The following is a 243,793-nucleotide window of genomic DNA, read 5'->3' on the forward strand; positions in this document are numbered from 1 at the left end:
TTAATCCTGGGAGACCTCTGCTCCCCTGTGTTGTGCCGTTAAAGCTACAGGCAGCTTAGAGGCTCTTCCTGGCAGTTCCCAGAGATGAGGCAGAGGTGGAGAGGAAGATTTACAGGGTGCTCTGAGGCAATGGCTCTGCACACCCTGCTTCCCACTGCCCACCCAAACCCCCTCCTGGGCACATCCAGCACCTGCTTGCTTAATAGGCTGTCTGATCCAGCAGCATAATGGCAGTGGTGGCTACTTCTCTCTCCTGTCACTGGGTGCAAGAGGGGGAAAGGTACGATGGGTTGGCATTGAGATGCTACACTGAACGTCAAGGCCGGGCGGATCACCTTGTGCCATGACAGCTGCCCAAAAATAGCAAAGACAGCAGGAGCTGGAGGCACCTAATGAGCCTCCTCTTCCCTTGCTTCGGCGGGTGTTCATGTTGCCGGCAAGGCCAGAAACCTTATGCTCTGCTTGCCTTCTTTTTTTTTAATATTCCCAGCTCCCAGGTATGCTTTGGGACAGCTCTACAAAAAGAAAAAAATAAAAGAAGTTAGGGTTTGAAGCTGACAGATGCATTCATCCTAATATTGCTGCTGAAAACCTGGCAGGGGAGGGAAATGGGAAGGGGGAAAAACAATATAAAAAAAATTAATAAATCTCCAGGAAAAAAATATAAAATTGCCAAGTGCCCCACGACACCCAGCTTTATTTCCTGATGTTCACAGGAGAAGTTAACAAAACAACACAGAAATATCCTGTCACCCCCTCTGCAGTGATTACAGCATTTACAGTAGCTATGAGAAGTATCCACGGACAGCAACAGGAATTGCGAGGATGCCAAGAATAAGACAACTCTGTCACCTTAGGCTGGTGTCAGTGACATCAATTATAAGGTGTCTGTCACGTGCTTCAGGAACCTCATGCATGATCAGTCTTCTGGCAGGCACAGGGATGCGGTGCTGCAGGCTCCGCAGCAATTCAAGGAAACACAGCAGCAGGTAAAGGGTCATCAGGAATGTCCACCTTCCCGCTGGCCAGGATCTGCAGTGTCACCTTTGCAAAACACAATGTGACAAATTGCCTCATGCCCTGTTAAACTACTCCTCATTTCTCCACCTGCAAAATAATCCTTTCCTCTTCATAAACATAGACCTAAAAGCCTCCTGCTGTCAGGGTCAAGAGACCATTGTGGACAATGCTGATGAGCAAATTCATGCTCTTTCCAAGTGTGAGATGCATATGAGCAAGGCGTCCTCTGTTTCTCTCTCTATGCTGCCTGGTGTGAAGTCTGAATGCATTCCAAAATTATAAAGGAAACATATACAGACATTTTTTTTTTTATTCTCTCCAGCCCTTTTCCATTCAGAGTCAGCAGGGAATGGACTTTGTTTGTACTTATTTATAATTGCGGTATATTGAGGAATGCTCAGTCAGAGATGTGTTTCACATCTCGCCTCAGAAGTCCATGCCTATTTTGATCTTTTCCAAGCACAGTATCAGATATGTTTCTGGTTGCTTAGAAGGATTTGTATCTCATATACACAAGCTCTCCATTGGAGGATGGCAGATTTGTTTTCCTGTGGAATTCAAGTGTTGTGGGTTGGAAGAAGAAAATTTTGATTATACCTCTCCTTCCAGTAAATTAGTCATTGCCTGGTTTTTTGTTTGTTTGAAGATATGGCCCAACACCTGGTATGTGCTATTGTGTTAAATAGCTAGCTAGAGTAATTTGCTTTTGGCAGCAAAATGCAGAGATGCGTGCTGTGTGCTGAAACAATTGTGCCGCCCACTTAAGCACATATTATCCTAATATTTTTATAGCTACGTACACAGAGGAGGGCTACTCAAATATTTTCCATAGAAAAACAGCCTACTGACGGTTTCCATAAAATGCTGCTTCTTTCCAAGGAAAATTCTACTACTGGCTGAGAAACTAGTGGGCTTTTAGTCTTGGGGCAATAACCAAAAAAATGTTAATTAAAAAAATGTAAGAATGGTGATTCAGAAAGCAGAACTGCTTTTCCTGAAGGAAAGAGTTGTAAAACAGTCAGTGCTTTACAAGATGGGCAGTTTTTATGCTCCTCTTTTATATACAGGGCTTTTCATCTGGCCTGCTTCACATATAAGGTGTGGTAGGCAAACACCTAAAATGATGCAGTCAAGAGAAGAAGCTGTGGCACAACAAATACACAAATATTTGACCGATTACTCACCTGCGAGAGAGAGAAATTTCAGTGCTACCTTTATTAACTCTTCTATTGTCATCCTCAGATATGGGGAGTCTTTCTGGAGGTGCCTTTCCTGGGATCATGTCAACAAATGGACAGCCCCTGCTTCTACTTTAGAAATAATAAAAGGTTGCAAACTCTCTGGGCTTTGGAAGAAAGATTACTAATGGGCAATAAAACCTTTAAAAAACATCATCTGCATAAAGAAAACTCAGAACATACTCTTTATGTATTCCCTCCTTTTGAAGACAATTTATAACAAGAAATTTGGAGAAAACTAACACAATTCTCCTCAGTGACTTGAGCTGGCAATTCTGGAACTATGTAGTGGTATAAAAAGTAATTGAAGAAGACATAGTTTACTGAAGCTAAGAAATGTCTTAGCTTTTCTTACAATCTAATTAATTCGCTTAGTTTCCCCATGGCTGTAGAACCACCAGTGTTTGAGGCCCTTTGAATTAAGTATGGAGATTCAAGCCAAGAAATCATAAAATCCATGAATCACTGTAGTTATGTTCAAATCCAACAGGTTGGGCATAGTTTTCTAAGTAACCTTATTACACTAAGAGTATACTAAAAATGCATACCGAAATCCTGCACTGGCAGAGAAACTAGATGACTAGGTCTTTTGCAGCTACACTTTCTCTGGTTCCAGATTTCTGTGGGTTTGTTATTACAAATTATTTTAGGAATCCTTTTTCCTATAACAATGAACATACTTGTTCTCTATTTTAATCACTGTGAGACATAACAAGACTAATATTGTCATATATTATGTAATTGAAACACTTGGCCTTCAACTGTGGTAATATCCCAGGAGATTACCCCTCCTGCTGAGTTGTATCACTTAGACTACATAGCTCCTACGCACTTTTCCTCTTTTTGAGGAACAGACTAAAATACTGGCTAAAGGAAGAAAGAGGAAAGTCAAACTGTAGGGCTTTTCTTCCTGAGCTTTTAAATTTCTCAGTGTCTTTCTTCTTATGACTGTCAACCATTTCAGCTATTCAGAGACCACACCAGTATGAATTCCATTAATATACGTCTTGAAGGCTAGCTAGGACTAAAAGGGTCCTCACATTTGGAAAAAAAAGAAAACAACCCTGTGGTGTTCTTAATCTTGATGAATACTCTGATTTTGGTCTACATCCACCAATTGAGTTGCCTAACACCAAGAGCAAGAAGGATTTGGAAGAAGCTCTAATTTTGAGGACTCCATCAAAGCCAAAAGGTGATATGAGGAGTAAAGCATTGCCAATTGCCATGAAAAGCATCACTGCATGATCTTTTGTGAACAAAGGAGTCTGGAAAACCCATGTACTCTACAGTTCAGAGTGGAAGCCAGGTAGAGATTGAAAGAAGTGGCTTTGCTTTGCTGCTTGGAGTTATGAAGCCCAGTGCTTTAGACTTCACCTCAAACAGCTTTGTCTTAAGTGAGTGATTCTGCTGTGATCACAGGGAGCATTTCCATCTGTATGAATTTGTGGAGCTGAACTTCAATATAATGCCAATGTTAATCTGACTTGTCACAGGAAAAAGGAAAGAAAGAGTGAAATGACTATGCAAAACTAAACCTGAGAGTGATTGTAGCTGGCCAAGGTAAAGAGTAACAAGTTATTGAAATAGAACAAGTATGGTTTGCAGAAACATCTATGAGCTAAGAAATACACTGCAAGTTAAATGTATATTATACGCTGAGTGTTAAATTGTGGTGCTCTGCTTTAATGTTCCCCCAGAAGCAAACCTCACTTTTTCGGTGTCTGTGGTAATCCAGTGAAAGTGAACTACTGCAAGACCTTAATGATGCTCTCTCCTTCCAGTAACAACAGATACAGGCAGTGCTGTTCCTTTTTTTTCAAAAAATATAAATCACTTTCTTTTGGGATTTTTTTTCCCCACTTTCTTTATGCCATGCAGCACAGAACATAATTACTTTACACTGTAGGCTCAAAAAGTCACTAGGCAGCTGATAAAAGACAAAAAAATCAGTACAATTTTCTAGCTGAAAAAAGGGCTTTTCTTATTGGAGCTGATAACTCTCACCAAGGGCTCCAGGCTTTTGTTACATCAATTTGAGGAACTCATAATCTCTGCATTATGAATGTTCAACCAGGATATTTCCTGCTGTAGTGTATCAGGCACCTTCAATATCACAGCTCCTGTTGTCATTGTTGGGTAAACAGCTTTTGACACGTTTTCAATATGATTACATTAGAACAAGTGGGTCATGATTGATAACCTAATATTCAGCCCATGCAAATCATCAATCACGGGAAGTATATTAATTATTCAATGTAACCATCTAATGCAAGAATCAATGTTGGAAATGAAGAAAAGAAACTCACAGCTCCCAGCAGAGGCTACACCAGATAATAAAAAAGGAATACTAAATAATCTCAGCCCATAATCCTGTTTAATAAAATCCATTTATTTAGCTGTCAAAACCATGATACAATTATTTTAAAAAACAAGATAATGAAAAATATTTTTAATTTTTTTCTTATGGAAAAGAGACTTTTGCACTTTCAGGCCATGATTAAATGTGAAGTCTAAAAATACACTGTAAATAATGAGAATATCTGTGACATATGTGAAGAAAAAATATCACTCAGAGAAAACAGGTGTTCTCAGTTATGCTTAGTGAGGTTAAATCAATTATGACAGTATGACACATGGTCTGCAGCAATCCAAGAATCATACGGATCTCCACACACCACACACTCACAGAGTAACAATTCTGCATAAGAGGCAACACATTCCCTCCTTAAGGAGCCAAAATTACTTAAGTAGCTAAAGCAGCCCTAGAGAGAAGTGCCATGGTCTTGTATTTACTTCTTAAGTGCTGGAAATCGTGACCAAAACCATTTGCAATGCAGAAAGGGAGAGGCATAGTAGGCAATGTCGAAAGGTGCAAACTTAAATCACCCACATGGCAGATGTGCCTAACTTTGTGGCTAATATCAAAGACATTTTATCACTGTTAAGAAATAGGTACTCAGGATTTTGAGGTTAGATGCAGGGAGCACAGTGACAGTCACAGCAGACATTTGTAAATAGCCTTGACTGATGAGGCAGCAGCCCCATCCACAGTATCTGCCTAGTGATATACACCCAAAGAGTTCACTCAGTCAAACTTACAGACCTTGTAGTTTATCTTCCTGCTAGGAAACAACATAATAGTTTCAGCACCCACCCACTTAAACGGCAGAAGGATTTGTGAATGCCAGGGTTAGGCTTGTGGGGAAATGCTACAGCACAACTTGTGATCTTCTTTAGTCTATGGGTGGAGAGCCACAGGGCCATGGTGAGAGCACATGACAGCAAGAGCCCACAGAACCATTCACCCCCTTTGCCTTAGCAGCCTCATTAACAAACGAAGTCTTGCTTTGAAAGAGGATATTGTAAACAAGCTGTGTTTCAAATGGCCTTTAGCAGGGAAAAAATACAGATATAAAGATAAACAATGAGCAAAAATTTCCCTCATTTCATAACCATATTTTTTAAATATTGTAAAGCTGGCTGGACTTCTTGTTGGGCAGCCACCCAGCTGGTGTTTAAGCCCTCTTACAATCTTGGTCTCTGTGTACTAAGAAGTACTCAGGGGTCTGCGTGCCTCCAGTGCTTGCTCTTCCTCAACATCTTTGGTGTACATTTCTTGAACACACAGGTTCCTACATGTGACACCTCTATTAATACCCATAATAAGAACCCATATGCTTTAGATTCAAATGAACACCAGCCCCAGAGGCATTGCAGAATCTGAAACACAACCTTTCTCCTTTTTCCAAACCTCTTCCCTGTTCAGGGACACATGTTAACTGAGCCAAACACAAAGTTGTTGTAGGGTTCCAAATGCAATCAGGTTTTAGGAACGTAACACTGGAAAGGACTTTCAGGTTGAGAATGCAATCCCTTGCTCTGACAAGGACTATTCATACAAACCTTTTCATGAACCTCCTTCAAAAACTTCTCAGGTTCTAACTCAAAAAAAAAAAAAACAAAAAAAGCAAGCATATATACATACATATGTGTATGTATATTTTGGGATTACCACTGCTATGGGAAGATTGTTCCATAACCTCACTGCTGTAATAGATAGAAAATCTACTCTAATTTCCAGCCACAAAACATTCATGCCCAGTTTCTGCTCATTTATTCCAGTCTTAACAGTGTTATGTAGCTTTTCCCTTTCCCTAGAAGCAAAATACTGCAGAAAATGCAGACAAGCCCCTGTATTCAAAACGGAGTATTCGGTTTAATGTACATAGAGGTAGCAATTCCCAACATAAAAAAAAAAATCTTAAAGTGGATAGTTTTCCTCAAATTGCCACATTAATAAAAAAACTTCGTGTCTGTTCCTAAAAGGATAGCAAAAAAACCAAAATATTGTTAAGGCAAAGCTTTGTATGTAGAACCAGTTCATAATGAAAGTCCACTGAAATTCATGAGAGCACAGGCAGCTGTTTTACAGGAAAATTCAGTTGAGTGTGTTTGACACTATCCATTCAGCCTGCAACAGGAAAAAAAACACAGATGAGCAGACAAAGCAAATGTGTTTAAATAACGGTTTTTCCAGCAGATCCATCATTCAGGTAGTTATTTTAGAGGACATGTAAAATAAAACCCAAACAAACAAACGAAGAAGAAACAAAATCAATTCATCTTTCCAGACAGGTTTCAAAAAAAATTTCTGGCACTAAAGGGTGTAAATACAAACCACAAATGGGTGAAAGCAGCAGTATGACTGTGCTTGTTCATTGCTTCTCCCATCATGCCAGCACAGCTTCTCCCAGCCCACTGCCCTATCACATTGCCACTCCAGGTTGTCAGAGGAGAGCATTGTGGTTCGTCAGAGAAGAGCCAGTGAAAAAGCTGCAATCAACTCTGCACTACAGTGTAGTGAAGCACTTTGAGACTCCATTAAAACCAATGTTCTGATAGCTTATTCAAGCACTTGAATTCTTTCAAGGCAAGTGAAATGATGGTGTTGAGCAAAGGAAGTTCAACCACAATTAGAGCATTTTGATCAGTACACAAGACATAGGCATACAGGCCTTCCTGAATCTTGCCAACTCTTGTTAGTACATTCAGGCTTCTCCTTTAAAATGCTTTTTAGTGTATCTTTTCTCTTTAGTTTTAAAATGCATTGTATTTACCCGAGAGATCAGACCAAGCTTCTGCCTCCAAAACATTTAGACAGATTTATTTTTTTTTTAAATTGCACAAGAGACCAAAACTCATCTTTCTGGTCTCCCAGGCAATTTCATAGCCAGGCATTCAAAGAAATAGAAGAAAGGGGAAAAATCCATACCCCTATGGACAGTCAGTTAAACATGTATTATTTTAGCTGTGGATTATCTTTTCAGTTTTTAAATCAGAACACATATATTAGTAGCCATCCAGCTTCTTGCATGCAGCAGGTAGGGAAAGTATAAGAAGTCATGCAAAAGGCAACTGAAAGAACAGAAATAGAAAACTGATCAAAGCACATGAAGACAGAAAATCCACCAGAGAACACAGTTTGGCCCACAGGCTGCATCTTGAAGTTATCTGTGACAGTTTAGCTTTATCTCCTTTGAAATCTTATTGATACACTGATTTTAATCAAAGCATAAATTTGACCCCGTATCTCCAGGAGCAGAGGATAAACTTTGTCTTGCTTGGTGATAAAAAGCTCTTGGACCAGACTTTCATTGTTGCTGCCCCCTAGCCAGAGGTTCGCAGCATAGCATTGAATCTGTTCATTTTCTAAGCGCAGCCCCATTAACTCTTCTAATATTATAATATTGCTCATACAAAGAGGACCAGAACAACTCCATCACATTACCATGCTGAGGCAGCTCTGCAGGTTTTAGGACATGTGCGGGTGTGCCCAGATGGAGATGCTTCTCTGTGCTTCAGGCTCCTCACCAGTAGCACCGGGAGATTCAGAACCCTGAATGTTCTCCCCAGGGCAGTTATTTAAAACTTTTAACTCAAATTCTGAGAGCACATCATTGCTTTGTTTCATAATTCCCCGAGAGTTTTGGCAACATGATCTGGAGGACTGGACTTATTATCTTCTATCTGATGGGATTCACGTGCCTTATATCAGAGGTGGTTTTCACCTTCTCTCTCCAGGCTATTCTGCCGAGAGAAGACCACAGTTTCAGCCCCTCTTGGAAACTGTTCCATTCTGCATCAAAGATATGGCTTGGAATGTCTTTAGGTATTGAGCGGATCTCAAGTTTCTCATTCAGCCAGGACAAATACTTAGCCACCTGGCTGAGGGGAGGGGGATGAGGAGATGGAGGGGAATATGGCAACCACAGATTGTGCAGAACGTAATCAAGTTGGCATGTTTGGAGAACATCTATTGGATTGGCCCCCTCAGACAAGAAAATGGAGCACCTCATTTATGGATGCAAACAAAGCTGAAGCATGAAACAGATTCTGAGCTGCTTGGACAGTCACAGCTGTGGTGCCACTGTGAATGCCCAGAAACAGAATTCAGGTTTGTGAAAAATCCAAATGTCAAGAATTTAGGCAGCTGCAGACTTAAAGTAGAAGCTGAGAAGAATTTTTATGAATCTAGGTTTTGGACCAAGATACCAAAGCCCCACTTGGAAACTTTGGTCCCTTAATGGATTTCATCCCTTTGTGGCTTTCAATGTTTCAGTGTCTTCATTCCCTTTCTGCAAAATGAGGACAGGTACACTCTATTATCTAACAGGCATGCTGAAAAAATGCACACAACCAAATCTGTGAGGTGATGAGCCCTAAGGAAAAGTGCAAGCTTTTGAAAGAGAAATTACAATTCATAAGTCAATTTTGCAAAGTAGGCCTTCAGCCAACAGCAAGCTGCCAGAAAAACAAAAAGCTAAAACATTTTCACTCTGGAGCAGTGAGGCTTGCACCTAGCCCAGGACTGTCCTGGCTGGACACAAGTTAGCCTGCAACACCTGATCACAAGTGACTCATCTGTAATACCTTGTGTGTTGTTTGCTGTTGTTACCACACCATGGTGTGTTATTTGTTCTATGGGACACAAAACTCGTGCAGAACAGGGTAGTCCCTCACTCGGCCCTGCTCCTGTTTTGAACTGTCTCTGTAGTGATAGGAAGAAATGCTGCTCCTCTCCCAGATGAGTCTTCTTCTGCTTCTTCCATCCCAGAAATTGACCAGAGTTCCAGAGAAATGTTCACAGGCATTTGTTGCATGCAAATAGCTGCCAAATAAATCATTGTATATTGCAGCACAACCCCTGAGGGGGTTTGTACCTATGGAACTTGCTACTGTCACTCCACTTCCCCACATACCTTAATCATGTTATTCATTCAGCAAGAAGGATGAATGTTACAGCATGAGACTTTAATCCCTTACTGCTGAGGATCTGATTCTCAGAGAAAGAGAGCGAGCAGAAAACCCAGAGAAAAAAAAAACTTTAGGTAGGAGTCAAATGCCATTATTTCCCAGCAAGGATTGCATTATAAGGATGACTTCTTAAAATGCTTCAGGAAAAATTTACTGCACGAGCCCACATTCATTCTGCAATCATGGGTGTATGTACACACATGTCAGCAAATATAGGGCCTAAACAACAGTTCTAAGGAAGTGAATTTACAACCTGTTAAAGCATCTGAAAAGAAAACAACCCAACAACCTTCTCTCTACCTCTGTGAGTTAGCTCTATGGATCACAAAGCAACTTTACTAGAATGTTTCCTCTGCCCTCTAACCCTTTTATTTCTATTCCATAAAACAATAAAATAGAATAATAGCAGCAGACACCAGAGGGAGAGAAGCACAGCATTTAGAGGCAATCTAGTGGCAAACTTAGAGCCTGCCTTTTTATTAGCCCCAGTACATGTTAAAGGTACCAGTTCATTTGATATCTCTGTAGTCAGTGTTCTCTGAATGAGGGGCACTGCCTATTTCTTCATGCTGGCCTTGACAGTAACTCCACATGGACCCCTTCCAGTAAGATTTAAGCTCTCAGAGGAAACTTGACAAACACAGTGTCACACCCCATAATTCCCCCCAGAACAGAGATGGTATAACACTAACAGGGACTGATACTTTTGCTTGCCTGTGTCCAAGGGTGGTTATAAATCAGCAGCTGAGAGATGCAAGGCTACATAGTTCATTACAAACTAGCCTCTTCGGCATGCCAGCTTCCAGCTGGCTGCTGTTAACTTCAAATTTAACTAGGAAAGAACAAGAATCAGAAAAAGTGCAGTTTGGCATATTTTCAAAGAAAACAATAAAAGGAGCTAAGACAACATAGTTGGATTTAGAGTTTATGAGAAGCACATCTAGCAAAGCTTTTGGTAGATCTTTCCTCTGAGCATGATTGAATGACAGCTTAGTGACCTGTCTTCATAATGTCAGTTCTTACACAACCTGAAGATATGGTCTCACTTTCTTCTCCAATACATCTTTCTGATCTCAGCCCTGCTTGAGAGATTGACTAGTGGCAATTTTCTAGTTCCATTTTGATGCAAGACACCTGCAAGCCTGGTGACTATCTCCCTTCTTGGCTTCATGCCAGGTCTCCTATCCACCAATAGGGGAAAGAGTACTGCCTTCCTTGAAAGCCACTACTTCTGAGAAGCAGCAGCATAACAAAAGTTATGAAGTATTGAAGCTGGATATGACAGAGAACTCAGCCCATAGACCAAGTCGCCAGTTTTAGAATTAATTATTATAATAACATTATAGTAGATACTCATAAACTGCATTATTCCTGGTCTGGGAAGGTAGTGGTAAAAATCACTTTTTTATCCAAACTAGTGAAGAAGATGTAAGTTTATTCCCAAACCTCACCTATCAGTCAGATTTTCCAACTGGTTGATAAGTTGGGAGGTTTCACAGTAAAACTATTTTCATTCTTCCAGTACTTACCAGTCTCTACTAGACAGACTTGACACCTCTGTCTGTTCTGTAAGCCCCACATAATTACTAGTTTCCCAAGTGAGAGAAACCTGGACTGTAAGAATAGAAGGACTGAATCTCATTTCTGCTACTGCCGCCAAGCTCTGAGCGGCCACGGTGCGCAGCACAGTGACAACCATGACATTCCTGAGTCATCATGGATTTGCTGCAGAAGTTTAATAGGCAAGATACAAAAGACTGTAATGAGGACTGATGATACAAAGCTCTCCACACTTCCTTCTTACCATCTCTGCCATGTTAGGGAAGAATAATGGTTTATGGGCAATCTCATTTTACTCTCTTGTCCTCCAATATTAATCATCTATGTCAATGGACGAAAGTACAATAGTTAACATTATAAATTAATTGTTGCGTCTTGATCTATAATTAAAGGATTACATGTGTGATAAGATTTTCAGGCACAGGAATGAGAAAGAGTATGATGAGATACAGTATCTCACAGGAAGGACTTGCTAACAACAACCTTGAACCCAACCTAGAACTCAACCTTGAGCTACTACCCAAAAGTTCCATATTATCTCAATTTGCATTGAACACAGAGGAATGAAAGGAACTATGTAATTTGAAGCACTTGCAAGACAACAGAGACCAAAGTCCAGCCTAGGCATATGCTGTGTGAGTTACAATTTTTTTATTAACATCCTTATTTTTTTACTTTATCAAATTAACTGGGAAATGTCAGCATTTTGTATTTTCACGCAATCCACAAGGAAAGTAATAAAAAAGGATCATTCTACACCAAGTATTTTTTGCATAGTAGTCCATAATATACAACAGTCTTAGATAATCGTGTTTCATGAACTCTCCACGGATGGACCCTGTCATGTTAAACCTCAGAGCTCCACTGCACTGCTCTACAGCCACTATTCTATGTCCTGGCCAAGAATAGCAATTATATATTTGGACAAACAGATCTGATTAATTGTCCTTGACCCCAGAGCCTTCTGCTTCTATCCCAGTGCTTCTCTGAAGCAGAATGTCATGACACAACCCTGTGGCAGCTCAGCACATTCTGTTTCCTGACACCAGAACACCTTGCAGCAAGACTGAGCAAGCTTTATTTTTGTACAAGGGAGAAAGGCAGTGGCTGTATGTTCTGATTGACTGCATAAACCCACAATTGTATGGGTAACTGAGAATCAGCTGATAATTTTAAAATAACAGGTGCTTAATGAAAAGGTGGCATGGTTATGAAAACATACCAAACCCTTCCAAAACCAGAAGTTTATGCAGCATGTACAGAGTGAAGACATTCACTGCTGAATGATTTGATCAGATTGCAGGCACTGGTTTCCAGAAAGGTGTGCAAGAAATAGTTTTCTCATTCTATGTCTTTAGCCAGATTATTATCCTGGAAAATTTAAGATTGGCAGTTTGTGTTATTGCAAATTAATGACAGCCACTTTCTCAAAGGCAAAAATACTCTACTGGAAAGGAATTTTTTATATTATTCACCACTTTTCTGAGGTTACATTGTTTGGATTCAGCCCTAAGTTTAGGACTGAAACCCAGGCACAAACACATATCCACTCTTAACCCCTAATGTCACCCTGGATGTAAAGACTATTCTTTTCTCTTATTTGTGTTTCTGCTGGTAGAGCCTGAATTTTCAAAGATGTTCAGAACTTTGTTTTATGCAGTGTGCAGATTTTCATGAGGGCACATACAGACTGTTAAGTCACAGAGATATTTAGGATATGCACAAAATAGTTCATTTTTTTTTCCTCCTCCTTTCTGTATTTTCATAGTTCACTGGCCAACATCAGTATAACAGCTAAACTCAAAAAAATAAAATCCAAGCAATGATAGGCAGAGTCTTTGCACAGAAATTCACCCTATTCTGGCAGGCCATTTCCTTATGATTTTTTTAATCAGGAGAGACATGTGTTTTACAGGACAATAGGAAGACACAAGCATTACCCAAGTGACCTTAAAATTCAGCTCTTGCAAATCTGCAAAGGCGAGATGTCAAGCCATAGACCAGGCTTTTATTATTGGTTCTGCCAATAGCCTGCTAGCAGTGCTGAGCACTCACCTTGGCTCTTTGCACCTCAGGTATCTCATCTGTAAAACAGGGATAAGAGTACAAAGTACACTTAGATCTATGGGTGGTAACAGTAGTGCAGTATAATGGCTAATTTTTTGAGGGAGTAAGTGTATTTCCTTCTCAGAGCTTGAACAAGTAGGGAAAGTGGGGACACCACAGACCAAAATGTGGAGATTTCTCCTACAAAGCCATCAAGTTGTTGTACAGCTGTAGCCTAGGGGTCTGGCTACATGCCCGACTCTCATCCTTCTTGTGTGCAAGAGAGAGTCTTACAAGGTTTCTCTTTCTGGGACCTGGGTAACCCTATCACTTCAGAGTGCTCCTGTATAGCAGCTTGCTTTGCAGAATGCCGCTCCACAGTGCTGTACGGACAGCCAGGCACCTTTGTACAGACATGCTGCTGCGAGAAGGGGAAAGGGCCAATATTAGGCATGAGGAATGAAATTTAGCAGACTCAGCCATACCACAAAGCACACACATTTGCGCGCACACACACCACACACCCACACTCGAAGAGGGTCATGTCCTTACCTTTATTCCTATAGCATACAAGTAAACCAAGGTGAGCTTTTTTTTCTCTATGCTCTTTCTACATAAGATAATCAGATGCAATTTTTAGCCCTGTTTTTATGACATTGCACTACCTGATCTGTCTGAAAGGATGTCCCAAAAGTCGCCAGCTTAGAGGAATGTTTGGACAGTGTAAACCCACTGCAGGAAGTTTTCCACTAACCAGTGGCTATATCGCTTTGCATGGGTCTTGTTTAGGGCTTCTGGGCCAAAGTCAGTTCTTGAGTTGGTAGTTTCAGATTGCTAATGAAACGTTTTTGAACTTTTTAATGGATGATTGTCAATAGTATGGTCAAGAAAACGAGATTCTCTCCCTTGTTGTATAAAAACAGACCTTTCTACACATAAATGGATCTTTGTATCAATACATGTCTATATTTTTCAGTAATAACATTATTGCCTCTATATCAAGTTTCAAGGAGTAGCATTGGTAAGTTATGCAGTATCTACAGATAGCATTTTAGGTGTATATGGATCACCCCTTCAAACAGCTGAAATCACTAGGGAGCCTCAGCCTAGGCTAAAATAATTCCTCCTGTGGGTCTGCTGGCCATGCTTACCCAAACACATCTCAGCTCTGACAATATGCCATCACCCAACCACAAAACTTAAGTACATTCAACAGATGCGAAAGAGGGAAATAGAATGGTAAAGAGATATGTTAAAACTGGCTAGTAGGAAGCCAGGTTAATGTATTTCTGCCAAAGCCTGCTTGGGGAGCAATATTTAGCTATTATTCATATTATTCATAAAGATATTATATTTACCCAGCTAAGGATTAGCTATCTTTTTACTTTTTTTAGCTTTATTCAATGCAAAAGGGGAGGAGAGCAGAAAAAAATTACTCAAAAAAGGCACTTGGAGATTGTACCTTGTTAGCATATAAATTTTGGTACGAGCTCTTAATTAATTTAAAAAGAACTGACAGATATTTGAACTCTATTAGCCCTATTCTGGGCTTTCACTTGGTAGCCCTATTTTTACCATTAGGAAAAAAGATAAATAAAAACCCACGATATATATATATCTAATGTCCTTCATCATTTTATATACTTTCATCACCCTCCCTCTTAATTATCTTCTCACACTGTAATCTTTTAATTCTCCCCAGATACAGAGTTCATGCAATGCCTTTAATAATTTTCATTACTTCTATCTGTTGCCCCTCCTACTTATGCTCTATATGTTCAGTTATAATTATTTGATGATGATCCAGTATTTATTTTCAGTGTTCTCTAGCCCCTGATTTATTTTTTCTTGCTTTTTTCACCATTGCTGCTCACTGATTTGTCCAATGACAGCAAAACCCTCTTCTGCAGCTGCCTCAGTCCAGTTAGAACCCAGCTATATGAAGAAAGTAGATAAAATTATTACTTCCAATATGTATTACTCTGTATTTTCAGCACTGAATTTCATCTGACATCATGTTCCCCAGCCACCTAGCTTTGTTTAGTCCCACCAGAGTTCCTCACAGTCTCATTTCATCTGGACTAACCTAAATAATTTTGCAGATTTTGCAACCTCAACACTTTCCTCCCCAATTCTTACAGATTATATAAATGGTTCTGTTAAATTCTCAAGATCACACACAGCAACATCATCATATCGTGCTGAAAATTTATTCCAACTCCTTTTGGCCTCTAAGCCAGCCATGATCAGAGAATTGCACCCCTCTCTCCTTCCCTAGAATGGCTGGATTTTGTTGACTTGATTTTCTTGGCAGCTTTTTTAAAAGTGAAAACTACCTGCTAGCTCTTAGAAGCTGAAGACAGCTAACATGTAGTCCTGACCAGCCTCTCAGGTGTCGAATATATTAATTTGGACAGATACCTCATCTTTGGACACCTCTGCTTCCTTAGTCAGGAAGCTGAACATGAGCAGCAGAGGTGAAGGCAGAGCCTTAGAGAATGTGCCTGTTAGGGTGGTGAGGCACTGGAATAGGTTGCCCAAGGAAGTGGTGATTGCTCCATCCCTGGTGGTGTTCAAGGCCAGGGTAGATGGAGCCTTGTGTGACATGGTTTAGTGCGAGATGTCCCTGCCCATGGCAGGGGGGTTGGAACTAGATGATCTTAAGGTCCTTTCCAACCCTACTATCCTGCTCATTCTAGTCTAGTCTAGTCTAGTCTGGTCTGGTCTGGTCTGGTCTGGTCTGGTCTGGTCTGGTCTACTCTATTCTACTCTATTCTATTCTATTCTATTCCATTCCATTGAAAACACCTCTGAATGCTTGACCAGTTTTACACTCTTCCCTAGGCATCTGCAATTGGCCACTTCTGAGACAGAAGTTGGAATAAATGGGCGTTTGGTCCAGCTTGGTACAGCCTTTCTTATGCAGTAATCTCATCTTCATTATGTGAAATATTAGGTTTCAGGTCGGGTTTTCACCAGACTCCCTGTGATGACGAATGATTTAAAGAAAACATTAAGACAAAAATGCTCGAAAGTGGCAGATTTGGGATGGCATAGGATGACAGCTGAGTATCATGTCTGAATGTAAATAACTTCCTGCTCACTCTCACCTTTGAATCTTTAATGGAGACAGTAAAATAAGACAAATCTTATATTAGCACACCCTGGAGCCCATCAATCATTTCCCTTCTTCAACAGAATATAATTACCTTTGTTTATGATTTTTTCTATGGTTTTGAATACACGAGAGTGTCCATACCCAACCACCTTTCAATGAATTAAGAGAAAGATATTTTTGAGGTACATGTAATGTTTCCCATGTTGTTATATATGTGCTCTGATTTTTATTTTTTTTAGGAAGAAAAATAGCAGGCAAGCACATATATAAAGCAAATAGTTTATAACCAAATGCCTGTGGTCAGAGCTCCACAGAAGCTATATTTCTTTCTTGTCTTGTGTTGTCATATTTGTTGTTTATGGTATTAGAAAGACAAGTTAGACAAGCGATTCAGTCGCACTTGTATTTTACAGATTATTATAACTCTTGCCATTGTTTAATACTAGATTTCAGTGGCTCAGTCCTAGATATTCCACTGACATCTGAGTTTTCTACCATTAACACTAGGCTCCACCTTGACTGATATTTTCAATTAGAAGCTGAAGGATCTGTATGGAGGGCAAGTTAACAGCATCTGCATTGAGTTTCTGTTTGTACCAAGGCAGATGTGTATGCTTTTGACAGGAGGAAGATTAATCAGCAGTAGATATTTGGGTAATATTCCTCCTCTGGGCCTGTCACTTGCTGCCAATTTTTCAGAAGTGTGTGAGGTTGAGAGCAGTGGTGATTAGGCTTTGTACTTTTGGCATGAGGTCTGACATCCGGACCACCCAGGTGAAAGTCCACTACAGTTCAGGAATCGGTTGACTCTAAATGTCTGGGAATGTCCCCTTCCAAAATGATGTTTAGGGGCTGATCCATTAATTCTACATATGCTGCAAACATCTGCTTACGCTCCAAGCTCAGAAGACGACCTCCAAAATAACAGGATCAATAAAACCACAAGAGCCCAAACCCTAGACCTCCAAATCTGAGCATTACAGGAGAAAAAAAAAATTAATTAAAAGGCAGGTTGATGTGATTCTTTATCATTTTTTGACTGCTATTAGCCTGGAGATGCCATATTCCACCCAGAAATCACATGTTCAGTCACCAATCCACCCAGCCACAGCCAGCCTGTAATTGTTTGCTGCACAAACTCTGTAACACTTCATTAGTTCTGCCACACATCTACTTCCACTGAAGGTAACTTTCCAAAACGAAAAAGCACAGGGCAACGTTACAACTTCCATCTATTTTTAGTGCAACGTAAAAAAAAAAAAAAAACCAGGAAATGCAATTGAAAAAAAGGGCTGCTCGCAATATAGTTCACAATTTAAAGCAAAAATATGGACTGTGTTTTTTTTGTTTCTGTCAATCTTACGTTTCTCCAATGAGACTGTGAGAAATGTGCAAAGTTATGTGATCATTTCTGACAGTTCTTGGCAGCTGGGCAGGCAAGCATTGGAAAGGATATCTCTCTCCCCATCCAAGATTAAATTTGGACTGAAACACAGGGCTCATTTAGGCAGCAATTAAAGGACCTTATAGACTTGGAGAATGAAATGATAAATGCAAAGAGGCTTATTTAATGGGGATATTAAGTAAACTGCTGGTAAAAATGCCCATTTATCATCCACTGATTCCTAATTGGTTTCCTGTTCCTGCCTGCATGTGGCATTTTCAGAAGGAATTACCTTCCTTTAGTGCGACTGTTGCAAATGCAATAAATCAAGCCCATAGATTTCTAGCTAATTTAGATGGAGACTAAATTGGAGCCAAAGCATGCAAGAGTGCTTGCAATTAATGTTCATTACAACTTTTAGCTTCAAAACCAAGAAGGATCATTTTAATGCACCATTCGTGAGCAAGGACACTGTTTCAGGATTTGGCCCCCCTTTATATGCTCAATGAATATCACTTGGCTTTGTAAGCAACTGACCTTCCTTAAAACTTCCTAGATACCCAGGCTGAGGTCTTGCAAACCTTTAAACATCTGCATTTCAAGAAAATTCCCTGCCTTTTGTTTTCCTTACATGACTCGTCTGTCTACGAAGGCCAACTTACACAAAAATACCTTACATTCACCCTATTGTTATCAATCTCAGTCACCTTATTCCAGCAACATAAACTTTATTTTTACCAGGTAGTGTAAGAAGGTAACAATTTTCTAGCTGAAAAAAAGTCAATAAAGTAAGCTGCAGTTTCCTGAGCAGCAACTCAGTAGATGGTCTATGGTCTTTGAGTATATCCCTTTTCCAAGGGTTCAGCTTTGCAGAAGAGATCCAAAAACCAACTTGCTAGCGTGGGAATTTCTTTGCTTTGCCATTCTCACAAAGTGCTTTAGAAATGGAGTGTGTGTCTCATTTTATGGCATTTTATCACTTGGTACAGCATGCTACTTCTCAAAATACACGATGACCCAGACTTTCTGCAGCTTTTGACTTTTGCTGCACTTGAGTGCAGCCCTGATATGCAGCATTGCAAGCATAAACAAAACTTAGTTAGCTGTTGTGAGTTACAAACAAAGCAAAAAGAATCAAATATGTTCCAGTTCCTGAATCCACAGAGTAACATGGCAGTCATTAGTATTCACTGTAAGGAAAATTAATCTTACTGTGTCTTAATCGCCCAAAGGTTTTCTATATATGATAATATAGGGTAATGGGTTCAAACTTAAAGAATGGAAGCTTAGGTTAGATATAGGGAAGAAGTTCTTTACTGTGAGGGTGGTAAGGCACTGGAATGGGTTGCCCAAGGAAGTGGTGAATGCTCCATCCCTGGCGGTGTTCAAGGCCAGGTTAGATGGAGCCTTGGGTGGCATGGTTTAGTGCGAGATGTTCCTGCCCATGGCAGGGGGGTTGGAACTAGATGACCTTAAGGTCCTTTCCAACTCTAACTTTTCTATGGTTCTGTGATTCTATAAGATTCTCTTTTTTTCTCTTATCCACTGAAAAAAAATTATTATCTATTTGATTTCTTCCAAAAATATAATTGACACAATCTAAGTACATGATTGAAATCAGATAAATAGATCTAGAAACTCTATATGTGGTGTCACAGAACAGGCAACAATCTATTGTTCATTTAGACTTGAACTCAGGGCTTTTTGTCCTCTCTTCTGCTTAGTCATTTACCATTTAATTCCTTGTTTTCCTTTTGGATCACCACTCACTGAATTAACATTCAGAATTTACAGCCTTCAGAGCTGGCATGTTTGTTGCAAATGATCAGTTTTGAGTGGAATAGGTTGAAACCCAAGTGGGTGATAAAGAAGTACATTAACTTACTGACACACAAATCTTCAATCTTCCTCTTTAATGTACCCATGAATGGTTAAAGGCAGCACCCTGGGGAAGATGAGGGTTACACTTGTTCTCCTCCCCCAACCACATGTACATAAATATTCGTTGGAAGAAAACCCACCCTGAAATAGAAATACAAATGTTGGTATTAATGCCCATACCAAGAGTTCATGCTGTGGAGGAAATAGGCTGGCAATCTGAAGATCCAATTTCCTCTTTCCAGGCTCTACTACCAACTTACTATTTCACTGCATGCAGAACACTTCATTTTACCATGCCTCATCTTCTCCCTCACAAAAGCGTGACTGCATTCCACAGATGGGAATTACCATATACAAGTACTAACTACTTTCACTTGTTTAATTTTAAGCAGCTTCAGAATATTTACTCTGAATGCCAGGAGCACAGGAAAACATTGAGGCAGGCCTGTGAATGCTCTGCCATCGCGGAAAGCAAGAAGTTAACGTTCCTGAAATGAAACAGCCTGCCTAGTTCTTGCGCCAGCCACACTTCTGCTTGTATGCTTGCTGCACACACAACTGAAATGACACACCTAGTGTTAAAGGAACGTGCGTGTTATAGAGGGAGAACACTTAAATTTTCCACTTTCCCTAATGATTCCTGTTGGATTGATGTTTGATGAAGTCAGCTGAGGTTCCAGGCAATGGAAATTCACATTTAATTTACACAACACATCAAACAATAGGAAGTTACACTTTTGAAAGTATTTATTTCCTTTTTTTTTCCTCCTTTTATGTTACTCTAATACCTTAACGCATCAAAGCCTGTCCCTCTCTTGACTGTTTCTTCTCCCTGCTCCCTGCCTGTCCTTTTCACTTGGATAGTGACACCTGGCATTTGCAGGGCTTTGCTGCAACATTCACCAAAGCACAAGGAGATCCTCTGTGAGCACAGGACACCTCAAGGGATGACATAAAGCGGGGCCAATGTCCCCCTTCAGGTGTGCCAAACCTTGCCTCATCCAGGTGTCACTGAATGGGACAAACCAGCAGAATTTGCCTGCCTCCTGCGAGCTCTCCTGTCTTTCAAGCAGCCTACAAGGTGAAACCAACTCCTTCTAAATTTCTTCCTCTAATCATTAAAAGGCCAGAAGCCTTTTTCCAGCAGAGCATATACAGCTGTTTGGGCCTGGTGCACTGAGCCATTACACTTCAAAAGGTAGGAACTGCAGATCTTGGACTGCAACCCTCTTAACTCCAAATACTGACCAGAGCTTGATCTCACATCGATAGGTTTTATACCATGTTAATGCCACCGACACTATCGTAGCTACTGATGCTTTTTTTACCAAGACAAGTAACATCAGAATCAGGCCCCAAAACTCATGGTTGACTGATAGTCTTTCTTACCTAACCAGCTCAACAATTTTTATAAATACTTTTCAATTTACCACTCTCAAGGGCTCACAGTCTTCAGAAAAGAAGATGTTTGGTCTTTCTTTAAGCCAGATGCAGCTTGTCTGCCAAGCGTTTAGTCCAATTAAGTCCCAATTTTATATTACTTTTCAGCCACATGTTACAACAAACAACGGAGTACAAACCCACATATGGTTTCTGATATTGGAATAATGAAACTCAAAGAAAGAAAGAATTGAATTTCCTGTGGTTGCTATTAAAAGTATAAAATGTGTAATATTTTAATGGACTAAAATCAGTACACATGGAATATTACTTGGTCCCAAGTGAATACAAGGTTGTACATTAATGGAAAAATCCTGCTGAAGTTAAAGAAGAGGCAGAACACTGTACTAAGTAACTGGGGATTTATTACTCAACCAAAACCATATACAGAGTTGGTACAAGTCAAGTCCATTGGCAGTAGGGGGAAGAATGTTTGTGTTAAAAGCAGCTGCCTGTAGCCAGTAGTGATGGAGTTAGCCAATTCTGACCTCACACGCCTACAAATGAGGAGTAATTCCAGTGTTTCCACAGGGGCTGCAAGAGTGCCGAACAGTTGTGAAGAAATCTTAATCAGCCCACAGTGTAATTGACTCCACCAAGTCCTCATGAACTCATCAGCAAAACACATGTAATATAGCACTCAAATAGATACGTCAAGTACCTTTGATTCCTTTTGAATGGCACCCCTGACCTGTAAAGTCTGTCTGCCCTGATACCAATTTGCTGTCTGCTTGTTGTGCTCTGCACTGCATGGATTTGATGAGGAAAGATTAACACTGTTTAATGCTCTACAGGTCCTTGAATATGAAGGCTTGGTAGTGTGTGTGCTACTGGCCTTTCTCCTAAGCAGACTCCACAGAATCAATGACCACCCAGGGTGAGAGAGGTTTAGCTCAAGCTGTAGCCATTCACGCTTTTGACATCATTGGTTCAATACACAATATATCAGTAGCAATGCCAGTAATCATACAGGCACCATGGAAAGAGTCACTTCAGGGGGTAATGGCTAATACCCACAGGGCATAGCCTTCAAACCTGGGTGACTTATAGTAAGCCATGAAGACTAAAAGATGTTCAGGTGTGAATTATTTATTCTCTGTAGGGCTGGAAGAGAAAGAACTGCAGAACCCAAAGCTTCTCTTCTCCCTCCATTTTTTAATCACTTGCCATGACTTAGGAAAATAGAAGAAGTGAAATAACATAATGACCTGTGCAACCCACCTCAAAACAGTCCTGTGTGAGCAATGTTTACCATTATTAACCTTACCCATGGCATATATTAAACCACAGAATTCTTCACATCTGTAGGGTATCAGACATAGGAGGGAAACAACTGCAGTAAGTAGAAAACAGCACAAAGTAAAAATACAATCTGAGTCTCTTGGAAAATAGTAAAATGTAGTAATCCACAGGGCTAAAGTGTCCATTTCAAAATTAACCTCAAGGATTTACAGCTGAGAATTAATTTCATCTCTATTATTATGTCAGGTAAAATATAAAAAGTCGCAGTTATACCCTAATTTATATGGAATCACAAAGGAAATCCTATTTCATTAAGTGGATTAAGCATTAATGCATTACCCTTTCCATTTTTATCTTCATTTCATAAAGTGCCTAACAGGAGGTCAAATTAAGAGACCAAATTAACATTTAAAAAAGTCATAGTGAATGCTATACCACAGTGATTCTAACCACACTATTCTTTATCATGACGGTATCAAAGCTATTTTAGCCGTGGTACTGGAAATTAATAACTGTTATTTCCACAGGGAACCATTTTTCCTGAATGTAAATCATTCAGCAAAGTCAGGCAGAAGAAACAAAAGCATTACTCATTTCATACAAAGGTGTAAGCAGAACAGGAAGAAAGCAAGCTGAAAGTGCTAAATCAGATCCCCATTCTCCCTGAGCGAACCATAGGAAGAAAGCCCTCACAATCTTGCGTTCATGACTGAAACCAACAGAATCCACCTTAAGCCAGTAAATTGTATCAGCTATTTTGAAGGCCTTTCTTTGATTACCAATTATTCAAAACAAGGAGATGTGACCATCACTCACGTAAAAACAATGCACATGAAAAGCCTTATATAGTTACCCACCAGAACAGTTCTCCAAATCAAATTCCAGCCACAGTATTTGTTTTCTGTGGTTGTTTCTGTTTCTTTACACCACAGGCATTGTCCTACTAATACAGTTTCCAAGTCTGTTATTTGCTGTTGGTAATTCATATTATTCTCAACAAACATTAAAGGTTTATCACTCCAATGTTATTAGATCAGTTTTCTGAGGAATTTCTATTTTATTTGTGTAATGGTGTTTATATGTCAAATATGTGTCAACTCTGAGGGCACTGAGAGTTTAATAGCTTGGAGTGACTAGTGAAGTTACATCTGGAAAACAGCATTTGTTGGAATCTGAATAATAAACTCATCCTACCATAATGCCAAACAGGAAAGATTTCTGTATAGAAATACATAACTTTGAAGAAATATTTTTTGTATTCCAATCTTCAGAAGCACCAGTGCCAGGATGTAGCTGGACCATTCAATTTAATTAGCGCATGTATTCACATCTGCGTTTTTCACCCTTTGCTCATAATGAACTTTAATTTGGAATGCTTTTATACACCAGGGACAATAGATTTTCCACACCACATGGGTAGGGAAAGAAGTAAGAAGAAAAGAAAGAAGAAAAGTGAACCTGTCCTCCACCAAGGATTTAGATGTGCTGTCCTTCCACCCCCTTTTGCCACCAGCTAACATTCCACATCTTCCAAGTCTTTTCCTAAAAGCCACTCTTTCTGTGCAAGCCATTTCACAAACGCCCCTTTCCAGCAGCAGCTGACTTCTTCACCATCCTCCTGCTCCCGCATAGAAGTGTAGCTTTTCTGTTGGTTAGTATTCTTCCTTTTTCACATTTCCTCTAAGTTTTTGAGGGTTAGACTTCCTTGGGAACAGATTCACCTCCCTCCTTAGAGACTTCCCACACTGAAAAGAGAACAAAGACAGCTCTGACCTCTCTCTGCCAAACTATCCTCCTTACTCTTCCTCTGTCTTTCAGCAAAGGGCACTCTGGGTCAGTTACCAGCATGGAAAACACTGGCTGATAACAGTGGCTGGTAACTATTGGAAGAAGAGAGGAAACACAATGAGGGATGCTAAGAGAAAGTCTTTCCTGGTGAGTCAGGATCTGGTTCATGGATAATGCAACTGAAAATGTACCTATGGGTCAGGTTACAGAATTTCTGGAAGTTCAGGCTATTTTGGGGTAATCCTGAGGTTTCAAAAAATAGCTTGCAAGATTCACAAAAACTTGTATCCTCTAAGTTTTACATCTCCATAGCTGAAAAATTATTCTACCACTAAGAATTATTTCTCTTCTACTGCATAGGAATTCCAGGAAAGGAAAGGGCCAAGTATGTCAGAAATGCCCTTCTTATTCAGCGTGGAATGTCTTTCTAAGCACCTTTCAATGTCTGTGTTTCACAGCTATTTTTAATATACATAGTCTTGTAGAGATGTTTAGCTGAGAGGTTCTAGGCTGGTCCAGCTGGCAGAATGGAAAAATTCCCTAAGGAAAAATTCACTAAGTTAGTTGTTTTTATTGTTCTGTGAACAAGAAAAGTTGTTTTTATTCTTCAGTGAATCAGCGTTACTCAACCTTTATCTAGCCAGTCCACATCAGAGATGCAATGCCATGCATGCTGACCAAACATGTCACCAAGAGTGTAGCATTTGCCTTGTGAACATGTTTCTCTCTCTCGACTGACTGTGGAGAGAGGCTCAATCACTAATATAGACCATATGGACTTTTAAATGCCTAAAGTGGAAGAAATCAACCATGTGCATGTCAGAGGCCATGAATAAATCAAATACTGTTTTATATTGACACATAACAGAGTTTTGTGCCAGCCCAGCTAGTTTAACCCAGCGAGACAGAAAAGAAGGGAGAAGACAATGAGATGCTACTGCTTGGTAGAGATAATCCAGCCATCTTCTGGTCTTGCACAAAACAAATTCACAGATGTGCAGATGGAGAAAAGAAAAACCCAGGTGTGTGTTGGTACTAGTCTACAGTGCATTTGAGAAGACAAAGCTTAGGGAATGCATGTTCAATGAAAGTCATCTTTTTCCAGGAAAGCAAAAATTTCTTCCCCTCCTTTCCATTTGGCCAGGGCTCACGGGTCAAGTTGAGGAAAGCCATGTCAGCAGTTAGGGAACACAGAAGGGAGCTTGGAAAATTATGTTCAATATTTTAGAACTTGCAAAATGTCAAACATGGAGCAGGCAGATCACATATCTAGCAGGCTGGCAAACAGGAACTGGCAAGGAGATAGAGGGGCCAGGGGTCCAGAGAAGATGCTGCATGAGGTTGTTGCCTGATCATTTCTCACAGCTCAACTGACTAGAGTAAGGCCAGAAAACATGCCAGAATGGCCACACTGGCCAACCATCCTGATGGCAGCCTTCCAACAGGTGGAGTGGATTATGGAAGGAAGAATGATCTGTTTTGTACAAGTTATTGCTGGATAGTTCCCAGATGTGTTAATAAAGCTGCAGGCTATTCAAACAGCATCTCTGGGTCTAACCTGGCTCCTTCTCTACCCCTACTCTGATCTTGAAAGAACAAGACTGTTAGGTGAGCCAGTGATTGGCTTACTTAAGAATCTCACTTTGTCCTGTGAAATAGAGCAAATTTGGTTTTGAAAAACTGTAAAATCAGGAACTAATGGGATTAAGCTGGTCGGCAAAAATGGAATGACACAGTTCCATATAAAATATATCACTGGTTTCTAGAGATCAAAAATCCAAAAGAAGAAATTGACTTTTTAATGTAAGACCTTAAATAGAATTCCAAAAATCACTTTGTACAAGACTGTGCAAGCTTACATGGCTCTGGTATAAAAATATGCTTATTCAGGTACTGGCAAAATGGCAAGATAGCTTACTGAGCTATGTCTTTCTGTTTTACTCAGTAAGCTTCCATTCTTTTTATCTTTGGAAATCTGTGTCTGAACTACAAGGTTAAAATGCCTTTCCAGGTATGGTCCCTGTCAGCTGTTTACTTTCCCTCTGCAACCAAAATAAGGCTGCTAGTCCTGGCTTTGCCCATGTCCATACCCACGCTAGTCCTAGCCCATAACTAGCAGAAGTCAGGAAAATTGGTTTAGCCCATGTTTCTCTGAAGCACTGAAAAAAGACATTCAGGCACACACAAAAAATCTGCACAAGTCGTGAGATTAAGGTATATCTGATGATTTTGCTGTGTTTTCTAAAACACTGCTTTTGTTTGAAAAACAGTGAAGTTTATAGCCCTCTTTAATGCCTTCACTATGTCAACCAACTACTCTGTGGCCAAACAGATTGAAATAATAGCTTTATTCATTTAATAAAGTGTTAGCTTTGAAGTTTAATTATCAGGGATAGGAACTCTCTACATTCAGGGAAATGCAAACTGAAGTATGAAATCCAGTTGGCTGCAGACCATTTCTACTCCATGTCAATGCAAGGAGGAATTTTGATTGCGTGCCTGCAGATGTGAAATCAGATCTGTAGACTCTCCTTGTTGCCTCTTACAATCACAACATCCGATCCAATCCGTACAACCTCTCACTCATTTCCTTCCAAGTCCTGACAAATTCTGCTCCTCTTTCCCCAAAGTGGCCCCTGGGAAACAAGAACTTGATTGGATTTTTCATCTCTACTGCTGTCTGTACTACCCTTTGGAGCATCCAGCACTGAAGCTTTGGCACAGAAATCAACAACCACATCAAGTAGCCTGAGACTTTGGGAACCATCCCAACTGTCTGAGAACTCTCCCAGAAGACAGAGGGACATTTCTCTGCTGTTTAGCACATTGGGCACTTATCTCACCTCTGTGACAGTAAGTGTAACACACTCTCCTCCTAGTGCAACAACAATTGTCACTTTCATTGCAATGATGTAAATTAGGTTGATCAATCCAACTGGCAAATCTGGCCCATGTAGTCCATCTATCCTGCTGCCTTTTTTCCCATAGCCTCAGAGGAGATCAGAAGCAGTTGTTAAGACAGCACACTGAGCACAAAAGCCATTTGGAAACCTCTTACACAGCCAGTTCATGGTCTGGTATTTGGAACTATGAGTAGCCACAGCCACATGGAGACAGTCCCCAAGCTGGCACTCAGCCCCAGCCTGACTGAGAAGGTTGAGACACCATGAATTTCAATGATCTCAGGGAGGTAAGGAAAGGACAACACAAGCCACATGTCTGCAGCAAGGAAAATCTGCCTGGGAAGAGACTTCCTTCTCAGGATTTGGAGCTCTGTGAACACTAAGCCTCAAGGTTTATATGCAGGATTGCAAACCACTTCTGAAAATGTCACTGCATTTCATCCAGAAAATCAAAAATCTGCTGATAATCACCAGATTTTTTTCTGATTCATTGGAAATTGGATGAATTGGAATTCATTGCTGAATTTTCCAAATTCAGCAATGGCCCTTCCTCCCAGTGCCCATTCTCGGCTTATAGGTTTAAATGTCAGCTGGTTTTCTTAGAGCCTGGTTCTGAAACAATGCTTAAATTGTTTTATTTGTTACAGTACACAAAAATTCCCCTTTTGCTCCTCTCCAATACCTCAAAAAAAGACTAAAGGTGTCACGTAAACATTCCAAAACTGAGATGTGTACCATAAAAATCATGCGCTGCTGTGCCAATAAAATCCATTAGCACAACTTCTCACACAAATGGTTTGAAATCTCAATGGATATTTTTGAAATCATTCTTTAGAGTCAAACCCCCCCCCCCTTATTTCAACTCAGCTATCAATTATATCATAATAAGTATCTTATGGCATTATTTTAGGACTACATGGTAAACAGCTCTGCAGCTTCTCCCCCAGTATTAAAAGGCCAGGTAGAAAAACCAAACATTTCTTAAAAAAAACAAACCCAAACCAGAAAAGCTCACTTCTGACAGATAAATCCCCTTAAGCTATAAAATGGCAAATAGGATGCAATAATTAGCATGAGTTATCCAATATGCAAATCAGTACCCATGGATTGCTTGGGAACTGCTGAAGGTTATTCAGCAGGTTTATCCGGAGGCAGTGGGTTCCCGTCTTAAAAAAACCCAAAACATCCTGGGAATAAAGCACAATGGAATGAATAGGCCTTGCCCTTTCACAGAACATCTAGCTGATGTAGCTTGCTAAAAAAATGTAAATGATTTAAAGAAAGGCTAAGCAGAAATGTATATCAACTGCCATTACTTTATCACCCGCTTTAATCACAGGCTGCTGTTCAGAATGGCTTGGGATGTTGGTTGTTACAGAAGAGATTTCTGTACCATTATTAGTACCTCTGAACAAATGCAGCAAGCAAGAGAAAAAAAAAGACAGCAGGGGGGAGAGAGAGTGGGAGCGAGAAGCAAAATGTAGCAGTGGTTAAAGCATAGTTTAATAACTCCAATCTCAGTCACTTTTTTCATGCGTATTGTATGTGCAAGTCCATAGTACAGCATAATGTGTCATAATTTGGCCTCCAATTCTGACAGCACTGCTTGACTTGGGCATTAAATCATTGCCCCGAGGAATTCACATTCTGGCAATTCCTGATGGTAGGACTGTCATCTCCTCCCACACATGACCTATCATTTTTGACATGATTGAATCAAAATTAGTCAGTACATTTAAATGTAAATTAGAGACATCCAAGAATAATAATGAGCACAAAAATATAGCTCTGTGTAATTGACACTGCAACAGCTTAGTACAGCCTTCCACAGTGTCCTCGAAATTATTATCATGATAACAGAAGTACTGTATCAAAAAAGTGAGAAAACTTTTCCTTTTTTTTTTTTCTAGAAGGGCGTATTTAGCTAACCCTTAAATCTAAGTAAATCTGGAAGTGTTCACTCATCCAACATTTACACTAGCCAGATGATCCTAACCAGAGACAGAATTAACCGAGGAGCTCACCCTGCCCCACCTTGCATCCCATCTCTCTGCCTTCCTCACTACTTCCCCTCCAGCCACTGGTCAACACCTGCCCCAGTGGGTTCCACTAGCAGCACTGCCAGGCCCCATGAAGGGGATGGTCTCTCACTTCAGGTGACACCTTCCAAAACCAGGCAGGACCCTTACGCACTTTTCAGTGCTGCCCAGCAGCAACACTGCACCCAGTGTTTTACCCCTTATAAGCCCCATTTTTGTGTATTTGTACTGACCCAGAAGGGTGATGCTGTCAGGAAAGGTACCATAAGCCACCAGCATGCTGCTTCATGGGCCCATCTCTCCTCAGACCTGCCACTGCACCTGGGTGGCTCTGGCCAGCCAGGACCCATACTACACTTGGGTTCCCTTTGTCCCTTCCCAACCCTGGGGAACAGAGGGAAAATCCCCAGGGAGAACATGAGGGAGGAGGCCTGAAGCTCTCTTGAAGAGAGACTACTTCAGGCCTTTGCCAGAGCTCTTTCCTCCACCAAGCAAAGGAAGCACCTTATTGCCACTGCCAAGAAACAGACATGGAATTTAGGGAGAGAAACACCCCCAACTCTGTGAAAAGTACAATATGTAACACCAGCATCCCTACGGACTCTTAAAGTACTCTTTGTCAGGTGGGAAGAAGGGGAAAACAGGAGAAGCTTCTGTTTTTCTCTCTTTTTCCCATTTCCAAAAGGGTCATTTGCCCTCAGGTTGGTCAGGTGCCTAAGAAAACAACATGCCTTAAAACCGAAGCCACTGAACTGAGGCAAACAAAACCGGGCACAAAATAAAGAAACATTTCCAAATGGCTTTGGTCTTTTCCCCACAGAATGCCATTTGATGTTTCTGGTGGTGGTGTTTTGCGCACATGGTGTGGCAGCACTGCTGTCCTGGATGAGAGGAAATCCTGAATGCTATTGGCCATCCTGGAGCCACAGGTACATAGCAAGGGGAGAGCTGATTTTGTTGCTGTGTAACAGGTAACTGCTTAGGACCAAAACAATTCAGTGAACCCTTTTTTTTTTTGTATATGGAGGGAGCATTTACATGTGTTAAAGTGGCACTCAGTGATCTTGATAACCCAAGTCTGTATTACTACCTTGAAGCAAACCTAAAATCTCCTGGGGTCATGCCAGCATCTCAGTGGTTGCGTACTGAGTATCATCTCCCTAAAGTCTTTGATTACCATGTTGCCGGGGGAAAAAAGAAATTAGCTGGGACAATTTCTGTGTCAGTTGTCTGTGATGAAAGAGGAAATGCCCAAGATTACTATGTCCTCAATGCACTTGCCATACCTCCACTCAAAAGAGATGTTAATATTTTGAGTAACCAGGTGAAGCAAGTGTCAAAGCTGTTTTATTGGAATATGTTTTTCTGGAAGCCACAAATCATAAAACCATTTCTGAAACAATACTGCAAATACTACAAAAGTTTCCTTTGCAGAGCATATGTGGCCAGAAACACTGCTTAGTGAAACAAGTGCTGGTAAGAAAAATTGTCTACACCTTGCAACTCAGTTTTCAGGGCTGTCTAGTGACTTTAGCACCTGCAGTTTTCAGGTGCTTAGTACTTACAAGAATGTGGCTAATAAGTGCACGTAATTTGTGAGACTTAAATGCCAAAGCTGACTGAGTGAAGAAATCTCACAGCATATGTGGCCTCACGAGCTCTGTTTTAAACAATAAAAATAAGATCCAGGAATATTTCTGTAAAAGAAGAAAAGCATAAGTGGATGTTATGTACTCAGCACTATTCTCTTTGATGGGAGTTGATGGTAAAATATGTGTTTTCTACCTGTTTTTTACCCTGAAGTGTCAGTGGATAGTCACTGTCTTTTGAATTTGCCGTAGCACCCTCATTGCTAAAGTATCACATCTCGCATTCATAACAAATTCAGTACCACTTGATTCTTGGGGTTGAAAATGATCCATCCACTCATGAAAACAGCCACCCAATCCGAAAGCCAGAGCAAGTAAACCTAAACCCAGAGGCAGCTTGTGCCAGCTTTGGCTGGATGAAATTAGTTCTCTAGGACCTATGAGAAAACGTTCGACTGGACTCAGAAAATGTGGCAGCAGTTAAACTAATGGAAAGACTTATGCGCTGTACAAAGATTCACAGCTGTATCAATATATCTGTGCTAATTTATCAAAAATTAATGGCATTTCAAAATCCTCTTTGGATTTGACACAGAATGCTGCAAAGAGGGCTGGCAGTTGGGAATGTAAAAAATACAAAAAATGTTCTCTGGTAACAAAGGGCTTTGAAATCAACACAGAATGCCTGGCTTTCCTTCAAGGACTGTGACTGAAAATGGCTGTCATCTCCCACTTCTTCATAACAAGGACTGAGTTATTTAAAAGGCCTGTCTCTTTTTTCTCTCAAGAGATGTTGCTTCTAGTAGAGATGACCATTGTGGTGGGAAGTGACCAAAGAATAAAAATGAGGTTGAAAAAATGAAAGAGGAGTCCCTTAATACTTTCCTATGGGGATGAACTGGAGAAATAGAGGACAAGGAAAAATGAGCAGAAAATAAATAAAGTAGGAGATTGAAATAGGACTGGAATGTCTTTTCAGAGCAGCATTACTGGTCTAGATTCAGAAGTTTCAGAAGAAGAAAAAATGAAGGAGTTGGCAAAGACCAAGTGAAGCACATTCTCCAATTGATGGAGGATGCAGCTGAGACTCAGTGAAGCTTCAGTGGACTGACAATGGGAAAAAGCATGGAGAGGGAAGGCCTGCATTTTAGTGTTACCAGAGGTGGAAATCTGAATTCATCACCTATAAATTCAGGATTAAGATCCCTCACTAAAGTTGAAAATAAGCAGGATATAACCTGAAAAAATTCTATTTTAATTCCTTGTATTTTGGGAACAGGCATCTCTTAGCTTTTGGTAACACTGGGTCTGATAAGGCCCCCTGAAGTCTGCACTACATTTAGGAATCCAAAAACTCAGGATAGGGCAAAATCCAACATCTCCAAGCTGCACAGAAGTGAAATGTTACCTTTGAAGTTACTTGAGCAGGTTGCTAAATGGTACAAAAAGCCAAAACCACAGACCCCATGCATTTGGAATTGTTTGACTAATTCTCTTAGGCATACACACCTCACATACCCCTTCAAATGCCTTAGGGTGTTAAGGCGAGAAATTGCCGCATTAAACCTCACTTGTGCTATTCCGTGCTTCCCTTCACGATGAAATAGAAATTGTTTTGTTGCTCAGTGAAAACACACAGGTGAAATTACCCACATGAAGGATGAGAAGTTCTCTGGTGGGTGCGTGTCTGCAGAATTGGGGCCCTACTCTTTATTCATGCAGCTGGTTGTGCGTAGTTTGGTGGATTAAGTGCCAAAGCAAGACATGCGCTTTTGTATCTGCCTTTTTTTCATCCTGTTCTACCCTAATGGTACCAAGGAAACCAAATACAAAAAACAAAGGTATTAAATATTACATTATAAGCGAGAGCATAAAGCACCTTGATAAGGCTGACAAGCCAGCCTTGTGGGGAAATATTACAAAAATAATTCTCTTGCAAACTTTAGCTACATTCTTTTGAAACAAGTCTTCAAAAATTGAGACAAATCCCACCTCGGTTTGGCACGCAACAATAATAAAGTATATGCATGATATACAAAATTTCTGTCTGATAAACAGATCAGCCAAGCTACATTAGATAAGGTAATTAACACTTACTTAGTTTGTCAGTCATCTTTAGGCAAACAACTTGATTTTTCAAAGTGTCATTATGTTTATAGGCAATCTCCTCTGGCATTTTTTACTTGCTAAAAAAGAGCCTGATAAGGTTAAAACCATAGGGTCTCTCAGATACATTTTGAAGGAGAGAGTGAGGCAAACTATGCAGCTGTATTTAATGATTGCCTCTATGTTGTATCAGTGACTGGTCTAACTAGGACAAGGTGAAAACCCGCCTCCAGCTCTGTAGAGGCAGGAAAGCAGAGTGTATGTTTATTATCACCCTGGTGAACAGAAATTCATAAGTAAAATAATCATACATTATTATAAATAGGGCAACTCAAAATCCACCTGAAAAAAAAGAATACCAGTATCTTACAAAAGTGCTTTGGCAAAATAAACTGTAAACCACATGAAACAAATTCTTTGGTAGTTGGTATTTTAATCTGTGATGCATCCTTAGGTTTTTTCCTTGTACTTCCACTACAGCAAAAAGGGAAACATTCTGAATACTCTCAAATATTTCAAGTTAACAGGCTTCACTGCATCAGGGAAAAATCTGTTATTACAGAGCCCTGCAGAGGTGATAGAAAAATCGACTTAATTTCCAGATTATGCTCTGTTTGCCTCATGTTACCAGAATTTTTGAGTGGCAGAAATTACTCAGCAAAAGGCATTTATCTTATTGAAAAAAAAAAATCTTTCTTCCTTATCACACCTTTGAAATTAACTGGCATTTTCAGGTTTACAGAAGATACCATAGAATGTGTTACCCTGTGACACTGCAGGATTTATGAAAACCCTGATACTGGCTGTGTTACAGAAGACTGCTTTCTGCAATGTCTTTAGCAAATTAATAAACAGCAGGAGGATTTCATAGGAGAAAAAAACTAAGAGTTTCATACTTGAGTGGTTTCTCTACTATATTCCTCAAGGTGGTTAATAAAGGTGGTTAATAAAGATATCCTCACAGTCTAACATTAATTCAATTTTCTTCTTACCACACTTAATCTTCAAACTATGACAGAGAAAGAACAAATTGTTGTCATACTGTATGGCAAGTTTTCACAGTCTCACCTATATTCTTTGTTTATAAAAGTGCATTTCCACAAGCACTCGTGCATGTCTAAAAGATTCTGAGTAGATGAAAGATTTGTATAGGACTAGCAGCTGGCTTTAGTTGCAATGTTCCAGACCAAAATATTTTCTTTAGACTGTGTTAGGTCTTCTCCAGATTTCAAAATCTCCCCTTCCTTCACACATACTTGACACCAAAAATTTAAGACTGAGCCCCATGAAAAAAAATCATACTTTAATTCCCTAGGCTACCTTTGAATATGTTGCTTTAACTGCCAGATCTTTAAGAGTTTCCCCTGAACCCTTTACACACATTGTCCATCTGCATCTCAAATATCCTTGCTCCTAAATGCTGCACCTGCTCTTTAGTCCAATGCCACAGATGTTTTTTACCAGATGTAAAAAAAAAAAACAAAAAAAGTTCTCAATTGGCTGCAGTACAGTTGGTTTTGTCTTGGATGTCCTTTTTAAATTTATTTATTTATTTTACTCAGTTCGTTCCACGACTCTTTCATCTACAGCTTAAATGGGGAACATAGTTAGCAGCTCACATGAGCATGCTATGCACATTTCCAGTTAGAAGATGAGCCAGAGAGCTTAAACTCAAGACACTCTGAACAAACATGCATTTTTTTTTATTGTAAACATAGCAAACTAGAAATTACACAAAGTTACGTTTTTATGAGTGTAAAAACAAAGGAACCAAAAAAGTGTGATTTTTTTAAGAACAAGTGCCAATGCCCTCCATAGTAACAAATACGTTTTTTATGAAATACAGAATTCATCATGGTGAGGAAAACAGTGGCTTCTGCCCTGCAAGAAACAGACAGTAATGTTTGAGGGAAAGAAGGATCACATGGAAAACAACAATCACATATTTTAGGGTTTTAATGGTATAAATATACTAACCCATTGATCATTTTTCTTCTTGTTTCTTGCATATTTGATCGTAAGTTAAATAATAGCATGAACCCTGAGAGAGCCATCATTAGGCTTCAGAGTCAACAAGACATTGAAGTGAAACAAGCGAATATAGGCCGTTCTGAGTTGCTGTCTCCAGTTATTACAGAAGCTAGAGGCAACATGGCATCAATTTGCTGTCAGTCCAAGTGGGAAAGGCTATTTTTGCAATTATATGCTAGAGGCTATTTTTAATGAAGGATTAGAATTTGGAGCACAAGATGACAGCTTCCTAAAACAATAGGGCTTGTTCAGCTGCTGTGAGCCAACACCATTCATCCACTGAGTTGTGGCCCTGATCCGTCAAAGCACTGGATCTTCAAGGAGAGTATTTGCATATTTTCCAGTTTTATTACTTGAGCACCTGGTAGCTTTTTGTCGGGGGCAAGGATGACACTGTGAAAGGCACTGTATGAACACCAGCAAAACAGCCTTGTCCCTAGCAGCTTACCATCTAAGCTTTCTTCAAGTTTAGGATTCTGTTGCATCAAGGACTTCCTGTATCTCCTGATCTGGTTCTAGTAACACATATGTTATGAGAGAGTGCTGTATTTCTCTCTTCCAAACTGCATGAGTTAAAAAAGGCTAAGGAGACAGAAGGAAACCCTTATTTGGATTGGGTTGGGGTACAAGTAGGAAAATACAGCTTACCAGCCATAATGCTGAACCCAAGCTGGCATTTTCTGCATTTAAGAATAAGAAAGTGCTTTGTGATATTTTGCTTTAGAAAGCACGCTCTCTTCTAAGGAGTCTTCAGTTCCGCCTCCAAAGCCATCAAGTTCTTTGCTATGTAACTAATTTACTCCATTAAAACATACTGCAGATTCCTTGGCTGAAAGCAACAGTCTTATTGAGGGGGTGAGCTGGATTCTCAGCTGCCAACCCTTAAGCTTAGTGAAGTAACAAATTAAAATGGGCTTAAATTGTCATTTTTGGAAGAGCACTGTTTCCCTTAGTGTTTTGGCTCATCACATCACAGACTGTTGACATGCACAAAAATCTAATGCAACATGGTAAGTCAAATTATTTGGCTAGTGTCACTCTGGAGGAGTCTGTCAGTGTGTTAATACCCAGATTTGATAGATTTGGAAAAATGTCATTGCATATCCACTATTCAAGACCTTTCTGCTGGGAGTGTAGTGAAAACTATTGGCCCTCTTATGATACATAGAATAACCTAGCAGACACTTACCCTGAAATTTTATGGTCATAATTTACCATGCAATTACAGAATATTACACAGAAATATTTGCAGATAAATTAAAATAAACAAACTCCAGTGTGACTGCAGCTCAACAGGAATTCAAAGTGGCTTACAGTGGCAAAAAAGCACAGCCCTTGTATGTTTAAACATGGGAGGCAAGAAGAAAAGAGAGAGTTTTATGACATTGGCGAGTGGATGTGGGATCCATACTCTAAGAAGGAAATGGAGAAAATGGAAAACTTGAAGAAAGCATCCCAAGAGCTAGAGAAAATGCTTTACAATGAGACACTCCAGCAGCTCAGTATTTTTATTTTATTGAAGGAAGACTTGAGAGGTTACAAGATTTCAGTACATAAACACCTTCTCAGGTAGCAAACACTGTGCAAAATTCTAGAAGACAGAAGTATAGCAAGAACCAAAGGCTGAGAAGCTAAAGCCAGACAATTCAGCTCAGAATAAACATATCTGGTTTAAATGCCACAGGACAGTGATTAAGCTTGGGAAATCTGTACCACTAGAAATAGTAGGTTTTTTACATTTCTTGGCTTTTTCCATGTAATACTGGTTGTCTTTCTGAAGATATTATTTCACCAAAGTACAAGTTATTTGAATTCTATATGTGTAATTTGGGATATGTAATGGTCTGTGATAATACAGAAGGCTAGACGAGATGATCACTTCCTGGCCTTGAACTTTACATGTTCTGGGAAAAGTACGGATACAATTGCTTACAGCAAGAGTTTTCTTCCTGCACTAGAACATTCAAATTAAAAAAAAAAAAAAAAAAAAACCATGAATTCTTAAGTGTTTAATTCTGGTCACTGGGTAAAATGGGAGCCTAAATTAACTAACTGTTGTTTGACAGTGTAATACCAAATGAGAAGATTCTAACTACAACATCACCATCCTACTCCACTCAATATTATATAAACAGGGAATAACAGATAACCACTGCTTCCAAGAGCACACATTTCAAACCCGACAAACGAGGAAGAAGTGTAGCATTATGACAGCAAATGCTCTGTTAATTCTACAATTATTCTTCATGAAAGGGCAGTGTAGTAGGAATACAACCATCCGAAGGATACAGCTACCTGCTTTGCCTGAATCACCTTCAGTCTCCAGGGTGTTAACAGTGTACTACACACAACGAGGGAGAAAAAAAATACTGTAAATAGGTGGAAGTCATATCTTTCCCCAGTACTACTCAGTGTCCACTGGCCAAAGACTTTTAATTCAGCCAATAAGTAATTATGGACTAGAAAAGAAAAAAAAACAGTACAATAAAGCATCGTTACTAGTCCAAGTTCTACCCAGCTGGGGCTTTCCAATAATATTAACCCAGAAAAGAATCACAGAATTCCGTTAATTGTTTTCACTGGTTTCACTGGATTTTTACTTCTGTAACTGGGAGCAGAACTTCGGGTATTCTGTGTAATCATTTGTTTAACATAAGAAATATAATAGGATATCTGTTTGCTTTCTTTCTTTTTTATTTTATTCTTTTTTCATTCAAAAAGAACATAGCTTTATGAACAAGGTGACACTTTGTAAAATACAGAGTATCTAAATTTTTCAGGGTAAAGATTACAAAATCAAATAGAAAATGTAATTTTTATTTTACTTCCTTGTACTGACATAAGATATTAACTGGCTGAAAGACAGCTTTTTGTCCAAGTAAGCTAAACCAACGGCTGGCAGTGAGGAAAATGCACACAGTAGGGAAATTTCTCCAAATACAGTTCAAAAATATTATTAAGACCACTATTAAAAGAAAAGTAAGTGCTATCCAACGCAACGAAAATAACCTTTAAGTTGTCCTGAAAGTTCAGAGAACAGAGATGGTAGAAGGTAGAACACTTCTGGAGGGACTTGCCTTGCATTCAGGGTCCTGCTCCCCTTTCACTTAGCTTAAGACAGGCAAAAGAGTGACACCCTTGACCACATGCCATTACAGGCATGTTACAGATCATATGAATTACTCCATATAGATTTTCCCCAGGCAAAAAACTGCACAATAAATGCAAAACCCCACAACTGCCTCATACTCCCAGGTTTTATCTGGATGATACATCATGTAAGTGGTTATGGTAACTAGAACTATATTTGTTGCCATCTTTCTGCACCATATTTGCCTTAAATACTTTCTGTGGCTTCCAGGTTAGCTCATACATTTACCTGGTGTAGAACCTTTTGATTGAATATAACATTTCTAGTGTGTGTGTGTGCATGTGTATGTGTATAGCATCAACAGACAGCTACTCAGAAAATTAATTTGTACTAAAAAAGAATTAAAATTTATCAAGTTAAACATGGCCAAACACACCCACACAAAAGAAAGAAATGGTGCAGAGAGATATTCATTTTAATATGAGAATGACAAAACACGTTTCCCACAGAAGCTGTCGCACATCAGGATGCCAAAGGTTGCCACTTGCAGGCAGACAACCCCAAAGAACACCTGAGGTGCCTGACCACTCCCTAGAAGATGCCACGTTCACCCCAATAGGATGTCCAAGGCCCCATGTCCTGACTTCAGTGAGTGCATTGCCCCATGCAGTGCCACAGCAAAGGGAGGCTTTGGCTGAGCTGCATCTGCCCCATCCCTTCAGACAGAGTGCTTTGCCTCTCCATACATATAGTAGGCAAACTGCAAATTCTGCCAAACCTCTGTTGGTTCTAGTTGTTTTGTCTGAGTTCCACCTAGGTACTTATTTCCTCATTTGACATTGCTGAGCCAGATATGACATGCCTCTTTTGAGGGTTTTAAATTACAAAATGAATTACCATGGATATAAAACAATACAGTTTTTTGTCCTTTGAGTGCAAGATTTTTAAAAGTGACTAGTGATTTTGGAATGCTTCCATATGACATACACATGTCCAGCAGAGACCTCCTTCAAGTGACCCAACTTCCAGAGATCAAGTACTCGTCATTTCCTTAAAGTGTAGTGCCTTTCAAGGGTCTCAATATGAGCATTCAAATTCTTACAAATCTAAAACCACTGAATTGCTTTGGAAAAACTTGAGCTAAAAATGTATATAACTGCAAGAGATTGAATTCAGCTGTTTGACATCAAACCCCAACAGTTACCTTTTCTGAGACCAAGAGCAGGGCTTACTTTCTCTGATAAAATGTTCTCCAAAAAGAACTCATTGCATCTGACGGAGAATTAACACAGGGCAAAGAAGATCACAAAAGACTATGACCTTTCTCCTATATAAATATTTAATCAGGTACTTGACCTCACCGGATTACAAATTAACAGTAATTGGGACCCAAAAGGTTTCCTGCACTTAACAATTTTTTTCAATTGAACATGTTATTAAATTGATTCAACTATATTTTTTTTTAGTAGAAGGGAATTTGTTACAAAAAATATATTGAGGGACCTTAGGAAGACTGACATCCCTCTTACTAGTTTTCTGAATGCATATGTTCCTCTTCTTCTGCATGAAGAAAGTCACACGTCCTAGCTAAGCTTTACCTGAAGAGATTGTAGACATGAGACATAATGTTGTTTGTCCTGGACCCCAAATCCCAGACAATAGGTGAGATGCTTAGGGACCGCTGTTAGTATTCTTTCCTCCTTGTACACAACAGAAACAGGGAAACTTCCTCCAATGGATTTGAACATTTCTCAAAGCAGCAAAGGATGGATTCAGATCTAAGCTGGGACCTCAGATACATTTAAGACAATGATTTTCCAGCCTGAGAATTTTGTTTGCAAACATCCTATTAAATAACATGCACATGTCGTAAAGATTATATGAGTGTGCCTGTGAACTCAGAGAGCTCATGAGTCTATAAACTCCACTCAAGCAAAACTACCACTGAAGTTTTCAAGAGGATTTTGATTTGCCCCAGGCTTTCTGACTCAAAAAAATGTTCCTTTCATTCTTCATAAGTGCAGCAGTCTCCACTACTTATGTGACATTTTTATCAACAATACAATTTTTCATCCTGCATTTTCAAGAGTTCATAAAGCATTTCATATATGAAAGGAAACAGCCAGCACATTTTTGGAAGAGCATCTTTATTAGACATAAAGTAATTTGATTAAGCTCTGGTCAAGTTAAAAAAGAAAAAAAACCCCACACAACAAATACAGCAATTTTGTGGGATTGGTTCTTTTTCTTTGCATTGGTAATTCTAAAACAGCTTTGAAATGACAACTGTGTGTTAAGACAGAGATTCATTCGTGTCTGCAAAGTGCCAGAGGCATGTTTAGTGCCCTGTCCCACAAGAAAAGTCCCTGTGTCACAATGATGTCTGCCCTCCCAAACAAGAAGGGTCTCATCCCCTGTGGCTGCACATCTGCAACTTCCATTTCAGTGCGAGTTATGATGATCAGCACAGCTCACTTGCAGCCTTTCACGTATAGAAAAATCTGCTTTGGATGATCAGAGACTGACCTGGATACAGAAGGTTAAGACAGAGCCTATGGAAGGAAGAGCTCAGAGTGATTCTACCAGTGGCAGCAGGAGGCGGTTTTACCTCTGAGATGGCCACAGAATAAGCAAAAGGAGGATTCAAAGAAATTACTGTGGGAAACAGGCCTCCAGATTAATTCAATTATTCCTCAACTATTAACCCTTGCATCCCTCAATGCAAGGATTGATGGAACTACAGACATGACTTTGGGCTCAGCCTTGACATGTAAGTACTGGTGATCAAAGAGTCTTGTTGCTCTTGAAGTTCCTCTGTGCCTGTTCTTCATGCTCAATTTCACCTTAGCAATAGCCAAATCCATGCTAAACACAAGGCCTCTATGCACCACATGTGCTGCAACAGGCTTGTGCTAGCTAATCAGGGGAATTCTCCAGCTCTTTCATAAGGTGACCTTGTAGCTCTAATTTAAAAAAAAAGAGCAGGGATATCAGCCAAATACCAAAGTCCAAATAAGTTTTCCTATAAGCACGATATCAAGATGATAAGTTTGTCTATGAAGTCCATTCACTGGCTCCAATCCCAGAATGAAAACCAGGTGATGTATCTTCTCTCCCCTTTTCAGACAGCAGTAATCTTGCCAAAATCTGTATTTTTGGGCTGTGGCAAACACCTGGTGACTGTTACAGTTCTGTGTCCATTTTGGCTTCTCTATGCTGTTTGCCAAAAATCACAGTTCTATGCTGTTCTTTGATTAAGGCTTGTCTGTCTCAGATATTTGTGCAGACTTCTATGGCTGATTTTCCTTCTTTTCGTTGTTTTGTTTTGTTTGGGTTTTATTCCCCAGAACTCTCTTCTGCCAAGTGTTTTCTGAGCAAATTCTTATTTACGTAGAGAGTGTGCTCTGGTTTGTTTCTGGATATCTGTGATTTAAAGACTCATTTGAGTTGCCCATGTTAGGGTATATGCATGATTTGAAATGCCCTAGGGTGCCCACCATGGCCTCCAGCTGCCATCAGTCTCCTGCAAATCTTGTAGTATTCCTTGTGAAAGTTTCAGGTATGTCTGTGCATCTTAAACAGAACATGAAGCCTACATGTGGGCAAGTGAGTCAGGCCTTTGATGTCTTATGTTAAAATGCATACACTGTAGAAGCATTTGGGAGTTCAGAATTAGTGAACTGGAGTGCAATGATATCTATTCCCTTTCTTAACAGCTATGCATCAGTTGTAACACACTTGATCACAGCTAAACCTGTGGTCTTTTCAATTAGTTATATGCCTTGAGAGACACTATGCTTACCCACATAAGTCATGTTTCACTTCTGATTTTGGAACCTAGAACATATAAATAATATAGACATTGTAGTCTAACTGACAGAGATCTACTTGTTGCAGTTAAGTCAGTCTTTATTTATGTTCATCATTTATGATATCTCTCTTCATCCATGACTAAAGTACAGCTTCAATAGTATGTTTTTTTACTAGTCATTCCAAGGCATCCTTGCTGGTGAGTTTCTTCACTACATTTTCTTTTACCTTACTTTGATAACTCGCTTGACTGATCTCCAGATGATCCATTGTGAGCATGACAAGTGTTTTTTTATCATTCTCTGTTTAGAGTCCATATGACTGTTTGCATAACTTATCCCACATCCAGGGTAAATACAGAGCTTCACATATATTTAGTGGTCATACACTCTGTTACAGTTCATTCCAGATCACCTGGTTGCATGTCATCATGCAGACCGCATCATCTTGACAGCATGCTTACGTTACTAGTTAATATCTTAGCTGGACATCCACATTCACAGCCTCCTCTTAGCCTTTCAATAAACAAATACATAAATAAATAAATTACAGTAAGCTTGGCAATGTTTCACCAAGTCCTTTCTCATATTTCATAAAAAGTGATGTATGCTTTGTGCCTTGTCTTCTGATTTTAGACATAATCACAACATTTTCTGTAGCTGTTTCATGTTGTACTTACAATATGTGTTCACACACCTGTTTTGTGCCACTGTCATAGCCCTTGAGGCCTCCCCTGTAGATGAGTTAGGCATCATTCATTAGCTTGAGATTGACAATTTGGTGGTGTTCAACTTAAGGTCGCTTCTTCTTGCAGTTTCTGGTATTCTCTACAGTCATTACTGATGTTCAGTAGTTGTGCTGCCCCTTTCTATTATATCATCCACAAGTATTTTCATTCCTGGGAGACCTCCTAGTGTTTGGGTCGTTGCACTGCAATATTCTTCTGGTGCTAAATGAATTCCAAACAGAAATCTTGAGAAGCAGCATCTTCAAAACGGTGATTTGAAAGCAAATTTTGAAGCATTCAGTGTCCAGGGTTATCTGCCAAAACCCTCAGTGTGTATCTAATCTTCTAAAGAACTTGGCTTCTGCCATCTCAGCAAACATGTCAGTCCTTGAGAGCAAATGGAAATGTTTCCCTTTTTAAATGACCTTGTTCAGCATCTTGTGGTCACTGCAGAATCTAAGACCAATCCTTTTTGCTATTTTTCTCCACAGCTACAAAGAGCAAGCCTGTTTTATTGCCCTGGCTGATCCTGTGAATGAAGCCATCTGTTGTCATGTTTTGCTGCACTTTTATTAGTGCCACATGTAAGAGATTCTGCATCTTTCATTAATTGTACCTTGAATGTCACAAGGTGACCCCTTTATACTGCAAGCACACTTCACTTCACGCATTGGCACATTCATGTCTGGTTCAGGTTTGTTCCTGGGACTATGAATCTACTGGGCACACATTGCAGTGACGAGACCAAGCTTATGCCCATGGACTACTTGCTCTCCTTACTGCATTACTACAGTGTCTTGTTTTACTCTTTGTGCCTTTGAACATCAGTGACATTTCACACTTGGGCAGGCCTGGAATTTGTCCCTTGCTTTCAGATTTCAGTCTCACCTTTGACTTCTCCAACTTTATACTTTCTTTTGAACAAGCATGTTTCAGTTTCTCGCACTTCTTTCATTTGTGCTCCTGGGCCTAATTTGTGCATCACATGGAGGCCATTTGTGCTTTGTTTTATTAGCTATTATTTTGACTTTGCAGCATCTTTCTTTGTTGAGCAAATGCACAGCTTGCCTGTACATACTATTTATTCATTTCATGACCTGCTCTAGTCTGAGTGTTTTTGCAAACTCACAGCTTCTTTTCCTTTCTTGATATTGGCACATATATTGGGCTTCTTCATATTCATTTGCATCAGCTGACAAAGCTATTTTTTACTTTTTTTTAGAAAAAAAGTACCTGTATTTCTCCTGCAGACCCATTTGACTGGTGTTCACAGCTCAGACATTTAGTCTGAGTATTCAGAGAACTTTTAATTGATCCACCACGAGTTGTGTAGTTTTGAACAATGCCCTAAATGAAGAGTGTAATTTTCAATGCACTAAGCCCACAAGTACTGGCCTGGTAGTTTTGACTCTGATAAATACTCTATTGTTCCACCTGTATATCGATAATACCTCTTCTAGAGCCTGTTTGTTTGTTTGTTTGTTTGTTTTAATCCGATGGAGGTGTGATGACCAAATGTCCATTTCGTCCACTTTGCTCTCATGAAAAATACAGTACTTCTATGCACTAAACTCAGTCAAACCTTTTGTCCCTCTTCTGTTGTTTTTGCCTTCACAGCTTTCATACAGCCTCTGCCTGAGCTTTCTCCTTACTTCTTCAGCATTGACCATAATTTTAAAACATTAGAGACTTTTATCTACTCCAGGCCTTTGCTCTTCAGCAAGGAGCAAAATAAACTTCTATTTTTCTGCTCAAGGGACAGCCCCAGTTGGCTCTGCTTTTGTTTTTGTTTTCCTAGACCCTGAAATAGGTCCTCCTGGTGGCCTGCTGATGAAATCGGGGAGCTACTCTAATTGTGTCTCTGTGTGATGAAAGTAACATCTCCCATCTATATAATCAGAAACAGCCCCATAAGCCACTCTGTGAGCGATCACTGCATTTGCAGCCCTTATGACTACAGGCAATCACAGAAGATTTGCAGACCTGCCAGCTCTCCATCAGTTTGTGAAAGTTAGTCCTAATGAGGACAGGGAAATGTCACACCAGATTACACTTCCCTAGATTTTTTGCCAAATCCAAAGCACTCTGATTCACTTCACTCTTCCTCTTGCCATTTGTTCTCTTTCTTGGACTCTCAACAACATGGTTTGCAATGCATTGCTCAGGCAGTCCTTCAGACTGGGATGCCAATAAGGCAAACTACTGACTTTGGAGCTGCAGCTGATACGGCAATGTTATACAACAGATATCACCTGTAATTTCGTAGTTCTAGGAATGTATTTTCGGGGAAATCTCTGGCACTATTTTATAAATCAAAGGAAAATGACCATGAAAACTGATGAAGCAGAGTAACAGAAGATTTGAAAGACAAGCTAGCACATTTGGATCCAAACAGATGGGCAAATATTTAATATACTACAGTTAACCTGAGCTAACCTAATGCAATTTGTCTCTCCCTTTCCCTGAAACTGCCTTGCCAACATTCCTGCCAGGCTTTATGCACAATCATTTTTAACCAGAACAAGATTTTTTTATCTCCTCTCCTATGTCAGAAAAAACCTCACTGACTGTCGGCTCCATGGATTCTGTTTCTCTTCTTGGAGTTCTTTCCCCTCCACATTAACACCAAGTCTTGTTTCATATTTGTGATTAGCATACTGAAGGTAAGCTGCATACATGGACCAGAAATAGCTGAAATGTTTGGGTCAGAGTTGGGGTTTTCCCCCTGTTTATTGCTTCCTTTTTTTTCAAATGGAAAAATTGTTGTGAAAGTAGTAAACTGTATTCTTAACAAGCCTGGTGTAAGCACGAAGTTCACTTAGAGCCTAATCCTTAGTACTAAATTAGGCCAGTTTATCCTGGAGAATGACTTGCCATGTAGCTTTGGGATTTTAACTGTCATAATGTTCTTCAATAATATAGCAGGCGGTCAAGGGCTGAAGTATTATATTCAGCCCTTTGAAGTATGCAGCAGGGTAGGTTGTATTGCTGAAATGAAAGTCAGCAAGCGTGTCACAGGGGTTACAAGGTGGGTGGAGTGCTGTGGTGATACAGAGATAATGTTAGGACCATTTTATTGTGTCCTCAGACTCCTCTGAGGAAACATACTTCTGATACCTTATTTTAAATATATATACATATATTTTAAGAATCCTATACTGTTGCAAAGTATGCATGCAACAATGATCCCAGATGATAATACTGATGTACTCTAATTCCCCTAGAGTGGTTTGCTTGCTTGTTTACTTTTGGAAATGAAAGAAACAAAACTCCAGCTTTGCACAACAGACAGTGTATTGTCTTTCATGTTTAGTTCTTTATTCTCAGGGTTTGACCTTATTTTAAGAGTCAAAATATTTGCACCCAAGAAAAAAAGTACTACTCTGAAACCAGCCCAATTATGTACCCAATGTTCTAACACTAAAGCATTTCTGAGTATGTCACTCAAAACCACCCAAGTGACTTAGGCACCTGCACAAATTTCCAAGATGGAATTGAAACATTTTGGGATGAGGGAGGGGCTCAAAACCCCACCCAAAATGAGGCACCAATTTTTAATTTTCTAACCAGAGACAAAATCTAATTTAAATTTAAATTTCATTCAATGTAAATATTTTTTAAGATTTTGTATTTAAAATGTCAGTGCCAAATGGGAATTTTCTTGAAGCCACTACCATCCAGATGTTGCACTGTAAGGATGTCAAGTGAGTCATATGAAAAATGCTTAGAAGCAAAAATATAACATTAACTAGTCATGCATGTTATCCAATAGGGACAAAAAATAAAGCTAACACAAATGATGAAAATGTCACATTTTTGTAACTCTCTACCTCCTTTATGATATTTGAATTTTTTTTAATTATTTTGTACATAATTTGATCCCTGATAATTTTCCCATAAGAATTGTGCTTAATTTGAACAGTATCAACAATCACACCCTTTATGCTAAAAATCCTGTTGCTTTGCATGAGTCTTTCTTCTGTTAAAGTAAAAATATGCTATTGCCATGCAACCAGCCCATCCCACTGTGCATTTCACTTGTGCATTGAGTGTTCTCTGTAAATAAGAAGAAAAACCTACAAACTCTTAGCATCCAAACAATTGTTTCTTTTAATGTAGAAACCCAAGCTAAGGTCTAGAATAGGCAGATATTAAGCACAATTAGTCTAAATAAATGCCTAAGGACAGCTTTATGGTAATTCTATGTATCGCCCCCTCTTCAGTCCATTGAGTTAAAAGCAAAAGCACAAATATGAAGCAAACATGGAAAATGCCACTACAGTATTTTGAAAAAAGCAGCAACCCAGTGTCTATGAAAATTTAATAACCATTGACTTTTTTTTATTATTTCTTACTGTGAATCCAGGACAAACTTTTATTTGACAACCATATGTCCTTTAAAAGAGATCCATAAGTCTTCAAATAAACCAGACTGTTCTTCCCTCTCTCTTCCCCCCTCTCCCTCTCTCTCAATCTCTCTCTGTCTCCCCTTTTAATGCCCACATCTCCACTATCAGGAACAAATATGATTTCTGATTGAACATCACTTTATTTGCCAGTTCTGTGGTCTTTTCTTATCTTGTTCCACACTTCTCAGGCTTTGTGGTTAAATTATGTATTAAGGTCAATGTCAAAACACGGAAGATCTGTAATCTACAGGGAGCTCCCTTTTATTCGTTATTACAGTGAAGGCTGAGCACAACTGTCAGGGAGCTTGGGATGTGCTCAGCATGGAGGCTTGCTACACAGCAGGGCTCTACAAAGCCTCTCTCCTTGTTCTCCCAGGACGAACCCTTGATAGATTTACCCAGATAACCCATCTCACTTTAAAGCCCTCTTGTCTCTGCTTCAATCTGAAAGCTGTCAAGTGCACCTATATAGTAATGTCATAAATCAAACGGAAAATGTGTACACTGGAGACACTGCAAGTGTCATGTATTCACTTGTACTTTGAGATCTTCTAAAGTAAAATGGTGTCAGAATAAGGAAGGCTGGGAGGAATGTTTTTTTCCTTAAAAACGACAGAATATTTGAAAAGGTTGGCTGTAAACTTTTTAAAAAACTTTTGTTGTTATAAAGCCAAATTCAGGTTTATCCTAAATCAATCAGGGACAGATATTTAGTAAACAAAAAAAAAAGGCAAAAAAGGAAGTTGCAAATACCTATCCAAACAATGTGATTTAATGCAAGACCGTGTATTGATTTTGTTTCTTTGGTTTTCTTCTTGACAAGCATTTGTCAACACAGATTTGTATTAGTTCCCAGGTTTGTTTATTAAAGACACATCATTCTTTCCCTGAACTAGAAACAATTCTCTTGCAGCAGGAGTACAACATCAAAGAGGGATCCTAAAACAAGATGCCAAACATGACAAGAAAGAAAAGAAGCTCTCTATGCGGAATGTACCACCATTGAACTTAATTTTTTCTTATCCTCAGATAAAGAGAATTTATTTTTTTTTATTGGCAGAAAAGGTTTGCTATTTCTTATTTAGTGGAGTCTGCATTTTATTTTTCTCATGGGAGGAAGGTGTATTGCCTCATAATCAGACAATTCCTAACAAAACGTCCTACAGAATTGGTCCTGCAATTCAGACTTTCTTGATTTAAATGTTCTGGCTCAAAGCATATCTATTTTGAGTCCAGTTTCCATATGAAGTTTGATTAAAGGTACCTGTGAATCATATTGTATTGGGAGGTCATTAATATATGTATTCCATACTGCATCCCAAACAACTTTGACAAGTTTACATCATTAATCTGCCAAGAGCATTAGCATAACTTTGAAAGAATCTCATCCGAGGAAGCCCTAAAAGGATTATTTCTCCTTTTAAATCATTTCAAAGTGAAAAGTATTCGGTTCAGCTGGGATCCAGAGTATGTGTGCTTTCTGTGCTTTCTGGTGAAGGGCAAGGGGAGACCCAAGAGGTGTTCAGTTCTGGAGACAGATGTGTGAGTCTGAGCTATAAACCAGCTGGTGCCAAAGGTCATCCCAGAGGGTGCCAGATTTTTTTAGGCTGGGGAACCAGCCCAAACAGAATGAGATACTAGTTTTTTCATTCCCTCTGCTAGTGCTGGTTGCAAATCTGTGCAGCTCCTTCACTGAACACACCTAGGGTCTGCTAAGGTTCAAGGAGGTACTTGGATCTCTTGAAACTATAGAGTCATTCATCTTCATTCCTGCGTATGTCATGCAATATCTCAAAAGTCTTTGGGTATGGACAATGTAGTCCATACTATGAACACACCTCGTCTTTGCTACATGAGGTGTTACTTTTGCACTTTCCTAATCTGTATCTTTTGTTGTGTTTTCATTTAAAACAAAGGCCTTTCTGCATGATAGCATCTGTTTCATCCTCTTTGAATCTGAAAATGATACAGAAATGCTTTGTCATCAAGATCTCAACATGACCTTTCAGGAGCCATTAGACAAGAACATACGAGTAACTATGCTGGATCATATCAGAGGCTCATTTGTCCAGTATCCCATCTCCATCTTTGGCCAGACAAAGAGCACAGAAACATGCCAAGTGCTGATACTTCCACCAAACTGCTCACGGCCTTTAACAATTTGTCATTTAAAAACCTCCTGAGCCAAAGGTCACATCTTTATATTTAACAGACATCAATGGACACTTATTCCATAAATGTGTCCCCTCACTGTGTCATTATTTAAATTCAAACATCCACAGTTAATGTCCTAACTACACATCGTGTCAAGAAAAGCCTCACTTCACACTTTTGTGCAGTTTATCCAAGATCCATAAAATGGAAAAAGAGTAGAGGAATGCTAAAAAAGCACCTGCCTTAAAGGGAGCCTGGAAGTGTTAGAGGCTGTCTTGTCTTGCTGTCATCATCTGTAATCCTTTGATTATTCCAAGCAGGAAAAGACTTTGTGCTTTGCACTTTGAAATGCATCTTAAAATGTATACAACTAATAGAGATATGCAACTTTATTAGTGTTGCCGAGTAGAAAGACAAGGTTTTATGAGGAGAGCAGTCCCAATCTGTGCATCTTCTTTACTAGAAGAATTTTTCCTGTTCCCTCTTAAATATTTCATTCATTTCTGAAGACAAGAAAGTCTGAAAAAAGCTTTTTCCCATCATCCTTCTGCCACACTTCTTCGGGGTGATCCCCAAGTAATGGCAATGCTTTGTGCTACTGAAAAGTAAATGACTGTGATCTCACTAATTGTATCTCTGCATTGCAGGTTTAAATTCTGCTAAAGGAGGTATTAGCTTTGAGAAAGAAACTATCTTGACTGTGTGCTTCAGTGTATGAATCTTTGTACGCCTTCTTCACATGAGTATCATTCTGCTGAGGCTGGTTATTAATAGAATTAAGGATTGGTATGTTGAGAATTATGATTTTCCAGACTGCTGAAATATAGAACATGTAAATAGAGCTGTGCTTTCAGATAGAGGTATAGTTTAAGATTTCCTCAGAAAATGCACTTTTCTCTAAAGCTATACATTAAATTTAAATAATTTAACTTTCTTTAACTGTCCAAGAAAACAATACCAACCCATGTTCAGATTTTGTCCAGCTCTTCCTCACAGATTTCTTGTAGCCTCTCAAAATCTGCAGGTTCCAAGAGCGCCTTGAATTTGTCTGCTTAATGTGCCTAATAACCAGTTTGACAACTAATGTAACATGAAATTTTTCCCCTTTATGTTTTTAGTAAGAGACAAGTTGGTTTGTTGTCCAGTGTTCTTCTTGTTGTAGAAGTCAGAGGGCATATCCTAAAAGCTCATGGTTACTTTGTTATCAGCAGTAGCTGATAGAAGAGAGGAGCAAACAGTCAAAAATATAAATCACATTATCATCCGTCATCCATATTTTGCATCTTCAAATTCTTTTCAGTGTCAACATTCATAAGTGAAAGCACCAGTAAAGAAAAGTCCCTGAAAAATCCCTGAAAAATATTTTTTTTTAACAGGTCACTCCAGGGAGCAAGTTTAGGGCTTCTGTTGAATTCATGGGTTTATATTCTCAAGCCATTGAGTGTCAAGCTCACCACTGCTCCACTTTACATATATGCTTTCCACTTCAGAAGGAAAAGCCATGGAGCCTGTGAAGCAAACCCTATCTGGAGAGCCATGAAAATAACTTCTGACTACCAGCCCTAATTAATGCCTCCATGCTGACCTCTACATCCAGCCCATATCAAAATTGTTACAGCAGAGCTGATTCAACATGAACTCAAAATCAGGCAAGACCTGGTACTAATGAATACTAATGAACAGTAATTACTGGAACTCTGCCACAGAAACCCACTGCAGAGACATATGTTAATGGGCTTTACACAACCAGGCACAGGACTTCATATCCGCTAAGAAACTTCTGCTAGGCTAAGAGCAAAAGGAACCATATGCCACATGGAAGCCTGTTTGCACCCATTTCCTCCCTCACCCCCTCATGCCTGACATCTGCCTTCTGTGCCTCCCACAGGCCTGCTCAGGTCCAGCTCAGTTCTGATTTCCTTGGCAGGCACAGGGGGTCGTTTACACCAGCTTGGTGGCTGGGTTTGTTTTTCTGTTATTGTTTCTCCCCCAAGGTGGGAAAAACTTCACCTGTGGAGGAGAAAAGGATTTTAGTAGTGCAGGTTTGCTCAGTAACAATTGTGCAGAGAACATTACCTGCCAGAGGGAAGAGAGATCAGAGTATGACATCTGGACCTTCCCTGACGTATTTAATGGAAAAACTACCCTTCGGAAGGAACACAAAATATTTTTAAACATGGTGGTGTTCAGTTTGACAAACCTCCTCCCTTCTGTACCATTCAGTGCTGGTCCTGCCCCACTGAGAAGACACCCTGATCTCAACTGAAACTGCTCCTGAGATAACCATGATGTTCTCCTAATTTCTGAGGCCTAATACTGGCAATAAAGGAATAGTCACAAAAGTAAATGTCACATAATCAAGCCCTTGAGTGAGCTGTTTATGCAATAAACTTACTGTTCTGGGCTCCTGCAAGAGGGCAACATAAGACAAGCCGTCAGGCTTAGCGCTGGATCAAGCATCTAAACTGTGCATGTGGGGCAGCATGGAGCAATAATAGCCCAAACTGAAGATTGAAAGGAGATTATCTGTTCTTCCCTGGACTCACGAGTACTTATTTGCACAAGCTTCATAGTGTTTGTGTTTTTACTGAAGCCTTAGCTCCTGGAATCACGTAATTAGGATCTCAGCTTTCATTTTACTTAGTAAGCAATTTTTTATCACTGGTGGGTGTGGGCAAAAGCTTCTAAATATGACCCACATGAGCACTAATGGCTCCAAAACAGAGTGCTGATAAAAATGTCTGATGTTCATTGACTTGAGAAAGCAAGAGAAAAGAGGAAGCAGAGGGACACAGAGCAGGTTTGCCTCTTCACTTGACTCCTACCCATACTTTTAAGATTTGGAAGGATTTGACTTTTACTTAGCAAGAGATGAAAGCATGATTACCTGACATAAGGAAGATAAATGACTGACATGACAAGCAGCCACATTCTGGGCCCTGTAGGGTCATGACACTAAATAACACAGGGAGCTGTCATTAACACTGCCAGTCATCATGTACCCAGCCACTGGCTTGGCTGTTATTTAGCACTCTGTCCATTCAGATTTGTTGTTCTTTGTGATTTGTTGGTGTTCAGTTCTTCTCCAAGCATATAGCAGGTGTTTAGGATGACTTACTTGAAATCCCTGATGTGGGGCTATTCTAGGGCAAATTCCCTGCTCAGCTGTGAACCTGGGCGTGGACCAGAGGAACCTGGATCTAAATTTGTCCCATACTGGTGGAGAATACAGGAGTTAGTGCATTCTTATCTCCATTACAGATCCAAAGGACAGCACAGGTGGTGTGTCAGGGACATCAGCCAGAGAGAGAAGCAGAGAAAGGCAACCATGAGGGAAGATCATGAGAGGAGACAAAGAGTGGCCATGAGGGGTGAAGGGTGATCACGAGGGAAGATTGTGAGGGGAGAGGAGGGGCAACCATGAGGGGAGATCATGAGGCAAAAGGAGGGGCACCCATGAGGGGAAATTGTGAGGGGAGAAGAGGGGTGGCCATGAGGGGAGATCATGAGGGGAAAGGAGGGGCAGCCATGATGGGAGATTGTGAGGGGAGAGGAGGGGAGGGGTGGCCATAAGGGGAGATCATGAGGGGAGAGGAGGAACAGCCATTAGAGAAGATTGTGAGAGGAGATGAGGGGTGGCCATGAGGAAAGATAGTGAGGATAAGACAATGGGTGGGCATGACGGGGAGACTGTGAAGGAAGAGGAGGGGCAGCCATGAGGGGAAATCATGAGGGCAGATAATAGGTGACCATGAGGGGAGATTGTGAGAAGAGGGGTGGCCATGAGGGGGAATCATGAGGGCAGGGGCAGCCAGGGGGTGTGAGGGGTGGCTATGGGGAGTAAGGGTGGCAGCTATACAGTGTGGGCTACTGTGAGGGGCAGATGATGGATGACTGCGAGTGTAGATCATGAGGGGCAGCCATAAGGGGAGATCAGTTTGCCTTTATTGACATGGTTTAGTGTTGGGCTTGGCAGTCCTGGGTAACAGTTGGACTTAATGATCTTAAAGGTCTTTTTCAACCTAGTTGATTTTATGATTCTATGATTTTCTGTCTCCAGTCCTCAATTCTTGCCTCTTCCCCCTCCATTTGCCCCTGCTGTATGCAGAGGTGTTATAATAACTCACAGTTCCTCAGCTTTAGGGTTCACTGGCGAGCTGGGAATGGAAACATTTTTGTATTTTGAGAGGTTGTTTTAGCTGGTGTGTTCACTTAGGAAGAGTGCTGGTTACATCTGCTTACATTTAAACGTTTCTAGCCTTCTGGCTAGAACAGAAATATTCCAGGATTTCCCCTTTTAAATAAAAGCCTAAACTCTACAGTATCTGAACCTACCACATCATCCATAAAAATTCATCAAAAAACAGAGAGTCATCCCATGGGCGAGCTGCTTGACATCTGGTTCTTCCGTACTTTTCCATCTCCTCTCCAGCCTCTTCCCTTCTTTTACCCCTGCTGTGTTCATATCTTGAAAACTGAAATTGAACTACACAGGACATCACTATGTACCTCTAATGGTCAGCAGAACAAGAGGTGTATTTGTCAGCTGTAACTATTTAGGAAAAACATGCACCTGTCAGCTGAAAGACCTCAATACGCTTGACTTTCAGTCTGAAACAGTAAGCAACAGAACTATTTTGCTGCCACCCAGGCATCCATGTATATTCATATTCCTTGTCTTTTAGCATGTTGGCAGACTTATCCAATTTCTAGAAGTTAAAGAGTCCTTTACTTTCTTTGTCTCTTGGACAGCATTTTTCTGTGTAGCACTCTGGAAAAACTCTTGCTCATTTAAGTACCTCCTGATACTCCGTGGCTTGAAGAGTTTGTGGAAGGGGATGGTCTTCCTCCCACCTCCCAATACACCCCCAAGAAGAAATTTAACTGTTTTTTCATTTTTCATTGCCAAATGTCTAAAAGTAAGAAATCAATTTAACTACAGGTGCCTGGATCTAACTGGATTATTTCTGAAAAAGATCCACAGTATCTTTAATTAGCTAGTACAAGCAGAAGGAAACAAATGCAGTGGCTGTCTTCTTTGGCTGTAGAGCTGCTCATCATCCTCATCTGTTCACCAGAATGAAAGCTTTCCTATCAGTCAGCAATCAAGCTGATTAAGCTATAATTAGATTTTCTTGGTCAAACATGTTTACAGAATTTAATACATGAACACTGTTGGTCATTTTCATCAACACATACCTTTCTTCCAGTTTTTTTTCATACGATTTTCCTGTTGCTGATATATCCAATGAAATTCTCAATGCTAATAGGCCAGACTTCAATAATACAAAGGAGGTACACACTCTGTGAAGTTTCCCAATTCAACCACAAATCATTGTAAGCAAACTATTCAAAAGCAATCAGTAAGGTACAGCACCTATGAAATTCAACTTTTAAACACCTTCTTATTTCAGTGGAACCATCAAGTATATCTGATGTAAAGTGATCCTGCCACCAAGGTCATTCACTTGTCAGGCGTATAGTCCCACAGCTTGATAATTTATCTGTAAAGCTGTTTGGTGCCCAGGTAGACTTTAATATATCTATTTTCATATATCTTTTGATATATGAAATCCTAGACAACATTGGCCCTAAATCTTGTCAACTGTGTATTTCTTCTAGCAGTTTGGGGGGGGGAGGGGGGGGGTGCATTTGCAAAGACTAGCAGCAAAAGTTAACTTTGAGGACAATTTAATTCAACCTACTAGTCACAAGACATAGGTGCAGATTCATTGCAGGACAGACAAGGACAGCAGCTCTCAAACAGTCAAGGGCACTGGACTATAGACATATGCCTAGGCACATGATGCTACAGAAACTACATAGCTTTTCCACTTACTTTGTGTCTGTAAATGGCTTTGAGAAATTGCCATATTATATCAGCCTGTCCAGTCAAAGATATTAGTCCCCCTTACAAACCTTAACTGACTTGAAATCTTACATTCACAGAGGTATCATAACACATCCGCTATTTCTTACTGTAACTGCTTTAATATTAGCAGTATTACTTAACTGTGTTTCTACTCTGTTTCTACTGTACTTCAGGGCTTTTTATTCAAGGCATGTTTTGGAACTTTATATGTAGTATTTTAGAGTTAATTAAGTAATAAAAGAACAAGGTGTGATGGAAAATTTGGTACTACCTATACCCTTAAGTTCCTTCAAAAATATACTGCACAGGGCTGGAGATGGAAAGATGTAAATGAGTTCAATCCCTCGAATACTTTGATATCAACAGTGCAAGAGTCACATATGAGAAGAAACAGATCTGTATGTGCATCAGTGATAAGCCTTGCTAGAAAGATTCCCATCCCACCTGGTAGCTCCTTATTATTATACTAGCAGACAAAAAAAAATATCCCTTTTCTAACTTGTTCTGCAGAGAACATGTTAAATTTGAGAGATTCTTGAAAAATCATCTGACATTTCTAAGGTCTTCCTTTGTACATGCGGTAAAACTTTGTATTTATGAAAGATTCTAGGTTTCAAGGAAGCTTAGAATAGCTGCTGCTTCATTCTTAATAAAAAGCTTCTCTGAATGATTAATAATCAATCATTTTCTACCCATCTTGTTCATCAGCATATAAGCAGCATGGTAGGTATATGAAATACTTGAAAGTTTCAAAATACAGCATCTTTTAATCCTAAATGAAATTTAGCTTCATTCTTCAAAGCTGAAACAAAACCAACAGTCAATATGCGGTGTTACTCCTTCATGAGCCTGCTTCCCATGTCATGCTCTTCAAAAACATTAATAAAGCTCCACACTTCTCTGTAAGTTCAGATACCATTATGGACTTCGTAAATATGGTGAAATTCATGAGTAACTAAAGAGTTAAGCAATTTTAATCACTCAATACATCAATTCCAGACTGGGACTTGAGCATTAAGACTTTACAGAACCAGGCTGCAAGTTAGCTCAACACATCACTGACAACCTTTAAAATGTGAGGTAAGCAGATAAAATTTTTCTATGTCCCAACAACAGAAATAAATAAGATGCTCAGCAATCAGGATTTTACACAGTATTAGTTATGAAGCACTTGAGCAATTCATATTTTAATGAAAGGTGGTAACAGATCTTGTGCTTGAAACTTGAATCCTTGAAGACCAGCCCAAGGTTATCAAGACAAAGGTCATGTCACAGTGAAAAAGCACAGATCTTGTAAAGCAAGTCACAAAGCACTGCACAACTACAATCCAAAGCAGAGTAGATGCCAGATGTAGCTATTTTAAAAAGCTAAGTAAAACTATGATACCACATATCTTTGGCTGACACTACTTCAAAACTAGTAGAATCTAACATACTCTTCCCATTACTAGCTGGTTACAGGAATGTTAAGCTGTTAACAGTTATTACATCATCAAAGAAGACACTGCTTTAATATGCTGTCAGAACAACATACACCCCTTAAATATTCCATACAGAAATGAGAAACCACTGTGAAGGGGAGTGAATGCTGTTTTAAGATATATCTTGATGATAGCTTTCTATTGCATCATTCAGGACTCAGTAAGCAGGTGCTTAAATAATATATTGAAATTACTGGAGTTTCTGGGCTGGAGGTGGAGCAAAAGAAGTATGTCTTGAAAGTGAATCACTCATCTTTTACTTTATGTTGTAGATTGCAATGAAAAAGATCTGGACTTGATAATCAGTGATGAAAATATTCTACGAATTCTGCAGATTCAGTGAATGGTAGGAATGGCTGCTTATCATGATGCCTGCTTGAACAGCATTGTTACATTCAGATGGTTGCCTAAGTGAGTTTTCCCACTGACTTCACTGTGCCACTTCCTACAGTGATGGAGTCTAATTTAGTTACAGACAGATGAGTGAGTTTTTAAGTGAATATTTAAAGATATGCTCACGCAGGCTCAGTGTTCCCAGGCTTCTTTATTCTATTGTAGCTTGGTACTATTGTGTTCTACTGATTTTGAGAGGAATTGTCATGACAGTATTTTAAAAAATCTTTTCAAAGGCTGGCCTTCAGACATTGTTTCCAATTCATGGAATGTTTGAATGCCCAACTCATAGAAAAATAGTCTCTTTCTCCATTAATTTCATCATCTTCTTTTATCCTTCAATTAATTTCATTGCAAATCTGCTACAGATAAATCTCATCTTGAGCCAGCTGGTCATATTTTATGTAGTAACTTGCTGGACAGTGTTCTTTATACTAGTGGTAATTTCGTTAAAGCTGTTATCCTGCAGTGTTGGAGAAGTTTCTCATTAGCTAAGTCACAGGAGAGCAACTGTGCACATGGATATCTCCCAGTAAGGTGGGAGGAAGTTCTATCAGGAAACCCCAAATTTCCAGTTTCGTGCAGGGAAAAGCTAACTGAAGTGTCACTGTCAGACCAGAAAACTGCTGGATCTCACCACACCCCTGCCCAGAATCTTGCTTACACCTTTAGTCATATTTCCTTTGGTAGCAGACAACAGAGGGACAGCCTCCAAGTATAGCCATGTATCAGCAATGAAGTCATGTATGTTCACTGTAGAAGACTGTTACCCATTCATCTTCATGCTAATGAGGATGGGCACTTGTTAACATTAGGTGAGGAATCATATTTCACTCATATGCCCTTATATTTATGGAGGTCCAAGTTTAGGACAAGCCCACTGAGGCAAACAGAAAAGACAAAATAATGCACATGTATGTGAACTATTATACTGCAAATGTAGCAACTCTTGGTTCTAGCACACCAAAACAGAACCTACTTAAGGTTCTTCACTCCACCTTTTGTAGTCAGCTCCACCGGTTATACTCTACTCTTCTGGATAAACCATACCATCTAGAAAAGCAAAACATTCCAAAATACCAGAGATTTTTGCTTTCCCCTCTCACATCTCTGTCAGAGGATTGCTGAGGTGAACGATTATGTTACAGACTATGACTGCTGATGTGAAGGGAAAAAAAAAAAAAAAGCAAGCCTCTTTAGTGTCCTATTTCAAATCCAAAAGCCGAGAATAACTTCACACTGCTTTCCCCACCTTAGAATACTCAGCCCCTGGAAAAATGCATAGCCTGTTGCTCTTTCTGGCATTCCCCACCAAGATGCCCTCTTACTGAGACCTGAATGAACTCACAACTACCTTCTAAGAGTGGCAAAAGAAAATTAGAGAAAAAATGGCTTCTGAGGCAATCTGAGAGAGCTTATGGCAAGACCAGGTTGAGAATTGAGATGGACATTTGAGATACCAGACACAAGTTTTATCTGTTGATAGCAGTGATCAAGTCACAGGGAGTACCTGATCAATGGCAGGTCCCTGTCTACAAAAGAAAATCAAAAAAAGGGAACAGCTGTGACAGAACTCTGTGGTTGCCAGTGACCCAAAGCCACTGGAGAATAATACATTCCCTCTGGGGACATGGTGTTCAGTTTGTACTCCCTTTACTTTTTTATTCTTCATAACAGTCCTGCCCTGATCCAGAAGTGTTGTCGGCCTGTCCATACAACAGAAATCTTCAGGGCTTCAGCACTGAACATCCATGAAATGCCTACCTTTGTTTTGCCATTAGTCTTTCTGCATGACTGAAAGTACTGTGGGTTCAGGGTACAGATAGAAAAAGCCTGCCACCCAAAACATAATGGAGAAAGAGCAGAATTTACCCTCTAGTCAATCCCTAACTGTACTGTGTTGTCCCTGCAGATATCATTCTGTTCTTTTCCCACTGTATCCATACTGTCAAAAGTAATAAGTCAAAAAGATTTCTTTTATACAGCTGAAACGATATATTTCCCAAGTCTCCTTCCAGGTTTGATTGTACCTTTTTTATCACAGATGAGATTAACGTGTATATGCAAGCGCTCTTCATTCTAGATCCTTTATTTCTTATTGAAACAACCATTTCCCAAGTTTTTTATAACTTCTTTTTACTCTTCACAAAGATCTTCCTGATTCTTTCTTTGTTTCTTTTCTGAACTCAAGTATTCAATGCAATTAAATTATCATCTTTATCCAGTATTTAGCATGAAGTGTCTTCTTGTTTAATGCATGCAGTCATATCTTTCTTCTATCCAATACGTAGTTTTTTCTTCAACTGTTTGTACCTTGAGGAAGATACATATTTCATCAAAAGATCCAGTAACACATTAAACACATACCCCCCTCCTACCTTCAAAAGATTATACTTAACCCCCTCTTAATTTGATGAAGTATGCAGCCTTCATCCAGTTTCTACTGAAGACAATGAAAATATAAATCCTGTCTTTAAAGCAGATAATTCAAGCCCTTGATAAGAAACTTCAGGAAATCCAGGGCATATCCAAAAGGAGGCATCATTTTCACAGAGGAGGATGCCCGACTTAAAGCTATCAGTCTGATGCTCTCATGTGCTTAAAATCCATTAAAACTACTCCTTTAAAGAAACAGAGATAAAAAGCTCAGAATATCATGTGACACAATATAACCTATCACAGTAATAAATCAAAGATTCTGACTATGATTACAGATATTATCTCTTATTACCTGCAAAAGAAAATATAAGCCAGATATCCTACTTTGTATCCAGAATGTCTCTAGTGGCTTAGCAGCTTTCTAATGAATATCAGCTTAAAATAAGCTCATCTCCTTAGAGATCTGCTTCTGTGAAGGCAATATTCCCAAAGAAAACCCATGACTGCTAAGTAACCTTTGTTATACTCATATGGCAATGATCTATTGGCCTAGGAAGCATGTACATAATTCTCAGCAAAAGGTTGTTGTTTTTTTTTTTCCTAGGAGGTTTTAAGAAAATATCCCTTCAAAATGTTGATGTAAAACTAATTCTCTTTTCTGACTGATTAACAAAAAATATTACTACTGTGGAGGAGAAATGTCAATGAATGTGACAGCAACTTGGGCTTGATTTGAAAAACAGTAGAAGAAAGGTGGAAGACTGTAAGAGAAATATGTAGAGGTATTACTTTTAAAACAACCTACTTAGTATGAAAGTTTTTAAAATCTTGCATGTGAAAAACGATTTTTTATTACTGAGCATCAATTTACATTGAAGAATTCTAGCAGGATGGTGCAATTTTTATTCATCCCATGAAAGCTGTTAGAAAGTTACCACATAGTACCTTTTGCTAAATAAATCAAATGAAAAGAAAAGCCATTATTTTACTGCACTTTTTTGACAGCTACAGTGCAGTAATGGGAAACTTTTAAAGCAACTAATCTATATCCAGCATAATTACAACGTTTAATAGTTTAGTTTTGACATATTTGTTACTTACCTCATTATCTTCCTATAAACCTATATCATCACATTTAATGATATTTCAAAAATCCTCCATCCGTGTTGAAAAGTTTTAAGCACCAGTCTTTCCCTGGCTCTTTCAGTACTTCTGGATTCTGTTGTTTGATTAGTGGATGCCCTGTTCTCGTTTAAATATGCTAAAATACTCACCTCTTCTGATTAGCAGAGTCTGCCATGCAAAGCCTTTGTGTTGCACTTTCTACTGATTTGTACTGTATTACACTGAGATCCAAGTATGCGTCTGCTCTTTTCTGTTGAACTCATTTGTCTTTGACGGTCAGCCTCACATGTGCATTTGGTGTCAAATGTTGGAGAGAGAAGAGGGCACAGAATGCCTCTTCTCCTTACTCTTAATTTTTGTACTGAAGGCAATGTGGATTCAATGCCTAGCAATTGCCTTTCAAGTCAGCAGCAGAACCACAGATAATTATCAGAGTTTGGATTTGAAAATGCAGTGCCAGACAAAAGGCTTCTTCACAAGTCTGCCTCTAGGGGATGGGAAAACGTAGCAGGATGGAAATCACAGTGGCCTAGTACAATGAGAAAGAGTACTATACAACCACTTCTTGGGTCAAACTCTCAGAGTGGTTTCAAGATATTGCTGGTACCACTCCCCAACCAGAGTAGGCGAGGGTTGAACAGGTGCTCTATGTCTTGCTGTGTCAGCCTTTCTAGGGTTTCTAACAAAATGAAATTACTTCTGGTCTTTTCCCTACAGGTTATCTTTTGTTTCAGCTGATTTCAATGCAAATAAAGGTCTGAAGCCACAGTTACTACACACATCCCCCACTGCAAAAACATTTACCCCAGAGGAAACCTGGCAGTTGACAGCTCAGGTGGTAAAACTGAAGCCTCCAGCATCCCTTTGTCACTGGCACATCTTCTGTGCTAACTGGGCAAATGTGACAGCTCTCCAAGGTGCAGCTCTTGCAAGGTGTCCAAGCAGGGAAGAGTAGGTGAAAGACTAGCTCAGAACTATGCTAAGAACAAAAACTGGACTCTACAGTTCTTTGTACATGTTGAAAATCTTTTGAAGAGCAGTCAGGTGGGTTTCTCTGCTGAGAGACAGCAGAGATCGAATCACTCAGATGTTACCTGTGAAAATGTAGTATGTCTTTAACATCAGCTCCATTAACACTACCAGCTTCATGGGTCAAACTTCAAGTAGGCACACCTATCTTGTTATCTAGCAGTCTTTGCTTGCCTCAGAAAAGCATTCATGGAACAGTGCATGCTAGCCCTGAATGGTACACAAGGCACATGACACATCTTAGTGATTCAGAGGAGTCCCACCAGGACCTCTGAGGTCAGAAGCAAGCCTGAGGGCTGTAAATCTCTGTCAGCATTTGCTGATATGCTCTTCAAACCACTTAGTTGCATTGGAAACGTATGTACAGGCAGCATATCGTGGCGAGTATAATCCACACAGAAAGCATACCATCAGTGCAGCACCCAAGTCCCAGCCTCCACATACAACTCTGAAGCTCCATTAAAACAAGGCCAAGAATGGCTAATCCTCCTCTGGTATGAATGGGGGATACAAGCAGTCTTCATTCTGCCTGAATTGCCTGCAGCTTTCTTGGCCATGTGGCCGGTTTTGTACCTCCCAGAACTTGTAACAAACACCTCCCTAGACACACCCATGTGACATGAAGATGGTACGAAACCCTCTTCAGTCCTTCCATCCCTGAGAAAGTCAATTTTGGTCTTCATGGACAGTCAAATAGAGGCAATTAAGGGCGTGGGGGAGCATCCTTAGCTCACTGATTACACTGTGACAAACAGACCAGATACTGGCAAATTACCCTCAGAGGAGAATGCTGAGTTCCTGTGAGGCAGCAAGTGGCCTTTGGGGAGGGAAATGTTGGCAACCCTAGAACCTGAGTGTTTCCATCTCCTGATGAAGATATTTTCAGTGTGTGAAAACAATGAAAATAGAAGAACCAAAAGAAAACACTTTTCCCCTATTATGGATGTCAGATAAAAATTGTTCTTTCATCTAGCATTTGATACTCAAATGCACTTTCCCATTCACAGTTGGATGGAGATATATTTTTTTTCAAGTTCAACCCTAATTTATTTATCTTAAAGCAGGCAATGTACTGTAATTTTATAATAAAGGACTCCCAATCAAAGCTTACCTTATCCAGAGGTAATTAATACAAAGATTGTTGAATTAAAGATGTGAGTCTTGACACTTTGGCGGGGGGTAAGGGACATGGTCTCAAAGGCACAAATTATGCCTGAAACAGACCAATTAACACCATGTATCTTCTTTTATGTTAACTTCAATTAAGGTTTCTTAAAATTTTTAAAGTTATTTTCTTCTTTACAATCTCAGAATGTCAGAAATGTACATCAAAGAAAAACGCTTCAGTGTGAACACCATAGGTAACGCTCATTTGCACACAAATCTGCATATTGCAAAGGAGTTCAGAGCCCATTTTGCATGAATTATTGCCGGATGTGAGTCAATGAATTAAACAGCTAAAAAATAACAACCATCCAAGCAACGGTAAGCTGCACCTACTTATGTTGACACAATGAATTTCCAAAAAAAAAAAAAGCATGTCAGAATTTGAGTCAAGTTACAGTGGAAATAAACTACAATGCTAGTCAGGCCTGTGTATTTTAAAATACTTTTCAAATTAATTTTGTTTACTGTGATTCACAATACCTGCACTGGAAAATTATATTCTTTTTTAGGCCAGATGAAACAGAAATTGATAAAATTTCACACTCTTGTGTCTCTTGGTTTTGACAATAAATCATAGAATCATAGAATAGTTAGGGTTGGAAAGGACCTTAAGATCATCAAGTTCCAACCCCCTGCCATGGGCAGGGACACCTCGCTCTAAACCATATCACCCAAGGCCTCGTCCAACCTGGCCTTGAACACTGCCAGGGATGGAGCATTCACAACCTCCGTGGGCAACCTATTCCAGTGCCTCACCACCCTAACAGGAAAGAATTTCCTCCTTATATCCAATCGAAACTTCCCCTGTTTAAGTTTTAACCCATTACCCCTTGTCCTATCACTACAGTCCCTAATGAGGAGTCCATCCCCAGCACCCCTATATGCCCCCTTCAGATACTGGAAGGCTGCTATGAGGTCTCCATGCAGCCTTCTCTATTGACTCTTTCTTTAACATTACATATGTCATCTGTGTAGCTTTTATTCTGCAGTCATCCATGTATAAGATCACTTTGTCCTTGTACAATTCTTTTTTCAAGATTCCATTTCTTCATTTGCCACTGATTTGCTAGATCCTCACTCCTCCTTCTCCCAGTGCAAGCAGTGTACTTCTGAAAGTGTCACAACAAAAACGAACATAGGCTAGCACAACTACTGCCAAAATAGCTAACTAAAGAAGTTGAATCTTCAAACAGTTAAATTTTAATCACAAATAAATCATCAAATGAAAAGCATAAATCCAGAGGTTTTCAATATAAAGTCTTGTTTTTCAGAGTCCAGTCTACTCCTTCTAGAACCTGTATGTGTCTTCCATTGACTCCAGTGTTATCACTCCTAATCAGAACAGAATGCAAACAGTAGATTCCTCTTTTCTTTTTTCCTTCACAAATTCTCTACACATGAAGCAAGATTTTTTTTTCCTGATCTTGCATGCTCTTTATAATTGTTTGAATCATTGATTTTATGAATATATTTGAGCTTACAGATTTTCCACCAATATTGCAGCCTCCACAGGGCTTTCACCATGTAGAACAAACCCTAGACTGTGTGAGTGGTTATATGTCACTTGGCATGCTGCTTCTCTCCTCATCAGATGACGTCCCTTTTATAAAAGGAATGGTAGCTTGAGAAGTCTGAAGTTGACTGTATTTTTCAAAAAAATAAAAACCAAAAAGGGGCTTTAAGGAGAAAGTAATAAGTAGATTACAAAAGTTCTGATTGCACATAAGGGTAAAATATTCCACAGTGAGAGTGGTTATGAATGGGAACAGGCTGCACAGAGAGGCTGTGCAGTCTGTCTGCCCTTAGAGACACTTGAAACGCGACTGCAAAGGCCCTGAGCAGCCTGATCTCATTTGGAAGATGGGCCTGCTTGGAGCAGGCAATTGGACCAAATGTCCTCCAGAGGTCCCTTCTGACCTAAATCCATCCATGGCTCTACTCTGCGTCTACTGCCTTAATATTAATGGCAAAAGAACTGCCAAAATTTGACTGGGTCAAAAGCCTGATGTAGTTAACAGCAATGACTACATTTTCCCACATATCCTCTTTGCTATCCTAATAGCTGCCACACTCAGTGCAATGTTTGAGCCAGTGACAACCGAGAACGCATGCCCAGAAGAGAACTTGGGTGGTTTTGCGAGTATCAAGCCTACTGTGGGTTGTACTTTTCTATAGCTTATTTATTATAGTAATTATAGCAGCTTGTCCTTTAAACAGTTTTAGGAGAAGTGGAGCATGACCCCAGCTTCCACTGCATTAAAAATGACTTAATCATTCCTAACCACCACAAGAACAAGTAATGGTTAAGGTCAAATGTAGGTTTTGTATACACTTTGCTCTCTAATGACCGTCAAGTTTGGAAGTTATAATAAATTTTACACCTGTATTAACTCCTTCTTTTTATGTTTGTGATCACAGGACAAAAGGGAAAGAAAAAAAAAAAAGAAGAAGAAGAAGAAGAAGAAAGAAAAAGCCAGCTCAGCTCAAACTGTAAGGGCTCAAATTCCATCTGGTTTAGCTCTTTTTTGCTCTGAGATGTCAGTATTTTTTAAAGACCAACTGTGATACAAGTTATCTTTGATCAACAATTCTGAAAACACTGGCTCTTTGCCAGAACTCATCTGTTTCTCAGTTTGGGCTCAATTCAAAAGTCGCTGCTTTTTCATGAACTCTGCCATGAAACTCCTAAGGAACTGCAGTTCCAACAGGACAGAACTGTCAAGTCAGGAACACGGGCAACTTGTTCTACTGTTGTCACATGCACAAGCCTTTCCCTAAAATCAGTCACAGAGCCTCATCTGAACATCCTAAATCTCACTCACTGGGATGAAAGAAAATCCTATTTAGGAGTGAATTTTGGCCTTAGCGATGGAGACATCCTAATCTCTTTTTGTTTTGAACCAGAGAAATTCTGCCTATAATATGGACATTTTGTTCCTCAGCTGCAGCTGCAGACTGAGAAGAAAGACTGTGGTAGCTGATGCTTAGCCAGCTTATGGGATTGTATCAGCAAGTTGGTGTTTTCAATGAAAATCATTGTAAGACATTTAACTGTGAGGAATGCAGGTGGTCTGTGTGCTACTTTAGGACCATTGTCTAAACACCTTGGAATCACTGGTTAAAACAACCACCATTACTACGAAGAGAATCACAGGATCACAGAAATCATTTAGGTTGGAAATGATTTTTAAGAGCATCAAGTCCAACCATTAACCTAGCACTGCCAACTCCACCACTAAACCATGTCCCCAACCACCACATCTACACGTCTTTTAAATATCTCCAGGGACAGGGACTCCACCAGTTCCCTGGGCAGCCTGTTCCAGTGCTTGTCAACCCTTCCGGTGAAGAAATTTTTCCTAATATCCAATCTAAACCACCCCTGGTGCCACTTGAGGCCACTTAGCACCTCTTCTGAAGAACACAACATCTGACCAGAAGGCCCAGCCATTAGTGTTTTATCATCATAATACTGGGTACGAGTCTAACTCCTACTTGTTCAATGTCAAAGAAGGCAGCAGAGCAACAAAAAAGGAATAAGAGTCTAACCTTCTTATATCCTCTTGCCCTACCAGGACATAAACAGTAAGTATAACCTATGCTACTACTGATCATCTGGAAAAAAACTGAGAGAAAGCCATCTGGCAAGTAGGTCAATCTCACACAGTATTGTACCAGGGCAGGGTAGTAGAGAAAGGGATAGCTAGCTGTGGATATTCATTTAGGTTATTAAAGCTATTTTAGCACCTAACCTCCCATTAGAAATAAACTGTAAGGCACCTGAATTGGTGCATTCAAACCTGAGGAAAACACTGAATGCTTTAATTTATGGCCAACCCCTTATAAACAGAATTGCAGAATTCAGTCTGCAAACATCATCATGAACCAAATTCATCAGAATTCTCACAATTATTGCTATTAGGTCAAGTAATCATCTCCAAAGGTAAATGATGGAAGCACTGTTATTTGAGTTATTTAAAGCTAGATTGGAAAATTCTCTAGGGATTATTTTTTGGGGGGGGGAGAAAGTGGCAACTTTGTTATGATTAAACTGAGGCTATAAATAGGAAGACGTTAATGCGGTGCAACATTACTGACACAGCAATGCTGTTTTATTGGGTTTTATAATCTGAAACTAGGGAAATTCTCACTTCCCACAGCAGTCTCCACTATCCCCAATTGCTCCTATTACATTGACCAGTAATTACACCCTGTGGCTTTTCATTCATTCTGCAGTGCTGTAACTTCTACCTTTCTTCTCATCAGATGTCAGAAACAGGGAGATCTTGTGCCTTTCCTGCGAGCCTGTGTGTGGCTTTTGATTCCAAGGCTTACAGCACACATGCATATGGTTGATCTAGCAGGGCTTGGACCCTAAAAGCAGAAGTCTTAGAGAAACACGGTTAAAAAAAAAAAGCAGCATAATTTGGCATCTCTGTGCTGTATGTCTAGAACAACGAACGCATAAGAGAGTCCCCAGTTTCTGCAATGAGGAGCAGGTAAAGACGTGTCACCCATTTAAAAGTAGGCAGCATTTCAATCCATACTTTAAAAGTTTTTGGAAAGTGTCATGTTTTCTTCTGTGTAACATATATTTTGATTCAACTACCTGGAAGAATAAGTTCAAGGGTAGCAATATGGACACCTGGAAATAGTGGGGTGTCTCCTCAGCTCTCTGTCATTGTAAGGGTTTGTATGCATGCAACTGAAGGCAAAGCAAAGGTAGAAAATGTTTCCAGATCAGAAAATCTATGGTATCTTCCCCTACCTGAATGTGAAGACATACAGCATGTATAAAGCACAGAAAAATCAAGCTATTCAGGCAACATATACTATCCACAAAGGCAAGATTTCAAGGAACCCCTATTAACAGGAGAGTTTGATGATTTGGGGAACCTGCTCAGCTATTCTTTTCTGTCTTTTTTTTTTTTTTTTTTAATTTAGGGATATTACTTCCTTTGCCTGAGTCTTGCTCTGTTATTTCAAGAAAAATTACTTCTAATTTGTCAGTTCAATCCAGAGGTAGTGAAGATCATAGACAACACTTCCTCATTTGTTGGATTTATAAGTCTGACCCATAGCATCATTACAGGCACCAACATACAGTACAGTTTCTCATTAAAACAAAGCCTTTCTTCAAGTGCTTTCTTCAAATGGGGTTTATGTGCCTATCCACATGAGCCAGAGTGCATTTGAGGTGCATATGCACACCTCTGAGGTCCATAAGCTTGATTCTGAATCCATCAAGAAAATGGGACATGACACCCAGCATGGGATATTCAGTCATTTCTGACCCATCTGCAAACTTGGCCATGTGATTGTGTTCTCCACCAGCTTATAACAACCTCACAAACAGCACTTGGAATGGGAGTTTGCTTTTTCTCTTTAGACTTTATTGTGTAGGTTTAAGACAAAGCTGAGGAAAATGTTCCATAGGCATCTAGGTAGGTAGCTTTAATAGGCAGGGTGGCATGCACACACACAAACGTACTTGAATGCACACAGGAAAAGATTCAGCTGACCAACTTCCCATTCAGTTCTCACCCATCTTGTAAATGTTGCTACGCTCGTTGCATTTTCCTGCAGGAATAGCGGGTGAGTTCTGTGGACAGGTACGTGAAATACCTACAAGAAAATCACTGTTCATGAAAATAAATAATAGTAGCACTTCCGCCCTCCCCATGAATGCACAAGGGGACACACTGTGAAACACGTCAATCTATTTACTAGTTCTTGTCTCAGCTCTTGCTGTAAGTCCCTTCTACCTCTTACTGAATACTAGTCCTTTTTAATAGTTAAAAAAATCCTTGGTACTGTGGCATTCCAGAAAGCACAAGCCATGCTCAGATCCCTTTTCCAGTGCAGTCAATGTCTTTCTTCTTCTGTCTGGGCGACAGTATTTACAGCAGCTCACACAGAAGAAAAGACCAGCACACCCAGCATTGCGACAAGTAGACCTTCAGAGACCAAGGCCCACCCCTTCCTACCACTGCTGTGTGTGGCCTTTTGGCTCAAAAATGCTTTCCTTTTGCATAGTCACTATATGGTTTAAGCCAGAATTTTATGTTAGATATTTGCAAATAAAAATGTTGTTCTAAATATTGTTCAAGTACACAGGATGAGGCAGATTGAGTGCACATGATGCCGCAGAAATTATCTTTTTCTTGTTGCAGCCACTTGCAGCCACTGCTCACGGAACTGTTTGTGGCATTTTAGCAGAAGACAACAAGAAAGCCCAGGAGTTGCTCAAAGAGAAAAATGGACCTTTCTTTTTTACCATTCTGAAAGAAAACTTCTAAAATGCAGACTTGCGTTTCACTTCCCCTTATTCTCATATATGGTCTAAGTTATTTCAGTAATAATAACTTGATTTTAAGCATAAGAATGTGCAGAGCACTTCCTCCCCCTGATCTGAACATACAGACATGCCACAAGACATTTTCCAAATCCCTCCTGCTGAACCTGGTTTAAAATCAACATGAAGACAAACAGCAGAACACTGGCTGTGGTCGCTGTCCGCATTAGCAGCTTCTTGTTGAAGACAGAATTAGCAGGAAGGTATTTACCCGTTGAAAAGAGGTAAAAAAATCACTGCTGCATCTTCTCTGACACACAGTCTGAAACACTGCTGTGTGCTTGTTCTGATCACTTGTATTTCAAGTGATTTATTTGAAGGATCTCTCAGTTCAGCCAAGTACAGGTTCCCAGAAGAAAGCAAACTCAGATTATACTAGCAGAGAGTCCGCAGGTTCATTCTCACCACAGATTAGTCTTGCCCAGTGTATTCATTTTTCCATTTCCATTCAGCTTTATGGCCACATATTGATTATTTCCCATAGTTCTAATTACAGACATTTGTAGCATGGATAATTTCAGAGCTGAGACTTCTGCCAGGACAATAGCACAAGGCAAAAGAAATTCATGTGACTGTCAGGCTAAAACCACTCCAGACTCACAAAACCTTACTTAGCAGTGAATACTGGTGACAGTGTTCAGTGTCATTGCTATGCTAGGACTCTGATCAGAAAATTGTCTTACAGGAGGCTGCCTTTGTCAATATCATATGACCTGGCAAATTTTAAAGGTGACCCTCAAAAGGCAAAGGTAGACTTCCAAAAGAGCATGTCAGGAAATGGAAGCTCTTCCTGGAAGCTGCCTAGCGTGGTTTATTGTACTGCTAGCTCTCATCCCCCTCAGAGGATTTTCATTTGACACTTCTCAGCTATTCACCACTTTTCATCCACAATTCCTGCACAAACCTGAAATTATAAAGTAGGGAAAAAAAAATGTCTTGGTTCATTTTGTAGTATTTGGGGGTTTATATTCTTTTTGCTTTTTATAATACAGCAAAAATTTGTCATGGGTGACACTTGTAACAGAGAGCTTCAATTTTTCACAGCACTGAGCAGCCTAGAAAAAAATGTCAGCTACACATAAAGGTGCAATAATTAAGTCCTTAAAGCTTTGGCTTTTGAAATAATGTTTTCTACAAAAGCTGTGCAACAGAAGGTAAACTAACCTACAGGTGACTGTTCTAAGCAGAGCCATAACAGCAAGGCTGCTTCTGCCATGCCAGCACCCTTCTATTCATTGCATTAAGTCTCTTCTCAATATGCTTTGGATAAAGCAATGCAATTGCAAAGCTGCAACTAAGAAAGGTGATCAGAAATATTAGAAGGGTACAAAAAGTCTTCTGTAATTACCTGTCTTTTATATTCCAATTATTTAGTATTTTTGCAGAGCACAGAACAGAGGAAGGAGAGAGATGAATACAAGGAACATCACTGCTTCTGTTTATCCAAGAAGCCCAAAGTTCACACTAAACACTTTTTCTTTCACTCTTTGAGAAATAAATCATGAAGTATGCACAAAAGAGAACATACCCATGACTCGGGTTAGGTTAAAAATAGTAGGATACTTTCAGTCTTTTCTTACACCATCTTTCCAGTGTTTCCTCTGTGTGATGCTTATCCATAATGCAGTTAGTAAAGAGACCTGGGTCGCTACTACTTCTTTTCCTGCACAGTTACCTGAGAAAAGCCCCATCAAGCAGAAGGACAACATAGAGTGCAAACAACTACTAGAGACACCAGGCAGCATTAACAGGAGTTCAGGGTGAGATGTGGAGATGAGTTACACCTAAGAAGTTGAGAATCAGTATTTTTTGCAAGTTTTTCCCTCTGGCATGGGCCCAGGAGTTCTGGAGAATATTTTTGCCCTTCCGGGTAACAGGATTTAGGGTGGAAAAAAGTAAATCAGATCGGTTTACTTTTTACTGAAGTCCAGTGGGCTCTGACTGGAGCCCAGCGAAGTAAGTCTAACAAACCGCTAGTGCAAAGAACAAGTTCGAGATTATAATGTATTGAAATGCTGATTTAGGTAGCGTATCAGTAGATTCTACTGTCATCTAGTGGCAACTACCTAACTTGCATCCCAAAATCCTGGAGACCAGTCCGCAGACTGCAGATACTACCAAGAAATTCTCCCTTGACCAAACATACATGTTCTAAAACAGCCAAATGATCAAGGACACTCTCAAGGGGTATCACCATAATAATGGAAGACACAAACACACACTGTGCACTTGATCCTTCTGTATACTTTGGAAATAAAAGGCCCCTAAAAAACTATCTCAGAAGATGCATAACTGACCTAACTTATCCTGCTTCCTGAATAGTGGAAGGTAAAAACCATGAGCTGAAAGTTAAAGAAGTCAGAGCCTCTATCATGATGAAAGCAAAACATACAAGTCCCTAACACATCACACTAGGGACTAGCTGGTGATATTTTACTCTTTTTCATATGAATGCATTTTACTGGGATGCAACTGACATAAGAATCATAAAGCCAAATATTAACTTGGAAATAGATTTAGCAATAAAGTCAAAGGAACTTCCAGATGGTCAGAGAACAGAAGTTAATGGAAGGAAAACAATAAATTCATCACTAGATGAATATGAGAAGTGGCTTAAGCGTGAGTAAGAACCCACAGGCCTGTTTTAAAAGCCACAACTCTTAAGTGTTCACCCCATTCTAACATAAAACTCCCCATAAAATATTTGATTAAAGGCTTGTTAAGAGTCAAGACACTATTGAAAGAGCCAATCAGAAAGAGTGCAGTGGCACTGAACAGTTTATCAGGCTAAAGTACTGACCAGTCCTCGCAGAGAAACACCAGATTCAAACATCAAAGCACAAAATTCCCACCCACACCTCCCGTCACCCAAAAAAAAAAAAAAAAGAAAAAAAGGTCTGGATTGTATTTAAGATCACTGTAAGAAACTAATTAATTCATTTAAATTAGGTGGAAGAAACACTAGCTTCAGTTTTCTTATGTCACCGACGAAAGCCTATAGGCTGGAGTATTCTGCTCTCTCTTATTCTTCTGAAGGATAGTACAGATATGAGAGAGACAGTAAAGAAGACCAAGGAGAAGGAGATAGAAAACAGCAAAGAAACTTACTTAGCATGAGCAAACACTGAAGGATGGTGCACAAAGGAAAAATGGACAAGACCTATGGGGTCAGATGCTGACTGAAAGCGAGGAGTGTGAACACCGATACTGTGATATGAGCTCTTTAGCTCATTCTGCTGTCCGGAGGCAGACAGCCAAGAGCTGGGGGATGGGAGGATGCACAGTCCTGTGGCTGTTATCTTGCCTTGTGACAGAGACCCCCCGCATCCTCCTCACAAGGAAACAGGTGTTTGTACATCCAGATTTGCACCCAAGAAGCAGCTGTTACTCTGATTGCAATACCAGATTTAACCAACCCTTTTGACCAGAAATGGGTCATAGCTCTCACAGTCGCATTCTGCCTGCAGCACCGTGACAGTGTAACCATAGCTCACATATAGAGTGTCTGTATAAGAAAAAAAGTATAAAAAGTTATTTCTAGCCTGCACCAAAAAGGCAGTTTTTCAGGAATGCTGCTGTTGTTAGTTGCTTGTACGTTTTTTAAGGCAGATGGTTACACTGTTTTCCAAAAAATATTTTATATTCCATTTTTTGCACATCCTGATATTTTGTTCCTTTGGTGGATTGCTGTGCAAGAGATACTAATATTGGCTGGACTAGACTTTTGGACTAGATCTTTGGACTTGTGCAGATGTCCTGGTTGTGAAATCTTGCTTACTCCATTATCCATCTCCCAAGCCATCCAGTTCTCCAGTGAATTCTCTTTTTATGCCTGTAACAAGTAAATTTTCTGGCTTTCACAACTCATGAGGAAAGACAGTGTTCCATGATTTATTTATACTTATATTTTTGTAATTTGCACAAATGAAATAATCTACAGGAAAGGACTCTCAGTAGTATAAATACATGTTATCACAAAGAACACATTTGTAACAGCATTAAAGAAACTTCAAAACTAAAAAGCATTTTCATTGCAGCAGGCCATTTAATATGCATACCCCTCACTGAAATTAAGCTACATTAGCTAATCAGTGAAGAAATAAGAGGAGCAATATCTTGGTGTGAATTAACAATGCTGGCTCTGCAAGACAGTTAATTGAGATTTGAAACACAGGGAATTACAAACTAGAGACCAAAATATTCAGAATTAGCATGTTCTGAAGTTTGACAGCACTCCCGCTTAACAAAAAAAATGTCTTATCTTTTAGGCAGAAAGGCATGACCAAAAAACTCAAACACTGGGGGATGACAATTCTTTCATCTAACTGCAGCTGTAGCTCAGGTTCACAGAGGAGAAAAGTGAAGGCCAAGAGAGGCAATTATCCTGTTGTTTCTGTGTATCATCATACATTTACAGCTACCAGTACTCACTCCACAAGAGCAGCAGTCTTGAGCAAGAAATTCCTATGCTAGGCACTGCACAGAAGAGCCAGAACTTCCTTAGATGCCATTCAGGAGACAACAGATAGACAGACAGGCCATTGAGTGCAAGGACATAAGGAGCAGGGGGGAGGGACTGCAACCTGGAGTACAGGCAGCCCAACACCTTTCTGTGCTTTGAGTAGAGCACCTAATCAAAGATCCTAAACACCTCCACAATGGGATAATTGGATGGATTGTCTCCACTTCATAGATGGTAAGGCAATCTCAGCAAAAATACTCCCTGAATAAGCACAGGTTTCATGTATACAGATGACAATTACTCTACTGCTTTTGGGGACCCATGCTAGGAAAGCCTGTGCTGCTCCAGAAAGGTGCGTCACTGTCACAGATGTAATGTTAAAAAACCAAAAGCCCTTCAGCATAAACACACTTGTGCATATGTACATCTCTTCCATGTACTGCATTCTGCCCGGCTCCTGACAGAGCAAAGGACTGGCTTGAGCCAGCCACTTGTTTTAACTAGTGAAGATGGCAGCTCTGCAACACATACCCCTCTGCTATAAGCTTATTGTTTAAGACAGATTAGTAGACAACTTCAGTGTTAACTGCTGTAACAGTACAAGCATTGTATTTCTAGGGACCAGCCTAATGTTCATTTTTTACACTCTTATAATCTGATACAGATTACACATTGCACTTTTTCATTATGTTTTCTATAATGAACTCTCAATTAGGCAGGGCAAATGGGGGAGGCTGGAGACAGAATAACCAGATAAAGCAAGAACATTTGTAATACAAACCACATGTAAATTAGGTTGTAAGAACAGAGTATATATATTTAACTTCAAAAAAGTTCATATGAAGAATCAGGCAGTAAACATAATGAAAATGAGGTGGCAGAAGGAAGTGGTTAATCCACAACTCAAATAATCTTCACACAGCTAACCAAAAGTTGATTTTCCATGTTTACACCTGCAGTAAGCCCCACAGCTGCTCTTCTGGCCAAAAATTCCAGCCTCTGGCTGGTGTAGGCCTGGGACTGTAGCAACTAGGGAAGAAAACCCTGCCATCTGTTTTGTCTTGGTGAGGGAGATGCAGTCTCTCATGGATATAAAGGTTCTCAAATTGTAATTAGTGAAGGTGGAAATGATGACTGGTACCTAATACTTTGCAGCCACAGGATTCTAGCAGACCAAAGACCTCTGGAGGTGGAAACTAATGAAAAGCAGCTTCCAGGCTACACATGCAGGCTGCATTTCTTCAAAACATCCTCACCGACTGCTGGACTGAGAGAAATTCCAGCCTGGCTAAGCAGCCATTTCTGATGTACTTGTAAAAACCCAAGATGTGTTTTAGTCCACCAGAACTTATCAAGAAAAAAACAAAATCAGAACCAAAACCTTTAATTCTCCTGCCACAGGAACCAAAAAACATTGCCCCATCTCTTAATATTATGGGTATCAGTTCCTCTGCCCTACTAGTGTAGTCTCAGACAGGTTTTTGTTATCCAAGCTTTGTTCTAATAAAGAAGTAAAAGCAAGAAAAACAGAAAATCCATAGAGATTTTATGGTATTTTGAAAGCCATTCTGAAAATCTCCCATGCTGAGAAGACATGATGTCCCATCCAAACCCTGGTCCCCAAGGCCAACCCCAGAAAACAAGGCCAATGAACAAATGACTTGAGAACACAGCGCCTGTTTTCAATACTGACCGAGAAGGGCAGGGGAGAAGTGCCATGGAACCAAGGAGTCTGGAATATTTTAGAGTAAGAAGTTTCTGTTGCAATGCAGGAATTTAATTGAAGGGCTCTTTCTAGTTTCTGACAAAAAAAAAAAAAGAAAGAGAAAAGACAAGAGGTTTGGGGCATTCCTGAAGAATCAGATTTATTTATTTGCACTGCTGCAAAGAGCTTCAGAAGAGAACTGGAAATGTTCCTGGTGCCGGATAAAATCTCAAAGAATTTACAATCAAAATGATGGGACAAATGCATTCCAGTTTTACAAATGTGAAACCAAAGCCTCAAATTATGCTGAAAGCCCGTGATAGAGCTCAGCATTCAATTTACATTCCTGAACCTGATTTAATGCCTTGCCTATAAATCTCTTTGTCTTTTAATTGTGCCAATTTACTTTATAATTTGCCTCATTTACAAAGGTTATTAAAATTGACAACTGAAAGTAAAAAGTGACACAGTTTAAAACATGAAATAGGAGAAGCAGCAATGCAATTCTGTGTCCGGTGCAGATTCCTTCAGCCTAACTCCTGCTGTCGCTCACCAGTGTGGGAATTCCTTTTGACTAGGTAGCAGTGATGGCCTACAGCCAGCCAAGGGAGGCTAAATAGCGCCCAGCTGGCTGACGCTGGTACAAAACTAATGTGACCGCAACTGTGTGCTAGTATATCAAGATTTGCCCTCATTCAGACAATCTCTCTTACAAGAATGAATGATCTTGAACAGAAATGTCTTAGTTATGAGAACATTAGTAATGTCAGAGGTGAAGCACAACCACAGGCAACACTAAAACTAGTCATTCATATTTAAAATTTACTCCCTTAGTTTATGTAAACACATCATTCGTGCTAGGAGTCTCAAAATGAGATGTGATCAAGCCTTCTCAAGTTCCATTACTTTAAAGAAATACAGAAACAAAGAGCAGTTCACCTTGAGAATTACACACACCAAATTGTTGCATGTAGCTTGACTTTTTCTGCCCTTTTAATCTGAATCTGCACTTGCATTGACTGCATTTAGATCATAAGGCTACATCCACACAGAGCTGCCACCTTTCCAGTAGCACATGTCACTCAGATGCCCCAGGTCAAGAATCGTCTGAGCTGGGTGTTACTGGAGACTGGGAGAGCAAATCCCCCAGTATGGATGTTCCTCTCACACTCCCGCCCAAGGACCCACCTTGGGCTCATCAGAGCTTCCTTTCTTCAGCAGTGGCCATAAGCAGATCTTTAAAGGAGAGTAAGAGTGGGCCAAGTACGTGGGATACTTCCCTGCAAGCTCGTCCAACCCCCAACTGTTTTCAATTCAGGGAAATTCAGCTGGATGTGGTTTGTCAGTCTGGTAACCACAACAGATTTCTCTTCTGAGTACTTACTCAGTCTCCCCTGAAATTCATGTAAAATTTTGGTTCTCACTAAGTCTATTAACCACTGCATGAAGAACAACTTCATTCTGTTTGTTTTGAACCTCGTTATGGGGCTATGTGGATGCACAACCTGACTCAATACAGCTGCTCGTACATTCTTGCACAGACATTTAATTTGAGAGATAAAATCTGCAGCTCACACCTAACTTTACCATCAGATGTGTGAAAAAGAGCTGGCCACTTCAAATGGGATTCTCAGCAGCCATCTGGAACACAGTGTTATCTAAACTAACTGATAGAAAAAGCTGGAAAGGAGGGTGTTTAATAAAAAACACTGACTTTTCAGGCTAAGGCCACTAAGGCCTCAGATGAGGATTCATAACCCTCACACTGCTCTCTCACCACCTCTGTTATTCCTTTCCAAGCTGCAATAAGCATCAGTCTTGCCTGCTGTGGTACAAGAGGAGGAGCAATATGGCACCACTCCTGGAGCTGGGATACCATTCCAGGATGAAGGAAACTTTCAAATTCTGCCTTAACCTCCTGAATCATCTCCTGTCTCCCAGAAGAGTGCTCCAGCAACCCAGTAGTAGATGTTTTAGTAGTGGTGAAGCACTCTCCACTCATTCAGTCGTTGCCCAGGCACCATGGCAGGGGGAACTTCAAAACACTGACACATGATAATGCAGGTGGCTGCTGTGGGCATCCCCCACTTGCAGGATGGGGATTCAGCACTCCAGACACTCCTCCAAATGCTGCTTCTATATTTCATGCTAAACACTCTGGTGTTCCATCACTGAAAATCCTGAACTCTTAGTCACAAGAGAGCCACAGAGATGCAGATACATGTCACAGTGGTTTCAGCTCTTGGCATTCACAGAAGCAGAAGTTCTGGTGTTCACTGTCCACCCGTTAATATCTGGTGCTACTTGAGGTGTCCCAGGGTATCTGTACCAGCCTCCAGCTGTCTCTCCAGAGACTGCACGCCTGCCATAGGACCTGAGACATTATTGCTGGGCTTGTGCAGTCATTTTGTTCTACCAGATTTCCAGGCTTTAGCTAAGTATATATAAAAGGTGGATCTTAGCAGTTTGTTACTAACTGGAGATTGATCCTGCCCATGAAGGTTGTGAGCTTTCCTAGGGCTGATTTTGCTGTTCAGTATCTTCACAGGAATTTGTTCTTATTTCAGAGCTCACAGCTTCATCTGTTTCTTCTGAGGCACGGAGAAGATGTAAGCCAGGCCCTTCTAGTCAAGCAACACTTCCACAGCCACGTATCTTCCAATAGTCACAAAAATCACATCTCCTTCAGAATAGAGCACATGATCTAGTTTTAGGTAGTCCTGAGAGGAGCAGGGAGTTGAACTTGATCATCCTTATGGATGCCTTCCAACTTGAGATATTCTATGATTCCATGATTTTCATTACAAATAAAGCATCTGATACACTAATCATATTTCCTGGAATATAAACCAACTTTTATTCCTACGGATGTCTTCGTAAGTTGCTGCAAATAGCTTGGACGAATAGGAGGTGGCTTGTCTGGATTGTTTACCTTGAATATTTGACATTAGTAATTTACAGTGAGCAATCCTTACCTTAGATCAATACTCAGACATTTCTCCTCCTTGATGAGACAGTGAAATTTAATGAGAGAAAAAAGGTACAAATAGATAATAAAGAACAACTCTTTACATTAATATTGCATTACACACATTACTTACTCCCAAACCCAGACACTGACAAATCCAATGTAATTGACAAGCCACACTTTAAAAGGCACATAGACATTATCAAATGCAAGCTTGAGAATAACCAATTATTTTTTTCCAAGTCTTTACATTGCAGCGTCCAGGCAACCTTAACCTATACTGCCACGGTGTCTCTAAAAATATAGGGTTATTTGTATACACAATTGAGTTTTTTATAAGGTACAGTGACACAAAATTGTAAGAGTTTATTTTGTTCTACCCTTTTCCCTTTCACCTAAAAATTACACTCATTCAGTGTATTTCTGAAGAAACTTTACTTAAAATTTTCCTTAAGTACCTTTTTGAATAAGGGCCAAAGATCATAAAATTAAGAACTTAGGACTACAGAAATCAAATTAATAGGCTAGTGTGCCTGGGGGAGTATATAAGAAACCACCATAATAACAGTAATGCTGACATATGTATATAAGAATACAGGCAAGTGTGCAACTGTGTATGTATTTGTATCTGCATTTTCAGCCTCTCTTGGAAAGGCGTAGTACACAATGTGAGCTTGAAAATCACCATTAAATTATTTCTAGAAGACACAACAGAGACCATACAGGACATACTAATATGGGTAGCTGTCAGGAATAAGTTCATGCATCAGGTATACTCTCTCTCACATCTCATGCATCTGATGGCAAATGCCTGCAGGACTAAACTAGGTGTGATGAGCTTTTGGGGAGATACTTGCTGGTTCAAAGGCACAATAAAAAGGGATTTTCATATTCCTGTGGAACTAGTTAAAAGCCTCAAAGGGAAACTTATTAGTACCTCTCTTACGCATGATTTAAACTTACATTTCCAGGGTCCTGATCCAGAGTCCGCTGAAATAGTGAAAATGTCCATTTCCTTTGGTGAGTGTTGCATTGCTTCTCTTTTCTTTTTCTTTTTCTTTTTCTTTTTTTTTCTTTTTTGTTTTTTTTTTTGCTAAATTCATGCCTTAGTTAAGCCCAGCTCAGCCATTCAATTGGATAACAGCAAACTCCAGCTTCACAAAACCTGGCATCCACAATCTAATTTTCTAGCTGAAAACCATAAGACCTTCAAAAAGTCACAGCCTGGGGTGTTTGCCTTTCAGTTTTTAGAGCCCATTGATTCAAATGTACTTGCATCACATTCTTAAATTGTTCCTACATCCCTAAGACTTAGAAATTCCTTTTGCTTTTGTTAATGGAAACAGTCTCTTGCACAGACACCTGCCCCAAGAATCTAAGGCTTTAAGAATGACATATTTAATGAAAGCACAAGGGTTAGTTTATGTTGACTTGTGGTTAACTGATGTTAACCACATTAAGTAATGCTGAGCCATAGATCTGGGGGGAAATAGTATCACTGAACAGTAAATTTGGCAAAACCTGGTTTTCTAAGGAGTGAGAATATTTGCCAAGTCAAATCAACTCTTACAAAGTGTTCTAGCCAAAAAAAAAAAAAAAAGAAGAAATGTTAAAAATGTCAAAACTCTCCTCAACATTGTTTGAGTGAAATGTTCTATTTCAGAAACATCAACACCTTGTATCCTCATTTTCTAAGACACTGATATTTTCTATATGGAAAGGCATTTTTTACTACAAACTGAACTGAGCTTCAGAAAGGAGGTGTTAGAAAGGGTTAAATAACCTGATAATTAAACTTGAGGAATTGCCTCAAGCCAGCTGGTCTTGGCATTGTTTTTCAAAACAAAAATCTTCAAATCCACTGTAACTTGCTGCGAGGAAACCCATAGCTTCTTAGCTGTGAGGAGATGGCTTAGTAGTTTAAAGTTATTAGGAAGGAATTGTCTTCCTAAACTTGACTGCCAGTTTTGACAACATTTCCTCAATGACCTTGACTACATCATTCAACCTTCTGTGCTTCAGCTTCCTACCTGCGTTTTTCTAGGATTGTATCGAAATCATCTTGTGTCAAGAATATTCATTTATCAGTACGGATTGTCATTTACTTTTCAGTTTATCTGTGACAAGGCTGTCTTGTAATGTCATTGTCATCTTATTAACTGGGAAAGTAGAGCTGTATGAGTATTTTTACCCCACTGTGGATTATAGGAGTTTGGTTGGTGTGGTTATTTCCATTCCTCTAAGTAATTGAGTGATTCTTCTAGTGTGTTTGTATGCATTCCTAATCTGTTCCAACTCACATTTGCCCCTCAGTAATCTTTCCTTCAAAAATAATTGTATTGAACTGTGGAAAATAATAAAGAGAAACATCATTGTACACACAGTGCCGCACACAGTTCCTTCCCCGGTGGAGGAAGGTTTCTCGTGCAACCTACTGTGTGCTCATGCTTTTTGCTTTCTTCACAAGGAAATGAAATAAATTTCCACAACCAAGCTTTAACCACCAGTAAAATACTAACCCTCTGGCACAGGTCATTACCAGCAAGGCAAAGCAGCTCACACAGAAGCAAATACTTGTGCCTAACCTGTGCTCTGGGACCTCTCAGAAGTTTTGCAATCTCAATTACTGGGACTAAGCCATTGTAAAGGTATTTGTGCACAGCAAGTTTCCAAATTCGCTTTCTCTTTCTATCCCACTCACTGGTCACTGGTGGTCCACAGGCTGCTGGGTGGCACCTTGATGGGGACAACACAAGGCCTTTGCTCCCGAGGGACCTGTGTGGGACATGGTATTGCTGCACGGCACAGGCACAGAAGCAGCCCCAAGCAACGCAGTTTATAGAGTGTTTGCAGACCAAAACTGTTCCTCTTCCAGCAACAAGAAAGGAGCAAAAATACTGGACAATTCCCAGTACCCATGAGTTTCATTTTGGAGTAAATGGAAGTATTTTGCTCCTGAACTATAAAAACATAAAATAGAAGTGTTTATCTAGCTCACACATGGATTATTTTCCAGAATGCAAATGGCCTCTGGCCACATATGCACTGGTCCTAGGACAAGGAAAACCCCCCAGCTCTGCCCTGCTGGACTCTGCCTCTCATCTCCAGAGACTACATTTCCTATGAAGGGACATCTCCACGAAGCAAATCTTCCATCATTGTTTACAGTCTGTGCTAAGCCAAATCCCAAAGCATTCAGTATAAGATCATCTCCACTGACTCTAAGGCTTGTCCTCCACTGACTTGATGATGTAGATGATCAAACCATCAGAGACATCTAAGGAAACACATACAGTTGCTACTGCAGAATGGTAAAATCAAGACACCCTAAAACCCACATTGCCTCCGCTGTGCACTACACAACTGATCAGAGAAGATTCTCAAACAAAAGGGATTTTTCTTTAGATGTTGTATTTGCCTCAGGCTGGCTTAAAGAACATTTGCTCAGAGCACATGCATCTTCTTTTAAAAATGGTCATGACCAGAGCAGTACCTCTGCAAGAAAAAAGACATGTTAAGAAAACAAGACACCTGAAAATATGTTTTCTTCAGAAACTCTGTGTTCTCCAGCATCAGTGCTGATTTTCTTATTGGCCTTGAGGGAGCACTGCTACATGCATTTTGGCTGGTTAGCAAAACCAAGCAAGAATGACTGCCAGGTATTTGAAATGCCTGAGCATCTTTTCCATTACACCAGGATAAATACTGCTCTCTGTTATAAACACAGGGTCTGGTCATATTCCCATCAAAGTTAGAGGCAAATTTCCCATTGACTTTAACAGTGCAACACAGGGCCTTTACAAAACAGACAGGATACCTTTGTATTTCCTACTGAATATGAAAAAGAAAAACCTGTGTACCAAAGTCTTTGATCAAAAAGAAAACAAACACATCTTAGGGGCTTTTTAATAACTTTTTCCCCAATAAAAAGACTAAAGTTGGCCTGAAATTATTATACCTGTTTGAACAGAAAGAGTACTTTCTTTCTAGCTAGGCATTATATCATTCAATCTGTGAACACAGAGATGTAATATAAAGTAATAAAGAGGAAATACAAGATAAAGTAAGATACAGACATATTAAATTGCTTAATGAAAACACAGGAGAAAAAGAGTGAGTAGAAAATATGGTTTCCTTTATTGAGAAAAATCCCTTTTCAAATGCTTAATCAATATAAGGTTCATATTTCCTGACTTGAGATATTTTTTACATTTATTTTTTTAGAAAATTATTAAATATCTTTAATGAATATAGATTGTCACTTCTCTGCAGCCTGGCCTGGCAGCGTCCTGGATAGATTGTTCTCTCTTACTCTGCTTCCTTTCTACAGCTGACTGTTCCAAGCACTCTATCTCATAATTTAATTTCAGATTATTCTTGTCACTGAATTCCATCCCATAAATGTAAATACTTATTTGCAAATGCAGCTGGAGAAAAGGAAATCCTGTAGGATCATGCTGTCGGTGATCTGGAGATGAGTCAAATTAACATGGAACATTTGTTATCACTTAATAGTTTTACGTTCTTGTACTGCAGACCAGATTGAGGCAATAAGAGGATTGTAGTTAAACCACTAGTATTCCTGTTTCATCAATATTCATTGTCCACATTCTATTAAATACTGGAGTCTAGTGACCAGGTTATAAGAATCTGAGACTTCAGTCAGTGCCTGAGGCCATAAACCCACCTACTCCACCATGGCATCTATCCTTAGGTTGTCCAGCATGGCATCTATCCTTAAGTTGTAAAAAAAAGCTTCTATGGTAACAACAGCTTCTATGGTGTTTGTAAATAGGCAGTTCTGCACATTCTCCCACCGCAGACCACTGGGGATGTAAGCCCACCACCCTGAACAATACCCCATGAATGCCTCTTGAGAGATCACTGAAAATTAGTGAATATCAGCTGAGGTTCTTTAAACTGCACTGTGTGGTTTGAACTGTACCCATGGCCAAGGGGCAGGCAGGTCAGGGGGGGCTGGAGCCCCCCCCCCACATACAGTGTGTACCACGCAGCACTGGCTGCAGGGGAGGAGCAGCGCCCGGAGGTGCCCTGGATTGGTTGTGCTGGGGTTAGGGAAATCATAGGAGGGGATCATGTAGAAACAGGCAAATAAACCATAGTGTATTGAAGCAATCTTACTTATATATCCAAGTTAAATCTGACTGGTTTCTAAGGAGTACCATTACAAGGAGTATGTACATATCACCTTGAGCATCATCTCTCCTTCCATTATAAAAATCTAATGATGCTTATAAACAGAAATGCGGTCAAGCTAGAAATAAGCTGTTACACAAAATGCTGACATCTCTAAATATAAAGAGTATCTGAGAGATTTTTTTTTCTCATTAAAAATACTGCATTTGTTTTTCTCAGAAGTAGGAGTCGTAAGAAAAATCAACATTACACTACCTAATTGTCCTTATTTTCATTTTGAATTCCCCTAGCGTGGGGCTGGGACAGCTCCACTTCTTTGTACCAAGTGCCATGACAACCAACAGACCCATTGGATAACTGCATTGCCATCCTGCTTGTTATCTGGGGAAAAATGTACACACCAAACACTCAAACTCTTTTTAGACTTATTAAATATAAATAACTAATATGATTTGACCTAGATAGCTGAATGTAATGTATCATAACATCCCAGTATAAAACAACTCTAAATGTAAAAGCATTTATGTACATGATGGAGACTAAGTAAAGTTGCTACAATGAGTTCATCAGTTGTATTACGTTTTAAGAGATTTCATTAAAAAAAAAAATGCTTTGAAAGTAAAAAATATGAGTATGGTATTCAAGACTTTAAGTACTAATTCTGTGCTGTAAGTACAAATTTCCATGGACAGCGTAGTTAAAGCACTTCTATAAATCGTATACATCACAAATCTCTATAATTAGTGTCCCCAAAGAAAAATTTATTTTAAGTTGCTCTTAGAGCTCTAGCTTTTTCACTTTACTGGAACCCAAAAATATAACAGCATTTAGCAGTATCCATCTATAAAACAAGCTGTACTTACATACACATTCAAACACAAATAAACGAAATACAGATATATGAATTTACGGCCACTAGCCATTACAGAAACACCACTTATGAAAAGGTGTATCCAACTCAATGTAAGTCTTATGCTTCTCTTTCATCTTGCAGTTAATCGATATATACGAGAAATTTTATCTGATACCAATGTCCAATTTGCATTTGATGTGCAAAACCCAACAATACATCCAGCTTTACTTCTTGTCCTTATAAATGATGTTATCATTTTCACAGATAACCTATTTAAACATCCTAATGTTTCTCTAAGCACCATCTTTCTGGTAGCTGACCTTTGCAAGAGAATATAAGATTCTTACCTGAAAAATGACAAAGAGCTGTAGAGCAAACTTCACACTTCAGATGACTCAAGGCTCTCATTTAATTAGCATATCTTTATCTCATCCCAATTTATATTAATGAATTTCTTGTCAATACAGGAAAAAGGCCTGGCACCTGCACCCTAGGACCTAGGAAAGAAACTGCTTTAAAGAGGATGAGTTTGGAGTTCTTTGTCTGATTTTAACTTTATTCACTTCCATTGTCCTGTCCTCTAATCAGTATTATTCCATTCTATCACAGCTTCCTCTTCAAACATCTCTCCAGTCTTCTTTCCTCATATCACTCAATTCCCACAGCCTTTGTTTTGTATTTGATTTTATTTTCTCCCCTTTAATGTCTCTCCAAACATTTAATTGCTTTTTCAGTTTCCCAGATAACATCCAGAGATGTTCAAACATTAATGGCTTTGCTTCTAGCTACTGACCAGCCATATAAATCTGTTCACACACCACAACTCTCTTCATGAAAATTAGGTTCAACTCTGTCCTAAACTTCAATACAAAATCTGTTTGAAATCTGTTGATTTAAACCAGTGTGCCACTACAAACACATTTGTCGATGCAGAACAACCACCTTCATGACCCTCATGTTTTGACACATTTGAATCTGTCGGGAAGTCCAAAATAAATGAATTTCATTTGTAGCTGGGAGACAAATAAAACTGATTTGGGTGGAGGTTCCCCTATAAACTAATTGCATTAGTCTCAGCACTGCCTTTCATCTGGTACCACACTCATTCGTCTTTTGCTTACAGGAAGGGGAGACTGCTTCTTCTGCCACCCCTAATTCAGACCACACAGCTCCAGCAAAGATGCACAAGTTGGCTTGAGGTTGGAATTTTTCCCACAGGAGCTGGTGAAATCACTTCTTCTCTGTTTGAGAACAAACTACACTCACGTGAGTGCACCAGGGAAGGAGGACTGTAGGAAAACGTAACTAAACTGCTTGTACATGTTGTCCTCTGTGGAATGTTCTTATTCCTTTGCTTCATGACGGCCTAAGTGAGGAAAAACAAGATAAACATTTAACTAACATGTGAAGTCACCCCAATTATTTATTACTGGGACTTTTTTGTTTGTTTGTTAACTCCATTCACTGAAGCACCCCCTGGATGCAGTTTCCAACAGAAAATTTATTAACTGGAATTGAATATCAAAACCACGGGATATGCACAGCTGCACTATGGAAATGTATGTCACCTCCTGCACGTTACCCTATTTTTTTTTCAGAGTTTAAACGAGTGTTTGAAAGAGGAACATGGGGGTAAAATATTTAGAGGAAAAATATTTAAAAACAAAAGCATCAGATTTGAAGCCCTATATATGACCCTACAGTACTCAACTACCTATGAAATACATGTACATTTCTATGAGCTGAAACTGATGTGCGAAAATTATGTTTGCAGCAAATGAGGAAGGCTGACCAAATGATGCCCAAGCACCATTAGCCACAGCCCTGAGAGACCCAAACCAACCACGTCACTGCTCACAGGAGAAGAAGCAGGTAAACAGGACAGAAAATGTAGAACTTGATGAACAACACGACTATGGTCTAACAATATGGGGGATAACAAAAGTAAACAAGGACAGTAAGTAATGTCTAGGGTAGAGAAATCAACTGCATTACATGCACAGGCAGTGGTACCCAGTTCTGTGAATTCTGTGTTTTAGGACTAACTGGGAACCATTTTTGCTGAACCAGTGGCTACCAGTTCTGGAGTGGCATTCCCTTTACAGGCTGGTAATATTGCTGAAAATCAGTTTTGTGTTTCAACTAGGGGATGTTGGCAAAAAACAGTGGAAAAACTGACACACAGGTAATGCAGACAGTCCGCTTCTGGCTGCCAGCTACCTTCAGCAAGATTCCTGCCAGCCCACACAGCTCCAGCTCTGCATACACTAGTAACTACACTATCTCTACAACAAATTCCTTTCCACTTCTTCTGCACTTGGTTAAATACCTGCTTCCCCTTCATGCACACAGTGCTGAAGTTACAAACAGAACTTTAATTTGCTCAATATGCTGTCCCCTTTCCCACATTGCTGTTGCACTGGATTGTCTTGAACCCAGTGTCACTCTGCATTTCCCAACTTGTCAGCCGATAGAGTTAGGCCAGCCTCTGTGCCTTGTTTTCCACTTCCTCCTTTAGATCAGACAACCATGTGGGGATCACCTGAAAACAATTAAATAAGAAACTCCTCACCCTCCTTTGCACACACAAAACCAGACTCTTGATCAGAACAGCTCCAGAGAGAGGACACCTCACAGACTGCTTCAGTGCAGAGAAGTCCAGAGCCAGGCTTGTGGGAGCACACCATGATGGGATAGATGTGTCAGGAAAGTTTCCCAAACCTTTCATTCCCAGGTGGGTGTCTTAGACACTGCTGTGCCATGTTTGCGTTTCAAACACCAACCACAAGTATCCTAGCCCCTCTTCAGTGAATGCAGCCCACACGAAACCAAGATATTCACAAGGAGGCTTGATACAGTATTTCCTATGCACAATGTATATGTGAGAAAGAAAAAAAAGACTCAATTTCTGCTGCATTTAAGGATACAGATTTTGGCACCTGAATTTTCTTCCTCTATCGGCCCAATGATGCTTTTAAGTGTGTTATTTTCTGGCCGTCTTTATTTTCAGCACACTGTTCCTCTGTCATTCTCACACAAATCAATAGATACTAATAGCATCACACAGGCAGGGGTGGAAGCCTTGCAGTAACTTCTGGAGACACAGACATGGTTTATTAATTATCACATTATCTTTGGCTCTTTCCCCCTCTGCCCTCTTACCTACCCCCCAGGGCCTAAGACTGTGCAGCACTGAGAGACTGTAATGAACATCTTTGTTTTACTTAGGTAAAAGTGGTCAGGAAGAAATTGTCTGTTCCCACAAATAAAAAATTACTTTTGCTAAATGTTACTCTAGCTTGTTACAAGGTCAAGGAATGACAAAACTTGCTCCCTGGTTTGTGAGACAGGTATGGATGCAATAACATTCCTGCTCAAAAATTCAACAGCTAAAACCATTGTGACGATGAGAGTTTTGCTACACAGAAAATGGAAGATCACTGGTTTCCCAGTGAGTGACAGCCCTTTCACCTACCCCTGGAAGAAGACAGCAAAAATACTGAGAAACTATATACAGTCATGTTTACAGTATTTTATTCTGTCTTATAGCATAATGCATTTAGAAGTGAGGAGCACACAACTCCATTACCTTCTTACATGATGAAACAAGTGGACTGAGAAGGTGAAAATCAAAGAAAATACTTTACTCGAGTGACTCATAAGAATATTTCACAAACAACAGGTTTTGACATTTAGAAGTATGGACACGCTTCTATTCCTGCCACAAACATCTGCGCAAATGAAACCAGCTTACACCAGGAGGTACCGACCAACACCTGCTACCCCTAACAGCAACTGCCTGTTGTATATGCTGTTTATTGACCATAAACTGCATTCATTTCTGTTTCTCAAGGTTGTTTAGGTGAAACTAATTAAAAACATCAAGATTGTTGTCTCTCAGTCACTAAACACATAGACAACAGGAAAGTCATTTTAAAGATGGGTTAAATAAAAACATTGGTTTGCTTTTTCAGTTCTGGCTGCCTAAATGTACAAGGGTACAGGAGCAGGCAGATTTGTCAGTTCCACACACCAGTGAGAATGAGTGCAGTCAACTTCTGAGCTGCCACCAGCAACACTAAAGGGCAGAGAATGACAACAATCCTTCCACATAAATACTAGTTTCATTTCTGATAAAATCTTGACTTCCTGTTTCATGGTCCTTTCATAGTCTAGTCTTCACAAGCACTGCATTACAGAAAGCAGTTATCATGCAAGAACATTGTTACACTTAGTTTTATAGTTATGACAGTGCAGAATGAAAGGAAAACGCTGTTTCAGTACACCAGACAGCATTGCACTTCAGGAGAAAAAAAAATTGTTCAGACCTCTGTAGCATTCAAAAATCTTTCCTCTGCACAAACGTGGCTTTTATTTAGATATTCAGAGTGCAGAATATTCTGCTATAAGAGACATAGATGCTATTTGTTACTGGGAGAAAAATCTTTTATGAATACTTGCATAAGACAGCTTTATGTGCCTCCAACACATCGTTTACCTGATTTCCCATAAATACATTTTTTCTTCAACTACCTCAAAATCAGCAACAAAACACAGAGGCACAGTCAGTCATGAGGGTACACACATATTGCTGCCTCACAGGTAGCTGGAAGGCTGAAGTTTCTGTTAGAAGAGGAAATAGTTAAAGCAATAGATAGGAATTACCAGTTTTACCTCTGCTTAACCCATCCCAAATAATACAAAAAGTCTCCTGTGATTTAAAAATTACTACATATTTTAAGCGAATGAAGAAGGTGATGAAACATTACAAGGAGACAGAGGCAGGCACGTCTTTTTATATGACAGGAGAGTATTCATAGCATGTCATTTTATCTGAGAAAGAGATGGGTTTGATAAGGAGAAAGGTGATTCCTCCTTCAGTGAACAGACAACATAGATGTACACATATTTTGCTTAATTTACAGCTACAAGTATACTTGCATACCTGATTGTGATGCAATTTCTAAGCTTCAGTTCAGAAATAGTTTTGTAGCACTGATGAAATACCACTAGAGATACGACCTAGAGTCAGTGCAGGAGCAGGACGGGAGATACAGCACATGCACAGCCTCCAGCACATGCAGGTGCCAGAGAAGCACAAAACCCTTTTCCCTTTTGCAGATTCATGTTGTTCCTATTTCCTAAAACACAGGAATAGGCACATGCCAGTTCCAGCAGCTCCTACAGTGTAGGGAAACAAAAAGGATCCTTTAGCTTCAGCAGCAATGACAATTCTCTCTTTCCTTACTTAAGAGAAACATTTTGGAAGAGGTGTGTTGCAACTGAGGTCAAGGTTGTAAGTGAGGTCAATAAAAGATTCCACCTATGCTAAGTGAAGACTCATGGGAAAATTGAAAAGAATTTTCTTATTCTCATCCAAAATAAAATTCACTGGAAGGCCTTTGGAGATTCTAGACAAGGACAGTCGCTTCACTCCTTTAACATGGCTAGAACTATCCTACCTTGTTTCCACAGCATGAAGAGGAATGGATACCACTGTAACATGCATGTCTCCTTCACATCTTAAGTTATTTAAAAACAGATGAATTTGAGCTTCTTTATTCATCCTCAGAGGAGCTAAGTAGTTCAATATTCACAGTTCTGTATTTTTAAGCAAAACACTTAACATCACATCAGTAGCATATAAGCTGATGGGTGTTTTATGCCCTGTTCATATAAAAGCCCATTAGCTAACTGTGTTTCAGCCTTTGAGGATGGTAGGAAAGGAACCTTTAGTTGATGAACTGCACAGTTACCACCAAAGAATCCCTGCACACATCTCTACAAATAAAATTTTCGTGTTCTTTCTCCAGTAGACATCAGCATGGTCATTAGAGAATGTGAGAGTTTTCCAAAGCTTAATAGGCTTTTCCTTTCTACACCTAGCAGTAACTTGTCCACAGTAAGCCTTTGTACTTGACTGTGGACCCACAAGTATAAGTTTGGTCTACTTAGTTTAGATTTTCTACTTTTTCACATTAGCTATACTTTTTACATCCCAAGAGGATGCTTTGAAAGCCCTGTGCTGTACAACATCATCTGGAGTTCCAAACTCAGGAGTTTTCACCTGGTGCTTAATTTTTCTCTTTCACTTTCTCCAAACGGAATCTCCCTTCCCATGAGGCAAAGCTCATCATCATGTATATGGTGTTATTCTCACCTGAATTGTGTCTTTGGCAATCAGGTTAAAGGCATAAAGAGGATTCTGCTTCGGTTCTTATTTCTTGTGAAGTAGAGAAGAAGGAAAGGGATGTTTCTTTTCTCTTTATGAGATGCAAACACCAAAAGAAATAATTAATTGTGGAAATTCTTATCTACCAATAGGGTATCTTTTCCAAGAAAAACTATTCTGCATACATTAACATAAGCCACATATATGATTGGGTTTATCTTTTTGTGTGCATTTTTTCTTCCTGATGGCAAGCTAAAAATAGAATAATAGAATAGTTTGGGTTGGAAGGGACCTTCAAAGGTCCTCCAGTCCAACACCCCTGCAATGAGCAGGGACACTTTCCACTAGATCACTGCACTCTGCAAAACAACCTCTTGGACAAATCTGGCTTGAGAAATCTACCAATTTACTTATTTTAATAAGCCTATGACCTGTCAGACAACAAAGTAAGCAGGGAAAGCTCTGCTGGACTCTGGGCTTTTCAGCTGTTTCTGTATGTAAAACAATCGATACATATGTACATATTTATGCGAGGGGGAGAACAAGTTCAGATTTAACAGTCAATATGCGTATGTGCATACCACAGCACACAGCTTGTTGTTAATAAAAAAAGCTAATACACAAAACTTTGTGAGTTTACTTTTCATTAGAAAAGCTCAATAAACACAAGTGCTGACTTTCTTCTAATCTGCTCTCACCAAATAACCTCAACATAATTTATTCTACCCACTGAAAATTTTCACTGTTTATCAGTTTAAAATTGATCCCTCTTTTCTTGTTTACTGTTGCAATAACAGCTCTGCAGCTGAAGGAAAAAGGGTTTATTCTTAGAAATAAAAGGAACACAGTCGTATTCATGTAACGGTATTTTCCTCATATTGTAGAGTTATAAAAATGGAGAATGAAACTGTTGGAGGGAGGGGGCTCCTACTCTGCAAATTCACATTATATGGTAGAAACAATTCCACAGAGGATGGCCACCCAGTTTGGCAGTTTCTGCCTGATGTTATTCCACTTTCACTTTACTGAATAAAACTGTCTTCTGCTACACCAACATTTCTATGTCCTACTAAAGCAGTAATCTGCTGGTTGCAATATGAAGTTTCGCTGAGTTCATTGACAGCTCAAGGTCTTCAACATCTCGCTTAGATTCTGATCCAAAATATACTGAGGTAAGTGACGCATTCCTCTTACCAGAGTAGACTTCATGACACAGTACCCTGGGCAGGCCCCTTTTCCACCAGGTGGTCTGGGGTATACCACTGGATTGACACACTTTGCTGTTCAGAAATCAGGTTGTTGACACATGGGTAGGAAACTCCCTTCTACCTAAGGTGCACACAACTGCATACTGCTGGCAAAAGCCATGCTCCCCTAAAGTTAGAGATGACTCTTCCAGCAATATCAAAGGGAACTGGAATGGATCCTTCAATCAGCATACTGTGGCCCACAAAAACAACAGTACTTGTAACCTGATATAGTTCAAAACTTCAGAGAGGGAAAAAAGATACGTATTACCTGTGCTGGCACAGCCATTAAAAAAATGTACCTACTCCAGTGAGATCCCTCCAGGTGTCCCTCTGCAAAAATATCTCTTCTACTCTTTGTGGGCTTTTCTAAATATCTTGGTAAAACAGCAGCAAATTAAAGAACACCATTAGAAAGGGCAGTCCCATACTGTTAAGCATTTAATGCTTATTTTGCGTGAGTCCAGCAGGGGTCATATGAGGGACAGTGACTTGGTTTTATATACTTTTTTCCCTTCATTCTCTCACTTCTCCAGCGGTGGCACAGCCACAGAGGGACAAGGTAGGAGTTGGAATAGCTCCAAGAAGCCTGACTCACCCTCTGGGATGCCATCCACAATGCAGAGTGGTAAAAACTGCACTATCCCTTCACCAGCACACAAGCCTTGCTGCAATTTGGTTCTAATGATGCTAGCCCAGGACCCTGGAGACATGCAATTCCACATGGCCATGTTGCTCTAGTAAAGTACCTTGTCTCCTGCTGCATCTTTATAATATTTTCCCCGTGGTGAAATACAATAGAGCTGAGTTTACTGACGTACCTATTGGGAACTCCTGACTACTGAATGCTTGATGTCATAATCCTAACACTGTGTGGAAAAGGGTTTTGATATATAAAAAGTCCTCCCCAGAGTATTTGATTAAGTAGGTCGAGCTCTTACCTAGGTGAAATTATTTCCTTCAGTTTACTACAGAGGCTGCACTTTCAAGCAGTGTTTCACCATTTAAGCAATTTGCCTGCATTAATCATAGAATCATAGACTCACAGAATTGGTTTGAGTTGGAAGGGACTTTAAAAATCATCTAGTTCTAACCACCCAGCCACAGGCAGGGACGCCTTCTACTAGACCAGGTTGCTCAAAGCCCCATCCAACCGGGCCCTGAACACTTCCAGCTAACAAATGTGCGTGGACTTTGTTTATCTCTGGCCTCTTACAACATTTGTTTGGCCTTACAAGTACAAGCTAGTACTCAGCCTCAACTCCCATTAAGTTCATCTGAGCTGAGAATGTCCAGCATCTTGCAAGTGACACATAGTGCAAATCATCCTTGGCCCTTTTTACAGCCCTTTTGCCCTTTTTCTTCTTTGTTGCCTGTACCTTCTGTCCCCTCTGTTCTTAAGGTGATACCTCTGAAGGTAAGTAAAGGTTTTCTGTTTGACACATTCACAACATATGTAGACTTCTACTTGGTGCTTGTCTCTGTCTGATTGCTGCTTTACAGCATAAACTCTATTTTGCTACATTCTCCAGCAGTCCACAGTCCATCAAATTTGGCTTAAAAATGAAGTTCCTCTCTACAGTTCAGGTGGTTGACACTGGGTTTAATTCCCTTTCCCAGATCTTAGGATTTAATGATCATATTTCTACAGAAGGTCTACTGCATCAAGCTTTATTCCCACACTGAGGCTTAAATTTCCTTTGAAATATCAAGTTCATTTATTTTATTTTACATGCATTTTGATATTATTTTGGTATGTTTCCTTTTAATTCTAATTATCACTTGGTTTAGTTTTCTGCACTGATATATTTTCTTTTGTTCCCATCACTAAAGCAGTTGTTTAATGGTTAGCTATAAATTTGCGTTTCTTTGATCTCAGGTGTCCTTCTGCCTAAAGAATTAATGGTGGGTTTGATAATATATACTCCAAAGGTATATTGTTTTGAACAACTCTTTTGACCTACTTGTTTCCATAATGTTTGAGGTTTCTGTCAATGTGATTTCTCTTTATCATTTTTCTTCCCTTCCCTTTACCAGAGGCTGATTTTCTCCTAACAACCTACTGCATTTCAATTCAGCAAAACTCCCTGTATTTTTTAATTTTTTTAGGTTATTGAAGTCCCCAGATTCCAAAAACATTAATTTTACATTTCGTCAAATAGAAGGAAGTTCAGCAGATTCAAATAGAACCAGACTGAATAATCTTACCTATGAATGCCCTTTTTCTATCACTTTGAAAAATTCAGCATGGATGAAATTGTTCCTGTGATAGGTGACAAACAAAACTGAAGTCTTACTTAGTTAGATCAGAGATATAAAACTCTTTGTTACTGAAAAAAAAATATTTAACTCTCTATAAATGTAACATGCAGACACTCCTGATCCATCCAGTAGGAATTTTATTTTACAAAAAGACCCCAATCTTGCAATACAATCCGAACAAAAGAGCCCTTTTACTTCCACTAAAAGACAGTGAATCTATAAGGCATAAGGTTTGCAGAGGTGTTCTGGCACTTAAAATACAGACAGGTGCATAGTAAGATCTGAAAAAATGTCCAGAAAGTGAATTCCCACTGATAAAATTTCAATCCAGCTCATTTTAGTGCCTACAACACAACCCATTACACTATAAATCAAACAAGAAAAAAAATTCAAGAATTGAGATTTTTGTCCCATGGAAGAAGAAAAGGTTGCTTTGGGAAAGGTTTGGGCCATGTGTTCTAAAAGATCTCTGAATTCAGGGCAAAATTATTCACCTCTATGAACTCTGCTATGTGGTCAGAGATGTGCTGAGTACCGCACCATTGTTTTGCTTCCCAACAATACCAAGTGCATGTGCTCATGGAGTGTCAAAAGGCGTTTGCACCAAGAGAGAATGAAACTTGTGATTACCAATTTTATTTTTTTAAAAAGAGGCTATTGTGTTTAAAGGCAGAATAGCTTCATAGTCAATATAACATGCTTTTAATGATAATAGATTATTACAAATAAACCAAAAATGCACTGTTTGGGTTCATATTATCACAGTGGGTTTGAAGATACACTTCTCAGCTTATATCTCAGAGACAACTGCATTTGGCTTCCAGAGTTAAGAACATTTTCAAATTGCTTTTCACAGAATGTAAGAAAAGTTTCACGAAGTTCTAGTGGATATTGGTTCTAACCCAAACTCAGAGCTCGTACCTGCAGTATGAATGAAGTGCTCCTTACAATTAAAATAAATTTCAAAGTTTGATTATATATGTACACCATATATATGATACATCTATTCTAACTAGACAGGCTATAAACCCTTATGTAATAACAAACTATTACAAAATTATCACCAAATATAGAAAGGTTTCTGTAAATACCACAGTGACGTTGTCTTGGAAAGAACAAATATTTAGGAAATGACTGCAAACAAAACTGACATGTACAGACACACAGTAAGAACCTCTGAGCTATCTCAAGCTAATTTTGTAAATCCCTGTGTAATTCACACAGCAAGTTTAGAAAGTCATTAAATTAGGATGTTACTGGAAATCTTCTTTCCTCTAACATCAGCCACAGCATCATCATAAATGCCTTTAACCAGAAGAAAGCTATTCTGCAGACACAGGTGTACTTGCAGCCGCAACATCACTCCTTGCAGCCAAGATCTGAGCAAACGTAGCAGCTCTTTGCTAAATCACGGCCTCTGTCTGTGTAACAGTTAACATTTCAGAGGTGGCCCTGTTGGACAGGGTCTGGTTTATTTTATAAGTTCTTGGTATCTACACTAAAATAAACAAAGAGAAGTAAAATAAAATCTACACTACCTACACTAGAATAAAGTGTAAAGACAGTATTTTCATGGCAAAACAACACCACGCTTCTGCAATTAGTTCGAACATTTATCATTATGAGTTAAGGAGGGAAAAGTGCAGAAACTGTTATTGCAAACTGTTTTAGAGGGGAAACTGATTATAAATATTTGAGAATCATTCCTTCTTTACATGACAATTTTATCCATATAAATCATTGCAATTAGGTATTCATTACACTTCCTGCACCACTGATTAACAAGCTAAAACTGCAATGGTTAAGGCTATGAAGAATTGGACACTCCATGTTGATATGGGCATTTACTATCTTTTTATAACTGTTTGAGAATGTTTTTTGATTTATATTTTAAAAAGAAGTTTAAAATGCTCAACAAATATTTCATTGTCCTCATACTGCTCACTGCTGCCACTTGTTTGGAAAAATGAAAGGTAAGTTGAAAAATGCACCTTTTCCATTTTCATCTCTAATTGAATTCTCTCTTGACCCCCTTATTCCCCATGGCTGTATTTCAGGTTTTGATGATAAGAAAAGGAATTTTGTATTTGGATAATACAATTTTCTCACTTGCCTTCAGCGACCTTCAGCTCAATTTCCTCTCCCCAGAGACACTATATATTATAGAATTGAATCAAATTCCTTATTCATAGGAAAAAAGTTCCAATTTAATCTGAATATTCAGCATTTTACACTGGTCAGGGTGATGGATGGCAAATTGAAATGCTTTTGGTTCAGGTAATCAAATGGTAGAATTCAGACTTGTATTGAAAAAAATAATGAAGTCTATTCAATATTCTCATAAGGCGCAAAAGAATGCACACTACATGGTAGAACTGGGGTTTTTTCTTATTATCTAGCCAATAACATCTCCATTGCAAAAATTATAGTAAAACATTAACAATTTATGTAGGTTAGAACATGTGAAAAGAAGCCACCATTGAGGGAAAACACAGGCACCTTCCTATGAGAACTCAAACGAACGAGTACAAAACCGAGGCAAACACAGATCTGTTCCCAACATATACCTGCAGTGTTCAACACTGGCTTACTAAAGCCATTTAATATATTTTAAAATGCTTTTAGAGAAAGAAACACAGCCTTTTTAATCACTTCAAGTCATCTGATATACTAAACTATTGTAATGCTTCATTTCCATCCCCAAAAGTTTTGTAAAGTATCATTACCAACCATCTGACTATTTCCGAAGAACTACCAGTTTCATTTTGGAAAACTGTCTTGCTGCTTTTCAAGTTCAACCCCAAAACCAACCGATTAGAACAGCTTCACTTTTGCACCACCTTACTGATGCAGCATGCTTAGACACCTGGACTTGGAAAAGATGTCTCCAGGAAAACAAGATACTAATGCTGCATAAATATGGTTTGGTTTAAACTCTCCACCAACAGTCCCTTTCTTCCCTTCTAGAGATGAATGGAATTATCCTGTTTGGGTTCTAAATACTGTATCAGAGTTACTCCTTTTCTATTTGCAGTATTTGATCTACACGGAATTCTTAACCACAGACACCACTAGCATTTAATTAAAATTGCAATGCCGCCACCTACATGTTAAGGCACTGTGCTAAAAATGTACTCCCAGGCTGCCTTTACTGACTGTACTGAAACTTGTGCAAAAGGGAAGGCCTCCCCCATGTTTATGCTCTCACCTCGCACACATCTACTGCACAGCCATTATCCAGGCCAGGCTGATGAGGAGATCTCCCACTCAGAGTAACTTCCTCATATCTGTAACTTCCAGTATCTGAAGGGGGCCTGTAAGGATGCTGGGGATGGACTGTTCATTAGGGACTGTAGCGATAAGACAAAGGGTAACGGGTTAAACTTAAAAAAGGGGAAGTTTAGATTGGATATAAGGAAGAAGTTCTTTCCTGTAAGGGTGGTGAGGCACTGGAATAGGTTGCCCAGGGAAACTGTGAATGTTCCAACCCTGGCTGTGCTCAAGGTCAGGTGGGACAGAGCCTTGGGTGACACGGTTTAGTGTGAGGTGTCCCTGCCCATGGCAGGAGGGATGGAACTAGATGATCTTAAGGTAATTTCCAACTCTAACTATTCTATGATTCTACAACTGGCAGATCTGAGGTGGCTTTCATTACACAGAGAATACATTCTTCCTTCCTCCACATCACAGGGACTCAGACGCCAGATTCCTATGTGGAAACACAGAGCTTCACATGATGCTGGGCACGTTCACTGGTCATTTGTTTTCTGTAAGTAACCTCTCAATGGAGTTTACCTTAACAGCAAATGCAGTTTTGCAGCCACAGGGTAAAGATGGTGTGTGAGGCATGTGGAAAAAGAATGCACGAACGCACTCTCAGGAACAGAGTAAGTGCTCATACTATCAAGGACAATGGCTATATTAGAAACATTTACAAACAGAAGCTCTTAATATTGAGCTAACTCTCCCAAATTAAGAACTCTTCCAAATTAAGGCAGGAAATGGCAAATGCTAGCAACAACAGTAACTTGTGATCCACTATCATAGCCATGGGAGAAGAAACGAACCTAGAGACACACACAAAGAGGCATTTCAGTCAAGCCTGTGACCAAAAAAAAAAAAATTAAAAAAAAATTGCATCTTTTTCAACCAACCCCTGCAAGCAGAATTTAGGAACCAAACATTACATGGCATCACGGTATTGGTACAGGGGTGGTTCTGCAATGGAAGCCACTAACAGCTACACTGATGAATAAGAAAACAGAGCACAATTACTGTTCCAAGATTCCTTACCTCTTCAGGACCAGCAGCAATAAAAGTCATTAAAATGCATTATCTTATAGGTTAAAGTGAACAGATACCAAACAGATACACAAAGGGAAAAAGTGTGGGGTGTTTTACATAATTAGAAACACAAAAATGAACTGAAGATGTCACAATTCAAGTAGAATCCTGCACTCTGTCCTGATCAGGATGGGAGAGAAGCACATACTTCTGATTAACCTATTAGCTGCATTTCCAGGTCTAGAACACCAAGAACGCTTGCTGCATGTGCTCATTTCTGACAAAATTCGACCTCTTTTGTGAACACCTCTGTGGGAATATGAAGTGTGAGATACACAAGTACCAGGAGTTTGTACAATGCAGTACAAAAGGAAATCAGAATTTTTTTTAATTTTGTTGAAAATTCGCATTTGCAAATCTTGATCTTTCCAGAAGAGTATTTAGCATCGTTCTTTGTAGAAGGGTTAGCTATGGAGTTAGGACAGTTAAGGATATGTGAGGAGGTGCTTAAAAGTCAGGAAATGCCAGCATTAAAATACTAATACAATCTGGTTTCATGTTACCATGGGGACTATTCCCAAAGGCCATATTAGCCCGTGGACACTAAGCCCCACAGGGGATCTTTCACAACCAAGGAATTCCAACAGACTCTTCTGAAGGGCAGTTAAGATCAGGAACCCAACTCAAGCCCAGAAAAGACTTCATCACCCAGATAAATTTAGCCCTTGAGAATGTTCCCCCCACATTCGAATTATATTCTTTAGCTTCAATTATTTTCTGTAGGATCATGTGTGACATTATGCAAGCTTTGTCTTCTTTCAGCTTGTTCTTTTCTCATTTCTGTAATAGTCCAGCATTAGATCAGTATCTTGGCAGTTGCTGACTGGTATCACATTCATGTCTATTTTCAGCTGATAATATTAAAAGCTATACATTAATTACAGGGACTATTTCTCTAACCTTGCCTCTGGGACTTAGTTGTGAAACAGCATACATAGCCCATCACAGCTGCAGTCCATTTGATAAGTGCTTCTTAAAAGCCAGACTACATGTCTGCTGGATATGCTGTCTCACTGATGTCCAGAAGAATTGGAGGCTCTTTAAAGGAATAACTTGGCTCAAGGTAGCCATTTGGTAGCACACCTCAAGTGCTTTCTTTATACGCAATCATTGTGACAGTCCACAAAATACTCTGGCCCAGCATTCAAAGGGCTTTTGTTCTTCCCCTGTATGCTAACCCCAGTGAAAGTGGAGGGGAGTAGACGTTCCCATGTTGGCTGGCACACCACGTGTTACTTGCTGATACGCCATGTCTTGCTCACTGTGAATGTAAGCCTGCTTAGGTAGCAATTTAATAAAGCAGCTGAAGTTAATGCCATTTTTTTGGCTCTACATAAGAGAGTTTGTTGTAGGGTCACATATATGCATATAAGGGGTCATGTACCAGCAAATTTTCAGGAAATAGTAGACATGCACGTTATTAGACTGAATTGCTGTCTGGCTCCAATATCTAAAATACGTAACCAGCTCTTAACCCTAAGTCTCGGATGCATTTAAATCACAAAAACATGTAGGTTTTGGGTTTTTTTTTGTCTTATGCTAAGTTTCTAGAGTAGGAAAAAAAATATCAAGAGTGTAGCACTAGATCCTATACAGAAATACTTGAAGAGCAATACTGCTGGAATTGCTGCCACTACTGTCACAATATTTAGATTAACAAACACTTCTCAAAATCTGAGTTTGCTTCTAAAATCCTTATTTTAAAGAAATTAATCTGGAGCTCTTACTTTTTTTTTTTAATTAGAATTATTAAGCCATTAATTTCATATTTCCAGGACTTTTGTTGCAACCACAAGGGCTCTTTTTAACATACACATTTAATGGAAGATAATATTATTTCATAATCATGGGACTCTGGAGCTGGGGCTTTAAAAGAAAAACACTACATCTTATTAAGCCTGTGATAAAATTATTGGTGTTGGCAACCTTGCAGACATATGTCCAGAGTCGTACAGTGTTTTCCTCTTCTAACTACTGTAACTAAAAAGACTTTAATGAGAGCAAAAGAATGTGGCTCTGTCTGCCCAGAATCTTTTGGAATTTTCACTTTTCCCTAATGAAAATGAAAACAAATACTTTTCTTTCCCCACCCCCCACCCTGTAAGCTTTTATGAACATCTGAACTGACTTTTGTAATGAAGAAGGATTAAGCAAACTCAGGTAAATTATAAATGTGGTTTGTATTAGTCTGCTAATTAGCTCATAAATTTAGAAATAGTATTTTAGTTTTGCTGAATGAAAATAGTGGTCATATTGCAGATTGGATCTTGGAACTGGAGTAATGCAGTAGAGAATTAAAAACCCCTAAGTGTAGGTGTCTGATCCGATACCATTATGAAAACTGGAAATTTTGCTACTGGCTTTGAAGAGCGCAAGATGAATTTAACCAAAGTTGTAAAACACTACTCAAGCAACTCAATATTTAACAGATAATAATAATAATTATTATTATTATACTAAAAAGTGATTTATTGTGTGTGTGATTCTCATTGTGTTGTAATCCAGAGATTAACTATGTTAATTATTTTATTTCAATAAGATAATTAGAGCACTGCTAGCTAACACAATCCTGTCTCATACTGCAGTTTCCATTTAATGTATATATGTATGTACACAGATATTCAAACACCATGCCCTAGAAATATGTATGTTATTTCAGAAACAGTTCCAGGTGCCAACTGATACGAATATACTTGCCCATTACATGATCTACACTGCTTTAAAACTGTCAAAGCAGAAGAAGAGCACAGGCACTATCTGATGAAGAATACCCTGACGAAACACAATGTGTTTCACCCCAAAACAAGTTTGAGTCTCAGTTCTTCACACTGGAGTCCTAGCCAGGTGGTAGAGATGCGAGAGCCAAGCACCCAGGCATGGTTTACAATATAGTAGCCAACAAGTAGCTGGCAGACACTGCAGGCTGCTGAATACAATAGCTTAGAGTCTCCTCTTCCTTTTAATGGTTGCACCAGGACAAGGTTAGAAGAGAACTGGGCTCAGTAACACTCAATGTGGAGAATGAATAGACTCCCATTCTCACACCCCATAAACATCCTCATGCACACCTTATTAAACACCACCCTAGAGACTGCATTTCAAGCAGTTTTCCATAAACTCCATGTGACCTGGATACAATGCTAGATAAAACCGTTGGATAAAATACAGCACTAGAAATATGTGAACTTGGGATTACAAGATCAGGGTGACTTAATGCGGAACCAGCCTCCACATCTGGACTGCTGCAAACATTGCCCAATCCAAGGCCCCTGTGGAAAAAAACAACACACCAGTAGTAATTCAGTAAAATGTACAAGAAATGTTCATTGCTAGCCCTGCAGTGATATGCAATAGGAATTAATCTAAAACCACAATGGCAAACAACTGCAGAACCAGTTTTCTTCTTTGGCTTGCAGTGCACCTGTTCTTACAGTATCTACATTTTATACTTTTCTCTTTTTTTTTTACAGGAATGTAAATCTTCCCACGTTAAACCAACTGCTTGTGTAAAAAATACAGCCAGTGACAAGGACTTAGTCTAACTACACAGTGTGATAAGGAGGAAATAAAATGTGTCTGCACGTACAAAATGTTTAAATGCCTGCAAAAAAGTTAATTTGTGATTTTACTTTCAATTTGCTCTTAAGGAGTTGTGCATCAGCAAGCTATTAGCCAGTATCACTGCAGTATTCTACCTCAAAGTGGTAGGAGGTAAGAGAAAATTCAAGCTTCAAGTCTCAGTATCAGGCTCTTTGAGAGCATTGCTGGCTCTTGAACATGTGCACCAAGTCAGCATTGTTGACATTTTTTGTTCCGCATATGAGGCTACTTCTGGAGGCCATATGACCTGTAGTTCACCATCCTAGCTCTATTTCTGGTAAGCTGCTTCAATAAAGGATGAAGTGGCATGGTTAGCTGGTATGAGTGCATAGTTTAAGCGATTCCCAGTTATTATTCTTTTCTTAGCCTTTCTCTTCAGGTTAAATGAGGCTGCATAAGTCACACAGAGTCCTCTCCATTCTCCCCCAAATAGTACCAGGATTAGCAATTTTTGAGTGACAGCATCCTAGACTTTATCCTTCACTAAGTGGAAAGCAACATTTATACTCCCCTGAAGTTCCTCTGACTGCGTGTTTACAAGGAACATCACCTTGGCAGCACAATCTCAGTGAGCCCTTCTGTCCAAAATTTTCAATTACAATGACTTAAATAAAAGTGACCAGCTTGTGAGCGGTATTCAGCACACTCACTTCCACCTAAGTTAGCACATTAGGAAATCAGGACACAGTCATTTCATGCTTATGTATAGGTTAGAACCAAACTTCAGATGTCTAAATTTGAAATTTATGAAATGTGTCAGCCAAAGGATTATAAGAAACCTGAACAAAATGCAATATTCTCCTTAAAATAACATCCTAAGTAAGTACTACAGTTCTCTTCCCTATATGACAGGCATATGAAAAGCTCTAGAATATGGACTCAAAGATCCTGTAGTGAACTACATTTTGATCTCAAGCATGTGTTCCATCTCAGCCACACACCCTGTGGAACAATGATGACTCTGCTTTTGAGACAAGATGAGACTATATCTAACACAGCCCTGTGCAATCATGTAAATGTAATAATGCAAACACATTTAACCTACCTAACTTTAAACTTCTAAAATATAACTGTATACTTCAGATACTAATTAAGCTTCTTATTAATTAGTGGAGATGATCAGGCAATTTTAAGTCTGCTATATCTCACCTATGTTAAATGTCTACCTCAGGATAATAGTAATCAGTCCTTAGAAATGCTGCTTTACTCCCACCAACCAGAGAGGGAGTGGAGACACCTCTTTCATGGTGGTATGTCTAAGTTGTACATACCGAAGGTTATCAGGGAAGAAGCCCAGCCCTCGTTGCTGGTTAGGAACAGGAATATTCCAAATTAACACTACTGCCCTGTGTCACCATAACAGTAATAAAGGCAAAGAAAGACTTTGACATTTAGTCATTAGTGTATATTGGCATTGCTGCTAATACCACCTTGTGTGTTAGGACCAGTAATACAAGGTCAGAAATGAGGTGTACCAAACAGAGCCAACAAGACCTGGAAGCCAGTGTGGCTCTTCCGTTTTTGCACCAGCATTAGTACCTCCACACACTATCTGGAGGGAGGTACTGTGCTACACGGACTTCTAAAGGAGCCCATCCTTAAATCAGGTAGATACATTTCACATAAGTTATCAGCTGCTGTGCTTACCATGCCAGTATGAACATGGAAACAGCATTCAAAAAGGACTTTCAATTATTGGTGAAATATCTTAACAAAGAGGTTCAATTCAGATATTTTTCCACTTCTGGCCAAGTTTGGGCTCCTATGTCTGCAAACACGCATCTCTAGCAGTAGATACACTGCTTTTGTCAGGTCCTTGTTAGAGCTTTTGTCCGGGTGGGTGTACTTGCCATGTGCTGAGTAGACCTGATCCATCCAGAGACACATTCAAAATATCCCTGTCAACTGCAGGTATAGGTACAAGCTGGTGATGATGCCTGAAGTGTCTTCTGTTTAACAGAAGATAGATGGAATTGATTCTTCTCTCATACTAATGTTAATCATGACAAACTCTAATAAATTCAGAATTAGAATTGCTTTGAATGTACACCAGCATGCACAAGAGAATACTCAATTTTTCTCAGATCATATTTTTTCTTATTTTTCACATTCTTCTGGGAGATCTCATTGCCAGTTTCAACAAAGCGCATCATCTCTATGCAGATGATATGCAACTCTACAACTCTGTCAACTCACTCTCTGATCCCCTTCTTGCCACCTGTCTTCAACATGTCAATCAACAGATGGCTACACCATCACTAAGGAATGCTTCAAAGGCATTGAAAATGTTTTAAAAGTCCTCTTTGTTCCATGTCTGTTGCTCTGCTATCAGTCTTCTTAATTCAGCCCTTTAGTTCTCAGCCAAAAAATCTTGCCGCTATCCATAACAGAGTTTTTATTTTCCCTTGCTTTACGGCTATTTGCATAATATTTATTTATGGATAATATTTATCCATATTTTGAATAAATATATAGATATATTTATCTATACTTTAACATCTGTTTCCTCTCCGTTATGTTGAATGCTCTGCTCCATTTTGAGGTAGTGGTATTTTGTCCACTTTGGTTTTCTAAAACCTTACTTTCCAAACTTCAACAACCAACAGGCAGGAAACACAGTCCTACTCTGCTTTGAAAAGTGAAGAGTTCTTTAAGAACTTTCAGCACTCTACAGGTTTTCTTGAATTCAGTGAAAATGTATTTCAGTGTCTACAGCAGTATAACAAAGCTCTCTGATACACTCACAAAATTAACACTCTCATAAAATGGTAGTATTTTTAATATTATCAAAATAATATTCAGGTAACATGTGGTAACATGTCTCTCTCATTGCATGTAGTCTTTTGGTTCTCCTCAGCCCTTTGTAACCCCATATCCTCTCTCCAAGCCCCAAAGATGAGAAAAAAATCCCATTCCTTCACTTCCTTACCCTATTTTAATATTCTCTGCATTTTTAGGCCTTCCCTTCAAACCACTGTAACATGCAAATGATATCATCTCTGGTACAGCTTCAGTTCCACAGTAGTAACGTTCCAAGAATTTGTGGTAATAACCCATCATAAATCTGGAGTGTCTCACTGTAAAGGAAATGAATAAACAAGAGTGAAGTGTAGCCACATGAGGAAAATACAGAATAGTGGAAATAGACATCTGATGTAAAGACACAGATGACTTGCTGGCATACGAAACAAATTAAAAGAAACATACAGGGCAAAGGATCAGCTATGTAATAGCCCATTGATGAGTGTGCCAGAGAGCCTCGTAGGTGAAGGCTGGCAACGCTAAGCTTCCAGTATATGTTGGCCAGTGCAAAAGAGACCGACATACATTGTTCTCTTAATAAGGGAATTATCTTTTTACTTGGCATTGTCTCCACTTCCACTTCCGGAGCGGGACACTGGTGTGATCTCTGATTACCGGCAGCTTTTGGGGAAGGGGGGCCCAATCAACCAGCCTGAGTGCCTCACTCCCCCAACCTGTGTCTCTCGGCTCTGAGAGCTGCTTGGTGGAAAAAGACCTGGGGGTGCTGATGGACAGCTGCTGAACATGACCCAGCTTGTGCCCAGGTGGCCAACAGCATCCTGGTCTGTGTCAGAAATAGTGTAACTAGCAGGGCCAGGGAAATGATTTTCCCCCTCTACTGGGCACTAGAGAGGCTGCACCTCAAATCCTGTGTTCAGTTCTGGGGCCCTCACTACAAGAGAAATACTGAGGTGCTGGAGCTGGTCCAGAGAAGGACAAGGAAGCTGGTGAAGGGTCTGGAGCAACCAACGTATGAACAACAGCTCAGGGAGCTGTGGTTGTTTAGTCTGGAGAAGGCTGAGGGGACCTTACTGCTCTCTACGACTACCTGAAACAAGGCTGTAGTGAGGTGGAGGTTGGTCTCTTCTCCCAAGTAACAAGTGACAGAACTGGAAACAGCCTCAACCTGCACCAGGGGAGGTTTAGACTGCACAGTAGGAAAAATTTCTTCACCAAAAGGGTGGTCAAGCATTGGCACAGGCTGCCCAGGGCAGCAGTGGAATCACTGTCCCTGGAAGCGTTCAAAAACTGTGTAGATGAGTCGCTTAGTGACATGGTTTAGTGGTGGCCTTGCCAATGCTGGGGGTAATGGTTGGGACTTTTCCAGCCTGGTTGATTCTATGATTCCTACGCTGAAGCAGAGGCCAACCTCGGTGTGCAGGTGAACGGGCTGTGCCCATCGCCACCCCGCCACGTAACGCAGGCGGACTCCCACACCCGCCGCTGAAGGAGGCACCGCCAAACCGGGAACACAGAGCACTAACAGGGAGTAAAGGAACTGACCGCCACAACCCGCCGCCATGACGTCATGGCGCACGCAGGAAACGCCGCGTTCCCCTACCCTCAGCACCCCGCCCCGTCTCGTTACCATAGTGACCATCCGCCGCGTCTCCGGCGGGGAGGAAGAGGTGAACTCTCGCGAGGCATAGACGCGCGGGGCGGGCCGGAAGGAGGTGCCGGTTTGAAGGCAGCGGCGGGAGGGGCGGTGTGGTACGGTACAGGTGAGTGGCGGTGGCGGTTTCACCCGTGTCCTTCGTATCCCTCCTTGGGCTCGCTTGTTGCCATGTGGCCTCCAAGCTGAGGGGGAAGTGCTTGTCCCTTCGCCCGAGCGCCTGCCACCAACCGTCTCTGGGAGTGTGGAGGGAGCGTGTGGTGGCGGCCGTTCCTCTCCCGCTCCCGGGGCGGCGGCGTCCTCCTCCTCGTCCCGCCCAGGTGGCATGGCTGCTCCGCGCTGCTCCCCTCTCGTTTTCCCCTCCCCTCGTTGTCCGGTCCGCAGGGACGGGGCTAGTCGGCGCCACCCCGCGACTGGTTCCGAGCCCGCCGCTTTTGTGTAGCCCGCGGGAGACTTTTCTGCTCCGGGCCACTGCGTCTGCCGTCCAGGAGGTGCCAGCTAGTGCCGCCGGGCACCCTTTGCCTTCTGGCCCAGGTACACGCTGCCTGACGCTGTCTGGCACAGCTGTAAGCGCTGTCAAAACGCTGATCTGAAAAACAAGTGGAACAACGGGACCTTTAATTTCAGCAACGGAATTAACTTAATTGTTGTTATTAAACATTAAAGTTTTAAAAAGTCTAACTGGTGCAGTATTACAGGACATGTAGTTCTGCCATGGGATAAAGACTGCCCAGGGGGGTTATGGAGTCCCCATCTGGAGACATTCAAAACCTGCCTGGATGGAAGTGTTCCTGTGTAACCTGCTCTAGATGGCCCTGCCTCAGCAGAGGGGCTGGACCGTATGATTTCCAGCGGTCCCTTCCAACCATAACGATTCTGTGATCTTTGCTGCCTTCTACATATGGATCAAATATTGATGAAGTCTTAAAAAACAAAACAACAACAAAAAAAAAAAACAGAAGGAAGAATAGGGTTTAGTTAAACTGCACCAGATCACTAAGTAATTTGATTGCAGAGATTATGATAGTAACTTGTATTCTGTTCTCAATATTCTGCTCCAGTTCTCTGTCTCTATAAAACAATATATATTCTCTTTGTTTCAGGTGAGCAACTGAACCTGAAATCATACCAGCCCAATTCTTGAGTCACATCAGGTTTCACATTGACTTTTAAAAGACTGTAAAAGTGAATGTCAAATAGATCAGTTCTTAAAATATCAAATGACTGTGTGATACCAAGTGGGCAGGCAAATCAAGTCCTGAGGAAGGATCTCGGGAATTCAGCTGGATATCACTCATGTGGGAATGCATCTTGTGCAGCAACATGCAATGCAAGATTTTAAATCAGAAGCACAGACTTCAGAATAAAAATTAAGCCTTCAATCTTATTCTCAGTTTCTTGACTGAAAGGCTTGCTTCTTACATCTCAATTGCACTGTCACCAAGGCTTTGCATAAACTGCTTAGACATTTAGTTCTTAGCAGGCTCAATCATAAGTATCTTTGAGGCTATTTGTCATAATAACTGTTTTTTAACACATATGCTTAGAGAACATTTGTTGGATAACTCTTTGAGAAAGTCTGAGTGCAGCTTCTTTCTCTCCAGTCTCCATCATTTCCACACTATGTTTTTAAAGGAAATAATCCTCTGGATTTGACTCTGATTGATTAATGGCTTATGCTTACAAAATGTTGTTGTAGTCACATGTTAGCATGTATCTCAACTCCTGTTGCTGTGTTGAGGAAATAAATGTCAACACCGTAAATCTTAAAAACTGTTAAAACTGTAAAATTAAATTATAGCATTTTTCTTAACAGGAAGCTTGGAGTATGTGGAACACTGAGAGTCAAGTGGAATAAGTAGATCATTGCCAAACCTTTATTTCGAATTTGACCCAGTAAAAAGGGAAACTGGTAGAAAATGTCACCTGGGAAAGTTCTGCAGCCTGTACTGAAAATGAAGGTGGATGAACTCTTCTTGTGCTGGTTGAGTCAGCCTGCAACTCAGATGACATTAAAGGACTGCTTGAGAAGAATCAAGAATGAGGAAAAACCAGAGATTGGTAGTGGAGATTCAGGAAATGGTAAAAATGGGAGATTCACTAATAAAAATTCCAGTTCCAAGCAATGCATATTTGGAGATACCAGATTACCTTTGATGTCTTACAGTCCTCCTCAAGTTTCTAATACTCTTCCGTTGGCAACTCCAGCCAACCCAAGAAATAACTCTAATGTTAGAGCACCACGTCGATCCTCAGGAAACAGAGTAGTAAGTTTGTTTCTTTCTTATTAGTCCTATCTGTGTAAATGGAAGTGAAGTTTGTGTTTGTAGTATTGGCAAATCCTGGAAGTAATAAGTTTCTCCACAGGAGGTGTCTGGAGTGGAATGAAGCAGCAGCATTGACCATAAAATGTCAATGCTTGTGTGTCATCAGGTCTAATGGCTAGGTGGTTGAAGCTTCCAAAAGACTCTCCTGGCTGCTTGCAGCTCTGTTGCTTTTTATGAGTGCCTGACACAAAATGAAAAATGAGACACAAAAAGAAAAATGCCTTTTTTTTTTTTTCCTATTTCCAATTTTTTTCTATCAAGAGCAATATTGTCCTTGTTCTTTAAAACTGAAGAGTGGAAGGCATCTTAAAGATTCCATATCCAGTACAGCTGATTGGATTTGTTATATCTACCCGGGTTTTCAGCTATAATTTCAAACATCATGCAATACTGAGCTGAGTTGCAACTAATTTACATGTTATGTTTGCTTCAGTGTATGCAGCATAGGTAAGGAAAAGTCAGAACATGATTGCTGCTTTCCGAAATACTGCCTCTCCTATGCAATAAGGTTATGTTATTCCTTAGTAGGCATGAACAAACTGGAAGATTGTGGACAAACTAGAAGACAGTGGAAAAGCTAGAAATAGCCTTGTAATTAAAAAGTAGCTTTCAATAATGTCCTTGTGTCCACTGAGCAATGCCTGGTGTGGGAAAGGACCCATATTTAAAGTTGAAGAAAGATAAATCATTGTAAAAGACAAAAATCTATCATTCTGTCAGATGTGGTAGTTTACAAAGGCTATTTAGTCTACTAAATAGATCCCAGTTGCTAGATACCTTTTGTTTAACTTTTGCCAGACTCAAAAGCAGGTGTTGATGCTTCAGATGCCACACTTTAACAGGCTCTTCCACTGTTAAATGAGGCCCTTTTACTGTTAAATGCAGTCTAATGGTGAATAAATGTAAGTCCCTGTGTTTTCTTGCAGTTATTTTTATAACATACTGTCTTGACTGCAAATATTCCTTTGTCTAATGATACCAGGCACTATTGTTGGTACAAGACTCAAATTTGGCTCCACTGAATCTGCATATTAACAAAGTAATTGTTTTCGTACTGCATGGTACTTATTGCTTCCTTTCTAAGGAACAATGCCCTCTATGCAAGAATGACGCCCCTCCCCCCAACCTGAGATTTTGTTTAAACTTGCAGTTCAGTTCATTCTAATTTCTAGCCCTTTTTATAACTTGTAAAACCAAAACTGGATAGAGAATTTTGTGGTCACTGGCAAAACTAAGAATTGCATATAGGATCTGCATTACATGAAAAGAGTTAAGAGGAAAACTTTTTCTGCTGTAGGGACGTAAGTTCATATAATTTAATAACATGGTACGTGGTCATCTCTCCCAATCACTTTACATCTCTTGGTATCTAACTAGTACACTGGCCAAACCTCGTGGTGGCCCAGGGATCCCTGTTTAGGTTGGTAAGGGTAGAGAGGTCAAAGCTGAGGATGTTCAAGAGTATGGGTTACTTGTTTGTTACTGGTGTGTGTTGAATGTATATACTTAACCTTTTGACTTGCAGGAGTAGCAACATGAGTACTGTTGTCTTTGTAAATACGAATTTTCAAATCTAGTTTGACAACTTGAAGTTACCACCTTTTACTTTCAAGACATCACACTTCCAGTCTGTAATTTGTCTAGATTGACTTTATACTAATGGGGACTTGTATTTTATGTGTTATCACTAGCTAGACTGCAGGGCATGACATTTGATTTACTTATTGCTTTACTTTGTTCCTATCATTGTGTCTCCTGTTCCAGTGAAATGCGGAAAGTTAGCAGATGCTCAGTTTGTTTGTTGGATAAAAGGAAGCAAAGGGAGAGCTTCCATTAAAAGCCTCTGTTACTTGATGTACTTACTTGCGAACTCATGTACTGTATTTCATGTTGTGTATCTTGGCTGGTTGCCTGAAGTAGATTTTGTAAAAAGAGCTAGAAGAGGTTAATGAAGAGAACATTTTTAATTGGAATTGTCTGTATTGTGCTGAGAGAGCACCTAGAGGGTTAGGCTGTTGTTTGGCTGGGGGTTTTTAACAAGGAGTTGGGCAGGGGGAAGTTACCAAGCAATCAGAAATTTATTTATGGCTTTATTATTCTGCTAAACTGAAGCTTCATCCAGAAGTTTCCTAATCTTTAAGGAAGTGTAAGTTACATTTGGAGCAGGCGTCAACACTTAAGATCTTAAGATACCACCAAGAGTTGCATAATTGCATGTTCTGCCATGACAGTCTATTTTCTCATGGAAAACAAAATATACCCCTTCTCATACATCCAGGAACTGCCCACTGCAGCATAAAAAGTAATGTAGCTGGTTTTGTGCACTTAATAATGGTTCACAGATCACACCACAATAATTTTACCCACATCATTTGACTTTGAGGTCCGTGTGTCATTTCTGTAAATGGAAGAAAATATTTCAGATAGCTTTAAAAAAAACCCAACAAACCAATACCAATAGACACCCCCACCCCAAAATAAAAAATAAAAAAACCCCGACCAAAACAAACCCAACTTGTACTGTAGGTCTTACTGGTATTACTGTAGGTAATACCAATGTAAATTCTAAATAGCACCCCTAGAAAATGGTAGAAGTTAATGTGTTCAACTCTGTGTGCCTGAGGGTGATTTTAGGAGCAGTGGTATTTTTACAAACAGCTATAAAGAGCTGGAAAATTATTTATTTTAGGACTATATAAGTCAACTTTTGCATCTTTTTTATTAAATCCTTTCTTACTGTATACAGGAATTCTCATAATACAGTGTACGAACAGTAAACTCATTTTGACAGGATACATTTTCATTATTACTGAGATGAATCATTACATTTGATTATGGATAAGGTTGCTGTACACCTTTCCCTGTTTCTTAAATGTTCCTGCAAATTTTTTGAAGGACACAAAACAATAAAGCTGATAACAGAAAGCTGCCATCCTCTGGTTTACCAAGTAGTAAGTATGAATGTGCAGGAAACCACATTTTCATGCTTCAGGTTTCTCTGCTTGTCAGAAAAACATGTTTTGCAGAATGGGAAGTGTTCTTGGAAGACTAGTATTGAAACTAATTAGATATTTAATCTTTAATACCTTAAACAGTAGCTTATGAGCAAAACAAGTTAGTGTTCTGATGGCAATTGTTAAACAGCATTAAAAGTACTTCAGCAGACAGCTATTGTATTTAAGGGGATCTTTTCCTCTTTTTCAGAGGTTAGGTTGTAATTAAAGTTTGAGGCTTATTTTTTTATGCAAAATTCAGAAGTTGCCACGTGGTTTTGGCTGAAACACTAATGTCTTGTCAGAGTAGAATTTGCTGTCTTTCAACATAGTTGAAGCCACTCTCCGCTGATGAGTAAGTCCAAAGTAATTTTGATCAGATAATGAAAGAACCTACATGGTCTTTATGTTAAAGATGAGCAAAAAGCGCTGCTTCAACTCAGAATTTGTTCATTTGGACAGGGCACTTAAAGCCAGGTTCTGGAAAAACACAACTTCAGTATGAACTGTTGGCTTAATCCACACATACATTTTGAAATCTAGACAGAACTCTACCATGAAGACTTCATCTTACAGTGCAACTGAAAACAAAACTGTATTTGTATAGGGTGGTGTTTTTTTCCTCTAGCAGAAGTACTTCCCTTCACTTGCATGGTGTTGCTCAGAGCGAGGTCGGTGTCTGACTGCATTCATTGTACAAGCACTGTAATAGAAAAGTTCTGGTCATCTTTGTTATGCGACATGAAAGGCTTGATAGCACTTGGCATTCCGCAAGTACGCTTGTGATTTGTATGCACTAAATGTGTTAAAATAACAGAAAATCAGAGGCATAGGAAAATCCCAGCATTTAACTCTAACATTTTATGAATGTATCGTTGTAAAGGACGGACATTCTAGAGCTGCAACTTTCAAGCTTGAAGAATAGCTTTTTTCTAACCCTTAACACTACTGTACATGGATTTAACAGTGTTTCTGGCACTCTAGATTATCTTAAACATATGGGGTATACACAGTTGTACACTGTTCATCACCTTGTCAGAAATACCAGGCCTCAAGGCCTAAAAGGTGCCGCAGGCAAGATGTTTAATCCTAACCAGCTGGTGTGCAAGGCATCTGGGGAAACAATTCACAGAATTCCCTATGGGCATTTCAGGGGGTGGTGCTGCAGGGAGAATGTGATGTGATCTGAAATGCTTCAAAGTTATTTTCTGTTTCTCTTCAGGGTCAACCTTTGATATAAAGGTACTTCTCAGATTGATTTCTGTATATCCTTGGCTTGATAAACATACTGTTCCTGCTTGTTATCCCCTGACAATTAATTAAAGCTCATTGTTCCATATTTCTATAATTTGATTTTTTTTTTACTACTTTTCTATATTGCTGCATAGCTTTATTCAGCACTACCATTCTTGCGAAATTTTTGTTACTGTTAGTTGATTCAAATGAAGTGATACTATTAGAATCTATTTTAGTTTAAAGGGAGGCTAGAATGAAACCTGTTAATGTGGACAGAAGTTTGAGCATAATAATAACAGTTCCTTTTTGGAACAAGTAAGTTCTGAGGGCTTGAGTTAAAGGGTAGGTAGCTAGGCTTATACCTCATCCATTAGAATGGTATGGAAGGCCATCTCCACATTCTGCAGGTGTATTGTAAGTTGTGTTTTTGGGGGGTGACTGCCTTATAGCAGTAAGGAGATAAAAGATGTTCATAAATCATCAGAAAAGTAAGAAGGAATGACGGTTTGAATCCTGCCAGCTTTTCACTTCAGTGGTTACTAAGCTTCGATGTTGATCTTGACATTTCAAGTGTGTAGTCTTGTATGTTGTCTGTGTCTGAATTCCTACCTTGTATACCTTAATAGTAAAAGCAATGTTAACTAAGTCTGGGTTACATAAGTAGTTTGAGCATTTTCCTGCACTCCAGGTTATACTGTGAAGGGCTGAGTGTGGTCTAGCACATAACACTCCCTAACAGTGTTTTATGCAAAGCTAGTGTTAATAGTGCCGTGTCCCATCACTAACTGGGGAAGATGGTGGACTTGGCTTCCAACTCAAGCCCATGACTTAAAGGCAGTCTGTAAATAACCTGGTATCAAACTGATGTACTTTAATGATGATAACAAGGTACTATGACAGATGTCAGCACTACTGTGTTCACAATAAAACTCCTATGGTGCCAACAAAGGAAGGGCAGAGAGAAGTTCATAGTAAGGTCTGGAAGAGTGCAGCTATATGTTTTCCTAGAAAATCATTATTAGTTTCAAGTGTAGTGAAATAACAGTAGTCAGCATAAGTAGCACTGGTAGTACATTTCATTGCTGTTAAGCTTTGCTGTACTGAACAGCTTGGAACAAAAGAATCGTTATGCTGATTAGAGAACTAGCTATTCATTTCTGTATAAATGAGACTGAAAGTTATTCATTGTTGTAGCTTTCTGGTAGTGCTCTTTATTCTAACAGCATCTTATGCCCTGGGATATAAATGTTACACTTTTCTTAGCAGTAGTATCAATTCTATTTGCACATTGTGCTTTGTTAGAAGAAACAGTGATCTTGTGTCCTCTTTCAAAGTGGCAGTTGCATTTGAAACTCAGAAGTATTTCTTATCATTACACCCAGTCTTGAGAGGTTTGGGCATTTCTAGTGCAATTTAGAATTATATGTAGTTTTCTTCAAATTTAAATTTCACCTGAATCCTGGTACAAGGCAAATTCAAATATTTGGATGAAATTTATTAACCGTAGGCACTCCTTCCTGTGTAACTCAAAAGCAAACCAAAAAATTCATAGCTGTATGAGATCATTACTTCCAGTTTCTTCTTTCTTCTCTCTGCTCAATCTTTGAAAATATTTAAGCTTAATTATAGATTTACATCAGTCATTTAAACAGTTCATTCTTTTAACAGGTGGTCAGTCTGGGAGGAAATTAGATATTAATATAGAGGAGACAGCTCTCTTTATTCCCTTCAGTAATGCTTGAAAGCCCATCGTATATTTTTTAGAACCTCTCCATCTGCTCTACACTTACTCTGCCAGGAAGAAATACACTTGAGGCCAGAAGTATGCATGGGCTTACTTCAGTACAAAACCATTGAACTAGTTTGTCCACTGAAAGACCCAGTCAATGACTGCAGAAAATTTTTCAGCAAGCAATGTTACGAGAAAAATCTACAAAATACAAATGATAATATCCTGTGGCCAAGTCTTAGAAGTTTGGATGCTTTGCACATATAACTGTTTTGAAAAACTGAATGAAAGGCAACTTAAGTAGTTGCATTGATTTGAGAATACATACCTCTAAGTTGTCTTATTACTAAGGTCTTGTTTCTTCATGTATAGTAGCTGCTCCTTTAGTTATCGCACTGGATGCTAAAGTTCAGTCAGTTACCAGTGACCAGGTGCTTTGCTCTGGCTTCTTCCTTTGCATTGTCCTTTACCACTTATACCCTGTTCGCAAGTTTGGAAGTACATGACTTTTAATTTAACTTTGCAGAAACCAGTATAGTTTCTGTTGCCTCTCCAGTTCCTCTATAAGTAATGATTTCACACTGATACATGATCAGTGCAGTCATATTAGTTCAAGAGTCTCTGTAGAAGTTCTACCACAAATCCCACTATTGGTTGGTAAATTACAATTTGCGATCTTACTGACTTGTAGAATAGGTCTGTATGGTAAACTTCCCAATTTGTTGGTTTTCCTTTAAGATCTTCGGGGAGGGAAATCTCAAGTGAAAGTATAACCAAGAAGCTGACCTGCAGCTGTCACGGTCTCAAAATTATTGTCTTGTGATTTCAGGGACTAAATTACATGTTGTGTTAGCCTGTGATGCTGGAATTAAAGTAGCAGTTGTGCTTTCATATACCAATCATTCTAGTTTTGGAAATAATGAAATTCCAAGATATAAACGTGGTTTTGAAAACTGATAATTTAGTTCATGTCAAACTGATGAAAGTACTGAACATCTGGTGTAACGTTTAAGTAAGTTGTTGGACAGTTATAAAACATTGTCATTTGTGTTCTTTATACCAGATTATTCTGTCAACTTCTAAATTAAGGTGACAAAAGGTAAATAATAGCAATCTAGAAATGATTAAATATCAAAAATGGCCTGTGTGACTTTTCAAATTTATGTAATATTAGACTTATAAAAACTGCTGTCTCCTGTAGGAAAACATCAGTGGCATTCTGAATCTGCCTGAACTGATTTTTTCATTGCAACCTATTCTGCTATTTAGAGTCCTCCTTTGGTAAAGTTACAAATGTCTGTGTTGTGGATTGCAGCCTCCTCTGTGCCTAGTATCTGTAGCATCATGGTTTATCTCAAATGTAAAAACCCAACATCTTATTAGATGAAGTGTGACTTTAATTTGTATAATCCATGCTAGATATTTTGCTTGTGCCTTACTCCATTTAATAGCCACCTCAGCAGCATCAATTTGGGTGTACCTGGTTTTTGTGATCTGATTAATAGGGTCATCTGAAGATCATGAATAGTAAATAGGCTCCATCTGTAGAACACCATTCCAACAACCTATTTCCATTAAATCTTTGTTCATGCTATACACAAGTGAATAAAATGTAAACTGATAATTATTTTTTTCCCTAGGATGGCAGAGAACATGAGAATGGTTCTGAAAGGAATATAAGCCATCCATTAACTGTCAGGCTTTTGGTTTTATAGTATCTAGTGTTGATGCTTGCTAAAGTTAGTCTGCCAGATTCAGTTAGCAATCTAAAAAGGCCCATGCTATGTCTTTGGAGTCCAGGAAGTGTAATCATAGTAAGGTAACATGTATCTTATCTTGTTTATAATCTGATAACAGTCCATGGTGTACTTACACAGCATTCTTTTGGTAATAAGCAGAGAATCTGATCAGCCCATCCTTTCTGGGCTACCAACATGACCATATATATCACATCTAACTAGTGTCTCTTTGTTCGCTGTCTTGCCCCCTGAAAATTCCATTATTTCGTCAACTGTGGAAAGGACCTACAGGCATTGCTCTGTCTAATCCAAAAGTACTGGCATGCACATGCCAGACTTCCATGTTTTTTCATTGCCTGCATGTTCTATGGGGAAGGCGTTGCATCCTCCAATTAAAAAATAGATAAATAAATAAATTTGTATAGGCCCAGATTTACATGAGCTTCTTTCCAAGACCAAAAGAGCAGTTTCTTCCTGTGAGGGTAGATTTCTTAACTACAGTGACAGCATCTAGCAGTTCCTTAGTCAGTAACTTTAAATCAGTTTGGGTATCTGGTAGCCTGGCCTGAGCATAACAACTTGATTCCTTGTGTGATCTAGACACTGTAGACTCCCTTGGGTTTTGTCAGTTTTACTGCTGAAAAGGGGTGACTCTCCATGGATGGATAGTAGGATTTTGTTATTTAGCTCACAAGTGCATTGTCCTCTTGCTCTCTTCCCATACAGAGCAGTTAGAAATGGGAAGTTAACAGCAAGAAGCAAGTTGGGTGTGTAAAGAACTGGGGAAAATGATCATTTGGGATCCTATTAAATCCCTGTCCTTATCCATCAGGGTAAGGAGAGATAGGTTTCAACAGTATGCATCCTTATTCCAGGATAGCCGTGGGGTTTGGGAAATCAAAATAAAAATCAATATTTGTGAATTCAGTATTAAAAAATCGGTATCAGTGGGTTTCCCCCTTACTTAAAGTGCATCACCTTGACAGTAGATGCTAATATTCGTGATTGCATAGGCAGTTACATGGATAAAACAATTTTCTTTGCTACTTCCTATTTATTCTTCTCTTTTCCCATTCTTTAGACAGTTCAAGTTTTACAGTATCCGCGCTACTAAAATCCAAGGTCAGTAAATCATGCTTTGTACTGTAGTCTCCTAAGACCGGAATGCTTTATTTATGCCATAATATAGTGGAAAATAGCATGCTTGGACAAATGAGACTTTAGTCCATTGCTGTAAAGAGGTTTTACCCTGCAAAGGCCTTTTTGAAGACTTGAGAGGGAGTTTTGGAATTCTTTCCAAAGAGAAGCACTAACACTTTTCATTTGTTTATTTATACCATGTCAACACTGGGCACTACTATATATAGTGTTAAGCAGAAAGGTACTACAGGTGCTACCAAGCCTGCCTAAATTGTGCTTTCTCACTTTGTCAGTCATAAATCAAATCTGAATAAGATGGACATTACCTTCTAATCTTTCTCCTCAGTTTTTACTCAGTACTTTGAGATCCACAGGCTACTACTGGTCTGCAGTAATAAATTAAAGATCTGCAGGCTAATGTAAATAATTCATCTACTTGCTAAGCATTTGGTTTAGTGAAGTGCAATGTCACTTGCATCTAATACAGTGCATTTTGCAGAAATTGGGTTATGCTTTGTTAGAAGTTCAGTTTGAATGTGGACCTTTGATCTAAGGAATTAGGAATCAGCTAATTATTAACCACCTAATATTTATGCAAATTGTGAAGCACATCTAGTTCCAGCATCTTCCAGTATATCAAAGGCCAGGTGTGGACTACCTGGTCTAGGAATAACTTAATTTTATTAAATAATGGTGGTAGTGTAGTCCACAATATTTTGTGAAGACTGGGAGGAGGGGGAGAGGAGAAGAACCCAGCGTTTCAGGTATTTTGTTTGCTTGTTTTCTTTGCCTATCAAAGAACTATTGCTTTCATTTGTCTGCCCTTGAGTACATTTATATAATTTCTTATTTCTTTGCTGCCTCACAGTAACTGTATCTTATCAACAAAGCATGGTTAGCTGCTTGACTTACATATATTCCTGAACTATTTGCTTCTATGAGTAATGCCTTTTTTACACATAAACATCTGAAATGTATGTTTAGTATTAAGTTAGTCATGCTGTTTCACTTTTTTTCTGTACTGAGAAAGATGCTACTTGCTTTACTTATCTTCTCCTAACTGCTCTGTTCTGCCCCTCACTAATCAGTTACTTCTGGGTAGGGGTACACTAGTTGCGTAACCCTTTACACTGGCTGCTGTGGAGATCTGACAGTTCTCTTTCCACAGTTAACCCAGGCGCCACTCTAGTTTCTACAGCATGGCAGGCTGAGGGATTTTATTCGGTTACACACTTGCCACTGGGCTTGCTCTCATTCAGCCTTACTTAAACTGTCTCCAAAGGGCAAACATGCTTTCTGTCATCTTGGTTCACATGTTAGTGGGTTGAAGACTGAACCCCAGTAACTAAAGGTTTTGTATGGCTGAATACATCTTACTACATATTTAACTTCTTTTCTTGGAAGCTCTCTATAATAATGGGATGCTTTTTTTTCTCCCAAAGAATTGACACTAGTTCTCCATAACCTCTTAAGACTTTAAATCTACTGACAGTACATGCTTCTGACAAGAAATTACATTTTTGTAAGCGAATGCTTAAAGGGTTTTTTGGTATTCTTTAGGTTTCTGTTTCCTCCACATTACCCAAAATATTAGTGAATTAGCTCATCTTTGTCTCACTTGTGCATTTTTTGTGTTATGTTACTTTTGTGTATGTTCAGATCTCTTTTAAAATGGTAAACTCTTTAGCTACACTCCCTTAAGTCAGATCCATTCATAGTGTTTAGCTTTGTAAGGAAGCTCTGAGCATGCATCTTTCCCTCTGTTTGTTTAGCTAATAATAAGCTGCCAGGATACTTTAACAGCTTCATGGCTGGCATCCAGCCCTTCACCCAGAACAGGATTTTGCCTTAGCTTTCACTAGGGAGAATTAAGATTTAGAATAAATGTAACACTATATCTGAACACTCCTAGTTCAAGCTGGATGGAAGCTGACTTTCACCTTCTCTTGCACATAATTTATGACTGAAAAGGTTAAATCAGATTTTAGGGGGGTTCCTGACCACATTGCTTTATAAATGCTCAATCTCCTTAAATGTGGCAATACAAAACAATTTTCTGTTTGGATGGTGATTAACAGCTGCCAGTGTACTTGCCTCTCACATTGTAGAGCAGCTAAATGCTTAATTGCATGTAGATTCTTCATGAATTGCAACCTGTGAAATTTTAACAACTATACTGTGTGCAAGTATGTAAACAACCACTAGGTTTGAAACCAGACTAGTGACAGTAGTGCTAAAACAATATCAGGCTATGGGACTGGCTTAACATCTACCTCAGGCAGTAAAGTAATACCATGACAATGCAATACAGAATCTTCAAAATGCTTAATATGCTGATCAAGTTATGGTGGCTCCATCTGAAAAAAGGAGGGAAATCTGTAGCTCTTTCCAAAATTGAGTTCAGAACACTGATTTCTTACTAAGGCTTCTTCAGCAGGTTCAGGTAAACTGGAAATCCAGTCTTAGGTTAGCTGTCCATGTGGCAGTCAGTCATCTTTATGACATACTCCTCAAACAATACTGTGACTATAGTAGTGAATGGGAGTGCATCACCTGGTGAAAAGGGGTGAAATAGAAAGCAATTTAGGTGAGAAAATACCTTTCCTTATTTTAAGCAAGGCCTGTTTTGCTTAACCTGAAATGCTGTCTGCCTTTCAATACAACCTTACTGACCTTCCTCCCCAAACGTCTTTGTCTGGAATGGTTATCTGTTGCCAGAGTAGGATTCTTCTCCTACTCTTAACACCTCGGTCCTTCATCTCAAGTTCCAGGCAGGGTGCTGTTGTGTGCTGCACGCCTAGCTCCCCACTGGCTTCCCTGTATCCTAAGGGTTATCACAGGTTAGTTGATTTGATCTTCCTAAAAGACAGTGAGTGACTGCCAGTTTTGCTTACTGCAGTTTGATAGCCAACCACAACATGTCTGACTCTTGCCCTGTCAATTCCTTTTTTGTTCTCCTGCTTCCGAAAGAAATAAATATCTTCATAACAAGTCACAGTAAAGAAGCAGGAAGAGTAGAGGGGAACTGGACACAAAATTAAAAAAAAAAACAAAACAAAAAACAGGCTTCTAATTGTCATTTACTTTCTAACTGTGTCATAAACTAAACAGGATTCAATTAAGACATCTCATGTTTCACTAATACTTTTTCATAGTTTCCTTTTCTTCTTAGTCAAATGAGGATATTAACTGTGGGGTTTAATATACAGGTATGTGACAGAATGGGGCTATGAATGGACAAATAGGGCTAAAGATCATAGATAGTACAGCATGGGGTAAAATAATGCTGTCGACTAAGAAATCTTGAACGTAGTGGTGAAAGAGTTGGTTTTTGTGTTTCTTGGGTTGTGTACATGTCTGTGTAATCAAGAAAATGGCCTATTTAAATAAAGCATGAGGGATGAAAACAAGACTGGCCAGATCTTTCATGCTACTAGTAACTAAACTTGTGCATGAACAAGGTACAGATAATAAATAGGCAACATACCAATATCTTAAAGAATTTGGGAGTGTTAAGTGTTCATCGCTTGAACTGGAATAGGAAGAGTTGCTGTACTCATAGCTGTACTGGTGATATGTGAAAACAAACTTTATAAAAATAGCAGCATTTCCTAAAAACTGCTATGGTAAAGCTATAATCATATAAAATGTGAGAACTTCATCAGTTATCAATGAATATAACCTAAAACTGTAAAGGAGAAAGGACAGAAGGTCACTTTAATTTCCACAAAAGCTTATTAGATTTCTGTTTCTGTGAAGAATATCACTGTGGAATAAAACACGGCCTCACATCCCACCCTCAATAAAATGTATTCAAGATTCAGTAAACTGAAAATAGAGTGGTAGCTGAGTCTAACTTGAAATGTGACAGGTGTGCAATCTAGTATGTGGATGTAAATGCGTATAAAACCCCTACTTAAGAAATAAGATAAAAAATGTGCCCTGTCAACCTTTTCCACATTTTGTTACACCATTGATAGTTCTACTGCCACTTTTCTGTAAAACATGATTTAAAGCAGCATTTCAGTGCTGTAACAGTTGCCTTTTTCTGCTACTGCTTTTCTGCCTTAGCATTTGAATGATTACTTTCGTGCAGTACAGTAACTTAGATCTAGATGAATGTAAATATATATATATTTCATTAAAGTATGTGAGCCACTCTGAAAGTCTGCAGCTTTTTCTATCGTTGCCTTTGTTTTCCCAGTGTAAAAGGGTTCCTGTTAAATAACTGAAGCTTTTAAAAGGGATTTAATTGCCGTGTAATAAGCCTTATCCTTTGGTGAGGTACTTCACTGAAGCTAGACAGTGAGTGTTTTGTGACAGAAGGAAAAGCTGAGGGGGATGGGAGGAGGAGGAAGCTACAAAATGACCACGGCTGGCCTCTCTGCATTCCTGTAAGTCTTGCTTTTTTAAAATTGGAAGCTGCTTTTTTAGATGCTTCTCCAAACAGTTTTTTTTTTTTCCATACTGTCCCATTTAGACTTTGGAATGCATATACGAAAGGGCAGGCCCCCAAAGTGACTTTCCAATCTGTTTTTGTGATTCCAGCCAAGTTCCCTTTAATGTATGGAGCAGGCAAAGTTGAGCTGGCTCTCATAATATCTCGGAACTTGGGCGCAGCTGCTGCTTTAAGTGGCACTGTGATAATACAACAGCTCTGCTATTTACTGGGACTCAAGTGCCCTTACTGGCACACAGCGACGTTATATGAAATCCGAAAGCATGAGGATAAAGGAGATTTCTTTGCGGCAAGATCCTGATCTAAGAAAGGAGTTGGCATTGCTAGCTCGAGGATGTGATTTTGTTTTACCTTCTAGATTCAAGAAGAGACTGAAAGCTTTTCAGCAGATCCAGGTTTGTCTTTCTGTTCTTCGATAATTATTGTTGTCAGTTGTACCTTCACAACCATGCAAACTGCAGGAAATCCATAGAAGTTCTTCCTAAACTAGCAGGATTTCAATAGTGTGTTGCATATATGACAATTTCTTCTGTGTTTTAGAAGACTTTGCAGGTAGTTTTCTGCAAACAACAAGTGAGGAGAGTTTACTGAAGCATGTAGCATAACGTATCGTGTTTACACAGAGGCATATACAGTGGGAAGTTGGTGCATTTAATGCTGTTAGACTTTTAAAGACTGCTTTCCTTAATCTGCATAATCATAAATCTGTATGCATTTCCCCAGGGGTTTTAATTTACCTTTTACTGAAACTGGGTGAATAAAATAAACTGAAATAGGCTGTAACTTTACTAACTCAAACATGGTATGTTAAAAGGTGCTTTCATACTTGCATAACGATCCTGAATTCTTTAAGATTGTTTATTTTAGACTTTCTATTTGGATGAGATTATTTGTTGCTACATGACTCAGACATGTACATCTAGTGTTTTGCGGCAATGAGTTAAATCCACCATTTTAAAGTGAGCTTATAATTGAGAATAGAAACATTTGAAATGTATGATTAGAAGGAAAATTAATTATACAGTAAATGTTCAAAGATACTTTCTTGGGGGGGGGAAGTGTACAACTGTTATTGGAGAAACTGAAATTTGGTATTTCCTTGAACACATTGAACTTCAAGGCTTTTGCTGCTATGTTAAAGCACTTTGTCCTTACTTCACCCACACTCCTAATGTGTATGCTAAAGGTATATATCAGTGATGATGTATGTGACTTTTTTTATCCTTTTTTAACTAAGGGAAGTTTAATTTTTATTCAACTGCTGAACTGTCTTAGGATTTCTGGCTTTTAAGATCATTCTAAATATAGCCTGCTGCTTAATTTTGAATTCAGTGGACTAATGCCCCTTTCAGGTGACCTTCAAGAGAGGACCGTAGAGCCCTATAGCCCTAAATCTGTGCTAGCCTTCTTTCTTCTGCATTATTATTTCAAATTTGCTTCAGCTTCAGAATGTGTATTCCTTTGTGAATAGCAGAATGCAAGTTGTGACTTTGTCATTTTGTGCCATTTGGCATAAACTTGTGAATGAAAGGATTTTATTACTGTCTTTTTGTGCTGAAGACAGAGAAGTCAGCTTGTTGACTAAAGGCAGCAGGAGAATGAAATACTGTCTTTCTTACTCAAAAGTAGCAATATCAGTTAACATTTAGTCACCTCAGACAGGAGGCAAGTTTTAGTCTGGTCATGGTATGTTGTTGTAGACAAACATACTGTTACCTTGTGTGGTGCCCCTTAACTTGATCTGTGTCTTTCATGGAATGATAGTTGGATCGCTTGAACTTTTACAGGGTTTTTTTTTTAAGCTGAGCTAGAAAACATCCAATGTAGTATGTAGTACCTGCAAGCAGCTAAGTACTTTAGACAGGTTGTTTCCTAACCTGTAGGGTTCTTTCTGTTTTAGCATGCTGCTGTCTATACATTTACAGCACAGACAATGAACAAATAGTTTTCATTTTTAACCAGGATTGCACTTGTTGGGTAAATGGCAACTGTAGAATAATGTATGTTAAACCACTTAATGTTATTAAAGACAAAATTCTGTGGGTAAAACAGACTTTACAGGGACATAAAACTAAAATTTGATGTTTGTCTTTGCCCAATGTGATATAAAGTATTTTATCCACAGTCCATTTTTTAAATGGTACTTCAGCTTCATGATTTTAAGGAGACCTTTTTGAAAGTACCTTAAAAAAAATAAAACATGAATTCTCATAACTTGGTACAGAAGATGGACATACTTTACCTGGCACTTTATGTCCATGTTAATTTGAGCTTGTCCCTGTAGGTTAGGTGCATTTCAAAGAATAGCTATTCATCATCTGCATAATCATTGAAGAAATCTCACATTGGTATTAAAGACTGCTTAATAGAAAGATTAGAATACAGGCTGCTTTTGTAGAATACCTTAAAAACTTTTTCTCATTTGAATTGATAAGTTTTATTGCCATTGGAGCTTGCGACTTCATATACCATTGTAATGCTGGCTTTCAGACAGAACAGTTTATGATGCAGAATCGGAACACTAAAATCAAGCAGAAATGGAAGGCAGTCTGTTTTTTTATACTTCTACACATAATTTTTCATATCTATGCAGTTTCTGTGACTTGTTAAACAAATGGCAGGTTCTCCTTGAGGTTTAGAGTTATTAAAGCTAGCCTCTTAAAATATAAAATGGGTAGTGGTGGTGAACAGGGAGAAGGTGTGCATCAAGATCTGCTCTGAGGTGGGTTGGAGGTACTGGATCTTGCATGGGTTCTAGGAATTCTAAGTCAGTGGCTTTTTGCATAAAGCTATATAAGTAGTCTATATAGGCAATCCCCTGTGTTTTAGAAGGGGTGGTCATTACAGCATAGCAAATCAGGTTTCCTGGAAATATTTAAATAGATGACCAGTAGTGAGGTGTGTCGCTCTGAAAAGTGGCTGAACAGACTGTTTCTCAGTGTTTGCATTTATTAACGAAAATGGCCAAGGTTGGGCAGAGTAGGGCTTTCTGGATAGATCAGTTTTCCAAAAGATAAAACTATACACAACAGCTGAAATATTCACTATTACTCTAGGGGGACTGGAGTTTTTAATAGACGACTGTGCATAAAACTCAGTAGAACTCCAGTCTGTGTTCTCCTGACGTTGGTTACAAGACCAAGACTTTGCCCTAGGTAACAACACCTACAGAGTATAGTGAACTAGAGATGCAGCACTTGAAGAGGCATTATGTCAATCTTGCTCATCAATTTCTTTGAAACTTTGGTGTGAGAATAAACTATCCCTATGTCAAATGTACTGGCAACTTAAAGGTGTGAACTGAAAGGCTTTTTACCTGCTTAGGGCTGATCAGAGTGTTTTAGCCAACAGCTGGTGACATCCCTACCTGCCAGAGCTGGAATATAAGCAGCATCATTACCCAGACTATGTGAGGAAAATATACGTGAAGTTGGAAACAGAATAGTATCAGAATAAAATACATCTGTGTACAGTGATATGCTTATACCCATGTAACTCAGTGTTAGCTAAACTAGGAAAATATCTATTTTTTTGCTGCTTAGGGGCCACATCACCTTATAAAACAGTTGAGTTATAACTTTAAAACTAGACTTTTTTTAAAGTCAAATAAATTTGTGCTGAATGTGTTGATTTTAAAAGAGGTAGGAAAAAAAGCAGGCATAAGTCTTTAATCCTGTGAATGTCAGTGCCAGAACCGAGTGCTGGTGTAGTTTTTGATACATTTAATGCCTCATACTTTTATCTGCTGTTACTACTTGGCAATTTCTGTAGTTGTATTTATCACACCTCAGAGTGGAAATGGAGAACTGCTAGTTCCATGACCACCTGTTAATGACACTAAATGCTGTTTACACATGCTATTTATGTCAGCTGTATGAGAACTATTTCTTCAATTTCTGCAGTGCCTCACAAGACTGGCTTTCTTTCTGAGTGAAGTGAGCTTAAGCATTAGTGCTTCCTGATCACTTTTGCACTCCTCTGTTACCAAAATGCTGCATAAATGCTTGTGGTATCTACAAGAGAGCAACGAACGCAAAGCCTTTAGGTGTTTGTGTGCTGGGCTGGTGTGTGGTTGTACTGTTTTGCACTGATTCTTCCAGTCATTAAGGTAACAATCCCATTTTTGAGGTAATACAAATTTTAAGAAGTTTAGGTGAGGCAATTGGTTTTACAGCTATAGTCACAGAAGTAGGCTGTGTAACAGAAGCCTCTGGCAGAGCTGCTTTCCTATTAGCATTGATCTTCTAATTTAACATCATTTGGAGGCCTTTTAACACCACAGAGGGAGCACCCAATATCTATTTTTACAGAAGCATGTGCATGCCTGATGTCAGACTTTTTTGAAGAGCAAAATCCAAGTGTTTGCTGGAGCAGGAGCAGAGACGGGGGAAAAAAAAAATCTCATTCTGACTGTAGCTGATGGTTACACTTGATGGTAGTTTGTTGATATAATGCCAGTTTTCTGGAGCAGATGCCAGCATTAAAGATAGAGTGAAAATATATAAGCTGCCAGCTGAGACTGGCTAGTTGAAAGATTTTCCATAAATGGTTCCTTGCTAATGGATTGCCAGGTCTTAAGCTCTAGCCTCTTAAAGGAAGCTCTAAGCAAACTCCACTTTTGCAATGGAGACTCCTGGTTCAAACTTAAAATGTGTTGGCTGCCCTGTGGTATCAGCTTCTTTATTTATTACCAGCTTATGGCTGGTAATAAATTTATGCCAATGTGTACTGTTTCTGTAGAAAATCCGGTATGGTGCAAGTTTGTTACAGCTTACTTTACTTGCATGCATGATTTAAGAGTCCAGATATCAGTTCGCTCTACAGCTGTTTGACCCAGCAGTGCAGACATTGAAGAGTTTTGATTTCTTTTTCCCTTAGGATAAAAGTTTGACTAGCCTTTTCTCTAAAGTACTTCCCATACCTTTGTTATCCTTAATGCTGCTAATAGTAGATGCTGTATGACTGTTGATGGTAAGCACTTTGTATGCTAGAAAGCCTGAAACAGTTTTTACAGGGTAAGTGGGATGTAAGATTGGTTTTGCGATTGTCGGGAGCATTGCCAGACAAGAATACTGTTAGAATACTTGCTTCGGCTGAATTCCAGACAACAGTATCTGACGGAATGCTTGCTTTTGTATGTGTTGACTCTGCAGCTCTGTAACAAGGCTGAGCTTGTTGATGTTTTTCTTGAGTGGATTTTTCCCAAGCTCAATTGCATTAAGTGATTGAAACTTTTGTTGTAAACATGTAAGGATGAGACAGTGTTGCAGATCAAGTAGATGTCTGTCTTAGCCCTGTTAGCTACGTCTGATGTTGAACTGATGGCCCGTCCTGATGAGGGCTGTTTTCTGTAGACAAATGTTAGAATTGCCTCAGGTGTCAGGTTTTCCCCATTAAAATGATGTTTAGGCAGTCATGACTCCTTTATGGGTGGTGAGTTCCAGTGTGGTCTGTTGGCTGTGTACAGTCAAGATGATCATGTTAATGATCAAAATGATCAAGAGGATCTCACCAGCTCGTCTTCTGAAAAGAGCTGGGGTAACAGAATAGACTGGTAAAGAATAAGAGTACTGATTTAACGTATGACTGGGGTATTTTCCAAGAAAGCTGCAACTGTACAACAAACTGAGTGTATTTGTGGCTGGGATCCTTGATTTGACATAATTCATTAAATGGAGGCTGGCAACAGCTTACAGTCAGCAACTGGTATTTTTGCATCACTTCTCTCTTACCACAAAATCTAGAAGCTGCCTTTCACAGAGTAGATTTTTTTTTTTCCTTTTCCTGAAGACTCTTGGGATGTGCCTTTTATCTTTTGTAAATTAGCAGAGTATGTGGAGGAGACAAAAAGTATTTTCACTAGTCAGCCCTAGCAAACTGCTAGAGGATCCCACCTCTAAAGCCTTTGGTAAAAATGTTGTAGCAACATCTGAGGGACATGCATGTAACATGTCTCTTGTGCTCATAGCTTTGGAAGATAGTTGATTGCCTCTTCTTTTGCTGTTCCGTTCCCACCCCAGGGCAGTCCTGAATAAATTACTAAACTCCTCCTACTTGCATAACTGGAACTTTTTTGATGCTGAAGCTCTATGTGACTGTAGAAAACCTCAAAAATACAGAGTCATGTTTGGAGGTGCTTCTACAGCAATAATGCATTTGCAGTAGCATTCTGCAGTTCTCAACAGGACTGTGTGATTTGTCTGTGTCAGCTCTATCAAGCTAAAAATCAAGAGAATTCTGGTACTTCCAAAATGAGGGTTGTAAAACTTGGTAAGAGAGCTGTTGGTGCAGCATATGTATCACTGAAAGTGAGGAGATTGGGAAGTCTGTGCTATATATATGGTTAGGCACCATGCAGAAAAGTGATGCCAGTTTAGCTTGGAGAATTAAGTGTTCCAGTGAAAATCAAGTTTTGACCATTTGAAAGTTCTCCAGTGTTTGTTTCTTTATTCCATGTTACTTTTGTATGTGTGCATGTAATGTAACTTTTGTGGTGACCGTTTACACATGCTTTTAGTTGAACGTGGTTTTAATTTTAATACACAAGATAGTGTGTATGGAATGTATTTCATAGTTTCGGGTGGAAGCTCTTCCTGGATGCCACCACCTACTGTCTCCTCCTACAGGAGAATTAACACACTATCCCGAATAGTTTTGTGTAGATGCCACAAAGTTTGTGTGCTCTGCCAAAATACTGAGGCTTTGGTGGCTTTCTCTTAAGGCTCATTTTGGCTGTTTCAATATGGCTTGGTTAAATTAAAGAGGAAAAGAGTTACTGATAGTTGTGCAACTATCAAAACTTTTAAGCTTTAGTAAGACGTTCAAGACCTATCCAGTGATGGGCCTTACCACAGCAATTTCACTCGAACTGGGTGTGGTGTTTCTTTCTCTAGCTAGCATGCAATTAAGGGTAACTAGCTGAGCTAGTTCTTACACTGCTGTCTTGAGATTTGAAATAGGGAGAGAATAGCTTCTAGTAGCAAACTACTGACAAAATAAGGGGTTCTTACCTCAAAATCAGAGGTTAGTGTACAAACAGTATTTCAGTGACAGAATAGACTTGAATTCTAGTTTGCTAATATAAGCTGAATTTTTCATCACTAAATTGTAAAATGCATGTAGGTTCTTATCTCTGCCACTTACTAGCCTGAGATACTCTGAAAGGATTAATATTTTGCTGTTGATGTTTGCTGTCAACATGGACTACATTGGTGGTGAGGTACTGCACTAAAGATACAAGAGAATTTGATACCGAGTGATTAAAAAGACAAAACCACACAAATCAACTAACTCTTCTGAGCTTTCTATTTGTAGTTTGGTTGCCAGTTGCCAAATCAGGAAGGGTTTTGCTTAACTCAGGTTGTCAGTGAATAGAAGAGGGATGAGAGTAGTTAGGTTCACAATTTGTTTTATCTTAGAGCTGGTTCCAGCAAATTAGAAATTGAATATATTTTTAAGCCATGGAATTCTAGTTCCAACTCTGTTGTATTCCTCTTTCCTTCTACAAGTCATAGTGCAAGTTTAGGATCTTCCTTAGACTTTGTTTTTCTGTTGTCCAGGATCTTTCTTCACGTTACTCCTGACTGCTCTAAACCCCACTTATCTCTTTTGATTTGCTTATGGAATTACTACTTGGTGGAACATGTTGATTCCAGAAACTCAGGGTACTTTAATTATGCCAAAATGGGACAGAGCAGTGTATGTGTTCATCTTTAGGGTAAAGATGGCTCACCAGTAAGGATTATCATTTACATTGAATCATGCGACCAAATGATCGTAAGCTTTATGCAAAAAATATGCTTGAGGATGAGTTGCTAAGAATATGCATAAGTGAGATGAGAATGCTAGCAGTCAATCTGTAAAATGGAGATGAGTGCACAATCTGGTGCACAGGCAGGAGACTCCCACCATGTTTGGTCAGAATTTGAAGGTGAACTTGGAATTGCTGTCTGGAATGGAGATTGGACTGGGAGGTTGTTTCACCTGTTTTTAGCATAAGCTCACCTGTTTTTAGCATAAGTTCATAGTCTGTAGTTGTCTCTCTAAGCATCATCTTTCACATATGTCTTAACTTTCTGAGTAAGTTAGACAAGATCAGTTGGACAAGTCTTAGCATTGTTTTAAGCCTAATGTAAGCTTATTTCAAACAACACTACCACAGTATTTTTCTAACTTCCTTATGGTAGCATCAGAACCATGTTGCTTCTATGTGGAATCAACTGTGTGAGACTGGATGAGGACAAATAGGTGGGGTTTTTTTAACTTAGCTCTTCAGCTGTCTTGGTGACCTGAGGCAATTCACCGTACTGCTTCACTATCACTCATACTGAGGCACGGGTCAGTAAACCCCCTATATGTGGGAGTGGGGGAAGATGCAGGTGTACTTGGCGTAGCTTACCTTATGTGGTGTGTGAAACTTCATTATTAAGCTTTCAGATGACCTCACTGTTTCCGAGCTATTTTCAGGGCAGTAGCTACACTTTAGAGAAATCCAGTTTGGTTTAAAAATAACAAAACAAAAATGAAAGCTTTCATTTGTCCAAGGATCAACTTTCACAGAGGAAATAATACTATTAAGCCTATCAAGTTGATACAGTCAGTTAACTCCTGAAGTAATAAATCTGTCTTTTTAGTTTGACTAGAAAGAGGCTAATGAAGAACATGCAGAGAACAAGGGAAAAACATCACTTCCTTAACTTAGATAATTAGAATTCTTGAATGTCTACCATGAGGTCAAAAGAGCTGGTATTGAGAGACACATTTCTCTAGGCTTGTCCTGAGGGAAGTTCTGGTAGTAAGCTTACTTTTACCTATCCTGAAGCACATTTTTGAAGGCACTTTAACATGCCAAAATATTTGAGATGCTGGAACAGATTTTTCTAAATTAATGTATTTTGCTTCCAAATGAAACTGAACCCTTTTATAGATAATAGAGTAGCATAAATCTTTTACCTGCTGTTTTCAAGATTTAAATTCCATGAAACTACTCATCATGTCACTTACCTAGGGTTTCAGTGTGCAATCAAATAGATCAAAAGTTAAAGAAGAAATATTCCTGTGACTTTATTGGTTTAGATGAATGGCTATAAAATAACAAAGAAATAGGAAGGATGCTAAGGTACTCTATTTGAGCCTGCTTACCAATAACTTTTCTTACATTCATGGTTGCCATTCAACATTGATAGGCTGTAGGGACACCTTGCGTTCTCTAAGAACTTACTGAATTTGATAAAGCAGAGACTTTATCTAGGAAAACAGCAGTGTAGCATAATCTTAGAATTTTCAAGTTGGTGTGCTAAAAAGCATTTGGGTCTCTGTGTTGACTTCTATTTTCTGTTGTGTTTCAGAGAACTTCATGCAGTATCTGGAGTTGTTGAATTGTTTATAAGCACTGTATACAAGTGGTTGCAGGGATGTTAGGATTTAAAAGGCTGAATAACATACCTCTGTAGAAAATCCTCTTGACTTACTAAGTAGTTTTTTTTCACCCAGGTAAGATCAGCATAAACTGTGATATAGAAGACACTGTGTTGAAGAATAGCTTATGCATTGCACCTTTGAAAAGTTTTGCAACAAGTCCTTTTATAGTGAAGTTTTAACTTGCATTTGAATCCACGTATTCATCCCCTTTGTGGGGTTCAGGACTTTTGGTTGGTATTCTGTATGTGCAGATGTGGATCTAGACTTTACTGAGTGTACAGCCCTAAAATACCTGGGAACAAGCACCCCATTCCTTTTTATTTCAGAAACATGTCCTGTCATTGAACAACTCCATTATCAGCTTGTTCTTTCAGTTGAGAGAGAAGGAAAAGGGCATCTTGTTTTAAAATTCCTGCTGTCTTAATTTTTGCTTATCACAAAGTTAACTGTCAAATGCAACTCATCTGTTAGTAGATCTAAGAAGACTATCTAGCAAGACTGAACTTCTCTCTGTGGAATTAGGTGTATCCATGTTCTCTGGTACAATATTGTAATTATAATAATGGTTTTATACTGTTGTTATAAACACCTGCTGGAAAACAGTTGGAAAAGGATCTGGAGAGCTGCAAAATAAAACGGGAAGTTTGCCCTCTGAACAGCAAAATGTGTACAGTGAAACATAAACTTCCACTTTCTCCTTTGTAAAAGTTAAGGCAAGTAAGCGTTAGGCAGTATGATTCTGTATGTCAGCAATGAAAACTGGTTATATATTAAAGGTTTTCTTGGATTCTCTTATAGACAAATCTTACATGTTTGTTTACATTATTTCAAACCAGGAATTTTCTTACATGAACTTCAATGTCAATTTCACAATACAGTTACAGATTCTGGACTTTACATATACTTATTGCAGAGGTTAATGCACCATTCAGTCATGACACTGGAGTACATATTTCTCCTTTGTGTTATTCACGAGGTTATACAGCTGTTATCTTCCAAGCATGATACTCCAAGCGTGTTATTGTTTGTGCTATTTCTTGACAAGTTGCAGGGAAAATCTTAACTTGCCAAACCAGTTTCTTTTGTCAGTTTAGCTTACTTATAACAGTAAAGTTTTAACTTAAAGCTGTAAGAAAATATGGATCCATTTCTAAATGTTAAATTCACCACTGAAATAGAATACTTCAGTAAAAACAACAATGAACTGTTGTTGCAGATTTTTTTAGTCAAAAGGTTCAGCATTAGCAGGCATGTAGCGGTTCTTAATGAAGAAATTCCTTGGATAAAATTGTAATTGACTTTAGAACAGCTTAATCTCATGCAATTAGCGCATTTTGATTGCCTCTCTTCATCAGCATCTATATAAGTAATTAACTGAAATGATAGAAAAGTAGTGAAGCTTTTGGAGCCCCTTTAGTATCCCACATTTCTCCATTAGAAGCAGAGCTGCCTCAGTTGTACAAGGAGTCTTTCAGTTGCCAGATGGGATACAGGCTGAGAGAAGAATCACTGGCTCTTCAAGGGAAGATGAGGAGACAGGGGAGATGCAATACCGTACAGTGCATTAGTTGGAACTGCTAGTTTTCAACAACCTGTTTCTTCTGTACAGGCATTTATCCGTGTGTTGACTGATATTAACAGTACAACTCAGTTGTCCAATTGCAAGTTGCTAGTGGCATTTAAGAAGTATTAGTGTATTCAGAACACCTGTATGGCAGACAAAGAGTGAGAGCTGTGCTCTGAGCTGGCTGCTGGATACCATGTGGAATATTCAAAGGCATTTTGGTTTGCGTCCTAAATGGTATTCTTGCTAGATGCCTATATGTAGGCACCAAATAAATCTATCTGAAATGGTTGTGAAGCGATCACACTCTTTCTGATGTAAGTGAAGAACTTTCATGTTTTCTTCTTTCACTGACTTTGGGAAACCAACATGTAGAAATAGGCAATACCTTCCAGTGTAGGGAGGGTTACTATATCTTGCAGCAAGAGGTTTGTATTCTATACTTGGTTTTAAACTTGAATAAATAATACCGTTTTACAGATTAAATGTTATATATTTTTACACTAAACATGCTGAATTCAAAGTAGTGCTTCAACATAACATTTTCATCTTGGAAAAATCCATTTTTTTCACATATATGTCTGTCTGCAGTTCTGAATCTGTTGCTTAACTTCATAATCATGATCTGGAACATATTTACAACAGACACAAAGATGAAAAATAAATAAATAACCTTCATTGTATAACTCAGAACACTCAAGGAAGTTACAGATACTAGTATAGGTTTTACTACAAATCCTGAACTGAGATATCCACATGCACTGAAGAACACTGAAGAACTTGCACTAATGGAAATCATTTATTGTGCATTCTGAGGTACCTGAAGTAAACTATTATTTTTGTGGGGAAGTGGGGTATGGGGAGAAAAATGGTTCTGTTGAGCCTCTCCTCTTCAGAGCTTTTCCAGTGTCTGGGGAAAGAGAGGTTAATTCAGGCTGGTTTTAGTATGTGTAGCATTCCAGTGAAGGCTCCTGCCTTGGAACCCTGCAAATTAAAACCTGACTCTAAGCACTTAGTTCTTTCATTGACATAAGGACTTTGAATGTGGTAGGAAAGCGGCATATCTTTACGGGCACTTTGACAAAGGTGATAAGGAGTAAGATAAGGGCTGGAGTTTGAGGGGTATTGAGGGACTTTTTAGGGAGTTTATTTTTTTTCTTCCACCAGCAGTTCTGGTTGGAAATGAGGTGGAATTCAGGATCTTGAACACATTTAACAGAAGGATGAGCTACCATATAATATTAACCACTGTTTTACATTTGAATAATGGCCTTAGGATGAAAGACTTCATGTTTAATTGCTAATTTTAAATTGCCACATAACTCTGTTGTTCCTTTGATTATTATCTTTGTTTCTTTGCTTTATCAGACTTTCCTTTGGAAACTAACTACAAGGCAAAATCCTTTACTGAAGCAAAATACATTTAAATAAATAAGCTCTCTTATTGCTGATCATGTTTTTTTTTACTAGTCTGGTATATCAGAAATTCTTGAGACAAATTTCAAAGGTCTCATGCCATAATTTTGCATAGTTTATGAGGAAAAAAAAACCCTCTACATGAATTGCTACCTTTATAAAATCAAGCATTTTTTTAGGATTAAAAAAAAAATCTTCACAGTAACTAAGTAAAACAAGGTTGGTGGTTTGAAACAAAGTTGCCATGCTTATTTCAAAAGTTTGAAGCTGTAAAACTAGAAATATTTCAAAAGTAAATTCCTTCATGACCTCTCTGTTAAGCTAGAAGTTGAAGTTTTTTGTTATGTAACTTATAATAGAACCTGAGTTACTTCAGACATCTTCAAGAAGCTGTCTAGTGTATTAATCTTCATACATTGAGGATTTAAATTGTTTTTATTAATTTTTTAACAACCTGGGAATCTTTCTAAATGATGGGTTTTGGAAATACTCATTTTTTTTTCCAGTTTGCTCTCAATTTTAAATAGTTTATTCAACCTATCATCAAAAATCTTTTCAAAGGTGTGTTGTAACATGTAATACCAAGAGAGTCAAGCCATCTGGGGATGACTGTTATCTGTGATTTCATTTTACCTGTCTGTGAAATGTGTATTTTATCTATTTAGGTTCAGACAAAGAAGGAAGAAACCTTGCCACCATCACTTAGTCAAAACATTCCAACTTTCTATTTTCCTCGAGGATGTCCTAAGGAAAAAGTGAATATAGATGCTGTGATTGCCAAAATTGAGAGAACTTTCTCTGAGTTTCCAAACGAGAGAGCAACGTTAGAAGACATGGGGAAGGTTGCAAAGGTGAGAACTTGCTGGCTGGCTGCTTTTAGTACTGTATACCAATGGAAAGCAAACATGAGCTCTGTGTGCTTTCTTTTCTTGCATTGTGTTTCCATCTCTTATAAGGTAGTACCGATAAGATCTCATATTCAACACTGTTGATAGCACATATGTGTGAAAATGTTTATCTCAGCTATGAATCAAATGCCCCTAAATTTGCTTATAAAAAGAAACAAGCATTAACACAAAAATTGAACTTTTTTTTTTTTTTTAGTTGTGTAAACAACCAGATACTGAAGGGCACATTGTATGTTCTGTGTTCTCAATTGACCAACAAACTTGAGGCAAGAGCACTGGTAATACGCATTTTGTTTGCAGGCGTCCACGTTTTTTTTCTCATTCACAGTGTCATGAACCTCCATTGTAAAGATACTGAAAGACAAAATGGTTTGGTAACTTGAGATTATAGTCCTCTAGTTATTACTGAAGAGCTAGTTTAGCGTTATGGCAGAGTGACAAAATACTAAGCTTAGAAAGCAGCAAATATTTTTAAATTTCTGTGTAAGAGGCAATAGACTACTTAAATTTCTGTTTTGTTATATTGAATTAATGCTTGAAATACCACTATGAGACATGGTCTTGGTAATGAGTCTGAGCTTTTCATCCCTGTTGCAGTCACTTTGCATTTAAAGTCAAGGGTCTAGAAAATAGAAACAAGGACTTGTCACAAGGGCAGGACTTGGGGTTCAGAAACTCCTTGTTTGCCTCACTAGAAGTGTTTAATTGCTGGGCTGATGCTAGGATTCCTGCCTTCTGCAGCTCCTTTCACATAAAAGTGGGGAGGAATGGAAGTCTGGCCGAGAAGGGTGGAAAGATCCTGTCACCTGCAATTCAGTGGTGAAAGACACCTTCCTGGAGCATAGGGAAAAGCCTCTCTGAGGACAGTTTTCATCAAACTTGCTTTTTCTTATTTTTTAAAGTACTGGTTAAACTGTTGCATGAAAAGTAGCCATCCTTCTGCTCTGGTGACCTTTTACATCTTGCAGTATTCATAATCTAATTTGAGATCCACATGAGCTTCTCAGAGATGCTGACGTGTGACTACTCCAAGTTGTAGCCAGTTTTAGGACAGAGATGGGTACTTAGCTGTTATGACTGAGGAAGCTTGGAGGAGACATAGGAGCATCACTGTAGGTATACGTGGGAGCACTGAAGTTGTGAAGGTGTAACTGTTGGGTATCCTAAAGCAAGATATTGCTGCTCAGGGCAGGCTGGCCTACTACTTAAAACTGGATAGAAGATGTGCCATGCATATGCAAGGATGCAGAATATTTGAGCCATCCTGTGAGCCAGACAAATGTAAATTTGCTTCAGTTCAGAAGCTGTGTAACTGTGCTGTCTTGAGCTCAGCTTAAATATATTCAGCCCTTTAGCAGAGCTTATTAGCATGGGCTTTGTTCAGCTGCTTGGAGCAGGGACAGAGCAGACATGTGACTGCATTCATCTATTAGGAATGCTGCAAGCTGCCCTATGTTTTGCTTTCCACTTTTGGATTTCAGCCTAAAGCAGTTGCTTACAGTTGATTATTTTGGAAGATGCAGTTGGTTTCAGAAACAGTTTAAACCAAAAAATGTTTTCTTCTTAATACTTGTAAAATATAGCTTTTCAAAGAATTATAAATGACAGAGTAACGCTCAGTTAAGCAATGAGTAAACTGACTTGATGTGTACTTCAATTGTAGGCTTGTGAATGCCCACTTTACTGGAAAGGTCCTTTGTTTTATTGTGCTGGAGGTGAACGAACAGGATACGTGTCAGTTCATAAATTTGTTGCAATGTGGCGGAAGTAAGTAGATTACTTTTTTGGAAGTACTGCATATTTTTAGTTGAAATGTGTATTTTAAGCTCTGAATGCTATCTGTAAAGGGTAATAAAACACTACCATAATCAACCACAGACAGCAAACTTATACATGGAAAAATGTAACTAAATCATCACTTTAACATAAACAAACAAGTCCTTATTTAGAGGGTTTATAGATTTTAGAATGTTTGGTAAATGACTGGCTGCTTATGGGAAAAGTGAGAACCATGGCCCTAACTTGTAGATGCCACTTCTGGACAAAATTCTTTTTATTCTTTCAAGTTTTCATTCTAATTCTAACTTTAAAATATTCTTTCATGTAATCCATTGCATGGGGTACTGGCCTCCTGTAACGTAAATGTACGAGACAGTGCTGCTTTGATAAGTTCACCTGGAGTGTACTTTGATGTTTGCAATTAGCTTTTGAATTAAACGTGGTTGTGGTTTCATAGGTCTTGCTTTAGGACGCCTGTACAAGGTAGTATAAGAAATTTTTTGTAGAGAGTACTAAATGGAAATATTTGTATTTCAGAATACTTCAGACCTGCTATGATGATGCTGCAAAGTTTGTTCATCTTCTAATGAACCCTGGATGCAACTACTTGGTGCAAGAAGACTTCATTCCTTTTTTACAAGTAAACTGCAATTGAAACTTCTTCTGGAAATACAAAAATATGATGAGCTCACAAAGGCCTGATTTTTTTTGGGGGGGGGGGGGTTTGAGCTAAACATACGTTTCTCATGGTCTTCATTAAAGTTTATTGATAATATTTAATGTAACTCATGCTAATGAGTGACTTCTTTTACGTAAATCATTTTGTTAAGGTGAGGTCTTTGGGAGCTACAGAAAGATGCGTGTATATAAAATTGCTTGCATGAATAGCATATGTATTGGAGAATCCCTACAGTTTAGGAAGGCAGTTGGAAGTTATTTAAATCAAGGAAGGTCTTTGCAGGGAAAGCAAAAGTGGCATATGCATTTAAGACCTAATACAACCTCTTTTAAAGAGGAGCAAACACCACCTTTACTAATGAATTAGAATCATAGAATAGTTAGGGTTGGAAAGGACCTTAAGATCATCAAGTTCCAACCCCCCAATTAATAAAACCTAAATTGGCTTTTACTGAACTGTAGTCAGACACAGATTTACAAGCTACAACAGTGTTCAAAATCTTCAGCCCCGCTAAACTATGTTTTGTTCATTTTTTGATCTGGCTTCTTTAAATGACAAAAAAGCAGTGCCATTTATATGAAGCATGTTGTAAATGAAGTTATCATCAATGACTGTGGTAGTTAATTTGAACTGTTTTGGTTAAGGAAGCAGATGGGTTATTCTGTGCTTATTGTTTTATATACAAGTCACTAATGAATACTGTTTTGGGATATTGTTCCTTTCTCGTTTTTTGGTTTTTTTTTTTTTGTAGGATGTGGTGAATAGCCATCCTGGCCTGTTGTTTTTAAAAGAAGCATCCGAATTTCATTCTCGGTACATTACCACAGTAAGTGATTTGTATTGGAAAAAGCTATTTTCTGTTAACAAAGTAGAAAAATCAAAATTAAGATGAGTCAGTAAGTATCTTTGTCCCTTCAGAAAAGTTGAGTATGCTGCCAGTCTTTGTTTCTATTTAGCTAGAAACCTTGTGAAGAGAGACTCTATTTCTTCAGCATCGTAGTTTTTCTTAACATAAGAAATTGCTGAAGTCTATGCTAGTAAGAGAAACACTGAATTGTAATAGTGTAGGATAAGTAAATGAACATTAAACGAAGAGCAGACTGTTATCTTAAGCATTTGATTGTGGCTATAGACTGTACTCATTAGAATCCTGACCTTACTCTGGGATTAATTAAAGGGAATTTTGAATGAAAAGTCTATATTAATGTGATTATGTTCACTAGTAAGTAAAATAATGGTAATATTGAAGCTGCTTGCTGCTTCCTTCTCTGGGGATTTTTCTTTCTAAGCAAGTTTTACACATTACAAGTTCTCTTTTTCTCTTCGTAGGGTTATGTGACTGAAATATTCTTTCTGTACCCAAAGGAAAAATGGCATTTTCTCAACAGTAGACTTGACAGCAGATTCCACTGGAGTCTTAAAAGATAAAAATTCTGTAAAATGACATTCAGTTCACTTTCTTTGTGCATGTGAAAAATCACTTAATGAATATTCTCCAACAAAAGAAACACAGAGTTGATCATCATTTATCCAGTTTATAGTTTGACCTGGAACAAAACTGTGGAAGCTTTTCTTGAAAGCATTTGGGCTTGCTTCCTCACATCCTTCTTATAGATGCTTGAAGGTGTATCAAGTATGTCCTGCTGCATTAGGTTTTGCTTGTTGTTAAAATGAGTACATGAGCCCCTAGAACTTACTTGTCCCATGTGAGTGAAGGAGATGTTCTGCCTGTGAGTAGTTTTGTTTGTTAACAGATTCTGGGTTGCATCAAGCCCCGCCCTACTTAAAATTGTGAAAGCTTGTTGCCTGTCCTGAGGGTCTGTAGGAGGGGAAGGTCCTGCCACTTCTAGTTACTTTTCTTTGGAGGAACAGCTTATTTAAGTAGGCCTGAGTCTAGGAATACTGAATAAATCAGTGCTAGCAGTACTTTACTAACAAAATCTAGTGTAGTCTTCAACAGAAATCAGTGTTTAATAAAAATCCCAGAAGTAAACTAGTAACTGCTGTGACTATAGCAACAATATTTGCAGTACCATTCTGCAGATTAAAAAATGGCAGGAGGATTCTTTGCTCTTTCTTGTCATATTTGATGATGGGATAACTACTGCCCAATACAGTCTTTTAAAATTCTGTCCCACAAGTTATTACCAATAATTACAGATTATTTTCTCTGAGATGAAATAAGGCATTTCATACCTGTATTCAATTAGCTTTACCTTGCTACCTGAAGCTTTAGATAAAGGATTTTGTAAGCACTGTAGTTAAGATTTAACATCTGTTCACACGAAGTTCCTGTTACAAATGATCCATTCTTCTGCTGTGTTTGTATATACATACATATACATGTGTATGTGTGTGTATATACATTACATACATCTCTTTAGTGAAGCAATTGTCTTGTCAGTGTTGTTCAGCTATGAAAGCAATTGGTTCTGCCTGCTGGGCTGTAGTACAGATTATTTGGACAGTCTAGTGGTAAAGTTGGGTACATATGAACAAGATAAAGCTGAAATATGTTAAAAACGTTTTCCCTGACAAATGAGATACTTCATTTAATCTGCAAGTATATTATGTGTTTATCTGAACTATGAGTTCTTGAAATTGTAATCTTTGTATTGCACCGTTTCCTCTTCTTTCTTACAAACCACTGTGCAGCATAGTAAGGAGGGCAGTTCTCTGACAATCAGTTATACTCTGCTTCTGTTCACTGTACAAAAACGTTCAAGTCTGTTCCCAGTTGTCTTTAGCAAACATTCAATTTTGTTTTTATTTTTAGCCCAGTGAAATGTATAACAGATGAGATAATGACATGCAGATGGATTAAGTTGCAAAGCTAAGGCAAAACCTTTTTAGAAAAAAATTGCTTTGTAGTGAAAGCCAAAAATGGGCCTTCCCTAAACTCACGATTAGAATTAAGCTAATTAAGTTTCAGAAGTAGGCTAGCCTCTTCTCCTTTCTGCATTTATTGAGCCAGCTGTTCTTGCTCAAAGTAAAGAGCCCTAGAGCTTGCTGCATGCTACAGTTTAAGCTTTATTTTAAAACTTTATGATTACTCTTCTATTTGTAATTTAGAAATGATTGGTTTGTTTAAACTATTGATTTACTGCAATTAAATTCTGAAGTGATAAAAACTTAAAACCTCTTCTCAGCTAAAGACTTCATTATTTATTTGGGGGAAGAGGGCTCCAAAAGAGATGGGGATTTTAGCTAGTAAAATGAAACACTACACATGCAATATCTAGTCTTGCTAATTCACAGGTATAATCAGTCCCCAGTTAAGCAGTTATAGTTCATATGTGTAGATTTTGTCTGCTTGTGTTATTGGCAGATGACTGACTTGAAATATATCCCTGGTTGACTTAGGTCAAACTAGTTGAGGTGAATCCTGAATTTAATTAAGAAACAGAAAAAAGGCATATTTAAAAGTCTTTAGTTTGTACACCCAAACTAAGCAAATTATGCTGGATACATGAGTTTACCAAAATAACGTACATGTAAAACTGATTTAAGCAAAAGTGTTGGATACTCAACTGAATGCATTTGTTTCTGGTTCCGGTATCAGTCATGGCACAAGAGCTAGTCATCCTTCTCACATAGACTTGTTTTGTTTTGTTCAGTTAGAAAACTTTTATTTTCTTCTTTTAATGCCATTGACAGAGTTTTGCTTTAAAGTTACTTTTTAAAGTAACTTTAGAGTAAAATTAAATGGGGGGAAAAGATGTTCTTTCTGCACCTGCAGGAATATTTCTGTCACATGTTGATTTCTTGTATTTGCAGGCTTCAGAAGTAGCAACATCCCCCTGTATTCTGATCCTTAAACAGTCCCTGTTCTATTTCTGTAGCTTCATTTATGAAGTAAAATACTCCTATAATAATATAGGTACTTAAATCTGAAGTAATGAGGTACATTAATATGTTTACTAGATGATATCCTGTAGATCTCAGACTGGGAGGTAGTGAAATTGCTAATAAACATATTCTGAATAGTGTGCAATTATTCTACAACTTGACTGTGTGAGATATGGGTACTGCAGCATTGAAATAAGTCTTAATCAACATGAATTTAGATAAAAGATTTAGAAATGGTTTGGTAATACGATGTATAAGAGAAGCGTCAACCTGTTAAGTAATGAGAAGAATAGAAGTAGGGGGTAGTAGGTTCCTGTAATACAGCTGAGCTAAGACTGGTCTTTGGGAGGGTGTTTAGTTACCATATTTCCATTTTCTGTTTCTTACAGGTTATACAGAGAATATTTTATACAGTAAATAGGTCCTGGTCTGGGAAAATAACCTGTAACGAGCTCAGGAAAAGCAACTTTCTGCAGGTACAGAGTATCTACAGTTTTGCAAGACACATGTTTCTACAAGTTTAAAAAATGCATTAACTAAATGCATAAGGGAGTAACATAAGTAGCATTTATTTCTTTTCCAAAAACTAGTGAAGGCTTAATTGTATTAGTTCTCATACACTGTAATACGTCTAAATGTCATCCTTTATCTAGAGCTATATGTATGTGTTTAGTCTGGCTGACCTTCTCATTCTTTTGTGGCCATGTTAGTTTTCTACTTGTGTTCAATCTTTGCTGCCATGCTGCATGGTGTGCACTGTCTCTTAAGATAAAAAATGCTCCATTGAAATAGCATTAGATACTAACTTGGTTATGAGAACTTGGGTCATTCAACAAATGTCTTACAAATTTTTTTTTAATGTGTTCTATTTATCCTTCTGATAATAGAATGTGGCGTTATTGGAAGAGGAAGCTGATATTAACCAGCTGACAGATTACTTCTCATATGAACATTTTTATGTTATCTATTGCAAATTTTGGGAGCTGGATACAGACCATGACCTCTATATCGACCGGAAGGATTTAGCTCGACATAATGATCATGGTATGACAAATGAAGCACCTTTGTTTATATGTGTTAAATAACCTGTAAACTTTCAACTGAAGAAGTGGTTAACTGCCAAAGCTGATGTTCGTGAGTCTAGTATAGCTGATCCTGCTGACTCAGTGAAATAAAGCAGGACAAGTAATCTATGACACTGCTCTGTGTCTTACAATACTAAATCTGAGGAAAATTGTGAATTTGAATTCTAATGTTGACAAAGAAGTAGAGAAAAAAAAATTACTGTCTTGATATATTATTAATAGCTGTATTTGTCCGTTTGGGGTTACCTTGGAAACAATCCATTTTACCAATATTGTTCAAGAATTGTGGCTCTTAAGGAATGAAAAGAGTAGAAAAAGGCAAATACATTCAGTTATTCTGCTTATTTTAAAGTTTTGCCAACTCAGTTGCAGTACATGTTGGTTTAATACTATTTAGCAGCTTCACATTTTCTTCATTCTCCCTATCCAATGACTGTGATTTCATAGTCTTACACACTTGTACCTTGTATGGAACTGTTGTGATTTTTTTGGTTGGTTGGTTGGTGGGTTTTTTTAAGCTTTGTGTCCGTTATTATCTTAAAAGCATACCCTCCACAACTGGAATACTTAAACACAAAATTTTTCTGGTCTATTATCCCACATTAAAAAGAATAAGCACAAAGCACAAATCTGACTGCTTCTGAACCTTGCCCACTGAAGTCGGACTACACTTTAGGACACTGAAGAAAGAAAACTTCTTTCATTTGAGTGATTGCTCTACTGAGTTGGTACACTATAGAAGGGAAGCTGAACTGATGCAGTGCTACTTGTGATTTTGTTTTGCATCCTTTAAGCCACGGAATACTTGTTAAAGCTTGACAGCTTCTGCTTAATGTGAAATAGACTAAATAAGAACACATAATGGATATGATAACCCAACTTTAGTTTTAAACTTCAAGTGTGGTTTGTTTTTTGTTTGTTGATTGGTTTTTTTGCATGACAACAGTAGATAAGCTGGTTTTATCAATTCTTTCATTTTGTACTGTCACTGATCTAAAATTAGGCTAGATGAAACACTTATATGGAGTAAGAAAATATTCACGTATGTAACTGTTGTTAAGGCTGAGCAACTTCAGTGTTTCAAAAGTAGATAGGAAGAAGCAGCAGCACTTACGTCTGAAAAATTGGCTGTCCTACAGTTCTGGGGATAAATGCTAAGTGGAGACTAGCATCCTTACTGGAATAATACAGTGATAGCCTTACCAGAAGTACATAAAACAGATGAACTATCTGAGCGGTTAACGACCTGCTTCAATTGTCAGTATTTCTACAATGCTAAAAAAATATTTTAAAGCTGGAATAGTAATTAATTCTCCTTCTGTGAGAGTGCTGCTTGGAGTACCATCCACAAATTCTTCCGAATAAATTGGATATCCTTTATAGAGGTAGTGCTCAGTTAAGACATGTCTCTGAAATCCCTGAAATGGTTTCAAAATAGAAGCATGGATCAGAACCATGTCAGAAATAGACCCATGTCAGAATCAGTCAGGTATGCTCATTATGTATGGATGTGCCAATTCTATTGTGGCTCTTTGCCAAGGTCGTATAAATGCAATCGCACTGGAAAACATGACTGACTTGTCAAAGAACTGGTAAATGCTGTCGTATTAATCGGCCAATTTTGTCACTTTTACTACACTACTATTTCTGTATCAAGTCTGGATCAAAACTGATTGGTTCTGGCTCTGCTTCGGAGACTTTGTATTGAGAGATCCTCTCCAAGAGGACTTAAAGGGATTAACGAGCACTACACTTGATCTTTCTCACAGATGTGTCTAAGAGGATTCCAGTAACCTTTTCAACTAGACAACACAAAGCAAAAATGACTTGTATGTAACTGACATGATTTTAAACCTTTTTTCACAGCAATTTCAAATAGGATGATAGAGCGGATCTTCTCAGGAGCAGTAACAAGGTATTTATTTTGTATGCTGATTTAAGTCCAGTTTAATGTTTGCTTGTTAAATAGTGTGACATTCCCAGAAAAAGAATACCTTTCCCTTGAAATGGAGCTGTGATTTTTCAAGATTTAGTACTGTAGTAGTACTGGAGTCCAGGTTCTTTCCTTTTGTTATCCATATGAACATTGCCATTGGGTGTTGTACAGTTTAGCAGGGATGGGAATGAGGAAGGGAGGAGATGTAGGCACTGTTGCTTTTCCGTCCTTCAAATCTGTGAAATTTTCAAGTGGAACTGAGCTTTTCAGTACTATTTGAAATATCAATGCTTATTGCATCAAATAAGCAAATAAATTTTCAAAAATGGCCTCCATTTCTGACAGCTATTCTTCATTTTTTCCCACTTGGATTGACTTCCTCTTGTGTATTTATGACATGTTTAGTCATTTTTGAAACATTTTGCTAACAGAACATTCACAGGTAGAAAGCAACTGAAAAATAACAGCACAAATGAAGGAAATGACACTTGGCAGGTGTATGTCTAGAGCTTACTCCTTTTTCGGGGGAGGGGGGGAAGACAAAACATGCACCATATTTTTCTAGACATCTTGAGGAAATTAAAAAAAATTGGTTTTAGGAATGAGATACATTATATTTAGCAACTGCCAACCTAACTTTTTACTGAACAGGTTACCCATATGTCTTCAGAACTTAGTTGGGTGCTGTGCTGTGTGGTGTGGTGTGGGAGTAGAAAGAGACAATTACATTCTTGCTATGAACACTTCCTAAATGTCTTTTCTGTTAAAAACTTCTGTTAAATCTCTTCTATTAACAACTAAGCAGTGGTATTCCTGCCCAGGAAGGAAAGTTCTAAGTCCTTCTGGAAATGTGCTGCCTTCCTCTTCCACCTGCTCCCTTCTTTACCCTTAGTAGTAGAAACAGAACACAGCACACAAGCTCTTACCTTGAATGTCTGTGACAAGTCTCCTTACAAAGAGTGCATCATTTAGGAGTAAATAAACTGTCAATAGCACCAAGGAAAATAATCATAGATTTTGGTTAGTAAAAACTAGGTGGTTTAAAATAAATTTTCTCTCTTTGTTTCTCATTGGTCTTCAAGAGGTAGAAAAGCCCAAAAAGATGGGAAAATTAGCTATGCTGACTTTGTCTGGTTTTTAATATCTGAAGAGGACAAGAAGACACCAACTAGGTAAGACTGAATTTATATTTTAACAGAAATAAAGACTGACTTTATTGAATGGTTTTCCAGTCCTTAAATGGGGATGACTAACGCTCAGCTAGAAATCTAATGGAAGAAGCTAAACTATAAAAACATCATGTGCTTTGGGTGACCTTGCTTGAGCCAAGAGGTTGGACTGGAAGACCCCCAGTGGTCCCTTCCAGCCTCAACCATTCTTGATTCTGTGAGTGAAAAACTTGCCCGATTCTTCTTCTTACTTCATTCTTAGTTATTAATGTATCTTGCTGCTGCTGCTGTAGAATTTTATTTTAATGACTTCTAAAAAGCTGATTAAATGTTATTGTTCCATGCTGTGTGTAGCCTTCTTACAGACAGATAATAGATAAAGGAAACTGCATTTGTTTCATGACACCAGTGACTTTGGGAAACTATAGAGCTAGCATAAGCTGTAGGATATTGATAAGAAACCTCTTGCATGACACGTCGCTGGCTTTTTCAATATGATGCATCAGTTTAATTTTTTCATTGTCTCCCTTGAGTTCTTATGTAAAATCACATTGTAGTCCTCTCCTCCTACTCAATTAACAGGGAAATACCAGTATCTCTTGCCACAGTAGATGGTGTTTAATAATTTTATGTGGCATTATGGAACGTAGTCTTATTTCTAGTTTTGCATCTGTAAGTAGCGTAGCCTTTAAAACAGGCAACATAAATTTGTAATTAATGAAATTTTGTAATAAGTTTGTGTAAACAGTTCTTTGCTATTACTGAATTTCAGCATTGAATACTGGTTTCGCTGCATGGATCTTGATGGGGATGGTGCTTTGTCTATGTATGAATTAGAGTATTTTTATGAAGAACAGTGCCAAAAATTAGATAACATGGCCATAGAACCTCTGCCATTTGAAGACTGCTTGTGCCAGATGCTGGATCTCGTGAAGCCACAATATGAAGGTAATAAAATCCTTTTCTATCTGTAACTTCTGTTTCTCTGGGTAAGGGTTTAGTGCACCCTAAAGAGAACCCCGTTGGTCATACAAAGAATACTCCTCTAGGTTGCCTTTTCTCTAAAGTCTGTTAGAGCTTATTGATCGACTGGTCTTCAACAGCAGCATTCATTTTCATACTAAAATCTAATATGCTGCTTTAAAATTCCTTGTAGGCTTTTATTTTGGACTTGTAGCCATGTTTGGTCTTAAATGAAATCTTGTCACAATGTGGATGAGGTGATGCTCTGAAGAAGAACTCTTGACTGCTGCATTCATTTGCCTGTTACTAGTTCCAGTACTCATTTAATTGAGATTTCTTCAGAGGGAACAGTTTCTAAACAGGGTTTTATTTGTCTCTGTAGAGACATGGCGTGATGCTCACTTCATATTTGCCCTTCTGAGCTGCTCATTACTAAAAATGTTTTTGCATGTCTTGCTAAACACATTGCTGTAGTGTTGGAAGAGTGCTGTGTGTTCATGGCTTCTCTCTCTGTGCTGTTCCTGGTATGTCTCAGGTTGTAGCCATGATGGATTAGTCTTCAGGGATTTGTATCTAAACTTATTATCTCAACACTTGACCACAGTTGGCATTAATAGCGCTTACTACAGCTGTACTTTCTAATGTGAAGTTCAGTGTGTAAAAGGACTTGGAATCCTTGTAGAAACTCTGCATTACAATAAGTTTAGAGCTTGCCTATTTGCTCTTTAAGTATTTGATAGGAGTAGCAACCTCTAATGCATAAACTAACATCTGCTGGTTTTCATTGTAAAAGAAAATTGTTGAGCATCGTCTTTAATGCTTTTATTTAGCAAATGTGATGTTGTGCTAGTGTTCCACATTTAGATACTTGGAGACGAAGCATTGAACTTTTTCTACTTGAATGTCATGTTACCTTAGCTGGGTGTTGAGTAGGGTGGTTCTGTTTACTGTCTTGTCCTGGGTTCAGCAGTAGCAGTCATTTTTCTCCTTCTTGGTAGCTGGTGCAGTGCTGTGGTTTTTGTACAATTACGGTTAGAAAATCAAATAATAATGGTCTTGCTTACTGCCCACCTTTCTAGTATTAAGAATAATTACATTAAACTTTATTTTGAAAAGGCAGTTGTCTTATAGAGACATGGGGTGGGGGGTGTTTGCATGCTAAGAGAATTGAGAGAGCTCAAAACTAGAACATAAAGTTTTGTATTCTTATTTAAACCAAGTTAAATGGAGTTGGTAGGTGAAAACACTTTTCTAAAACTTTTTATAGGTTATAAAACCTATACATGAAAAAAAGGAGTATTAAGTATATTTTGGCAGAAGCTTAATCCTAGATAGTGATGGAATGAAGTCTTAGACCAACATTGCATAATGGGTGTGGAGTGGGAAGCACTTAAGGTGAAATGAAGCAAGCTCTGAGGAGCACATCTGTGTTACAGGGTTGCCTCCTGAACTCAGAGGTTCCCTCCCAGTCTTGTACATTATGCTTCTAAAAGGCAGGCATTTTCAGTAGTGTTTCTGTTCTGCACATCAAATGGGACAAGACAGATGTGTCTCTCCTATATCATGAAGATGATAAAAGGAGGCTGTGAAACACAGCCAAGATGAGTTATTTAGTGCAACAAGAATGAAAACCAATTGTGAAGGGTTGATGTTGGGTTTTTTGTTGTTGGTTTTGATATTTTTATTTATTTTTTTATAAAAACTGAGTGATGTTTAAAAGGTGGATTTAGGAGACAAACTTCAGTTGTTTTCCCAAAACAAAAGCTAGCAGCATAAAATGACATTTCATTCAAGAGGTTTGAAACAAAAGAAGGTACTTTCATACAGTTATGGCTAAACTGTGATACACTTTGCTGCAGGATGCTCTGTGTACCCAAAAGCAAATTCTTTAATTTTTGGAGAATTATCTCCATTTCAGTCTTTTTTTGGCTTGGAGGGAAGGGGGTGTTGGTGTTGGTTTTGTTGGGTTTTTTTCTTTGCTGGTCTTTGAGAGACAAGAGCAGGCATCTACATGAGTAGGCATCAACACAAGTGTTAGATGCTTGAGCTCCCATTGCAGTAAATGGAAACTGGAGCACAAATTACCGAACCAAATATAGGTGTCTAACTTAAATTGGGAGCTTATATAACTAGGATTCAAACCATTTGCTTGGTTGTGGAGAGTTGCTGCCACTTGAGATGGCCCAACACATCAGACATCTGTGTGGTTCTGACAGATACAACACAAGTGCCATGAGGGATTTGTGTCGTTCTGGAGCATCAGCTATAAGCTACGCAGAATACATTAAGGCACTTCACATGGCAGCAGATGTAAGCATGGCAACCATTTCCAAGTGGGATTCAGCTTTTGCTTCCCTCCATTGTCCTTGAGTTATACTTTATTAGAGGCTGGGATAGTCTGCTGAGGAAATACTGTTCTAAATCTGGCATTCATTGAACTCTTCCATAACATCTGCTATTAGTCACTCTTTGACTGACAATGGAAGATTGGCCATATTTCGGGTGAATCAATAAAGGGGAGTTTTAAGGATAGTCACCTGTCTTTCCCCTGTATATCTGGTATTTATCGGTCTTTCTGCAGAAGCTTAACATTCAGCTTTGAAATAATGTTTCTGAGACACCTGACAAATACTTCTAACACTAACAGATCCATTGATTTGAGTCTTTAAAGTAGCACTTCAAAAACAACCACCAAGCAAACCAAACACATCTGAGCATTTAGCTTTCCTCTCAAACAGTAAATATTGATCAGGCTGGACAAGTGTGACAAACTAGGCTCTATGAAAAACTCATCTGTGTGAAGCATAGTCACATGCTGTCATCTGTCATACATTTTTTCTTTTCAAGTCAGGGAATAGAAAGGGCCATTGCCAGAGGAGATTGCTCTGGCACTATCCAAGTACTACCGAAGCAGCAAGCTCATGGAGACTTCTTTCTCTTGAGAAAGCTTAGGCATCTGTCTTAAATGATTGTTAATAGCTTGGCAAGGTAGACTGCATCTCACTCCAACATATTGAAGACAGTAGGATAAAGCTAAAGCAAGTAACTAATCTGAAATATTTAAAAGCTTTGTCCACGTTGAAGGACACATCTCTAGATGTGTCATCTGTTCCCTTCAATCCCATTGCATTTAGCATCAGTGACAAATGCTCTTGAGCATGATGACAACTTTTGAATAACATTCCTCCACTTTTTGAGAAAGGATAATTTCAGCTCTTAATATCTTTTCTCATAATCTTCTTTACAGGAAAAATTACTCTGCACGACTTAAAGCGATGCAAGTTGACAAACGTGTTTTTTGACACTTTTTTCAACATTGAAAAGTACCTTGACCATGAACAGAAGGATCAGTTTTCCATGTTGCGGGTGAGTATGAAGCTTTAAAAGTCCTTAGCTACGTGCTTAGCAATGAATGAGTTTTTGTATAACTTGTGATGTGCTTGTTTAGGATGGTGAAGGGGAAAGCCAAGAGGTCTCTGACTGGGAGAAGTATGCTGCTGAAGAGTATGATATCTTGGTAGCAGAAGAGGCAGCAAGTGACCAGTGGAATGACGGGTAAGAATGTAGCAGGAGGGTTGGTGTGAATCCTCTGCTAATGTAGAGCCTCACCATCACCATTGTCCTTGATGCTATTTTTGTAAAATGTTGCTGTTTGTCATGTTCAGCTCTGTGCTCAGTGAGGGAGGAAGAACCTTTCCTGTAACTCAAATATGTACTTGAGAGTTTAATTTAGGCTTTTCTCCCTCTTGTGTTGGTCTGTTTATCCAACAACTAGTCATGCATCTCCACCTTCCTGGTGTAAAACTCTGCTGCTGTTCCAATTGTCTAGAATTCCAGTGGTGAGCCCATTTTGCCAATTTTCAGAAACAAAGTTGTGAAATTCGAATGGCTTTTTGACTAAATAGGTCTCAGGTTCACCTAAGAGTTGATAGTTAAATGCAGGTTTCCTGGATTCCATTAAGATGCTTTAATTCTGTCTTGCAGCTCTTAAAGCCTCATACAGCTTTGCTGTGGAACACCCTGAGAACTAGTTCTTCTGTCAGTTAAGGTACATTGAGGGTTTGGACATACACTCTGTGCTCTGCAAAAGCTAATCCTTAGCCTAGATTGCTGAGGAAGGATTTCAGCTGTTCTTCTGGCATTCAGTCCTGAGACTGCATGTGGTATCACTGGCAACTGAAACTCACTGGAGGCAAAATAGCCTTTGGACATAAGTAGTAAGGGACCTGCATGTCAGGAAGTGAGGTTACTCTGCAGCTCTGATTAAGGGTTTGAAATTGCTGGGCTGCTGTTGGCAAGTGTAGTTTTGTAAAGGTCTAAGATAATGTTTAGGCACAATTTCACTCCCGAGTGTGGATGGGATATAGAGAGCCTCAAGGTGCTTTTACTCGGATTGAGTCATGAACCTGTTGCCTACAGCTGTTTCTCTGAGCCAAGTCTGTGATAATCATTTAATTATTTCACTTTTATGTGGTTATTGTTAGACTGAATTGTTTTGTGTTTAGGTATTTCTCACACCCCAGGCACCCCAAGATGTCTGCTTTTGGTGAAGATAAAAGCTACACAGTTTACAGCCAGTATTCTTAGGGTCAGGTCATTACGTTTGCATTGAGAATGTATGCAAGGTTTACCAGAAACTGTGGTTCTGTGGCTTTACAGGGAAAGTGGACAAAATTGAAACTAACAAAGTGCTTCTCAAGTTAAACTTTATAAAAAAATTAAAGTTTACCTTCAATATTCAGTTTTCAGTAGGTTTCTAAGAGGACTGGAACACCTAGTTTTCAGGTACTTCCATGAAGTTTGTTCTTCCCCTGGTATAGGCACAGCTTCAGTAATACATGGAATACATTACAGGTATTAAAGCAGAATTCTAATAACCCTAAAACTTGATAAAGTACACCTTCATTGTGGAAAAGCACTCCTTAAGGAAAACCAGTGTGTTAGGTAAGGATAATGTAGGGAGTATGCTGGGATACAGAGAAGACGCGTGATAAAACATACAGTGTGAAACATCCAGTTCTCATTTATTTGAGCCTGGTGTTTGTCAGCTCAGGTGGCTCTCCACCTGTAGACTGTCTCTGCTTCTGGCATTAGCAGCTTTGTCACAGATCTTGTCGGGGAAAATGACAATTGAGAAAAATGCTGCGTCCTGTGGAAGCACAGCCTCCAAAATCATGCTTTTTATTTAGTTACTTTCTGCATCCCTTGTTGGGTTTGATGTGTAAGCCATAGCCTAACTGTTGACCTTCTGCACAGATGATAAAAGCTCTTATCCCAGTGTTTCCTTAAGTTTTGCTGCTTTGTTTCTTTGGGGCGTAGATTGTGATGCCTGTTGGTCAAAGCGTTTCAAGTATCATGCACACAACCATACAGAGGATTTGTTCAAGGCAAGGCTGGGATGGGGCTTTGGAGCAAAACTTATTACGAGCATTTTAAGTTTCTGTGTTGTACCAGAACTTCCTTAAAATCCCCTCCTGCACTGAAGGGTTGCAATGCCTGCCTGAGCTGAAGTGACTGCTTGACAATCCAATGTGAATTTTTCATCTTCTTCCTGCAAGTGCCTTGCCACTGTTCTTTTACTTGGTTCCTGACGCAGGCAGACTCCTTCATTTTCTTTTTGCCTGCTCCCAGGTATGAAGCAGAACTGAATCCTGCAGACCACCAGAAGGCTAGTGTCCTCAAGTACCAAATGGAAAAAAGACCTTTTTTTGACATGCCTTCCCATCTGGCTGATGTAGATTTGGATGAGTACGACTACGAAGAGGACTTTGAGTAGCAGTTACTCATGGTCAGCACATGCAGAAGAGAAGGGACAGTCTGCAGCAGGTCTGCTACATGCCTGTATGTTCAGTGGGGTTTGTTGCCAGGGAGTCAGCTTAGTTTTGTGCTAAAAATATTTAATCACTACCTTTTAAATAAAAGAAGTGCATTTGTATGGAATGATGACTTTTTTTTATTTATTCAATAACCTATAGTTTGTAAAATAGATTTAAAGTATTTATTTACAGATGTTGTGTAATTCCTTTTGGAAAGAGTAACAGTATTTGACTTTAGAGACAAGTAGTCTACTGTTTTTAAGAGAACTGTGTAACTCTTAAAGTTGATGCGTGGTGCACTGACCATCTCCATCCTGCTTCTGTCCTGGTGTGGGATGTGAGGAGACCACTGCCACCAGGCCTGCACTGCAGGTGGCCCCGGGGCAAGGAGGAGGCAGGACTGTGAGCATGCGACTCAGCTCTCGCTTACAAGCGGAGTCTGACCTGGCAAGCTGAGTATCTAGGTGCACGACAAGGAAAGTGAATGCCTGAGACACAAGTTGCTTCTCTTCTCTGTGTGGTCCTTGTTTACCCCAACTCTAATTCTGCTTGCCCTTTTAAACTTCAGTCTTTTCATTGATGTTCATTAAGAAAGGATTATTTAATGAAGTCTGTTTCATACTTGATCTAAAATGAGTGTGTTCATTCATGGAGAAAGGAACCAATTTTTTTTAAATCCTTTGTATAAATGTTACTTGATCAGTGATGTGCACTAATTTGTTGTGGGCATTCAGCGCTTTTGTCTGTCCCCCCCTTCAGTTGTTTGCTATTGACACATTCCATGGATATTCATCCGTGTCACAGCAGCTTGAAATTGTTGCCTCACTCTTACTGTTAAACAGATTTTGTTGGGGAAAAAAAGAAAAAAAATGTACAAAAAGATGTAAGTTATTTTTTGGTTGCAGTGTAGATTTGTTGAAATGTTTAAAAATTATGTTTGTATTTTGAAATAAAGATTTTCATATATGTAATTTAACCGTTGTAGTTATTATGTTGTCCTGCATACAATTAACTTCTCACTGTTTAAGAAATAGTTAAGACACAGAGGGTTACATGCATGCAGTTGGCTGGAAAGTTACACGAGGCTAAGTCTTCCTCACCCAGAAGACTTTTGCTGAGCAGCTGGATATGGTACAGAGATATCTGCTCCACTCAACTCATCACATTGTCTGATGTAGGCACTTACAAACTGGTGTCTTAAATAATGAAATTCACAGCTAATGTCTGTTAGTGAACCTTACCAGGGGGAAATCATAGACTCAGCTAGGTTGGAAAACACCTCCAAAATCACCAAGTCCAACCATTACCCCAGGACTGCCAAGACCACCACTAAACCATGGCACTGAACTCAAGATACTTTTAACACTGTGCAAAGGATTCTTAAAAAGAAAACTAGGGGTAATTATTCCAGTTTTAATGGTAACTTGTCAATGTCAAATCTCTCCAGGGTTGGTCAAGTACTCTTCACTGCTTGCCTGTGGTTTGGGGTTTTTAAACAGAAAGTCACAGACAGCATCTATGTTAAGCTCTGTTCCCCATTGTGCTGTGGGAAGGAGTGACCAACTGATTTCCAGAAGCTGATCTTAAACTTCTGTTGCTGTTCTGGAGGTGTCAGGGCTGCTGCTCTTCCCTACTCAAAACCCTTGAGTTGGACCTGCCCTGCTGAAAAGTGGGCTTATAAAGGAGCACACTGTACAGCCTCATCTGACTGTGACACTTCTCCGTTGCACAGAGCTGTGGTACAGGGTAGTCTCTGCTGCAGAGCCTGTAGCTGCTGCTGTGTTTAACAAAGCGGCTGCTAAATCCTGCTCTCTGTTGTATTTGTGATAACCAAGCTCCTTTTTTTCCTAAAGCATATGCACAGACTAGACCCAGTAGAACAAATCATGGTGTTACCATGGCAGTGCCTTTCCTTGAAACAGGTGAAGGATAAAAGTGACTGTACCTCCCCAGGAAGGGCAATTCCCATCCTTCATCTTTGGTTACAAGAATGAAAGCATCTGCACGCTTGATGTGTCCCCAGGTATAACTGTGCTTAATCCATCTGTATTCTGCCCACCTGTAAATGCTCAGGCCTCAATCCAGAGATTAAGATGGGGAAGGGAAACATCACTATCACATTCCTGGTTTAGGGTGGGCGAGGGAATTGCAGGGAAGCCAAGAACAAGCTGATGTGAGTGAGAATCAGCACCATGTTCTGCAGTGCCACCTCTCCCTGGTGTTCACCTATTGCATGCTTAACTAACTGCAAAATGAACCCTAGTGGTTTTACCACTGCCACTTAAGGACAGCTGATAACCACCAGGATCCATTCATGGCTTTCACTCCCGTGTTCATGGGAGCTCCCGTCTCAGTCTGCTTAGTAACAGGGTACACCAGATGGCCTGCAGCAGTGCTGCTGTTCTTCCTCCAGGCTCAGTGGAGGAATAGAACTGGGACATTCAGCACCAACAGCTGGCAATAGTTCTGTCATTTATTTTACAGTTACAATCCAAATATATATACATATATATTAAAAAAAAAAAGCTGATTGGATTAATGCAATGTACAATTCCATGGAGTGGTGACAAAGGGGCAGTCAGCACTCCCCAGCCTACTGCCTCTGAAACACTCTGGCATGAAGATCTTGGCAAAGCATCACTGGAAAACTCCTTTTGAAGGACCATATTTACAGGCTATTTACATTGTCTTTTCAGGCTCTGTATTTTCCAAGTAAATAGCACATGATCCCTCTGTATGAACGATTTCTTCAGAGGAAAATACTTGGTCAACTGGCTTGCTGTTTCTTGGTTTGTTACTTAGAAGCCTTGATGCAAACCTCCTGGGAACATGTCCCAGTCTCCACAGACCACCACCACCACCACTGGAATTTAGAAATACTTTCAGGTGATTTGATCCAGGTTTTCCATTGCACAAGCAGGAAACAGCACAGACAGGGCACCTGCTGTCACCCAGCAGGTCATAGTGCTTGCAGTGGGGCAGGCTCCTTTCTTCCCAGCATCGTATAGGAGGAAACAACTAGATGTCCATCTTGGGTCTCTCAAATGGCAATGAATATACTGTCAGAATGCTGCCACTGAACTGGTTTGAGCAAGTTTGCCTCACCTAGTTTACAGAGCCCTTGACTCAATACCCTGATTCTAAGCTTTAGGTTGGGAGTTTCTCCAGGGCAGCATCAAGGACCAAGATGCAGCTGAGCAATGAATTATGTTCATAACACTCGCAACCTCATAGGTGCAACAGCCAAATTGGTAACACCCACATACAGCAACATGGAGAAACCAACCACAGTGCCAGTGCCAGCTTCTGAAGGGAGCCCACAGGCAGTGATTTGGGTTGACACACGTCTCCTGCTGCCTTGGTCAATGCTATCACAACCCCATTTTCAGTTAAAAGAATTTGCAGAAAGCCATGGTAGCGTGTTCTCCACTCCCATTTATCCTCTCAGTGTCTTAACTGTCCTGTATCAGAAGAAAAAAGAAAGAAGATTAAACCACTCTCATACTATGAATAAAAAAATCACATAAGAGAACATAAGGAATCAAAGTATGCAGCATCAAACCTCCTAGCAGCTTGGCCAGAGCAAGCTCTTGGAAAGCATTATGTTTGGCTTCCACAAAAGGAAATAAGCATTTCTACACCACAAGGCGCCCAGAAAAAGGAAGGCCACATACCAGGTAAGTAGTGCATTTTCTGCATGGCTGCAATCTCGGGCCATGGATTAAAATTCTTTTATTACCTATCTTCAATAGGAACTGCTCCAAGCACATGGTCCAAACAAACAGTCTACGTTTTAACAGGCATATGACTGGAAAAGTCCCTTTTTCCTTCTAGTCCTCTCTAAACAAACCCCCCACCATTCAAATACAAAAAGGAACCATTTACTCATCTTCACAGGAAAAACTTGTTTACAGACTCAAAAATCATACGAGGTCCTTAAATACTGGCTGTTATATCCCAGCTAACCAGAGCCACTGGAAACCAAGGGGTTGCTGACTCAGGGAAAACCCTGTCTGCAAGACACCGGGTGTACATTCCATGAGTAGTTCAGAGAGCAAGGGGACATACAGGAGAGAAACCTAAAGGAACCTTGCAAAGGCTGACACAGCAAAGCCTTAGAGGATGGGATGACTCTGAGTAGCTGCAGCACAGGAAATTTCAGGGCCTCTTTCCCCCCTTCTCTCTTTCCCCATAGTCGCTGCTGCAAGACTCCTGGTGTACAACACCACATTTGAGTCCTTGCAACCCCCTGGTCCAAAGGGAAGCTGCAAGTACCCGTTCCAGGGCTGAGCTCAGACCCAGGCAGACAGCTGCAGTCTTGCCAAACTTTTCTGTGACCCCAAAGGCAATCAGTGCCCACCAGACAGCCCCCAGGCTGCGCTGGCTGCCTCTCCAAGCCCACAAGGTTCCACGTGCTTCCCTTCAAATCCGCAGCTGGTCTGGGGACAATTCCAGCCTTGACTGGAAAAGTGCAAGAAACAAGGGAGGCTCCAGCAAGAGCCCGGATCTGACCAGTGATCAGACACATTCCAAGTGCTTCCATCTAAAGAGCACAATGCAAACACCATTTCTGGAGCAGACATTCCCTGCAGGCCATGCAGCCCTGCCATCTCCATAATGTGTCAGTGGCATGAAGCAACTGCAGCAAATTGCTCTTAACCAAGAAACTTCAACGTATGGGTAAAGAGGAAACCAGATCCTTCTCTTCATGCATCCTAAGCTGGTGCTCAGTGTGCTGAAGGATGTCTAGATGCTACAGTAAGAATTGCCTTAAAAATGCAGATCAAGCTGAAGAAGGAGACTGCAGCTGCAGCTGGAAAGGGAAGAGAGGAAAACCCCTTTTCTCACCCCCAAAGGGGCCACAAAAGTGCTGCTAGATGGGTATTCATGAGACTCTGAACTCAAATTCACCCACTTCAACCACAGCTGTCCTCAGAGATGGAAAGATCAAGCTGGAATTACCTGGTCTGCACCAACCACATCAACATCGACATCTTCAGCTGTGTCCTCTGCTTGACCCTCCTCTGAGACCTCTTCTGTCTTAATCTCATCTTTGCTGGGGGAAAAAAAAAAGCCAAGTCTTGACAAAGTTGCTAACAGAGGCTGCACATTGCACAAGTGTGCTTAAGGCAGAGTAGTTCACATACGAAGATCTGCTGCTGAGATATTCATGTTAAGGTAGGCCAAAGTTTCTGGCCCACTATTCCCCCAGTATGAAAGAGGTCATGCTCTGAGGAATTGCCAATAAAGCAGTTCAGAAACAAAACGTTCATTTAAACAGGGGCTACCTTCTTCATGTTTAATACATTTTTGTTCTATTTGGTGTTCACGAGGTCCATTCAACAACTGTCCCAAAAACTGGAAAAGCGTGTGTCTTTCTGGGATTTGTATTTCATCTTGTAACCTAATATGGGAAATGATACCCAACACCTCAGTAAGTGAATAGTATTGAAGCAAAATACCCCAACTAAGCCCTCTGAGTACTTTACAAAGTTCAAAAGTAGGCTCCAGACTCCCTACTGCTGCAATACCTCTCTTTCACCCAAGTTCTGTGAGGTTTTAACTGCATGCAGACATGCACCTCTAGAAGAAAGTCACCAGTTACATAGTGGTTGCCAGCAGATCTGCAGAGACAAAAATCCTCTTTCATTTCCAGAGAAGCAGAAAACACTCATTGTGCAGCTGCAGCGAACAGCCAGGGGGTAACCAACACCACAGGCCTCTAATTAAGGCCAGAGACAGAGAATGGGACAGGGAGCCTTCCTCCTTCCTTGCCTTTTTTCCTTCACACTCGGTATTGTCCAAACCCATTCAGAAGCCCTGGGGGACAATCAGGCTAAAGCAGTAAAAAATACTGGACTGAGGAAACAAAAACCCCAGCCTGTCTGTGGGACACAGCCCGAAACACAGACAGGAGGGGCACACACCCTGGAAGCATTACAAAGAACAGAAGCAGAGGTGGATAGAGAGACCCCAAGTGTTCAAGTACAAGTGAAGGTGCTTTTAAGACATAACGCTCTCACCAGTATCTTCCACGCAGTCCTCCTGGACAGAGGAATGGCAGGTGTTCCTGCAAGTGCATCTCTTGGGATTTCAACCTCTTCCTGCTCTTGCCTGCTGCAGAGGCAAGCTGGGAAGCACACTGCGGTCCTGGAGCTTTCCTTGTGGCCTCAGTCTGGCTGGTTTCAGGCAAAGACCCTGTAACAGACAGTGAAGAGACTCCTGCTTCAGTCTCCCCTCAGAGGACTCAAGATGGACCTTTCCAACATGTTCCCTACAGCAGTGAAGCAACGGGGCCAGGCTCAAAGGGAGACCTGGAGCAAAGCATTTGCTTCTAAAGGAACCAGCTAAAAGCCACAAACAAGATAATCCATTTATTTTGCCCACTGGTCATTTTTGCAATCTAGAGGTATGATCTCAGCCCTAGTCCGTAAGTGCTATCAGTACTGTTGAGTCTAGATAACCCTCCAGAAAAGAGGGCCTTTGGGACACATAGGAACAAGCCTGATGAAGGCAAGTCACTGAAAAGAACATTTCTGAGAAAGGATGGGAAAGAAACTAAAAGATGCTCTGGTAAAATTGCCCATCCTCCACACACAACTGCATGTGTCCACAGCACTTTGCATTTTTACTGGCAATTGTTTCCATAATGGCTTTACTACACTTAAACAAATCCCTTCATACCCATGCAGTGAATACCTCATTATGGATTGGAAGTCCATGAGAGCTCCTAAAGCCTGGATGCAGCCCACCTAACTGTAACTCTTTAAGTTAGGAGCATAATTTTACAGGCTCCCTAGAAATTCAAGGACCCTAGCAGATGATTTGGCTCAGATAATCTGGGCTAATGTTCTGAATCAACTTCTAGAAATACCTCTCCTGTCTCAATTATCTACAGGGCCTAAAGCAACAATGCTCTTAACAATTAAAAGCAATGAACCATGTCTCGACAGCACAGACAAATGCCAGAGCTCAGTACACAGAATTCATCCAGAACAGGTTGCCCAGAGAAGTTGTGGCTGCCCCATCAAAGTAAGTGTCCAAGGTGAGGTTGGATGGGACTTTGGCCTAGTGGTAGGGGTTTGGAACTAGATGGTCTTTAAGGTCCCTTCTAACCCAAACCATTCTGTGATTCTATGATTACCTGAATTCGGCTCACTCAAAGTCTCCAGACCAACCTTACTGCTATTGAGTGATGACGAGACCTTTAACAGCAACACAGCTGAAGGCAAAAACCACAGTTCAAACTATAAAGTCCACAACTTCCAGCACAGTGCGGCACTGCTAATGCAAAGCATGAAGTGCATTTTAGCTGGGACAGTGCAAATACAGCTGGTCCAGAACAGGAAAGCTTTCATACCATTAGACAATTTCCTTTTAAAAGAAGATGTCTTAGATGTGCCCACAGGGGACCACTCTCCTGAAATGCCAAGCACAGAGCTCTCCTCATCTTCATTTGCCAATAATGAGTTCCTGTACAAAATCAACGGCTGCCATTCGTCTCCTTTGCAAGGCAGTGGTTCTGCTGCGTACCTCTGCAAGTAAGCATACCTGGAAGAAACCAAAAACAAGCATAAGAAAACTCAGTACCTTTCCCCTCAATATTTAGGAAGTAATGGCTAGAAAGGCATTTTCCCTCTGCTCTCCAAAAGTGCAGACAGAACTGCCAGAGAAAAAGAAAGGGCATTCCCTTTCCCAGAAATATCTGACATCTCTGAAATATCTGAATATTTAAATAGCAGATACCTTCAAAGCTAAAAGGGTGCTTGAATGTAAGCATTAGAAACAATACTAGATCCACAGGAATCACAGAATTACATCAGTCACTAGAATGCACTGACTGTGCAAGAAAAGTCACTGTCGGTTGCTGCTGCCAAGAGCAGTTTGAACAGAGCAGAACTCTGCAAGGATGCACCCACCCCTTGTCCTGGTGGCCCTTTTCTGCGTCACAGACTGCAACGCAAAGGAGATCCCAGATGAGAGATGCTCCTTGTGGTTCAACAGGATAGCGCACTGGGAAACGGGGGATTTATGCCATGTGTAATGCCTGTTTTGTCAAAACTAAAACCAAGAACAACCAATTAAGCCACCTTTCTATAGTATCATCTCAAATTCAATCCAATTCTCTCAGGTTCCAAATAAAATGTCAAGTGTCTGAAAGATGCAGCTAATAGCTCTACAGTTACAACACACAGGGTATGGGAAACATTGGTTCAAATCCCTGTTCTGCCTGATCCAATCTGGAGACCTGACATTAGGCTCCCCTGAATTCCAGATGAAGCTATCACCTCTTCTGCAGCAGAGGGGTCTCCTTCAAGCATTCTTCTCAAAAAAACAGGACATTCCTGACCCAATCCTACTTCATAACAGTAAGAAAACTAAAGTCTGACTCAGGATTAGAAATTGGATATTCACTACATTTCAGCTACAGCTCATCACTTTAAAATCAAGCCCAGTGTTGTTAAAACGGACCCCACCTTCGCAAATACCAGAAGTGATGGTTTTAACACCAGCCTGTGGAGTATATTATTCTTTCTTTGATTAGGAGTGTGGGCTGGAAAATATCAGACATTTCATTTGCTTTGCAAAACAAGAAAACTGGTGCTGGGAGGAGGTTAGGGTAAGCACCGACTCCAAACAATTAGAGCCCTGGACTCCGGGGGGCCCATGGATCAAGCAACCCTGGTAATGGAATTTGTTGATTTCAAACAAGCATGTATTGTAATTACATTTTTAGAGTCTAATCCAACTGCTATCAATGTCAATGGAAAGACTCCTACTGATTCAGGAATCAGGCCCCTCATGCTGCTTGTTATTCAATAATTCATTTCTTGTGTGCATTTTGTGGCACAGAGCAATTGACAAGTCCAATATTTTACTGCTACAGCCTGGGCAATTACAGGGAAGGAGGTTAAAATCCATATACTTTGATGGTGTTGAAATATACTCCTTTCTAACAAATGCCCATATTCTGCATCTCATCCGTTACAGGTACTTTCACATATGTTAACATACATACCTGGACATCAATCCTATGATTAATAATAAAAATGAAAATAACCAGATGTTTATTCCTAAAAGTTCATGTTGACCTAAAACATTCCATCCAGTAATTTATGATGGTGCTAAACCTAAATATTTCTAAGAGGAAATATAATCTCCAGCCCCTGCAAGGGATTTTAGGACTCCCAGAATAGAAACTGTTACTCTAGAAACTTAGTCTGAATGTACTTGTGGATAGAATTGCAATTTCCCCCCTTGTGAATTTTATTGTTTCCCATTTGTTCCCAGCAGCAGGGGGGAGGTCCAAAGCATTAAGAACTGAAGCCAAAGTGCATTCCTTGCTAGGTTCTGTATTTCCCACAAAAGTTTTCAATGAATAAACCTACCTGAATGTATCTAATAATACATTCAGGAATATAGTTCTGGAATATATCCCTCTGGTGAAGAAGTTAAATATAGCCCTAGGAAAAAATTATTGGGGTTTAGCTTTAAATCTGCCTACTTCAATGATGAAATATTTTCCTCTTGTTTAATTAAAAGTTACTCCTTGGAGGTAAATGAAATAACAAAATTATTCAAGAACAGATTAACAGAAATCTACTCATTGCTCAAGTGTCGCCACAGAGATTAAAACAGCTCTTTAAAATGCAGACAACATGGACAGAGTTGCACAGAAACTGTACAAAACAGGGCCTGGAGCACCTCTCCAGGCTGAGAGTTGGGGCTGTTCAAGAAGAGAAGGCTCTGGGGACATGATATTGCAGCCTTCCAGTACCTAAAGGGGCCTACAAGAAATCCAGAGAAGGACTTTTTACAAAGGTGTGTAGGGGCAGGACAAGGGGGGGATATCAAAAGAGGGGGGGATTCAGATTAGACTTTGGGAAGTTCTTCCCTGTGAGGGTGGTGAGGCACTGGCACAGGTCGCCCAGAGAAGCTGTGGCTGCCTCATCCCTGGCAGTGTTCAAGGCCAGGCTGCACAGGGCTTTGAGCAACCTCGTCTCATGGAAGGTGTCCCTGCCCATGGCACGGGGTTGGAAGTGGATGAGCTTTAAGGTGCCTTCCAACCCAAACCATTCTGTGATTCTATGGTTCTGTGAAAGCCAATTCTAGTCACAGATCTCGAAGATCCTCTCTGAGAGGAATGCAAGAATATAAAGGGAAGTTATCACTATCCATAGATTATCCATATCAAATTTACCAGGAATTGCAATCAGGATATGTCAAATACTTTTCTTCCGTATTCTGCATTTTGGGTTTGAGCTAATTTTTCAAAATACACTGTATGGGTAGTTGGTGATTGTTGTTAAATCTGATGGCAGATTGGAGGGTTTTTTCCATTTCTGCTGACTTCTTCTTCAAAGTGGAATTTTTCTTGTCAGGTACTGGGGTGATTTGCTCAGAAATTCAAACAGGCAGATGCATCTTCATGTTTCATCTTACATTCCCATGTCTTCAAATATGCTCTCAGGAAAATGGAAATACCTGTTACATATTTTGCAATAGTTTTTTACAGTGCCTATAAATAGCAGACTGAAGTGCAGAGATCCAGATCCAACAGAAGCAGCACTGACTTGGGAAGGAATGACAAAGGACAAATAGAAGGAAGAACATTACTTCCATCTCAAAAATAACTTAAGTTGAGGCAGGTGAAGAGGAGAATAAGAGACATAATAATACATCTCTCCGTGCAGATGCATAATTCCCCATGATGCCAAAATAATGACAGCATTGTTATATTATTAAATATAAATATTTAAACCACTGTATAACATATGCCCAACTAGATCAGGGCATATTCCCCCATAAATAGTAAATTCTTGAACTTAAATGTCCGCATTATGAATAGTGTCATGTGTATTTCTATTCCAAATACATTCCGTGGAACTCACATAATTGAGCCTGGAAGCTGTGGAATTATGTCATCACAAAATAGTGATCTGGGCACTCTCTTCCTCCATCTTTTCTGCTTTACTTTTCTGGTCAGAAAAGTAGTCCTGCCACTCCACTGGCCAAACTGCAGATCTCTTCCACCAAATTAACACTGTCTTTCCTATTGAAGAATTGCCATACATGGCCACAACTATGTCTAGAAATTAACTAGAATGCATACTGCATGTACAATCTGAAATAACTCCTACTGCAAAACCCAACAAGTGTCTTCAAGCTAACAGCCTCAGGGGCAGATTGATTTCAAAGGTTCTCTGAAAAGCCCTCGAGCAACTTCTGCAACACTGAAGGTCAAGTGTCCCATGTACAGGGATACACAAAGCAAACTGTGTATGACAGTGTACAAGAACTTACACTAGTCTTTTGTCTGGCTTTAGCAGCTTGTTGGAAAATTCACTGATGATTAACAGAAAGCTCAGGTTAGGAGGCAAGCATTTCCCATGTACTCCGTTAGCTCCTTGAAAAGCAAATTCAATCCCTTCCCTATTGGAATAGAAAAAAAAAGGAAAAACAGAGTAATAAAACAGACAAACAGACAACGAACAAAGCAATTACAATGGACAAAGTGATGTTACATGGCACATACTTGTGTATCATGGCTACAGATTCTCTAGATTTCACTTGGTCCCAGCCAAACGTTAGTGAAAAGCGACGAGCAAGTTCTTTCATGTTTGTGAAGGAAGCAGAGAAGAAGTCCAAACCGCTACTGCTCTCGTGGCTTTCTGCATATGCCTGAAACAGCTGCAAAAGAAGTTTCAGATAAGCAACCATACGTAATCCTACAGGCAAACAAAGCACCAAAAGGACAGAGACACACACACAGCAAACAACAGTTGGCTTCCACAGACAGAAGCCTTACAAAAAGAGCAGGTAAATCATACTTTAGAAGTACACGACTGGAACAACAAGAAGGTACTGACACAAATGACACCGTTGTGCTAACAGGCATAAATCAAAAAAGAAAAATAAAACACGGTGTGCATAAACAGAGAACCAATTCCTGAAGATGGTGGCTCCACTGACCCCATCTCCTGCTAGGACTGCTGAATCAAGCCCCAGAGGCCTAATTTGCCCGAGAAGCTTTTGGAATATCAGAATTCAAATATAAAGCATCAAGTTTGGCAGCAGCATAGTCCAATTTCTTTAGAGTGAGACTGGGTCAAAAGCACGTTTTGAGCCCAATTAACTATTTTTGGGGGTTCTCCTGGTAACAGAACATGGGGAGGTAGCTTGTTCTCTTCAACTTGTTAACTCTCAAGGTCAAGCAATGGCCAAAAAGGGCTTGTTGTCTATGTGATACCTAAACACAAAGTCCTGACTATGTCAGCAGAATATATGTAGCCAAATGCTGCTTAGCCTCATCTAAGCTCAGATTTCAGGGGCTAGTTCACAGATAAGCCCCTGGCAATGTGTGTGAAATAAGCAAAGCTCATGTGTCAACACCCCCTGTGAAGAGCCTGCTCTGTGGCCTACAGCATGACTCCAGGCTAGAAGCAGCTCTGGTCATGGGCAGAGCTGGCAAAAGCAGCTGCTAAAATAGCTAACTGGCCTCATCAGTCAGCAGCTGCAAGCCCCAGCAACTGAGACCCTTCAGAAGGGCCACAACCCACTTTCTTCCAGAAAAACAATACTGCAGATATGGGGGGTTAGAACTTGCCAGCCAGAGATACATTTCTGGTTCTTTAAACGGAATATGAATTGAGGTAGTCAGTAAAATACAGACTACACCATATTTTACTGTATACTGTAAAATATTCTTAACCTTTGTTAAGCTTAAGAGACGCCTACCATATCCCAAGAAACACTTCATACTTACACATCAGTCCTAACACACTATGCATTTGATGGTTAAAACCAAGACCAAAAAAATCATGCACAAGATTACATTTTAAAACAGATGTAATGATTTGTAAGGAGTTTTGATGCAAAAATCAACATACACATAGAAAGTACAGGCAAGGAAAACAATTTCTTCCACTAGTTTGGGTTTTCATTTTCATGGATTTGAATTCTGAATAATTACAGCAACATAAAACACTCCAATATGAGTACAGCTGTCATTAAGAGCCCCTAGCCTCTTGCTTTAATCTTAACCTTACCTGCTGCAGACAGATAATCAGTGTCTTGGTACTCTGAATTTTGTTATTGTGTCTTGTCTTGCTTAAAGTTTCTTTAATTATGTCTCCAAAATCATTGTAGGTCTATTAACAGCAACAAAACAAATGAAATTATCATTACCCTTCTTTAGCACTGGGAGTACACAAAATACAACTGTTTTCACGCAACAGAAGTACACAAAATGCTCCCAATATCAGAACACTCAAGCTAAAAGATGAAAACTGGACTTTTTCTATTATTCCATATGTAAAGCAATGTCGTGCTCCTTTAAGAGAATGTGAGGATTAAAGTTACACTGAAATTGCTAAGTATTTATTACAACAAAAGAACAAAGCCTCCTCAGGAGAGAAACAGAGTTTTCTGTATATAAGCAGTGCTTGCCTTGGGCCCAGTGAAAAACAAGATCAAAAGTCCTGTTAGTTGGCTCAAGGAAACTGTCCATCTGTGTTCCTCTCAGTCCTCCTGAAACTCACTTCAGAGTGGCTGAAGCTCTACCAGTTATTTAAACACCAGCACTCATGTGAAATCTAGGCCATCTGTGTAAGGACTGGGTGAACTCTATGGAGTTGACTGCTTCAGTGTGGGAAACTATAGTTAAAATACTCTCCTAGCCATAAACTGCTTCTCTGCAGTGACCTCTGGAGAAGCTGAGGAGCAGATGTGCAGACAGACATACCCCCTACTCAATTTTCACTGACTTTGCCTGCAGTGAGGTACCTTTGCAGAGCAAAGGGGGAAGATTTGTCATGCACTTGCTTGATTTTATAGCCCTTTTGTGATCATGCAAGGATTCTGAGCCATAAGACTATTAACCCCACATCTTTCACGAAAACTGGAGTCACTCTGAAAAATGAAAATGCGCTGATACGCAAAGCAACCTCATCTAAAACATTACCTTCACATAATACTTGTAGATCTCAGCAGCTGCAGTCATCTCTACCACATTGTATGCTATTAACTTGCAATACGCTGCAAGGAGACTCCGCTTTTTGTGCAAGTTGTCAAGTTTGCAACTTTCATCCTCCCTTTCCTCCTCTTCTGTCAGGTCTAGGGAAACAAAAGCATTGAAGCTTTGTTCTACTACTTTATTCAAGATCTCAATTTTAATGACAAACTTTCATCCAAATAGCACAGACTGCTGTTCAGTCAACACAGTAAGCAACAGATGCTAGTACTCATTCCTGAGTGTATCAGAAAATACAGGTTTATTTCCATTTCAAAGCTTGAAACTGATGACAGTGAAAACAAATTATTTCCACAGTCTTCTTTCTACTCCCATCTTCATGGGGCTTTTACATTTCTACTAGTCAGAATCTCTGTGCACAACACAGTTCACAGCTACAGAATGGAACCAGGCGCACAAACATGCCAAATGGAAGAGACCAGACAAATTGCAACCACATTTTTTTTCCCTCAAATAACACAGATGCTAGAAAACCAGCACATAACTCATGAGAAACCCTACAAAAGCTGCCATGTACCATCAACAAGGGAAGAGTTCAGATGGAACTCTCCAAGTGGTTATCAAAAAGAGTGAGAGAAAAAAGTAATTTCCTATCATTAACTCTCTGGAACATATGTTAATTACTAGATGGAAAACAAATACTCCTAAGAGTCTTCCAAAACAGCTACAAAGGTGCTTGGGGAGAGCTTCTTGCAGGAGGAGAGCTGAGATACACTCTTTCCTGCTGCAAATGTAAGTAAATTTGCAGATACTTCCTGTGGTTGATCCACAAGGTGATCCACAAGATTCAGTGGATACAGATCGGTGTATCACAGATCAGCCACTTTCTTCGTAAAGGGACCCAGTCAAAAAAAAACAAACAACCCCAGCCCCTTCTCCCCTCAAAAAAACTCCAAAGACCAGCCCATTTTCCCGATACATTCAGTGCAGATGGCAAATGACAGCAGAAGTGGTAGATTATTTCTCAGGTGATGAAGATGTCTAACCTTTGCTTTCCTCTTCTTCCCCCATGAAAACATGTTCCTGAATAAATAAAAGCAGTTTTTCCTGAAGTGATGTGCTAGGAAGATAATCTAGAAGTCCAACTGCTTGTTCATTATTATTTGCATCCTGATGACTCAAAATCAGCAACCAGTCACAGAGTATCAGGAAGGCCTGTACCAAGCAAACAAAGACAAAGAAGTTTTTAGAGACCGCCTTTCATGCCAACTCCACTTTCCATCTCCATCAAACACCAGCATTAACAAACTAGCTTCTATCCCACTTCTTCCTTGCAAGCTAAAGATTTCTGTTTGCTCCAGTATGCGGTAAAATGCCACAGCAAAGCCTTTCTAGAATTTGTACCTAAGGATACAGCATATACAGGTATCATGCATGAATATCACCTAAAGGCTGTCAAACTTCCATGGAAAGAAGAGCTCTGTTATGCTAGAATATCTCCCTTTTAACACATTAATTACTGGACAATTTCTCCCATTTTTTTAAGTAATATTCATAGCAAGGCATTACTAAAGCAATGATAGCAACCAGTACACAATACACTGCTCAGTCTAATCAGAAAACACAATGATTATCAACCAGCAAACTGAGACATTCAGATTCATGAATTGAGACATTCATTGATTCTGCAGATGGACCATGCAGACATGTATCTGTGCTTGATTAAAGCGCTGAATTTTGTAGCATTTCAACTAACAAAACTTTAATTTCCCTTTAAAAGAAATAGTCAAATATTGGGTTTTTTTAGAGCTATTTTTCTGCTAAGAGACTAAAAAAAAATACAAAAGTCAGTAGAAGGAAATACTAGCATGAAAAGAAAGGCAGGCATTTAAAAGGAGGACTGAGCATGAACACCATTTAAGTGATAGAGAAACACAAACCTTTTCTTTTATATCTTTATCCTTATGGTGGAGGAAGTGCATGCAAATTTGACTGAAATGTCTCAGCTCCCTTCCTAGTGCAAAAAGAGTCTCCTAAAAACATATTTAGAAAAAGTAAGAAGAAAAACACATTATGGACTATGATTCATTAGAGAATTATAGAACAAGCAACAGTTGCATCTGTCTTCCACTATTATAATTCATTTAAGATAGCACAGCTGATGACATTATGAAAAAAGCTGACATCTCCCAGCAGCAACAGCTTACTAGCTATGAACAATTTTTAAACCATGGCTTGTTTTCAGGCACAATATCTGGGATAGAAAGGTCAATCCATTAAAAATACATAATTTCCCCTCAACTCTGGTGCAGAAATGTAACAAATACTAGTAGGACATGTGCACCTGTCACACTTGCTGAGGCTAGTGGTATTCAGCAAGTCACACTCTGTTGCTCCATCTGTATGATGGGCAGTTTAATAGCATGTATTCCCTTATTCCCTTCCTCACTTCAGTTTATCCTTATGATGCAGTAAGGATGATTTTCACTTCAGAGATGGAAGTAGAGCTATGAAAACTCTTGTCCATCCCACCTAATTTGCAACATGTATTGCCTTCTGAAGTTGCTCTTCTCCCTCCTTCTATCGACTACAGAGGGAATGCAGTTTAACCACACCGCTACCTTTGGCACTCAAAAACTTAGACACCTCTGTTTGTTAAGATAAATCCAGCAAGACACGACTACTTGATTTGCCCACAGCCATAGAAAAGATTCTAATCCTTCATCAGGTCGCAGCTGTTGCACTGCACTGAGCTTTGAGCAGTGAATAGAAGAGGAATGCCCTTACAGGAGGGCTGGATTTTGTGCTATGCAACTGTACATTTACAAAAAAAGGGGACCCATCCCAGGGCATGCTGCAAAGAAGCAGAGGGGGAGGTAAACCATTGCCTTAGCTCTCTTGCGGGTGGAGGGGGAGGAAAAAACAGTCCTAGAGCTGCTGGTCCAGGAAATGTTTTTTTTGCCCTTAGAATTTCTCTCTCTGCCAATATCCAGATTCGGCCCTGCAGAGTGGGCCATAACATTGTGCTTCCAGTCAAAATCTGCTCCCATATGAAAGGTCAAATTAAAAAAATATACTGCCCCATTATCAGTTAAGCTAACCATGTCTGGACTGAAAGGCAGAACATAGAGCAGTGAGAGATGCGGATATCCACATAGGAATGGAACGGGACAGGAATAGATAGTGAATCAGTCACCCAACGGGCAACCTCCCAGCTAACAAATGTCCATGTCAGCATCCTAGTCTGCACACATGGGAGTGAGCACCAGGGGAAGGGGACAGAATGACAGAAGCAACAGCAGTCAGCATAGTCAGAAATTACCATGAAGACATGCAGCACAGGTACACATTCACATACGAACTGAAGCATAAAGGAGTTTTGCTCTGTGGTGTCTTAAACTAGACTGCCTTCTAAAATACCTGCCAGAACTTGACACTTTTGAAAACCAATTAAGAAAGTAAATAGTTGATGAGAAAACTGCCACTTTCCTCAAGCTTTCTGCTAAAAATATGTAAGTAAAACAAGAAAATAAGAAAAAACAAAGCAACAGATTTCCTGAAGGATTCACTGAATACTCTTTGTTGCTTAAAACAAGAAAACAACAAACTATTTGGCAGTGGAACAAGCTCCTTATCTCCATCAAGCTTCAGGAATTCAATGAACATGTTTTGCAGTAAAAATAGAGGTGATCCACTGTTCACTTACTCTCCTGCAGCCTGAAAAAGCATAAACACTTTTTTAAAAAGGAGGGCAAGACAGAGAGAAAATGCCTCAATTCAACTTGGTTTCCTCAAGAAAACACACAAATTATCTCCTTAGAAAGCCTGGCACTCAGTTTTTTTCTGGCAATCTAAGAAAAAGAAGGCAACTTAAACTTCTAGAATCACAACTCTGGCATTCAAAACTAAATGGAGCAACCAACCTTGGGAGAATTTTCTGAAACTGCAGCTAGTTGCCACAGGAGAGAAAAATATGTGCACTGGAGAGCTGGCACAATAATCTGCAAATAAAAACACATGTACTTTATTTACATGAACCTTTGCACACGAAACTCAACAGCAAAAAGCTTAGGAAGCAAAAAGCATTCAAGCCTGACATTCTGCACGCTGCTTGCATGACTGTTTTTGCACTGCAAAGTATTTAGACACTGAAAATAAACTTAATGAGTTTACAAACAAGCAAAAATTGGTTCCTGAGAACCTCCATTACTAAGGTGCTGCTTCTGCAGAACTCTTGACATCTTGATGAGTTCAGTGGAAATTAACCATGTACTAAAAAGAGTGTTCACAGAAGCTAACTTTAGCTTAGCTTCTCAGGATTTCTCTGCAGTCTTTGATAAAAGATTGACTCCTTTAGAGAGCAATTCAGAGCAGAAGCCAAACTTTGGTGCTCCAATGCCCCATCTAAAGGAGTTCACCTCTACCTACTTGCTGCAGGCTCTCTTTACTCAACTGTATTTTACCCTTCCCAAATAACCTCAAGTTGTCACCTCAAAACAGGTGCTGATTAAAAGTCATGGCTACTGGAGTACTTCACCTTATAACCCCAGGATATACACCTCCATCTTGACATAGCCAATATTTGAATTGAGGCAATCAGACAGCCGAAAGTCTGCAGTTGAGACAGCTGGTAATTATAAACCATTTTCACCAAGAGTCAATATTCAAGGAACAGGTCTAAAGTATTCCTATTTCTGGTTACATGCAATCTACAATTTCATGTCTACTGAGAGCGAGACTGTACAATCATGGGAAGTACTGAGTGTGGCAAAGAATCAATCCAGATGTCAGACGATTACCATAGTTTTGGGTAATGTCCAAAATACATGAATCTACGGCATGAATTTACCAATTCAAATAACATTATACCAAAGACAGCCTCGTTTCCCCAGATAGAGAAATGGAAACAGTACCTTTCTGCCCCGTAGGACATTTATATATAAGATTATTTAGTATTTCCTAATTTTCCTGCTTTCAACAAGAAAAAACTCCTCCAGTGTTAAATATTAACAACTGACCAGAACAGGCAAACTCCCATGTTCCATTTCAAACACCAGCAACCTTAAAGTCTTGTCATACAGATTCCACTTGGTGAGATCGTGTGCACTGCAAGTGAAAAAGAAATGATAGTGATACACTAAGCAAGAAACAAATCTCACCTGACCAAACAGGTTAAATGTATCCTATTTTTGCCTTTATCTGATGTATAGTGATAATATTAAACAACTAATTAATAATTCTAAAGGGAGGAATTAAATTGTTTTCACAATCTAACACTGCAACCTTTAAACCATAGCCTTACAGTCTGCATTCCTACCACAAAACTGCAGTGCCATGAGGAGAGGAAAACCAGCTTAAGCTCTATTCCTTTTCTTGTACTCTATCCACATTCTCTAGGTGCCCAAAAGGGTCTAAAGAACAATTTCCCCACCACACTTTAAAAGGCTGTTTCTAATACTCGAGTGTTTGCAGCTCAATGTTAAGACTTCTCTTTGCAAAAACAGAGCAGCCCTAGCACATAGGGTAGGTAAAAGACTAAGAAGACAGCCAAATTCCCCACTCTCTACTATCTTGCATGATAATTTACTTGGTGAACAATCCCTGGAGAACCAAGCTTTTGAGAAATACATCTTTTAACAAAAGAAGATCAAATAAACTAAATCAAACAAAGCAGGTAACATCTGCCAGGGGAAAAAGACTTTACTCACTCTACCCTCTTCAGACTGACCACCAGTGTTGACAGTAAGGCAGTGCAAAAGCATCCAGCTAGAAGAGAGGCACCACAGAGAGAATCTTTGGTGCCCACTCTGAGATCCCACCTCTGTAACACAGACTTCTCAAGCCACATTAGGGCTAATGCTCCAACCTCAATAATGAATCCAAAATAATTCCATACCTAAGAGTAGTTGCATTAAGAAGAAACTAAAACTTGCAGCACTTCTCATAGAGATCATTTTCATGCTTTGGGGAAAAATCTTATTAAACCCAACAAAAAAGAGCAATTCTCACTTTGTGCCTGTTAGGTGGATACTTCAGTATATGGGAAAGTAAATTGTGTAAATAAATATCTCACTTATGAAAAGCTGCTACTCTTCTCAAAACAGAGTGCATCCGGGAAATTTCTCCTGCATCCATACAAAATCCTTCTTCCTAAATTATGAAAGTTTGGGAAAGAGAAAGGAATTAGCCAGTGTGGGGCAAGGCAACTGCTATGTTCTCTTCTCAACTAATCCACAAGTTTGAATTACTCTCCTCCAGCCCTCCCCACTCCCTTCACCTTTAACACTGCTACTCACGTCTTCCTCTACAGTAAAAAGAAACCACTTTGACTGCATGGAAATCCTGTATAAGGAAACATTCCTGACATTAATGAACCCATGGCATCCTCCCTAGCCTACAGTATTGCTAAAATAGAGATAAAACTAGCAGTTAGGCTAACACAGAAGTGCTAACCCTCAGACTCACAGGCCATTCGTGGTCCCTCACACAGTTGTTAAGGATCTCTGGGGGGCTAACTGTTCACTTGGTGCTGACTCTCCTTGCTTCCAGCTGCCAGATCACATTCAAAGATAGCTAAAAATATATTAAATACTTTCCCATAGATGCAATTGCTGTAGTTTCCACAAGTATACTACGTGATTATGGGAGACAGTATATACAACCAGGAATTAGAAGGGAGGGGTTCCAGGAGAAATCTCTTTATTTAGATACGGATCACACTTAAAAGGAGTTGAAGAATCCCTGGTCTAGCACTTTTATTGTGTCTTATAAGCACACATTCTTCCACATTGACATAGATATCTATTTAAGACCAGAAAAATAAACCTAATCTGAGGTTAGGGGATTTTTTGGTTTGACACATTTTACAATATCCCAGTGTCCAATAAAAACCTGTCAGTATTAACACTCATACCATGGCACGACACCTGTTCATGATGGCACAGTTGATCAGATCAGCTGCAGGCTTCTGTTGTTCAGTTCAGCCAGCAAGCTATTCATATCACCACCAGCTGTTTCTGCTTTTTAGAACTAATGAAGAACTTTGAGGGAGACTGTGCAGTCCTTCTTCAAGGGGAAGGTCGTTATTCAGAGACCCCACAGATTTACAATCTGCTTATACAATTACAGACCGCTGGGTTGCTCCCCCCCCCCCAAAACTCTCTCTACAGGCAAAGTGACAGCACAAAAGACGTTTTGTATATAGTCAAATATGTAGTAGTACAGAACTATACCTTTTCTTGGGAACAGTCTCATCACCTATAGATCCACAGCACTTATTAGCTGATCTTGCACACAGAATCTTTGGCCTGGTAACAGAACAACTGTGGAGCAACTGTGGAGCTTAAGCCCAGAATACCTGGTCTAGCACTTATTTTGTTTCTCTTAAACATACATTCTTCCACATTGACATAGATATGTGTTTAATACCCTCAAGATAAATCCAATTTGTGGTTAGGGGATTTCTGGGTCAACACATTTTACAAAAAATGCTGGTACCCCATGAAAACCTGCCAGAAGCCATAAAATGCCCTGTTGCTGGTGTGGACTACCTCATTTATTACTTTCCCCACTCTATTCCTGCCAAAATACATCTGCTTCGTTAAAATGTAAACAGTTTTTTCAGAGGCACAAACTCATCTTGGGAAGCTCTGCTCGCCTCGAGCAGAAACAGTAGGCAGAGAATAGCTCCATATCCCCCTTAATATTTTTGCCTTATTTTTTCGTAGGGAAACAGTCTGTTATCCACAATGAGTCACACTCACCTTTTGCCAGAAGCCATCTAGTAGCAAGTTAAGATGTCCCATCAACTCATCTATCAGTTGAGATCGGGCATGATCCACCTGGCTATAGATGGCAATCTCTTCACTGCAGAGGACATAGTAAGCCCTGGAGGAAGTCTCAAGGACAGACACATCAGAGTGCTTAGCCACAATGTCCTTCATCTCTCTCAGCAAAGCATCCAAATGCTGCAGGTGATAAAAGGAGTATTATAGGTAAATTGTACAAAAATCCACTTATGCTTTAATTACACTTCACTAGGCCCACATATGTTCATATCCAACCTAAAATAAACGCCAGTCTAAGAAGCAGAGGGACAGGATTAAAGGATGCAACATTTTTGTCTGGGTTTATAGACTGTTTTTTTTGTTATCGTTGTCTCTGGATCTTCCTAAAGAATGAAGCAACTGCTTCAAGTTCTACTTTTGCAGTACATGTTTGGCACTACATAAAAATAAAGACAAAGGTAGGGAATAAAAAATATCTTTCCGAAGGACAGGTGTGTCTCCAAACTATGGAAGTTGTCTCCCTCAGCAGCAGAAGATGGAAAATGTTTCAGATCATGTTAGCAACTGGGATCTTCACTCAGTGAGAGGAAGTAACTTCTGCCATTCTGCTGACTCTCCTCCAGTTAACATTTTGTGCTGAAATTAACTTAGGAGTGTTCGCCTAACATTACCTCAGTGTAAACATCCCTGCTTAAGAATACATTAAGCTATTTCAAGGATTTCATCTATCCATTTCTGACCATCCCTTTCCCAGCAGCAGATACATTATCTCCATTCTTATCTTTCAGTTACTATCATTCCCCAGCAGCTGGGAATCAGTCTTCAAGGAGAATGAAACCTATTCTGTTGTAAACTCCTGGGAGACATCAGCTCAGGCACATGGCATTACCCACCCTCTCTCCACCCAGCAATGAAAAACCTAGGGCTGGGCCTACCACATGAAACCACAAATCATTATCCACCAGGGCCAGTCACAGCATATTAAAGCTGACAAGCACTAAGGCTTTTCTTTGGCAGTCCCTAATAAGACCAGTTTCCTCAAGGTACGAGATAATTCTTTACATTTCAACAGTCTCCTGCTTGTTCCAAGTCCCACTAAACTTGTGCATTGTCACAGAAGTTTAGTATATTCCACATGAACCAACTACCCCAATTCTTATTCACCTTCTCTAGATGTCCTGTACTGTAAACATCTAAATCATAATACTGGGGAATCTGCAGAAGATTTGCCACTTTTTGTGCATCTGTTGAATACTGCAGAGAAAAAAAAAGGATATGAGTACACTGCAGGAATTTTAACAAAATATTTAACATGCATTCACATAGCAGCTGTTAGTTACCTTTGCCAAGAGCTGAGGAAGCACCATAATAAAGTGTTCGGTAATTTTGGTACAATCTTCCAATTGTATTTTCTTCTCTTTTACTGAAAGAATCTGCAGATAAAGCATTTTGTTTCAATTATAAAATCTCTTCAATTTCAGTGGCATTTTATATGTAACCTAAGGTTAACTCACATGCCTTTGTCTAAAGTGTATCAAGCTAAGATACAGATACTTTTCCATGGAGACAACCAGATGATTTTTATTTTTTGTTAACCATAAATTAGATGCAAATTGCTGAACAGCTATATCCCAAAGATAAAACGTTCACCATTTGTCAGGAACGTGCTTCCACTGGCATTCCGCTAATGCCTATCTCCTTCAACTGGTAAGATGCAGAGGTCAAAAGACACTGTGTAGTTGCATAAAATAAGCCATTTTATTTCCTAAGATATACCTACCGCAAGGAACACGCTATCTGGCACAGCATATAAGGCACAGAGAATGCGGTTACAGGACAATAAATAAGATTAAGATGTACTGACTTTTTTGGCTGCACCTCTGCCCACCGGAGGGTGACCTTCAGCTGCTTCTCTAACTGTTGCGAGGATAATTTCAATGAGGGCACTTTGATAGGCATCACTCAGTTCTGTAAGTAAATCAGTCTCAGCATCACATAAAAGAAAATTGAAGATTTAATTTGAAGAAAATTATTTTCTACATTTACTGAACACAAAACTAATTACTCCTATAATGGTTAATCATTTTAGGGCAGCTGGGCTAAAACACAGGCAGCTTTAACAAGGCCTACTCCTATTGACTACTAACTCATTTAGGACAAACCTGCTTCTTTGAATACCAACATGAGCTCACTGGTCTACAAACTTTGATTTCAACAACCACCTCCAGTTCTATTACCACAGCTACTCACAGAATCATAGAATGGTTTGGGCTGGAAGGGACCATAAAGATTTATTTAAGTTCACTTTAAAATAATTATAAAAAACCCTAATCCTCTAGAGTGTTAGATGTCAATGAACTCAGCACATTATGCATTTTCTTTTCAGGCATGAACAATAACCCAACAGGTACTGTACTTCAATCAGTTAATGCTTTTAGATCCTTAAGTTTTGAACAACAGAAAAAGTAAATGTTACATATGCATTATGGCTTAATTATGCAATTATTCTTCAAAAGTTTCTAAACTAGCAATACATAAATACAGAATACTTAATAAAACAAATATGTTGATACAAATATCACATTGGCAATGCATTGAGTTACATGTGCTTTGTGGCTCTTGGGGACCAGTATTTGGGATCAAAGCGTACTGCAATATGGAATGATCCTAAACTAGCTGAAGTTCAAAAAAACGGTATCAAGAGATTCATTCAGACAAACTAAGCTCTTTGCTTACTCACCTTCTCCATCTTCTTCAGCATTTCTTAATAGAAGAGTGGTCATGCACTCCCAGTCCTTCAGGAATTTGCCTGCCCAGTCCCACAGACTATCTATGAGGTATGCAACATGTTTGTGTAGCTAGGGATTAAAAACACAAGCTTATAGAAGCAAACATATAATTAAAAGAAATAGAGCTTCCTATGTTCCTCTCCCTTTTTCCAATTACAAAGCTTTGTCATTCACACATACATTCACACACAGTATTCCAACATATTCATTTTGAGGCTAATCAACATTTAATCACCATGTCTTCTATCTGATACAAAACAGAAAAGTAGAGGGAAAAAAGTAGGAAAAAAAGCTTCTCCTTCTTCTTTTTAGAATACCTTTGCTGTGTAATCTAAGTAATCTCTTTAAAACTAGCTTTGTATTGCTTTTATATTGTTGATCACAACTAAAACACTTGGGACTAGAATCTAAATCTTGGGAATGGAAACGAGTCAATGTTTTAAGCAGTATCTGTGGAATTCTTTGCAAAAGTGTCAAAACTGCTGTGCCTGAGACACTTTGGCCAGACAGAGGTCTGCACCACAGCAAAAGCCAAATAATGAAGTGCAGCACTTAAGCTGATAAAACTCTCAGAAAAATTACACAGTTCTCATTAATCATAGAGCAATGGTGCAGCTACCCATATCTGCCTGCAGAACACAGACACATACCAAAAACCCTCACTCAGTGGCATTAGTCCATCAGATGGGTTTCAGAAGCTACTTCAAGCACTGATTCTCTCCATTAGCATAGTTGTAAATCAGTTTTAATACAATAGAACAGAAACACCTTCATTAAAAACTCATCCTAGAGAGTGAAAACATCCCAAACACCAAACATTTCAGAGCTCACCACCAGAAATAGCTTTCAAAAGGAGCCAATACCTGATTTAACATTCAACACTGGATTTAAAAGGCTTACTGCAGGGGCTGTTCTCCTCACCTTACTGTCCAGGAAAAAACGTATTAATCTTTTCAGCTGGTCAGTACTCGACCCAAACTTCCCTCCTCCTTTGGGCTGAACTTCTTCATCTCCCTCATGACTAAGCAACCTGCCAACACAGAAGGAAGTCAGTCCTGTTCTGCCACATTCTCCTTATACTCATTTGCCAATGTAACACAAAATCTGTCAAGATCCCAAAGACTGTATTTCTTCTAAATGTCTACTTTATAATTCCAAACCACATTAGACTTTTATCAGATGAAAGGAAAAGAGATTAGATTGTTTTCCATTATAAGAGATCTACTCTCCCTGTGGATGCAGAGATTATTTCTGACAATTTCACAGGTACCCTGCCAGCTTTCTGGACAACAGATGTAGATTCCATAGAGCTGAACATATAATGAGGTAGGCATTCGTTCATGCTTGAAAAAGGGCTAGCTCTAGGCTGAATTTAAGCATTAACAACAGAGCAGAGATATTACTACCCAGCCATTATTCATATCATAGTACATCTTGGAACTGAAGCTTCTTAAAGAAAGCACAGTATTTTGTATTTATAAGAGGAAATCAAATAGACTTTACAAATAGAGTGGAAAAACTGTTCTTCCTCTTCTGTCTGAAGTACGAAACACAATATGACACTTCAATTTCCATTTCTCTCTTTATCCAAAATTGGTGTGACTGTACTGCTTACAAAAAATGCTAGTCCCCAGATAAGTACAGGAAGACCATCCCTGCAGATTAATGGCCGAAATGGCTTGGATTTAAGAGCAGGACTACACTACTCAATGTCAATACAAGCTTACACTTTCAGAAAGTGTTTCTGCTTGTATAATTTATGCCAGCTAAGTAATTAGCCTAAGTTAAAAATGCAGAAAGTGGGGAGACTTCATGAAAACCAAGGAGGGAAAGGAGAAACATAAGCATTTAAACTAAAACTTTTAGCAATAATGACCAGGGAAAGGAGAAAAGAGCCTAACATCTTGAGCACACTAGAATGAACACTTCTATACTGGCAAAACTGCTGGAGAGAAGAACTGGATAAACAAGAAGAGGATGAGGTTTACAGGGTCAGAGGGTCCACATTGCACCAGCAAGCTGGGTAGGAAAAGTAAAGTTATCAACGCAATCACTTCAGTGACAAAAAGCAGCAGTGTTCTGAGAGGAAAAACTCCTGATTTATGATAGAATATCAGGACCAACACAAAAGACTAAGTAGCAGATGTGATAGAAGACTCATCAAAACACAAATTTATCTTCATCTTTCTGTTGGGCTTGGCTCCACAAAACCCAGAATGTCAGCAATTCAGCCAGATAGGAAGAGACAACTAAGGGGTATGTATGAAAACACAAATTATTATTATTTCTGATTTTTTCCCACAAAAGTCTTGCCAAAATATTTTTATTTTCATTCCTCTCTGTAAGGCAAAATTACATCTCTCAGCTGCAGAGACAGAATATTTATTTCTTCTCATTTTAGCATGCCAACTCCATTCACTTCATGCAATCATTGTTATAAGAAGCCCATTTATAAGAGTTACTCCTGGGGAAGATAAAACCTGTACTTCATTAACCTGACAGAAAATTGGGAGGGCTTTTTAATCTGCTGCATCTCTCATTATTCAAAGCCTTTACAATGTATAAGGCAACTTCCAAAGGGAGGAGGCCATTTTTGTGATTAATCACCAAAGCTATGGAAATCCAGCAGATGCCAGGTGATGAATTAGCTTGTAAGTAGCAAAGCACCAGGAAAAGAAAGTAGAAAGAAAGGAGGTACACTCTCAACACTGCATGACATCTGTGGATCAGTCAGTTGCTTCATATTCTCTGTGTTAGCCTTGCAGCTTTTCTCATGCTTATTCTGGCAAGGCTGTGCAGGGGAACAAGCAACTACCCCCAGACAGCATTCCTCTTCTGATTCAGCAGAAGAAAACACATCTAGCACCCTCATGGTACACACTTCCAATGGAAAAATTAATGCTTAATGTCCCTCTGAAATAAACCCACCTTTATTCTGAAACAAATGAGAATATGCAAGAAGTAGGCATGCAAGCAGGCAGAGATACCTTTTATAAAGAAATTCCCCAGCTGCTACTGCAAGCGGACGGTGTGTGGTATAAACAAACTGGTATAACGTTTCACAGTCTTCAGCTGATAACACATCCTCACAGTTCCTAGGCAAAAATAACAACGGAAGTTATAGTTCAGGTTTATCTGCAAATAATATTATGAATGTTATGTCCAGCTTTTACTAGATCTGCGGCCATGCCACTTGCTTACACAGCTAAATTTTTGTAGAATATATCTAAAAGCTCTAGCAAACAAAATCAGCACAATTTTTTTACTAACTGTGCACAGATACAGAACTGTGCAAGCCATGATAAATCAGGCCTGCTGCAGGGACACGAACATTAACTTAAAGTATAATTTAGGTTGATCAGTGGTCACAGTAAAAACAGTAATAGTAATAAAATAGGAAAGTCATGCCTCTGCTTTATGCTTAGCTGTTCACCATAGAAGTTAACAAACAAGGAGCCTTTATTTTATAGTATACATTACTTTTAATTTACTACAGTATTTTAAAACCCATACTCTATTACACTACGCTTATACAGTCATATGTAAAAAGAAAGCAAAACACATTGATAGCATGACTGTGACCTTTCTGTGCAAATACCTCAATGTCAGAATTTTTTCACTCAGCTACACATCTTGAGAATATCACATGCCAACCAGTAAACCTAGAACACTCCATGAGAGGTATAAATATCAACCATTTTCAAGAAGGAAACTGAGCATCAATGTGGAATAACCCCCCAAAGAGATACCAGAGAAGTGAAGCCCAAAGCAAGGATTAGTTTCAAAACACCTGCTCCTTACTGCCTCAGCAACGATACTAGACTAAGCTATCGCAGAGAATGAAAGAGCAACACGAAATCCCTTCTATAGAGAAATAAGGGAAAAGGATACTTATTCCTGCACTCAGTCCTCAGGTAGTAACAGTTTAAAACCATCTACAGCTGTGGCCCAACACCTTCTCTAAAACTGAGGATTTGTGCTCTCCATTTTCTGGGACTGATAACTTAGAAAAATTAGCAGCCCTTCCTGCACTTGCCCATTTGTCTTCAAACCCATTGCACCCTTTAGCACTCCCACAAGTCACAAAGCCCCAAAGTATCCTCCAACCTGGCTGAAAAAAAAATGAGCTCATGCTAGGCAAGAGTATCACTGGAGTGTCCATTGCAAATATTTTTTAGCACTGTCTGGGATTTAAAACAGGGGAGGAGACAAGATAACACTCACTTCTCAAAGCCAATAGCTTCACAAGTATAGAAGTTGGAACGGATTTTAGCTTTACAATGTATTTACTCATATATCACTTGAATTTTTCATGTTTTTTCCATGGTTGCTTACAGTGGTCACTGGAACAGTGAAAAGAGCTTCAAATGAAAGTGCTGATGGTATGTCTCCAAAAGTGATGGTGGCCTCTTTTAACATTCAATTCCCTTAAATATATATTTGTAAAATTAGGACATGTACAAAGTACTAAGTATACCTATAATGAAATCAGCATAAGCAAAAACATTGATGTGACTCCTCTTCACCCATCTCTGAACTGGAAAAACAGAGTAAAACTGATTAAACGGAAAGAAACTGAAAAAGCTAGCATGGTGCATTAGAGTATAAGAATGAGTAAACATTGCTGTGTTCTGTGAAGCCATGAATGAAGTATCATATTTATTAAACTTCTGCAAGTTTAACAGGCGAGAGTAAACCAAAGACTGACAACAAACTGTACTTACAGGAATCAAAATACATGATATAGCAACTCTTTTTATTAAAAGGATGTGGCGAATTTACTGAAATAAACTAGCAGTCTGACAAGACTTTTTTTCTTTTCTTTTTTTTAATGTCAGTCTATTAGTTCTTTTAAAGCACTTGTTTCTCTGTATGTAGATTTTCTCTCTACATACATTAAAAAAACTGAGAACAGCTGAGGAGAGGCAGCACCTCGGAAGATCTACATGATCTCCATGGACTATATGCCCAACACCCTGCTCAGAGGATGATCAGCTGAGGGTTGTATCCAATCAGGTTTTGAATATCTACAAAGTCAGAGACTGTACAACTTCTCTGGAAACCTGTTCCAGTCTTGGACCACCCCTACAGTAAAAATATTATTTTTTTTATGCTTAAATGGAATTTCCTGTATGAGCATGCCAGCCAAATGTACCCTTCTTTTCATATTTGAGGGCTTTATTCTTTATATATTGGTGTTCTCTTCTTAGCACATTTCTGGAAATAGCAAATGCAACACCTGTGTGTCTCAATTTTAAAATACTCTGCTTAAATTGTTCAGCTAGCTTGAAGAGCTCAGCTACATGCCTGCCATCTCTTTGGATAGAAATTCAGGGCTCTCCTGTTCCAGTACAAGTGCAACTGCCTTTCCTTAGAAATTTCCTTTCCTTAGGAAAGGGCCTGGGGTCCTCATGGACCCAAAGCTGAACATGAGCCAGCAGTGTGCCCTTGTGCAAAGGCAGTGAGTGGTATCCTGGGCTGCATTACAAGTGTTGCTGGCAGGTCAAGGGAGGTGATCCTTCCCCTCTATTCATCACTGGTGAGGCCAGGCCTGGAGTGCTGAGACCATTGCTGGGATGAAGGCGACACAGAATCCTGGAGAGTTCAACGAAGGGCCACAAAGATGATTAAGGGTCTGGAGCATCTCTCCTATAAGGAAGGGCTGAGAGAGCTGGGGCCATTCAGCCTGGAGAAAGGGTGGCTTAGGGGAATCTTATCAATAACTACCTGAAGGGAGAGTGCAAAGAAGATGGAGCCAGGCTTGGCTCAGTGACAGGAGCAGAGGTAATGGGCTCAAACAGAAACACAAGAGGTTCCCTGTAGCCATCAGAAAACACATTTTTACTGTGAGGGTGACAGCACTGTCAAAGACTGTTCAGAGAAGTTGTGGGGTCTCCATTGCTGGAGATACTCAAAAGCCATCTGGGCACAGTCCTGGGCAAGCGGCTCTAGGTGGCCCTGCTTGAGCACGGGGGTTGGACCAGATGACCTCCAGAGGTCCCTTCTAACTCAGCCGTTCTGTGATTCTGAAATCCCACCCTCCTTGTTTTTAGCTTTGTCTTCAGAGAGGTTAGAAATGTGACCCAATTTACATTAATCTACAACAGTGTTATTTCCTTCTTCCTCAATACAAGAATAGGTCAGATAGATGGCTGGAGCTATTGTATGAAGCACTTCCTAAATAGCATAGAAGCAAAGGAGGGGAAAACCAGTAGGTTTTGGATGGGAGGGAATACCTCTATGTACTACTATTCTTCATATACTGCTCAACCACTCCTCTCAGTGATACAATGAGGTTTATATTCATAACTCCCACTCAAATGCGTGCTTAGGGGTTTTGCTTGCCTCTGGAAGTAGCAATACTGACTACTCCTGCTACCACTAATACTATCACATTAAATGGGTGCCTTTCTTTTTTACATATATAACCAATCATCAAACATTCAAAGAATACTTCAAATATAGCAGTAATACTGCTGTAAATTTACAGCCCTCAGAATGCCAAGCAACAGATAAAGGTTAAGCCAGAAGTGCCTGCCGGTGTTTAGGTGCCTAAAAATAAACAGGCATGGCCTTCCACATACCAGTGTCATGACATATCATTTTCTCTGCACTTCAGTGTGAACATGTCACAGAGAAGAAGCTGGGATATTCTAGGGGAGGATCACAGATCCATTTTGTTCTGCACATGGCACCAGTTTGAAGATTTTTTATCTTGCTATTTCTTCCATTTTGCTTTATGCCAAGAGACATGACTGCTACAGTTGCCTCTCTTGCTCTGTGCTATTGCTTATATCAAAGATAACCATCAAAATCAGTGATGATTAGCAAGATAACATGATTGCCACTAAAATATAACAAGAGTCCTTTTCCACCCACTATAAAATAAGATTAGCATGTTGCAATACACTGCGATTCTACAACTATGCTGTGACAGAATGCAGGATGATGCACATTAGACAGATGCTGTATAGCATGCTGTTTTGATTAAGAAACATAAGCCTAGGAGACACAGAATTCTTATTTTTCTTGTTAACTTCAGACAGAAAAGATTTCAGAATAGACCTCAAGGTTCTTGAATAGAGGTGCATGATGGCAGAAAACTGCTAAAGGTAACTTCCAAGAAAGCATAAATCTGAGAGGATGGAAAAGAGAGTAAGACAGAGGAGAAGGCACATGCCTTTGTTCCGTGTTGGTCTTTCACCTTTCTTTTGTTTGGAATAGGCTTGACAAAGCACTACAATAACTTGTGTGGTGGACCTTAAAGAATCACAGGGGAGCTGTGAGGAGCTCCATGCCATTACCTTTTGATAGTACCTGATCTGCTACAAGCAAGTTACTGATACAAGAAACCAGAACTGGGCAGTATAATTTGCTTCACTGCTTCATGTGCTACTTCTTTCAACTTCAAGGTAACATTTCTTTGTTTTTCCTAAAGGCCACTAAACAAGATAATAATTTAGTTATTCATATTCATAGCATGTCTCCTCATCTTATTTTTTACAATCACATGAAATTTTTTTATAGTTTAAGCATATAATTTAAGCACTTTTTATAATTAAGCATTTAAGCCTTTAATAAACTGTTTTTCTACACAATGGCTTGTCTAAACAAGCTAGATACAGTGCATTTGCCTAACAAAAGCCAATGTCTCCTCTGAAGTCCATGGCTTAGCTATGAAATAACACTACCGAATCAGAGAGCTCAGCTCTCTGCTGACACTGAATTACTTGCCATGGGACATCTGCACCTACCACTAGAACTAGTAACATATGTTACATTTTAGTTTTCCATGGCATCCTTTGCCAAAGCCAGTTTTCAGGTTTCTCCTACAGTGTGGCCCCTCCCTCTCCAAACTAAAACATCCTTCATGCTCTAGTTGAGAATTGGAATGGAGATTTAAGACTTTTTAAGCCAAACAGTGATATACCCCTACTCGACTCAGGCCTCCTGTGCTAAGCAGGACACTGGGAAAATACAAGCCTCAGTTTCTTGACTTTCAAGTTGGATTAACTCTGCTGACCACTGTCAAAAGCGCTGTCGTAAGAATTAACGTATTTGTCAGCTCCATTGAATAGTTTGAAAACTATTTGCATTAAGTCCTGACTGTAGTGATAGGACAAGGGGTAACAGGTTAAAACTTCAACAGAGGAAGTTTAGATTGGATATAAGGAGGAAGTTCTTTACTGTAAGGGTGGTGAGGCACTGGAATGGGTTGCCCAGGGAGGTTGTGAATGCTCCATCCCTGGCAGTGTTCAAAGCCAGGCTGGACAGAGCCTTGGGTGAGAGGGTTTAGTGTGAGGTGTCTCTGCCCATGGCAGGGAGGTTGGAACTTGATGATCTTAAGGTCCTTTCCAAGCCAAACTATTCTATCATTCTATGACTCTATGTAGTATACTAAGGCAGCTCTTCTAGATTTCAAACTTGAGAGTTTTGTCTTTAAAACTCAGTTTAATTTCTAGGTACATTTAATTAATGTAACACAAAGTAATTTTCCCCTGTGCTATATACGTATTCGAGCTATTTGTAGATTTGTGCCCCTCCCTCCACCACTTGTAATGTTTCCTCATTCTTCTACTACAGTTATCTAATCACTTTTGCTGCTCTTTTCCAAAACCCCTCTGCTCTTTTAGGTAGCTAAGTACACAAAAATTAATAGCATTAACTGGCAGTAGGCACATTGCTCTTCAGGAGGCAAATTAATTCAATGTTTTCACAAGATTCCTCAGTCTCTCTTTGCCACTCATGTTTTCTCCCTCTAATTCCTTCCTAGTTCCATTCCTTCTCAGATCCTTTGCAACATTAATACTAGCAATTATGCATAATTCAGTAACATTAATAATTTCTACTATGCCAAACCTCATAGGCTTATTTCAGTTTTGAGATCACATCATGCTGTGTAAAAATAGAAATCTACTAGCCCAAAGACCTTCGCATTCAATTGAGACTACATGCAACAAACAAGACAACAAAAACCACAGCTCACAGAAATAGACAAGATGACAATACAATTCTGGGTTTGGAAAAAAAACCCAAACAAACCAGGTATATGCATTTGAATCACCACCAGGATTTTTTTCAGTAATGTAACATTAAGTGAATTGAAAAGATCAGTGTTTTCACTGCCTCTCTAGCTAGCATATGGGTGAGTAGCACACAGAGTAGTAAATGCAGTGATGGTTAAGATGGTCAAAACTGTTACTAACGTCCATGAAGCTAATTGCTCAACTGCAACTGTAAAACATCACAAAAATAATTAAGTGTCAATGAAGTCTTGCTACTGTACTCACCCAAAACACAATTAAGGAAGCCAGTAAAAGAGTTACTCATATAGTGAATTTTCCCCAAAGTCACAGAGCACCCAATGGACTAACTGGAGGAAAAAAGAGACTCCTGACCTTGCTTCTTGCCAACACATGTGGTGAAACAACAAAAGATGCAGCATGACAAGAGTGGCGAAAAATTTGATTATATCAGTGCACATAGGTAGAAGTGCCATTTATACAAGCTGTCATTTGTTATTCTTTAAAGAAAGGGGAATTGCTGTCCTCAACCCCATTTCATGTTTTACTTCATGTATCAATCAGCATTACTGCTCAATCTATAGATACTGGGTTTGAGCTATGAAACACTCCTATTTGAGACGCAACAGCCCTGGAATTTCTTTGCTTCTGCAATGCCAGCAGTGAGTCCTTTCAGACTCTGTTTTAGGTACTGAGGCATAGGCTTTTCCCCTGCTAGAAAAGCATCTTGATGTAGGCTTTTATTAAGAATCCTGTACATGTGACTGTCTATATTGTCTGCATTCTCTTCAAACAGGTTTTACAGACTCGCCAGTACTAGTCTTACCAAAAAGAAGAGCTGTCATTGAATTTGCTTATTGAGTCCCGAATTCCCATTTTCATCACTCCAGTAATTAAGCCAAATCAGCAGGGCTCACAGCAACTGGGGAGGGGAGGCAGAAAGGAGGATGGCTATGCAACAGATGAGCAAAAGGAAAGAGAAGCATCTATTTTCTAGGCCTCCACACAACCTAATCAAAAACAATTACAAACTGTAGCCATTTTAATTACAAAAACTGCATTTTATCATGTAAAAATGTCATTCAGAAAACTTTAGAAGGCATTTATTCACATTGGAAATCATATTTAAGAAAAATTAGGAAAAATTGCTTCAGGGAAAAAGAAACATTGATCAAACTTTTATAGCTGCAGCTTGCATTAATGAGAACGTGATCCCTTATAATAAAGTCAGAAATGACAAGCAGCTGCAGTGCCAATACAGCACTTGTTAGGGCAGACACAGAACAAGGGCAGCCATAACTGGTGTGTAGAATCTTTATACTTCAACAATGGTGTGCTGCTCCTCCTAGCACAGGGACACTTTATACACAGACACAGCACTGTGCTTTGTTCCAGTAGCTACACACCATGGAGAACCAAGTGAGGTAGAAATGGATGTTGTAAACACAGAAACGATATAACCCTAGCTACTACTAGTGAGGCCCAAACAATAGTGCTCCCTTCCAAAAAGTATCCTATGTTCACAGCATCATATGCTGTTCTGATGCATATGCTGAAGCAAGCCTAAAGAAATGCCACTCAAATCAATAGAGTGTGAAGTGAGATAGGAGACCAGACTATAAAGCAGCATTTCAGTATACAAATGTCCTTGTAATTTAACATAAATACCTACAACACCATATTATTTGGTCCATTAAAGTCTACAACCTCATTAGCAATGACCAATACTTCTGCTTTAAATGGAAAAGCAAATCCCACAAGACTAATGGACAATAAGCCATGCTGTACATGGAAGCAAGCAGCTGCATCAGCAGAATTCAACTTACACTCTGAGACAGAAGAGACACTTATTGAGTCCTAACATCTTAACTGTATTAACAATTAAATGCAGTGCGCATTTTATTCTCATTCTGCATTGAAAATAAAATGACAGAAAATGTATTCTTCACATATTTTGTAAATAAAGCCATTTCCAAAATAAACAGGCTGCTCAAGAATATATCAGAATAGGATTCACATACTTCTGTAACACAAAGTCTAGGTTTTCCCCCAGACTTCCAGCTTGCCATTAGCCTATCAAACCTATGGCTGGCTAATAATTTCCCAAGGAAACAACTTTTCTGTCAGTTTTCCACTTCTGCACAACCAAGATAGCATACTCTTGTTCATTTCCTGTCAGTCAGTCTGCTGCAGGCCCAATAGCTCCCCAGTTCTCTGCCATGGAGATACGAACCTGAAAGTCCAAATTCTAGCAACAGCCTCAAAGCTCAAGGCTTCTTGCATCAGGTGGGGAGACAGGGAAGATGGCAGAGTTCCCTGAGCTATTATCAGGTCAAGGCCTGGCAACCCTGGGACAGAAGATGGGGTGGGGACATCCCCCAAGACAGGCAGATGCTCTGTTTGACAAAAGCCAAAATGAAAACATGGTGTTTCCTTTCAGAGGGAAGATAGAAAATGTAGTTTTCATACTGATTCTCAGCACAAAGGTTTTTTCTTAACATTGGTATTTCCCTCAGAAAGAAAATGCCATATCTTAAGCAACTTTAACTGTAACTCATAACCTGCCAGCAGCAACTGTTTCCTAGCATGTAATTGATTATAGGAAGATTCATCAGGACTGTATCTGGATCTTGTTGCCATTAAAACAATACAGTAAATTAAAAAAGAAATTATTTACTGTGACATAAGCATCAAGAGTTTCATGGCTTGAACTGCTACTTCATGGTCCTTGTCCAGAGGCATGGACACAATTCGATCCTAATGGATGTAAAATGACAATAAAAAGATGTAACATGGTTTGTTCTTAAACATATATTTTTTGCTACAGCTAGATCATCTACACTAGTAGAGCAGAGATTTATTTTTATTTCAGCAGCTATTTCCTAAGAGACATAAGGCAACTTGATTACTACCAAGTAGTTCCCCAGCCCCTGAAAATTAACAGCATGTTAATTTTTTAACTGAATTAATCATGCAGTAATACGATATTTTTTATAGATGTAATGTATGCGTTCTCAAGAAATCAGCTACAGTCTACAAATTAAAAGTGACTGACAACTTGTTTCTAAGATGTTACTACTGGCACTTCAGTATGTTAAATGAAGGTAAGCTTCAAATTACAAGCATTATATAATCAGTTTCTCCCATCAACAATAAAGTGTGTGTACCTACACATTACAGAAGCCAGTGCCTTGCTGGAAAGACAATTAGGACTTGAGTCATAAAGGTAGTTCATGGAACAGCAGCAATACTCCTGACCTCCAGAATTTACTGTAACTTGGTACACATGCAAACACCTCAAGAAATGGAAATTTTCATGTCCTGTGTACCCAAGAACTTGCACCCCTTGATGTGGTCTGCATCTTTAAGGTATATTAAACCTTTGGACTTGTTTGGGACTAACAGTTTTCTTACTTAACGCACAGCTTCTAAATCTCTAGATTCATTTTACTTTGCACCTTCCTTTTTCTCACAACACAGCTGCAAGGTGTGGAAGTCCATGAATCCTGAGTATGAATGCTCAAGGACAACAGAGGGAGCTCACAAAACTCCCACTTGTGGGAAGTGGATTGATGCTTATATGACTACATTTCCCATCACTGGAAAAGCATGATTCAAACTTTGAAAAATTCCAGATCAGTCTATATTTTGTGTGTAGCTGTTTGGGTTTCTTTTGTTTAGAGAGAAAGGAGTTGTTGTGTTTGGGTTGGTTTTTTTTTTTGATTGTGGGACAGAGTTTAGAATAATCCATTTATATAGTACCCCCACACAGAGGGAGATCACAGTACAAACAGACTGAAGCTATCTCATCAGTCTTTGAATACCAATCCTGCAGCTGGTTACATAGCTTATAACCTTCTTTTAGACAGAAAGATAAGGGAGTACCACATAACTGTTTAAAACAGGGATTAATCTTAGATAGCCAAGTTTCAGTCTGAAGAATTTATTCTTAAGATACCAATGTTAATCTATTTCTTGTTGTTTGAGGATATGCTACAAGTATTTTTCACTATTAGCAACTGCTCTGAAGTACAGGTAAGCCCTGCACCTTTTGCAAAAGAACAGGAATTACCACCACATGTGGGCATTGATTATAAACTGATTCAGAAGGACCGAGATAATCAATCACAGCATCATAATCTTTCTTATTCAGATACTGAAAAGGCACAGCCCCACTGGGATAAGAATAAGGGACAAAATCATTAAAAACAGCAGGATGTAAAAAAAAAAAAAAGTAAAGAGCTTACTTCTTAAATGAGTGACGATGGCAGAATATGATAAAGGCAGTGCACAGAGTCAGTTGGTCACAGAACAAGCTCTTACAATTATAGTGTCTCGCCTGACTTGTTTGAAAAGGAGTTAAGGGTTCCTTCTTCAAGACTCATACTGACATGGTGGATCAACAGTGTGCCATGCCCAAATCAGTGTATTACATAGTCAGCCAATCCAGTATCTACAAGGTTAGACCATTATCAGGAGCAGCAAAAAAAGGGACCTTTAGAGTATGAAATTTTTTCTCATCTGCCAAAAAAATCCTGTAAAAATATCTGGACCATTATGGATGAAGGGTAGAAATAAATGACCACAGTGCATGCTAATACAGTCTGTGCAGGAGCTAAAGTGAAATAAAAAATTCAATAGAAACAGAGGGAAACATCTCTGCAAAACTCCTTCATCCACTCAGTTAAGCAGGCTGTTTGCGCAGTACCCTAAGCTCCTGTTAGTCAAGAAAGTAGGGAGACCAGCACTGATCAAAACAGACCCTGTGTATACATCCAACCCAGATTTAAAAAGTAGCAAACAGTAATCTATTTACCTTGAATCTGATAGTAAAGAGATCCATTCTGGAAACAAATTCTTTTCTGCTATAAATTCCCTGCAGTCCCAGAAGACACTTCAACCGCACTTCAGCTTGCTGCAAGACAAAGAGAAATTGGCTAACAGTAAAAAACATTTGTCTTTGATGTTATTCACTACTGGCATTTATATTCTGTAAATAAGAGTTCTTTGTGGCTGCCTACAGCAGACTATCCAAATACTGCCTCATCTTCTTTATTAGTGATATCGGTACTATTTTGTTCATGTGCACATCTTACACACACACACAGACGAAACCTGCTGTAAGCCAAACTTAAAGGTGACATCAAAGTTTGTGTTAGGCTCCTTAAGAGTCAAAGGAACTCTCACAGTCCCTACAGTTAATAAAACCAACAGGATGCAAAAGATGCAGAAACTGTGCTATTCGCCTTTTAAAGTAACAAAAGAAGAGTATGGATGACCCACTTAATACAACCAACACTCTCCCATACATCAGACTTTGCTTACTTCCTTTCAACACTTGACTCACACGGACAAGGACTCCAAGAAATTCTGGAAGATTCTCAGAGGTACACTTTAGAAATGCACTGGGTTACCACAGTGGGTTCTTACAAATAAAAAATTAAATGTTGTGCCTTCTCCTTTTTTCTGTTTTATGCCAGAATGCTGGATTTAAGCATTCTAAGAAGAAAAGGGCTGCTTTGAATTTGGCCTAATTAGTGAATTTAGGCAAAATATATTTATCCCTGCAAGATGTTATTTCCCACTATTAGTACTGCTGCTTCAGACATGCCTCAAAAAGAAGTCTTTTCCTTACCCAGCTTTTAAAATATCTCATGCACATTGCTACACTTTTCAAATAACAAAGTTTTAAATGGCATTAAAAAAGTAATTTTGAGGATCCTACACAGAAAAATCACTGTTCTGTAAACTTACAATGCTAAGAATACAAGCAGAGACACATAAATGAACTTCAGGCTTCAAATCTATCTCTTCATATTTCTTCCTTAATTCCTCTTGCTAACAATAGCAGTAAGAATAATCAAGGAAACCCAAGGAGACCACCTACACACAGGCTATCCATTACTACAAGTGTCTGTTCACTTGCTTAGATGGAAAGCAGAGGACAATACCAAATAGCATGCTCTGACCAACAGTTTTGCATAAGATAGCTTTTTACTAGAAATCTAAAATAAAAGATCAACAGGTAAAATAAATACTACTGTCTAATCTGCCTGTGACACACCAGCAGTACATATTCTAGATTGTACTTTTATATAAATGCCTTGTCTGAGAAGGAGACTGTAGCCCACACCTGCTGCTTCCTACAGCTACAAGGGCTCTACAACACAGAATACGCTCGCAAACAGTCCCAGCTTGGAACCCATCACTGCACAGTGGCACATGCTCAGCTTCAGCTGCCCTCAGTATTTTATCACAAGGCTTTGCTTGTGAATAGGGACTGCATTTGTGTTTGGGGAAAAGGTGGAAAAAAGGAAAACAAGTTTGTGACGGCTTGCTGAATCGCCATATAGCCCGTGGCAAGCAGCTAGTAATGTCATTTGTCAGTCAGGTGGCATTCAAGTGTAGGTCTGCAGATATAAAGTTTAATACATTAAACTACACCATCTGCCTTCTAAAATACCCTGTGCCCACCCAGAAGTTCTCAGTCATAGCCCTACATGTATATGCTTAAGTATTGAGAAAATTAACCCTAGTAACTATGCACAAATAACTACTCCTACTATGACCACTTTTGTTTTCCTGTGTTATCAGCTGCATTATCTCCTTCTCAACCACCTCTCCTTTTCTAGGAGCTCTTCACAGCTTCTTAGGCTTTCAAAATTACTTCGCAGCCTTCTAAAACTATCTCACTATTTACCTTCATCTCGTTTCCATAGTAATGTAGGCAAATACGAACACTCAGCCATCTACTCTTCTTTCCAGAACTACCATTCTAATCTTTATGAAATACCTGCCTGGTTGGTTTCTCAAAGTTGTGACAAGAGTGAAGGGGAATTATGTAAGCGCATTTTCAGGGTACTCGGAACACACACTGCCCCTCAGCTATATCACAACATATTTTGACCCTGATCTGCAAAATGGCAGAAAACATCAGGGAAACAGTGAGCATCTCGAGAGCAAATAGCTCTGCGTGGGCTTCCACACTGTTTAGACACATTCAGTTATGATATTTCAGCCTCATCACTATCACCTTACAAATACATAGTGGGACCTGGATGATTTGATGGGGTCATTGGGTCATTTTTTTTTTCTCCTTAACACTCCCCAAACAATAAATTGGGAAAACTAGGCCTACTTCTGAATTACTCCTGAACAGCGAAGACAATTCAGCTGAAGTGTCCTGCTCAGGTGAAACAATTTAAAAAACTGCCCCAAAAAAAAAGAAAAAAAGAAAAATCACTACATATACACAGAGATGACCTGTGGAGCAGAAAGCCACTATATAAACACGACCATTTGAAGAAAGAAATATTTCAGAAGTAGCCATAACCATGGGATCAATTTCTATAATCACGCTGAATGGGAAGCAAAACTAAAAGCCCTTTCAATTTCCTGAAATTTGCCAGGAGGATCACATGGTTCATTTCAACAGAAAGTTCCTGTTTCCACAGGATTTCTTTGGGTGTCTTTCATCAGTGAGAGAATCTCAACAACTTGCCCTGAAGTTCCAGACAAAGCTAGTCTAATATGATAGGAGGTCCCAAGTATGCATCTCCATTGCCTTCTGTATGCTAGTTCTGCCTTTCCCTTTCCCCATCCTTACTCTTCATTGCCTTGATTCTTCTGGTCTTTAACTCTGAACTTTTCACACAGCATTTCCTTTCAACACCTGCTGCTCACATCAGCATTGGTATGATTGGGTCTGGATGCTGATTGAGTAGCTTCCCTTGAACAAAAATTAGGTGCCTGGGTTTCACAAATGCACTGATAGGTGGCTGGGCTTACATATAACATTGTTCAACTGCACACAGCCGTCAGATTTAGTACTAACTGCTGCTTGGTCTTCAAAAATAAAAAGTTAATCTAGCAGATTAACATGAAGTACTCAAAAATGCATCTTTATAGCAGTGTTTCACAAGTCTTACTGGGCCAAAAAAGAGATCCTCATGTGGTTTTCAGCATATTACCACTGAGTTTGGTGCAACTTCTCGCACCTAGGAAATAACCTTACACACAAAAATATGATGTTTCATATCAGGGTATAATGACAAAATGGTATCTCATGGGGAAGAAAGAATTATCATATTCAAATAAAAGATTTTCAACACAAAATGTGAACTTTGTACCTACTTCTCCCTCCCCTCTCTACTTTGAAGCCTCCCAAATGACTGTACTTAATCTCTATTTACAGCACAGTAGCTGATCCTGGCCAGGTCTTTCCCCACCGTTAGAATACTTTTGTGGTTGTTTCACTCTGGGGCCTAAATTATTTGGCAAACTTCTCTATGTTATATTCTAAAAGAAAATGGGCTCCAGGAGATACCAGTTTCTTTCTGCACATCCTCAACAAGATGTGACAGAAATGCTTATTAAGGAGGAGTAGTGGGAAATAACATTCAGATGTATATTAAAAGCACTACTGCCCCTGTTGCTGCCAAAAATGCCCTGCTCTGATTTTGGAATCAGGCAATTTGACAGTGGCTGCAAATCACAAAGCACAGCCGGGAGAGCAACCACCAGTAGTGGCACGCTACCAGGTCTTATACAAATGTAGAATATGGAAGACTTCTCACTTCACCTCATTCTGCTTGCATCTGCACTGCCGTGAGGTAATAAGCTTTAGAAAAAGAATCATTTTCAGTTCCCAGTAAATGACACTGGATGAGCTACGTGCATTAATCAGAGACATCAGCTGTTAATTCTCACTGTACAGCACTGGGAATGAAAACACATCATCTTCAAAAATGACTTTTTCTTTTGAGAATTCTCCCAACTGAACATGTACTAGAAAGGTATTCTGATCAGATAAAATTTATGCAGGAAAAGATGACAGTTCTTGATAGATTCGTTGCTCTAAAAATCTAACTACTACCTTTACAGCCATGGCACAACTCAGGGAAATAAGAGGCTTTGCGCTCCCCCTCCTGGTTTTGTGGTAAACTACAACTTTATTTACACAACACAAACCGCCTGAAATTGACACAAAACTGAAGACGTTTCAGAATTTATACAGAAACTAAATACACTTTACAAGGTGGCCTGCAGAAGTACTGAGTGCCAATTTTAATAATTGGCCATTCACGATAAACGCTACCACCCCCTAAAATCTCTCATGCATTTTAGAAGCTTGAGAAAAAGCTTATTTTTGAGTTACTGTTTTCTTTTTCTGGGGGTGGGAAGGGGTTTGGGGTTTTTTGGGAGGTGGGAGAGGAGGTGGTGTTGTTCTAAATGTGCCTCTACTCAAAAAGAAAAAGCAAACTTACTATAAGGAAAAGGAGAAACCCCTTTGGGAAATTACTGGACCTTGTGTAAATATTTTCTATATCGATTTAACTCCAAAAGAGAAATGCAATAGACTATTTTCCTATAGGCAATATTTATTTGCTCATTTTTATAAAATGAAACTATATTTTAAACATAGCCATCAAACATAAAAGCAGAATTTTAGTCAACCTTTAATATTACAGGTGCTCAAAGGATATAGGCCATTTTACAATTCAGTAATAGCTCCCGATTCAGTCACATATAAAAATAACTGCACACACAGGGACACACACTGCTGCAGAACTGAAATAAATGTTCTGTTATTTAGTGCTACAGTGGCTTTAAAAGTAAAACCTGAAGCTGGGAAGAAAGTACTGTGCCAGAGTCCCACATATCTACACTCAAGAATTTAAACATTAGGATTCTTACAAAAAAAAAAAATTAAAAATAAAAATCACACTTTACCTTATCATACAGCATCCACCCAATGTATTTTAAATAGCTATCATTTAAAAAAGCATCTGGGTATGTTTTAATCCATCCGCTAATTTCTTCAATGCAAGTTGCTCGGATCTCAGGGATCACATCACTGTGAAATTACAACATTTCAATATTAATATACTTAACATATCTAATATAGTAATTATATTATTTGCAATATTTTTATCTTCTAGAATTGCAAAAGCATGTATAATAATAAAAATATTACAAGTATTTTTGTCTTCAACAGACAATTAGGCCACTTTAGCTACGAATGTTTCATGCACTAATTACTTTGTAATTCCGGGCATTCTCGCAATCACAAATGCACTGCTCTACGGCCAGCATGAAGAACGTCAGAACTCTATTTGAGAGGTCCTTTTATAAGACACAATTCTTTAAAATAGCGTAACTGCTACATTTTCCTTGATACCATCAGTGCCTCCAGGATGTGTAACTTGATTCTGCTTTCCGGGCAACCTGAGCAATGGTTTCTTGGGAATGCGCATACACATCACAGCTTTATTTTTATTCTTACCGGTAACGGTTTAGAAAGGTCCCTTTGAAAATAGCAGTCATCATATTCTGTATCTCCAGAAGCTTATGTTCATACTGAAATATACAAAGAGAACTAAATGTTAATATTGGTGCCATAATTCACTAGATATGAAAAATCTGCATCAGTGCACTTACAATACTACTGTGGTTCAAATTGCTAGTATTTACACATAGTATACCAATACAAAGTAAGTGGTCTGTATCTACACTAGCAACTGGCCTTTTTGTAGCTACACCCTGGTAAAAGGTTTATCAGGTACAAGCTGCTAGCCTGGATAATAAAGTACTTGATATAGTGAATCTTGATCTACCAATACACAGAAAGATACACTACAACTATTAAGCAATCTTCACATATAGGCTCAAATTCTCTTTTTATTCACTTAAACAGAGGTGGAAGAAATGCAGACCAGGGAATTTTCAAAATGCACCTATTCAACAGTAAGCATGTATTTAAGCAAGCCCTGAACACAGAGAAGTGCATGGACATCCAAAGCTCAGAACACAGATAACTGATTCTAAAGTCAGGAGAGAGAAAACTATGCTTGATATTCATACTTCCTATCACCTCCATCCTCAAGCCAGAATTATTTCTTACAGTTATAGGTCTGTCTCTGGGAGTTGATAAGAAGCTGTCTAGCTGAGCAGGCAAGAAATAACAGAAACTGAACAGTACAAAAGATATAGGTCATGGCTAAAGTTACAACCATTTTTACAATGCATTACTTACACAGGGATGACAGCTATCCTGTGTCCTTTTTCATTCACCGAAATTCAGTTCAAGAACCAACATTTTGGCTTGTAATTTGTACAAACATATGCAAAACTGCACACCCACACCACCAGAGCTACTGATGTAAACACGTGTTTTAAATCCCTAGTTGTGTAGAGATCAAGGGCTAATGATAGCAATTTAGAGAAGCAATTGCTAGATAGTAATTATCTAGAGAAGCAAGACATCACAAGTTAACAGTACATATGGCAGTTATTACCTTAGACATTTTTGTAGCACTCAGCCTAGCCAGTCACAACTGCTCTGCACCACGCATTAGATAAATATATAAACCTTAAAGAACTGCAGTGACCCAAATGTAAGCTGTCAGTGATCCCTCTTTTTACATCTTCACACATCTCCCATAAAGGACACCTGCCTAACCTCTTTCCTTTTTCTCTCAAGCTGATCAAGTCTGTAATTGGTCCTCTTGCCACTTATCCTCTTCTTCTCCACCTCATATAATCTTTGAGCATTGTGCTTGTTGACATCAAGGTTCAGACGTACAGTTAGAACTGCTGTCAGAAGTTTCATTGCTAAAAAGGAAACAAACCCAACATATTTAGCTTAGTTCACAGATATGTAGCATAAATACATCCACCACTTTACCACAAAAAGGATATGGTTAACCACACCCAGTTTATTATATAAAATACAAACATTACTAGATTATAGTAATTAGTTTTAAAATATTTAATTTATTTTAATTTATTTTATTTTAAAGGCAGACAATGATCAAAAAAGGAAAATTTAGTTGTATTACTGGTGATTTATAACCTCTGGCCAGAGTTCCAGTCAGAGAAGTAATTTACTGAACAACTCTTCTTACATTTTGTAATTTTGATTTTTCTGCAAAAGGATCTATAGTTGTGGAACTGATCTTCAGTTAAAAAAAAAAAAAATAAAGGAGAAAAAAAAATACACCATACAACCCAACAGTGAAGCTGGCCCATAAAAGGCCGGGAATCTTAATATTTTACTTGAATTAACAAAAATTCACATTCATCTAAGGATCACTAGATGGTTTGCATGGACTGCAAGGAGAGTTTTGAGCCCCCAAAGCAAACAGTGTACTTTGGAACAAATTATACTTTAAGTGCTCTTTGTGAGGCAAAGAGAGGATTTACCGGCTTTAGAAAAAAAAAGTAATCCTTTAGTATCATGTGCATGAAAAAAAATGTGTAACAAGGAATATTCTTTTTAGCATAGGGACCACAGGAGTAGCAGTATTCCAATGGAAGCTTTTTCAGGTGAAGCATTTAATGCAACCCATTACATTAAGTAGTGGAGGGAACCAACTAACAAAATAAAAACCTGAAAAAAATCAGGCTGGGGGGGGAAGTAATCAGAACACAGCATAATTCTAAAGTTAATCATGCCAGGCATTAAAGAAAATTTCTTTATAAAGGAAAAATTGGCCTAGATCTATTGCATCTAAAGCATCCAAACAAATAATTTATATTACAGTAATATACAGCAGGAGGAAGGCACTGTCAGTGCATAAGACAGCTTTTCAATTTGCAGCCATTCTGTTTGCACACAAGTCAACAAAACTCTGTGAATTATTCTACCTGCCAAAGTGCTTGTGTGTCTAAATGCTCTGACCATGGAGTCTGCTAAGCCTGTAAGCAGTGAGATGATAGTGTCCATCAAGTAGCTATCATACAGGATGCTGCACTGGCATTGTTGGACAAGCACAGCAATAAATTCACAGAAATTGGCCTTGAACTTCTTCCAATAGGGTCCTGCTCTGATCAATGGGTAGTCTTCATTGCCCTGCACAAGAAAAAAGTCAACAGAAAACACAGTAATTACAAATGCACAGTTTTGTTTGTGCACAACATTTACATCTCTCTCACTGAATTATCAGAGAGTTTTGCTGACAGTCAGCTTCACCTCAGTTCCTCCATAGCTTCTTTTACAGTTATTACTCCAAAGTAGGGACACACAACTAGTTTACAAGCAAGCCCTGAGACAAACTAGCTTCATCAGAGCTACACTGTTACAATAGCTCACATCTGAAAGCAATGTATGCGAGACAGCTGTCAACAAACAGGTGTGAGAGGGCATGTGAAGCCACAGCCATCATAAGTAACTTTCACTGCCATAAACCACAAGCCTCTTGTACATCCCCACAGTGTTTCCCCACTTCACCATCCTACCTGTTCCTGTAAATGCATACTAAAATCCAGGAGAAAACTGAAATGACTGAAAAGTGAAAACGAACAACTGCGGTGTGAGCAGGACAGGACTGTTTTCCTCAGCAGCATCACCAGCTTAAGGAGTTTATCAAAGGCTACAGCTTCATGACAAATACACCTATACCACTGGCACCTAGATCTCTGAAAACCTCCACAGAAATCATAGAATCACAGAATGGTTTGGGTTGGAAGGGTCCTCAAAAATCACCAAGTTCCAACCCCCTCACTGTGCCACACTGGGGCACAGAATAAGGCAGAGGTATGAATGGAGCCAGGGAGCTCCAAGGCTTCACCCACTATGGAAAATTTCATCCTAAAGGTAGGCCACTTCTCAGCTGGTCTTCTCTTGTAGCTTTCTTCCCAAAGCAAAGGAACCACTGCTTTCTTGAAAAATAAACTCACAGACTGACCTCAGAGATGTCTGCAACCCAAAGCACACTGGGAGTTTAGAATTTGGAATGCATTCCTAATCAGGCTGTAAGAGTCAGTTCAGAGTCTAACAGTAGTGGCAAGTGCCAAGACAGACAAAACAACTTCAGGAAATACCTACTTTATCACCAAATTTTACTCCTCAGTCTGAAAAGCAGCACAAATACAGGAAGACATGTCACTTTTTAAGAGCATTTCTACTGTTCACGTTCATCACACCGGGATACTGCTTAAGGGTAACGTGCATATTGTAAATATACAGACAGCACCATGTGCACATCACCTAAATTTAGGCATCTAACCTAGGGATACCCTTAGATTTCCTCCCTGACCAGCAACTCTGCTTCTTCCAAAGAACTATTCAAATCATTCAGCTGAGGCTCCTACTCTGATTCATTCTGGGTAGGTTTCTTTCTTTCATACAGAGTCTGTGGAAAGACAGCAAAGTCAGACTGAAGTGGCAACAAGGAGTTAAAGTGAATTCCTCACAATACTGCAAGTGTTGTATGGGAAGAAGCACAACAGAGAAACATTTCTGTTCTCAAAATATTACTCCAAACATTTCTGTTTGCAAAGGAATGTTTTGATGAAACAAGCCTTTGAACAGATTTGTCTGCCAAAACCTCTGCGTGCACACATGTGCGAGCATGTGCTATACGACAGTTATAGAAAACGACAAGAACACTACCATGTCTACTGGCCAAGTAACTGTCAGGATCCAGGGATAGGCGATGAATTTCTTGTACTGCAACCCACTTTCCTGTAGTGCATGAGACAAAATGTTAAAAGCTTTTCGTTGAAATGGCACATAAAGATATGACAAACCATGCATCATATTTAAAAGGCTATTAAAACTTAAGGCAACATGCATTACAGGTGGCTCATACAATCCAATACATTAAATAAAAATTTAATTCCTTCTTGTCTCAGTATTTTTTATTTATAACCAATTATGGAAAGAAAAAAAAACCCCACTTTTATGCAAAACCTGAGTTTTCATGCTACAAGTAAGAGACAACTTGTTTTTAAAATTTATAAGCAAACATATACAAGGTATAAACCTCATTATTAGTTCTAAGATATGGCTCCACAGCAAGTCTAAGTATTTATGCCTTTGCAACATTTAGTAAGTAGGTACTATAAAATACCTAAACTCTGGAAAACTGTTCTGAGCTTTTCAAATTATAGAGAAATGTTTTCATTCTGTGACATGATTCAGAGATGTTTCCTCAACTCTGCAATTACTCCAAGATAAAAGGCATGACATCTACAGTTATTTATTAGGCTCAGTGAAACACCACAAGTATTTCTACTCCCATATGGTTGTACAGTTATCTTTATGTACAGTTATCAAACTTAACTCTTTCATTGCTTAACACTGCAGTAACAAAGAGAGGGAAAGAAACCTATGGAAGAACAAAGAAAGAACCTCAAGAAATAAAATGCCACATACAAGAAGCAGAAAAGAGAAACAAAATAGTTTAGGAAAGAGGGAAAAGAACAAGCAGTAGTCCTAAAAACAAACTTATCTCTCCACTGAGGAATACCATAGCCCACAAAGCTATCGAGCCCATATGCCTCAATGACCATATTAAAACCCTTCTCCGCTTCCAACACCAGAACAAGTTTTCACAGAATCAGAGAAAGACTGAAATTGAGAAGGACTCTTTGAGATCATCTAACGCAATGCCACCTGCGCAAGCAGGGTCAGCCAGAGCAGGCTGCCCAATCCCATGTGTGACTGGAATGCCCTGCTCCCAGACCCTGATAATGTGGTTAACATAACTAATGCCATTTTATAAGGCAAGCAGCCGTTCTTTGTGAGCAAGTGGGTCATGTATTCATTCCATTTCCCTCATTATCAGGGACCCGAAGGTCCTGTGAACTAAGCAGACAATCAAACAGGTTTCTTCTTCCCCTCCCTACCAGTCTCAAGGTTCCTAGCCACAAGGCTGATTATTCCCTCCCTTACTGGCCTTGAAGGTTCCAGGCACCTCGCCAGCTAGGCAGTGGCAATGACCCCATCACAGAACAGGGAAGTGTCACAGCACCTAAAGCACTGTCCATAAAATCAAGTAGTTGCAAGTAGGGAACTTGGACCAGAACTGTTGCTGGACAGTGAGACACATGGACCCATGACCCATGATGGCAGCAACACCTCCACCATCATCTGCTTCCTCCGAGGACCGAGTGACTCTTTTTCTTTTATATGATTTACAAGTCCGGATTATGATTGTTATGTAGTCAATCATGTATTAAGATTTGACCTGATTTGCAGAGGGTCCAGGTGATGAGAAATTATAGGTTAAATTTATCATAAATTCTGTATTACTAAGGTGATTAGAAATCATAAATGAATTTAGATTATAAATTCTACACTATGCTACTATATTGATTCTGCTTGTAGAAATCCCACAACATTCTAATAATAAATTCTCTGCTATACTAATAATAGTATCTTGTTAAGAAAATAAAACTAAGAATCCCTAAAAGAACCTGTCTGCCCCCTCAGTGCCAGGACATGTTAAAAGGTTACAGAGCTGTACCACCTCCAGGCAAATGCTAACAATAATCATATCTTTGTACCTTCCAGATGCCTATTCTATGATGAGTGCTATTCAGGATTAATCTAGTTAGGAAAGAAATGCCAGATTACTAATTCATATAGCCAGACATATATCAGATAATTTCTGTCAAAAAACAGCTCAAGTGTTACTACACTTCTAAAATGAAGAAAACCACATTGGCAAATTCATCCTCTGTGGGAATTTCTACAGCAGCTGGTCTTTGAGAGATGCTCAGTTAAAGCAAGGCTGATGGCTGCTGCCTGACAAATCAATTCAGAGGTGGCAAATACAGAAAAAAAGCACAGAACCAGCTGAGAGAGTGCTGCAGAAATTTGATGTTGGCATAATTAGCCAAGAAGGAGTCAAACAGAGAAACAGTACTGTAAAGCTATGAATTTTTCTTAACAATCCTCCAGAAATGAGATATTCACTATTGTTTTGACAATTATCTAAAAATCAGAAATACATTTTTCTTCTTTCATACAACAAGACACAACTCTAAAAATTAAGATTACCAGAAGGGTAAGATTCAAATAAAAATATCAGCTAAAAAAAATTAAAATCTTCAATTAGCTCATCAGTCACCTACTATTGTATTTTTAAAAGGACCTATAAACCAAATACCAAAGGAACTGTTTACCTTCTGCAATGGTGGGTTATATTTACGTTGTTAAAGTCACTATGAAAAGAACTCCTAAGAGAAAGACAGATTCATGAAGACTGCACTTAGATAGCCCCAATAAAACCCTGAAAATAAGAGCAGCTTACAGAAAAAAAATTATCCTGCTGCTGCTAAAATGGGTCATTACAACACCAAATTTATCTTAAAATTTCCAAATTTCCTAAATTAAGGAAATGGGACACAGCTCCTGTTAAGCAGCAGAAACTCTGTCCAGGTTGGCTATTAACATAGAGCCTATTGTTTATATAAACAAGACATGCAAACTCAAAGCTTTGCCTACCTCATCAAAGTTCTCTGTCATTTTTTTTATGACATCTTTCTTGTGCAAACTTTGAAACATCTCTGCTGTTACCATGCCTAGAAAAGTAGTATTTCAGAAAGAGTTACCAACACCATATTATATTAATCAAGTCCAAAACACAGCAAGAATTCCATATAAAATTTAGAAACACGTAGAAGGAGAGACTCTCTGCTTTATCTCTGTTTACACTGGTAAGGGCAATATAGATACAGAAAGACACATAAATTCATTTATAGTAGAAAATACTCATGAACCAAAACTGAAATTCACATTAGGAATTCTGCCCTGTGGGGTCTGGCATGGGTGTTTTCTCTGGCCATTCATTTGCTTCAAGAATTTACTAACATTTTGCCCACTGCTAGTCAAGGGCACCAAAACACTTCCCCTAAGAGAAAGCAAAAGACCAGAAAAAAAAAAAAAAGTGAAGTGTAAAATCATAGTGTCATAGAATGGTTTGGGTTGGAAGGGACCTTGAAGATCATCCAGTTACAACCCTCCTGCCAGAGGCAGGCACACCTTCCACTAGACCAGGTTGCTCAAAGCCCTACTCAGCCTGGCCTTGAACACTGCCAGGGATGTGGGCAGCCACAGCTTCTCTGGGCAATCTGTGCCAGTGCCTCACCACCCTCACAGTGAAGAATTTCTTCCTAATACCTAATCTAAATGTACTTTCTTTCAGTTTAAAGCCATTCCCCCTTGTCCTGTCACGACACAACACTGTAAAGAGTCCTTCTCCAGATTTCTCATAGGCCTAGCTGCTTAAATACACTCAAAAGTTCAAGCTAACAGTCTTCTTAAAACTCTTTCTTGCCATCCTGAAGCATTTCACTAGCAGACAGTCCCCAGACAGTCTCAATGTTTGTTATGAAATAGACAGCATCATAGGTCTCTTGTAAAAGTAACCACAAGAGGGTTGAGGGAAGAGATTCCTTTTCCAGCCACCAAAGTAGGGAGCTTAATTTCCTAGTTGTTTATATTCAAAAAAAGATACTAGCCAAACAAAAGATACTAGGAAGTTATGAAACAAATGGCAACTGAAATTTTATGTTTTAAAACACTGGATTTCAATTAGTACAGTCATCACAACCGTCTTCCCTATATGGGGATTCTGCAAAGCAATGTGGCATGCCGTTTCAGAAACTTGACCTTGCAAACTATGTTTAAATGTAACTCTGAGAGCTGGTACGCTGTAAACACAGTCAAAGAATTTAACCAGTAATATTCTTTAGTATTAGGCCTTCCCATCTGGAGTCCATCTTAACAAACAGTACAGATTATAAATGATTTTCCATTTTAGAAAGCATACTTCAGACTACTCTCACTCACAATCGAAAGGGATACTAAGAGGGTAAATTACCTTGACAGCCCGAACACTGAATGAAGAAGTTGATCAGATCTAGAAGTGCCACATTCCTGTCTTGTTTATAAGCTTCAACCCAGTCATCTACTACCGACTAGAAAAGATTAAAGAAACTCGTTAGTCAGGAGCTGAACATAGCATGCTGGACTCCACTGAGGACATCCATGACAAGGACACAAACTAACATTGTTCTGTCTACATTCAATTATAAAAACAAGAATAAACTCCACATCATTTTGTTCTGTTTCTAATAGCACATGAAAAAAGACTCTTTCTGGGACAAAATGAAGTCTTGAACTGCTCATTCACAAGTTCTGCTCTCGGCAATGTTGCCATTCACAGATGCTTTGCTTCTTGTTAATAGGGAAAATAGCCACAGTTTCAATTAATTTAATATAAAACAACCAAAACATCATCCTCCTGACTTCTTGCCAGCACTCAGGTAACAGTTTCACTTAAAAATAAAAAATTAAACACCTCACAACATGTTTAACCTCTGCACAATCTACTAATTAATATTAGCAACTGTTCCTGGGAGTTTTCTTCAGCACCCAATTTCTGCAGTAGCCTGAAACAGTTCACATACCACACTGAAGCTAAAAACCAACTCCAAATTTCATTTCTAGGGCAGTACAGCCTGTATGTGACACAGGCCCGCTGGGGCAAGCTATCCAGGCTTCAACCAACTTCTAGTGCCACACAGGTCTAATGAATTCTAGCAGCAGCAGACTTCAGCTGTTGCCTTTCCAAGCCCTTCACATCATGATTTGCACAGCAAAAGCTGAGCTCTTCAAGGAGCTCTACTGAAGTTAACTCAGCTATAGCATGGCAAACATCCATCCACACAAACATCTTGAAAAACTGAGGTCTTGCATCCAAAATATAAATGTACTTTTCAGGTGTGCACACATGCATTTTGCTTACAGACACTACATAATAGAGACATGATGATGATTAAGGGAGTGGAGCATCTCCCTTATGAGGAAAGACTGAGGGAGCTGGGTCTCTATAGTTTGGAGAAGAGGAGATTGAGGGGTGACCTTATTAGTGTATATAAATATATAAAGGGGGAGTGTCACGAGGATGGAGCCAGGCTCTCCTCAGTGGCAAACAATGATAGGACAAGGGGAAATGGGTACAAACTGGAACACAAGAGGTTCCACTTAAACTTGAGAAGAAACTTCTTCTCAGTGAGGGTGATGGAACACTGGAACAGGCTGCCCAGGGAGGTTGTGGAATCTCCTTCTTTGGAGACATTCAAAACCCGCCTGGACATGTTCCTGTGTAACCTTATCTAGGCGTTCCTGCTCCGGCAGGGGGATTGGACTAGATGATCTTTTGAGGTCCCTTCCAATCTCTAACATACTGTGATACTGTGATAACCCTGTATAAGAATATTTGGGCTCCAGGTTTTAATCCTTCATACATATAGACAAACATAATATATGCTCACAGAGTATGGGGAGGTGGGCTTTCTCACACTGAAGAAAGTTTTTAACTACACAGAGGCAGGGGGAACCTGACTATTTTGCAAAATGCTGTCAAACTGTATTGGAATGGAGGTGAAAAAACAAAAAACAAAAAACAAAAGGCAACCTCCCGGGGGGAGAGGAAAAAAGGGTCTGATTTTCAGAATCCTGATCAAGCAAAACTTTCTACTGATGAACCTTTTCAGTATTTTTAGAATAATTATATTTCAGTGTGTTCAGATATTGCTTTAGGAACACTGGCTTAGGTGTATGTTTCCTTCCCCTTTTTAAATATCTGACAGCTACTTCTTTGCTGATTTCTTGAAGATGCATTCTTTTCAACAGCCATGCTCATAAAGGTTTTCCAGTCAAACATATTTCTTCCCTACCTGTGCTGAAACATACCAAAATTTCAGTGCTCCAGGGTATAACTGAAATGAGCCCTTTATCTATCTATCTATCTATCTATCTATCTATCTATCTATCTATCTTCCCTCCACCAACTCCTCTCAGAATTCAGAACCAGAAATACCTGCATGGCCTGCTTCCCCATGCTAACCACTTCAAACAACGTAACCGCCTCAACCACTTGGCCATTCTGCAGCCGGCTCACTCTTTTGCTACTGGCAGAACTTCTCCTTATGTTCTCACACTGCTGTCGGACCTTCCGCTTCTCTCTCTGAAATGAGTCAAGTAAAAAAGATGTGAGAAAACACAACACGTAAGAGCCAATGCATAAATTATCCCCTAAATTTATTTTACTCTCATTGTAATGATTTCCCCAGGGTGCTAACTTTTAAGCTTCAAGGACACAAATAAAGTCTTATCAAACATGACCATACTGGAAGGGAATGAAAGAAAGGGTTTACCAGTTTGAATTTTATCTCAACAATGAGTCATAATCATAGGAATGTATAACAGGAAAGAAGCTTCTGACCAGTTGTGTACTATCCAGAAGGCATTTTTTCAGTGGCAGCTGTAGTTTCTGCAGAATAGACAGCAAGCACAGAAACTCTTCTACATCTTTTCACTCACAGGGCAAACACAGAACCTTCAAATTAACATCAGCTACACAATACACAGCTAAGGAAGAACGCTCACTGAAATGAACGGACTGTTTAAAAGCCAGCACTGATTCTCTGATGCCAAATAAAATTTGGGGTCAAGCTGCATCCAGTGACTAGTTTGCATGCAGATGCATGTTCTGGGTTCAGCTGTAAGTTATTTTTCTCCTTCTTAGTAGCGGGTGAAGTGCTGTGTTTTGGCTTTAGTCTGAGAAAAATGCTGATAACACACCTATGTTTTCAGTTGTTGGTAAGCAGCACTTACCCTGATCAAGGACTTTTCAGTCTCATGAGCTGCCAGTGAGAAGGGACAAAAGAAGCCGGGCGGAAGCAGAGACCTGACCCAAACTAGCCAAAGGGGTATTCCATACCACAGCACATCATGCCCAGTATATGAAATGGTGGGAGTTAGCCAGCAGGCCCAGATCAGTGCTCGGGTTTGGCTGGGTATCAGTCAGCAGGTGGTGAGCAATTGTATTTCTTGTGGTTTATTATTTTCTCTTCCTTTTCCCCTTTCAGTTTCATATTCACTCCCCTTCTTATTTCCCCATCATTATTATTATTATTGATGCTAGTAGTACTAGTTTTCTATTACACCTTAGTTATTGGACTGTTCTTATCTCAACCTGTGGGATTTACATTCCTTCAATTCTCCTTCCCATTCCTCTGAGAGCATGGGGGGAGGGAAGAACAGGGATGAGTGAGTTAGTGGCTGCATGGTTCCGAGTTACCGGCTGGGCTTAAACCACAACATATTATGATTGGTTTATGTAATACTCAATTTTGTAACAACTGAATGAGACAAAAAATAAATTCCTATTTAATAAACATGGGGGTTTCTTTTATTTTAAAAATCAACTTACTGGTGTTTTCAGGTTGCCATTTCTTACACAGCTGCCATTCTGCACAGCAGACTCAGGCACAGTCTCATCATGGACAGCATTCTCTCTGAAGTGTAATGGATACATTGAAGAGGTTAGCAGTGAGAACACAAAACTATGCTTCAATACAAACAACAGAAGAAATTATGAGCGTATATAGGTATTTAAATGTTTTTAGTTACTTGTTTGGAAATTATGTCATTTTGTTACTAGAAACCAAACAGCTGACTTTAAAAGTACAACAGAAATTTGGGGCGTTTTTCAAACTATTTGTTTTCCTGCAAGATACACAGAAAACTAGCAAAACTATCAAAGATATCAAGAAAGTAGAAAGCAAGTAAATGAAACAGAATGCTGATGTTGACTTAAGCCAGCCTTTGCTGACTGAAGAGCTTTGCACTATGAAACAATAACATGAGTATGCATTCACTTTGTGGGTGCTCTAAACAAAAGAAAGTAATAACATTTGATGGGTCTGCAATTTGAAAACAAGAGGAAGAAACTGTTTTACCTTGTCTATAAAACATGCTGAAGAAAAAAGACAAGAAATTTCATTTGAAGGTCATTGCCTAGTATGATGGAGGAAAATAAAGATGCACCTTCTGGGAGATCTGAAGCCATACATTTATCTGCAATGAAATCATGCCACTTTTCATCATTCTCAGTGCTAACAATAGGCTTTGCCAAAGGTCACGTTTGAACAGATGAGCTGGATCCCACTTGTGCAGCAGGTCCAGTACTGGTAGCTGGCTGCTATGGCCTCCTTTTAAACTATGGTGGCCAGGACATGAAGCCAGTTGACTCATACTATAAGGCACAAAAAAAGAGTAAATATGAGACTGTACAGTTATTTTCATTTTGCTGATACTGCTGCAACAAGAAAGTGTGCTAACACAAATGATCACTTTACAAATTATAAAACAGTGTATTACACTGTAAGATACAGTTAACTCTCCAATATCTACTGTTGGCTAACCCAGACGGAGAATTAACTGTGCTATGGAGGTAAAACCAGCTCAACTCCAGCTAGGTTTATCAGTGCCAGATAACCACTGCTGCTGTCTTCCCAAGACTGTTTCAGTCAGACATTGCCTCTGTAAAGCAAATCCTGAGGCTGAATAGCATCAACTGCAGGACCAAGGTCCTGGTGTTATTTTATTAGTGCGAGCAGACAGAAGTTCCTAGTTAACAAATCTCCTTACTCTATTGTCGCACTTTACCGTAAGCAATGTAGAATTAGGTTTCCAAAGAATCCTATAAAATTCTATATAAATACAAAACTCTAAGAATACATCAACTTTCTAAATACAGTGATGCAAATGCTTAACTTCCCTACAGAGAAAAGTCCCATGAAAGTTAAATTCAATTAATGTTGTTATAGAGAAGTTCAAAATATGACTCAGTGTTTGACAGATGGAAGCCAAGAAACAAATTCGGGGAGAACCAATCATAACATCAGTTCATCCTACCAATACTCATTGTTATAGAAAAGAGAGGGATGAGCTATATAGTTCACAAGTGAGTCAGCATGCTATAAGCAAGTTTGCAAAAGTTTTCAAATGTTTTCTTTGATTTGCAACTGCAAGTCACAGAGATTAAGTGTCTTAAGCACCACCAGAGACTTCCTAGTTGAAAAGAGCAAGCAGCAAGAGACAGCAACATGTACTGCTTTTCTGACGCCAGTTAGCTCTTCCCAGATCCTTCTACAGACCACAAATTAACAAAAAGAACCCAAACATGTTCATCAAGGAGCTACTTATCCTATGTAGTTAAATCCTTCCACTCTTGATTTCAAAGCAGTATGCAACATTATGGGGCTGGACTAACTTGTTCTGACTCGCACCATTTCACTAGAACTACAAGTCTGATGCCAGCCAACATCATGATAACATGTGTTACCTGTTGCTGCATTAAACCTAAATGTAACACTCAACACTCTCAAAAACTTTTCCTGATTTGTTTGCATGCTCTATTTAGCAACTTGCTCGACCCCATCATAAAAATAAATGCCTTGTATTTGATTACAGCAATTATATTTGATTCCAAGATGAATTAAAACAAATAACTAAAAAATCATCACCTTGCAGGACAGTTCAGTGAAGTACTTGTCTAATCATGCACCACTTTTAGTATCTGTCTAGAATATACTTCTCTGAAGTTTTAACTCATGTGTCTTTTCCCCAATAACATCTTGAAGGATGGCGCTACAGACGGTATCTACTTGCCCATGCTATTTAGTCAGCTTATGCCAGGCAAAATGTACCTGTACCAAAAGGGGCTCCATATAGTAAGGGAATGCCTGATATATGGAAGAGCATGCTTACCAGAGCTCAGCAAAGCCTGCAAGAATAAGAAGGCAGATGATTTACAGCTTCCTCACATTGGGCTAACAACTCCAAGTAAAGCAACATCTCTGTGATGAAACCAGTTAAGAGTAACTTTCACACATGCACTAAGGCATCTGTCTTAAACAGTCAACAAATGTAAAAAGCACTAAATACTAATATTAAAAAGCCATTTATTTTTCTGAACTGCTTTGGTTAACAGTGCACCACAGCACATAGCAATGCCATAGGAAGAACCATGCTACAACAGACAACCTACACAGAAGTCGAAATTTTTAAAATACAGGCATTATTAACACTCATGTTTCTCCTTTCTCTTTTTTCCCTTTTAATACTGGTGTTTCCAGTAAGACTATTCATAAGGCAGGTACTTAAGAATTTGCAGGAACTAGACCAGAGCCTAGAAACCAAACTTCATGAAACCACTTAGAAATCAACAGAGATGTTTTGGTTGAGTGTTTATTTGCACAACTAAGTTTCTGTTGAAGAAACTGTTAAAAGAATTAAGATGTTCTCTGACCTTCTTGAGCAAAGTAGGAACCACTACCTAGTTGAGGATGACATGATCAATTCCACAGCAGTTCTTACACATATCTCTATTTAACATCTTTTCAACTATAGCAGTGCAACTGTAGGTTTGACAAATTTTGAACTAGTGGGTTTTTTACTCTCCTCTGCTAGTCTATACCATACTGTGCATTTTTGCATAACTAAATTCACTGCCCTGTGCTGCTAAGAAACGGTTCTCTGCTACTTACTTTGTTTCCATCAGCAGTCAGTAGGAAAGTACAGGCAGAATTCCATTCCTATCTCATCCTGATTTTCGCTTTTATACCCTGTATGGCTCTGACTCATTTTGACCTCATATGCCTGCCACAATATAGTCCTTTCACTAGCACTGGAAGTACTGTTGATGAGATAAAAACACTTCAAGTTGGAAGGAGGCGAAGTCCTTCATCTAGTCCTCAAACACAATACTTTTCCAAGAATTTCTGAATGCAGTTTTCTCATTTTAATAAACATTTGAAGCAGATTTAGTGACTCACCCTTAAAAAGAAAGCTACCTATTTAACAAAGATAACATTGCTTTAGCTGCATAAAAGGAACAATTAACCTATGTTACTGGAAGAATCCGACATAGGCTTCTAGAATTAGAAATTTCAATACAGCTGTTTCATCTTTTAGAAGCAACATAAGAAACTCGGCTAAGCAATTGTCAGGTGCTCTTCTGACACTTCCACAAGTAAGAGGCTGGCTTCAGATGAAACATCCCGGAAAGGACATATGGGAAGCTATATTAATTGTTATTATGGACTATGAGGAATACACCTCTCAGCCTTTGCTAGAGCTTAATGAAGCAAAAGACCTAGAGCGAATGTTCTCAGAAGGTGGCAGGATCAGCAAAGACCAGCTGCAACGAATGCATGCAGCACTGGACTTCTAATCAGCTTCGCCTTTTGAAACTAGACAAGATATGCCCAAATGCTTTAGTTTTACCTTTTATCTATTTGTACCTGCTCTAGTAGAACTTCTAAATACCACTTTGCAGACAATGATATGAATACATTCGGTTTATAGATCACCTCAACTGATGACTGAAGAAATACATTATGAAAGGAAGAAGACATGACATATCCTAATAAAACCAGAAAAAAATAAGAGAAGCAGTTCCCTTTTCAATGCCAACAGATTACTTAGCAGTCTTCCTGCTCAGTATCCCCAAATCCACAGCTGAACACGTTGACTATCAATCTGCCCTTTTTTTTTTTTTTTTTTAGCTCAAAGTAGGTTTATTTCCACTTGGTGAATAATCACAGAATCACAGAATGGTTTGGGTTGGAAGGGACCTTAAAGACCACCTAGTTCCAAACCCCCTGCCACAGGGGTGCACAGAATAAGGCACAGAAAAGCTTGTAAGGCCAAGGTCGCTGCATATAGCACTATATTAAGACGCTAAACAATATATAAAAGGGAATAAAGTGGAGAAATTAGTAACAAGACATAGCGCATAGCAAATCCCTGCTTTTCCCCCCTCCCACCAAAACGACACATGGTAGACTGCCCAGTATCTGTGGGGCACAAATTCAAGGGACAGCACCTTAATTTACCAATAAATTCTACAGGCAACCTGTGACAGGTCTTACTTTTGGCTGGGAAGGTTATTGGCTGTGTTGGGCTCGGCTATCATTTCTGCTACATTATTTCTGCAGTACAGGCATCAAGCTAACAAGAGCAGCACTTCTTTTGAGGCAATTCACCAAGATCAGTAGCACTAAAAACTTATCGAGGCTCTACTTCTTGCAGGTGAAACAGCAGCCAAAAACTGTCAAGAAAAGAGAAAAAAAAAAAAAAAAAGAATTAATTCATAGAACCACAGAATGGTTTGGGTTGGAAGGGACCAGTTACAACCCTCCTGCCACAGGCAGGGACGCCTTCCACTAGACCAGGTCGCTCAAAGCCCCGTGCAGCCTGGCCTTGAACACTGCCAGGGATGGGGCAGCCACAACTTCTCTGGGCAACCTGTGCCAGTGCCTCACCACCCTCATAGTAAAGGACTTCTTCCTAACATCTAATCTAAATGTAACCTCTTTCAGTTTAAAGTTATTACTCTCTTGTCCTGTCCTTACATGCCCTTGTAAAAAGTTCCTCTCCAGCTTTCCTGTAGGCCCCCGTTAGGTACTGGAAGGCTGCTATAAGGTCTCTCCAAAGCCGCCTCTTCTCCAGGCTGAACAAGCCCAGCTCTCTCAAGCCTCTCTTCATAGAAGTGCTCCAGCCCTCTGATCATCTTTGTCGACTCTTCTGGACACACTGCAGCAGTTGCAGGCAGCTCCCTCAAAACCAAGTCGGAAAGCCCCCCACAAAACCAGTCCGCAGAAAGGGATGCGACTCCGAGAAACAAATTACTTCAGGCAGGCGAATTCGCAGGTGGCACCTCAGGAGCCCTCAGGCGGCAGCGCCTACAAAGCCGCCGCCCGTGAGAGAGCCTTAAGTTCCCACGGCCATACGGCCCGCTGAACCCTCCTCTCCCTCGGGCAGACCCCGCAACGCCGGCGGCCCGCACCCCGCACAGGCAGGGCTGCCTCAGGAACAACACCGCCGCTGTGACGGGACGCAACGGGCGGCGGCTCGGCGCGGGAAGCCCCAGACCCTCAACCCCGGGTCGCGGCACAGGAGTATGAAACGCGGGACGTGAAACGCGGGGCCTGTCACTCACCTGCACCGGGGACGCGCTCCGCAGACCGGGGTGCGCGCCAACACCGCCCCGTGGCTACCCGCTACCCGCTACCCGCTCTCCCGCCCCTTACTGCGGCGGCCTGAGCCCCGTCTGCGGCCCCGCGTCAATCACGGCCCATCCCTCGGCAGCGCCAGGCCTATCAGAGGCGGGGGCCGCTGTCACGTGGCTTGATACCGCCGATTCGGGGTGCGTTGGTGCCGTCAGGCTTCCGTAGTGGCCGGGGCGAGGGCCGGAAGGAGGAGCTTGTAGCGGTGCTTGCCGCCGTTTTGACCGGAGGAGGGGTAATTATGGGGCCCGGCCGCATCTCGCTGTCGCTCCTTCTGCGCTGCCGACGGGTGGCGGCGGCTCTCGGCGCGGCCCGCTGCCATGGTGGGCTGCTGTCCGCCCGCCCGTTCAGCGCCGCCGCTGGTCTGCGGGCGCCCCAGCGGCCGCCGGGGAGGAGTGAACCACCACGGTCGGCCGGCGGAGGGCGGTGGAAGGGAGCGGCGAGCGCTGGCGAGGATGAAGAAGAAGAAGAAGAAGAAGAGGAGGAGGAGGAGGAGGAGGAGGAGGATGAGGCTGAGCTGGAGGAGCTGTTGGGCCCCTCTCCTCTGGCCGTGGAGCCCGGCGTGCAGCGCGTGGCCGTGGTGCACCCAGCGGTCAAGTGGGGCCCAAAGAAATCGCCGCTCACCACTGGTGCGTGGCCGCGCCGGGGCTGGGGTATGGGGGGGGCTTCGGACGGTCACCCGACAGTGTGTCCTGCCAGCCAGCCGCGCCGCTTCTCGGTTTTCTCCCGTTCTAGGTCTCTATGGCCCGCAGGAGTACTTGTAGGGAGTGGGTGACAGTGTAAAGTAGATCCGTTACTGGAGTGGTAAAATAGAAATGCTGTCTGGGACAGCTATCGAAATACAAGCTCTGATAAAAGGTCTTCGTGGCTGGTCTCTGATAACCTGTAACGAGGCAGTGTGCTGTCAGGGAGTGTTAGCAGATTTGTGCTTTGACTTGTGAATCACCCTAGCTTAGGGCCTTGGAGAGCAGAATGACTCTGTGTATAGAGCTTTAAGTTTGCTTAAGAAAATAGAAGTGTTTCACCCTTCTTAGCCTTCAGGCCTCAGCCTTGCTGTCTGGCCAGGCAGGCAGGAGTCCTGCAGTCTTGGGCTTACCCAGGAGTTGGGTGAAAAGCAAGAATACTCTCTTGTCATCACCATATGGCTTGGGTTGGAAGGGACCTTAGAGATCATCTAGTTCCAGCCCCTCTGCCATGGACAGGGACACCTTCCACTAGGGGAAGTTCCTCAAAGCCCCATCCAACCTGGCCTTGACCACTTAATTCATGGAAATTACCTAAATACAAAACTGTAAAGTGAAGTGTGTTAGAGCAACATCCTCAGCAAACCAGCACAGACCTGCAGAAAGTAGGTTTTCCTGGGGTGCGTCTACATCCTTGTAGCTATCTAATATATAGGTATTTATAATGCACAATTAAGATATATTAACTTGATACTCCTGGAAATGTTTCTCTGATTACAAAGTTGTAATGGAAAGGATTAAGCGTCTCATAAGTTAGCTTTTTGTATATAGACAGTTTATGTATGATTCTTCTTGTACTTCAATTTTGTGATGAACCTAAATCTCTTAGGTTTTTTTTTAGTGCTGCTTATTATAACAAATTGTCATGTTGCAGAAAAGGTTGTAACCTTTTCAAAATTTACATAAGCAGTCCCGTTTTACAACTGAAAATTAAATAAAATATGAAGGCACCTTTCTGTCCAGACATGCAGAAGAATAGCAGTGATCCGTTTCCATTTATTTACGCCCTCCAGATGAAGAGTCTGAAGTCTGAACAAATGGTTTGGACTGATTGTTGAAACACCACAGGTGCAGCAGGAAATCTGTACATCTTACAACACTAACAATATGAGGAGGAAGAGGATTGTGGTTATCTTTAAAAATGTATTACCTTTTAGACCAGGGTAACATACTTAATATATAAATTTGGCTTTGAGATCTAGAGGAATTTGGAAAATCTGTTACGAAAGGAGGAAAAGTGGGAGAAATCAAAACTGGATATTCTGATCTGATACCACAGAATGGTTGAGGCTGGAAAGGACCACCAGAGGTCATCTAGCGCAACCTCCCTGCTCAAACAAGGTCAACTAGAGTACACTGCTCAGGATTGGGTCTTGAATATCTCTAGGGAAGGAGACTGAACAATGTCTCTGTGCAATTCATTCCAGTGCTCAGTCACCCTCACAGTAAAGTTTTTCCTCGTGTTCAGGTGGAATTTCCTTTGTTTCAGTTTATGCCGCTGCCTCTCATCTTACTGCCTGGCATCATTGAGTCTGGCCTCATCCTCTTGAAGCCCTCCTTTCAGATACTTATGCACATTGATCATATCCCCCCTGAGCATTCTCTTTAGGATGAACAGGCCCAGCTCTCTCAGCCTTTCTTCATATGAAAGATGCTCCAGACCCTTAATAATTATAGTAGCACTTCACTGGACTTGCTTCAGGAGCTTCATGTCTCTCTTTTGCTGGGGAGCCAGAACTGGACACAGTACACCAGGTGAGGCCTCACCACGGCAGAGTAGAGGGGGAGGATGACCTCCCTCAACCTGCTGGCAATACTCTTGCTAATGCACCCCAAGATACTACTGGCCTTCTTGGTCACAAGGACACATTGCTGGCTCATGGACAACTATTACATACCAGGATATGCCCATGTAGTGTTTGTCATTTCACAAAACAGTGTTTTGCCATGTAGATGTGGGTTTTTTTTAAGTGATTGATGAACCAGAATACAGGATTGGAATCTGCTGGTTTTATCAAGTCATAAATCAGTGTAAGTCCTTTATGAAAAAGTAGCAGTAAAGTTAGCAGCAGGATATGCCATATTAGTAATTCTTTAAATATTGCCACAATACACAAAGGAATTAATCACACAGGTTTGTGCTCATCTGGAATACCAGAATTTATTTTCCAGCTACTTAGTTATTTCACTTGTTGAGGCAAAAAGCTTGATAATTTCTTTGCTGACAATACAGTTAAAAATTCCTCTAGATCAACAACCATGGAAATAATTTGTACTGGTAGAAAGATGCTTTGTGTGATAAAATTGCATCAAAGTAGAAGTAAATTACTCTGATTAGAGGCAAGACATTTTGCTCCTTATGCAATAGGTTAATATAAATAGCCTTGTAGAATTTTAGTGTAGCTTACTGTTTCTCTGTTCATGCAGATGCTATAGTTATTGGAAATCTGAAAGATATAATGGTGTATTACAATCTTTTTTTTTTTCTTTTTTCTTTTTTGTATTCCTAAAGCTGAATTACAGATTGCTGAAGCTGTTGCTCTTGTAGATACCCTTCAGAACTGGACAGTTTTAGATAAAATAATTATTCCTACAAAAAATCCTGACAAGAAATTAATTTTTGGCAAAGGAAACTTCCAGGTTTTAACAGGTAAGGATGGAGATTTTTCAGTCCTGCAGCATTCTAAATGGAAGGTTTCTGCAGTTGAACTGTTTAAAGGTAGGTAAGAAAGCTGAAGAGAGAATGTTGCTCATCCATCATGCAGGTTTGCAAACAAGCATCAAAGAATTTTCTTAAGGTTACAAAAGCAGCACAGAATACAATTAACCTGAGATCACTGAAAATGTGTGAGTCTACTTAATCCCTACATTCATGTGACTGACACAAGTGAAACTGGTGGCTGTTCTTGACATAGTACTAAACTAGTGCAATTACAGCTGTTCTGTGAGCAAAGAACATGGTGCCATTTGAATATTTTATGAGCATTCTGTTCTGTGCAAAGTGGTTTTATATTCTGTGAATTTTAAAAAGAGAATTGACATTTAACACTGTATTTTGCAATGGTTATCCATCTTTTAGAAAAGATTAAAAAATTGCCCCAAGTGACAGCTGTCTTCTTGAATGTGGAAAGAATATCTTCACTAACAAAGGTAATTAAATAGAGTGTAAAATAAGTTTCTTTAAATCGCTATTGTTCGGAAGCTCTTGATTTTACAAGAAATGGGGTCAGTTATGACTCTGAATTTGCAAGTGGTAATATATGTGCCTACCTGGACTGAATTTTGTTGAAATGAAACTTAATTCCTTTTACATTTGTCTGATAGATATTTATATATTTCCAACTCTTGTGCATGAAATTTTCCAGCAATCTTAATAGCCATTTGGTATAGACTCTGTTCCTGCATTTACCACTGGCCCCACTGAAAATGTTGGAAAAGTTACTTAGTGTCTTTTTTACCCAAGTTGAAGGTGACAGCCTAGCTTTTGTTATGAAGAATGTCAACATTTTGGATTAGCTATATGCAGAAGTTTTTATACTTATATGGATAGTGTTTTTATTTTCCCATAGTTCTGTGGACACTGTACTGTATTTTTAATATGAGGTGTAAATTCAGAGCAAGCTTATATTTAAATGTTTCAAATATCGAAACTTTCATTCCTAACCCTTAAATAGAAACCATGTTTTAAATGGATGGGGGGAGGAGCATGATTCACTTTTTTGAACACTAGGAATAAAACAGCTGGTGCACAAAGTATAGATGCTCTTTGAAATGCCTAGACAAACTGAAATACATACTCTTTAGGTTTTTGGATATACAGCATCATACAGGGTGTAAAATGCATGCAAAATCCATAAACAAACATAATGCTTTGCTAGTAGTTTTGAACGCCTTCCCTGATTATAAACTGAACAGAGATGGTAAATATCTCTAGTAAACAGTTATTTTAAGCACTTCAATTTATTGATAAAATGTAAGTTGAAAATGTTTCATTTCAATTTTCTAGTTGTTATTCCCTAATTTATAGTATGTGTTCTTACAGTTCTACATTTGCTAAAAAGTTTTTCTTGTACAGATCTGAAACTTAAGAGCAATTTGATAGAGTTAATTCAAGAAAGTGCCTGAGAACATGTGTGAAACAAGCATTCTAGATTTTAGAGCAGAGGGGAGCTCTCGCATACTTCAGGTGTCTTGCTGAATTAGAACAAAGGTGGGGAGGGTTGTTTGGGTTTTGGTTCATTGATTGGGGTTTTTTAAGTATTTTGTGAAAAGCTGCTTAGGAAATAATTTTTCTGCCTTGCTGTCTATAATTTCTTTGTTTAATTTTGGTGTATTTTTTTTTCCTTTTCCTCTATTATCCCTATCCTTCCCCATCACAGCATTTCATAATTATTTTTTTACAAGGACTTAACCACTGAGATTCTTGATTCTGAGATATGCTGTTAAGGGCTATTGTCAGAATCTGTTGAAGGCAATGGAAGGATTCTCAATAGGTCTAGACATAAAGTTCTGCCTTCTAAACTTTCTTTAACACCTTTCTTCATGGTCAACCAATTTTGCCTTTGTGTGCTCATAATCATTGCCCTTCCATTGAAGTGGAATCCTCTAAGTTCAAGTGTCCTGAAATCCTCTAAGGTCAAGTGTCCATCAGCTAACTCTAACTGTAGTGCTATGTAGGAATTGATCTACAGATACTGTGGGGGACAGAAAACATCTAGGTTATTTTGTTTTACATGGCTAAAGAAAGAACTAGAAGATGCCTGGGGTGTGAAAGTCTTTGACAGATACACGGTTGTACTTCACATTTTTCGTTGTAATGCCCGGACCAAAGAAGCAAAACTTCAGATAGCACTGGCTGAAATTCCACTTCTCAGGTACCTCAAGCTGTGCAAATCACATACTGATATTCACATAGTTTAGTGACTATTTCTTTACAGTAACAAAACTTATAGTACTAGACTGTGAAGAAAAATGACACCGTTTGTGTCATATGTGGCATACACATGTTTGTACATGGCAGTTGGTGTGAGTTGCATGGATGCATCAGGACCATCTTTGGCTCTCTGAAATTTCAGAATAGCCATTATAACTTGCTAAAAGAGTTGCATGCTTTTTTAAACCACATTGAGAAATCTGTTGCCATGCTTCTCACCACAAGCAGGTTTTATTTAAAGCTCTGTCATTTAGTGGTTTTGTTTGTGCTATTAGAATATCACTACTGCTTTGCATTTGTTAGGCATTTTAGGATAGCTTGATTAAAGAAGATTGCTCCTAATTAATTGTCACTCCACTGCCAGGTCCAATCTGAAAAATGAGGTGGCTCAGCTAGATCAGCAGAGAGGTGGATCAAGATACATCATGGGCTCAGGTAAATTCTCATGAATTAGAGGATTTATTTTCTCCATAGCCTTTGAACAATATTAATTGCATCTTATTTATTTGGAGGAGGCCAGGAGGAAAAACTGTTTGTGTTCTGCATCTAATTAACTGAACATAAAAAAATGTATTGGAAAGTAGCTTAAATAATAAAGTTTTGCTCTGTTCTGGCTCAGTAAGTGGCCATGGACATACTGTTTGCTGCCACAGGGGTTTATCATAAGCGCACATGGTTTTTCTAGAGTGCTTAGTGTATATTTTAATAATTAGTTGTAACTCTGAATCTTAGGCAAAAATACATATTTTTAGTTGTTTATTTATAGCTTCTGATGCCCTAGCACTCACTCACTGATTTTCAAATGCACATCACTTGGTTTACTGTTTCTCTTGTAGAATATTCTGCCAATTATTCATTTCTGTATTTCAGGTGAAACATTTATGGAGACACAGTATCGTATCTTGAAAGAAAAAGAACTTAAAATTAGGAATGCCCTGGAGAAACTAAGGAGGAAAAGGTCTTTACTTAGAACTCAACGCAAAAAACGCGAGTTTCCGATTATCTCAGTAATGGGCTATACTAATTGTGGTAAGCAAAAACTCGTGAAACCGTAGCACAAAAGAGCTTACATTGTCTATTTTTTACTTAGAATCTCTAGTAAGAATCTCATTTCAGTGTGAATAGGCTTCGTATTTTAATTAGTTTTTAAACTGTGTAATGAGTGTGTCAATTAGGGTATAGTTAGGAAAGCAAATTATGCTTGTTGTAGTTAGTTCTTTTGGGTTTTTTGGTCTTTAAGATATGTTTTGGAGAAATGCCTAGTACCTGTTTTGCCAAAAAGATTTTACATATAGTGCTGAAGACTATACTGTTAGTGTCCCTTTATATGAATCTCTATTACTTGATCAGAGTGAGTGAGAGAAAAGTATGTTGATGTTTGGATCACTGTGAAGGCTTGAGGCACAGGAGGAAAACTCAGGAGATGTGGCAGCTGATGTGGAAATATGCTTAAGAAGCACTGTAGCTTTTTATTGATTGGTGTATAGTGTTCTGAGATGTTATCATAAGAGAATCTAAATCAAGCTGAAGTTTTTCATACACAAGGCATAAATAGTCTTTGGACTAGATACTTTTTCAGGTTACATTATCTTAAGACCCATTTCATTTTCTTATTTGACATCTTTATAAAAACAAACTTACCTTGTACGAATTTTTATGTTACGGAATCATATAATGGTTTGGGTTGGAAAGGTCCTTATGATTACCTAATTCCAACATCCCCCCCTGCCATGGGCAGGCACGCCTAACACTAGACCGTGTCACCCAAGGCTGTGTCCAACCTGGCCTTGGACACTGCCAGGGATGGAGCATTCACCACTTTTTTGGACAACCTGTTCCAGTGCCTCAGCACCCTCACAGTAAAGAAGTTCTTCCTTATATCTAACCTGAACTTCCCCTGTTTTAGTTTGAACCCATTACCCCTTCCATACTTTTAAAACTGAAGAATCAAATATATATATATTGCGGTATTGTACACATAATTGAAATACGTCAGCCAGGGTATATACTGAGCTCTTTAATGACTAAATTCTGTGAAATATTCACTGAGTTAAATGAATGTCTTTAGTGATAAGTTCGTGAGGAAATGTGCAATGAAAGCTTAAACCTAGTAAACTATGTATTATTAGTGCTTCAGTTTACTGTTGGTTTTAACAAGTAAATACTGGATTGTTTGACAACAGAAGCACTGAGGAGTGTGCATGTTTCCTAATGCTGTCATGGCAGTGCTCTTCAGATAGTCTGAGAGGTGAGGGATGTGGGTAGGTCACTTTGCAGGTCAGTTCAGTCTTTGATCATCTTGCAGTTTTGCAGCATAGTTGTGGCTTTAAATCCAGTTCCAGTTTTCAAAAGTTAAGACTGTCTTTGGATTTCCTAACATCATATAGATAACTAATCACAGAATGGTTGGGGTTGGAAGGGACCACTAGGGATCATCTCCAACCTAACTGCTCAAGCAGGGTCACCTAGAGCACATTACTCAGGTTTGTGTCCAGATAACTCCTGAACATCTCCAGGGAAGCATAGGCTAGATTTAAATTAAATAGGTCTGAAAAAATATGTTACATCATACAACTCACCTGAGCCTTGCAAATTAAGTTTTTACTTGAAACAAGCCACCAAAATCTTGTCTTTTTTCTTTTAATTAGGAAAAACTACTTTGATCAAAGCCTTGACTGGGGAAGCAGGAATTCAGCCCAGAGATCAGCTGTTTGCCACTCTTGATATTACAGCCCATGCTGGCTATCTGCCCTCACGTATGGCAGTTATTTATGTTGACACTATTGGATTTCTGACTGATCTTCCACATAATCTGGTTGAGTCCTTTTCAGCTACCTTAGAAGAAGTAGTTTACTCAGTAAGTAGTTGACTATAAGAATTGAGAAGTCAAATTAATTTCCTTTTGGATAATCCTCACTCCTTCAAAAAAGTCAATTGGCATACTGCTGTTAGCGAAGCATGTGGCTGACTAGTAGTGGGCTCCTAAAATAATGATGTATCTCACCATAAATCCATTTTCTCATACTTGAAATTATGCAGAATGTATAGATATGAAGAGATTTCAGAAAGGGTTTATTTGGAGTATATGTGTCCTTCTCCACTAACGTAAACCAGATAACTTAGACTTTACTCATTAAATATCTGAAAACCTAAACATTGCATCTGAATAATTTGAGGTTAGCTTTCTTAAGAGTTAAAAATGAAATAAAGCCTCTGGAATGATCTGGTTTTAACTTCAGGTTTCCTATAGCACTATGAGGCCATGATTGTGATGTGATGCAGGCAGCATGTAATAAACATAAATACACTTTTCCAATCATTTTCTCATTAGTTTCCTGTGTTACAGCAAAGTGTAAGTCTGCATACACAGACATTTAAACAAAAAGCTTGTATTGTCAAAGGTAATGAAATTCAGTGGTAACTACATGCTGGAATGCTGCTGAGAATTAGACTTCACTGTGTAATAATAGGACTTTCAAAACCTGGCTGCAATTATCCTGTTTGTTTCTTATTTTGAAGTGTTAAATGAAAGGCATGAAATTTAATTCTTACTGATTTTTGGAAGTTTCAAGTAGTATCTTGAGCAGATGATGAAACACTGAATGCAAATATTGAATTTGGTTGGTTTGTATCACAGCAAACATGATTGTGTATGTACTTGAAACTGGTGACTTTTGTATAACACTTTCTAAGTGAAGCAGCAATAATAGTATCTCAGGAGCTAAGGATGAGGATAATCTTCTGCATTTTGAATGTAAAAACAGAATTACAAGTTAAGTGGAGGTGTTCCCTCATTTTGAAACAGTTTTTTCAGCCATTACTCTAAAACCATTTTGGAGCTCACTCATTTCCTTCCCTAGTATTTTTTAAGCTTTGTTGTTACACAGCCTTAGCTTTGAAAAAATTGATCAGTTATTATTTGAAATCTGAATTCTGTAGCTAGCTTGATTGACAGGCTTTGGTTTACATTGTTGTATAAAATTTCTACAACCTGCTAACTGGTGTATTTTATTAAGTAATTGTCTTATATATTGATGCTTGCTAGGATCTGATAGTTCATGTGAGGGATATTACTCATCCAGAAACCATCCTCCAGAAAGCAACTGTGCTGTCAGTTCTGAAGAACCTGAATCTTCCCAGCCATTTACTGGATTCAATGGTGGAAGTTCATAACAAAGTGGATTTGATAGAAAGGTAAGCAGAAGATGCTGAGTGTACTTAGACAGTTATTATGTTCTGAAATCTTTTTAATTCTTAGTCTAGAAACGAGCTCCCACACTTCTGAATACATTTAATAGTGTTTCTCAATTCTTTACATATGTAACTATGGTCTTTAAAAGAATGAATTATCTTTTACTTACAAAATAAATCGCTTGTGTAGACACAACGTGTAGGAATGTGCCAGTATGAAGTAACACAATTAAATGGTCCATGCTTGGAATATTTTCGTGACCTCATCTTCATGGGCAAACGTATCTGCAATTGTTATTTTTAAGGTATAAACCCGCTGAAGAAAACGCGTTAACCATTTCTGCTCTACATGGACAAGGTTTAGAAGAGCTGAAAGAAGAAATAGAGAAAAAAATTTTGACAGCAACAGGGAAAAAGATTCTGACAGTTAACGTCAACTTAGAGGGACCTCAGCTAAGGTAAATGATTTTTAATTGTAAGGACTTGGAGAAATATGAAACTCTTCCTCTTGCATGTCTTAAAATCTCCAAATCATATAATATTGATATCAATCTGCATTAAGGATTACAGTGACAATTATCAAAGTTTTCTGACCCATTGAGAACAAATATCCCCATTAGATACTGTGGAGTCTGCTGCTGAAAGTGTCCTTCCGAGGTCTGTGTGTTGGTATTATAAAACATACTTCCTGAAAGACCATGCCACTGGTCCTGGAGCCAGATTGCTGAGAAAAATACAAATCTGAAAGGTTTATGAAAACACTGCACCCTATTTCCAAAGAGCAAGTAGCAAATTAGAAGTGAAGTGAAGCACTTCTCTTTTAAACTGTTACATTACCTAGATTGCAACATACTGGCCTAAAATAAAGATCACATTGTATGCAGTGTGTTATACCTTTAAGATGCTAATACACTTTTACTGTTACAGTTGGCTCTATAAGGAAGCAACAGTTCAGGAAATAGAAGTGATGCCTGAAGATGGCACAGCCAGGGTGAAGGTGATAATCGGCAATTCTGCTTTTGGCAAATACAAAAACCTCTTTCCCAACAGTAAGATTTATATGCCATGAAACTGCATCCGCTTTTCTGGGAAAAGAAACTGATCTCATTAAGAAGATGTGAAATTACATCAACGACTTGTTAGTGTGGGTGCTGAAGAGTGTATTCCTTCTCCAGCTGATGATTTTGATGTGTTTTAGAAGCAGACGCTGTTTCAGAAAACTTCTATTTGGACACAGTAAGAACTCTGAGCTTCATTCTGTCAGCAACTGTAAGAACAGCACCAAGTTTTTAATGTTAAAACAGCTGTTGGTTGTAAGTTGTGGACCTTCTTATGCATGGAAATCATCGGATGGCATCTGAATTAACCTTCAGAAAAGCACCAAGTTTCTTATATAAATAAAGCTTTTTTCCCCCTTTTTTTTTAGAACAAAATATTTATTATACTTAAGGTGTCTCGGATGGTCATTGGAAAAGGAAAGTTACTGAACAAAATGTTGCTGGCTGTATATAAATAATACAGATCAAGATGTATTCAAATACAGTGCATGAACCTAAGTAAAATAACTGCCACATCTTATTTTTGAAGTGTCCTGGGTTCAGCTGTTCCGAGTTACCGGCTGGGCTTAAACCGTGACATGAAGCAAAAATCCCCATGGATTTGTATATTTAAGCAATACATTTATATAAAATAAATGAAGTTATAAATGAAATTATCTGTGAACATCTTTTACCCATACAGTTGTCTTGCCTACAGTAATTTATCCACAATACCTATTACTGTGTCAGTTCTTGGAGCAAATGCGTAAGCTACAGCAAACTGGATTTTGTGTGAAATTATTTCACAAAGGAAAAAAAAAAAACCAAGCTGATCCATTACCTGAGTGATGAATTACTACTGGGAACCAATAAAACAAGCAGTATCATCACAAAAAGCAGAAGCAAAACTATTTCAGTCCATATTACAGAGAACTCAAGTTTTATTAGATGGAGTAACAAGCCACATGAGAGTACAAAAGGTAAGATAGGCAAAAAAACATTCTGAGAATATGTAATAGAACACTTCATGCAGGTAGTGACTCAAAAAAAATCAGAACTGAGTGACTGCTTAGTATGAAGTACACAGAGGTAAGAAACAAGGATAAAAAGCAAAGCATTTAAAAACTCTTTATAAATGGAATGTTTAAGGGTTTTTATTCATGTATTCTGCAATTGCAAGACATTGCATGAGGAGGTAGCATCTTGGCCTTTCATGCTGAGAAGTCTAGGATGGGTTTGAACTGATGTCAAGTAGCAGTAGATTTAAAACTTTCACAACCATTAACATCTTGCCAGACATTTGAACTCAGCTTTTGCATATAAAGTGCATCTAAAAAGTGAGGTATATTGATGAGGCTGCATAGCAAACTTACTTTATACAGTGCCTGGTTTTGTTTTAGTCCTGATGCTTGCCATTTCTCTTAACCTTCACAATTATCTATTGCACAGCTAATCTAAAAAATTAGAAAGATATGATTAATATGCAGTGGCAAAGAGCATAAATCCCTCGGTTTTTACACAAGCAAAAATTACTTATTGAGAGGAAAATTAATTACAGAGCTATTACAATACATAAATTAAAATCCAGGCATGGGACCCCAAATGAGTATGACAGAAGCCAAGAATCTGCATTTTCAGAGCAGTCTGAGTTTAGATAAGGAATTTGTTTCTTACGTGTTTATTTTCCACTTAAGGCATATTTTGGCAACACCTAGTAAAACATACTTCATTACCACAGATGAAACTGTCTAGGGGTCTAGTTTGGTATCTTTATCACTGCAGAACTGGCATTAAGTGATAGAAAGAGTGTTTGAATACACATACCTCTTAAAAATCATAATTTTGTGACTACCTTGTTGGTAAAGGGGCTCACAACTGATATGCAGCGCAAACCAACAGCTTCTAGATTTCCAATGGTCCTATATAAAAAATATGTCAGCTAGGACAGTCAATACAACATCTTCAGTAAATCAGAAATATTTTTAAACTGTTCCTTTTGTATATGTTTCACAGACTATGAAAATAGACAAGTCAGTTTCACACTGATATAAGAGACTGAGAGTTTGGGCTGCAAGTAGTGCAGAATATCTTTACAATTATAAGAAAGATAAAATCGTATCACAAAATAATTCATGCAGCTGCTGAAATATTTCTCCTCTTTGCTCATAAATTAAATAAAATAAGATTAAGTTCCTGGGGCTTTCAGTGTTGCCAGCTGCTACAGAATCTAAGCACCTCCAAGTAAATTATACCTCTACCATAGTCCTCTAGTGACTTCAACAAGGTCTGCCTGCTCTCTTTTCTGTGAGAAAGCCTTGAAACCCTGATGATAGTAGGAATGCTTTTCTTACTGAGCCTTTACAACATCCCTGGTTTAAGGTAACTGGACCTGTTTGAACCAGGACACATTAAATGCAGACAAAGCCTTTTCAGGTTTCACAGAGAAACTGAGAATCAAATGCTACTTGTTCCAGCCCCTTTTCTTAGACAGGGTGATGAAGGATTAATTTTTGTGTTAAGTTCTATCACATCTTTGACAAAATCGTCATTTCCTATGAAGTCTCCAGCAATGATGTTAATACATTCTTTTTGTGGTCCTGGATATTGCTGCTTTATCCATATTTTCAAGCATGGAAGACTCTGGAGTGTCATTTTCTTCAGTGATCCAAATGGATGTTGGAGAATATACCTTAAATTTTCAGTAAGGTTAATCCCTGCCACAAAGAATTTTTCTGAAACAAAAATATCAGAGGGTGACACATTAGATATTTGTTTGAGGAGAGCAAGAAACCACTTGACATTGCATTAACTCCAGATCTTGTTCCTCTGGCTATCATTAAAATAGTAAATTCACATTCTGTGTTGTTTCATATCCCTAAAACTGTTTCAGTAGATTGCCTCCCCTTATTGCAACTGCATGCTGTGGTAAACAGTTACTGAAGCAAGCTGGGTTACCGAGCCATTCCAGTTTAGCTAAATTTATCCAGATTGATCATTGCTGACTAAAGGTTCTCCATTGACTTATCCTCCTTTGTAAATTCCATTTGTTTCTGTAAGGGTTCTTCCAAATTCTTAGCCTTCCCCTGAGGGGTGGGAACATGGGTGCGCCTACACAAGCGTTTTCCTTTGGCTGGGATGTGTGGCTGTGAAGCAGTTCTCCTCTCCATCATCCCATGTGTTCACATCACAGTTGCATCAAAGGTTACGAACTGGATTTATTTAAGCTTAGACTACCCCAGCATGCTTGAGCACTGTTATTTCCTATTGTAACTACAGCCTTGCCATTATTCTAGGGGGTTCTTTCCAGAATAAGGCTACCTTCATGCGTTTTCCTGATCAACACTGCCAAAGCAGCAAGCATTGGACTGTGGAAGCAACCTTCTACCCACGAAATAGGCATGTCTGCACCAGTGAGCTGCTCAGTGCTGGGAGCTTCTTTTCACACAGTCACGTAAGCAGCTGCTACAATTACATGTACATACACTGATGCGTGTATGCAATGCCATTAAACTGAAACAGGGTAGATTAGGTACAAGGAAGTAGTTCTTCACTGTGAGGGTGATGAAGCACTGGCACAGATTGCCCAAAGAAGCTGTGGCTGCCTCATCCCTGGCAGTGTTCAAGGCCAGGTTGGATGTGGCTTTGGACAACCTGGTCTAGTGGAAAGTGTGCCTGCCCATGACATGGGGTTGGAACTGGATGAGCTTTAAGGTCCCTTCCAACCCAGACCATTCTGGCTCTGTGGTTTGCACTACCCAAGATGAGCATTGCACTCGCCCATGGGTGGGCAGAAGACTCAGCAACATGGACACGTCTCATGCACACAGCATGCACAAAGTGGTTATTGCCCATAATGCTATGATTACCCAACTTCCTATTTGTGGTGCTGTATATGCCCCTTATTTCCTATAAGTGACTCTCTGTGCCTACCTGGGCGGCCCATCCGCTTCATACGCTCTAAAAACCGGATAAGAGAGCGAGTGGCAGTTTTGTTTCCCCACCAGTATGGGATTGCAGGCCACAACTCGCAGTGCTCTTCCACTTCTGCATCCTCTTCATATGAGACTATAACCTGATGGCCATGCTGCCACATGGTCCGCAGCGTTGGCACCACCTAAGAGAAAGCACGCCCAGGTTGAAGTCAACAACACAGCAGTATTCCCAAAATTCAGATACTGACATGTGATATTGCCTTGGTAGAGAGGCACAGATTCAGTTCAAATAAAGCTTTTGAGTGTATGAGCCAGTTGATCAATGGTTGGGTTAAAATAGCTCAAGTACAGTAAAGTACATAACTTAAGATGTTACACCCATGTAACAAGAAACCATCCCTGGGTCAGCCCTTGTGCACATGCTGCTGCTAAAAATTTGTTGGGAGAGGAAGACACAGGCCATTTGATGAAAGGAGGTAAGAGGGGAGCAAAGTCCTACACCCAGCTGTAGGAATACAGACAGAGAGAAGCAGGAATCATTTTGGCAAATGCGCCACACTGATCCAAATTTGTCACTGTAGCCGAGAAAGAAAATTGAACTACTTAAGACATGGGAAGGCTAAATGTAAGTTTTAAAGAGATATGTTAATTCTGATTTCTCTAAATAGAAAGTTTATGAAATTAGGGTGCTCCAAACACTTTGAATTGAGAGAGGGGAAGACTTGAGTCAGAAGCTACCTCAGACAGATGGGCTGAAACAGGTCTGTAAATTTAAATGTTTCAGTATGAAATTACATTTTCCAATCCTCAAGAGTTACCATCAGACAGAATTGAAGGCCTCTGACTAGTTTTATTTGAAAAAGCAACACTTAAGACATTGTTTTTCTAAGAATGTTGAGGTTAAAAGCTGTGTCTGTTGCTTGTGAAAAGGAAATGGTGGCTTTTTGATGTTACAATTATGTAATTAATTAAAATGAAAGCTAAAGGCACTTGAAAATATTTTATGTAAATCTTCCATGAGGATTTCTTCTCTTCTATGAGGAGAGCCAAGGGTTAAATGAACTTGGGAATCCCTCTTCACCCAACAAAGAGTGCAAGTCCCAATTAGGTCAGAAAATACTCCAGAATTAAATCATAGAATCATAGAACAGTTAGGGTTGGAAAGCACCTTAAGATAATCAAGTTCCAACCTCCCTGCCATGGACAGGGACACCTCACACTAAACCATGTCACCCAAGGCTCTGTCCAACCTGGCCTTGAACACCACCAGCGATGGAGCATTCACAACTTCCTTGGGCAACCCATTCCAGTGCCTCAACACCCTCACAGTAAAGAACTTCTTCCTTATATCCAATCTAAATTTCCCCTGTTTAAGTCTGAACTTGTTGCCTCTTGTCCTATCACTACAGTCCCCCTGTCCTATCACTACAGTTAAGACACAAGCTACTCAGACTACACAGATCTGTGGCTGACAGACGCCTTTGCTTTACTCCAGCTGCCTCTCTGAAGCTGCAACTTCTTTAAAACCAACCAACAAACAAACAAACAACAAAAGAAGGTGTGGGATAAGAGCCAAAACAAAAAAAAACCAAACACAAAACCAAGCCCAAGGTACTGGAAATGAGCACAGGTGCTTATTTTGCAAACAAAGCAGAAATGAAACTGTAGATGTCTGACAAGGGATTTTAAAACCCTAGTAATGCAGATCAAAGGAAGACACCATGAATAGTTAAGGCAATTAAAATTTGAATGCAATGTAATGTTGTCACACTGTGGCCTGTGCCAGTACTACATACAGACCCCTACTTAGCAGTTGCTTCATAAATACTTGGGTACTTAATTTTGTACAACGAAAGTAGCAGCCTTGAAAGACTCTAGATACCGGGTTCTTTTAGAAGAAGTGAGCAAGTACTTGTTATTTGATGTTAAATCTGAATCAGATCCTGAAAAAACCCACCAGCAACTGTATCACTTCCAAAAAATGGTGAGATTCATTGTGCCTGTCACAAACTGCATAGAAAAAGACTTCCTGCTTGAGGGAAATGCTTGGCTTCTCCTTTCTCCAGTGCCCTTCCTTCGTCCACCTGGATGCAACTCTTCTTTCTTCAGTCAGGTGATCTCAAACCATTGGTTCATCACCTTCGTTCAACAAACTATCATCAGCAGCTTAACCCTTTTGCAATTCATTACTTTGTTTTCCTTTTAAGAGCTGGCCATGCCTCTGAAAGTAAATTTGACCATATTCTCCAGTACTGCTCTGTTTGTCTGTGACTTACACAGTCAAGTTATTTGGGGAAACAATAAAACAGTGTCACTCAGGTCTTCAGTTATTCAGCTGAGACCTGTATATTCAGAATCCCCTAGTTTTGCTGAGAATTGTTCTATTTTAACTCAGCTGTTCAAAATGCTTTGAAATGGTAATACTCACCCCTTACTTACACACCAGCTTCAAAGGCTGAATTCGAATCACAAACAGGGTCATCATTATCCTGTACCCTTCACATCTCCAGAGGAAACCCTCTGTTCCTATGCATCTTTGAAATGTTAATTGTTTAACTACTAAAAGCTCCCATATTTTGTAAAAAAAGGGGAAGCTAAAAATCTCAACTTCTAACATTTAGCGATCAAATAAATTCTAATTATTGAAATTAAGGCTTTTCTGGAGGTTTGGGTGACTGAAAACACATTAGGCTAGTTGGCAGGTCAGCTCCAGCTCACATTCATGAAAGTCCATGCCACCAGAAATGCACTGAGGGCAGAGATGCTGTTAAGAGGGACCTCAACAAACTGGAGACATGAGCTGACAGGAACCTCATGAAGCTCAACAAAGGCAAATGCAAACTCCTGTGTTCAGGCAAGACTGACCCCATGCACTAGGACAGACTGGAAGCAGCTGGCTAGAAACCTGCTTTGCAGAAAAGGACTTGGAGGTCCTAGTGAACACTGAGCTGAACATGAGCCAACAAGTGTAACCATGTGGCAAAGCCACAGACAGGGCTGTACTAGGAAAGGCATAGGTAGGAAGTCAAGAGAAGGTGTTCTTCCATTCTATCCAGCAGTTGTTGGACTGCATCTCAAGTACCAGGTCCAGCTGCAGCTTCCCCAGAACAAAGAAGTCACTGACATGCTGGACAGCATGCAAACAGAGCGAGCAGAGGCTGGAGCATGAAACGCAAGGGTAGACTGAGAGAGCTGGGTCTGTTCAGCATGAACAAGAGAAGACTATGGACAGCATTCACAGCTGTTTGCAAATACCTAATGGGCAGGTGTAGAGAAGACTCCTCAGATGTGCATAGCAAAAGGATGAAAGTCAGCAGACACAAGTTACAGCGAGATCCTCATCAGATAGATAAGGAAAACACATTTACTGTGAGAGTGGTCAAACACTGCACCAGGCTGCATAGAAAGGTTGTGGAATCTCCATTCTCAGAGATATTCAGGAATGAACAGGACACAGCTCAATGTAACTTTGAAGTCATTTCTGCTTTGCATGGTGGGGTTGAACTAGATAATCTCCAGAGGTCACTTCCAACCTAAACTATTATAAATAGCATAAAAATTCATTTATAATTATTGCTGTGAAAAGGCAGAAAATTGATTCTTTAAATGCCACAAATATAGTGTGGACTATATTTATAACACACACACCCCTGATGAGGCAAATGTTACTTTTCCTAGGTTAAAAACACAGTGGAAGTAGAATTGATGTAAAATTTGGAATCAAAGATCTCATTGCAATGTATCTTTCTAAAAAAAAAAAAATTAAGAAAGGGATCTCATACTTACATTTCTGGGACACAGTTTACACTGGAAAATCTCTTTTATCCAGGCAATTAGACGACAATGAAGTTTTTTGTTTAATCCATCAAAATTCCTGCACGCTAAGATAACAATTTCCTGAGGATGAGTTTCCAACCACCTTAACACGTCCCACAGAATATCCTGCAAGAGAGAGTCAGCAACTTAGAAAATCATCTGTGCTATGCAGGGGAAAGGAAATAAAACATACAGAGCATTGATGGTGGGGCAGACTCACGATCACAATAACGAAAATCAGTATAGGTTTCTGGAAGATGGCCATCCAAATGCCCACAAAGTGGTCCAGAGAGACGCACCCCAGGAATCCTACTTTCTGCAGTTCTGTACCACTTTGCTCAGGATGTGGCTCTAGCACACTTCACTTTACAGGTTTGTATTTTGGTAATTTCCACAAATTAAGTGTTTAAGGCCATGCTGGACATGGCGTTGAGCAACCTGATCTAGTGGAAGGTGTCCTGGCCCATGGCAGGAGAGTTGGAACCAGATTCTTTAAGGTTCCTTCTAACCCCAACCATTCTGTGATTCTACGAATCCTACTAATCCTAATGATATACTACTGCCTAGAGGCAGGTTAGGAGTAAACCCATCTCCCTAGGTTTCTTTAAGAACAAACAATGTATTAGTGGCAAATTCACAACAGGGAAAAGTTCTGTGCTTGCTTAAATGTAACAGTGCCCTTTTCCCCCATTTGTTATGGGCAATGACAGTGTCTTCAAGACCATGTGTAATTGTCAGGGTAGTCAGGAACTACATTTAACTGTTTACATGAGCATGGCAGTCACCATGAAATCGAAACATGTGAAGGGTTCAGAATCATGAGCATGAGACTGAAGTTTAGCCTGTTAGTCTGCAAATGAAAAGCTGCATTAGCTAGCTGTGCCTGGCTGTACAGGTTGCAGCAAAGAGAAGGAAGGTGTAAACTACTTTACAGTGACAGAGGACATGCAAAAAGCAACTCACAGTAGTTTCTTCACAGCATCTGACAGTAAATTTGGTCATGGGATCCAGACTTGAGCCTCACTGCCTTTCAGTGAAATACTTTTTCTCAGGAAAAAAAAAAAAAAGTGTTTCTGTGATTTTATTAGGCTTTTAATACTTTCTTCTCTTTAATAACTTCTCTCCTTACAGGGGCGATGGGATTGTTCTGGGTAGCACCCTGGGACAAGAAAAGATAAGCCCCAGAAACATCAGGCACTCAGTAGGGGCAAGGCAGTGCAGAGCAAGGCACAGCTAGCTCTGGGCTGAGGAAGCAGAATTGACTGGTGCTCCAGTCTCACTTGCAGCTACTGAAACTAGCCTCTAGCCTTGCTGATTTTCTCTAGTTTGAAGTCCTCACATTAAGAAAACAAACTACTTGGAAAAGCTTGGGCCAGCATTTCCAGATTATGATGGCTCTTAAGTGAAAGGAACAGCACTGGTTTTATAGCCACCCCAAAGGTAAGAGCAATACCTGTACAGTAACGGTTGTGTAAACCATATGCACAAAGTACAAATTCACAGATGGATCATTAGGCTTGTGGGCAATCCTGAAATCCAGATATCTAACTCCAGCCTCAAGTTGCTCTGTCACAGTCAGTACCTGAAAGGTGAAACAGAAGACAAAGATTCTGAGAGTTTGGAAGATATTTTCTTCTTTGGTTTAGAAAGCTGAAAAAGGCCTACAAAGTTATCCCTATAACATTTTTCACAGGTCTTTCATCTTTAAAATGGCACTATATGGCACCAAGTTGCAACTTTGAAGTATTTTACTCTCTGAAAAGGGGGATCACAATTTCCCCGCAATTGCAGATTAGATTAGTTTCAGATGCCTGAAACTGTTCTGTTCTGAATGTTAAAGATCCGTTAACCTGTGTGTAAATACACAGTCACTCTTCATAAGACAATGTGTATGAACAAAACCTGCTGGATCAGCACCTTAAAAAAGGCTGTATTTATTTTATTAGATCAAAGACTACCAGGGTTGTCTCTGTGGAGCTCACTCATCCTCAACAGAAGGAAAAGCAAACCCAGAAAAAACTACTGGCTATAGTTCTTTTTCAAGATAAAGTTTGAATTAACCTGTAGAAGTCCTACAGAACAGAGGTATTCCTCTATTTCCACTTCCCTCAGACCTCTTCTACTGGATTTGAGAGCTGAATGGAATAGGTGATAAAGCTGTGCTTCTGGGGCAAAAATTCCCAAATGATATGTCTCTTACCTATACCAAGGCCATCCTTGCCTTTAATTAAATACACTGAAACACTACTTTGTCTCAGTTCAACCTGCTATGGACAAAACTTTTAGTTTTCACAAAGCATATGTAGTACTGATTGGAGTCAGAAAGGATTCAACAAAAGCTAAATCAATACAAGGCATTACACCTGAATAACCACATTCGTAGCTTTAGGGTGAAGACAGAGCTCAAGACACATGCCAGCTTCAACCATCTAACTTTCTGTTCTTAAGACAGGAATTTAATCTTCCCCAAGCTGTGCCTGAGCTCCAGGGCTGGGGAAGAGCCCAGCCCCACGTGCCTCAAGGTGTAGGTAGTGCGATGGCTCAGGCCAACAGCTCCTTCTATGCCTTCTTGTTCTGCACCAGGCTGAAGCAATTGAAAGAGTGATCCATGCGCAATTCCCTCCTTCTTTTGGAGCACGCTGGAGATAGGAGTGTATGTGGCTGTGGTCTGTGGCTGTAGGTCATACATAACCTTTGTGGCAAGAAAGAGTGCCAGATGAAACTGGCACTCTGAACTGTTCTTTGGATGAATTCATTTCTTTTTGTTGACTGCATAGGAAAACTAGACAAATCCAGCTCTCTAATTAGTCAGCTGGGCTTGAATACTGAATTAGTGTGAACACTGACCCTGTAGAACAAAATTTCAGAGGAAGCCTTGGAGAACGATGCTGCTCAGTGCTGCAGCCTCACTCTAGACATCCAGGACATGAGCAGGTTACACCCCTGACACCAGCCATTGCACAGGAAGGATTTGGGCCTGTACTGGGTTCAACAGTAGCAGTCATTTTCCTCCTTCTTAGTAGCTGGTGCAGTGCTGTGGTTTTGACTTGCAGCCTGGGAACAGCGCTGGTAATACTGATGTTTTTACTTGCTGCTCAGTAATGTTTACACTGACCAAGGACTTTCTGAGTCTTATGCTCTGCCAAGGAGGGGGGGAAGCCAGGAGGAAGCAGAGACAGGACACCTGAGCCAAACTGACCAAAGAGGTATTCCATACCACAGCACGTCATGCCCACTATATAAACTGCTCAATTGGGCTGGGTATCTGTAGGCAGGTGGTGAGCAATTGTATTCTCTTCCCTTGTTATTTCCCTTATCATTGTTATCATTGGTGGTAGCAGCAGTGATTTGTGTAATACCTTAGTTATTGGACTGTTGTTATCTCAACCCGTAGGAGCTACATTCTTTCGATTATCTGGGAATTGAATCTCCCTCTGGGAGCAGGGGGTGGGGGTGGAGGAAAGAGGGGCAGTGAGACAGAGACTGCGTGGTTCTGATTTACAGCTGGGCTTAAACCATGACAGGGCCTCTACACTGGCAACCCTGCCAGACAGGACTCAAGACAAGCACCGTCTACTAGGCACTGTGCCATCCAGGAACTGTGGGTCCTACTGTCATAGGGCTCCTTGATGTCTGCTCTGGATGCCAACGGGTGGAGTCACCTCCTCAGAAAAATAACTCACCACAGAGATAAGGAGGGGCGGGATTGCATGCCTCTTTCCCATCAGCAATGGGCCACTTCCTGCTCAGTGCTCTGAGTTCAACCAACAGTGACTGTAATGGTGTAAGGATCTTGCTTGCCACCAACAGGGTCACTTCACTGGCCAGCAACCCACAAGTTCAGAGGTATCTAAATCTTTCATTGGGTAAAGCAAAAAGCAGCTCAATACAAGGCACTGTGATAAGCGAGGGCCTTTCCACATCAACTCATCACTGCCATTACATATTCAATATCTGGTACTGTCTAAGACTCCACTTTGCCCAGGCTGCTCAAACACAACAAAAGAAGCCTAGGCATAATTATTGCCTTTTATCAATTATTCAGTTTTAATTGCCAAATAATTAACTACTCTGTCAATAAGAACAGAAATTCAGAGATTTTTGGTATCTCTTTGATGCCAGGGAAGTCTGTTCTCTAGAAAAACCTTCAAAAGCTCTCACTTATAACATCATCTCCAATTTTGCCTTCAACATAGATTTGTGAAGAACAAGGAGATAACTGCTAGCTTAATATTAAGACATATAAAAAAGTTAGCTAAACTTTATGTGAGGGATGACTCCTTCTTTCTCTTACATTTAAAAAGAAAATTCCCTTCAACAAGACTTGTCTCTTCTGCTGGATGAAATACTTATATGATATAGATGGGGAAAACAACTGACATCTCACACAGCAGTGACAGTAAAAATGACAAGCATTACCTTCTGAACAAAGTGCAGAAGAAAAATCTTTTGATTATAGTAATAGTAAATGCTGCTTGTAACAATAAACATATGAAAAAGATGAGTTTCTACTACCAAGTGATCAGCTTTAAGCAACATCTTTGTGTATTATCCCTGTCTCACCTACGTGCTTTTTCCCCACAGAAGATCTGGTATGAATGGCACCTACCTCAGGCCCCAGTGTGCTGGTTTTGTCTGAGATAGAGTTCATTTTCTCCATAGTAGCTGTTCTGAGGCTATGTTCTGGATTTGTGCTGGCAACAGTGTTGATGACACGGGGATGTTTTTGTTACTGCTGAGCAGCGCTTACATAGAGTCAAGGCCTTTTCTGCTCCTCACCCCACCCCAACAGTGAGGGCAGGGGTCCACAATGAGCTGAAAGGGGACACAGCCAGGAAAGCTGACCACAACTGACCCAAGGGACATCCAATACACATAAAGCTGGGGGAAGAAGGAGGAAGGGGAGGACATGTGGAGTGATGATGTTTGTCTTCCCAAGTAACTGCTACATGCTTTCCTGGGGATGGCTGCACACCTGCCTGCCCATGGGAAGCAGTGCATTAGTTCCCTGTTTCGGTTTGCATATGTGTGGCTTTTGCTTTACCTGTTCAACTGTCTTTTCTAAACCCATGAGTTTTCTCACTTTTACACTTCAGATTCTCTCCCCCATCCCACCAGTGGCTGAGTGGGGCTTAGCTGCCAGCTGGGGTTAAACCACGACACCCAAGCACAGTATCACATGAGCGCACAGGTTCTGGACAGCAAGCTATTCTTTCATTGTTATTCTTTCACTGTGGTCATTTAGCATGACCACCCTCAGCACTGCCTCACAGGCTTCAACTTTGCTCTGACATGACAGCATCAGACAAGTTACCTGTGTTGTAGACCACTTCATGATAACAGGGTGTACAATGCAGGGTATACATTTGCTTAAAAACTTCACCAGCTTGCATTCGTTGCCACTGACAGCAGAGTTTTTATCCAAGCAGTAGGTCATGGTGTCATGACTCCCTGTCAAGTGTAAAAACAAATGTACAGAAAATATTATTTCTTAATAACTAAAACCCACAACACATTGTTACACCGTGTGCACGTACCTGACCTGACCCTGTTTCTAAATCACACACCTATATTGCCTGATAAGACTATGTAGTTATGGCAGAAAGATGGGCTCTTCTGCAGAGGTTGCTCACCTGACATGAGTGAGGTAAGTGTGAAATCCTTGTGAAGGGAAGGCATCAAGATTTTTCAATAAAGCAGTCCCCATCTAAACTACACATTGTTTTTTGCCTCAAAGCACAATAAAATGGCCTGTTTCAACTAGCGCCTTCCACTTAAATAACTATTTTGATTCCACTTTTTTTTCAGTGAATAAATAGCTGGAGGCTGAATTTTTTTATTATATTTTTTTAATAATTCTGAAGGTATAGAATTAGTCCTGTTTTCAGTGTTGTCCAAATGCAGGATTTCATACTCTAATAACATCATCGCTGCACAAGAAAATATGACTGAAAGCAGAAATTCATCTTCTTACACCTTTGACTGGACCAACTCCTAACTTGGCATTTTAAGCATCTGTATCTTAAATTTCTGGCAAAAATGCACTCCTGAACCAAATACCTACATCCCCTACAGCAACAATATAAGAGATGAGCACTTGAAGGTTTCAGAGGAAAATCCAAGTCTAAGCTAATGTGCATGCATACAATCAAAGAAGTTTGTCTTACAAGATATAAGAGTCAAATCATTAAATACCCATGGACCAAATCCAAGTCTGAGAGAACTGAACAGGATTCCATTGATGAGTGTTGCCTCTACTGATGCCAATCAGCAAACAGATAGTAAGCCTTCTTGTGATGTCAGTGAGTTAAGAGTAATGACAGGAAGATGGGTATATCCATGACACAACAAATACTATGCAAAGGTAGTGAGCTAATACCAAACCAGGTAGCTTCAGAGCTTGAAGCAACTTCTCCCCAGCAGCACTGTGAGGAACCTGGTGAAATACAACACTTATTATTGACACTTGCCTCTGTCTCCTCACCATGCTCTCAGAATGCACTCTGTCACATTTCTTGCATGCCTTGTCTTCTTTATTTGAGATAAGCTTCCACTTCCAAGCTGGGCTTCCCCCAGTCATTGTTCCCTCTGAAAACCTGCCAGAGCTGTTTTGACCTGATTGCTCTTGATCTGCTTTTGCTCTGACCTGAGCTAGACCACTTTTGTAGGTCAGGTCGACAGCCACCAAAATCTCCCAAGCTAATAGCCCGCAGTGGTCTGTAGAAGTCCTCCAATGTTTGCTGAAATGGGCTTGTCTTCAGCTATTCTTTCCTTCTGCCTGTTTCATGCAGACTTATTCACAAGAGCAAACATTCACAAGAATAACAATGTCACTATAAGAAGAACCGGGAAGTCAAAAGCACACACCAGAGGTTCCCAGCTTTCTGCAATGTCCACAAAGCACCACTCTGAAAGCTTTACAAAAACATGGCTCCTTTTCCACAAAAAAAAAAAAAAACAACCAAAACCAAACCACTGAGCAACCTACTGATTTTTTAAGGTTTTCTGTTTCAAGGTTTCAATTTTAATCAAAACTCCATTAGCTCACCACAGGCAGGGGAAAAAATGCACCATAGTTCTTGGGTTCACCACAGCTCCACCCGTGTAAGACAAGATTTGATTTTTCCCACTCTCTCTAATATACATCTTCGCTAAAGTTAACCTATGATCCTGTAGCCTACACAAAGCATTCACCTACATGCTGTGCTGCTTTCTACCCAAAGGGGAAAATCATTTATTCAAGGCAGGAGAGAGAATCAAGAACATGACCAAAGAAAGGCTAGTGATACACAGGTCTGAATGTAGTACCAACAAGAACACCAGCTATAGCACAGCTGTATTTACCCATAATAGGATGAATCTAGTTTTTATAAGAATGGTCATGCAGAAAAGTCACACTCTACATTAATAAAACATATGTTAATTGAAAGTATCTTCCATTTTTCATACTTTCACAGCCTCTTTGAAACAGTACAAAGAAACAAATAATAGGATAAAGTGTTCTTTCTCTCCTTTTCAAATCATTACATTATGTAGGAACTGGCAAGAATGAATAGGAAAATCCTTTTTCCCCCTCACCTCTAAGAAACCCCAAGCATTATAGACATTCACATGAACACGTCACACAAACCCTCCCCCAAGCCCTTCTCCCACACACTGACCCAAATAATAAAAGTAGCTATCCTGAAATGGGACAAACAGGATGCTCCAATTCTTAAATGACACACCAACAGAACAGTGGAGAATGAAAGTTAATCTTTACCTGGAAGAGCTAAATTGTAGAGTGGAATATCCCAGAGCTTCTCTGGTAATTGTGACATCCATTGACCATTTTCATGGCACATGTGAATGGAGGTTTGCAAAGAGTCTTCCATGAGTGCCTGTTTTAGGACTTCATAGGGAGTTCTGGAAGGGAAAGAGAAAAGAATAAACCATTCCATATACTGTGGTTGAATTAATGCCACTGCACTGTGCAGAACAGATTTATACATGCTATAAAACGTCAGCCTTTCTCTCAAGTAGTTGCAGCAAAATGTCAAGAGCTTCTCGGCCACAACATACACTGCTTTTGATAACAGTGCCTACCAGCACAATGCCAAGGGAGGGTTCCAACTTCAGGCTTGTAAATTGACCAACTGAAAATAAAAATAGAGCCAAGACAAATATGTGCAGCTTCGTTGGTATGGAGAAATGGCTATCTACATTAGCTATTGCAACATCACGAGGAGTAACCCAACTTCAGTGTGAAACATCTTCCCTAACCCTTTGCAACCCCAGAAGCATGGCAGAGGGATTGATGGCAGGGCTGGGACAGGGGCTGGGTCGCCAACCCTCAGGATCCTAGAGAGCGCTCACCTCGAAGCATCAGTTCAGCTGCTACAATAATAGAATCATAGAACAGTTAAGGTTGGAAAGTACCTTAAGATCATCCAGTTCCAGCCCACCTGCCATGGGCAGGGACACCTCACACTAAACCCTGCCACCCAAGGCTCTGTCCAACCTGGGCTTGAACACTGCCAGGGATGGAACGTTCACAGCTTCCCTGGGCAACCTATTCCAGTGCCTCACCACCCTAACAGGAAAGAACTTCCTCCTTATATCCAATCTAAACTTCCCCTGTTTAAGCTTGAACCCATTACCCCTTGTCCTATCACTACAGTCCTTAGCAAAAAGTCCCTCCTCATCATTATAGGCCCCCTTCAGATACTGGAAGGCTGCTATGAGGTCTCCACGCAGCCTTCTCTTCTCCAGCTGAACAGCTCCAACTTTCTCAGCCTGTCTTCATACAGGAGGTGCTCCAGCGCCCTGCTCATCCTCGTGGCCCTCCTCTTGACTTGCTCCAATAGTTCCAGTTCTCACTGGTCTGTGGTCCCTTCTGCTGTATCTCAGCACATTCATTCCTGAGCCTGCTTCTCCCTGGAGTATTCTTCAGGTTGCTTTTGGGAGGGTGGTTGTTTTTTCTGGATTTACAAGTGAGCAATACAGTTTATATGAAGAGTATTTCCTTAAACATGGTGCAATAGATTAATTTTTTTTTCTGGCAGTCACATGGGGTAATTTCAGAGGCAACTTTAGGAATTGCATTCCTAAGTTTTATGTCCATACCACACATAACAGATGCAATCTGCTTTTGTATCTGTCAATGCACATAGCACCAGACATCTAGCCTGCCTTGCTGTACCTTCAGCATGGCTTGCAATTGGTCACTCTGAGTACAGCTGCCCCTGTTAAGAAAAGAATGGGAATATGCAGGCTGAGGAAAATGCCCAGCACAGTGACACAGGCTGCATGTGTCAGCTGTGTAACCTGGAGCTTTCCTCCTGGTGAAGAGCAGCTGCTTCTGAGGCTGTCCATACACACGCAAGGCCACTGCATAAGCAGAGAAGTGCTTTAAACTCTCTCTTGTCCCTTTTGTCTCATTATTTTAAAAAACAGGTATTTGGTAGGCCTCGTGCAAAGTTGAGTAGAAAAACATCCCATGGCTTTATTTGGGGAATAAAGGTGTGGATCTTGTAGCCCTGCATAAGCAAATGGCCTCTGTATGCCATATCTGGTATTCTTATTCTTGGAAAGAAGTTTGAATCTCAAGCAGATAAACTCATCCACCCTCTGGCTCTGCAACTGAACATGCTGAGCTTCTGCCTCCTCCTGAGACAGATACCTGCAGCTAGTCTTGTCACCTTTTGCTGTATTTCATGTTTCCTCAGACTGCACACCAGTGCTCACCCAGGGCTGCTCTGCTCTAATCTATTTACCATATAGTATCAGCATGGACAGGGGCCATTTAGCAACACTGCCATTTAGCAGCTGCAAAAGACTGGGTAGTCCTTCTCCTTCCCCAGCTCTGAAGCTGACATGAGCTGAGGATCATAGAATCATAGAACGGTTTGGGTTGGAAAGGACTCTAGAGATCATCTAGTTCCAACCCCTCTGCCTTGAGCAGGGACACCTGCAACACTCCAGTGTATGGCAGCACTTATGTGGGTCCTGTATATAGACTAGAAATTTAAACTACAAGCACTGCTTTTCTTCTTTCTTGGGTTCTGCAGCTCCCTTTCCAGAGCCTTTGGGGCTGCCTAATTCTCTCTAATGCTGCAGACACCCAGGTCAGTGCAGAAGGAGGGCAGGAGGTGCTCCACACACCAGAGCAGAGATTCCCCTGCAGCCGTGGTGAGACCACAGTATGCCAGGCTGTGCCCCAGCAGCCCATGAAAGTCCACAGAGGACCAGATATCCATCTGCAGCCTGTGGAGAACCCCACACCACAGCAGGGGGATGCCCAAAGGAGGCTGTGATCCATGGGAAGCCCACACTGGAGCAGGTTCCTGGCAGGACCTCTGGCCCTGCGGAGAGAGGAGCCCACACTGGAGCAGTCTGTGCCTGAGGGGCTGCACCCTGTGGAAGGGACCCATACTCGAGCAGGGGGAGTGTGAGGAGTCCTCCCTTGAGGAGGAAGGAGAGGCAGAGACAACATGGAATGAACTGACTGCAACCCCCATTCCACATCCCCCTGCACTACTATGGGGATGAGGGAAGAGAATTCGGGAGTGAAGTTAAGATCAGGAAGAAGGGAGGAGTGGGGAGGAAGGGTTTTTAAGATTACTCTGGTTTGCTTGATAATAAATCAGTTTCCTCAATTCGAGTTTGCTTTGCCCGTGACAGTGACTGATGAGTGTCTCTCTCTATCCCTACCTCGACTCACGAGCCTTTAGTTACATTTTCTGTCCCCTACCTGCCTGAGGAGGGCAGTGATAGAGCGGATTTGGTGGGCATCTGGTGTCTGGCCAGGATCAACCCACCACAACTACCCTCACACCCCTTGCTCCCAGCAGCTTTCTGCCCTGGCCTTGCGTGTTCCGAGCGCAGGCAGCAGGGCAGTGCCCGTGGCATGCCTCACACCAGGCAGTTCCGGCAGGGAGACATAATTAATGGACAGCTGACTAAAATACTTGCTGCGGCCCACCCAGATCCAGGTGCTACCTAACGCCACGGGAATTACCCGAAACCTTGTGACGAGACCTACTGACGCTGCCGCAGCGAGCAGCCCGCCGGACACAGGGGCGACAACACGGGGAAGGGCTCAGCGCCGTCCCCAACCATCGCCGCGCTGTCGTACCCCCAGGGGACACAGATTCCTCCCTTCCCCCTTTGTGTTAATTGTTGTACTTACTCGGATGAAGGATTTCGTTTCCATGTCGGCCCTCCAGGAAGCGCTGCACGGCCCGGATCTCCTCGGGAAAGGCGCTCTGCCCGCGCTCCGACCGGGGCTGCCCTGCCCTGCCCTGCCTTGCTTTGCCTTGTCTTGCCCTGCCTGGATCAAGTAACCGCAGGTCTGAGGAAGGCGAAGGAGGGGCGAGAGAGATGAGGAAGAAGAGAGGAGGTGGTTCTGGTGAAGTGGAGCTGCCCGAAAGGCAGAGGTGAGACACTTGGTGGACTGAAGATGTATTGCCTCGGGAGGTACCTGCAGGCAATGGAATGCTGGAGGACAACACATCAAGTAACAGCGTGTAGCCATTCTTCAGCTGCATTTAAAATCTATTAACGCGGAAAAAGCGTAAAATACATATTTATAAATATATATACAAAGTACCTTATTTGCCTGCTTTGTCCAACAGATTCTGTTCGTCAGTTTGCAGAGTTAACACACGATTCACTCATCCTTTCCCCCCTCTGTGGCTTGTACAGCCCTTCATCTGGGGTGAAATCCACTCATATTTATTATGGCACCTTGCAGAAATCCAGGCAACCTCCTCCAAAAGCCTTTCTGTGCAAGGAGGCAGGAGGGAAATAAGTGAGTGAATGGCAAACACACAAACCCTCTGTGCTGTTTT

General features: G+C 39.6%; 4 protein-coding genes and 1 long non-coding RNA gene across 15 annotated transcripts; 2 read left to right on the forward strand and 3 right to left on the reverse strand.

The window, feature by feature from the left end:
- Positions 1–81,940: 81,940 nt before the first annotated feature.
- Positions 81,941–92,081, reverse strand: LOC133225325 (uncharacterized). Of its 3 annotated transcripts, none has more exons than XR_009729103.1 (4): positions 91,527–92,081; positions 86,210–86,378; positions 83,239–85,202; positions 81,941–82,283 (listed from the first exon to the last, which is right to left on the reverse strand). It is a non-coding gene; the product is annotated as an uncharacterized LOC133225325 (long non-coding RNA). The 3 variants fall into 3 exon arrangements; XR_009729102.1 differs by lacking the exon at positions 91,527–92,081 and adding an exon at positions 88,335–88,743; XR_009729101.1 differs by lacking the exon at positions 91,527–92,081 and having other exon boundaries at positions 86,210–86,927.
- A 13,790-nt stretch (positions 92,082–105,871) lies between these two features.
- On the forward strand, positions 105,872–153,053 carry PPP2R3B (protein phosphatase 2 regulatory subunit B''beta). 3 transcript variants are annotated; one of them, XM_061377862.1, is made up of 14 exons: positions 105,872–105,984; positions 107,692–108,142; positions 134,564–134,749; positions 136,470–136,573; positions 137,123–137,225; positions 138,016–138,090; positions 141,503–141,589; positions 142,001–142,157; positions 144,065–144,113; positions 145,217–145,306; positions 146,076–146,251; positions 149,514–149,632; positions 149,715–149,821; positions 151,898–153,053. In XM_061377862.1, the coding sequence occupies exons 2-14, from the start codon at positions 107,795–107,797 to the stop codon at positions 152,040–152,042; spliced, it is 1,746 nt and encodes a 581-aa protein (XP_061233846.1). In that variant the 5' UTR covers positions 105,872–105,984; positions 107,692–107,794; the 3' UTR covers positions 152,043–153,053. The 3 variants fall into 3 exon arrangements, with proteins under 3 accessions (XP_061233846.1, XP_061233847.1, XP_061233848.1); XM_061377863.1 differs by having other exon boundaries at positions 105,894–105,984; positions 107,677–108,142; XM_061377864.1 differs by lacking the exons at positions 105,872–105,984; positions 107,692–108,142 and adding an exon at positions 121,427–121,893.
- Positions 153,054–154,535: 1,482 nt separating this feature from the next.
- LOC133225376 (cohesin subunit SA-2-like) lies at positions 154,536–212,349 on the reverse strand. 6 transcript variants are annotated; one of them, XM_061377677.1, is made up of 33 exons: positions 212,174–212,349; positions 208,284–208,491; positions 207,667–207,751; positions 206,272–206,418; positions 204,268–204,364; positions 202,890–202,966; positions 200,049–200,120; positions 198,302–198,506; positions 197,115–197,266; positions 195,939–196,012; positions 195,386–195,509; positions 190,470–190,568; positions 188,331–188,410; positions 179,618–179,725; positions 177,552–177,660; positions 176,582–176,699; positions 175,706–175,809; positions 175,182–175,274; positions 175,006–175,095; positions 173,818–174,021; positions 172,128–172,204; positions 171,073–171,160; positions 169,978–170,055; positions 167,995–168,087; positions 167,101–167,269; positions 166,046–166,197; positions 165,132–165,233; positions 163,619–163,773; positions 163,387–163,515; positions 159,443–159,633; positions 158,106–158,280; positions 157,045–157,138; positions 154,536–155,543 (listed from the first exon to the last, which is right to left on the reverse strand). In XM_061377677.1, the coding sequence occupies exons 2-33, from the start codon at positions 208,307–208,309 to the stop codon at positions 155,535–155,537; spliced, it is 3,576 nt and encodes a 1,191-aa protein (XP_061233661.1). In that variant the 5' UTR covers positions 208,310–208,491; positions 212,174–212,349; the 3' UTR covers positions 154,536–155,534. The 6 variants fall into 6 exon arrangements, 5 of the variants coding, with proteins under 5 accessions (XP_061233661.1, XP_061233664.1, XP_061233660.1 ...); XM_061377680.1 differs by lacking the exons at positions 208,284–208,491; positions 212,174–212,349 and adding exons at positions 206,609–206,724; positions 208,196–208,210; XM_061377676.1 differs by lacking the exon at positions 208,284–208,491.
- A 1,098-nt stretch (positions 212,350–213,447) lies between these two features.
- GTPBP6 (GTP binding protein 6 (putative)) lies at positions 213,448–224,871 on the forward strand. Its single transcript, XM_061377682.1, has 10 exons — positions 213,448–213,939; positions 216,566–216,703; positions 217,133–217,203; positions 218,797–218,927; positions 219,351–219,421; positions 219,857–220,015; positions 221,635–221,843; positions 223,032–223,180; positions 223,483–223,635; positions 224,105–224,871. The coding sequence occupies exons 1-10, from the start codon at positions 213,552–213,554 to the stop codon at positions 224,244–224,246; spliced, it is 1,611 nt and encodes a 536-aa protein (XP_061233666.1). The 5' UTR covers positions 213,448–213,551; the 3' UTR covers positions 224,247–224,871.
- Positions 224,872–224,969: 98 nt separating this feature from the next.
- On the reverse strand, positions 224,970–243,412 carry PLCXD1 (phosphatidylinositol specific phospholipase C X domain containing 1). Of its 2 annotated transcripts, XM_061377685.1 has the most exons (7): positions 243,133–243,412; positions 239,725–239,867; positions 237,277–237,413; positions 233,416–233,544; positions 231,933–232,088; positions 228,145–228,328; positions 224,970–226,946 (listed from the first exon to the last, which is right to left on the reverse strand). In XM_061377685.1, exons 2-7 carry the CDS (start codon positions 239,834–239,836, stop codon positions 226,669–226,671), a joined length of 996 nt encoding a protein of 331 aa, XP_061233669.1. In that variant the 5' UTR covers positions 239,837–239,867; positions 243,133–243,412; the 3' UTR covers positions 224,970–226,668. The 2 variants fall into 2 exon arrangements, with proteins under 2 accessions (XP_061233669.1, XP_061233667.1); XM_061377683.1 differs by lacking the exon at positions 243,133–243,412 and having other exon boundaries at positions 239,725–239,984.
- Between the last annotated feature and the right edge of the window lie 381 nt (positions 243,413–243,793).

This window comes from Neopsephotus bourkii, unplaced genomic scaffold (genome assembly GCF_033783945.1).
Source record: "Neopsephotus bourkii isolate Nb327-2 ecotype Australia unplaced genomic scaffold, CSIRO-AGI_Nbou_v1 NB_1760, whole genome shotgun sequence".
Classification (NCBI taxonomy): Eukaryota; Metazoa; Chordata; class Aves; order Psittaciformes; family Psittacidae; genus Neopsephotus; species Neopsephotus bourkii.

Coding starts and splice junctions, on each gene's coding strand:
- PPP2R3B (XM_061377862.1), top strand. CDS start 107,795: ATGTCACCTGGGAAAGTTCTGCAGCCTGTACTGAAAATGAAGGTGGAT. Junction 137,226..138,015: donor ACTTCATTCCTTTTTTACAA/GTAAACTGCAAT, acceptor TTTTTTTTGTAG/GATGTGGTGAATAGCCATCC. Junction 146,252..149,513: donor CGTGAAGCCACAATATGAAG/GTAATAAAATCC, acceptor TCTTCTTTACAG/GAAAAATTACTCTGCACGAC.
- LOC133225376 (XM_061377676.1), bottom strand. CDS start 212,217: ATGATAGCCGAGCCCAACACAGCCAATAACCTTCCCAGCCAAAA. Junction 171,161..172,127: donor AGAGTAGCAGCTTTTCATAA/GTGAGATATTTA, acceptor TTTCACTTGCAG/TGCACACGATCTCACCAAGT. Junction 163,774..165,131: donor TGATTATCTGTCTGCAGCAG/GTAAGGTTAAGA, acceptor CTTCTTTTGCAG/CTGTTTCAGGCATATGCAGA.
- GTPBP6 (XM_061377682.1), top strand. CDS start 213,552: ATGGGGCCCGGCCGCATCTCGCTGTCGCTCCTTCTGCGCTGCCGACGG. Junction 217,204..218,796: donor GAATATCTTCACTAACAAAG/GTAATTAAATAG, acceptor ACATGGCTAAAG/AAAGAACTAGAAGATGCCTG. Junction 218,928..219,350: donor GCTGAAATTCCACTTCTCAG/GTACCTCAAGCT, acceptor CTCCACTGCCAG/GTCCAATCTGAAAAATGAGG.
- PLCXD1 (XM_061377683.1), bottom strand. CDS start 239,953: ATGTATAAATCTGTTCTGCACAGTGCAGTGGCATTAATTCAACCACAG. Junction 233,545..237,276: donor TGAAGTGGTCTACAACACAG/GTAACTTGTCTG, acceptor TTCACCTTTCAG/GTACTGACTGTGACAGAGCA. Junction 232,089..233,415: donor ACACAACCGTTACTGTACAG/GTATTGCTCTTA, acceptor TCTCTCTTGCAG/GATATTCTGTGGGACGTGTT.